Genomic DNA, 236,836 nt, shown 5'->3' on the forward strand with positions numbered 1-236,836 from the left:
AATGCAGGGGACACGGGTTCTATCCCTGGTTAGGGAACTAAGATCCCACATGCCGCGGGGCAACTAGGCCCACATGCCACAACTACTGAGCTCACGCGCCTCAACTAGAGCCTGCGTGCCGCAAACTACAGAGCCCATGCACCCTGGAGCCTGTGTGCCACAACTAGAGAAGAGAAAACCCACAGGCCACAACTAGAGAGAAGCCTGCGCACCACAACGGAGAGCTCGCGTGCCGCAATGAAAGATCCTGCATGCCTCAACGAAGATCCCGCGTGCCACAACTAAGACCCAATGCAGCCAAAGGAAAAAAAAAAATCTGTCTTTTCGTGGCTTGATACCTTGTTGTTGTTGTTTTTTAATCACTGAATTATATTCCATTGTATGAATGTACCAGAGTTTGCTTATCCATTCACCTATTGAAGGACAGCTTGGATGCTTCCAGGTTTTGGCAAGTGTGAATAAAACAGCTATAAATATTCATGTGCAAGTTTTTGCATGGACATAACTTTCAATTTATTTTGGAATACCATGGGATTTTTTTTTTTTTGGTCTGTTTTGGGTCTTCGTTGCTGCGCATTGGCTTTCTCTAGTTGCAGCGAGTGGAGGCTACTCTTCGTTGTGGTGTGTGGGCTTCTTATTGCGGTGGCTTCTCTTGTTGCGGAGCACAGGCTCTAGGAGCATGGGCTTCAGTAGTTGTGGCATGCAGCCTCAGTAGTTGTGGCGCACGGGCTTGGTTCCTCCATGATATGGGATCTTCCCGGAATAGGGATCGAACCCATGTCCCCTACATTGGCAGGCGGATTCTTAACCACTGAGCCACGAGGGAAGTCCCACCATGGGATTTTTAGAAGAGTGTTGTTTAATTTCCAAATATTTGGGGCTTTCCCAGCTATCTTATTGTTATTAATTTCTAATTTAATTCTGCTGTGGTCAGAGAACATATTGTGTAAGATTTCAACCTTCTGAAATTTGTTAAACTTGTTTATGGCCCAGCATATGACTTATTTTGGTGAATATTCTATGTATACCTGACAAGGATTTGTATTGCATTATTTTGGGATGTAGTGTTTTATAAATGTCAATTAAGTCAAGGTGGTTGCTAATGTTGTTTAGGTCTTCTATGTCCTTACTTTTTCTTTTTTTTATATACAGCAGGTTCTTATTAGTTATCCATTTTATACATATTAGTGTATATATGTCAATCCCAATCTCCCAATTCATCCCACCACCACCACCCCTGCCATGGGTTTTTTATCTAATAGTTGTATCAATTATTGAGAGAAAGGTATTAAAATCTCTAATCAGGATTGTGAGTTTGTTACTTCTTCCTTTAATTCTATCTGGATTTCATGTGTGAAGCTCTATGATTAGGTTAATACACACCTAAAACTGTTATATCTTCCTGACGAATTGCCTCTTCTATTGTTGTAAAATACCTCTGTTACAGTCTTTATTTTGAAGTCTACTTTATTGGATATTAATAGAATCACTCCGGCTTTCTTATGATTTGTGGTTTTATTTTTCTATTCCTTTACTTTCAACCTAAACGTGGCTTTGTATTTAAGGTATATGTCTTGGTTGGACCTAGACATTATCATACTAAGCGATTATCATACTAAGGAAAGTAAGTCACAAAGGGGAAGATAAATACCATATGATATTGATATCACTTACATGTGGAATATAAAATACGACACAAATGAACATATCTACGAAACAGAAACAGACTCACAGACATAGAGAGCAGACTTGTGGTTGCCAAGCGGGAGGGGAAGTAGGGGTGGGAAGGATTAGGAGTGAGAAGGATTAGGAGTTTGGGATTAGCAGATGCAAACTATTATATGTATAATGGTTAAACAACAAGGTCCTACTGTATAGCACAGGGAACTATATTCAATATCCTGTGACAAACCATAATGGAAAAGAATGTGAAAAAGAATATATATATGGGGACTTCCCTGGTGGTCCAGTGGGTAAGACTCCGTGCTCCCTACGCATGCCGCAACTAAGAGTATGCATGCCGCAACAAGGATCCCACATGCCACAATGAAGACCCAGCGTGGCGAAAATAAATAAATACTTTTTTAAAAAAGAATATATATATATATATATGTGTAACTGAATCACTTTGCTGTATAGCAGAAATTAACACTATATTGTAAATCAACTATACTTCAATAAAATTAAAAAATAAATAAATAAATAAATAAAGTGTGTGTCTTGTGGACAGCATATTTGGGGATCTCGCTTCTCTGCCTTGTCTGACAATTTCAGTTGTTGTAATTAGAATGCTTAGCTCACTTACCTTTGATGTAATTATTGATATGTTTAGGTTTAGTTCTACCATTTTACTATTTGCTTTTTACTTCTTCCATCTTTTTTTTGTTGTTGTTCCTCTGTTCCACCTTTCCTGCCTTCTTTTGGGTGAATTGAATACTTTTTAATAGTGTTTTTTTGTTTGTTTTTTTAAATTTTTATTTATTTATTTATTTTTGGCTGCGTTGGGTCTTTGTTGCTGTGCACGGGCTTTCTCTAGTTGCGGCGAATGGGGGCTACTCTTGGTTGCAGTGCACGGGCTTCTCATTGAGGTGGCTTCTCTCGTTGCGGAACACGGACTCTAGGCACGTGGGCTTCAGTAGTTGTGGAACGTGGGCTCAGTAGTTGTGGCTTGTGGGCTCTAGAGCACAGGCTCAGTAGTTGTGGCGCATGGTCTTAGCTGCTCCACGGCATGTGGGATCTTCCCAGACCAGGGCTTGAACCCGTCTCCCCTGCATTGGCAGGCGGATTCTTAACCACTGCACCACCAGGGAAGCCCCGAATTGAATACTTTTTAGTATTGCATTTTAATTCCTCTCCTGGCTTTTTTAGCTCTACCTTCTTTGAATTGTATTTGTGATGGTTGATCTAGTGATTACAACATGAGTCTTTAACTTATCACAATCTACTTAAAATTAGTATTTTACTACTTCACATAAGATGTAGGAACTTCACAACAATATAGCTCCACTTATCCCCACTCTCACCCTGTATGCTACTGTTATTATAGAAATTACATCTCTCTATGTTATAAACCCCACAATACAAAGTCATAATTTTAGCTTTTAAACAGTCCTATGGGGACTTCCCTGGTGGTCCGGTGGCTAAGACTCCACGCACCCAATGCAGGGGGGCCCAGGTTTGATCCCTGGTCAGGGAACTAGATCCCATATGCCACAACTAAAGATCCCGCACGCGGCAACGAAGATCCCACGTGCCACAACTAAGACCCGGCACAGCCAAATAAATATTAAAAATAAACAGTCCTATGTCTCTTAAAGGAATCAAGAGAAGAAAAGAAGATAAACAACAAGGACCTACTGCATAGCACAAGGAACTATATTCAATATCTTGTAATAACCTATAAAGGAAAAGAATCATATATATATATATATATTCATACATATATGAATCACTTTGCCGTATATCTGAAACTAACACATTATAAATCAACTATACTTCAATTTAAAAAATTAAAATTAAAAAAAGAGAAGAAAAAAATAAAGTGTTTTATATTCACTCACATATTTACCATTTCAAGTCTTTTTTATTCCTTTCGATAGATCTGAGTGTCCATCTGGTGTCATTTCCCTTCAGCCAGATGAACTTTCTTTGGCATTTCTCATAATACAAGGTTGTTGGTGACAAATTTAGTTTTTGTTTATCTGAAAATGTGTCTAGTTTGCCTTCATGTTTAAAACATATCTTCACTGGATGCAGAAATCTGGTTTGAGAGGGTCTTTTTTCTCTTTCAGTACGTTAAAGATGTTGGTCTATTAGGCTCTATCCTCTGTTGTTTGCAATGAGAAGTCAGCTGTCATTTGTATCATAGTTCTCCTGTTTATAATGTGCCATTTTTCTCTAGCTGTTTCCAAGATTCTTCTCTTTATCTTTGGATTTCAGTAGTTTGACTACACCATGCGTAGGCCTGGTTTTCTTTGCATTTATCCTGCTTGGACTTCACGGAGCTTTTTGAATCTGTAAATTTATCTTGGATTAAATTTGAGAAATCATCAGGAAATATATCTTCGATTTTTTTTTTTTTTTTTTTTTTTTTTTGGCTGTGCCGCATGGCTTGCTCCATCTCAGTTCCCCAACCAGGGATTGAACCCAGGCCATGGAAATGAAAGCTTGGAATCCTAACCACCAGGCCAGCAGGGAACTCCCTATCTTCGAATATTTTTATGTCCCATTCTCCCGTTTTTCTTTTTCTGAAATTTGAATTGCATGTGGTGTGTAAATCTTTGAATGTTGTCCCACCGGTCCATGAAGCTCTGCTTAACTTTTTCCAGTTATTTCTTTTTCTCTCTGGTCTTAAGGATAGATAATTTCTATTGATTGATCTTCAAATTCAGTATTTCCTTTGTCATCTTCATTCTGCTATTGAACCTATCAAGTTAATTCTTCATTTCAGTTATTGTACTTTTTAGTTCTAGAATTTCCATTTGACTTTTTTTTTTTTTTAAAGAACAGATTTATTTATTTATTTTTGCTGTGTTGGGTCTTCATTTCTGTGCGAGGGCTTTCTCCAGTGTGGCAAGCGGGGGCCACTCTTCATCACGGTGCATGGGCCTCTCACTATCGCGGCCTCTCTTGTTGCGCAGCACAGGCTCCAGATGCACAGGCTCAGTAGTTGTGGCTCACGGGCCTAGTTGCTCCGCGGCATGTGGGATCCTCCCAGACCAGGGCTTGAACCTGTGTCCCCTGCATTAGCAGGCAGATTCTCAACCACTGCGCCACCAGGGAAGCACTCCATTTGACTTTTTTTTATAGTTTCAGTTTTCTGCTGAGGTTCCCCATCTGTTCCTTCATTATGACTATATTTGCAGGGAGGGGCCTTGAAAATATTTATGAGTTGCTTTTAAATTCTTGATGCTAATTCCAACATCTGGGTAATCACTTTTTCTCTTTGAAATTCAGTCAGTTTTCTGTCTCTTCCTATGTCTAGCACTTGATTTTTGTGTGCTGGTCATTGTCAATGATACATTGTAGAGACCCTGGATTCTATTATGTTTCTCTCAAGAGTGTTAACCTTATTCTAGCAGTCAATTAACTTGGCTGGATTCAAACTCCAAACTTTGTATCGCTTGTAAAGGGCAGCAGCTGAAATTTCCACTCAGTTCTTTCAGCTTCCAGCCACTGATTTCACTGGGATCCCTGGAGCTTCCTGTGCATATGTGTAGTTCCGTGTACAGGGAAGGATTTAGACAGAGTTTATATACAGATTTTGGTGTTCCTCTACAGCTAAGTTTTTCCCCTGGGATTTCCTGCTTAATTTTCCAGCAATTAGCTTGGAATTCTGTACTCTTGACACCTCAAACCAGTAAGATCAAAGCTTTCTACACATCCCCACCTCCCACACAGATTAGAGAGTGCCAGAGGTAAGAGGCCACAAAAACTCAAATCTCATCCAATGCAGCTCTTATCTTTCAAGTGTTAACTTCCTTCACATTTGTGCCTCCTATTGGATGTTGTTTCAATGCCTTCAAACAATTGGGGTTTTCTGGTACATATTTTGTTCAGATTTTATCATTATTTGAGGGAAGGTTAATTCTGCTATTACCACCCCTTATATTCTTTAACCCTTTATTCATCAGGGTACCCCCTTAAGGTCAGTATAATTAGCCCCCATTATTAAGTGGAGGAAACTGAGGCTTTGTAAAAAGTGAAGCCATTTGCCCAAGGTCACATACCTAGTTCACGGCAGAGTCACAATTTGAAACCAACCAAATGACATAACCGTATCCTTGCTGCACTTCATAACCATTCCCAAACATCTTCAAGGTGGTTTGGATTCTAGCCTAGAGCCCACTGGAAAATATCCAAGGATGGGAAGAGGTGAGATCCCTCAAAACCCCTATTCAGGCTAGGGCAGTAGTTTTCAACCCACATCATCAGAATCATTTGCAAAACTATGCAAAATAGAGATGCTAGGCCCCATTTAGTGGATTAGTATCTCTAACAGTAGGGACTAGGGATCTACATTTTATACTGTTTCCTGATGATTCTAATGCCCAGTCAGGGTTAAAAATCCCTCTGGTAAAGGCAAAGTACCTCCCACCAGTATTCCTCTGTCTACTGTAGCTCAGGACTCTCGCTTTTCCATCATGCTTCCCTAGGTAGTGATACCAGTGCTGGGGTTAAGGCTGAAGGTTCTAAAGTTACTCCACTTAGATCCACATCCTGGCTCTATCACTTGTTAGCTAGGTGGCCTTGGGCAGGTGACCAGACCTCTCTGAACCTTTTGTCTTCTTTCCTCTTAAATGGAGATAATAATAGCAGTAACCTCACAGGGCTGTTGTAAAGATTCCATGAGATAACGCACATGATGCATTTTGTACAGCACCTGACACCTGTAAGCACTCCACAGACAGTAGCTATTACTATTAACACATCCTCAGCTTTTCTGCCGCCTTGAACTCTGCTCTGTCTCCTACCTAAATCTGACTTGCAGAATTAAACCAGACCTACGTTTTCTAAGGTATCTCAAAATCCCTCTCTCCCAAAAGTTATCCCAACCTCTATCTTTGCCACTGACCCATCCCCACCAACCCCCTCTGCCCTGGAGCAAGAAGCATTTATAATTGAGCCCAGAGCCTGGAAGAGCTTCTTAGAAGTGACTCAGATGCCCTTGGCCTCAGCTTGTGCTCCTTCTTGCCTATGTTTGGGACCTTCTAGGCCACACCCTCAGTGAAGCCCTGAGTGGCAACTCTGAATACCAGAATGGGGTGTGAAAATCACAAAACCAGACTTAAATTGTCGAAACTAACCACCTCTGTTGCTGATAGTCAGGCCTGAGTCAGACTCAGGGGAACCTGGGCCCAGCTAAGAGAACCCACAGAAGGGATTTCTCTGGCGGTCCAGTGGTTAAGACTCGTGCTCCCAATGAAGGGGGCACGGGTTCGATCCCTGATCAGGGAACTAAGATTCCCGCATGCCACACAGTATGGCCAAAAATTTTTTAAAAAGGACCCATGGAAGGCAAGCTCCTAACACCTCATTTCTAGAAGCCGGACAGGCAGCTCGGGGGATATGAAAGGACTCACCACCACCCTCGGAGCTGGCCCTCCATCTGCCAGACTTCTCCTCAGGACTCCTCCCCAGGGAAACCTTTACTGGGTGGCACATGGCCCGCCCCGAGGTGACTAGACCCTCCTGGGACTCTACTGCCAGCCAGAAGCATCCCTCAGCCTCCATCCCGTGTCAGGTCTATAGGTTTTGGTGAACACTGAGGACCAGAGGCATGCTCAGAGCTGGGAATTCTCCTGGGAAAGAAGGCAGGAGGATCCCCCTATTTATTGGGGGTCCTCTATGCGTCAGATCCTGCACATCCTTTATCATACCTCAGCCACTGTAATGTTGGCTGTTTTCCTCACCACTGAATCCCCAACACCTAGCAGAAGAGATACTTGCTAGTTAATTACGATAATAGTGAAATAGCTACCATTTATTGAACGCTTATTACATGCCAGGCACTGTTCAAAGTGCTTTGGGTCTCTTAACTCACACGATAGTTGCTGGATGAAAAATCTGATAACTACCCTATGAGGCTAGATTCTTTCTTCCTATTTTACAGAAGAGGAAACTGAAAATGCAGAGGGAAATAAGATGTGGTCGAAGGGCAGACAGGTAATAATTGGACAGGGGCCAGGATCTGAATCCAAGGAAAGGTGATGACCTGGGAAGTGAAAGATCTGGAGGTGGGGGGCGTATGGTCTGGCTTTGAGGAATGAGATGGGGGTGCAAAGGCAGAAACAGAGTGGACTTTGGAGGAGGCGCTTCTGAGGGAGAAGGAGCAAGCAGGGGGCAGGTGGGCGCTGTGTGGGACAGCCGGCTGGCCGCCTCCTAGAGCAAGTGCTCTGAATGCTACAAGACAGCCCAGTCCACTCCCCTAAGAAATGCTGACATCATGTCCTCAAGGACCACACCCCCTGCCCACAGGAAGGGGTGGAAATGAACTTCAAATTTCATCATGGCCACTATGGGGTCTGCAGGGCTGTAGGGTACGGCTGCTGTCCCAGCGATCGTAAACCCCTATTGCCGCAAGCATCTCTGGTCACATCCTCTCCTAGAAGCCCAAAGCCGGGGCAGAGTTTCTGTGTGTGTGTGTGTGTGTGTGTGTGTGTTTGGTGGGCAGGCAGTGGGGGTGCAGCAGGCGGCTCCGCAAGTGCCACCTGAGATGAGTCACAGGTGACGCCCCAGCCCTGGAGCCTGAGCCTACCTGGGCAGGTAGGAGTACATTGCCAACCCCACCAGTGGTTCTGAGGACACCCACCCAGTTGGTCTCATTCCTAAAATGAGACAGCCGGGGTTGGCTTGTTGAGAAGGCTGCAGGGTTGACCTGCTCTCCTGGGCAGGTTATTCCATGGACCTGAGTTCTCAGGAGAGATAGGGGCCCCCGCAATGCAGGACCTGGGAGGAAACAGCGGTGGCCCCTCTGCCCCTACCTAGCTCATCCCACGGTGACACAAAGGATCAAGTCTGCCCTGGACACTCAGCCCCACCTACCTCAGCCACTGGGACGCATCACAACACATATCACTTCCATGTTTCCTTGACTCATCTGGTCACTTGCTTGTTATCTCCCCCACTGCCCTGAAGCTCTCGCCCGTTGCTCCCACTGTACACCTGGGACGGAGACTAACACAGAGCAGGTGGTGAATAGGTGGAGATGAGCCGCAAATATAATAGGGACCACGGGTACAGCCACACCTCTACCTATAGTCTTGGTACTCCAAGGCCCCCCAAACCCCCCCGCACCCCACCCCCCCACGCCCCCTGAGCTGGGCCAGCAGGAAGTCCTGTCCTGGACATGGGTCCCCTTCACCAAGCATCCCAGTGTTGCTCCGGGTTCTGACAGGCGCTGTGGCTCTTTCCGAGGTCCCGGAAGGGAGGAGTTGCCTCAGGTGTGACTCAAGCTGCTGTTTGCTGTCTGGGGTTCTCAGGCCCTGCCCCCCTTGCCGGCCTCCCCCGGCCTGTCGACGGAGGAGGCTATTTGCTGACCCTGCAATGTTTCCTGTGGAGCTTCGACAGGGAGGGGGATCCCTTGGCAGAGCTGTTTGGGCTCCACGTGAGCCCCTTCTAGCCTTCATACCACAGGCTTCTCCATTCGGAGCAAGCAAGGACCACGTGGGCATGAAGGAGGGCAAACACAGCCTCAGATTGTTCCTTGAACATCTGTTCTCTCCAATCTCAGGCCCAGCCCGCTGTCAGGCCCTCTCTGCCAGTTATCTTCCTCCTGTGATTTTTCCCTTGGGCCCCATTCCTCCCTCTATCCAGCTTCCTTCTGCCCTGCCAAGACGGTTGGGCTGGTTTGAACCTGTCTGAATCCCAGGTTCACACACCTGGACAGGATATCAGTTCTTTCCCAAGAAGCCCTCGGGTCCCATGCAAATCAGGGGGTGTGGCTGGCCATACCTCATACCTAATATCCCAAAGTTATTCAGGGACTGGTCTATTTCCAGCCCACAAGACTCCACTGGAGGGCACCGTGGCCTGATTGCCCAAGCCTCTCTCAGCCAAAACATCCTTACCCAGTGTCTCTGCCCAGCAATCAGGAAGCTGGGGGAAGAGAAAGCACATTTTCAAAGCACCCACTCTGAGTCTGGGCCCTACTGGACCCTTCCAAATTTAAGATCTCAGAATCCCCTAACTGTTCCATAAACTTTTTTTTTTTTTAATAAAGTTATTTATTTATTTATGCTTGGCTGCGTTGGGTCTTCGTTGCTGCATGCGGGCTTTCTCTGGTTGCAGCAAACGGGAGCTACTCCTCTTTGTGGTGCGCGGGCTTCTCACTGCGGTGGCTTCTCTTGTTGTGGAGCACAGGCCGTAGGCGTGCGGGCTTCAGTAGTTGTGGCACGTGAGCTCAGTAGTTGTGGCTCGCAGGTTCTAGAGCACAGGCTCAGTAGTTGTGGCACACGGGCTTAGTTGCTCTGTGGCATGTGGGATCTTCCCAGGCCAGGGTTCGAACCCATGTCCCCTGAATTGGCAGGCGGATTCTTAACCACTGCACCACGAGGGAAGTCCCTCTTCCATAAACTTTAAATGAACATGTCCTCTGTGTCAGGTTTTATCATTTATCTTTTTTACAACATTCTTGTGAACTATTATTTCCATTTGAGAGTTGAAGGGACTGAGGGTCAGAGAGGTTAAGGGACTTTCCCAGGGTTATACAGCTAGTAAATGACTCCAAGGTCTGTGCTGATCTCACACCGCCACATCTTATCCCCAGCTGTGGCCTTAAAGACATGCTCAAGGAAAACAAGGTAGGAATTACAGCATTCTACCCACCTAAATAAGGGATGCAAACTCCAGTGCCTCCTGGACTCCAATAGATCATTTAAATGAGTGAAGCCGTCCAGGTGTAACAGAAAAGGGATGAGTGGAGACTGTGGATAACTGGAGAAGTCACACTCCATCCAAAGGGGGTAGGTGCTACTCAGCTCTAATCAAATGCTGCCATGTGGGACTTTGGGTCAGTGTGGACAGATCTTCTGATTTTCTGAGAAAATCTGGAAATCTGAAACTTTTGTGTGAAATTTGCAAACAAAGGGTACCCACATGCTGGCTGTATCGGGTTGACAATTTGGTCCCCTAGAAGATGCTCCACGATCTTTGGAAGGATTCCATGTCTCTGAACCACCTGTTTTTGAGTTTTGCACTACTTTGGGACCCTCAAGATACCCCTCTATCTGGGGAGGGGAAGCTGGGGGCGGTGAGATGTAAATCATACACATTCAAAAGGGAAGACACTTGGGGCTTCCCTGGTAGCGCAGTGGTTGAGGGTCCGCCTGCCGATGCGGGGGACGCGGGTTCGTGCCCCGGTCCGGGAAGATCCCACATGCCGCGGAGCGGCTGGGCCCATGAGCCATGGCCACTGAGCCTGCGCATCCGGAGCCTGTGCTGCACAACGGGAGAGGCCACAGCAGTGAGAGGCCCGCGTACCGCAAAATAAAAATAAAATAAAATTTTAAAAATGGCGAGACACTTAAGAAAATACACATGGGGGAATTCCCTGGTGGTCCAGTGGTTAGGACTCGGTGCTTTCACTGCTGGGGCCCAGGTTCGATCCCTGGTCAGGGAACTAAGATCCTGCAAGCTGCACAGTGTGGCCAATAAATACGTTAATTAATTAATTTAAATGATTGGGTTTTTTTTAAAGACATATGCTTATGTCACAGGATCACTTGAAGGTCTGAGCCCAACAGTTGCCAACAACAGCATCCAATTCTAGGTAACTTAGGCAGAAAGGAGTTTGTTGGAAGGATGTCTGGAGGCTTAGAGAATTGATAGGTGGGACAGGATCTGAGAATTGGCAGAAACCTTCAGGAGCAGGATGGCTGGAGCCACAGCTAAGGATTTCCCCACAAACAGCCTGCTGCCTCTTCTGGACACTGGCGGCCACCTGAAGTCCAGACCACCTCTCCTCCTGTGTAGCCTTCAGCCTGTGCTTCGAGGGGTTCCCTCCAAATGATCCAGCTTGGTGAGAACAGTATTTGATATTTTTGTTCCACACAAAATCTGATTTGATCTACAAGTTGGATCCTCCAAACACAGGAATGAGGTTCCCGTGCTGGAAAGACAAAGACACACACACACACACACACACACACAAGGTCCAATCCATGGTCTAAGCTGGAAGGGGTCTTGAAGAGCCTCTTATCTTTCAGTTTCAGAATGGAGAAACTGAGGCACAGGCCAATGGCTTGCTCAAGGTCACAGAGAGAGCTTGTGGTCAATCCACATGTTGAACACAGACCTCCTGACTCAGGTTTTCCAACTGAGCTGTAAAGCACTTCAGAACTCATGAGAAAGGAGACAAATGTGTGGTATGGCAGACAGGAAGCCCTCTTGACAGAGGAGGATGGAGAAAGATGGAGAGATCTCTTTTTTTTTTTTTTCAGGCTGCACCTTGCAGCATGCAGGATCTTATTTCCCTGACCAGGGATTGAACCTGCACCCCCTGCAGTGGAAGCGCGAAGTCTTAACCACTGGACCACCAGGGAAGTCCAGGAGAGACCTCTTAAGATGGCTAAAGCTGGGGTAGGCCATAATAAAGAAATGAAAATAATAAGATGAAAGCCATATCTTTGTTGTTGGAAATGCAAAGCCTGAGGCCTGGCTTCCATTTCGACCAGATTACCAGGGGATTCCAGAGCACATTAAAGTTTGAAAAGCAATGTCTATTCAGTGTGGGGAAAGCAATGCAAAAAAAATAAAAACAAAAATAATAGCTTCACAAGAGATAATGTTCTAGGTCATAAATTAGGAGGTGGGTTCCCGGAAGATGTTTATTTTGTGATTAAGTTTTATAACATATTTCAGGGTTTTGCTCAAAAATTACCTCCTCAGTGAAGCTTTTAAAGGTCATGCTCTGTAAAATTATACCCCCTATCGCCCGCTCTGTGCTCCTTTACTTCGTCCCTACTTAATATTTTTCTGGAACGCTTATTACCATGTGAGAGATGAAAATGTTAGTTGTTGTTTGTATATCATCTATAGCTCTTCCTACAAAGTAAGCTCTGCGAAAGCAGCAATGAAATCTCAGTCCCTGCTGTACCCCCGGCATCTACAACAGGGTCTGGTACCCAGCAGGTCCTTCATAAATGGTTTCGGAATAAATATGTTATATGGTATGTGTTGAATATTATATAGTAAACAGTTACTGGGGTTGCTGTGTACCATGTTGTGTGTTGAACACTTTATGTACAGTAAGATCTCCTTGAATCCTCACATGTCCTTGTTATGCAGATGGTGAAACCGGGGTTCGAGAGCCTGGTCTTTGCCCACGCTCATAGCTAGGATGCGGCAGAAGTGGGATTTGAACACAGCAACAAAGACAAGGGCCTGGAGTAATCTGGAGGTGGACTGGGGACAAGCCTGGGCTCAAGAAGCTGTGGAACTGAGGTGAGGTCCTGGAGGGGGAAAACGCTCTCCTAACGCGAGCTCTGTTGTTTAAGAGCTGGGGTTGGCCAGGCGAGCTCAGGTATTTACCTGGGGACTCTGAAGCCACTCGGAGGAGGCAGGCGGTGGCGTGGGGACTCCTGCCATTGTCAGCACAGCCTGGGGCTTGTCATGATGCGTTCAGAGTACAACATGCTGCGTAATGCTGAGAAGGCAGCTCAGAGCCTCACAGCCTCATCTCCTGCAGTCCATCCAGAGGCTCAGAGGCCCAGAGAGGGCAAGCTATTTGCAGAAGGATACACAGCCAATAAGCCATTGAGGGGAGGCATCAAAATCTGAGTCCCAACGCTGCAAGGTCCCTCCATACCCCAAGCAGCTCACACTGGGGAGCGAGCGACTCTGCTACAGGCTCTACAGTTGCGGCTGCTTCTGCTTTGCTCCCAATAACAGTTTTTTTTTTAATAAATAAATTTATTTATTTATTTATGGCTGCATTGGGTCTTCATTGCTGCGTGCGGGCTTTCTCTAGTTGCGGAGAGCGGGGGCTACTCTTCGTTGCGGTGCACGGGCTTCTCATTGCGGTGGCTTCTCTTGTTGTGGAGCACGGGCTCTAGGTGCACGGGCTTCAGTAGTTGTAGCACATGGGCTCAGTAGTTGTGGCACACGGGCTCTAGAGTGCAGGCTCAGTAGTTGTGGCGCACAGGCTTAGTTGCTCCATGGCATGTGGGATCTTCCTGGACCAGGGCCTGAACCCGTGTCCCCTGCATTGGCAGGCGGATTCTTAACCACTGCACCACCAGGGAAGCCCCCCAATAACAGTTTGAGGGAAGCAGGGACTCATACAGGGCCATCCCCTGCTCTTCCCTGTCCCCCTAAGTCACCTATCTTCAAAATACAACCCCAATTCAACCACTGTCCTCTGTTGGGTCCTCCATTGGCTTTCTGCATCATGTCCACAGTTATTTGGTTTCTAGAATGTGCCTTGCTCCTGTGTGCCTCTGGGTTTTCCACTCTGCCTTCCACTCCACCGCCCCACCCCCTTCCTTTGCTCACCAGCACTTCCTCAGGAAAGTCCCTTTCTCTGACTCCCCAAACGTAGACAGGGTTCCACTTCCCTAGGTTTGCATAACTCCCCAAGCTTTTCTGCCACGGAGATGATAGAAATTTGTAATTTGATATCAGTCTCTCTCACCACACTGTCAGCTCAGGAGGGTTGCTTTATTTTTCTCATCTGTAAAATGCAGATGGGGACTGCTATGGGCCGAATGTTTGTGCCCCCCCCCGCCACCACTACCACCAAATTCACTTGTTGAAGCCTTAACTCCCAATGGATGGTATTTGGAGATAGGGCCTTTATGGAAATAATTAAGGTTAAACCAGGTCATGAGGGTGGGGCTCTGATCCAATAGGATTAGTGACCTTAAAAGGAGAGACAACTGAGAGCTCACCTTCTCTGTCTCCCAGAACACGAAGAGGTCCTATGCGCACACAGTAAGAAGGCAGCCACCTCTAAGCCAAGAAAAGAGATCTGAGAATGAAATCTACCTTGTTGACACCTTGATCTTGGACTCCCAGCCTCCAGAACTGTGAGAAATAAAATTCCTGTTGTTTAAGTCACTCAGTCAATGGTTATTTTGTTATGGAAGGCCAAACGGACTAAGGCATAACAGAATCCAGCAAAATAATTGTTTTTTCAGGACTAATTTTTTTTTTTTTTTTTTTGCGGTACGTGGGCCTCTCACTGTTGTGGCCTCTCCCGTTGCGGAGCACAGGCTCCAGACGCGCAGGCTCAGCAGCCATGGCTCACGGGCCTAGCCGCTCCGCGGCATGTGGGATCTTCCCGGACCGGGGCACGAACCCGTGTGCCCTGCATCGGCAGGCGGATTCTCAACCACTGCGCCACTAGGGAAGCCCCCAGGACTAATTTTTAACACCTGTAAAGCACTTAAAACTGAGCCTGGCACGTAGTTAGCCCATCAGCTGTTAAGATTGTCACACACCAGGTGTATTTGCAGAATGAATAAACAAGTCTATTTTGCAGTTTACATTCTTACATAATGGTTTTGGGTTTTTTTGGGGGGGGAATCCTATCCTTTTGTGTGATGAATGGTGCTATAATCTGTATGTTCGTGGGCCCCTCAAATGCACATGTTGGAAATCCTAACATCCAATAGGATGATGTTAGGAGATGGGGCCTTTGGGAGGCAGAGCCCTCATGAGTAGGATTAATACCCTTAAGTTTCTCCTTCCAGTTTTCTTGAGATATAACTGACACACAGCACTGTACAAGTTTAAGGTGTACAGCACAATGATTTGACTTACATACATAATGAAATGATGACCACAATAAGTACAGTGAACATCCATCATCTCCTATAGATACAAGAGTAAAGAAATAGAAAAAGGGACTTCCCTGGTGGCACAGTGGTTAAGAATCCGCCTGCCAAGGCAAGAGCCACGGGTTTGAGCCCTGGTCAGGGAAGATCCCACATGCCACGGAACAACTAAGCCTGTGTGCCAAACTACTGAACCTGTGCTCTAGAGCCCACGAGCCACAACTACTGAGCCCACGTGCCACAACTACTGAAGCCCACGCGCCTGGAGCCTGTGCTCCGCAGCAAGAGAAGCCACCACAATGAGAAGCCTGCACACCGCAGCAAAGAGTAGCCCCTGCTCACCGCAACTAGAGAAAGCCTGCACGCAGCAATGAAGACTCATCACAGCCAAAAATAAATAAATTAAATAAAAATAAATAAATTTTAAAAAAGAAATAGAAAAAAAATTTTTTTATTGTGATGAGAACTCTTAGGATGTACTCTCTTAACAACTTTCATATGTAACATACAGCAGTGTTAATCATATTTATTGTATTGTACATTATATCCCTAGTACTTATTTACCTTATAACTGAGGTTTGTACCTCTTTTTTTTTTTTTTTTGGCCATGCCCTGTGACTTGAAGGATCCTAGTTCTGCCACCAGGGTTCTGGGTCCTCAGCAGTGAAAGCGTGGAGTCCTAACCACTGAACCGCCAGGGAATTCCCTGAGGTTTGTACCTTATAACTGCCTTCATCCAACTCCTCCTCTCCCTACCCCCACCTCTGATAATCACAAATATGATCTCTTTTTCTATGAGTTTGTTTTTGCAGTGTAATTGACCTACAACACTATGTTAGTTCCTGTTACACAACTTAATGATTCAATGTTTCTATACATTTAAAAATGATCACAATGATAAGTCTGGGTACCTGGCTCCATATAAAGATATTACATAATTACTGACCATATATAATAGTTTTCTTAAAGTGAACTTACCTGCATTATATCCTAGGATATTCACAGATGAACTCCTTATAAAAAGAGTTTATTTAAAAAAAAAAAAATTGGAGTCGTAACAGGCAGTGCGTTTTCAACTCTTTTTTTCCTGGAACGTCCACCAGAGGGCTTCTTGAGCTCTTTCTCCTTCCAAAATATCCTCAGCCCCTGAGGTGACCACCATGGGAAGGAAGAGACAGTGGAGTTTTATCCACAGGAATAAACAAAGCTAATACAATCATAGTTGTAGCTGGGTGGGGAAAAAACTCAAGCTGGGGTGAGACGCAGCAAGGGGGTGTCTTAGTTTCACTGGCTCTGGGTGGGAGTCTTGGTGACTTCTCTGAACATCAGTTTCCTCATCTAGAAGTGGAGATAATCCTCTCGAACATACAGCGTTGTCGGGAGGACCAAATATTGATAAAAGCATTTTGTAAGATGTCACCTGTTGCTATGGAATCACTAAATTTCATGGACCTACTGGACCTGAGGTATCTTGTCTTAGGGATAGTGCAGGGACCGCCCCCCCAACCCCAAACTTGCCCAGTTCAGCCCACCAATGTCTGTTGTTTAACACTTAGAACTTGGATGCATTTGGACTGGACATAAATTATTTTTGCCATGGTTTCTGCCATATATGCTTGTCTCACTCTTGCTTTAACTCACCTGCCTGGCCCCTAAGGTTCTCTGAGCGTGCAACTTCTGGTCTAAATAGAGAATTCTGTGCCAGTCAGATGATACCTGGAATGCTGCATTAATAATTCCAATCACTGCTATTTATTGAGCCAGGAACCAGGCTTTCTGCATAATATATGTAAACCAAATATACCCAGGGCTTCTGGTGGCCTTGTCTCTGCATGGTGACTTATTTGTCAGAAAAATGGAATTAAAATCTTCTCCCAATCTCTCAAAGAATGCAAAGGGGTGAGTACATTTTAACAAAAGCTTTGTTGCAGTATAATTGACATACAATAAACTGCATATATTTAAAGTGTATAATTTGACGTTTTGACATAAGTATACACCTGTGAAATATACGCAATCAAGATGATGAATATACCTGTAACATCCAGAAGTTTCCTCCTGTGCTTTGTAATCCTTTCCTCCTGCCTCTGCCACCCTCCCTCCATACCCAATAACCACTAGATTGTCTTCTATCACTGTGGATTACCTTGCATTTTCTAGACTTTTATCTAAGTGAAATCACACAGTATGTTCTCTTTTTTTTTTGTTGTTGGCCGTGCTGTGCAGCATGCAGGATCTTAGTTCCCCAATCAGGGATCGAACCTGTGGCCCCTGCATTGGGTTCGATCCCTAGTCGGGGAACTAAGATCCTGCATGCCCCACAGCCAAAAAAAGAAAGAAAGAAAAGAAACTACAAACTCCAAAGTATTTGCACCACTTTACATTTCTTGTGTGTGTGTGTGTGTGTGTGTGTGTGTGTGTGTGTGTGTTTGGTCGCGCAGGGTCCCTGGCAGTGGAAGCACAGATCCCTAACTACAGGACACCAGGGAATTCTCTCACTTTACATTTCTAACAGCAGGGCATAAGAGTTCCACTTGCTTCACATCCTTGCCAGGGCTTGATTAGGTCAGTCTTTTTCATTGTAGCCATTCTTATAGGTGTGGTTTTGGAGGGAGCTCATTTTCGATGCAGAGTAAGACTTCTCCAAAACACTCCTTCTTCCCTTACAGAGGTCTCCCTGGGAAAAGCAGTCCCTTGGACCCATACTCAGATCTCAAACTCCCTGACCACTTTTCTCCCAGGCTGTAAACCGTGGCTGGGATCTTGCAAAACAAAGGGAAGGTATCATGGAGCTGAGTTGGCAAGAATCCTCTCCCCTTAGAGGGTGGGGAGGGAAAGAGTATGAATAATCACACCTAGATAAAAATAAGTTAGCTCATCTGATCCTCATATTAATCCCAAGAGATTATAAAGATCCTTAATCAAATTGTAGAGATGAGGAAACAGGCTCAGAGAGAAAATGACCTGCCCGAGGTCACATGGCCACATCCTGGATTTGCATCCTGGCACACCTGATTCTAAAACTTGTGTTCGCTCTCCTCTCCTGCAGAATCCTCCATTCTGGATGCCACAATCTTAGAAGATCTCCTCTAGGCTCCAGGAGTAACACTGGGCAAGTGGACTGTCTGAAATGCGTCAGCTGAGGAGTGGACAAAGGAATTAGGGCCATTTAGCCAGGAAGAGAGAACTCTCAGCAGTGGCATGAAATAGTCTTCAGACATTTGAATAATTGTACTCGACCCAGAATAGACCGTCTTTAACACTCTCCTCCTCTAGGTGATAAAAATATTTTTCAATATTAATCATGTAACAGTCAATCATCATCATCATTTTCTTGATTCATTCTTTCATTTTAAAACCACTAACAATTAGGAAGTAGGTATATATTTCAATTTTAAAGATATTATTGATGGGCTTCCCTGGTGGTGCAGTTGTTGAGAGTCCGCCTGCCGATGCAGGGGACACGGGTTCGTGCCCCGGTCTGGGAAGATCCCACATGCCGCAGAGCGGCTGGGCCCGTGAGCCATGGCTGCTGAGCCTGCGCGTCCGGAACCTGTGCTCCGTAACGAGAGGCCACAGCAGTGAGAGGCACGCGTACCGCAAAAAAACAAACAAAACAAACAAACAAAAAGGTATTATTGAAATTCAGTAAAATATTTCATGCATGAACCACAATTAGCATTGACTGACCGAAAGTATGACACTTTGTCACTTACATGCTGTTTCACTGTTTTAAATTTTAAACACAAATAAAAACTCCAAGTGGCCATATAGATTGATAGAACTGAAGTAGGCTAGGTTCTGTTTCTTCATCTTTACAATCACTGTATTATTATTTGTTTTTAATCTACTGTTTAAATGAGGAATATGAAGTACCATAGGGGTTGGAGTCATAAACCAGGTCCAGTGATTTCATATTATTATAAACTTACTTTTGAAACCAAGATAATTGAGACCAGCTGTGTCAGGAACCAGCTGTATAACTGGGAATTCTCTGAATTAACTTCTTACATGGAGACTACAATGTTTATTAAAAGAGGAGTTATTAAAAAGTGCTCGTTTTTAATTTGTATTATTTGTATTATATTTTAACTTCTATCATTATATCATCTTTTTTTCTTCTTTCTTTCTTTCTTTTTTTCTTGCCACGTGGCTTGTGGGATCTTAGTTCCCCGACCGGGGATTGGACCCCGGCCCTAGGCAGTGAGATTGTGGAGTCCTAATCACTGGACCACCAGGGAATTCCCTATATCATCATTTCTATTATTAAAACTCAACAGCAACCACAGAAATTGTTTAGAACCCAAATTGTTTAGAACCCAAACCAACTCAGGGGAGAGAGTCTTGTCACTGTCATTGTTTAGAATTGCTATTGCATTTTTTTTGCTTTTATTATTTTTCCCCAGTTTTATTGAGAAATAATTAGAATTGCTATTGCATTTTGATCTTTAAAATTGCCATTACACTTTCACAATAAAGGACTTTTAGCCTGTTTTATTACTGTTTTAAAATTCTCTACACAAAATATTCCCCTTTGCTGCCTGACCGCTCCCACTGCCCCGCCATTGTTACATCACACGGACAAGAGATTGGACATCTCACGTGGAATGAGTGGCTGTGTGTAGCCATGTAGCAGCGACTTCCCTGAACCTCAATTTCCTCATCACTAAAATGAGAATTTAATAATATCCCTTCTAGAGGATAGCAGAGAGGTCAAATGACATAATATGCATGTAGATTTTTTGGGTTTTTTCCTGTCCGTTGGGCTTTTCCTTTTCCTCTGGGGTGGAGGGTGGTGGTCTTAAGAGGAGACTTTAGTCTTGCTGTCTCCTTACTGCAGATGAGGACTCCTGTGTCCACTTTGTCCCTGTCATCACACTGTCGACAGCGGGAGCTGCACTGCCCACTGAAGAGGGTATTCTTCCCATCCCCCACCCTCAGCCCTCCTCACCTACCTTCGTCCAAAGTCATCCTCACGCACAGACCTTGAGAGCAGTTTAAGAAGACCTTTACCTAAGGCAGGGGTTCGTGCATCAGAATCCCCGGAGAGCTTGTGAAAATCCAGCCCGCTGGGTCCCACCCCTAGCGTTTGTGATCCAGCACGTGTGAGATGAAGCTGAAGGACCTGCATTTCTAACAAGTTCCCAGGTGACGCTGATGCTGCTGGTCCTGGGACCACACTGAGAACAGCTGGCCTAACTTAACCACGGCAATTCCATCTTGCTTTGCTAGTGAGTGATTCAGAGTGGGCCTGAACTGGTGGACCAATGAGATACAAGGAGGGGCGTGGTCTGAGCTAATGGGCGTGAGCAGCTCCTCCCTCTCCTCCCCGCCACCCTCCGCAAAACCGAGATGCCTCAGTGAGTGGTGGCAGCCACTTTGCAACCATCAGGGGAGTTGGCCTTCAGGGAAGCTGATGCTGTGGACTGCTGAGAGGGAGGATGGAGAGAACCTGGGATCCTAATGTTATCTCAAGCCCACCCAACTTTGTGATTGACGATGATGATGATTGGAATCTGTGAACATCACTTAAGTTTTCTGAAATCAAATTATTCCTGACCCAAGACTTCCACGTGTTAGGGGGGTGGTATTTAGGCTTAGTTGTAACTCAGGGCTTCCTATTTCTTGTCTTGTACAGGGGTGGTAGGATTCCTATCCAGGCAAAAAGATTTGGGAGAAGCCTTCTGGCCTTTGGTCTACACTGGTTACCCTGATGTGCTCTCTGATCAAGCCTGTGGATCCCCTGGAGGCTGGTAACATCGCTATTTCTGTGCCAAGTGTTGGCACAGGGGTCTTCGTTCAGACTGACTACTCGTATTTCAGATCCAGTCTCCCCAGATGCTCAGGAACCCCAAACCTGTCTCTAGTCCTGGGGTATCTCCCACTACTTCAGCCTCTAACCCTCCAACTGTTCTTCTAAGCCCCTGCCCCCACCCCCTAGGTCCTGTGGAGGAATCTCCTTTCAATAAGCCTTTAGAACCACTGTCGTCCTCTCTTCTCTGTGGGTGGGTGTTACCCTGGAGTTGTGCAAAATGGCAGCCCTGTGATGCTCCCTTCCTCTCTGAACTGCCTACTTCTGTCTCTGACCTTTTCACTACTCGTGAAACATCACCCTTCTCTGTAAAAATGTCAAAGTCCCCATGAAGCCCCTTTTTGTAAATTGCTAAGTACACAGTTCCCGGAGTCTGCTGACTGTTAAAAGTCTTTCTTCTCTGAGTTTCTGCTGACGCGCAGAGGGGGACAGAGGGACTTTGGTCTCATCGTTTGTTGACTCCTCTGGGGGCAGGTGTGGGGAGGATGGGCTGGGCTGGAGGAGAGGGGGTTTCCATTGCCGGGTAGTGGCTGGTTCTCTCTCGATGTATTTAAAATCAAACACATCTCAAACCACAAAGATTAATTTCCTTTTGAAAACATCCCTCCCCCCTATCTTTTACATGGAACACTCATATTCTTCCTGGTACAGATTTTGATTTAATTTCATGAGAACCAGTAATCCTGACCTTATTATGCTAAGGGAATATTACCCCTCCCTCTCTGCTGGGTCACAAAGACTTCTCACATCAATGGCTCACAGTGAAGGGGCCATGTCCAAGAGGCGTGTGTGTGTGTGTGTGTGTGTGTGTGTGTGTGTGTGTGTGTGTGTGTCTTCCTGGCTACAAGAGGGCAATCTTGTTTGACCAGACCACACTTATTAAGTGCTCAGCACTGGGTCTGCCACATAGTAAGTGCTCAATGAGATGCTATTATTATCATTTGTAGCCAGTTACATTCCTAATATACATTCTTCCCATGTTTTCTTTAGTAGAACCCAGCTCTCATTGCCTAGAATAAAGACACTTCCCAGCCTCTCTCAAACCTAGGCAAGGCCATGTGACTGCACTTAGTTCAATGAACCGTAGGTAGAAGTATTGCATGAGACTTTTTTTTTGGCTGCGCTGTGCAGCTTGTGGGATCTTAGTTCCCCGACCAGGGATCGAACCCAGGCCACAGCAGTGAAAGCGCCGATTCCTAACCATTGGACAGCCAGGGAACACCCTGCATGAGACTTTTAGAAGCCTCAGCCTTTAATTCAGTTCTGACACTAACCCCCGGGGTTCACGCAGACCCAACAGGTTCGGGGTTTCATATCACAAGATGGTCCCCAGCTCAGACGCCAGTCACAAGTGTTGGGTTCACAGGTACTGGGGCATTGATGCTTCTGTGCAACTTGGCTACAAATCAGGGTCTCCCCTGACCCCCTCCTCACATTGGATGATCTGCTATAACAGCTCACAGAACTCAGGGAAACACTTTACGTACTGTTACCGGTTTATTGTTGTTGTCGTTATTTTTGGCTGCATCTCGCGGCATGCAGGATCTTAGTTGCCTGACCAGGGATCGAACCCGCTCCCTCTGCAACAGAAGTGAGGAGTCTTAACCACTGGACTGCCAGGGAAGTCCCAATTACCAGTTTATTATAAAGGATATTATAAAGGGCACAAATGACCAGCCAGAGGAAGGGGTACATAGGTGAGTTCCAGAAGAGTTCCACGTGCAGGAGTTTCTATCCCCGTGGAGTAGGGGTATACCACCCTCCGGGCTCATGAATATATTCCCAAGTGCAAGGAATGCCAACCCTTTCATTTAGGATGTTCATGGAGATTTCATTACATAGGCACGATTGATTAAATCACTGGCAATAGGTGATTAACTCAACCTCTAGCCCCTCTACCCTCCCCAGAGGTCGTAGAGGTTAGAGGTTCTAACACTCTAATCATGCCTCAGTCTTTCTGGTTCTGGTGAGGACTCCCTGCAGCCCCCAGTCATCAATGGCCTCCTTAACAAACAGAAAGACGCTCTTAATCACTCTGGGGGTTCGAAGGTCTTAGGAGCTCTATGTGAGGAATGGTGACTGAGATCAAATGGTATAACAGAAGAGGCTCTGCTCTCACTCAATTTTACAAGAGTTTAGGAGCTCTATGAAGACCAAATATATATTTCTCATTACATCCCCATATCTCCATAACTATGCCTACTGCTCAGTGGTCTGGTCTGCTCCACAGGGGTGCTCTCTGCCCGTCTCCACCCTGCTCCGTGCCCGCGGAGTCCCCCCCCCGCCCCCCGTCTCTGCCTGGTGGTTGGGTTCAGCAAGTGGAGAGGCCAGCAGGAGACTGGAGGGTTGGACTGGAGCGAGGCAGAGGTGGAGGTGTGTATTGCCCTTCCCCGCCTCCAGGCTTTGAGTCACCTGTCCTCCCAGGGCAGCCCTTTTCACGGCACTGGTGGCCATCCCAGCCCTCACCCAGCCAGGCCCAGGCCTGCCAAGAGTTCCCCACTGTTACTGGCCCCAGCCCCACCCCGGACACTCCATCCCTTGGGTCTCCCTACATCTGCTCCCACTTTGGTAAAGAGCCCCGGCAGGAAAGCTTGGCTGCATCATTTCATTTGAGAGAGTGCCAGCTGTATCCTGCCAGGACCCTGACCAACTCGCTCAGGGTGTAAAAACGAAGCTGCACAAAAGCGAAGCCTTCATCCCACCCTGTCCTCCAGGCTCTGGTTTCCCATCCCCAGAAAGTGTTCCCAGGCTCCTTTGCATCTCTCCATCCAGAAACATGATTGCCTGGTTTCTGTTAGCTTGTTTGGGATTATCAATAACTTGTGAGTCAAGCCACGCACGTGAGTGGACATGACCCCAATGCCAGGTACCGAGGACACTAGTTCAGCTTGATTTCCCTCTTGTCCCTTTGTATCCTCACAAAAGCCTTGCTTCCAGTGGGTGGTGTCCAGAAGCCACAACTTTCTGGAATTACCCATGTCCTATGTTGAGGCTACAACTGATTGACACTAGTCCAGGAGTGAGTCGGAAGTCCTCCAACGGGGACCAGCTTTAGCAAGACCAAGCACTTCCTGGTCCCATGAATTCAGATGTGCGTAAGCCAATCTGAGAAAAGTTGTAGGACTAGGAATCCCAGCCGGCAGCCTGCACCTGTATTTGGCACCTCAGCTAATTTTTGGACTCACTCATCTGGGTGGTCTACATTTCCCCAAGGAAGCCAAGGGTCAATTTTCATGATTCCTAAAAGATGTTGTCGGGACTTCCCTGGTGGTCCAGTGGTTAAGACTCTGCCCTTCAAATGCAGGGGTCGCAGGTTCGACCCCTGGTCGGGGAACTAAGATCCTGTGTGCCACGTGGCACGGCCACAAACAACAAAAACAAACAAAAAAACCAAAGATGTTATAGTTTTGTTCCCATGGGGCTAGTTCATCCTGCGGCTTGGAGCCAGGCTTCTTGGGTTCAAATTCCAGTTCTGTCACTTCCTAGCTGGGAGACAATGGGCAAGTTGCTTAACCTCTCTGTGCCTCAGTTTCCTCATCTGTGAAATGGGGAGAATAACAGACCTTTCCTCATAGGGTTCCTGCAAGGGTTAAAGGAGCAAATAAATGTAAAACACTTATGTAGGGCTTGGCAGGTAGTAGGTGCTCAAAAACTAGCTATTTTCACTAGCTATTTTCACATTTATCCAAATGCCTGCTTTCTGTACACAACTGCAGTTTATCTCACTGAATTCTCACAACAACCCATTCAGGCCCACGTTGTCCCTACTTTACAAATGAGGAACCAGGTTTAAAGTGGTTATGGGACTTGTTCAGAGTCAACAGCAAAGCTTGTAATAGTTTGCCTTCTGGGCAGCACCATCACCTAGCCCTGGGGCGGAAGTGTGACATCCTGGCTAAAGAATTTGTTTGCTCACTTTGATTCACACCCTTGTAAGTCTCTCTGGGCTTTCTGCTTATCAAAACCACAAAACCACATTTTTTAATCCTGTAAACACCTAGAGGGCTGTGTGAGACAGAGTTTCTGCAACTTGCTTGATCCTGAGAAAACTGCCTGAGGTGTTTGTTCAAAGGAGGGATCCTCCGGTATTTCTGCTAAGGAGGCAGATTCAGAAAATGGGGGTGGGGCCTTGGATTTGTTTTTTGTTTGTTTTTTTTGGTGGTGGTGTTTGTTTGTTTGCCCTGGTGACCCGGAGTTCTAAAGATAAGTCAGATTTGGAAACTTCTGCTGCGTGGAATTAGAGTGCCCTCTGCTGTCGATGAAGAGGATGACAATAAAACGGACGAAGGCACTCCCAGGCTGTCTGGTCCCTTCCTCCTTCAGGTGTTTTTCCTGCCTCGAGTCTTTGTTCTACCCTTCGGGGTCACTATGTGCCCAGATCAGAGCTGGGCAGGGCCAAGGGGAGTAAAAGGAAGGCCAAGGCTCTCCATGATCTCACAGAATTTACAATCTAATTGAATTGACAAGACATCTTCAGGAAATCATGAGAAATGCATTCAGAAACACTGGATGGGGCTCCATCCGGCAACTATTTCCTGAGCATGAGCTGTGTCTGGAGCTCCACTAGCATAGGTAATAGCACTTGGGAGCCCTGGGCGCCCAGGGATAGAGATACCATGGTTCTTGCCATCTGTGGCTCACAGCCAGGTGGGGGACCAGGGACAAACACCTGAGATGGGGGACAGAACTGTGGGCATCACGATAGCCTGGGGAATCTGGCTCATTGGGGGGGTGGGGAGGAGGCACCATTCAAATAAAAATAATGTTATTGTTTTTCTATTTTATATCTATGAAAATAAATATTCATGTTAAACTATTCAAATAATACAGACAAGGACAGTCAAGAAAGTAAAAATCACCTGAAATCTTACCACCTAGCAATAACTGCAAATATACCTTTGAAGATCATCTTTCCACATGGCTCACTGTGGTTTATACTGATACACGTATACACACCCAGTCATTTCATTATACATGCAATATTTTATCGAGGTTTCTTTTCTTTCTTTCTTTTTTTTAAGCTTGGGAAGGTCCATTGTTTTTTAGTGTTTTTTTTATTAATATATCTATTTATTTATTTAGGCTGCGCCGGGTCTTAGTTGCAGTATCTTTAGTTGTGCCATGTGGACTTCTTAGTTGCAGCACGCATGAGGGATCTATTTCCCCGACCAGGGATCGAACCCGGGCCCCCTGCATTGGGAGCATGAAGTCTTACCCACTGGACCACCGGGGAAGTCCCCTTTTCTTTTTTATTAAGATCTTTACTGAGATATAATACATACACCATATGGCACCCATTTAAAGTGTCAGTTCAATGGTTTTAGTATATTATCATAGTTGGGCAACCATCATCATAAACTAATTTTTTCCCAATTTTATTGAGATATAGTTGACTTATAACATCGTATTAGTTTAAGGTGTACAACATGATTTGATATACGTCCATATATACTGTGAAATGATTACCACAATAAGTTTAGTTAATATCTATTACCTTGTAGATATTGTAGAGTTACAATTTTTTTGAGGTTTCTTTTATTTCTCTTCCTCTCCTCCTGCTATTGTTTTTGTTTTTCTTTATGCATTCCTCTCTGCCAAAGAGAACTGATGTTGACAGCTTGGAGTATGTCCTTTCACATCTTTCTCAAACACATACATACAACCACACTTATTGTTGATTTGCAGAGAACACTATTCAGTTCTCTGCCCTTTGATGCAAGGAGTGTGCACACTTTGGGCTTCACCCCAGATCTACTAAAGGAACCCTTTGAGTGTGGAGTCAGGAATCTGAGTTTCTAATCCTCAACCCAAGGCTTTCTGTTGCTGCTGGTCCTGCTCCAGTGAGTTAGGGAAGGGTGGCTAGTGAAGGTTCATGTTGCTGTGAGAAGGAGAAGGGATCAGGAGGAGACCCAGGAGGATCTTGAGGTTCACAGGTGAGGGTCTCCAGAAAAACAGCTTGTGCAAAAGTCATAGATGGGACACAGTTTCAGGTATGCTCTGGAGATGGCAAATAGTGTGACTGGATAGAGAGTAGGCGGGGCTTAAGAGTCAAATAAAGTGGGTGGCAGGGACTCTTATGTGGAGAACTTTTGCAAACGAAGAAAACTCAGCCTGGGTAATGGGAGTGGAACGGCTGTTTTAGTAATCAGGTAATGATTATCATTCAGTAGTGGGGAGTGCTTACAATGTGCCAGGCACAGTGCTTTCTGTGTATTACTTCATTAATCTTCCTAACAACTCATGAGGCAGATAGCATTTTCATTATCATTGTACAGAAGAGCAAACGGAGGCACAGAGAGGTTAAGCAAGTTGCCCAAGGTCACAAAGCTGGTAAATGTCAGAGCCAGGCTCAAACCCAGGCAGTCTGGCTTTTAATCACTTTTATTCCCTCAGCACCTCAGTCTCCTCATCTGTAAAACCGACACAAAGGTGACAAGTCCAATGAGCAGAGTTACACTTAACCAGAACAACAAAACAACGATGACAACAAAATAATAGTAACAAGTATTTAGTGAGAGTGAACTGCCTCACCGAAAGAGGTAGTGTGGAATAGTGGTCAAGGGCTTGGATTCTGGCATCAGGGAGATCGGGATTCAAATCCTAGCTCTGCCAAGCACTAGCTGAGCAGTTTACATAGCCTCCTAGAGCCTCAGTTTCCTCATCTGTAAAATGGGGATAAAAGTACCTACCTCATGAGGCTGTTGAGATGTTAAATGAGAAAAAGCATGAAAATTGCATATACCAGCGACTGCTCAATAAATGTTAAACGGTTAAAAGGTTAAAGGTAGTGGGGCTGGGAGGAAGAATAGTCCAAGTATGAATACAGGTGGGCCCCAAGGTGGGGGTGGTGGGGTGGTAGGGTTGGCGATTAAATTCCAAGAGAGCCCTGAGATTGGCTGACGGGGTACCCCTCTTGCACCGCTTCCTAAGGCCAAGGAGAAGACTTGTGCCTTGCCAGAACTTCGGTTTTGCAAACATTTGCTCACTCAGTAGGCGAGAATGGTGATAAAGTTCACAACTACGTTTTACTGAACACCCTCTGTGTCCAAGACCATCCCTTAGGTCCGCAGTTCCCAAACTACGCCTCGAGGTGCCCCTGGGAGCCGCAGAATATTTTCGAGGATTTTTGAAAGGAACACAGCGACATCTGTCGGCCACCTTGCGCTAGCTCAAGGTAGTTTGCAGCTTGAATGTTAGATGATGTCACAACTTTGTGAAGCTGGGTTTATGGCAGTTGTTCTAATAAAAAAAAAAGTGGTATCATGCAAAAATGATTGTGGAACAGGAAATGAAGGTGGTCATGTCCAATCTAATTCCAAAGTTTGAGCAGTTGTGTAGAGCCCAACAAATCTCTGCATTAGGTGTACAAAGTTGTCTCAAGCAACCCTAGGAGATCTACACCTCTGTTTTATAAATAAGTCATGAAAGGCGAACTCAGTGCCTGAGGCCACCCAGTGCGGGGCTGGAGTGTGTTTGCGGGGGGCCCGTGAAACGCACACTAGGTCCTGAGTGATTCTCAAGAAGGCAAAATGCCTCTCCCAACCTCTGAGTCTGTTTAGTTGTGTCCCCTGATTGTGGGGAAGGGCAGGCTGGGGGCTGGAATTGCCGTTTCCATTGTCTGTTGCCAAGTATCAATAACCGACACCCTTCTCATTTTCAGAGGGAGCCCTAGTCGGGGTGGGGTGGGGGGCCAGGACAATAGCCTCTGTGTGTACTGGAGCTGAAGTTGGACCCTGAGGGTCTCTCTCCTTAGACACTCTAGAGGCTCCCCCCGCCCCACACCACCGTTCTCCTCCCAACTAAATCCACCTTCAGTCCCGGAGTCACCAGTTCAGCCACCTGGCTGCCGGGCGGGGCGGGGGGGGGGGGGGGGGGGCGGGGACCCAGCAGTCAAGGAGCCCAAAAGTTGTGCAAAGTACCCAGGCCCCACCCTGTCTGGCTCCGTCTTCTAGAGGAAGGTCTCCGAGGGCAGCTGCAGGCAGCAAGCAGTCTCCTGGACAGGGTAGCAAGGAGGAGAGCCATGAACTGCGAAGGGACAGCATGCAGCATCTTCCCTGTCCTTTAGCTGGACTTGAGAATTCTGCCCCCAGTAGTGAGCTGCCTGACCCCAAAGCTACTTGTGCTAGAGGAGAAGGGAAGCACTGAGAGCAATGTGGGGGGCCCACTTCCTCATGGGGCAACTGCCAGCATCATCCTGTGCAGAGGGCCGGGCTCTGGGAATAACAGTGCCTACTTCATAGAGTGGTTCTGAGCATTTCATACATTACTAAAGCCTGGTGTGGAGCTAAGTATACGTTGGGCAGTGTGCAATGAAATTTATTCATTCCACAAATATTACTGAGCACCTACTAAGTACGGATGAGGCAACGTACTAAACACTGCGAATACAGCAGTGAAGAAGACAGACAAAAGCCCTGCCCTGGAGCGGGGGTGGGGGACCCGATACTCTAGCAGAGGCAGACAGACCATAAATAATAAACATCATACGTGTAAGTAAATTACAGAGCAGCGCTGTCCAATAGAGATAGAATGTGAGGCGCAAATGTAATTCAAAAGTTTCCAGTGGTACCATTATAAAAGTAAAAAGAAACAGGTGAAATTAGGTTTTCTAATTTTAAAGTATTTAGTTTTAAAATTAAAAACTTTCACTCAATAGATCCAAAATATTATCATTTCAGCCAGAGGCATCAGCCACATTTCAAGTGCTCAGTGGCCGCACGGGCCTCACAGCTGCTGAGTGTCAGGTGAGTGCAAAAATGAAGAAGCCCCTTTCCCCCTGCTGGACTAGCCTGGCCTGCAGGGAGGGCCTTCTGGCCAACGGCGCCTTCTCCCTTCCACCATTGCCAAGCATGACCCTGCCTCTGCAGACCCCTGAGAGATGCCCCAGCCTGGGGGCAGCCCCTCAGCACCACCCTGCCTACTCCAGGCAATGGTGCACACCCCTTGTTCTGGGAGCTTAGGGCCACCCCAGGGGACAGACAGCAGGAATTTTTGTCCAGGCTCTTACCGGAAGAGGGAAGGGTGGGGGTTAGGGATGAGTTTTTGCCTAGGAATGGCATTAGTAGGAGGTGAGTGAGGGTTGGAACCTGCCTTTATTTAACATTTTGATATTTTTTGTTCATCACAGATTTTTGGCATTAATTTTTCAAACTAATGAAAAGTATATTTTATTGATTCATAGATTATAAAATTTGCCCTTTTAAACTGCAAACTTCAGTGGTTTTACACAGAGTTGTGTAACATCACCCCATCAATATTAGAACATTTCCATCATCTCCAAAGAAACCCTGTACCCATTAAGCAGCCATTTCCTGGGCCCACCCCCACCTCCCCAGCCCCCAGCAACCACGCATCTACTTTCTGTCTGTATGGATTTGCCTATTCTGGACGCCTCCTACACATGGAATCATACAATAGATGGCCTTTTGTGTCTGGCTTCTTTCACTTAGCATGATGTCTTCAAGATTCATGCCTACTGTAGCATGAATCAGGACTTCATTCCTTTTTATGGCCAAATAACACGCCATTGCACGGAGAGACCACATTTCTTCTATCCATTCATCCACTGATGGATATTTATGTTTTTTCTATTTTTTAGCTCTTGTGAATCACGCTGCTGAGAACATTCGCAGGCAAATTTTTGTGTGGACATTGCTTTTAAGTTCTTCTGGGTTTTGCATTAATTTTGAATTTTTAATAGAGTATATAAAAATATTTTTTCATCTTGATTTCATCTTGAGTTTTTTGACATCCCCTTAAAATTTGCACCTGCACCAAGTGCTTGACTGGCCACACCCTGCTCCCACTCCACAAATCTTGTCCCTGCTAGCTGTGTGACTCTGAGCGAGTTGCTTACCCTCTCAGAGCCTCAGTTTCCTCCTCTGTAAAATGGGCACAATCCCTGTACCTACTCTGTTAGGGGGCTACACTGAGGTAATGACGCACGTTACAGACTCAGCCCACAGTAGACTTAGTCGACGCGTTTTCCCTCCTGGGAGGCCAGACTTTGGGGCTGGCAGTGGGGGGTCCTCAGATGGATGTGTCCTAGCCTTGCCCTTGAGGAGAGTTGACCCGACAGCCTAGAACTCTGCTGCTTCTGTTCCCAAGGCTGCTGTTCTCTTGCCTCAGCCTGGCCCCCTACGAGGTCGCTGGGGGAGGGACCCAATGCTGGTCACCCGAAGGCCTCCCTGGCTCCCAGTACCTTCCATCCCAGCTGTCCTGGGCCCCCCACCGCTGCCTCCCCCGCCCTCCGCTCTGCCCACTCCCATGGAAGGCCACGGCTCCCTGTCCCTCTGTGCTGCCATGAGGCCTGCACTTTGCAGGGTGAAGTCCAAAGTTCAGTCCCTTCGCTAAGCACATGGATAAATATGAACCTTGGAGAATTTCCCCAGCTCCAATGTAAACAGAGCGGGCAGGGGCCCTGATTCACTGGCCACTGGGGCCAGGGTTGGGGGTTGGGGGTGCCCACAGGGCTTGGCTAGTGGGGTTTGGGGGGGCAGCGGGCGCAAGGAGCCTGGTTTGGGCCTGCCTGCTGGCCGGCCAGCACGGAGCCAGCCCACGCCGGGGGGGCGGGAGGCGGCCGGCTCAGTGGCCCTGGGCCGCGTGGCCCGCGCTAGTGGAGCCATGGTTTCTAAACTGAGCCAGCTGCAGACGGAGCTCCTGGCGGCCTTGCTCGAGTCGGGCCTGAGCAAAGAGGCGCTGATCCAGGCGTTGGGTGAGCCGGGGCCCTACCTGCTGGCCGGAGACGGTCCCCCGGACAAGGGGGAGTCCTGCGGTGGCGGCGGTCGAGGGGAGCTGGCCGAGTTGCCCAATGGGCTGGGGGAGACGAGGGGCTCCGAGGACGAGACGGACGACGAGGGGGAAGACTTCACGCCACCCATTCTCAGAGAGCTGGAGAACCTCAGCCCCGAGGAGGCAGCCCACCAGAAAGCCGTGGTGGAGACCCTGCTGCAGTAAGGACCCCTCCCCTGTCCCTAGCTCCCAAGGAGCCCGGAGGGGCCCAGCCTCGGCTCCTGACCAGCCCTTGCCAGTCCAGAGTCCCATGGGCTGGTTGTCGGCAAGGGGGACAAGGCCCATTAGAGCTTGGAAGCGGGGGTGGGGTGGGGTCCTAGCTCGGAGGTTGGAGCCTGCAGCCCCTGACCCGGCCCTCTGCGGGGTCCCGAGTCTCCATGAGCCAAGGCTTTCAGCCCGGTGCTTGGGAAGTGGGGCATGCCCCAGGGGAGCCCCAAGATGGGGACAAAGCAGGAGAGTCCACGATTCTAGTCCCTGGACAACGGGGGTGGGGAGGCAGGGAATTTTTAGCTACCATGCCCATTTCTACTCCCCCAATCCCAACTTCCCTGCTAGGCACCCAGATGCACCAGTGGGGAGGGGGAGCCCAGGCTGGGGTTTTGGGGGCCCCGCTTGGCCTCCCCGGAACTTAAGCATTCAGTCAGCAGAACCCAGGTCTTTCTTACCTGAGGGAAATGGAGCCTTAGGAAGGGAGCTGCTCCCCTTTCCGGCACAGCCTCAGGCCATGCCCCTCACCAGTGGGTACCGTTAGAAGCCTCCCCACTCTGTACCCCACCCACTGGCTGGCTCCCCATCTCCCGGAGAACTGGGTGGGTCTGAGCCCGATGCCTCCCCTCTCCTCAGCAGAGCTGACCTGGTTACTAATTACCCACGGGCTTTATTATTTCTCTTTTGTTTTATAAATTTATAAATGGCAAAAGGCTCTGATAAGGCCTGTGATCATTAACTTGGAGGGCTGGTAGCCTGGGGAAGCCTGAGCCAACCAACTTCACACGGAGCAGGGGTGGGGGAGGTTGGAGGTGAGGGAAGGGGAACCTGGGGGCTGCAGGGACTGCCCCTCCCCTAAGGCTCTGTAACGTCTATCCTAACAGCCAGATGGGCACGTGCTGAGGTTTCACAGGTATCATTTCGGGTAGTGTTGAGATGAACTCTGGAGGCACCTGGGGACAACTGCTCCGCAGATGAGGGAACTGAGGCTCAGAGGGGGACGGAGCTGGACTAAGGCCACCCAGCTGGGGCTCCACACCCACTCTCTTTGGTGCCCTCAGTCACCATGACCGGGGCCAGGGGCCAGCTGGGGGTGGCTGGGGGTTCTGAGCAAGAGTCCCAAAGACCACCTCTTTTCTGTCCAAGGTCCTGATCCCAGCTTGGGGTTGGGGAGGGCTGGATCCCTGCCTCAGGGAGCTCTCAGGGCCTGCCAGGCCTTGTGAGGGCCTGGGCAGGAGGCAGGGGAGTAGCCAGGGCCCCCTGACTTGGCAGGAAGAGGAGGGCAAAGGGCCCTGCCGCGTTGCAGGGGAGGGGCAGAGTCTGGCATCTCCAGACCCAGGGCGAGGGCAACCCGGACAAGGGTGGGGCAGGGCCAGACCTGCTCAGCGCCCCAGATGGGACTGGGGGCTTTCGGGGGGGAGTGGGGGCAGGGAGTGCCAAAGGCCTTACCTGGCTGGGTGGGGCCTCTTGATCAGCAACCCCTTTGGTGGGATGATGGGTGGAGGGAAAGGCTTGATCCACAGCACTCGAGCGGGAAGCAGGGGTCAAAGTGCTCCCTGGGGACCAGCAGAGACCTGGAAGCTGAGGGAGAGAGGGGAGACATGGAGGAAGAGACAGGGCGTCAGGGGAGATGGAGAGAGAGGCCTGGAGAAGCAGAGTGGAGCGGACCAGCAGAGCCGGGAGGGAAGAGGGGCTGACACGCAGCTGGGAGAACGGGCTGGGGAGAGAGCGAGGCGCCCCAAGCTGCAAGGAGGCTGGAGTGCTTGCCTCCCGCCCCGATTGGGTTTTCTTTAATGCTAACAGCATGCTATTTACTTTCCATTTAAATTTGAGATGTTGCTATAAATTATCAACCAGCTCCTTGTTCCTGCGGGGTTTATAACTAACTACCTGGGTTACTTATTGTTCAGGTAACAAAAGGGATCTGAAAACGCCCCAAGGGGAAAAAGTGGGGCCTTGAGCCTCAGGGCACAGGCTGCAGAGGGGTGGGGGACCCCCATGAAGCCCTGGCCAGTGGGGGAGGTTGAGGCTGGAAAGGATGGTGAAGAGGTAGGGCTTCCCGTGGAAGCCAAGTGTGACCAAGTGTGACCTTGGGCAAGTCTCTTCTCCTCCTGCCTCCGTTTCCCTACCCGGACAATGAGTACAATTCAAACTCCCTGCCTTGATCCCCTGATCTCTTCCTGAGGGACCTCCCTCCCTCCCTCACTTTCCTCCAGTTACACTACACTTTGCTGATTCCCACCTCAGGGCCTTTGCATGTGTTGTACCTTCTCCCCGAAACCCCTTTCCAGATCTTCCTACGGTCAATTCCTTCTCTTTTTGCTCAAATGCCACCACAGTCACTCCCTCTTCCACTACTTCCATTGACTTTCCCCTGAAACTTATCATTACCTATTATTACCTTATTTGTCTGTTTTCTATCTCCTGCTATGACAACAGCAGCTCTTCCAGAGGCTTGTTCACTACTCAGACCCCTGATATACACCCCAGTGCTGACACACAGCATGAATGAATGAGGGACTAGGCTTCTCTGAGCCCTGGGGATGTCTGCTGTAATGGCCAAGGGAGTAACACGTTCCCAGGGCTCCGTCCTCAGTGTCCTCCTGGGCCCTCCTGTCCCTGAGCAGCTCAAACTCAATCTTGAGGGTCTCTGGTCCTCTCCATTGGGCAGCACCAAGGCACTGAGACCCAGGAAGACAGTGGCCAAGGTGGGGCAATCTGACATCCCTGAGGCCAGCCTGCCTGGGCTTGAACCCCAGCTCTGCTCAGGCAGGCAATTTCACTTTTCTGAGTCCCAGTGTTCTCTGCAAGGCAGAGCTGATCACAATGCTTACCCATAGGGTAAGCATGTGAGTGCAACGAACAGTTGCTATTATCAGTGGTCCCATTTTACAGATGAGCAAACTAAAGCTCAGAGAGGCAAAGTGACCTGCCCAAAGTAACTCTTACAAAGCAGTAAGGCCAGGACTTGGACCCAGGTCCTCCTAATCCCACACTTTGCACAGCATCCTGAGGTGGCATGCCTGTCCTTGATACATTTATCTCCCTCTTTACCCTCCTGGGTCATTCTTGCTGTTAATGTCACCATCGACCACTTCCGCGTAGTGCTCGAGGACTCACGAAGCGCTTACAAGTGCATTAAGCTTGTTTTCTCCTCCTGACAACCTATGAAATATTATTAGCTCCCTATCACAGTTGAGGAAACTGAGGCACAGAAGTTAAGAAATTTCCCAGGGCCACCCGGAGAGTGAGTGGCAGAGCTGGGATTCACACTGAGAACTCAGCTCCCCCTCCGGATGAGTGGCCTTCAGGCTGGTCTCCCAGCTCTGAAGCCTTGGATCCACTGAAACCCCACGGGCCAGAGAGCAAGAGGCCCAAAGCCTCGAACCTCTGATTGACCCTAGAACTGGCAGGAGGCGGGAGGAGGGGGTTGTGGGCAGACCTTCACCTTTCCCGGGCCCTCTTCCCTCTGCTGTGGGGCTGGAGGTCCCAGGACTAGGTCGCTGATGATGATGATGATGGTAACAATATTGTTCCACTTACTGAGCACTTACTGTGTGCCTGGCCCTGTCCTCAGCATTTCACTCCTATTAGACACTCATTCAGTTCTCCCAATAGAGAACAGGGAGGCAGGCGTGAATTTCCCGCCGTGTTACAGGGGAGATGCGGGCCACATGCACATTGGGCACGAGGCCGCAGTGGTGGGATTTGAACCCAGGTTGGTTCGACTCTCAAACCCATTAGAGTGAAAGCAGGAGATGCCTGGAGACCTGGCCTCTTAGTTCTGCGTTGGGGAAAATGTCCTACAAAGAGCCATATTCTTGGAGACTGTGCGTGTGTGTGGGGAGGGGGGGAGAGAAAGAGCAGAAAACAGAGAGACACAGAGACAGAAGGAGAGAGAGTGAGAGAAACAGAGACAGATAGAGACACATGGGGTCAGAAGGACAGAGACAGACAGTAAATCTTTAGTTTGAGCCAGGAGAGGCCCTGTTGAAGGAAGACTGGGCTCCTTCTCTCCGGAGAACAGACAGAGGGAGGGAGGATCTCTCAGGAGGGTGATGACTGCAGTTGGGGGAGGAGGGAGGCCATCGGGCAGCCCAGCCCCGGAGTCAGATAAACATGTTTGCCATGGAGCACAAGGCTGGACTTTGTCCTGCCCTTCCCTCCCAGCTCTGACTGGCACCCGGGGACCGGGGGAGGTGAGGCTCCTACGAAAGCAGGGAGATAGGGCTTGGGGAGAGGTTGGGGGGTTCAGGAAAGTGAAATATTCTTGAGTCCCAGCGAAGTCACCTTGGACAAGTGTTCACCTTTCTGAGCCTCGGTCTTCTCACCTGTGAAATGGGCATACTTCCTAGGGTTATTGTAAGATTTAAATGACCAGCCCTTACCTGGCTCACCATAAATACTCAAGAAACATGAATTCTCACGGCTATCATTTCTACACAAATGGGACTTTGCTGGACCGACTGCTGATCAACTATATCTGTCCCCACCTTCCATTCCTCCCTGCCTGTATGGGAACTGCTGATAAAAAAAGGAGGAAGTCAGAGGGCCAAAGTGGATGAAAGGCTCTGTGCCCTCATGTCTCGGAAGGGCATTGCCAAGGATGCAGGCGAGACTGGTTCTTTGAGGAAAGAGAGAAGGGCCAGGGGAGAAGGCAGTGTGGGGTGGGCTTCAGAGCACTGGGGGGTTTCTTTTCTTTTCTTTTTTTCACAATTCACTTTTAAACATTATATATGCATATGTAGCATATTATATGATACTATATTATTGATACATAATTTATGAAGTACAGAAGAGTAACAGAGAAAACCCTCCCCTCTCACCCTGTCCCCAGCAACCAATCCGTGACTCCAGTTCATTCTGTATACTTCTGGTATTTCATGTGAACAAAGCAAATACGTAGAAATCTTCTTTTATCCCACTTAAAATTTTACACACATAGCACAACAGGCCTACCACACAAACTGTTCCTTCTGGGCTTGTACAGAGCTTTCTCAGTGGGTTTTTACGGCTGCATTGTACAGAGGCATGCAATTTGGTTAATCAGCATCCTTTTGCTGGACGCTTAGGTTGTTTCCAATCTTTGGCTGTGGCAAACGACATGGACATGAATCACTTCCTACACATGCCATTTGTCACATATGCCTCAATTCTAGAAGCAAACTGCTGCATCAAGGCTGTGGGGACACAGGCTTAGGATCACACAGACCTGGGTTTAAATCCCAGCTCTGCCTGTTTCAGCACTGTTGTATCTGACACATGGTTGTAATAGAAGCTCAAGAGAGGATGAAGGGAAGAGAGGAGGGTTGAGACAGAGCAGAAGAGGGAGAGAGAAGAATTTCTATCGTACAGGCAGCCTGAGCCCTTCCATTCCCCACAGTGAGCGGAGAACAGGAGATTGAGCCACAGGTGGCCTCAGGTCCCCTTGAATCCCTCGAGTGAGAGAACTGAGCCCACAGAGTGGGATTCCGTGCTCAGACATGCTCATTTTTCTTACAAGGCCTTGGGATGCCAGCCCCTAACCGCTTCACCTGGGACTCTGTTGAGAAATTAGCCACCCGCCTCAGTGCTGTGGGGAGACTGGCTGCGCCACCATCTAGGGTTTAGTGCAGATTTTCAGAAGGCGTTTTGACGCTATGTGATTTTTATCTGACAGACTGACTTAGAACCAAATCCTTTAAGCTGGGGTGGGACTCTACTGGGCTAACCCTGTGACCTTCGGCAAGAGATACAAGTGACACAGTGCTCTGAGCCTCAGTGGCCCTGGATGTAAAGTGGGAGAATCATGTTTCTCTCATTTTCAGACCCAAATTTTTTTCCAGTAGATCTCTCTCATCTATCCATCCATCCACCCACCCATCCACCCATCCATCTAACATCTACCCATCAACATCCCATCTATCCATCCATCCATCCATCCTCTCACCCACCATCCACCATCAATGCACTGACCATCCCATTACCCACCCATCCACCCATCCATCCACACATCCACTCATTCATTCATGCATTCACCAAGGGCACACTCTATGTCAGGCCTATTTTGGGTGCTGAGAACCAGACAGTTCCTGCCCTCCAGGTGTTTATAGTCTATCACAGTGGTTAAGACACAGCCACAAATAACATTTCTAGGTAGAATTGCGGGGGGGAATCTTTAAAGGAGGCACGAAGATGAGTGCCCTCCCCATCTGGCTTGTGCAGCTTCCCGGGGGAGTCTGTTTTTGTCTACATCTGTATCCATGTCTCTGTGTGTCTGTGTTTCGAAACCTTTATCTGCTCCTATGTCTGTGTGGGACTGGTTGGGGCCTGTGTCCACATGTCTGCCGTGTGTATGTGCCTGCAAGTCTCTGTCCCCATGTCCTTGTGTCCTGGCATGAGTGCCCATACCTCCTGTCCCTGAGTCTAGGTACAGGCTCCTGGGCTCCGCGCCTGCTTCCATCTACCATCCTCACCCCCGGGGCGGACAGGGCTCCCAGCACCCACCCTGGGCTGAGCAGCCTGTCCTTGTCCCCCCACCTCCACCCCCAGGGAGGACCCATGGCGTGTGGCTAAGATGGTCAAGTCCTACCTGCAGCAGCACAACATCCCGCAGCGGGAGGTGGTCGACACCACCGGCCTCAACCAATCTCACCTGTCCCAGCACCTCAACAAGGGCACCCCCATGAAGACACAGAAGCGAGCCGCCCTGTACACCTGGTACGTCCGCAAGCAGCGAGAGGTGGCCCAGCGTAAGTAATAACCGACTGCAGCCCTGTCTTCCCGGCAGGGCCTGGGACTACCCGCAGCTCGAGGGTGGGAGCTGGAAGCCTCCCACCCCATTCCTCGGACAGGCAGACTGAGAGGAAGTCGGGAGGATTCAACCAGCATGTATCAGCTGTTCTGCGCAAGGCGCTCTGGGGGAGGGGAGGAGGGTTGGTCTTGGGCATCCTCTTTGGGTGGGTGAACTGGGCCCCTGCCTTCCAAGAGCTCCCTGTGTAGAGGGGAAGCAGGAGTACAAATCATTATGATTCAGTGAGACAAGTATTATAATGTGATAACGCCAACAACAAAAGCTAGTGTTTATGCAGCAGTCACCGTGCGCCAGGCCCAGGGCAGGGCACTACAGAAAGTGCTTCCAAGGTTGAGCTGGTGGAGGAGGAGAGAATAGAGAATAATCTCTTCCTCAGGGAGGCAGGGGCATCAGGAAGGATCAACTAGAAGTATGATCTCTTGACTAAGTCTTAAAGTGTGAATTGAATTTTGACCCATGAAGATGCAGGGATGGGGTTTCAGGCAGAAGGAAGGGCAGTAGAGGCTCCGAGGTGAGGTGTGTGCTTAGGGAACCCGGGCCTCATACCCCACAAAATCCTAAGTGCACTTCCACACTTTTGAGCCTAAGTGTAAAAAAAAAATCTTTTTGATGTTTCTTTTATAATTATCCAGGTTTTCAAGGTAATACACACTGAATTTATAAAAAAATAGAAGTAAAGATTTTACAATAAAAATTAGGTGTCCTTCTCCTAAGGCAGCCACTGGCATTCCTGGTCTCATACGTAACCTTCCAGGGGTACTGTACGTATATACTGGCCATATACATATTTCCCCTGCTCTTTGAAGGGCTACTAGCTGTTCTGTTATTTGGAGGTGCCATTAACTGGCCTCCTGCCAAAGAACCAGCTGAGAAAGTGTCTGGGTCTCTTCTCTCCTGGCTAATACTTATACTTTAAGCTTGATTTTCAAGTCTGCAATGTTGAAAATAGCGTGGAATCTACTCGGGAGATACAGTTCAAGTTTCTGCTCTACTGTGCGGCCCTGGAAAAATATTTAACCTCCCTGATCCTCAGATGCCTCATCTATAAAATGGGACGGCATATGTGTCAACTGTGAACAAATGCTGATGCTTACCTGGAGCCTTGTATTGAGGACTGTGAGATTATATCTTGGCCCGGTAGCAAAGTACGCAGGGGTTGATTAGTGATGTCTCCCTTGGACACAGGTTAGGAAAGGGGTGGTGTGTGTGCTGTGTGTCTGTCATCACTGGATTAGATGATTTCTAAGTTCTAGCTGTAAGCTCCTCTGGCTCAGCATCCTAGGAATGAGAAAGAACCACGGGCATGGTTAGGTGAACCAATTCCAGCATGGTGAACCAATGCTGGAAGGTGGGATTGGCCAGTGTTTTGCTAATGGCTCTCTGTGCCCACAGAGTTCACCCACGCAGGGCAGGGTGGGCTGATTGAAGAGCCCACGGGCGATGAGCTACCAACCAAGAAGGGTCGGAGAAACCGTTTCAAATGGGGCCCAGCATCCCAGCAGATCCTGTTCCAGGCCTATGAGAGGCAGAAGAACCCCAGCAAGGAGGAGCGGGAGGCGCTGGTGGAGGAGTGTAACAGGTAGAATGGCTGGTGGTCAGCAGGGCTGGTTTGGTCTGGGCTGGGGGAAGGCGAGGGGGGCTCTGGGTCCTGAGGGAGGCTCCCCAGGTTTTGAGAGCTCCTGCTGTTGGCCCAGGAGTTCTCAGCTCCTGTTCAGTGTCTGACACCTAGCTCCATTCCTGGCACCCACCCCCCCACCGACCCAAGCAGCCCTTGAGTGGCTGCTCGTCTCACTCATCCTCACTACAACCCTACACTTACTGGGCTCACTCTATAACTGAAGAGATTAAGAGAGGCTAAGTCACTTGCTCAAGGTTGCACAGCAGACTGGGCTCGGAACCCAGGTCTGCCAGCCTCAGCAAATACTCAGGTAGAGCCCTACTTCTCAGAACTCTCCCCCCAGCCCCAGGGGAGGGTTCTTCTGTGCCTGATCCAGAGGCTCATGAGTGGCCATTTCTGCAGGGCGGAGTGCATCCAGAGGGGGGTGTCACCCTCACAGGCGCAGGGGCTGGGCTCCAACCTCGTCACAGAGGTGCGCGTCTACAACTGGTTTGCCAATCGGCGCAAGGAAGAAGCCTTTCGGCACAAGCTGGCTATGGACACGTACAGCGGGCCGCCACCAGGGCCAGGCCCAGGCCCTGCGCTGCCTGCCCACGGCTCCCCTGGCCTGCCCCCACCGGCCCTCTCCCCTGGTAAGGTCCACGGTGAGTGCCATGTGGGCAGGGGGATTGGGACGGTGGGTAGAGGGAATATGGGGGTGGGTGGGAGAGTTGGGGAGCACCACCCCAGTGGCAGCAGCCACCCAAACCTCTTAGCACTTCCTTACAGCTCCAACCCCACTCTATTTGCACTGTTCTCTCCACTCCACTCCTCTCCATTCCATTGACCACTCAGCTTCACCCACTGTACTCCATTCCATCCACTCCACCCTCACTTGCTTTCAGTTACTTCAACTCATTCCAGATCAAACCAACTCAATTCACTTCAGCTCAGTTCAATTCAATTCAATTCAGTTCAACTCATTATAATCTAATTTAGTTCATTTAAATTCGGAATAGTTTGATCCAATCCAATTCCCAATTGATTCAGTTTAACTAAATGCATTTCAAGGAAATTCAGTTAATTTTCTATCAGTTCAATTTCAATCCAATTCGATTCAATTCGACTCAATCAAACTCAATTCATTTCTGGTTTGATTCAATGATACTCAGTTTCATTCAACTAATTCCAAATCATTCTATTCAACTCAAGTTTGCTGTGGTTTAATTTCATTACCGTCAATTCAGTTTGGCTCAGTTGTCTTTTTTTTTTGGCCACACTGCACTGCACGGCATGCGGGATCTTACCCCGACCAGGGATCAAACCCCGTGACCCCTGCAGTGGGAGCGCAGAGTCTTAACCACTGGACTGCCAGGAAAGTCCCTGGCTCAGTTGTCTTTTATTGAGCACCTACTTGTGTTCAAGGAGTTGGAAGCAACCAGCACAGGGCCTGGCAGGAAGTGGACACTCAAGCAAAGTCTGCTGGCTGCATAAAGATGGGGTGGGGGGTCTGCGCAAACCAATGCAGTTTGGAATGATGGGGGCCATGGAGGCGGGCAGGGAAGTGGGGTGCTGAGGCTGGACACTGCTCCCGCTCCAGGAGTGCGCTATGGACAGCCTGCAACCAGTGAGGGGGCGGAAGTGCCCTCAAGCAGTGGTGGTCCCTTGGTGACAGTGTCTGCACCCCTGCATCAAGTGTCCCCCACGGGTCTGGAGCCCAGTCACAGTCTGCTGAGCACAGAAGCCAAATTGGTGAGTGTCCCACCCCATCTCGCCCCCACCCCCCCCCCCCCCCGCCAATCTCCCCTTGGCTGGAAGATTCTGGAGCAGTCCCCAGGGAGGTAGGGTGGGACCCCACCTGACTCAGTTTGGCTTCCCCTCCAAGGTCTCGGCCACTGGGGGCCCCCTGCCCCCTGTCAGCACCCTGACAGCACTGCACAGCTTGGAGCAGACATCCCCGGGCCTCAACCAGCAGCCCCAGAACCTCATCATGGCCTCGCTTCCCGGGGTCATGGCCATAGGGCCTGGTGAGCCTGCCTCCCTGGGCCCCACGTTTACCAACACGGGCACCTCCACCCTGGTCATTGGTAAGCTGGTGGGGTGGACGGGGGCATCTGGGTGAGGGGCTCATGGGGCTCCCACAGAATCCAGGAGCAGGATGAACCACTGGGACTCATTCCTTCATGTATTTATTGAGTGCCCACTCCGTGCTCCACCGGTGATACACAAGTGGACCGAACAGCCCCAAATCTCAGCCACCCAAGTGGGGAGGCAGACAATAAGCAGAATATGGGTTGGCCAAAAAGTTGGTTCAGGTTTTTCCCAACAGCTTACAGAAAGCCCCGAACGAACTTTTTGGCCAATCCAATACATAAGTTATATAGTACCTTAAAAGGGAAAACAGCTATGGGAAAACAGAACAGAGCAAGGGGGACTGAAGTTTTCTAGGTTTTAGGTTTTAGTTTGTTTTAAAAAAGCCCAGAAAAACTTTATTCAGAACTATTATGCAGAAACTCAATATATAAGACAGACAGGGAGCTGCTGGGAGCCGGGTACAGAGAGTTAAGCCCCAGGGCCTTTGCATCATTGTGGAACCCCAGGGCTCCAGGGACCCTAGTTTGACACACCCCCTGCCCTTATGACGAGCTAGCAGCTCAGAGAGGGAGTTAACTTGCCAGGGCTGTAACTTAGTGAAGGTTCCTAGTACAAGGCTGTTACCTGGTTACCTTGTCCCCCCCTCCTACCCACTGGCCCTAGGAGGGAGGGATGGTGCCCCTGGGGGTCAGGGCTGGGCCTGGGGAGGCCATGGAGGCGGCAGGAGGTCTGGCTGACTCCTGCCCCTCCCGCTCCAGGCCTGGCCTCCACGCAGGCACAGAGCGTGCCGGTCATCAACAGCATGGGCAGCAGCCTGACTACCCTGCAGCCCGTCCAGTTCTCGCAGCCTCTGCACTCTTCCTACCAGCAGCCGCTCATGCCCTCCGTGCAGAGCCACGTGGCCCAGAGCCCCTTCATGGCCACCATGGCCCAGCTGCAGAGCCCCCATGGTGAGCACCCCTCAGCCCCCCTGCTGGGGGAGGTGGTGGGAGAGACTGGCTGTCGTTGAGCCCAGGGGAAGAGGGCGTCTTAGCAGATGCTGTGGTCTGTGTGTGTGTCTGATTCAAGTGTGAGTGCTTCTGTGACGGGGGCTCTGCGGGTGCTCAGGTGAGCGTCTGTGGGCTGGAATACGTTTCAGTGTGTGAACCCATGTGGCTGCGTGTGCACGCACATGGGTTTGTGTGAGTGGGTGTTTGTATGTGCACACGCACGTGTGCCCTTGGGGCCATATGTATTTCTCAGCTTTTAGAAAGGTGCATACACCATGAATGACACAACACTCCCAGCAGGGCTTGGGGCAACACCCTGTCATCAAACACCATGATTCCTGCAGCAAAAGGTAGAATTCCACGAAGTGGGTTAATAAAGACTCAGCCTCACATCAGGTTCAGGTCAGATTTTGCCACCAAATGAGCTCTAGTGCCAACCAGACAAAAACCTGTTGGCTCTCAGACCTTTCTGGAACTTGGACTCTTGGATGAGGGCCTGTGGACTTGAACATCTGTGTATTTGGTTGAGGGTACCATTTATGCGTGTATGTGGGTGGTTGTGTTTTCATCTGAGTCCATGTGAGAATACGTGATTTATGTTGTTTTCTACTGGCATGTGTGGGGCTGTAGACTGCAGGTGAAATTCTGGGTTAGACTGTGGAGAGGGGTCCTGGAGATGCAGAAATGCTGCCCCCTCCTCAACCCCTAACAGGAGCCCTGGCCTTTCCCTCCAAGGCCGGTACTTAGTGCCCTAACAGCACCTGTGCCTCCCGTTGCCCTTCACACCTGTCCTCTCGAGGTGACCGCAGGAGCTGGGTTTGGGTTCCCGGCCTCGCCCAGGCTCCTCTCCACCGAGACAGGTGGAGCAGGCCCCTGCGGTTGGGGAGAACGTCCAACCCCTCTACCTGGAGCTCCCAGTTTTGGAAATCAGCCCTGAGTCCCCAGCCACTGCCCCACTGGACTGCTCACCAGGCCCACACCCCAATTTCCCCTAGCCCCCCACCTTGAGGCCCTCCTGGGAGGGGTCCAGCCCAGCCCAGGTGCCAAGTCTGTGTCCTCCTCTCTTCTCCCTCCCTCCCGGCCAGCCCTCTACAGCCACAAGCCCGAGGTGGCCCAGTACACCCACACGGGCCTGCTTCCGCAGACCATGCTCATCACCGACACCACCAACCTGAGCGCCCTGGCCAGCCTCACGCCCACCAAGCAGGTAAGGCCCAGGCCTGCCCCGGCCCCTCCCTGGGTCCTGCCCCAGCGCACACCCTGGGGGCTCAAGAGCTGCCCTTCTGCCAGGTCTTCACCTCAGACGCTGAGGCCTCCAGTGAGTCCGGGCTTCACACACCAGCGTCCCAGGCTGCCACCATCCACATCCCCAGCCAGGACCCTGCTGGCATCCAGCACCTGCAGCCCACCCATCGGCTCAGCGCCAGCCCCACTGGTGAGTGGCCTTTCCCTGCCCCCCACCGCCGTCCCCATAGCTGGGGAGGAAGTCGTGGGCAGCAGATGGGGGGCAGGGAAGGGGTAAATGCGAGGGGGCACCTGTGCTCCCCTGAAGTGAGCCGAGGGGGGTGTGAAACCACAGGAAATGGGCCTGTCTCACAAGAACATCTATTAACTCAGTTGAGGAAAAAGATAACCGGAAGAGGTGGTAGGGGGTAATCAGGAGGTAAGAACTGGGCTTGCTGGGGACCAGAAGTGACTCATGGATGTGTTGCTTTAGCTCAGGGTTTAGCATTTTTTTGAATTCGTTGCCAACAGCTAAAAATTAAGAGCTTTCATTGACTTCTGGCTCCTCTTGCAAAGTCAGAAGGACTCGTGTTGCCCCGTGGCAACCACAGAGTGCGGGCTCTCCAGCCCACCACGTCCCACCCAACCCACACATTTCCATTCCCTGAAGACCTGAGTCTGCAGCCCACAACGTCAGGGTGAAGAGCAGGCACTTTGGAGTCAGGCTGCCGGGCTTTGAGACCCAGGGCAGCCACTTGCTAAGTGTGAGCTTCAGCATCCTCCATCCAGCCCTGGTGGCTATAGGGACAGTCACTGAGGGCTCCACGGTCCAGGCTCTGTGCTCTACCCATGAGATGTGTGTTGGCATCCCCGTTTTACAGATGAGAAAGCACTCAAGGAGGAGAGGGACTTGGTAGCGCTTCCAACAGCCACTAGGTAGTGGGGCCAGGATCTGAACCCAGGTCCAAACTCAAAGCCCATTCATGCTCTCTTGAGGGTTCTCCTGAGACACAGAACCAATAGGAATACACACACACACACACACACACACACACACACATATATTTAAGGAACTGGCTGATACGACTGTGAGGGCTGGCGAGTCTGAGAGCTGCAGGGTAGGAAGTGATGCTGCAGTCTCCTTCTCCAGGAAACCTCAGCCTTTGCTCTTGAGGCCTTCAACTGATTGGATGAGGGCCACCCACATTACCAAGGGAACTCTCCTTTACTTAAAGTCAACTGACGTAGGTGTTAACCACATTACAAAATACCTGCACAGCAACGCCTGCGCTGGGGTTTGGCTCAATGACTGGGTACTAAAAGGCAGGCGAGCTAACGCATAAAACTAACCACAACACCAGCTCACCAGCGCTTCTGTGATGTTCCCACTAAAATGTGCTGGGAAGGCCACTCCCTCGCGGCCCTGGAGCCTGGCAGGGGGTTAACAAGGCCCGAGGGCAGAGGTGTGACTCTGGGGTCCGGTCACCTGCTGAGATTCAGGAGGTGGCGAGGTGCCACTTTCCCATCCCGAGCACCCCTTAGGGATGGTGGGCGGGGAGGGGTCGGGACGGGCGTGGCAGGCAGCCAGCGGCCTCCTCTGCTTCTGCAGTGTCCTCCAGCAGCCTGGTGTTGTACCAGAGCTCCGACTCCACCAACGGCCATAGCCACCTGCTGCCATCCAACCACAGCGTCATTGAGACCTTCATCTCCACGCAGATGGCCTCTTCCTCCCAGTAACCATGGACACGGCCTCCCAGGGGATGGGCCCTGGAGCCTACACAGCCTGCTGGAGGGGTGACCAAGACATTTGAGCCTGCAAAACTTTCACTGCCCCCAGGCTGCTGCTCTTCCCTGGAAAACTGTGCCTCAGTCCCCACCCTGTTACCCTCAGAAAAGGGGGGTGCTCCGAGGCGCCCCAACCCGAGGAGGGCTGCTTCAGTGCACAAGAGGGAACCGTGCAGAGCTTGGAAGCAGAGCTTGTTCCTGGTGGGACTCGGGAGGGACTGTCCCTGCTGCTCAGGGTAAATCTTGTCACTTGGAATGGAAGGGGGCAGCCTTGGACGCTGGTACCCCCAGGCCGGGCCTGTGGAGATCCCTGGCACCCCGCAGGGAACTGCCGGCCACACTTCTCAGGACACCAGCCTGTGTAGCTGGGAGAGAGGTCACAGGTCAACGTGGCCCCATTCTGTCACCTGTGCCCCAATCAGGCCACTCCACCCAGCCCCCCTTCCTGCTTTTAACCCGCACACCCATTTGGACCCACCTGTCCCCCCTCACATAAGCATCGCCTGAGTGGCTCCTCTGTGCCAGGGCCTGGGGCAAGCAGGCCTCCCCAGCTTCCCTCATCCTGAGCCATCCCTCTCCCCGGCTGCCATGACCTCCCGTTTTCTTGGACATCTGTCCCCCTGCGCATCACACCTTCTGATGTCAGCCTGACATCTCACCTCTACTGGAAAGCCCCCCACTCCCGCAGGCCTAGGTGTTGTCCCTGCTCCTATGGGAGACTCGTGACTCTGTGCCTGGTGCCAAGTCAAGGTCGGGGGGCAGCAGACCCTTCCCTGCTTTGGGGGAGAAGCTGCTGAGCTCAGAAGGCGGTAAGGCCGGGGCAGCTGGCAGAGCTGAGGGGCCCAGAGGGAGAAGAGAGGCGAGACCAGAGGAGAGGTTGCCGCCTGGAAGCTTGGCGCCCAGCTAGCTGAGGGGAGGCGTTCACAGCCCCCCACCCCGGGGAGGCTGAGGTCCTGAGGGACAAGGGAGCCATGCCAACCCAGGGCTCATCTCCCTGGGGCTGCTGCAGAGAACCCAGCCCTAGTGGCCTGCCTCCATCCTGGATTGAGGAAGGAGCCGGTGGGAACTGGCGTCCCCTGCAGCTTGCAGCTGGCTAAGGGCAAGCCTGTGCATTTATTTAACTCTTAGTAAAGTAAATGAGGAACACGTTGAAACGTCTTGCTTGTCCACACATCGCCCAGAAGGGATTGGGCAGGCTCGGGGGGGCGGAAGGGGACCAGGAGCCCAAGGAGGGATAGGGCCGGCACACACGCTCTCACATCCCACCTCTGTCTTCCTTGCTTTGCCGAATCTCCAAGGCCAGGCAACGAAGCCAGCACTTCACCTTCACCTTGAACTTCTGCTCCTTCTTGCAGGATACATGGGTCCACGAATCCCCCAGGCCACGAGTGCTGTGACACTTCCTGAAGTCTTGACGCTGGGGTAGGGGAACACTTCTGGGGGTGTAGGCAGGACCCCTCCTGTGTGAGGCTTACTTATAGTGGTTCATCAGGATTCAGCACAGACACGAGGGCGGCACCCAAATCCCTCTGTTACATTCTGGGTCCCTCGACAATTTATTTTCAATTATCCAGTTGGCTCAGAGACATGATCATGCATGGTGTATTCACAATGTGAAGAAAGAAAATTCTGGAAAACCAGGTGGAGGCAGGGATCTCTCTCCTTTTCCAGACAATGTTATATCAGGTCTGTGTGGCTTGGAGGGAGATGCACAAAACTCCTCCTGGGGCTTGGCATCTCGGGAACACCCTCCCTCGTTTTCTTCAGGTCATGTCCCACACCAGGCTGAGGAGGCGGAAGCTCTACCACTTGGCCATCAGCCTTCAATGACTGGGAGGCTCCTCCTTCTTCCTGAGACCACAGAATGTTCTGGTACCACGGGTCTGCCCCAGCCCCAGTGGGAGCACAGAAGGGCAGGCCTTGCTCGCCCTACAACCGCTTCTTTGCCCCGACCCTTGGGCCAGCCCCAGTCATGGGCGACGTCTAGACTTGCTAGCCAAGTCCTTGCACTTGGAGAGGGAGGCGGAGCTTGGACATGCCTTGTCCCCCGTAGCTGCCTGAGCTGGGCCCCGTGCTCACAGGCGGGGCTCAGTTTGCAGGCACAGCTGCTGCGCTTTTTGCTGGCGGGGACGGGGAGGTCTCACTGGCCCTCTTTGCCTTTTTCTTCCTTTTCTTCTTTTTGGTCCCAAACAGTGCCTGGTCTCCGTTGAGCCCGGCGGACTCCCTTCCCTGCTCCCCAGATGCGGTCTTGCTTGCGGTGGTGGCCGCTGGGGCGAGGTTGGTGTTGTCCTCCTTGGCTTTCTTTTTCCACTTCCTTTTCTTCTTCTTTGCCTTTTTCTCCATGTTGCCAGGGCCGTGGATGGCGGACTCCTGGATGATGTCAGAGGCTGACACAGCCGCCTCCCGGCAGCGCTGCAACTCGTCGCCATCCTCGCTGCTGCAACGGGAGTGCAGGCCGGGTCAGCTGGAGTCGGGACGGGGCCCCAAAGCCACCTCTCGCTGCCTCTGTCCAAGCCACCAGAGAGCGGCCACAGACAGAGGGTGGCAGTTGGAGAACTCAGGCTTGGCAGTGAGGCAGAGCTGGGTTCCAATACTGGCTTCTCTGCTTCACGGCTGTGTGACCTCACATTGTGACTTAACCTCTCTGACCCTCAGTGTCTTCATCTATAAATTGGGGATCTTAACAGAGCCCAGGCCTCACAGGGATGTCCCAGGAGTGCAGTGTCCGGCACAAGACGGGTGCTCGAAAAGCAGTAAACATCCAAAGCCAACGGCCTTGGAAACTCTTCCCCTGCCCACTGAGGTACTATTTCCCCAGCTACTGACAGGGCTCCTTCTGGGCCTGGACCTTACTGGAGTTGGCCTGGTTATTTCGGGGGCAGGGGGACTGGCCAAGACAGAACACAGGCAACAACGAGGGAACTGGAGGAGTGGGTGTGCCATCTCACCTGGAGCTGGAAGGCAACCGTTTCCGGCGGGGCTGGGGAGGAGCTTCCTTCTCAGGGCCTCCAGGGATGGACGTGAAGAAAAGGCGGAAGCCTGCAACCCACAGGGGCGGAGTCAGCACCGCCCGGGGCACCCCAGGGGCCGAGGCTGCCCCGTCTCTGCCCTCAAGGAGCTCCCAGTCCAGCGGGCATCGCTCCTGTCTAACTACAAAACGGTGCCTCGTGGGATGAGAGGCACACTTGCTACCTGCTGCAGTGAGAGGATGGGGTGCTTGAGGGGATGCCGGCTGCCGAATCAAGTCAGCAAGCCCTCAGAGGCTTCAGGGAATCAGCAGCTGAGCCTCCCGCCTAAGGCAGCTCGCAGAGTGGCTAATGAGCTGGGAAGGGGACAGAGACCCACGTGGGAGAGGCTGCAGGGTGCAGTGGCTAGGCGCTCCTGCTTAGGGTCACCTCGGGCCAGTGTCTGCATTCCTCAGAGATCCAGTCCCCTCACGATTCCCCCCTGTGAACAGGATCACCATAATACATGCCTCGGACAGGGGCTGCAGGGATGAAAGAAGATAAAATGCCAAAAACGTATTTCCCAGCTCCAGACTCACGGGAGGCGCTTAATAAAGGAAAGCATAACTGCTCACCATCATCCTCCAGGACGCCTCTCGGTACCTCAGCCTTTCTTGGCTCCTTCACTACTTCTGAGATGGTAATGGAGCTAAGGGAAGAGATGGTGGATTTAAGATGAGATTCTAGGTAACAATGAAAATTCTTTTTAATTAATACTTGCCTTTCTCCCTTTAAGTGGAGGGGATAGGGTAATGTGATACTAAGTGCGAAGGCGGAGAGCACCCCGGCCTGATGGGGACGCGAATGTCCATGGCGCCAGCTCAAACTGCGGTGCCTCACTGGTTTAAACCCTACTTTATTCCAGAAAGTGCTGAAGAAGTTTTGAAGATACTCACAGTACAACAAAATGAGGGCAATTTCAAATAAGGCAAAGAGAAAACAAGAGCAGGAAGGACAGAAAGAGCCAGACGTGTGGCCAGGAAGCCCTACACACTTGCTAGACAGAGGGTACACATTTTGTTCTGAACTTCCTGGCAGCAAGCACGAAAAGGGAAATATGACCAGTCTAGAAAAAAACAGTTCAGAGGTCAGCTCCTAGAGCAGGGCAGACCTGGTTTTTTTTTTGTTGTTTGTTTTTTTAAAATTTTTAAAAACTTGAGCTAATTGTAGATTGACTTACAGTGCCAAGAAATAATACGGGGAGATCCATGGACTCCCCCCCACCCCGTTTCTCCCTCTGGTGACACTGCGTGTAACTAGGGTCTATTATCACAACTGGGAAACTGACTTTGCTACAACCCACCGACTTTTTTCAGACTTCAGACCTGGGTTTTGAATCCTGATTTTGTCACTTACTAACAAGGGACTTCATCTCTCTGAGCCTTTGTTACCCGTCTCTACACTGCGAGTAATAAGAGTCCCCGCCTCCGAGGGCTGTCACAAGAATTAAATGAGACAGTGGATACCAAGCCCTGAGCACAGAGCCTGGCTGCAAGCCAGTGCTCAGTAAACAGCAGCTACAACGATGCTGAAGATGACTACTGTTGTCAAGATAAGCAATGAGCTTCACAGGACCCCCTTTCTCTAGAAGCACAGAGAGAGTGGGAAGAACTGACGAGACCAGGAAGCAGGTCTTGGGGGAATGCTGTCGGGGCAGTCACCTCACACGCACCGCAGAGACCGACGCTCTCAGCAACATCCTCGCAGCGAACACAGCAGTGCACTGGGTGCTTCTCCTAACTGCCTTCTGTAGGTGCCAGAGGCCTCCCCGAAGTCCTGTGTGGGACGCGGTCTGGGGAGAGGGAGCGGAGACGCGGTCTGGCCCAACTGGGCGCCGCCCCTGACCTGGGTAGTATCTAACCCAGTGGTTCAACGTTGGTCCGCAGGGGACACCAGGCAATGACTGGAGACACAGTTGGTTGTCACAGCTGGTGGAGAGACGCTACTAATATCACATGGATAGAGGCCAAGGATGCTGCGAACCATCCTACATGCACGGTATAGCCCTGCACAACCACGGACGATCCAGTCCAAAATGTCCATAGTGCCAAGATGAGAAACCCTGATCTAACACAAGGGACCAAGTGGAGTATCATTTCTTTGGAGAGAAATATGGGAACACTGCAGGGAATATCCTGACCGCGTGTAACCCGCATCCTGTTGGATTTCCACCTAGGGAAGCACCCATTGTGGATCACTGCAATGCCAGGCAGGCCCTGGTCACCCTGAAGCCGAACCATCATGGAGAAAAACCGCTCTCATGGGCTGAGATGCTAATTGACCTTCCTAAACATGTTTAACACATTCCCAGGTTGGGGGACTGGCACTAATGCCATGAGGGTGCAGGCTGCTGAGGCCTGGCCCAACATTCTGTCTGGGAAGAGCAGCTGGTGTGCACTTTGGGAAGACTTATTTGTCCTTTTTCAATGACTACTTCTAATTGAAGGACTATGGCCTGAACACCCTCAATCTCCTTTTCAAAACCTGCTAGGCTGGGGACTTCACTGGTGGCACAGTGGATAAGACGCTGCGTTCCCAATGAAGGGGGCCCGGGTTCGATCCCTGGTCAGGAAACTAGATCCCACATGCATGCTGCAACTAAGAGTTTGCATGTCACAACTAAGGAGACCTGGAGTGGCAACTAAGACCCGGTGCCACCAAATAAATAAATAAATATTAAACAACAACAACAATAACAACAAAAACCCTGCTAGGGCTCTGTCAAGTGGGGATGGATGTAGACCATCCGGATGTAGACCGGAACATGTCCCATGACACATGTCCCATGACACGCCATCAGTCATCCATGGAACAGAGGCATTATGGCCAAATGAATTCACAAGATGCTGGGCTAAACAAAGTTACACAGGTCTCTTTACTGCAGGACTTCTCAGGGCCTTGAACAAACTATTAGGAATCTAAATATCCCAGGCACGGGGGTATGCAGAGTGCAGCGTTTCTCCACCTCTTTGCTGTTGGACCCCTTTTGTCAAGGGCCACACTCTGGACTCGCATTTCTAGGCACCTGTTTTGGGAATGCTGCCCTGGATCTTTACAGATTGTATTCTCACAGTGCCTGGCATACAGAAAGCACCCAAGAAATAGGAATTCAGTCGGTCCCTTGCCCTCTTGCAGAGGGAATGAGCTCAGGTTCCCCTCTTCCTCTCGTGGTAGCAGGACTGCACAGTGGTTAAGAGCAGGGCCTTTGGAGTCAAAGCCACTCTGCTCCTTCCTCCCTGCGACTTCAAGCAAATGCTTCCTCTCACAGAGGGGAGCCCGTTGCCACATCTAGAGAAGAAGGACAACGACAGGACCTTCGTGGTAGAGTGATTATGAAGCGATGAGGTGACAGATGCCAAATGCTTGCCGCGATGCCGACCTACACACTCTGAGCTTCCAGGCCATGGGAGCCCTTACTCTTCGTATTAATGAATAAGGGCAGGTTACCTGTCCAGCAGGGCTCCCAGCATCTTAGCTACGTGCGCTCGGAATTCAGGGGTGGTCTGCAGCTCGTTGCCGTCTTGTTCGTGCTCATCCACCTTGTGCCTACAACACACACGAAAAGGACCTCACTTCCTGCCAGCTCAGAAGCTGCCCCTATGAGGGTGGGGAAGACATGTGTCTGGTTCGCACTGACATCCCAGGGTCTAATAGCCTCTGGCACACAGCAGGGGAGCAATATCAATGAATGAACGCGTGAAATGTGAACCCAAAGTGCACAGTACCTGAGGCTCGGTTGGGTGGTTGGCAACTGAGTATTTGCAGCACCTGTGAAAATAACGAACACCAAAGCATTTATAGAAGAAACGACTATAGCATCAGTTGTGTGCCGAGCACTATTTTATGGGATTTACATGTATAACTCATTGAATATTTCCAATGACCCCATGGGGTGGGGGTTACCATTATCCCCATTTTGCAGAAGAGGAAACTGAGGCAAGGAGATGTAAAATAGCTTAGCCAGGGTCAAACAGCTAATAAGCGACAGAGTTGGGATGAGGACCCAGGCCATCTGGCTCCAGAGGCCCCCCCTTAACCACCATGCTGGACAAGCAAGTGTAATTTGATTCCAGCATTTATTGAGTGCCTACTATGTGCTTGGCTGTGTGCTAAGTGCTGTGGAAGAGAGAGAAGAAGGGGGCTCAGTTATGTTGATCACTGGACTGGGAGTCTTGCTGGGGTCTCAGCCTCCACATTCATTAGAGGTGCCTTTCCGGCAAGTTCATTTATTTAAGAACTATTTTCCTGACCCCTGTGTAGGCCCTGGGGATACCGTGGTGAAGGGATACCAGCCCTCGTGAAGTTCACATCATGTAACCTCTCGCTCAATAAATATTTGTGGATCAAGTACAGGCCAGAGTTGACTCTAGGTGCTGGGGATGCAGGGATGAAAGGAAAAAAGACAGGATAAATAAAGAGGCAATTGTAGAAGAAAGGAAAGCATTATATACGAAGGGAATCACACAAATCATGATGATGGTGGAGAGAAGGCATGTAACCCAGCTTTCCCGAAGAGATGGTGTCTCAGCTGTATTATTAAAGGATGAGTGGGAGTCAGACAGGAGGGGGAAAGCAGTCCATGGAAAGAGACCGATCACATAATTGCTGCTATTTATTGGGCCTTTAATGAGCGCCAAGCACTGCACATACATCATCTCAGTTCCTTCTTAACCTTACGGGGTAGGTACTACCATTACCCCCACTTTACAGATGAGGAAATTTAAGTACAGTGAGATTTAAGTACCTTGCCCAAATTTCTTACTGCTAGTAAGTGATGGGGATGGAAAGGCATTTCTGCCTATAGAAAGTGAAGAGAAAACTGCAGAGTTGTGGTGCCCACAGTACGGTCTGGAGCCTACCTACGGGAAGTGTGCAGTATGGCAGGAAGGCAAAAAGGGACAGGCAGGCAGGGAATGGATTACCAAAGGGCTTGTAAGTCCTTTTCAACAAAAGCAGGGGCTCTTTGCCATGGCCTGCTCTGGCAGTCTGGGAAAGCCTGGATCCCTTCTCAGAATGTTTTAGATGCAAAAAATGTCACACATAGGATTACAAAGAAAACCAATGATACTGAAATTCAGTTATCATTAATAGTAAAAAGCCAAATTTGGGATAGTATTAATATATGTGCTTCTTCGTTAATGTATTAAATAAGATCTACTGATGGGTCTAAAAATTACTGTAATTTTAAAAGCAGGGATGAGTGGAAATAATTTTTTTCAACATTTTATTATGAATAAAATATTTCTGATGTATCCGCAAAGACTGTAATGGGATTTGAAAATCTGCGACTTTTGTTAAGACAAAGTAACAGGTATTGCCAAAACTACTGTGGCTTGTTGTTCACATGCATGATGGAAAGAGATGCTAAATTTCAAACAGAGATTAATGAAAGTAAAGATGAAATATTTTTCCCATTCAGATTCACGGACCCTCTGGATTTTGTCCGGGATTAGGTACCCTTAAGTTAAGGGGTTTGGGATTTATTTCCAAGGCACTAGGGAGTCACGGTCAGAGAGACGTGTAGGACACAGCTCGCTGGCAGCCCCAGGGAGTGAGAAAGTGTTGGAGGCGGGGAAAGGCTGGACGCGAAAACCCAGTAAGGGTCGCGGGCACCTCGGAGAGGTGGTGGGGTGCCCAGAGTGCGACAATTAGGATGGACCCAGGGAAGCAAAGTCAAGAGACATTCAGGTGACTTGGTTTCTCTGACGGGGATAATGGAACAACCCTCCCTGCTGAACTTGTCCGCGCTTTGACTCTGAACCCCACCCAGGCCCTGGAGCCTCCTCGCGGAAAGAAGTCTAATTCCAGGGACTCCCTCTTCACCATCCATCCTCAGGCCGCAGGGGAAGATCCTGCGCCCTTCGGCCAGACTCCCCGAACATAGTCCCCTACCGGCTCTTGGCTTCTCCGGGCCCCTCGGGCGCTGCTCCAAGCCCCAGGCCGGCATCGCCGCCTCGCGGCACCGGTCCAGCTCCTCCGCATCGCTGCTGCTGCTGCTGCTCTCCAGATCGCTCATGGCGCCAGTGGGCGCCGCCACCTTGAATCACCGCAAAGGATTGTGGGGAGTGCCTCCAGGAGCGATCCTCTTTCAAGATCCCACAAGGGAGCGGAGCAGCACAGCGCATTGTGGGGATTGTAGTTCTCAGACTCAGGCCGCCATTGGTCCTAAACTGTTATGGAGGTTTCCTTAAACGTGAGAGCTGGAAGGGCCTAAGAAATCAACTTATCTATCCTTGAGGAGGAAAATGAGACCTCTAGAGAGGAAAGAATTGCTTAAGGTCACACAAGGGGTTAATGAGCCAGGATTGGTTCCCAGGTTTTGGTAAATCCGTCTGGGCATCAAGAGCACCTTAGGGAACTTTTTAAAATGCAGATTGTTGAGTCTCACTAAAAACTAGGCGAATCAGACCCCCCCGAGAGTGGGACTCAGGAATCTGTATTTCCTCCAACATCCTAGGGCCTTGCTGCTACTCAGTGTATAATCCGTGAACCAGCAGCACCGGCAAACTCCAGAGCTTGTTAGAAAATGCAGAATCTTGGCTTCAGCCCAGACCTCCTGAATCAGAACTTGCATTTAAACAGGATCTCCAAGTGATTTGTGTGCACATTAAAGTTTGAGAGGCACTATCCTAGGTGATTCTGTTGCACAATATGGTTTGGGAAACATTCTGCGTTTTTCTAGCTCAGGACTTCACTCAACCTGCACATCGGAAACATTTGGGAAACTTTAAAATACTGACTCCTAAGATCCCCCCAGGACCGACACATTAGAATCTCCACAGTTAAGATACTCCAATATAAAATATGAACAAAATCACTTTTGTCTTTGGAATGCTTTTCTTTGTGTTTTATCTTTGAAGCTAAGTGTGTCAAAATTTTTTAAAAATAAACTCTCTGGCCTCAGCTTTCCTATCATGAAAGAGAGGAAGGTAACTTATTCATCATTCTATTAAACAAGAATTGGTCCACTACCTACAATGTGGGCTATACTGGGCTTTATAAAGGATACAGAGGGTGTGGGATGGACTCACCTGTCTGCTCCACGGAAAGGAGGCACTCTTTCCGCCCCTGAAGGCAAAAAGAGGTGGGAAACAGGCTGCTATTGATAAATTGCCCAGAGACTATTGAGAACCAATTATAAAGTACATTTTTCCCCCCTACGGTGAGTAGTCCCTTAGAAAGTGGGGCAAAGGGGAGGGGGGAAAAAGCAAACTTTTTAATGGGTTGATTGGAGTAAACCTGATCACATGATGTCCTTTGATGCTAAAGATGCTATTACTTTCCTTACATCCTTGGACAATTAGGTACTGTTTGTGTGTGTATTGCAGGAGTTGAGGGAATTTGTTTGTTTGTTTTTATATTGGAGTATAGTTGATTTATAATGTTGTGTTAGTTTCAGGTGTATAGCAAAGTGAATCAGTTATACATATACATATATCCACTCTTTTTTTTTTCATTTTAGATTATTTTCCCATATAGGCCATTACAGAGTATTGAGAAGAATTCCCTGTGCTATACAGCAGGTTCTTATTAGTCATCTATTTTATATATAGTAGTGTGTATATGTCAGTCCCAATCTCCCAATTTATCCCTCACCACCCTACCTGCCTTCCTCTGGTAACCATAAGTTTGTTTTCTACATCCGTGACTCTACTTCTGTTTTGTAAATAAGTTGAGGGGATTTTTAAAAATTTATTATATTTTTACTTTTGGTTGTGTTGGGTCTTTGTTGCGGTGTGCAGGCTTCTCATCGTGGTGGCTTCTCTTGTTGTGGCGCACAGGTTTAGGTGCTCCGTGGCATGTGGGATCTTCCCAGACCAGAGCTCGAACCCGTGTCCCCTGCATTGGCAGACAGATTCTTAACCACCGTGCCACCAGGGAAGTCCAAGGGGACTTTTAACACCACATCATCCTCGCTCTCCCAGACTTTGCTTTTCTTCATCTCAGTTTCCCTACAGTCCTCACTTTCCAGAGTTGAGAGGCTCAAATGTTTAAGCAATAATGCCAGGACAGCCTTAGCATCTGTGGAAAGAAATGAAGACCATCCGAAAGAGAACAAACAAAGATTATTTATTCCCAACTTGCTATAGCCAGGGAATCAGCCACCATCTGTTGCCTTTGGCAGAGACTCCAATGCAAGCAGGGCGGTGGGACAGCTTTATAGTGGGAAAAAGGGAAGGCTTCAGGCATACCCTGACTGAGGCTGTTTGCACGGGGAAGCTGGAGGCGGGCTAAGCAGAAGCAGGCTGTCCTATGTGATTGGTTAGGGAGCTTGTTTGGCTTTCTTTCATCGATCCTAAATTGGAAGGGAGGGAATAAGGAAGCTGGCAGTTATTGACCAAATCCTGATGGTTTGGGCTTGATTGATGCAGGCATTGTGGTTTGGCTTCGGGCTGGTGGCTGCAGAGCTTGTGGGTCAGAGTTCTATTGTCGAATATGGTCTGGCCATTGTTCGTTTGTATATCTAGTCTCTCATGTCCCTCGTCATCCGTCTACTGGCAAGGTTAGGTGGAACTGATGGGGTCTGGATTAAAAGGCAGAAATGCACAGAGAGGTCTTTCAGAGGAACTAGCTGGGTTCTTTCTTTCCTTCTTTCTTCAGCGTGAGGGTGGTGCTGTCTTGGACACCGTAGCTCATCAAACTCCACCCATCCTGCAGGACTTGGCCTTGGAACTCTAGCTGTTGCTTCTCTCTGAGCAGCCCCTCCTTGACTTCAATCTGCAGCTTCAGGCTCAGGACAAGGCTATTAGGATAAATGGCATAGGCGTGGCTCCCACCACTGGGATTCTTCACAAAGACCTGGATCTCAGGGGAGATGGTCTGCAGCAGACAGATGCGAGTGTCGGAGAAAACCCCGTAATCGGCCAAGGAGTACTGGCTACTGAGGAGCTGTCGCTCCCCACCGGGCTCCTGGAAGGACAGACGCTGTAGGGATGTGGAGCCCAGGTTCCACTGGATCTTCCTTTTAACCTTCTTTATGGAGTCATAAGGGTTCACCATGATGATGAAATCCGAGGAACCCCACTCCTCCACTGTCAGTTGGATGTCTCGTGCCCCCTGGAAGGGAGAGGACAAAGAGGGGTTAAGTCCACACCCCTCTGTCTGAGTACAAAAGTGCCCTTTACCTGTCCTCATCTTTACAATGACAGCAGCAGCTGCAAACATTTAGGGGGTTCCAATCACCTTCCAGGCCCTGGGCTGGGTGCCGTTCATCCTCTTCTTAATGTATTTTATTCTCACAGCAGCCCTATGAGGTTGGTTCTGCTATTAGCCCATTTTACAGATGAGGAAACTGTGGCTGAGCAGGGTTATGCCATTTATTGACCATCACAAAAGTAGTGAGGAGCAGAGCAGGTATTTGTTTGTTTGTTTTTCTTCCACATCTTTATTGGAGTATAATTGCTTTACAATGTTGTGTTAGTTTCCGCTGTACAACAAAGTGAATCAGCTATATGTATACATATATCCCCATATCCCCTCCCTCTTGAGCCTCTCTCCCACCCTCCCTATCCCACCCCTCTAGGTGGTCACAAAGCATCGAGTTGATCTCCCTTTGCTATGCAGCAGCTTCCCACTAGCCATCCATTTTACATTTGGTAGTGAATATATGTCAATGCTACTCTCTCGCTTCATCCCAGCTTCCCCTTCCCCACCCCCCATGTCCTCAAGTCCGTTTTCTACGTCTGCGTCTTTATTCCTGCCCTGCCACTAGGTTCATCAATACTGCTTTTTCATATTCCATATATATGCGTTAGCATACAGTATTTGTTTTTCTCTTTCTGACTTACTTCACTCTGTATGACGGACTCTAGGTCCATCCGCCTCACTACAAATAACTCGATTTCGTTCCTTTTTATGGCTTAGCAATATTCCACTGTACATATGTGACACATCTTCTTTATGCACTCATCTGTTGGTGGACATTTAGGTTGCTTCCATGTCCTGGCTATTGTAAATAGTGCTGCAGTGAACATTATAGTACATGTATCTTTTTGAATTATGGTTTTCTCAGGGCATATGCCCAGTAGTGGGATTGCTGGGTCATATGGTAGTTCTATTTTTAGTTTTTTAAGGAACTTCCATACAGTTCTCCATAGTAGCTGTATCAATTCACATTCCCACCGACAGTGCAGGAGGGTTCCCTTTTCTCCACACCCTCTCCAGCATCTATTGTTTCTAGATTTTTTGATGATGGCCATTCTGACTGGCGTGAGGTTTGTGGTTTTGATTTGCATTTCTCTAATGATTAGTGATGTTGAGCATCTTTTCATGTATTGTTGGCCATCTGTATGTCTTCTTTGGAGAAATGTCTATTTAGGTCTTCTGCCCACACGAGCGGGTATTTGAACTGAGGTCAGCCAGACTCCAAAGTCTGTTCTTCACCACCGGAGGCCACACTCAAGGGCCTGAGAGCCCCAGATGTCTGAAGAGCAACATCTGGAAGGTGCTGGGGGAGGGGAATGGTGGGCCGACCTCTAGCTGATCCTTTTAAGAAGGAATATAGGCCCAGCATTGCCAAGTCTTCTGATTTGTCAAGATAAAAATCTTTTCGTGATGGTTTTTATATTCAGGAAAAATCCAAAAGCATATACTTTTCAGCCCATCTGTGGGCCTCATATGGCTGGTGGGCCCCCAGTTTGTAATCTCTGCTCCTTATTAGGGAGCCCCTGATTCTGCTTCTGCCTTCTGCTCTAAGCACCTCAGTCTTTTGCACACAACTGTAGTCCTTTGCCCCTCATCCCCTACCCTGACCCTCTCCTTGGATGGAGTACCCTTTGTTCTGAGTGTCTACATCCGTCCTTGGCTTTTAGGGCCCACCCCATGCCTTAATTTCTTCAAGGAATCTTCCTTGGTGACTTATGATGATGACATTTATTTTCCGATTCCGCAGCCCCACAAAGACCTGGGTGTGAGTTCTGGCTCTGCTGCTTCTTAGCAGTGTGACCTTGGTTAATTCACTTTACCTCTCTGAGCCTCAATCTCCTCATCTGTAAAATGGGGATAGTAACGATAAAGCTAATACTGCGACTTGACCTTTCTATTTTATAGACTTGTCCCTGAACAAGTGCTATGCAAATCATAAAGCACAAAGCATAATAGAATATTATGTTCTTTACCTGTACTGTGGGTTTGGCATCACATTATAATATTATATGGCAGTTTTTTGTTTTCTGAGTATCTTCTCTGGTGATTCTATTTAGCAGTTTTGTGCAAGTTTGCTTCCATCTGGCAAGTTTCTTAAGGGTTGTGGCCATGTCTTATTTCTGAACCATTGTTGCCCCCTTGGTCACCCCCCATCAACCCCAAGCCTGGTGCTGGCACAAAACACCTGATTGAATTGACTTGCCTGGGCTCAGCTTATGCAGAGAATGACTGAGAGCCAAGAATCCCAGTGATTCTTTGGTAGGTTATGGGAAGAAGAAAAAACAGGAAAACAAGAATTTGACGATAAGGAACCTGAAGCTCAGACAGTTGAATAATTTCCCCAAGTTCACGGAGCTGGTAGGTGGTGCAGCCAGGCCTCAAACTGACACTAAAGTCCTCTTGGCTCCATCGACACAGAATTAAATACTATGCAGTTATCTCATTCTGAGCTTCAAGCTCCTGGCATCCCAGAGAGGAGCCATTACCTTCACGTTCCATCTGGAGACTGGGTTATCGTAGTTGTCATAGCAACAGTCCTGTTTCAGGCACTGGCAGGCCCTCTGAGCGACTATGTCCCATCTGTAGCCTTTTGCCACATTGTGGGTGGGGTCAGCCGGATCCAGGATGATAGGCCTGCAACACAGAGAGAAGGCGCCCAGGTTCTTTCTGGTTTGGAGGCCCACAAGCCAGAAAGAAACCTTCTTGGCAATCATCTGAGCATCTGCTATGTCCAGAGCCCAGGATTGTCAGTCTAGGAGGGCCCAAAAACATTGCCGGAGAGTAACAGAATGGAGAGGATTCTGTTTCCAAGAATTCCTCTTGGGCAGAGTACTTTAGGTGTTTGCAAGGAATTTTTGAGGTGTACGGAGGGTGGGAGCTCCAAAGGCATGCTGGAACAGTAACAGTGGCCCACTCAGGCAGGTGGGCCTCAAGTTCAGAGCCTTCATTTTGCTGAACAGGCTACATAAGTGAGTTCAAGGCTAGAGCTGCTGAATTGCTTTGGACGACAGTAACACCACCACCACTATTTACTGATGTTTATTGAGGCATGGGCTCAAACCCTATGTGAATTAACCTATTTTAATCCCTACAGCAATTCTATAAGGTAGGGCCTATGATGATGATGATGGTGATGATGATTTTCCCCCATTTTACAGATGAGGAAACTGAGGCACAGACCTCCCTAGGTTATCCCTAGGGATTCTTACCCATCTCCTCTGCCTCAACAGAGGAGAGGTTGGGCTGTCTCCAAGCATCTCTCCTCTAGGTAAATGTTGAATAAATACTTTAAAGAATATTGGCTTGAAGGGGGTCTAATAGCCTATTTGGGTTGCTTGGGGTGACCACATGTGCTGGATGGCAAGCCCATGATCAAGACCTGGCCCTTGTACTCCAGGAGCTTTTGACTTAGGTGGGAGCTGAGATTTTTATCTAAGTGACACAACGTGATAGCAGGCTACTGACATGAACTAGACACCTTAGGCTCCATGCTCTCAACTCCCAACATCCCTGACTCCCTGAATGGTCCTGCCTCATTTAGAGTAATAACACGCTGACCTATGGGGTGGGGTCACCTGACCCAAAGTGACCCACCAGGTGACCTGATATGCAGGCCCTGTGCCCAGAGATCAGACTTGTTCCCTCTGGAGTTTGGACCAGGAATGATGGAGGTTCCTCATCAACTAGGAGTAAGAGGGGAGCCGAACAGGTGTGGAGACAGAAGCAGTGAGAGGAAAGGGAGCACGTGGGCAATAAGAGTGAGCAACAGAGAGAAGGGGAGTCTATAGATTTGCCTCAGGTCCCAGTGGTTTTCCAAGGTCAATTTTCTGGGCATCCTTACAATAAATCCTCTTTTCATTAGGAGGCCAGGTTTTTCTCCGTTGTAAAAAAAGACCCGACACTCACATAAGGGAATAATAAACAACCTTGCGATATTGCTTGCATTGACCTAAAACTTCTAATGTAAAGAGATGTCCCAGGCTGGGTTCCCCCAGAAGCAGATCCTAAGATCAGGATTTGAGTGCAAGTCATTTATTTGGAAGGAGATACCAGGAAGCACCAATAAGAGAGTGGGAAAGTGAGACAGGGAAGGGAAGGATGCCAGTAAAGAGTATGTGTCAAGGTGATTACCACTGTGAGCAACTGGGGGCTAGTCCCCCAGGCTGGACTCTGGGAAGTAGTAGAGAACATGTGTCCCAAAGAGAGTCCCTCCATCTGAGATGGGAGGGAGCTGGGGTATTTATACACCAACTTCCACCAGTCACTGGGGGAAGCTGAAAACCCACAGGCCAAGGGACGCAGGTGCTGACAGCTGGAGGTTGAACCAGCCTTCCTGGAAACAGTAAAGGCCCAGGGGATACGAATGGGTACAGGCAGCATGTGCTACAACATTTATCTGGCATCTACCATAGGCTAGATACTGTAGGCCCTTTACAAATATTTTGTCTGACTCTCCCAACAGTCCTGCATGTTTGGTGCCAATTACTCCTGTTTTACAGATGAGGAATAGAGATGAGAAAATGGTGGAGCTGGGCTTACACTTGGGTCTCCCTGGTTCTTTCCAGTTTCCCGTGCTGTCACTAAAAAGCTAAGGTAGCTTAGCTTTTCTGAAATGTTTTTCTGAAATGGTCTTCTGAGGGCAAGAGGGCTAAGGTAGGGTGGGGTGGTGGCTCGAGGAACAAGGAAAAGGCTTATAGCCCCTAAGGTCCTTGCAATTTTGAAAGGCAGTCAACTTGAGATGTCAAGTGTGTCAGGGTGAGATATCAGCTTTCCTACTTAATAAAGCCCACCCAGAAAACTCGATACCACCTTTCCCTTAATTCTCTTTCTTTTCTCTTTGAGATGTGGTTGGCATGCAGTGATCTAGTACCTCTCTTTTTTGAGCTGTTTTCTGACAAAGTCCTCAATGATCGGGTTCTGGAACGTGTAGTAGTTGGTCCAGTAGATACAGAGAAACTTATACTGCTGAAGCAGTCTCATCACGGTGGCCAGGCCGTTGTCCAACCCGAAACATGCCTCCTCCTGAGTACCCACTTCCCAGGCGTAGATGGTCAGTAGCTCAAGGGCATAGAGAGGGGGTAGCTCGGCCCTAAGGCACCAGGATTTCACGCACTGTTGAAAGACATGGGAAGAGAGAGCGAGACCCCAAGATTCCTTATAAGGATGACATTGAACCAGAAACTAGAAAAATCCAAGTTGTGGTCCCGGCTCTGCTACCTAATGGCTGCGTAGTCTTGGCCAAGTCACTTTCCCTCTCTGGCCCTAAATGGGTTTCTCCATTTCAGAATTAAGGAGCTAGGTTACTCCAGTTGGTTTCAAACTGTGCTTGACATAACTCCCGGAAATTGAGTGATAAAGGGGTGTCCCAAGGAGTGAGCAGGTTGGGCTCTGTCATCAGCACCCCAGCCTAAGCAGCTCCATTTTAATCTATTTAGGCTTCTGAAAGATTTCTTTTTTTTTTTTTTTTGCAGTACGCGAGCCTCTCACTGTTGTGGCCTCTCCCGCTGCGGAACACAGGCCCCGGATGCGCAGGCTCGGCGGCCATGGCCCACGGGCCCAGCCGCTCCGCGGCACGTGGGATCCTCCCAGACCGGGACACGAACCCGCGTCCCCTGTATCGGCAGGCGGACTCCCAACCACTGTGCCACCAGGGAAGCCCCCTGAAAGATTTCTTTTAAAGAAGAAAAAGTCTTATATAAAGTCTTAGCTAAAGAGAAAAAAAATAGTATGCGTGTGTTGGGGGACTATAGGACTAGGTAACAGCTGAGAATCCATGGTGAACATTGGGGTTGCCTCTCTAACAGGCGTTTCTTCCTTCCCCATTGTATAGTAGCCATGCTGTTTGGATGGGATTGACCCAATCCTCCTCTCTAGGGTTGGCCCTGACTGGATAGGCTCACCAGTATAAACCTATTCCCCTTGCCAAGTGATTGGTTCAAGAGAAGCTTTGTAATCTAAGTTGGCTTAATTTGAGTCAAGCCTAGTTCTTTTGTTCAGTGGTTGAAAGAAGAGAAGTCCTCTCTTGTATGTGGATGTGAGGGCAGGAACAGATGTGGCCATTCTGCCACCATGAGGGAAGCCAGCCTGTGGACCAAGGTGACATATAGAATTGAGAGACGCTGAGAGTATTATAAAGAAACTGAGCTGGAGCATTCATCAAACAGTGCCTGAAGCCTCCTCTCCACTGCTGTGGGTTTTCACACATAAGCTGATAATTCTCTTTATTGGTTAAGCCAGTTTGAATTGGTTTTTCTGTTTTTCTGTTACTTGAAAAAGAAAGCATCTTAACGGATAGCAGTCACCTCCTGTCTAAAGAACCTCTCTAACATTGAGTTAGGAAATGAAAATTTCTGTCAAACATCCAGCTATTTGGTTTGTGGAAGCAAAATTGACATCTTGTCCTGTGGCCATTATAAAAAAGTTTTATATCACACCCCTCAAAAAGACAAAAACCCACTTTGACCTTGAAACAAACAGAAACAAGGCCATCTGGTCTAGTTCCAGTCCCCAAAATAAATGAAACCTGTGCCTTTCCTGTAACTAACAAAAACAACTTTATCCTTGACTTTAAAATGTTTTTAATTGATTTCAAACTTATTTATACATTAATGAATTTGTTTTTGTAACATTTTGTGAATTCACATCTCACAAAGCTGTAAATCTTAACTAATAAAATTATAATTTTGTTAAGAATGTAAACTCATGACAAGACAATTTATTTTCTCCAATACTAGTGAAATTTTACTAGCGAGATTCTTAAAATTTACATGACAAAGAAAATGCAGAATGCCTGTAATCATAAGATGTAAGCCTTAGGAAAAATGAGCCGTTCATTTCTTTTAGGACTTTTGATAGACTATTTAATGGTACATTAAAAAAAAAAAAAAAGAGCAAACCAGAAGAAAAGATGTATGTTCCCTTCCAGTGCTGATTTATGTTAGCGATGCTCTGATTTCTTCATATTTTGGATTTCTCTGACTTTTGCGAAGTTGCAATACTTCATGACCTTTCTAGATCTGATAAGCATGTGAGAAATTTGCTATTTTTCCACCATCAACAGAGATGAACTATAAACCTAGTAATCTTGGTAATCGTTTTTTCTTTAAACGCCTATTATATATTTTTTTATTCGATTAAGCCTTTCCTTCTGCAGTCTGATTCCCTTGCAACTTCTCTGCAAGTTCTTATTTAATGAATGACTTTTTACCTCTTGTTTCTGGTTGCAGCTGGAGGTTCCACTGAGACTGTTCCAAAGCTGAGTAAACTGTGTTGCCTGAGAAATGCTCCCCATGGGCTGTTTACATTCATATGTGCCCCTTTTTTCAATTCTGAGGGTGAATCTTGTATGACAATAGCTTTTATTCTTCTGATATTTCTCTCCTCCCTCCCCACCTCTACTCTGTTTTTATTTCTGATTCTAGATTGTCTGATTCTTGGACAAGTCTGATTCTGGTTCTCGTACCTATTTGCATGGGGCCACTTATGTCCCCACTGATGACTACAATCGGTGACTCTGCTTTTATGGTTTGACCATCTGGTGGTCTCTGTCGGGAGACGGATGATAGGAATTTATTCTCTGCTGAGTGGCAGTCGATGAGAGTTTGATTGTATTTTGTGTTTCTCTCTCTCTCTCTCTCTCTCTCTCTCTCTCTCTCTCTCTCTCTCTCTCTCTCTCTCGCTCTCTCTCTCGCTCTCGCTCTCGCTCTCGCTCTCTCTCGCTCTCTTTTGGTCTGTTTGTCTTGAGTATTCAGATATCTCCTGGGAGCCCTGTTATTGTTGTCTTGTATGCCATTATGAATTTCAATCACTCAAAAATTGGGGGGTAGGGGTGCGGTGTGTGCACGCACACACACATGATTCCTGGAAAACAGCCCTGTAAAATTAGGAGCTGATGGACTGTTAGATTTTATGCTGTGTTTATTTTGGACCCGTAATTACAATAGTAAAATCACAGCTGCCAATTCTTTTTGTTTTTATGTATGTAAATGAAAAAAAAAAGGATTTCATAAAAGAATGGTCTGATTACAATATAATCTATCTGCCAGCAAATCTCTTCCCCCCAACTCCACTATGGGAAATTTATGAAGTGTAATAAATTCGTGGATAAAGACTCATGGCCACCAAAGGGGACTGAGTCAGAATTTCACCAGAATCTTTTATTTCAGAAGTAGGCAACTTCATAAGAGCAGATTGCTTAACAAAATGAGAATTAATTACTCAGGTTAATGTTCTATTGATGACTATGTGAGAGAGAGAAAAAAAAAACAAAAAACCCTTTCTTTCTTACTCTCCTACCCTCAATATACGGAAATACATGTGCAAACTAAGATACATTCTGTAAATGATATATTATTCCAACTGACACCTCAGAATAAAAAAAATCCCTATAAAAATTCCTATTATAGGGCTTCCCTGGTGGCGCAGTGGTTGGGAGTCCGCCTGCCGATGCAGGGGACACGGGTTCGTGCCCCGGTCTGGGAGGATCCCACATGCTGTGGAGTGGCTGGGTCCGTGAGCCACGGCCACTGAGCCTGCGCGTCCAGAGCCTGTGCTCCGCGGCGGGAGAGGCCGCGGCGGTTAGAGGCCTGCGTACCGCAAAAAAAAAAAAAAAAAAAATCCTATTATAGATTATGAACTAACTAATCCTCAGGAAAACAAAGATAATTATTCTGTAAAATAATAGCATATGTAAATTGGCCTTGCTTATAAAACTATTCAGAATGATGGCTTAATATTCACAAAGTGTCTTTATTAAGTTCCTTTTCAGGAATATGTAGCGTTTACATACGTTCAAAAAATCTGTCCTCCTTCCTACCAGGATAGAATTAGATAAATCAAGAATAAATCGGAACTTTCCTGGTGGCTCAGTGGTTAAGAATCCGCCTGCCAATGCAGGGGACATGCGTAGGAGCCCTGGTCCAGGAAGATCCCACATGCCACATAGCAACTAAGCCTGTGCGCCACAACTACTGAGCCTGCGCCCTGGAGCCTGCGAGCCACAACTACTGAAGCTCGCGCGCCTAGAGCCCGTGCTCCGCAATAAGAGAGGCCACCGCAATGAGAAGACCGCGCACCGCAACGAAGAGTAGCCCCAGCTCGCCGCAGCTAGAGAAAGCCCACGGGTAGCAACGAAGACCCAACGCAGCCAAAAATAAATAAATAAATTTAGTTTTTTTAAAAAAAGAATAAATCAAATGTATAAGTAAACTTGTATTCATGTCAGAAATTTCATCCAATTAGGTATGATAATCCCACGGTTAAGAATCAGACACAGGGAGTTCCCTGGTGGTCCAGTGGGTAGGACTCATCCTTTCACTGCAGGGGGCACAGTTCCATCCCTGTCAGGGGAACTAAGATCCCGCATGCCGCGTGGCACGGCCAAAAAGGAAAAAAAGGATCAGACAGAAAAGGACAAATATTGTATGACTCCACTTATAAGAGGTCCCTAGAGCGGTCAAGTTCATAGAGATAGAAAGTAGAATAGAGATTACAGGGCTGGAGGGAGGGTAGAATGGGAGGTTATTGTTTAATGGGTATAGTTTCTGTTTTGGATGATAAAAAAAAGTTCTGGAAATATGGTGATATTTACACAACATTGTGAATGTAATTAATGCCACTGACTTGTACACTTAAAATGGCAAAAGACAAAAAACCCTCCAAAACAAAACAAAAAAACAACCAAACAAAACACTTATGTCAGAATCTCAGCCAAAACACTGGGGAAAGCCCCATCTTTTTCCCAAAATGGAACTGAATTAAATACTTCAAAAGATAGAACATAAACATCAGCTTGTTGGTAAATTAAAACACAAAAGAAATCAAGGACAGCTCTTCACATGCGGAAATGATGCTCAAAAGTCCCTCTTGGAAACTGATACTGTTGCAAGGCTTATGAAAGCCCAGAATTATAGATAGTCAAAGTAACACTTTTTGGTTTGTCATGAGCATGCACAAACTTGGGCATCTCTGAGATCAGTGATATTCTTACAGTTAAGATTTGGTGAATAGAACCCAGAGAAGCTCACTTACATGTTCCTTGGTCCCTGACCCCAGTAGATGAGTTGGTAAGAATCATAAAATAATTTTGAACCATGAAAGTGAACGACAACTCCTGTGATGTTACGTTTCCAGACAAAAATGAACTATCAACCTTTTTAGCATCACGGGATTCTAGTTTTGTTTAACATACAATATGAACTCTTTGTGTCCTTAAGTATTGATCAACAAACACATCTTGTAGCACTTAGCTAAATAAAAGTTCTCAAATAAAATAAAACATCAAATTAATAATACTGAATCAGGGACTTTCCTGGTGGCACAGTGGTTAAGAATCCGCCTGCCAATGCAGGGGACACAGGTTCGAGCCCTGGTCAGGGAAGATCCCACATGCCGCGGAGCAACTAAGCCCATGCGCCACAACTATTGAGCCTGCGCTCTAGAGCCCATGAGCCACAACTACTGAAGCCCGCGCGCCTAGAGCCCGTGCTCTGCAACAAGAGAAGCCACTGCAATGAGAAGCCCGCGCACCGCGACAAAGAGTAGCCCCCGCTCGTCTGCAATTAGAGAAAGCCTGGGCGCAGCAACAAAGAACCAACACAGCCAAAAATAAATAAATAAATAAATAATAATACTGAATCAAAAAACTGCTTCAAAAAACCGTATGCAGACAAATTCTTGTCTTAGAGGCAGAAACTTTTGGGGTTTTTTTGTTTGCTTGTTTGTTTGTTTTTGGCCACATGGGGATCTTGGTTCCCTGACTAGGAATCAAACCTGTGCCTCCTGCAGTGGAAGCATGGAGTCTTAACTACTGGATCGCCAGGGAAGTCCCTTAGTGGCAGAGACTTGAACAAAGAAAGGGCTATAGAAGTAAAGCTGATACGTTGTTCTGTGGACATTACAATAAATGTGCAAGTCATATACAGGAAGAAAACACTTTGTACACTTAGACAGACAGACAAACAAAGCAAACAGATCATTTTGTTGAGTTCTAGCTCCCCAAATCCACAAAACCTTGGATCAATCCCTCTTAAGTGACTGACTGACCAAAAAAACCAATTTCATTCTTGGCTTCGGTGATGCTAACATCTGAAGATACATCACAACCTTGGTAGAAGTGATAATCATGTAAGAAAATGACTGCTTTTCCACCATAAACATACCAACTATAAACTAACTTTGGTAATATTCTGATTTTTATCTTTAAATACTTTTTTTTTCTTTTTGGACTGGACTGGTCTTTCTAAAAGCTGACCCTTACCATTTTTTTAAAAATAAGAAAGCATCTTTTTTCTTTCTTTCTCATTTTTTGTTTCTGAGTCTTCCTTTCATAAGTTCAGATGACATGTTCATCTGGGTAGTTTGAAATATACCTGGTACCATGCAGACATCATATGTGAAATCTAAAAGTAGCTGCTGTGGATGTACTCACTCAGTAATGATCACGAGACTCAGGAACTCAATCATTTGGAGGGGTAATTGGTGCAGTGTGGAATTAAACGAATTTTTCCGCTTGTTAGTCCTTAATCAGCTGAGATTAATGTCCAGAGAGCCCAGAGAAGTTGGCCTTAGCCAGCACTGGACTTTAGCTGGACCATTACAAGCACTCGTTCTTCGAAATACAGTATGTTTCTTATTTCTCTCCTTCCTCCTCTGTTTCTTTCTCCTCCCCCTCCTCTCCTTCCTCCTTCTTCATCTGCATCTTCTGCCATGTTCACATTTTAAAAGGTGAGCCTTGGGCTTCCCTGGTGGCGCAGTGGTTGAGAGTCCGCCTGCCGATTCAGGGGACACGGGTTCGTGCCCCGGTCCGGGAAGATCCCACATGCCGCGGAGCGGCTGGGCCCGTGAGCCATGGCCGCTGAGCCTGCGCGTCCGGAGCCTGTGCTCCGAACGGGAGAGGCTGCAACAGTGAGAGGCCCGCGTACCGAAAAAAAAAAAAAAAAGGTGAGCCTTCTCTCGCACCCCACCTCCATTGCCTCTTGGTGCAGTTTCCCGAGATGACAGATATGGTTCCTGCCTTTTTCTTCCCCTCCCTCCTCCATCTTCCGCTCCTGCCCCCAGCCTGGCAGCCTCCTCACCTCCAGGTACCAGTGTTTTACCAGCCGCAGGAGGCTCTTCAGCTTGGCGGGCCGGTGTTTCACGAAGTTTCTCTGCAGCTCGCTGAAGGATGGGGAGAAATGTCCAGGGGAACCGCAGGCCTTAATCAGACTCACATAGACCTCTGGGGAGGGATGAGAGTTGGGAACAGATGGCCCTGAAGAGAGAGGAGGCGAAGGGGAGAGAGTGAGGGCTCAGGAAGCCCCAGGTTGCTGACTACTCCATGGGGGAGAGACTGGTAATTATTGGAGTATCTCTCCAGGGAGACCTGGGACCACATAGCTTAAGAGACTAACAGTTTGCCTTCTTGGTTGTCCTTCCGGAGAATCAAAAGTGAGTTTTCCAGAAACAGACTCACAGTCATAGAGAACAGACTTATGGTTACCAAAGGGGGAGGGTGGGTGGGGGAGGGATGGATTGGGAGTTTGGGATCAGTAGATGCAAACTATAATGCATAGGATGGAGAAACAACAAGGTCCTACTGTACAGCACAGGGAACTAGATTCAATATGCTGTGATAAAACATAATGGTGTATATTATGGATAACTGACTCACTTTGCTGTACAGCAGAAATTAACACAACATTGTAAATCAACTAGACTTCAATAAAATACATTTTTTTAAAGTGGGTTTTCTATTCCTCAGGCTACTCAAGGACTATTGTCCTCTCTTGATGTGCCCAACACCCTCAGTTTCCCTTAATGTCTGTTTTGGATCTCTCAGCGATTTATATGAAGCTTCCATCACCATAGGGAAGGACTAATTCCATATAAGAAAGCTGGGCTCAGAGAGCACGTTTGCTGAAGGGTGGGGCGTACATCACTAACACTAATGCCTCCCACTGTCTCTTTCTGGCTCAGATGGGACCCCAATTCTGACACTTTCTCCATGGAGCAACTCCCAGCAGCCACTCTAGTTAAGAGGAGCCAGTGCACCAGATGAAAGCTGGATCATCTGAGTTTGTAGCTGATACCGTTACTAGTGCCATCGGTGCTCCTGGGAAGCAGCTCTCAGCCAATGGCTGATGGGAAGCAGAAGCTGGTGGATGAAACACTCAACAACCCACTGGGGAGACGTGCTCTGCACTTTTCCCAGAGCTCTGCAGGGCACAAGCCCAGCTGCTCAGCACGGTGACTAGTTCAACCTGCATCTTGTCATGCTCCCCGCCTTCCGTCTCACTCCCCTGCTTCCCCACCAGCATCTCCTGGGACTGCTTATCCTCACATGCCTGTCTCAGGCTCTGCTTCCGGGAAAGCACAGACAATGACAGGCCCCGCCCCCGGGGTAAATGTTTCAGAAGCTCCCAGGGTTGCTCTTACTCCTTCCCCTCCATGGCTCTCACTTCCTCTCCAATCATATATTTATCTGTGTGATTCTTTGATAAATCTGTTTCCTAAGTTGAGCCACAGGACAGCCAGAGTTGAGTCAGTCCCAGGCACTGTGGTCACCCAGCACCCAGCACAGGACATGGGTTGAATGGGTGAATACAGGTGTCTGCACGTGGCCACGAAGGAGAGGTGAGGAAGCTGCGGGTCCCCCGGGAGGGTGGTCGTGTGAGTCTGGTGGGCTTCCGCTTACCCAGGACACTGTAGGCCGGCACGATGGTGACAGTGATGGGCTCCGCAGTCTCCCAGGACTGGATGGTGAAGGCGACAGCAGAGTGGACTCCCTGGACCAGCCTCAGGTCCTGGAGCTGGAGGCTCAGGAGGTCCTGGCAATACCTGAGCTTTTCACATAGCAGGCTCAGAACGTCGTCGTGGTGCCTGGCCTCCTCCTGGAAGCTGTGGAAACCACTCAGGAGCATCACCAGCTCCACCTCTGAGCTGTCCCTGAGCACTGTGCCGTTCCCGAAGGAGCCCACCTGCAGAACACAGAGTCCCGTCACCCCGAGGCCACTGCCTGGACCAGGCAATCCCTGATGCTCTTTCCACGGATGATCGCCACCGCCCTGAGGGATGGGCGGGGAGTATTTCCTTTTTTAAAAATTATTTATTTATTTATTTTTGGCTGCATTGGGTCTTCTTTGCTGCGTGTGCGGGCTTTCTCTAGCTGTGGTGAGCGGGGGCTACTCTTCATTGCAGTGCACGGGCTTCTCATTGCGGTGGCTTCTCTTGTTGCAGAGCACGGGCTCTAGGCATGCTGGTTTCAGTAGTTGTAGCACGCAGGCTCAGTAGTTGTGGCTCGGTGCCTCTAGAGCGCAGGCTCAGTAGCTGTGGCGTACGGGCTTAGTTGCTCCGCAGCATGTGGGATCTTCCCTGACCAGAGATCGAACCCGTGTCCCCTGCATTGGCAGGCAGATTCTTAACCACTGTGCCACCAGGGAAGTCCGGGTGGGGAGTATTAACATCCCTTCTTTACAGGAGACAAAGCGGGTATGTGGAGAGGCAAGCCTCTCGTCCAGGGTCACACAGTGGGTGCTTCCAACCAGGCAGCCAGACTCCACAGCCCACGCTTCTTATTTACTCCACTGCCTCGCTTCCAAGACTCAGCCTTATCTGCAGAGTGATCCCCACTCCAAGGGAACAGTCATCCTCCACAGGGTGGTGGTTGGAGAATTCTGGCGGGGGCGGATGTCTGAATAATTTCATGACATTAAAAAGGGGGGCACAGGGGGCTTCCCTGGTGGCGCAGTGGTTGAGAGTCTGCCTGCCGATGCAGGGGACACGGGTTCGTGCCCCGGTCTGGGAAGATCCCACATGCCGCGGAGTGGTTGGGCCCGTGAGCCATGGCCGCTGAGCCTGTGTGTCCGGAGCCTGTGCTCCGCAACGGGAGAGGCCACAACAGTCAGAGGCCCGCGTACCGCAAAAAAAAATACAAACAAAAAGGGGGGCACAGGGACTTCCCTGGTGGTCCAGTGGGTAAGACTCCGCCCCCCCCCCAATGCAGGGTGCCCAGGTTTGATCCCTGGTTGGGGAACTAGATCCTGCATGCATGCCGCAGCTAAGAAGTCTGCATGCCGCAACTAAGATCCCGCCTGCGGCAACTCAGACCTGGCACAGCCTAAATTAATAAATAAATGAAGAAATAAATATCTAAAACATAAAATAAAAATAAAAAGGGGGGCACAGGATTGCCTGGTGGATGAGAACCGCGGGCTGGGGAACGGGGCCGCCTGACCTTGACCTCGCCCCGTGCCCCTGTTTCTCAGTTGCATCATCCTCTGAACTCTGCTCATCTGGAACCTCAGAGTAATGACGGCACATGAGTAACTGGCTGATTGGGAGGATTCGACGAGACAATGTGTGCCAAGGGCTTGCCGTGGTGCCTGGCACACAGGAAGTCAGCAATATATCTCTCTTCCTTCTGCTCTACTCGACTTAGATAATCTCTTCTGCTGCCTGGAGTTCAGCTTCCCCATCTGAATTGAAGGAGCCCGAGCTGGATGATTTTGAAAGGGTCTTTTTGATGTTCTGAGATCCTAAACTTGCTCTCCAGCGCTGTGGCCTCCGGTATACAAAGTCCCCCAAGTCTCTGGCCTTCTCTCTTTCTCACTCCAGGTCGGGAGGTGGAATTGCCAGGGATGCTTCAGACCTCAGGTCGGCCACCTCTGGTGGTGGGTGGAGTCAAGGAACATTGATGATGACCCAGCTGCCGCCAGTTGAGCCCTCACTGTGCCTGGCACCACTGAAAGCCCTTTGTACACACAATGTCTTTTAATCCTCACCCCCATTAATTGAGGTGGGGGGACTAGTATAATTATCCCCATTGTACACATGAGAAAAGGAAGGCAGTTGGGGGTTAATCAACTTGCCATGGGCTCACAGCCAGGACTGATAGTCACAGTCAGATAGAGGGTCAGAACACCAGGTGTGGTGGTTCTACCTCTTTCTTCCCTGTGACCCAAGTCTATGTGGCAGGCCCTGCGTCTGTGCAGGAGTTCGCCATCTTTTGTTTCCTCTTCCTTTCCCATTTTCTTTCTCCACCTGCGTTCGGACTCAGCGTTTCTGCCCTACGTGAGAGGGTTGGGAATGGCACTCTGGGTGCGGATGAAGAGCACATCCCGCTGAAGGCTGTGCCTGTGCTGCCCTTCCCACCTTTTCCAGTGGTAAGATACAGGCAGAGAGGGAAGAGCGTTCTAGAACAGGCTTCATGACTTGCTTCAGTCCAAACCTATTCAAACCCAAGGACAAGCATTCACTCTTGTGGACCAGCGCAGCTTACCAGATTTTCAGGGGTGGGGGGAGGGTTTAAAGCCCAAATAAAGTGTTAATTTCTCGTTGGCCAGGGGGCACAAGCCGCCCACACAGGGTGGGCAGGTAGCTCCCTCAGCATCCAAACTCCCTCTGTGGGGAAATGAAACCCACGGGGTCATTTGGAGGAAAGGTGCAGTTTCAATACACCCATACAAAGCGAGTAGAGTCATAAGATTTATTACTTTCAAAAATAGATAACTGGGCTTCCCTGGTGGCGCAGTGGTTGAGAGTCTGCCTGCCAATGCAGGCGACACGGGTTCGTGCCCCGGTCTGGGAAGATCCCACATGCCGCGGAGCGGCTGGGCCCCGTAAGCCATGGCCGCTGGGCCTGCGCATCCGGAGCCTGTGCCCCGCAACGGGAGAGGCCACAACAGTGAGAGGCCCGCGTACCGCAAAAAAAAAAAAAAAGAGAGAGAGATAATTAATGAGAACCTGCTGTATAGCACAGGGAACTCTACTCAATGCTCTGTGGTGACCTAAATGAGAAAGAAATCTAAAAAGGAGGGGATATATGTATACGTATAACTGATTCACTTTGCTGTACAGCAGAAACTAACACAACATTGTAAAGCAGCTATACTCCAACCAAAATTAATTAAAAAAATTTTTTTAATGATTTATTACTCACAGATCCCAGAAGCAAGGGGACACAGTGAGCCGGGGGAAGGGCAGTCTTCCACCCCAGGTCACAAGCCAGCAGGAGATAGAGCAGGGTAGCAAGCACCTAGTACTTACAAGGTGATTGGGGCAGAGGTTACTAACTTTTCACAGGCTTAACTCGAAGTGGTTTTTTTTTTAACACCTCTATTGGAGTATAATTGCTTTACAATGGTGTGTTTCTGCTTTATAACAAAGTGAATCAGTTATACATATACATATGTTCCCATATCTCTTCCCTCTTGCGTCTCCCTCCCTCCCACCCTCCCTATCCCACCCCTCTAGGTGGTCACAAAGCACCGAGCTGATCTCCCTGTGCTATGCGGCTGCTTCCCACTAGCTATCTATTTTATGTTTGGTAGTGTATATATGTCCACGCCATTCTCTCACTTTGTCACAGCTTACCCTTCCCCCTCCCCATATCCTCAAGTCCATTCTCTAGTAGGTCTGTGTCTCTATTCCCGTCTTACCCCTACGTTCTTCATGACCTCCTTTTTTTTTTATTTCTTAGATTCCATATATATGTGTTAGCATATGGTATTTGTGTTTCTCTTTTTGACTTACTTTACAGCGTATGACAGACTCTAGGTCCATCCACCTCGCTACAAATAACTCAATTTCATTTCTTTTTATGGCTGAGTAATATTCCATTGTATATATGTGCCACATCTTCTTTATCCATTCACCCGATGATGGACACTTAGGTTGCTTCCATGTCCTGGCTATTGTAAATAGAGCTGCAATGAACATTTTGGTACATGACTCTTTTTGAATTATGGTTTTCTCAGGGTATATGCCCAGTAGTGGGATTGCTGCATCGTATGGTAATTCTATCTGTAGTTTTTTAAGGAACCTCCATACTGTTCTCCATAGTGGCTGTATCAATTTACATTAAAAAAAATTTTTTTTAAAACCCTCTTAGCTCTACATTTAAAAAAAGTTTTATTTATTTATGTTTTTTGGCCACACAGTGCGGCATGCAGAACTTCCCTGACCAGGGATCGAAACTGTGCCCGCTGCAGTGGAAGCTCAGAGTCTTAACCACTGGACCACCAGGGAAGCCCACTCAGTGGTTATATTAAAAGGTTCCACCGGGGAAGGCAAAGCAGGAACCTGTGGGGATACCCTAAACCTACCTAAAAGTCCAGACTCTGAACATTTGGTGTTAGTCGGGTCACCATACTGTAAAATGCCTAGGCAGCCACTCAGAAAAACAAAATCGTTTTCCTCAAAATTTGTTTTCCTCATCACACCTTTCTAGTTTTGACCTTCTTGCATTATTATCCTAGCTAGGACAGGAGGTGACATGATACAGCTGCAGGAAGGGCTTGGGGAAAAAAAGCTCAGTGAGGGCAGCCTGGAGTGGAGTAAGATAGATCCTGGTTGAAATCCCAGCTTCACTACTAGCTGTGTGACCTTGGGCAAGTGACCTCACCTCTCTGAGCTTCCATTAAAAAAAATTTCCATTATCAAAAACTTTAAACAGAAAAATAGAAAGAGCATACAATGAACACTTATACATCCACCCAGATTCAACAAGTCTAAACTCTGCCATATTTCCTTCAACTAAGCCACTTTAAAGTAAATTACAGACACTAAGGACCATTGTCCCTAAGTACTTTAGCATTTGTGTCCAACAAAAGAGAACACTTTTCCCCATAACCACAAAACTATTTTGCCTCAAAGAAAAACAGTTCCCTGGGACTTCCCTGGTGGTCCGGTGGTAAAGAATCAACTTTCCAATGCAGGGAACTCGGGTTCGATCCCTGGTCAGGGAACGAAGATCCTTCATGCTGCAGGGCAACTAAGCCCGCGTGCCACAACTACTGAGCTCCCACGCCTCAACGAGAGAGCCCGTGTGCCGCAAACTACAAAGCCCACACACCCTGGAGCCCACGCGCCACAACTAGAAAGAGAAAACCTGCACGCCACAACTAGAGAGAAGCCCGAGCCTGCACGCTGCAACAAAAGATCCCGCATTGCCACAACTAAGACCTGACGCAGCCAAGAAAATAAATAAAATAAATAAATATTAAAAAAACAATTCCCTTATATATATTATTTAACATTCTGGCCATATTGAAATTTCCCCAATTGTTCCCAAATTATATTTTACAGATGGTCCATTCACACCAAGATCCAATCAGAGACCTTGCATTGCATTTGGTCATTATGGATCTTAAATCACTGAGTTTCCATTCTGCTCATCTGTAAAATGGGAAAAGAACAGTACATACCTCACAGGGTACACAAATTAGACATAATACATGTTAAGGGGTTAGGCTAGTGCATCCAAAAAAGTACACTATTATTATTAGCTTCCTTACTGGACTTGCTCTGCTCAAGGCAGCAGTGCATTGGGATGGAGTGTCTTGAGATGTCAGTAGCATGGGCTAGAGATAATGAGGCAACAGGTCCCAGCATCCTCAGGGATGTAGACCCACAAGCTGCATTTTGCCCAGCCCTGGCCTGGGGATGGAGGGAACCAGTCTCACCTTGACCACCTTCAGCACCCCCAATTCCTGGTCCAGCCCATGCTCCCCTTTGAAGCTCTGCTCCCTCAGGAACTGCTCCACGGTCTGCACAGTCTCCAGCACCTCTTTTTTCCACTTCTGGCTGGGATGCAGGCAGTCATTTACGAAGGAGTTCAGCCTGGAAGCTGGGGTGACAAACAGCTCCGGGAGCACTGCCATCTCTGTCTTGAGACTACCACTGGTGGCTAGATATATACCCACACACCTACCCAGCTCCTGGCACACACACTCTTCTTTAAGGGGACTCCTCCTCAGCTGACCTCCAGCACCCTGTGGAACAAAGGACCAGAGTGGAGAGGAAACAAGGGGCGTCTGGCTGACCAGGGTATCCTCTTCCTGGAGGCCGTTCACTGCAGCTGGGGTACTGAGGGACACTGCGTGAAACCACCTTCACAGGCGGGGCTTTTAATCACCCTTTCTGCTGTAGGTTTCGTTTCTCACCTCTTAGTTTCCCTTTTACAATTTGGAAACTGAAACTGGCTTGAGGATGGCCCTGGGAAAGGCAACTCCCCCAGGAGATGGGAGTTGGATGGTATCCACCAATCCCATCCCCACAACCTTGTCACCCGAAACAGGCTCAGCAAGAGCAGTGACTCACTCGAGGTTGGGCTGAACAGTGGGAATTCTAGGGTTCCGCAGAACGAACTCTGGAATTCCCGTCTGCCCTTTGCCAGACTCGTAACCTCTCTGACCCTCACATAAATAATCCTTAAAATGGGTTTAAGAATAATACCTACCCCATAGGTTGTGTGGATTAAGCGTGAGAACATTTAGCAGAGAAAACATTAAGTAAATGCAAGTATTGTTATTCCTTCATTGTACATCTAGTGAGTGCTGGCTGGGTGCCAGACATTGTGCTAAGAAGACAAGGTAAGACGTGGTTCCTGCCCCAGGGGCTCCCAGAGCAGTGGGGCAGACAGAGGAGACACAGAGAGTCCAGTGTCCTGTGTACTAGGAGAAAAGAGGGCACAGAAACCTGGTGGAAATTCAGGCAGAAGAGTTTCTTTGGGGTCACCTGTGGTGTCAGCAAACACCTGCTTGAGATGACTCTTAAAAGACTGGGAATGTGGCCAGGAGACAAAGGGCACAAGACAGGATAAGGCTGAGAAGTGTGAATGTGCCAGGTATGTGCCAGGACTCGGCTGTCAGGTCCACGTTGGCTTGGAGGGCAGGGAGGGGAGAGGTGAGAGCTGTGCCTGGACAGGTGGGCAGGGATTGAAACTCGGAATGCCATTCATTCATTCATTCAACAAACATTTGTTGAGTGCCTGCTATGTGCCACGCAGGTGTCCTGGGGATACAGCAGTGAATAGGCAAAATTCTCGGACTGCAGAGGGCTTACACTCTAATGGTGGAGACAGATAATAAACAGGATAAATAAGTAACATTATAATAATTAAGACGGTGATAAGTGCTAATCAGGAAAATAAAGCAGGGAAAGAGGTTAAAAGGTACTGACTACGTGTGGGGGATGAGAAGTGGCAACGTTTAGGGGTTCAGTCTCAAAAAAGGTGGTTAGGGAAGGTCTGAAAAGGAGACATTTGAGCAAAGACATGAAGAAGGCGAAGAGTGAGCTGTATGTATGTCAGAGGGAAGAATGAGAGAAGGTAGGACTTCCCTGGTGGTCCAGTGGGTGAGACTCCACTCTCCCAATGCAGGGGGCCCAGGTTCGATCCCTGATCGGGGAACTAGATCCCACATGCATGCCACAACTAAGAGTCTGTATGCGGCAACTAAGAAGTTCACACGCCCCAATGAAAGATCCCGTGTGCCGCAACTAAGACCTGGCTCAGTCAAAAATAAAAAAACATTTTAAAAAATTTAAAAAATAAAAATAAATTAAAAAGGAATGGGAGAAGGAACAGCAAGTGCAAAGGCCCTGTGGCAGCAGTATGCCTGGTGGGATTGAGGAATAGCAGTGTGACTGGAATGGAATGATCAAGGCAGGAGAGTGGGAGGGGATGAGGTTTGAGTACAAGGGTAGGGGGTAAATTGTGTAGGATCTTGAAGACCACTAAGACTTTGGCTTTTACTCTGATTGAAATGGGGAGCCACTGGGGAGTTCCAAGCAGAAGAGGGACATGGATGGACTTTCATTTTAAGAGTATCACACTGGCTGTTCGTGGGAAGATTGGATTAAAAGCAGAGGGTGGGGAGTGGAGGTGAGAGCAGAAGCAGGAATTCAGTTAAGAAGCTACTACAACCGTCCAGGCAAGAGATGTGGCGCCTTGGATCAGAATGGTAGCAGTGAAAGGTAGGGAGAAGTGGTATGATTCAATTTTCTTATTATGGAAAATTTCAAACCATGAACAAAAGTAGAATAATACAATGAACCTCCACGCACCATCCCCCATCTTCAACAATTATCAACCTGTAGACAGTTTTTTAAATGTTTATTCAGGTCTTCTGCCCATTTTTATTTTTATTGGCCACCCGGCACGCGGGATCTTAGTTCCCCAACCAGGGATTGAACCCATGCCCCCTGCAGTAGAAGCACAGAGTCCTAACCACTGGACCACCAGGGAAGTCCCAACCTACAGACAATCTTGTTTCAATGATATCTCCATCCACATCTCCCCTCCTGTATTATTTGGAAGTGAATCCCAGACCTCATATCATTTCACTGGCTATATTTTGAGTATAAACAGGTCTTGCTAATGGATAGAGTGTGATGTGAGAGAAAAGTTAGAGTCAAGGACCACTCTAAGGCTTTTGGCCTTAGCAACTGGAAGGATGGAATTGTCCTTAACTGAGAAGGACAGACCAGGCCAGGGCACAGTGTAGCATGAAGGTCGGGAGCTCAGCTTTGGAAGCAAACTTGAGTGTCTAGTGAGATCCAAGTTGGCTAGGGAGTTGCATATTTGAGTCTGGATTTCAGGGACGAAGTCTGGGGTTGAGATACAAATTACCAGCATAGACATATTTAAAGCCATGAGGCTGGATGAGATCACCAAGGGAGTGAGTATAGAGCAAGACAAGAAAAGGACAAACGACTGGGTCCTGAAACACTTAATAGTATTAAGTGATTGGGGAGAGGCAAGCATCCGGCAAACAAGACTGAGAAGGAGTAGCCAGGGAGGTGGAAGAAAAATCAGGAGTGTGTTTTGATAGCCAAGTGGAAACATTGTTCTAGGAAAGAGAAAGTGATCCACTAGGTCACATATCAGTGAATCTGCGCTGACTTTGTCCTGAGGGCAGGTGGCAAATCAGAGGAGCGACCAGAGGTGAAATGACCATTCTGGAAAGACCGGTCTGGCTGCTTCTGTGGGGAGGATGGATTGCAGGGGGCAGGGGTAGATATGTAGGGAGAGGTGTCAGGACACTGTACAGTGATCCAGGTGAGAGGGAAGGTGACCCGGACTGAGCTGGAGAAGGGATGGGATTCTAGGTCTACCTTGGGGGAAGGGTGAACAGGAGTTGGTGACTATAGGTATGAGGTGAGGGAAAAGACAGGATGACTATCAGCTCTCCGGCTTGGGTACCTGGGTAATGGATGGAGGGTACTATTAACAAAGGGAGGAAGACACAAGGAGGAGTGGGAAGTGGGGAGGTCTAGAAGGGTAGCCGCTTAAGCCAGAGAGCTTAAAAAAGTTGTCCACATTGCCTAATGCTTCCGATAAGTTCAGGAATATAGGTCTGAGAGGCACTCAAGAGGCTACTGGTGATCATTGCGGGTGAAATGTAAGGGACAGCTGGGAGCAGAAGCCAGATCTTAGGTGCGGGGTTGAAGAGTAAGTTGGGTGAGGAGGATGGAGACCAGGAGTGTAGATAACACTTTCAAGAACTTTGTCGTGAAAGGGAGGAGAGAGACCAGGTGTTAGCTGAGGAAGTGGTGGGGTGGAGGGTGTTTGTTGTCTTAAATACCATTTGGGGGAAAAAAAAAAACCCCTCAATCATGACACGTTTCAACTTAAACTTTCCAACTGGCTAACCCCAAACGGAAAGAATCATATTTTTAATTACATAAATTCTAAAAGTCTCCATATTTTCAAAGTTTGGTAGTGCCTGGTCCTTAAACAGTCCTATATTATAACAGTTTAAAGAGCAGTGGCAATTTCGCAAACCAAAGTCAACAATAAAGTGAGATTCCAAACATTTGTCCTATGTTTATAATGACAGATAATGAGCTGCAAGGCAATATAAAAGTTATTCAGGGCTTCCCTGGTGGCGCAGTGGTTGAGAGTCCGCCTGCCGATGCAGGGGACACGAGTTCGTGCCCCGGTCCGGGAAGATCCCACATGCCGCGGAGCGGCTAGGCCCGCGAGCCATGGCCGCTGAGCCTGCGCGTCTGGAGCCTGTGCTCCGCAACGGGAGAGGCCACAACAGTGAGAGGTCCGCATACCACAAAAAAAAAATTAAATAAATAAATAAACTACTGAAAGAAAAGAACTATCAACTCAGAATACTGATGTAGCCAAGATATCCTTAAAGATTGAAGGCAAAACAAAAATGAAAATAAAACAAAGGCTGATGAAGATGAAAGAAGACAAAAGAGTTAATTATCAGGTAGCTAGATAAAAAATGATGGGAAAAGAACTTCTTCAGGCTGAAGTGAAATGACACAAGAGTTCCTAAAGTTGGAACATCTTCAGGAAGAAAGAAAGAGCCACAGAAGGGGTAGCATCTGGATAAATGAGATAGCTTAGTTTTCTCCTCTTAAATTCTTTTACTATAAGTATGAATTTTGAAGGAAAAAATTATAACACAATCTCAGAAGGTGAAGTTCAATTCATGCTGAGGTATTAATATGACAACTATAACATAAAGAACAAAGGGTAAGGAAATCTATATTGCTGTAAGACTTCTGTAATACATTTTACATTCGTCAAAGCAAAAACTGCACCCAAGGACTTCCCTGGTGGCTCAGTGGTTAAGAATCTGCCTGCTAGTGCAGGGGACACGGGTTCAAGCCCTGGTCCGGGAAGATCCCACATGCCGCAGAGCAACTAAGCCCGTGCGCCACAACTATAGAGCCCGCATCTCCCAACTGCTGAAGCCCACGTCCCTAGAAGCCTGTGCTCTGCAGGGATAGAAGCCACTGTGGTGAGAAGCCCGCGTACTGCAAGGAAGAGTAGCCCCTGCTCTCCACAACTAGAAAAAGCCCAGGCACAGCAATGAAGACTCAGTGCAGCCAAAAATAAATAAGTTAATTAATTAATCTAAAAAATTGCACCCAAAAAAGTTAAATAGGGAAGGAAGATGATATTGAAGACTACAGTAATAAGGGAGAAAGGTCAGGACTCAGTCTGGGCTCAGCTTCACTGAAACAAAAGGCAGGAGAGTTTCTCAGTGCTGAGGTGGGGTTGATCTATGGGGTGCTTCCAGAGCATTGAGTTATTCCTGAGTTTGCAATTGTTTTTCTCTGTGATTAGGACATCTCTGTGTGCTATTTTGTACCCATCAAAGTTAGGCTCCTACTCCTACTCTCCAACAGAGACTGGGAAATATATATGGTAGAATGAACGTAAAAGTCAAATGTAACCACTGTTTCTCAATGTTGGCATTTTATGTGTTTTGTACTTGCTTTCATTTGAAGTTTGGAAATGTTTGAAGATACACAAGAATAATGATAAGTGTGGTCTTTACTTCTCAGGAAATCACAAATAATTCATATATAATCTTAATATTTCCCCTTCTCATTGTTGTACCACAACTCATATCAGTTTCCTTCATTTTATTCTTTGTATGATGTACAGTCAAGTTTGCTTGCTACAGTTTCATGATTTTTTAAAACTCTGCACTTGTTTATTATTGCAGTTTTTAAAAGTCCATCCCACGGTAAAATCTCTAGGTACAAAGAAACCCCACATGTGTTTTAAAGATAAACTCGTCTTTAGCAAAAAATAATCAGATTTTTAAAAATGAGGATCAGAGGAGACAATAAATAGAAACTAATTGGCCAAAATGGGTACTTTCTAAATCAGAAAACCTTGGCATTTATATATTCTGAAAGTGTTGACTTGAAACAAATAGACTACCCCCAAGCGGCAAGGGAAGGAGAATGCTTTTATAGAGGGGACAAAGAAGTTGGGAGGGCTCTAGTCAAGAGTTCACAGCTTTTCACTGGCTGAGTCTTGCCAGGAAAGAAGAGGAGTCTTTCTTCTTCCTGTTGGGCTCTGCGATGGTCACAGGGCAAGACAGCTCCCCCTCTGGTCTCCCAGCTCTATGTAATTGAGGTTTCCCTTTATTAATTTTTTACACCATGGTCAAGCTTTGAAAACAAGCCTTGTCTTCTCTAGGTGTCTTTGATGAATTAAACAATGGACAAAGTAACGCACAGTACGTCTGTCTGGGTTATAAAATAAATATGAGTAGATAAATACCACCCATTTAATCAATGAATAAAATTACATTATTAATTCACAAATTTTTTTTCAGCTTAAAACAATAGCCAATTTTTATAGATTATTTATTTATCTTTTATACAGCAGGTTCCTATTAGTTATCTATTTTATACATATTAGTGTATATATGCCAATCCCAGTCTCCCAGTTCATCCCAGCAGCACCACCACCATCCCCCCACCCCCCCTCCCGCTTCCCCCTTGGTGTCCATACGTTTGTTCTCTACATCTGTATCTCTATTTCTGCCCTGCAAACCGGTTCATCAGAGCCATTTTTCTAGATTCCACATATATGCGTTAATATACGATATTTGTTTTTCTCTTTCACAATAGCCATTTATTATCACACAGTTCTGTAAGTCAGAAGTCTGTTCTGGCTAACCTGGGTTCCTTACTCAGGGTCTGGCGGTATGAGGCCAGCTGAGTTCTTTTATTGCTTTAGATGACACCTAGAGGGCCAGGAGAGTGTGGGGAGGATGAAAATCAGGAGAAAATATAAAGGAAGTCAGATTGATTTCAAATTATTACATACAATTGTCTGTCAATCCAACGGTAATTGTTTGTTGTCTACTTTTTGCTGGATATCTTCGTATTTCATATCCAACATCAAGGCCACAGACTCAGCTTTCTACTAAGTTTGTCTCATTAAAGAATTTTTAAGACCATACCAATCCAAATAAAAATGGTAACATATTCTATTAGAAATGTTTATAAATTATCGTGGGAGAGCAATATAAAGCAATATTTTGTCTTGGGACAAAAGGAACCGTTCCTAGAAGAAGGAACAGCTGATCCAGGCATTGGGTGCGGCAGAGTTTTGCCATGTCACTCAGGGTGAAAGGAAAGGTCTCCAGGAAGAAGGAAGGCTGAACATTTACCTATGAATTTAAACTGCTGTAATTTTTTTTTTTTTTTTTTTTTTTTTTGCGGTACGTGGCCCTCCCACTGCTGTGGCCTCTCCCGCCGCGGAGCACAGGCTCCGGACGCGCAGGCTCAGCGGCCATGGCTCACGGGCCTAGCCGCATGCGGGATCTTCCCGGACCAGGGCACGAACCCGTGTCCCCTGCATCGGCAGGCGGACTCCCAACCACTGTGCCACCAGGGAGGCCCTAAACTGCTGTAATTTTTAATAATCTTGCGAGGAGCAGATTGTCAGGATATCCTATTTATCAAGAGACAGAAATGTCTACAAAACTGAGCCGTCACAGGTTCAGATGGGTCCTTGCTTTCTGGTGAGCATTTCAGAAAGTAGAAGCTAGGAGGCAGGAAACCTGGATCAGAGCAGGGAAGAGCCAAATCCTTTCATAGACTTCGACATAGCGGCACCTAGCGGGTAGCTGGGAGATGGCTGGAGTCTTTTATGATTACCTCATTAATCAAATGTTAAGTATATCTGCAACTGTCACTCAAGAACTAAAGCCTCTCCAGGCTTTTTATATTTGAAGGGAAAAAGCCAAAATATGTGGGAAAAAAATTTTCATACTTATTCATTTTTGCTGCACCGGGTCTTAGCTGCGGCACGTGGGATCTTCAGTTGAGGCACAAAGGCGTCTTAGTTGCGGCATGCACGCGGGATCTAGTTCCCCCACGAGGGATCAAACCTGGGCCCCCTGAATTGGGAGCATGGTGTCTTACCCATTGGACCACCAGGGAAGTCCCTGTGGGAAAATGTTTAAAAACAACAACAAACTCTCAGATTTCGTTGAGGGTTCGGTAGCAAGGATATTTTTTAAACGTACAATTTAGGACCTTTCCATATTTTGAATCTCAAAAACATCTAAAATGAGTCATGATTTTTGATCCACCTACATTTTGAAATTTCACTGTGCGGTAAAACACGATGACAGTAATAACAGATTTCTTCTTTCTAGTTATTCATTGGCAATAAAATGAAAGTGGCTAGTCTATCTCACAGGATGGGAATTAAGCACGGCCAAATCCCATCTCACCTTCCCTTCTTACTACATGATTCCTTAGTAAATAGGTTGTGTGTCCATCAACCTGGACCCACATATTCTAAATAGTTGAGGTAAAGCCAGTGAGAGTTTAATCAGGTATTAGTGAGGGGCGAATATTAATCAGTAAAGCTGAGGGTTTTAGGTCTTAAGAAAATATTAGTGAAATTTAAATGAGTTTTACCTACCACTGAGTAGAGATTAAGCATGAATTTTTTACTAATATACATACATATGCACATATATACATGGAGTAATATTAATGAAATTAAATGTAAAGGTCTGATTTTATCTAAAAGCCAAGAAAAAATTATAACTGTTGGCCATAGGCAATGTTCTTGAGATCTATAAATACTCAAATACAAAATTTCTGAAAATGCAATTCATTTTGGTTCAATGTTGAATAAAAACATTTGTGGTGACCTCTTAGTCATTAGTAAATCATATTTCTGCCAGAATTAAATCAAAATATGATCAGATTAAAGAGGTGAGGCCTGTTGTGAATAGGGTGGGAAGAGGATGCTTCAATATAAAAAAGCCCCTTGTAGGTGACTCTCACTCCAGAACTGAGTCACTTTAAGGAGAATCTAGTAGAGGAGAGGTGAGTCTAATCTTACGTAATTTCTTTTTTACCTCTCAGTTTTCTACAAAAGGCAAATATGACAGCCAAATTTTGGGGAATGGAGTAATTTTTTTTTTTTTTTCGGCTGCACTGCATGGCTCGTGGATCTTAGTTCCCCAAACAGGGATTGAACCTGTGCCCTTGGCAGTGAAAGTGCGGAGTCCTAACCACTGGACAGCCAGGGGAGTCCCTGGAGTAATTTATTAATACAGTAAGTGTTGCCGAGGCCAGCTCAATCCCAGACCTAGTGTGTACACTTAGGGACCCTTGGGCCCTCTGCTCCAGGAGCTGTAGGCAGGACTAGGTTTCAACACCCAGGCTGGAGAGATGATTCTCTTTTTCCTTAATCAGATCCTGGATGGAGTCCTCTACCACATGGTGAATCGAGTTTCCCCCATTGACTGATGCAACCTCTCACCTGCTGCTGGGGACCTGAGCCACAGCCGAGTCGGACCAGCTGGCGGGAGTTGGAGGATCTCTGAGTCTAGACCAGGATGTCCAGTAGAATGTAACCCACATATCTAATTATAAATTTTCTAGTAGCCACATTAAATAAAATAAAAGGAAACAAGTCAAAATAATTTTAGTCAGCAAAATGTTATCACTTCAACAGGTATTTACACTGACGACACAAACATTGTTTAAAAGATCTCAATAAGATAGTTGAAATTTGCTTTTTCTTATTCCATCTTCAGAATCCATTGTGCATTTTTACACTCAGAGCACATCTCAGTTCAAATAAGCCAAATTTCAACCTGTGGTTGGCGACTACAGTACTGGACAACCCATGTCTAGTCCATTCACTAACTCAAGTCAAAGCTAAATGATGGATTGAGTCTTTCTTTCCTTTCCTTTTTTTTTCTTTAATGTAATGCATCTCTCCATCAATGCACTTAACTTTTTTTAAAAAATAAATTCATTTATTTATTTTTGGCTGCGTTGGGTCTTCGTTGCTGCACGTGGGCTTTCTTTCTTGCGGAGAGCGGGGGCTACTCTTGGTTGTAGTGCGCGGGCCTCTCACTGCCATGGCTTCTCTCATTGCGGAGCACGGGCTCTAGGCGCGCAGGCTTCTATAGTTGTGGCATGCTGGCTCAGTAGAGGTGGCTCACAGGATCTAGAGCGCAGGCTCAGTAGTTGTGGCGCATGGGCTTAGTTGCTCCGGGGCATGTGGGACCTTCCCTGACCAGGGCTCCAACCCGCGTCCCCTTCATTGGCAGGTGGATTCTTCACTACTGTGCCACCAGGGAAGTCCCTGGATTGAGTCTTTCATTCTAACTAGCACTCCAAATACCAGAAGTTCTGGGGCAAAGGTCAGTTATATTTATATTTATACTTATATTTACATTTTATGTCATTACCTAGCACAATGGATGGCACATATTAGGAACCTGATGTATCTATACAAGTAAAAAGGATAGAGCCCCAAGCACTAATGGTCATTCAACTCATGGAAACTCTAACAACTTGCTCATTTTTCCACAGAAAGTGACTATGGCTAAACATTTTAAAGAAGCAAGTAGATGTCTCATCTGCCTAGGTTATCTTGAAAAACCTACGTACCTAAAACACAGATATGTCTGCTGCCTCTGGTGCATCAATTCAACAGAGGAAGCCCCATTGGAAGTGTTCATTGTGCCCGTTCTGCTCTGTGCTCACTGAGAAGAATGAGACCAAGACAAATGGTCAGTTGAGGAACCTGGCGAGAGCCCCACCTGAGTAATGTTCCACAGTTTAACCCAAGGATGCTAAAGCTCCAAGGTGAGGCATCTGTCCTAACTACTCCTCCCCATGGAGGACCCAGGAAAAAGCAACTCTGCTAAGGTCTCCATTAAATATGGGCATTATTTGAATTCTGGCGCCTAAATTTTTATCCCCTAAACAATGGTGTTTCTCATTGAGTATGAATTAGAACCACCTGGAGATTTTTAAGAGGATATAGTATTTAGGTCATGCCTTGATCTGTGCTGTTCAATAGGGTAGGCACTGGTGGCCACTGAGCACTCAAAACAGGGGTAGTGCCATAGAGAAATGATAATATTTTGGATATATTGAGTTTAACACATATTTTATTGAAGTCGTTTTTGTATAAGTTTACAAGAATCTTTAAAATTACACATGTGACTCATGTTCTATTTCTATTGAGAAGCACTGCTTTAACTATGGCTTCTCAAACTTGAATGTGCATTTAATTACCTGGGGTCTTCTTAAAATGCAGATTCTGTTTCTATAGGGCTGGACTAGCCTGAGAATCTGCATTCTGACATGAGCCCAGGATGATACCTCTGGTTCCCGACCACACGTGAAGAGTAGCAAAACCACTACTGTCTGAATCTGCAATGTTTCTCAGCCCCCAGGTGATTCTAACCCACACTGGGTGTGGGCAACCACTGTGATGGATCAATGTATGTTTGGTAAATATCCCAGTCCACAATATCAGTTGTGAGAAAAATGAATTGTTGATTTTCTAAGTGAGTTTACTCTTTGCTCCATGCAAACTTGTATTGGGGATAGCAAAACCGGTCCCAGACATTTTGTCCTTGACAACCCACAGTCTGACTATCAGACATGTCCCAGCATCTTCCACTGAGCCAATCATCAGAGAGCCTAACAAAGTGAGTGGCACTGTTCCAGACAACAGGGGCACTTCTGAAGCTTCCTGTGCCTCCACCCACAGTCTTGTTAGAATAAGCAGTTCTGCTCCAGACTCTGATAATTAGGGCTAGCTGGAGATGCTGGCAGTCCAGAAAGCCATTCTTCTCCAGTTTCCCTTCTCCTCTGAGCAAGTTCTAGTTCTAATTTGCCATCGAGGTCCAAAGGCATCCCTACTCATGCCCAAGGAAATCTCTGACTGGCTGGGAAAGATGCCTCTTGCTCTGTCTTGACGTTGGCCAAGATAACCCACTGTCTCAGGACTCCTAACATTACCCATTCATTTGTTGTAACACTAGGAAAATGAAAACCCGGAATTCAGTCAGCAAGATGAAATGAGAAAGGGAATTGTAAAGAAAAAAAAGTTTATAATTTCAGTATTATTCTGCAATAAATAAAATTACTTTTCCTTGATTCAGAATAGATGCGATGTCTATCTTTTGTTATGATCTAGACTAACATATATTAAAGAGCAAACACAGCTATGGTGTCTGCTTTCATGAATCTAACACATTAAAGAGAGGACACATCTTTAATCAGTGGACCACAGAACAATATAAAAACTCCTACAATCAATATTAGGCCCATGTTTCTAGACACATAGGATAATTAGACCAATTCAGGTAAGCAAAGGAAATTCCCCCCAAGAAAAGTTCTGATTAGGGAATAAAAGCTGATTTTTTTTTTTTTTTTGCGGTACGCGGGCCTCTCACTGTTGTGGCCTCTCCCACTGCGGAGCACAGGCTCTGGACACGCAGGCTCAGTGGCCATGGCTCACGGGCCCAGCCGCTCCGCGGCATGTGGGATCTTCCCGGACCGGGGCACGAACCCGTGTCCCCTGCATCAGCAGGCGGACTGTCAACCACTGCACCACCAGGGAAGCCCTCTATAGCTTTTTTCAAAAACGTTTTTTTAACTTTTTACTTTATAGTGGAGTATAGCCGATTAACAATGTGATAGTTTCAGGTGCACAGCAAAGTGACTCAACCATACATATACATGTATCCATTCTCCCCCAGACGCCCCTTCCATCCAGCCTGCCACGTAACATTGAGCAGATTTCCCCGTGCTATATGGTAGGTCCTTGCTGGTTATCCGTTTTAAATATAGCAGCGTGTGCATGTTGATCCCAAATTCCCTAACTATCCCTCCATCCCATCCTTCCCTCCATAACGGTAAGTTCATTCTCTAAGTCTTCGAGTCTGTTTCTGTTTTGTAAATAAGTTCATTTGTATGAACATAGGGCTCTTGGGCACTTGAAACGTGTCTAGTGTGATGAAGGAACAAATGCTTAATTTGATTTAATTTAACTAATTTAAATATGAACAGGTACATCTGGCTGGTGGCTACCAGACTGGGCAGTGCAGCTCTAGAATCCAAAGAGGGGGAAGATGTGACCACCTGTCCCCTGCTTGCTCCTTGCAGAGTAGTTTACTAGCCTTTCCACCGCTGATCTGACCAGTGACATCTTTCAGTCTAGCAGTTTCGTCTTTTTGTTTTGTAGGGAAAAATACTGATGCCTACAGGACTATCAAATTCTATTAAAATACAATCTATTCCACACAAGATTCATGATCCAAAAGGAAACCCAAACCCTACTTTGTCTCATTTTATATTGACTTGAAACAACTCCCTTGACTTGTTAAGGCTTCGCAAGAAACCCAGACGCTATTTCCTCTGGCAGGTTTGACAGGGACGTGAGTGGCGAAGTTCCTATCCCACTGCTGAGTTCCTCTTTCCCCACCTCGCAACGTATAACCTCCCCTTCATCCTCCCAGGAAGGGAGCTCCTGACGCTCGGTCCCTGAAGGAGATCTCTGTCCAGTGTTTCATGCCCAGAACACAGAAACTAGGCCTGGCATTAGCGACGGTTCTGACTTTCCACACGACAATGGCACTTGCTACTCTTGGCAACATTTTCTGAAGCAAAATATGAGATCTCAGTTGGTGAAAGTTGGGGTGAATCTCTTCCTGGAGGCTCCCTTCTCAGATTCCTTCAGAACCGAGAGTGACATGTGGGTTCCCCCCGGGGCTCCTGCAAAAAGAAGGAACCCTGCCCCAGCACCATAGCCGAGATGGGGGAGGTTTAATGCTGAGACCGCCTGTAATCTAAAGGTTTGGGGGAAGAAGGGAAGAAGCAGGAATGAAGCATCATTGGGGGAAATATCCATTTAATACTAAAGTATCTGAGGGATCAAGGGCTGGGGTTACTGCATCTCAGGTCCAGTGAGCATCCCACACAAAGAGGCTTAGGAACAAGGATTAAAATCATAATTGATGCCAAATCAAAGGAGAATTTCAGTCTCTCCCAGGCAGCAGACGTGTGGGAGAAAGTGCAGAGGCTCTGGATCAAAGGCTCCAGACTGCCTCACCCAGTTCCCCACCCATGGGCTGTGCGACCCCCCATAATTCACCCACCTTCTCCAGCCTCTGTTTTCTCTTATGTGAAATAAGGACAATGATGGCTGCTTTTCATTCACCACCAATCAAACTGCCTGAAGACACTATAAAGGGCTCGACGGAGGTGAGAATTATTAATAGAAGTTGTTATTGACTCAATCACAGTGATTCTGAAACACACTTTTGTCCACTTGGAACCCTATGAACATTTGCCTCGCTGGTGATGGGATTTTTCCCCTGAGCTTATTGAGGTATTCCTGCCATACAAGAACTGCACACATTTTAAGTGTACAATTTGATACATTTTGAAACAGATATAATCACATGAAACAGTAGCGATGGGATTTTTCATTTAGAAGCTGACACTGGCAGTTGCCTTGCTGGAGGCAATCTAGGGAAACACACACACAGACACACACATGTGCACATGCACACTCAGAATCACACCACCCAGATCACACAGACAACAGCCCACTGCTATGCACACAACCTGTCACCACTTAAAGGCAATGAAACTGCTTCTTGAAAAACGGCCATGGTTCTTTGCCTTGGAAATCAGCTTCTTTCATCACATCCTCAGCCCTTGTTCCCAGCAGGAATTCAGAATCAGGGTGGCTCTCCAGATGAAAGCCAGCAAACAAAGCCCACCTTCCTTATCATCAGCATTTTTTCCCCAAGCAAATGATTGATTCCAGAGTACGTACCATTTTCAGTTACCCCTGAGGCCACCTGCAATTACAGAAAAGAAAACACTATGAGTATCAGATCACGCTGTGTGTTGTTGACATGGATCTTTTATCCAATCGGTGACTTTAGAAAAACAGATGGGAAACTGTCCAGTCAAATGTCCCAAAAGATACTATAGGAGACACTGGTGAAAATGGCACAAGCTTTTCCTGCACCATGAATCTTTCAAGTGCATATTGGTTGCCCCTTGCAAAATTCTTAATCCACTGAGGAAACATCTTTTTTTTTCTTTTTTTTTGGCTGTGTCCGGTCTTTGTTGCTGCACCCTGTATCTTTGCTGAGGCATGAGGGATTTTTCACTGTGGCACGCAGGCTCTTCTAGTTGAGGCGTGCAAGCTCAGTAGTTGTGGCACACAGGCTTAGTTGCCCCACGGCATGGGGGATCTTAGCTCCCTGACCAGGGGACCAGGGATCGAACCTGTGTCCCCTGCTTTGGAAGGCAGATTCTTTACCACTGGACCACCAGGGAAGTCCCCTGAGGAAACATTTCTGATGAAGAAAGGTCCCTGCGTGACCTATAAGCTGATGCGGCATTTCTGAATGGCTTCTTAAATCAGGGGTCACTGGGGAGAGACTCAACGCTCCCCGACAAGGCAACTATAAATCCCACCTTTAATGCACATGGTCAGATTTTCATATGTGAATTCAACCGAATTAAAAAAGAAAGAAAGAAACCAAGAAAGCAGCACTTCTATCTCAGACGAAGAAGGGTGAGCTTACCTTGGCATTAAATGGACTCTCTTCCTCTGCCCTGTCCCTGGGCAGCTCCTCCACCAGGCCCTCGGGGAGAGCTGGAAGGACGCAGAGTGACTGTCAGTCATTGGTGATGCTGTTCAGGAATCACTCAGGGAGGTTTGCTTGATGTGGACCCAGGGCCAGAGTGTACGGCAGCGACTGGTTAACAAGCAAGGACTGGGCATTAAGGGCCACCCTCCTTGGTGGATGAAGGAAGGCAAAGGAGAGGAGCAGGAAAGAAATGAGAAGCAGGGTCCAGGCTAATAACAAAGCCATATACTGAGTTCTTATTTGTCGCTGTTCCAGGGTATGAAGCTCACACCACCTGACACCTGCAGAACTTGCGGTGATAATATTATTGAATACACTAAAATACCCCTGATTCTTATATGCTTGGGGCCAGAGGCTGGGGAGTGACCCCAGCACTGACAGATGCCGACCTGCATCGTCTACATGGAGCCTCACACCTCTCAGAAGCTGTGGACTGACCAGGAGCGCCAGGCTCCTGATGTGCGTTCACACTCAGGACTCCGCCCAAGCCGGCTGTTAAATGCACCTAGAGTGCCCTGGGCTCCGTGCCCACTGAGAACACCTCCTGATGGTGGGCTGTGTCTGGGACCCCGTAGATGTACACGGATGCTGCGAAGCTCCTGCCCTGAGATGAACGACCCCGTGGCTGAGTGACAAGTGCAGGTCAGCGGTCTAGAGCACCAGCCACATGCCCGGGCTCCCACGTTGGCTCTTCCATGTAGGAGCTCCTGAGCTTGGGTCAATCGTCTCTGCACCTCAGTTTCTCTCCCAGGGGAGTGGAGATAGTAAACCAATGCCCAGGCACAGCTGTGGGGAGGGTTGAACAAGACAATGTACATAAAGTGCGCAGTGGTGTTAGGACTTTCTTTGAGAAAGGTGACGCTTGTGATTGTGATGTGTTAAGTGGGACATATCTACTGGGGAAACACGTATTTTTAACCGTACGTATTGCCTACACAATCACAATCACATCACACAGACCCACACACAGACAACCCTAAAGCCCCATGGGCACTGACCCACACCACCTCAAGGGAACACAGCTGCTCCCAGGGGCTGCAGACCATGGCCATAGTTCTCTACCTGGAAACTCGGTCCTTACCCCACACCCGTAATCCTCATCCCAGCAGGAAGCTGGAAATAGGGTGACTTTCTAGACTAAAACCAGCAAGAAAGCCCCACCTCCCTTTTCTTCTAGATTTTTCCTCAGCAAGTGAGTGATTCTAAAATATGTACCCTTGGGCTTCCCTGGTGGCGCAGTGATTAAGAATCCGCCTGCCAATGCAGGGGACACGGGTTCGAGCCCTGGTCCGGGAAGATCCCACATGCCGCAGAGCAACTAAACCCATGTGCCACAACTACTGAGCCTGCGCTCTAGAGCCTGTGAGCCACAATTACTGAGCCCACGTGCCACAACTACTGAAGCCCATTTGCCTAGAGCCTGTGCTCCGCAACAAGAGAAGCCACCGCAATGAGAAGCCCGCACACCGCAACAAAGAGTAGCCCCTGCTCGCTCCAACTAAAGAAAGCCCACGCGCAGCAACAAAGACCCAACACAGCCAAAAGTTAATTAATTAATTAATTAAAAAACAACAACAACAAAAAACATGTACCCTTTTCACTGGTTCTTGAGGCCAACTGCAAATACAGAAAAGACGACGCTATGAGGGTCACATCATGCTGTATACTGCCTGCATAGTTCTTTTGTTCTCTTGGTGAGTCTAGAAAACCAAATGGGAAACAGCAGTTGACTCAAGGGAAACCAAAGCAAAACAGACCAAACCTCCTCACGCCAAAAGGCACCGGCTTTTCCTGGAGAACATGTCACTAAAGTCCATTTTAGTTGGCAATTACATAATTCTTGTCCAAGGGGGAGAAATTGCTGCTGGTGGAAATGCTTGCTACCACGGAGTTCTGTAATTGACGCTGCCATCTTTGAATGCCCTCCTGAATCACATGTCAGTTGGTAAAAGACTCCTAAGTGACACTCTCCCCAGCATGGAAACTGTATATACCATCTATAATCTTCATTGTCAGATTTGAATACATGAATTCAATTGAACGTGAAATAAATGAACAAAGCAACGTAATGATCTCAGACAAAATCAAGCAACCCTGCCTTGGTGTTAGATAGGGTTTCTTCCTCTGCTCTGTCATGAGGGAGCTCCTCCAATAGGCCCTCAGGGAGGTTTGGCTGACTTGGGCAAGGAGACAGGCTGCATGGATGTGGTTGGTAAACAAGCATGGACAGAGCTGCCGCAGGGCCACCTGCCTGGTGGACAAAGGAAAGCAAAGGAGAGGAGCAGAGAAGATGGGAAAGACACAGCCCTTGGCTTTTCAGCAGAAGGAAACCTGTATCACTGTGAAATATTCAATTTACAAAACTATATGCTATCATTCATGACAGAGTCCCATCACTCATCCTGCCCGTTTTGAAGTCCAGTTAAATTACTGCTACATTTTTAACATCTTCCAAAAACCATTTCAGTCTCCATGGATCACATATGCTATTACCACATTTATCATCTGTTGTATAGAATTTTGCAAGTGATGAAAAGCAAACATTTATTGGGGGACTGGATTTAATTCCAGACAAAATATTCTATTATATTCATTCACTAACATTTTGTCATAAATACAATCAGTTATAGAAGTTTTGAAAATACTGACATCCTACTATTTAAAAATGGCCACAAATAATAGATGATATTTTTGCTTCCAGTCTTCCTGTTCTGTACCATTTGTGTATTCATTGGTTAATGGCTGTGCATACTCATACTAGTCAGACAACTGTGAGAGAGTTTACTAATGAGTTCATCCTCCAACATGACCCCCACGGCAGGCAGCAATACCAGCATTCCTAGATCAGCTTGTGGGAGCTACAATGGGCAATAAGAACCTTGCGCTCTAAATGCTGAGGATCTGTGTTCTGATTGTGGATTACTGCTTTCTGTAATGGAGGTGCAGACATAAAGGCAGGCCACTATTGTTTCAAACCCCACCAGTTGAGTGGCTTCCAGGGTATTTAAGGGAAAGCATCTTTTTTTTTTCCTCTCTTTCATTTTTTCCTTTCCCTTTTTGTGGGAGCCAGATATTTAAAGATTAGGATATTCAAAAGTAATCGTATGTATGGGAGAATTTAGAAAGTGACTGCACATCCCCAGGGAAAGACACAGCCTCAGAAAAGACCTGAGAAAACCTTAAGCTTATACCACAGAGTGATTCCAGCACAGAAACACCCTATAACAATTAAAACACACACACACACACAAAACAGCCAACACTGCGGAAGAGAAAGAATCAGATTTCCATAGATACCACATTATAAGATTCAAATGTCCAGTATTCAACAAAGAAAGTACAAGGCATAAGAAGAAACAAGAAAGTTTTTTTTTTTGTTTTTGCGGTACGCGGGCCTCTCACTGTTGCGGCCTCTCCCGTTGCGGAGCACAGGCTCCGGACGCGCAGGCTCAGTGGCCATGGCTCACGGGCCTAGCCTCTCCGTGGCATGTGGGATCTTCCCGGACCGGGGCACGAACCTGTGTCCCCGGCATCGGCAGGCGGACTCTCAACCACTGCGCCACTAGGGAATCCCAACAAGAAAGTATTTGTCTAAAAAAACCCGACAAAAACCATCCTCAAGGAATACAATATGGCAGATTTACTACAAACTATCTTGAGATATTAAAAAAGCTGAACGGAGACATGGGCAGAGTCAGGAAATTGATTATGCAATTAAACTAGATATCACAGCAAAAAATATAGTAGGAAAATCCCCAAATACTTGTAGATTGAACAATACACTTCTAAATAGAACATGGGTCATAAAAAGTCTCAAGGGGCTTCCCTGGTGGTGCAGTGGTTGAGAATCTGCCTGCCAATGCAAGGGACACGGGTTCGAGCCCTGGTCTGGGAGGATCCCACATGCCGCGGAGCAACTGGGCCCGTGAGCCACAAACTACTGAGCCTGCTTGTCTGGAGCCTGCGCTCCGCAACAGGAGAGGCCGCGACAGTGAGAGGCCCGCGCACCGCGATGAAGAGTGGCCCTTGCTCGCCGCAACTAGAGAAAGCCCTCGCACAGAAACGAAGACCTGACACACACCCCCCCCAAAAAAACAAAAAGTCTCAAGAGAAAATTGTAAAATATTTTGAACCAAATTAAACGCAAATACAGTTTGTCAAAATGTATGGAAACACTGCCCTAAGAGGGAAATTTATAGAATTAAATGCAACATAATGGAAAATAAGATATAAAATTAATCATTAAGCTTCCATCTTAGAAAGCTAAACAAAGACATATAAAGTGAGCAAAGAAATAATAAAAATTATTGCAAAAATCACTGAAATTGAAAACAAAAAATCAAAAGAGAATATCAATGAAACCAAAGCTGGCTCTTTGCAAAGAACAATAAAATTCATGAACCTCTAGCTGGGCTGTCCATAAAATTTTTAAAAAAAGAAAAAAGAAGACACAAATTACTAATATGAGAAATGAAAGAGGGAGTGATCATTACTGAGCCTACGGACATTTAAAGGTTAACAAAGGAATATTTTGAACAACTCTATGCCCACAAATTTGGCAGCTTAAATGAACTGAACTAATTCCTTGAAAGACATAAACTACCAAAACCCACACAAGGAGAAATAGATAATCTGAATAGACCTATTTCTACCAAAGAAATTAAATCAATAATGAGTTATCTCCCCAAAATAAGAAAACACCAGGCCCTGATGATTTCACTGGTGAATTCTACCAAATTCTTACAAAGCAAACCATGCTTTTACTATATATTCCAGAAATCACGCTCTTAGGTATTAATCCAGTTAAGCTGAAAAATTATGTGCACACAAAAACCTGCACGGGACATTTTATGGCAGCTTTATTCATGACTGCTAAATCAAGATACCTTCAATGGGCGGATAGGTTTTTTATTTTAAATAATTTTGATACAACCATGCAATGAGTTATTATCCAATAATTTTAAAGAGAGAAGAAGAGCTATCAAGCCGTGGAAAAACATGGAAGAAACTTAAATGTATATTACAAAGTGAAAGAAGTCAGTCTGAAAAATCTACGTGCTCTGTGATTCCGACTATTCTGGAAAAGGCAAAAATATAGAGACAGTATTGGAAAGGGAAGAGGGATTAATAGCTGAAACACAGGGGCAGTGAGACTATTCTGTATGACACTGTAGTGGTGAATAAAGACATTATGCATTTGTCAAAAACTATAGAAACATATAACACAAAGAGTAAACCTTAATGTAAACTATGGACTTTAGTTAATAATAATATATCAATACTGGTTCATTAATAGTAACAGATATACCACACTAATGTAAGATGTTGATAATAGGAGAAACTGGGGTGGGGGCTGGGAGTATATGAGAACTTTCTCTATTATCTGCTCATTTTCTATGTTAATCTAAAACTGTCCTAAATACTAAAATCTATTAATTAAAAAAATCTGAAAAAAAAATCTGGCTGCACTGTTCCTTGGAAAGACCTACTTCTGCTAATGTTCAGCAATCAGCTAATACCCAAACATTAGCTAAGACCTTGTTTACTATTAAATGTAAACCAAACCTGAGTTGTAAATGCATCTTTACTTCTCTGGTCATAGCACAAATTACTGACTTAGTATATCTAAATTTTCACACATGGGAAAAAAGAAAAGAATATGGCTTAGCATTTCTATACTTTTCTCTTACATATAGTACACTGAATAAACTTCAATCATTATTCTTCAATCTATTTAATGACTTAATTTCCAAAGTACCTTCAATTGACTCATTTGTAGGGTGCACTTTGGGGTATGGCAGGATGCCCATTTTTCTGACCCACTTCTGGGGGTGAGGTGCATATCTTCTTGAATGAGGATCAAATTTTCTTTTTGTATCCATCAGGCCAGATTCTGGGAAATGCATTCACAACAAAGAGAGCAGCTGACACCTTGCTAGCAGAAGAGCACAGGAAAATTAGTGATAACTTATTCACAGTTCAAATTTTGATCCCATTATTCACCAGCTGCCTAGCAGAGCCTCCTGAATCAAAGTTGGGCTTTAGGAAGATCTTGCAGTTTGGCGTGCACTTAAAACACCCAAGAGACAGACTGCATGGGCAAATACCTTTATTTAGATGGGGCAATATAGGAAGGCAGCACAGTATAGACTGAGAGCATGGGTGCTGGTGCCTGATCATCTGGGTTCAAATCCCACTAGAAGCTGCATGAACCTAGGAAGATTATGTACCCTTCTGTGTCTGAGTTCTCTGCACTGTCCTTAAATAGAACCTATAGCATCATAGTATGAGGCGTGAAATGATTAAATACAAGGAAAGATTAAGAAAGAGTACTTCAGAAATCCTCTTTAAGTGTTTGATCATTAAATGTCTGGAAGAATAAGTTAGAATCTAGGTAGGGCTGCCTCCAGAGAGAGGACTTGGATGGCTATAGGACAGGGAAGGGTGGATGTTTACTTTTCATCCTTTACGTGGGAAGGGCACTTTACAGCTCATGGAGAATATCTGTTATCATCTCCTGTGATCCCCAGGTCAGCCCTGTGGAATGGGCAGTGCAGGAGCTGTAAAACCCACATTCTGTAGTTCACAGCACTGAAATTTAGAGATTTTAAGTGCCTCGTCCAGTCACATGATGTACAATGGAATTGGGACAGGAATGTAGTTGGTTCCTTGAGAACAGAGATCCCTGAACCCCTAAGACTTCTAGATTTCGCCCTATATACAAATCAAGGGCTCCTCTCCCTCTTTTTTTTTCAAAATACCCTGCTCCAGGGTTTCTGTGGGAGAGAGTTGATGCCCTGGAAGAGATCCTGAGCTACAAGAAGGGCTTAAACCCTGACCCAGCCTCCTGCCTCTAAGTTTCAACTCCTGACCCCAAACATGGCAGATTCCTCCAAACAGAGCCCCTCTGAAGGACAAGGGGAAGTATTACAACCATGTGTCCATCCTCCCCCAGCATCTTCCCACTGTCAGCTGTCTCACATTGAGCCTTCCTGATGACCAGTGTGGACTACCCTGAATGACCAGTGGTCTGTTTGGCCCCCAAGCTGGCTCGGAACTCAGGACATTCCAAACCAACTGTCACATGACAGCTCTGCCAAGAATTAACTTCCTTTCAACGGACCAATCCTGGATGAGCAGTTCATGTGACTTAACTGGGAAAGTGGGCATCTAGGCTGGTGCATTGTAATTTAATGAATTGAGTCTGTGACCCTCAGTGCTTCACTATTGATGTGAGCAACTCTCTGAGCGGCCTGGCTGGGGAGGGGCCCCGGCTGCACTGGCTCTGAGTGCACACCTTTTCTGCTCATCCTTCCTCACCAGAATCCAGGCCCTGCAAGCTTCTCATCGTCCCTAGATCCTGCAGTAGCAGAGGACAGGCTCCCATCTCCTCCTAAAGGGACCCCTCCATAGCCCCATCCTAGAGATCCTACCCCAGGACTTTCTCTGAGGATGACCCAGGCCCTCCTAACCTCGGTCACCAAATGTTCATTCCACTAACCTGATGGCGTGATTGTCTCTTCTCTCCACTCTCCCAGGAAGCATCCAAACACCCAGTGATCCTTATGGAAATCCTGCCATGAAATCCCAGTTTTCTTTCCTTTGTAAAAATCTCTGAATCTAGACTGCTAATAATTGGTATTGGATTTTGGCATCACCATTCAGAAGAGTTTGACCTGTAATTCCCCTTTCCTGCAACGTCTATTGCTAAGATGGTATCAAAATTCTCCTGATCTGATAAAAACAGTATGGGTGTGGTTCCTCTAAATCTCTTCTCTGGAAGATTGTGTTCAAGACTGGCATTATTCCTATCTTAAATATTCGGAAGAATTCAGAGGAAGACACCAGGGCCAGAAGTTTGCTTTGTGAGAAAAATATTCTCGGTATTTTTTTTTATTTGATGGCTACTTTACATATTATATGGTGCACAGATATTAAGTATACAACTTGATGACTTCTTAGAAACATAAATGTGTGTACTGCCAACATCCAAATCAATATAAAGAATTTCTGAAACACCTAGACAGCATTGTTTTTGCTATTTCCCAGTCAGCAACTCCCAAAAGGAACCCAATGTTCTGACTATGACCACTATACTTTATATTTCTCTGCTTTCAACATCAAATAAATGGAAACACAAGTATGAACACCTTTGTATCTGGCTGAATATTATGTCTGAATAGTACTGGAATTCATCGATGTTGTTATGAGAAGCAAGAATTTATTCTGAATTGCTGTCTCAGTATATAACATTGTACGTATAAGCACAATAAGTTTACTTCCTCTACGTCTTACATACCCTGTGTCGTTTCTCATGGTGGTTACTCAGAACGATGCAGGATGAATGATTCTGTACAGGCCTCCAGGTGGACATAAGCATGTCTCCTTCATGTGTCTGAGGGAGAGAAGCCAGTCAAAAAATATATATAACATATCGTATGATTCCATTTATATGAAATGTCCAGATTAGGCAAATCCATAGACACAGAACATAGATTAATGGTTGCCTGGAGCTAGGGGGAGAGGAGAATGTTTCCTGTTGATTGAAAGTGTTTAGTGACATGGGCTTCCCTGGTGGCACAGTGGTTAAGAATCCACCTGCCAATGCAGGGGACACGGGTTCAAGGCCTGGTCTGGGAAGATCCTACATGCCGCATAGCAACTAAGCCCGCGCTCCGCAACTACTGAAGCCCGCAACTCCTGAAGCCCTCAACTACTGAAGCCCGCGTGCCTAGAGCCCATGCTCTGCAACAAGAGAAGCCACCACAACGAGAAGCCCGGCAGCACAACAAAGAGCAGCCCCTGCTCTCTGCAACTAGAGAAAGCTCACGCACAGCAATGAAGACCCAACGCCGCCAAAAAAAAAAATTAAAATAAATTTATTTAAAAAAAAAGTGTTTAGTCCCAGATTCCAAATGGTTTACTAGTTTTAGGAGTTAGTTCCTGAGTCTTAACACTAACTTTGGAAGGTCATTTATGTTCCTTTACACAGAAATCCCCCTGGCCAGGGACATAGTTCTCTGGAATAGAATTGTGACTCAGTGTCATCAAACAAACAAAAATAGATGCAACTTTCAAAGTGCTTGAAGTAGATGTACTCAAAATGACGGAGGGCAAAAGTTGCCAAGTCGATGGCTTTAAAATTAGAATGTTGATGAAGCTAAATTTCACCTTGTCTCAGGACACAGGAGCATAAACATGATTCTGTTTGAGGAAAGTGAAAAAGGCAACCTTGATTAACAATAAAAAGGAAAAATGGTACAGGAGAGGACAGCTGCTTCCCTGCTCTAAATGTAGGTGAAAATATACATTTTGCAGCTGTATTTTAAATATATAAGTTTCTTGGAAGCCAGTCTCTTGTCCTTATTTGACACTGTACTTCTCCTGGGGTTTTAACATTTTGAAAATGCAATCTCAAGTGCCCAAGTAAGAAAAATGGTCTAAAAGGACATGAAGGTCATATGTGGAATTCCTGTTTCATGTCAACATGCACTGAAATGAATTAAGGATATGAGAGGGAGGAAGTGAGAGCAAAGATGGCTGGGCCCTACTTTAGCTGAAAGGACAGGTCAACAATTGAGACAGTCACTCTCTTTGCTAAAATAGTTGGGATACTTCTTGTTCAACTCAGGTTTCTGCAGGTCTACCAGGTCAGGATCCTTTGGGGTGAAAATCACAGCCACCTGACTCAACAAAGAAACTAAAGCAAAAAAGAAAGGAAGGAGGGAAGGAAGGAAGGAAGGGAAGAAGGAAGAAAGAAGAAAGAAACTTACTGGGTCAAGTGACTGCAAAGTCTAGCCCAGGTGTCTGGGGCTAGATGCTCAATGTCATCAGACTTCATTTCCATCTCTGCAATCATCTCAGAGCTCCTTTCTTCTGTGTTGGTTTCATCGTCTCAGCGAATGGTAAAATACGCAGAACAATACCTAGGTCAACAATACCTTGACCCAGGTATTATTCTGTGCAGCATTGGGCCAAACACTTAACTAAGCTGTTTCCTCATTTATTCAGCCAACGTTCATGGAACATAATATGCTACTCTTCCAGGCTATGAAACAACAGTGCACAAGAACAAATCTCTGCCCTCATGGACCTTACATTCTAGGATGATAGCAGGTACCCAGTGCCAACTAAAAATTGTCTCTCGCCATCTGCCTCTACGAGGATGACGTCACTAGCCACTGCAGTCACTGACCTTCAACACACCCTGAAAGGAGTTCAGGGAAGAGATCAGGAATGTGGCACTCTGTGCTCTGGGAAAAACTGGCAGAGCAGGCCTTCAGGTAGTTAGATCTTTTTCAGGAGAAGACTTTATGAGCCCAATTTCTTGCATCTTCAATCTAGGAAAGCACTAAAATCATTGACAGAGACATCTGTTCCTCGTGACTGGCAGCAACCTTCTGCCAAAACGTGTGCTTGATTGCACCTATCCCCCTTCACTAAAATCATATATATAGCAACCTGCCCCCCTACCTCTTCAGAGCAGGTCCTCATTTTGCCACAAATAAAACTTAACTCACAACTCTCACCTTGTGATTTCTTTTTTCTCCAGTCAACATCACAAAATAACAAAATGTAGGTTAAATGTATAGGGTAAATGGGGAGAAGTTAAGAGGGGATGAAAGAGGCAAAAGAGTAGGGAGTGTATATATCGAGGGAGTGGAAGGGCTGCAATTTCAGCAAAAGATGTTCAGGTAAACACTCCCTGAGAAGGTGGCATTTGTAAGATAGGAATACAGTGTCTATTTCTCAGGCCTGTGGTGGAGATTTAGTAAGAAAATACACAGATTTGTAAAATACCTTCGATAGGTCCAAAACGGACCTAAGAAACCTCTCTGGAAAGAGGCCCGCCTAGAACTCTAAGAAAGAGGGAAATTTTGGTCGGGGCGGAACTGGGATCGAGGTGGACGTTGCCGCGACGGAACGGTGATCCCCCTGAAAATTGGCCCGGGCGGAAACGTTGGTCCTGGAGGAACGTGGATCCGGGAGGAAGCTTGGTGAGGGCCGAACTCTGGCCGGGACGTACAGTCACCCTGGCAACGACGCGCGCCCGGTGCGACGGAAGGCGGTGCGCGAGAGGTAACCGGGGCGGGGGTTCCGGCGGAAGTGGGTAGCTCTCCACTGCTGGGTAGGGAAGATGTTGCATCCAGGTTGGCAGTGGCTTTGCCTCGGACTGTGCAGCCTCCTGCTGGGACAGGCGGAGGCCCCGAGCCCCGTGGAGCCGCCGGAGCGGAGCCGGCCGTATGCAGTGCTGCGTGGGCAGAACCTGGGTGAGCGGCCGTGGGCGGGCGGGCGGTGGGGTCGGGTCTGCGCTTTTGCAGTTCCAGGCAGCCGGAGCTTCGCATGCGCGGGTGGACGGCGGGGGCCGTGTGGGGGCAGGCGGTGCAGGTGCGACCCTCTCTCTCCGAAGGCCTGGGACAGAGGCCTGAGCTGCGGTTCAGCGGAAGGCCTGGTCCTCGGTGGGCTTGATACATGCTGGTTGCATGAATGACCCGGGTCACAATCTGGGTCCCCTCCTCTGTGGCTGTGTGGGCCCAAGCTAGGCAATACGGCGCATGATATGTACCCCATCCCTTCTTCTTTTCTAATGGAACTAATAGTCATAGTCATAATGATAACTGGCATTTGTTGAGCATTTCCTATATACCGTGTTGTACTAAGCACTTTGTGTACGTGAGTTTATTTCAGCCTCACAGTAAGTTAATCAGAAAGGTACGGTTTTGAGCCCTGTTTACAGATAAGGGAAGTGAAACTCAGAGAGGTGAAGTTCTTTGTCCAAGGTTACACAGCTAGGAAGTGGTGGAGGCCAGTAGGAGAACCTAAGTTTTGTGGGGCTTGAAACATACCTTTTGGGAGGATGTCATCAGCATGTACATATATATACACACATACATACGTACATATGGGCGTACATGGCTTTGGAAGGGGCCCTGGAGCTTAAAGCTTGGCAAACTTCACAATAACTCTGAATCTTGTTCTGCCAAAGTCCTTTCTTTGCGCTGAACGTCATTGGTATGTCTGTATATCTGCAAAGCTGCTACATAGTATTGTTTCTGGATTACCTTGACTCTCCATGAACTCATTGTCTGTCATGTATTGACCACTTAACTGTGTCCGTAGCACTCTGCTAAGTGGTTTCCATACATTATCCTGCTTAATCCTTCAGAACAGGATTTCTCAACCTAGGTACTACTGACATATTGGACCAGATGATTCTTTGTTAGGGGGCGGGGAACATACTGTTGTGAGCACACACTGTTCTGAGCACTGTAAGATGTTTAGCAGCGTCCCCAGCCTTTACCCACTAGATGCCAGTAGCACACCCCACTCCCGGATCAGATAATCAAAATGTCTCTCAACATTTGCCAAATGGATTTTGCCACTGGGGCAAAATCCCGCTGGTTGAGAACAGTACTATTAAAAGTGTGGTGGCAGAGCAGTGAAGTCTGCAAACTATTTGTTATCTGCAAAGAGATGTCTTACAGCATTTGAGATTGTTTAGAAATTTAACGGTTTGACATTGTTGCAACATCCAAGCAACTCGAAACCACTTCTAGGTCCCTAACCCGGAATGCTTTCTAGGTAGAGGGAGCTGCTAATTAGTCATACACAGTAGGGCTAGGTAGTGGCCTGGGACAGACTAAAAGTTACAAAAACTAGTCCTTTACCATAGCTTTGTTTGAGAAACACTGCCCTAGACCATTCTGTGCAGTGGGTATTTTTATCTCCATTTTTAAAGAAGAGGAAACAGACACAGAGAGACTGTAACTTCTGTAAGGTCACGTAGTCTATAAGTGTAGACAGGAACCCAGACAGTCTAACCCCAAACCCTGCGTTCTTGACCACTGTGCTGCACTGCCTGTCTTGGTGGTAATAATGGCTTTCATTTATCATGTGCTTATTATCTGTCCGGCACTGTGTTGAGCGCTTTTCATAAAAAATATGAAAAAATTTTTGAGCTCTAAAATGAGATTTATTTGAATAAGATACAGTTGACAGATAAAACAGTAATGATGTGGATATGCTTTTCTAATTTTCCAATATTTTGGTTGGTTAACAAACAAATGTCACAGAAGTATTCCAAATAAGAGTTGGAACTGCCAGGAATATTGTAGAAAAAATGTTCACATGCAGTGAAAAGCTGGATCAAATGTCTTTTGGGACCCTTCCAAGGCTAAGATTTTCGGATTCTTTTAGAATATGCTGGCCACTTTAATAATTATACTTAAAACAATAGATTCCATGTGACAGTGTTAACTCAATCTTTAAAAAAAATGCAGTATTAGAATAGTTCCAAAACACATTTCACTTGAAATTCATTATTTTAATGACATTGATATCTAGGCCTTGTGAGATGGGTTTCATTTGCCCCATGTTATAGGGTAGAGAATGAGGTTCGAAAAGGGGAAGTGACCATAAGGAAGGACCTAAGTAGTCTTAACGGTTCTGCCAGGGCCTGCCATTCAGGCAACTAAAGGGAGGGAGAAAAGATAATGATGAAGAGTGGGAGATCAAGGCCCAAAAGTATAGCTATTCCAGTGGATATCGTGTACCTAACAACTCTTGGTTTTAAGCTCATTTTTTGTATTTTTTAAGAAGACTTCCATTCTCCAATTCTAGTCCCCTGCATTCCTGCTTTGGAGGTTTTTGTTTTTGTTTTGTTTTTTTAGAGCCTTTCCAAAACGCAAAAAAATTGGTTTAAATGGAATAAGACAGCTTTAGGTCCAATTGTAGTCAGAGCCTTAGAAACTCATGGAATTCTGAACTTTAAAAATTAGGGCAGGGGCTTCCCTCGTGGCGCAGTGGTTGAGAGTCCGCCTGCCGATGCAGGGGACACGGGTTCGTGCCCTGGTCCGGGAAGATCCCACATGCCGCGGAGTGGCTGGGCCCATGGGCCATGGCCGCTGAGCCTGTGCGTCCGGAGCCTGTGCTCCGCAACAGGAGAGGCCACAACAGTGAGAGGCCCTCGTACTGAAAAAAAAAAAAAAAAAATTAGGGCAGGGACTTCCCTGGTTGCACAGTGGGTGAGAATCCACATGCCAATGCAGGGGACACGGGTTCGATCCCTGGTCTGGGAAGATCCCACATGCCGTGGAGCAACTAAGCAACTTATTAAAATAAATAAGTTTGTTTAAAAAAAAATTAGGGCAGGTATTTAGGTAACAAGGGCTATTTTGAGATATGACGTCTAACTCATGTAAGTCATAGATTTTAACAGAGACCTTTTTTTAAAATTTATTTTTTGCTCCATCGGGTCTTCGTTGCTGCGTGCAGGTTTTCTCTAGTTGTGGCGGGCAGGGGCTACTCTTCATTTCGGTGCGTGGGCTTCTCATCGTGGTGGCTTCTCTTGTTGAGGAGCACAGGCTCTAGGCACGTGGGCTTCAGTAGTTGCAGCACATAGGCTCAGTAGTTGTGGCATGCAGGCCCTAGAGTGCACTGGCTTAGTTGCCTTGCGGCACATGAGATCTTAGTTCCCTGACCGGGGATCGAACTCGCGTCCCCTGCATTGTAAGGCGGATTCTTAACCACTGGACCACCAGGGAAGTCCCAGAGGGATCTTATTTCCCGACTAAATCAGATCATGTCATTCTTTGCCTACAACCCTGTCTTTAAACTTAGAATAAAATCCATGTTTCCTTCATGGTCTACAAGGCTCTGCATGAACTGGCTCCAGCCTTCCTCTCTGGCTTCATTCCCTGCCTTTCTTCCTTCACTCCTTCCTCACAGCCACACTCGCCTCCTTCCTGTTCATTGACTTTCTGGCTTGTTCTGGCCTCAGGTGCTTTCATTAGCTGATCCTTGGGCATGCAGATCTCCACATGGCCGGCTCCTTCCTCCCATTAAGGCCCCAGTTTGTCTGTCCCCTCCTCACTTGCTTCCTCCATCACCACTCCCAGCACTCTCACATTACTGTCTTCCTCACGGCACTTAAAAGCTGTGTGAAATGCTGTCATTTACGTTCTCTCCTCACGTGCATGGCGACACCCCCAGAGAGGGTCTGTCATGGCTGCTTCCCCCACACCTGGCACAGTGCCTGGCACCAAGTGGCATTTGGCAAATCGTTGTAAGTGGACAACTTACAGAACCTGAAGCTGCCGTTAGGAGGTAACCTGTTTTCCTTTTGCAGTGTTGATGGGAACTATTTTCAGCATCCTGCTGGTGACCGTGATCCTTATGGCATTTTGCGTCTACAAGCCCATTCGGCGCCGGTGATGGCCAAGCCAGCCCTCCCACGAGCCTTTGGGACCAGAATAAGTCATGTTGCACATGGGTCAGTGGAGAAGGTGGAATCAGAACTTAACTGCTTGGAAACGATCATCGGTCTGGACAGTTGGTAAATGCTGAATGATTTAGAAAAAACATCTAGCCATTATCTTATCCTAACACTGTAATGCAAGTATTTGGCCACTTGAGCCTGCTTCTCAGTGTTTCTTTTTATATCTGGCTGTACCTGTTGAAAGTAAGACCTGAAGCTCCAAGGTTCAGTGTAAAGTTGGAGTGTTCACGAGAAAGAAAACATGACTTTGTGAGTGATGTAAAATCCACACTGGAAAGGAATAATCATTAATGCTTGAAAATATTAAGAAGAGTAAGACTTAACATGTAGACATTCCCTGCTTAAGAACCATTTGGTCACAATGGGTTAAGAATCCCAAATGTTTTTAATTATCCCCACTTGGCCTAGATGCCCCGTTTGCAAAGCAGTGTCAGCTGTGGGGAACACAGGCCGCCACTCCTCACTCTGCACGGAGCTCTGCACTCAGACGCCCCCACTGAAGTTGGGGTCACACCAGCTAGGCCTGTGACCACGGGCACCCTTGGGCTGGGAGGCACTGGGGGTGGCTGGAAGTGTTAGCACTTGGCCCATCTGAAAAAGAATTGGTCCCATTCAGACACGTTGATCTCCTTGTCCTGCACTTAAGTCTTCCCAGCCCTTGGCCTAGAAGTCAGGGCAGCTTTTCTGATTCGGAATCTAAAAGAGACTCAGCAGGACCTCTTTTCCGCCCTGGGTGGGGAGGGCCTACAGAAGTGCGTGTTCACTGTGGCGGGTGGGTGTGTGTTTACACAGTTTAAGTTCAACTTTGAAAATGCTGCTATTCACTTGCACTGTTGGTGAACTGGAATTTTCCCCCATGGAAATACTTTCGTACATACAGTATTTATTTTATTTTAAGGGTGCTGGGTTTAACTTTGTTGTTAAATTAAAATGCTTATCTTGTTTGTGCTCCATTCAAGCACAGCACTGATTTTGTTTTTAACAACCGGCACTTAATGTGAAATAACTGATGTGGGATACAGTAACTGACTTAAGGATTTTGTTTGTAACCCTAACACTGAGTCACTGAAACGTGCTTTTGAGCAAAATGTCCATTAAAACTAAAGTAAAATCTTATGTGCTGTTTTATTCCTAGTAATTATTTTCCAAGCATTTAAAATGCAGGTAGGGGTGTGTGTGTGCGTGTGCACACACTTGAATCTGATTTAATCTCTTGAGGCACTGTGAAGTGGAATTTTAAATTAATATGTGAAATAACACTACTGCCCCAAGGCAAGCTATTGATTATTTCAGAAAACTGACTGTAAGTAATCTCTCAGGCTGGGCCAGGGGCCAGAAGACCTGGATTCTTGTCCCAGCTCCAGTTATAAACAGGCTTACCTTCTCTAGAGCTTCAGTTTTCTCATCTGTGAAACAGTGATATACACACTTTATCTTTCTTTATTATAGTGAGGATCAAATGATGTAAAAAGTAACACAGATGGAGGTGGGGTCACCACAGTTGGCCTGTGCCTTGGAAGCCCGTGGTTATTGACTGGAGGGAGGAGTGACTGGGATTCTGAGACTTTGGCACGGACAGAGTTAAGTCCCAGGAGCCCACATCCCCGCCTCATCTGGGATGCCATGTTTTGATATCTGCCTAAAAACTTACTGCCATTTTTAGAATTTTAAAAGGAAACGGTAAAAACTTGTCAGGCCCATAAACCTTGTGACCTGCCGTTTGCCCAGTAATCACCAGCCAGGTAACTGGATCATGTTCAGTTTTCTGAAACAATAGTTATTCCCCATACAGATCCAAAACCCAGCCTGCATCATCATCCCAGTGTTACTGTCTGTTAAGTATGAGATTTCAGTCAAAAGTAGGACAAAGAATAACCTTTGTAGAAAAAAGCTTATTTCAGAGAAATGAGTAAAGATGACAACATCAATTCCAGGAGCGAGAGAGCAATAAACTGAAAACTTTTATGCACCAGAGGTTGACCAATTGCTATTTTCAAGTGGAATTATTCTCCTGATCTTCATCTTCAGGAGTGCAGAGGGGCAGTGGCTGAACCCTAGTTTTCCTAAACTGAACTGTAACAAGTCCCCTAACACATTCGACTAATTTACACCAATCATAAAAACAAGTTATTTTAGCAAACACTATCTTAACTTTCTTTAAAGTTGAGATTAAGAAGTCTGCAGGTGCTGCTTGAGAGTAGGGGCTTGGAGTCTTATTAGTGGATTACAGTTTTTCCCACAGGATCTCAATCTTATAGCCACACTCATTTCTAGACATGGGCCTAGCTTGGACTTTGAACTCCCATCATTCACGGCACTGCAGCCATTTGAAGTTGCTGTAGTCCAACTCATCATTTTTGATGTCATCTGCGTTCAGGAGGAAACTGGGACCAAGCTGGTGGTTATGGTCTCTTTCCTGTCATTATTTAGAGCAGACTTTGCCCTGACACCTCTCATCCAGCATGGTGTGATGAGCTTGTTTGTGTATCTTAGGAACTTTGTTACCCGGTCAGCCCACCACATCCGTGGATTCACCCAACCACAGATTAAAAATATTTGGGGAAAAAAACATTCCAGAAGGTTCTGAAAAGCAAAACTTGAATTTGCCTCACACCAGCAACTATTTACATTAGCATTTACATTGTATTTATATCTATTTATATAATTTACATTGTATCAGGTATGTGATCTAGAGATGATTTGAAATGTTCAGGAGGATACAGTAAGTTATATGCAAATACCATGCCACTTTATAAGGGACTTGAGCAACCACAGCGTTTTGGTATCCATGGGGCATCCCGGAAACACGCCCCTGCAGACAGTGAGGGAGGACTGTACTTAATTCCCAGCACTGTCTTATGTGTGGAAGTTGCTCCATGAAAGTTTACTGCTGGTAATGGTCCACCCAAGCTTTAATAAACCCTGAAGATAAAGTTAGAAACTATTAGTTTAATGAAATAAGCCATAGGTATGGCTTGTCTTGACCTAAGAAGAGTAACAGTTTTCACAATGCTCAAAATATTGCTTACTTCCCGCCCACCCCACCCCACCCCAAAAAGCAAAGCAGATCCTTCACAACTTCTGGAAATACCAAGGCCTCATTTCCGGAACCCAAACATTTTTTACTGGTCACTGCCTTTTTTGTTTTATTACCAACATATTCAGGTGTACGGCAAGTCCAGGAGGCTGAATCATCACCTGAACTTCCAAGAAAGGAGACAGCAGATTTACTGAGATTAGAGAGATCTAATGTTGGCTTGGCTTCCAGCACTCCACAAGAGACAGTCCCTCTCCAGGGCTGCAGAGGTACTCAGAGCGGCCCAATGCTGGCTTTGGAGTTTCCATTTGAAAGGACTAGCGTGCGGGCGTGTGGACCGTGTGACTTGGGCAGGACGCTGAGAGGACTGTGCCACCTTTGTCACGCACGAGCGAGGACTGGGAGGAATTCTAATGTTCCAGTAACGTACATAACAGGAAGGGACTAGAAAAATGTGAAGAGAAAAAAAGACTCAAAGGCTGTCTAGAATATTGTACGAGCACCCTCTAAGGAAGCAGTCTTTATTTGTATTTTAAGAGTGAACACATATCGAAAACTGCTGTGACAGTGACACAAAGTTCAGTCCCTTGTTAACTGACCTCCTGGGGAGAAAGTCAAAGACATGGGGAAGCAGAACAATGGAATGCAAACAGAGATTACCTCTGTTCACCTTAGTGAGTAAACGATGGGGCCTAACTGCAGCCATTCCCAAGACGTATCTTGGCTCAAGGTAAACGCCAAGTAAACAAAATGCTAACTGTGTATCTGAAACAAACATGATGCTGCATATACTGGCCTCGTGTGCAGAGAAGGAATTTTGGTCAGACCATGAAAAGAAAGGCAGATGGTCATATGGAATCAAAAGCACAATTCTTTGGGAACGTTTCATTGGCAACGCTAACTGTATATACAGCCGTTAAATGGAACGGTAGTTCCTGTTTCCCTTCCCGTCCCCAAAGCAGCGCAACAGACAGGAAATGGACGCAAAACAGAGGAGGAGGATATTGTTCCTAGGTGATTTCAGTGCAGCCTGTAGGAATGAATCCTTGGGCCGGGCTGGAGTGAGGGTGCCCTCGGCCGTACTCCCCAGGTTCTCTATGTTGTGCGGTGGTTATTTACAGAAGGGTTAGACAAAATAGTTAACTACTAAGGGTATCCAAAAAAGGCCTGAGAAAATCTGGTTAAAATGTATAACCTTGTATTGCTACTGATGGGAGTAGTCGTTTTTATATCTTTTAAAAATAATAAAAAGATTCTGTTAAAAAATATATTCATCCAGAAAGATGTTGATTTGAACTCTAAAAAGTAACGTAGAATCATCATTTTCCCTTTTGAATACAGAGCCACTGAGTTCCGTTTGTAGCTCCCTTTCTAGTTTCAAGCCCACCCCTTCCTCTCAGGTGCGCCCAGGGCACGTAGTGAGGTCTTCCTAGGCCTCTGCATGGAGACCCTTCACCAGAGGCGGCCTGGAACACACCCCTGGTTTGGTGATCCTTTGGTCAGCCTGCTCACTTCAGTAACAAGCCTCGGGCTCTACTAGCGGCTCCTCCAGCGCCAGGATTAGCTGCCTTGGATTTAGCCTGGAGGATCCTGCTCTCAAAGGAACTGCCTTTACAAATTCAAATCAGATCCCTCAAAGTGGAGTGAGGTGGTTTGAAACCACTAGTAATTTTTAAGGCTAAGGCAACATCTGTTGGCATCTGTATATCTTAATTTGATGCAAATAGTTAACCCTAAAGTAAAATAGATCCTGTACTTATCTCCTCTCTAGCTGGGTGTGGAAGGAGTGGAATAAGGTGGGGACGGAGTAGAACAGTGACAGTGCCCTAGAAACCCTGTAGAAAGGTAAAAATAGAAAAGCAGAAGGGCACAAATGATCCATTTCTTTGGTGAACTGTACAGAAGTGTCTCCCAAGTTCTCATACACCACACTCTGCAAAGGCTGCTGCTCTCGTATATAAAAGCACCCTGACTCCGCAAGAACTTGTTTTGTTATCACTCCTTGATAAAAATTAATGTACAAACCTGCGGGGTGGGATTGGGGATTGGGTTTTTATCTAAAGCTGGTAGTAAAAACGTGACCTGCAAGCCAGTACAGCTATGGAAAGTGAGGACGCTCTCCTCCCCTCAAGCCTGGAGATGGGGCCGCTGGCCGCCAGCCCGTTCACGGGGAGCGTTGCGGGTGGCCCCGGGGGGGCCCTGGCCCCGCACCTCTGTGGAAAGCAGGGTCCGATGCTGCATCGTGTGAGGCGCAGTCCCTGGGCCCGCATGCGGACAGAGCCTCTGGGTGGGAGGCAGGAAGGACTACTTCTCGGTGAGCGACAGCTGTAAGACCTGCTGCAGCTCCGCCTCCTCCTCCCGCAGCCGCAGCTCGTGCTCCTCCAGCTCTTTGGCGGAGAGCTCCATGGCCAGCTGCAGGTCGCTGTCAAAACGGCTGGTCTCACGGGAGGCGCCGGGGCACAGGCCTTCAGAGTCGGAGGGGAGGCTCTCCTGGACAGCCCTGCGTGAGAACGACATGGGGCAGAGAAACTGTTTTAACATCGTCATCGTGGCAGCAGCAGCAGCAGCCATATTTCTTAACTGCGGACCCAGTGTGCGCCGAGTCCGGCGCTTCCTGTCCCCTCTTGTACATGATGCCATCGATCCCACGTAACTCTGGGGGTGCAGGTGCTGGATGCAGGTACATGCCTGCCCGAGATCACCCAGCCACTAAGTGATGGGGCTAGGCATTGAACCTGGATCTATTTTAAAGCAAAACCCAACTTCAACACGTTTTCATATGTGCCCAGACTACAGGAAAATGCTTTGTAAAATGAATCTTTCCAGTTTAACCCCTTTTAAAACGGATAATCTGGGAATTCCCTGGCGGTCCAGTGGTTAGGACTCCAAGCTTTCATTGCTGAGGGCAGAGGTTCGATCCTTGGTCTGGGAAGTAAGATCCCACAAGCCACATGGTGCAGCCAAAATAATAATAATAATAATCATCTAATCATCTCTGTAGCCCTTCCCCAAAGTGGCACCATCCTTAACATCGTATAAACTTCCCACTGACGGCACCTAGACCCTCTGTGATCATACGTTCTTCGCAGAAGATCAGACCGATCAGAAAACATTTACTGGGTGCCTTTCTGCCCACGGCAATGGTTAGTGAACTGGTCAGCAATTCTATCACCAGTTCCTGGAAGCTCAGCCCCCGAGAGTTCAGAGCTCCTTTTATGAGGAATTGCCCCAAGAGGAAGCAAGAGAGCTGACATTGTATCAAGTCTCTCTTGCCAGGCCCACTGCCGAGTGTCCTAAGCGCCTGTGCCAACCTCGGGTCAATCATCAAGAGTCACTTCAGTCACCTCTCATCCTGGGCGTCACAGGTATGTGCCTGGCCAGTCCCTCCACTAGAAGCTGGTCCTGAAAGCTCCTAGGAAAGACATGTGACAGACACGAATACCCCTTAGAAGGAATAAACTGTTGTACTGATAACAAAAGGAAAGCAGCAAGAACAAGATTAAGAATATTTACAAGTCCATTATCCACAAAGCTGTGTGAAAAATTAATAGAGACTGGGGTCATCTCTAAAATGACACCCAAATGTCAGATAGTATATGGTCCACTACCTTGCTTGATTTGATATCAAGTATGAGAAGGTGGTAGCTGTCAATCTATTAAAAACAACTCAACCTCAGGCCAAGTTTCAATGAACAAAGCAGCTAATTCTTCTAGAGCAAGACTGGAATACATAACTCATTATTTGTCGTCTTTGGCTACTCCTCTTCTCAAAACTTATGGCCGACAAGGTTTAAGTAGCTATTGGGGGAAAAAATAAGCTCACTTAGAACAGGAAAAGGAAACGCATACTGGATTGACAGTGATGGCTAGGACAGGGAAGCCTCTCTCAAGGGGAACATGCCAGCCCTGGGGTCTGGCCCTTGGCCCAGCAGCCTCAGAAAACAGAACGGCTCTAAGAACGGGTCCATGGGAGGCGGGGCTCATGTTACCCAAGCTGAGACTTCAGAAAAAACCAGGATGCCAAAAACCGCAGCTGGGGGGACACTGGAGTGTGGGTACCATTCTCAAAGCTTAGCGGCCGCATGACGGCAGGCGCTGGGGCTGCTTCATCAAAGAACTCCCAGCACCTGGCACAGAGTCTGGCACAAAGCAGGCACTGTGCAAACATCTGCCGAATGAACGATGGAAGGACAGAAGAAACCAATGAACAAACAAATGGACAACAGGAGCCCAGGACCACACCAAAGGGCAGTGGAGGGAGAAGCAGATCCCACTCTAGTAGAGCAGGAAGCCACAGAGGGAGGGGACGGAGGAGTTACTATCCTCAAGCCCTGGACGGTCCCAGGAAGGTGAGGCCTTGAGGAAGAACCACATAGGAAGACAAGAGGCAACTGTTCTCAGGCTGGTCTGTTCTCTCCTTAATGCTCAAGAGTCTGGGATTATGCCCCTTACCACAGAATGAAACATCTGAGTGAAAAACAATTTTAACAATGAATCAACCATCCTTTTCCTCACACTCTTATTGAGCAACCACAACGCAATGACTGGTCTTCACTGGGGAGGAAGTTGGGATTAAAATCCACATACCTTTGTATGAGACTACTGACACATAGATAACATTCTAGGGAAAATATGACGGCGTAAACTAGCAAGAATTTACTGTTTCACCACTGAGAAGTTATATAGCATGCTCCGAAAGATAGAAGATTATTAGCTACATCAGTGAGTATAAGGAAAAGACAAGTCTGTCAGGCTCTATCCTGTGAATGATGCTGACTGGGGCTATGCAGATGGTCTCATAAGCTTTTATAAAAGACCAGGTACATAAAATATAAAATAACCCATGTAGGGCTTCCCTGGTGGCGCAGTGGTTGAGAGTCCGCCTGCCGATGCAGGGGATGCGGGTTCATGCCCCAGTCCGGGTAGATCCCACATGCCGCGGAGTGGCTGGGCCCGTGAGCCATGGCCGCTGAGCCTGCGCGTCCGGAGCCTGTGCTCCGCAACAGGAGAGGCCACAACAGTGAGAGGCCCGCGTACCACAAAAAATCAAATAAATAAAAAAAAATAACCCATGTAAATACCATGAATATGCCAAACTTGTCATTTAGAGTAAGTCTGTCAGGTTAGCCAAAGACTGAGGCCAAACTGAGGCCAACCTTCCAAGCCCCACCATTTATTCTGATAAATGCACCTGGCTTCTTCTGGACTCCAGTAAGCTCTGCTGGATGGCAAACTGCATTATCTCGTAATCTTCATCCTGCAAATACACATTTCTGCCGTTGTCTTGAACGTGGTAAGATTCAGGAATTTCAAACACAGATTGATCAACCTCAAAGTTTGTGAGAGTGGAAGCTGAAACACAAAAGGTGACAGTACAGTGCCTGAGTTAGTAAAATAAATTTCCACTTCAACTTTTTATAAAACTTTTTTTTAATTAAAAAAATGAAAAAATTAAAATGATTAAAATCAAGGTTGGCTACTATGTAAGAGAGATTTCAAGGAAGAATAATCTTGACAGAGAAAAGTACTGGAATACTGTTTTTTTCTTTTTGCCTTCACTTTTTTTTAGTAATAAAATGCATAGTCACACAAAAAATATATAGAAGACTGTAAAATGAAAAGTGAAGATCTCTCTCCCTACACCCTGTCTCCTATTTCCAAATTCCAGAGGTAACCAGTGTTTACTTGTGGGTCCTTTGAGGAATGTGATGTGTATATATCACACAATCACACCAATGTGGTTTTTTTTCCTTTTTCATTATGAAATATAGTAAATATATGAAAGAAGATGTAAGATATCTGTAACTTAAAATAAAAATGATAATAATAAAACAAAGGCCTGTATATCCCTCAACTGGCCTAAGACACAGAACACTATTTTACCACAATAAAAATTAAAAAAAGAAATTCAATTACATTTCGATATACTAGCAATGAGTAACTGGAAAATAAAATTAAGAAATAAGTCCATTTACAATAGCATCCAAAATCTGAATTGGATTGATGGCAAAGGAGCCTGAGGAAATTTTGGGGGGTGATGGAAATGTTCTGTATCTTGCCTGTGGTAGGGGTTACGTGGGTGTATACATTTGCCAAAAGGCATTGAACCGTTACATTTAAAATGGGAGTATTTTATTACATACACGTTACACCTCAATAAAGTTGTTTTTTAAGAACAGGCTGTCTTTTTAATTCGAGTGGGGTCATACATATTCTGCAAACTTTTTTTCACTTAATTGAAACTAAATCTAAAATTTTCTTTCATTCAAGACAGAGATCTACTCATAAGATACTCTAATTTCAAACTGAATAATTACTATAATGACTAAATGTATGAGGTTTTTTTTAATCACATAATCCAACTTTTTTTTTTTTACCTGAATCAGATGGGGTCCCTTCCACATTTTGAGATACAGTTTCTTCAGCAGTGCTACAGCCATTAACATTTCCAAATGTAATCCGTGCATTTAAGACATGAAACAAGGGAATTTCTAATAAAATAAAAGCTTTTATAAATAAACTTTACTGAGAAGAATAACAGCCAGCATTTACTGAGCGCTTACTATGCTGGTACCATGCCAAGTACTTTTTATAAGTATGATTTCATTTAATCATCATAACAACCCTTCCCAATACACAGATGGGAAAACTGAGATTCAGAGAGGTTAAGCGACTTCTTCTAGATCACAGTAAGTGATCGAGCCAGGATTCAAGTGGATACAGGATACAGGAGCCAGGATACAACTATCCAAAATGTAACTTCCTCACAAGTAATATGTATTATATGTGGTATCACGCAGACTAATTCAAGCCCAGAAACATATTAACGTATCAAAGGATCTTAGTGTCAATTGTCTTCCTCAAATAATAAGTTTAATTTGAAGTTTCACTTAAGTAAGGTTTCATATTAAAACAATGAATGTGTCACGTTTTTATGCCTTTTTCATGTCAGCACCATCTGTAAATAGAACTGATGGCTGGGGAGGGATCTCCTAATGTTAATATGAAAAATGAACTAAGAATCATGACACTTCTTTAAACCAAATTAAACTAGAGGATAACTCTGCCCTCCTCCGTTAAGTCTACTGTCTGCTTCTTTTGCCTCAGATGCTCCAATTCCCTGAAGCACACTCTGTCTCCCGCAAAAACGGGCAGAACCTATGGGCGCTCCTGTGGTTTATTGAACGGTACCTATTTTGACAGGAAATCCAGGTGGGAATTCCAGTTTGATGAAGTCTCTCAGTCGGGCAAAATGCGCACTAGTTCGGGCCATCAGGTCAATGATGGGGATGACCTGCTCCACGAGAGACAGAGGAAACTCCTCACACATCCACAGCATTGCTTTAAACCTGCCGGATTGGATGAGAAAAGACTGAGGCCATCTCCCTCAGACAGGGAGACTGCGTTACTTCTACGCAGTGGGCTAGACAACGTCAGCTTCCTTATGTCCCACGCCCCAGCCTTCCCAGTCATCTTACCTCCCCTACGTCTGAGCTGGGAAGGGATTAGAGCCACAAAGGACTCGCATCACCCTGTCATCGGGCAAGCAGGGGAAATGACCTGCGCTACAGCCTTAATCGATAGCAAGCAGTAAGAATTGGTAGCTGGTGGAAACCATTTCATTTGATCAGCTGAAGCTTGTTGACAGTTAAAAAAAATAAATAAGGAATTCTTATATCCAATCTATATTCTATTTGGAGAAGGTCGAATAATAAGGTGGGCAATCTACTGTTACCTTTCATCAGATAAAGTAATTTTTGTTATTTTGGGTTTTTTTTTGTTTTTTTTTTACAGGATGTAGGACCTTATTTCCCAGACCAGGGATCAAACCTGTGCCCCCTGCAGTGGAAGGGTCTTAACCACAGGACCGCCAGGGAAGTTCCAGTAATGTGAAATTATTTTTAAAGGAAGGGAACAGAGGAAGGACCGAACATGACACTAGAAAACAGCACGACTTCTGAAACAATCAAGAATCCGTTGACAACGGCTGCTGAGTCTCTCTTACTTTTGTGTTCTAATCGTCAGCTCTTTCGGCCTTCCGATGTCTCTGTCCTTCAGATCAAACTCTTCGTTGAAGTACTCATCAGGCGTGATGGCTGTGGGGTTGTTGGCGGTGGCACACTCTGTGGTGAGGTCCTGCCGAGCCAGAACTCAGGGGAGTCAGAAATGCCAAATGATGCTGACAAGTGGAGGCCTAGGGCACCTAGCCTTTGAGGTGGACATGTTAACCAGCTACAGAGCAGGAAGTTCTAGTCATTAACTTTTTTTTATTAAGTTAACTGCACAGAACAAGAAAATTGACAAACAGATTACCAAACTACATGACCAAGTCTAATGGATTTCTCCATTTCAAATCATTTCTCCACTCTCCTTTTATCTCCTGATTATAGAAAGGAAAAAGAGAGACAGACAGACATATCTGAAAGCACATGGGATCTGGAAGATTTGGAGTTCAGGTTCCAGCTCTGTCCTTCTTTAGCCTGGGACGCTGGAAAGGTAATTTCATTTTTCTGACCCGCAGTGACCTCCACGGCAGCAATTTCATATGGTTATTGTGAGGACTGAGAAAGGAAGTGTTCGTTCAGGTGCTCTATTAAAATATAAAGTCCTGAATCCTTTTTTCAGTTCCATTTTACAGAGAGGGCCTAGTTTAAAACAGGAGAGAAAGCACCTGATTTCTATAATCACTACCTGCCTCTAAAATCTTTATTTTCAAAGACTCACTCATCTTATTCTCTTCCAAAAGAATATCTCAGATTCCAGATGGGGAGTACTTTTTAGCCTGTTCAAATCAAGTGGTCTGCTCAGGATTCAGTAAATGCCACCACAAGCAGAGAAAAGTCATCTCCTGTTAAACCGTGCTGGAAGCTCACACTTCGACTTACCCCTTGAGCACCAAATTGGTGTTCCACAGTCCCCAGCAAAGACTCCAGTGGGTTCCTGTCCGCTACAGAGGAGGGAAAAGTTGAATGTCGAATATTATACCTTAATTATGATTATAGAAGAAGATTCTCATCCTACCTTCATGTTTCTCCATCATGCATTAGGAAATCCATCTATGGACAGGCCAATAAAATCATCCCCAATAGCTATCAGCTAATTTATCCTTTTTTGTTTTCGTTTTTTAAAAAAATACTTATTTATTTATTTATGGCTGCACTGAGTCTTTGTTGCTGCGTGCAGGCTTTCTCTAGTTGTGGTGAGCGGGGGCTCCTCTTCATTGCAGTGCACGGGCTTCTCATTGGGGTGGCTTCTCTTGTGGTGGAGCTCGGGCTCCAGGCACATAGGCTTCAGTAGTTGTGGCATCCTGGCTCAGTAGTTGTGGCTCGCAGGCTTTAGAGCACAGGCTCAGTAGTTGTAGCACACAGGCTTAGTTCCTCCGCGGCATGTGGGATCTTCCCAGACCAGGGATCAAACCCGTGTCCCCTGCATTGGCAGGCAGATTCTTAATCACTGCGCCACCAGGGAAGCCCCTAACTTACTTTTTCTAGGACACTTTTTATTAGGATCTCTAAGCTAGATGAACAATAGTTATAAGAATTCAATCAGAATAGTAGAGAAAGTTTGGATTTAGGAACGAGCCAGATCTTGATTCTAACTGCACCTTGGCTGGCCGGAGGCCTCAGCTTCCTTACCTGTCAAACTGGACTAATGGGAACGGTAGGGGAGGTGTGAGTTAACAATGGCCACACGCTCACCGCACGCTGCAAGCCCCAGTCTCAAGGTTTACGTGTAATAGCTCATTTGATCCTCCCGATGACTCTAAGGCAGGTCTGGTAGCACTCATTTCACTGCTGAGGAGACCAAGGCACAGCAGGTAGGTACTTCACACGGCCCTGAACTGGCCTCGCGCCAGCTGGGATATGGCAGCCATGTATTGGCTATGTTTTGGCTCAGAGCCCAAGTTCTGTCCAAATCTTTCATCGTGATAGTTTGGACTAAATCACTCATTCCAGTGATAAATATTCTCCAATATACTTATCTACTTTTTCAACCGAATCCAACAATTGTCCTGCATAACACATAAACAAGCCCTGTGAATGGCTTTAATTACAGCTGGAGCCAACCACAGGCTAGGACCTCCAAGAATGAGTCAGACTAAGGAAAATTTTATAAAAAGGAAATTTGGATTCGCATGACCTAATCACATTAACCCCCAAATTTAACAGAGGCAACAAAGACTTCCTCTAGGCTAAAAAAAAAAAAGGGGGGGAGAAGGGGGACTTCCTTGGTGGCGCAGTGGTTAAGAATCCACCTGCCAATGCAGGGGACACGGGTTTGAGCCCTGGTCCGGGAAGATCCCACATGCCGCGGAGCAACTAAGCCCGTGCTCCACAACTACTGAGCCTGCACTCTAGAGCCCGCGAGCCACAGCTACTGAGCCCATGTGCCACAACTACTGAAGCCCGTGCGCCTAGAGCCCGTGCTCTGCAACAAGAGAAGCCACTGCAATGAGAAGCCCGCGCGCAGCAATGAAGAGTAGCCCCTGCTCACTGCAACTAGAGAAAGCCCGCACACAGTGACAAAGACCCAACGCAGCCAAATAAATAAGTAAAATAAATAAATTTATTTTTAAAAGAAAGAGAGAAGGGAAGAGATTACCTTTATATCTCTTTTTTTCTTCCTCAGTCAGATGTTCTGTCCGTATTTTGGTTATCACACTCACATTGTTCACTGTATAGACCTTGAGAGATGTGTGTGAAAGGAAACAGTGACACGGGGAATCAAAACTCAACAAATAAGCATAGCAAGAGCAAGAATGCTGAAGCCAAAACAAAACAAAACCCAGCAAAATAAAAATGAGAAATGGTTAACATTCATCAGAACCCTTCAGAGAAAATACACAGCTACCAACTTAGAAATGCATCAGCAGTTACTTTGCATCTCTGACATGTTTAATTACCCCTGAGTAGTTAAGGGTGACAGGCTGCACTTTCCAACTTGCCCTTCTTGTTGCTAAACACTCTCAAAGAAGGTCCTGGAATTTAGGCCTCCCAGCTGGATTTCTACTAAGGGGCCCAAACCTGCATTGTGTACTTGGACTGATTTGTGGTAATCTTATACTCAGACCGACTTAGACAGCCATCGGACAGAAGGAGAAAGGAAGGAACACAAGGTTCTCTACACTGGTAAGATTGAGAGAAAACCAGCAAGCCACTATTTAAAAGGTATCCCGTATATTGACCTCAAATTATTTTAACTGCCAGGGTCAATGCTCTGTTTTCAAGGTTGATTGAAGAATACTGGGGTCTGGAAAATCAAACATCACAGTTCACAAAGAATTAACTGTATGCCAAAACGTGGATTCCCAACGTCTAAAGATTCAGGAAACACACCCAGCACTGGAAGGACTATTTCTAAGTGCATCTCACTGAGCATGATGTAAGCTTTCTTTGCTCACTCAGAGGTCACCGGAGGACCCTGCAGCTGCTGGCAGCACCGTCGTGAGCCATCAATCCCCGCTGCACTGCAGGGCTAACGAGAGGCCAGGAAACAGCTTTCCAGCTGACACAGTGCCAGATGACTCGAGCAACTGTCGTCTCCACTATGACAACTATCTTCTAAATTCACTGACATCAGGTAAGTGGGCTGGAAGCCTACTGGTTACAATTAGGCTGACTAAAAATATTGGCAGAGTCATAAAAGCTACTTTACAATATATATTTTTTAAACCCACTCAGGCGATTAAAATAAGATGAACAAGCAGGTTAAATCTAGTCCTTTCTTTTTCTTTTCTTTTTTTTTAAAGAATTAAAGGAATTGTCACTCCCACCAGGACAACTGGTACCTGGACTCATTTCTCTACAACATAGTTTCTCTTTGCCATAACTAGAGACCTCCTTGGGACATGCTATTCCATTTTCTGAAAGTCAAATAAGATAAATCCAAGGAAGAGACACATTAGACAGAACTTATTCCCCAGAGCACCTCCATGGCACAGATGCATGACAAAATCTGAACAGACTCCTCATTTGCATAGAAGCTAAATAGCTATGTTAAATCTTATTTTAAGAGTTTCCTTTTACCTTTGCTTCGTAACCATTAACAACTTCTGCTTTATCTGTCCTCCAGCCCCAGAATCCGGATTTAGTTCTGATAAAAAGTGAACACCACAAATTTCCACATGTACAATATGCCATTCAGATTTATCCCTGCAGCCTTTATAGGTTTCTTCCCCCAGCTTAAGTTAGTGAAGGACACTTGGAAATTAGGGTCCTACTGTCCACAGAAGGATGTTATTAACAACAGATGGCTCAAGCATCCCCCACCCCCTCCCACAGTTATTAATCAATTTGCCTCACCCCCGGCAAGAGAAAGCCTCCATTCTTGGCTTCTTTACGAAAGCTGCCAGCAGAGGCAACAAAGGTGGTGACATTTATTGGACAGCTGTCCCCAAGAAGTGAGTGCAGATGACCAGCGTCCAAGGGCTCGCCACTCTGGGCCAGAGCATTCATCTGAGTCATCCCAGCCGTGGGCACCGATAGAGTCAGTGGCTCTATCCCCATAAGCAGCAGTATCTCAATCCAGGAATTCTTAGAACAGTGAGGCACAGACCATCCTGCTCCTGGAGAACATGGGTGAGGCAGGAACTCATCACTGTGGAGAGCTGCTTGCAGAAGCCATTAGTGCCTGTGGAAAGGCTTGGGAGTTCGCGCGCGTTATCAGGTTTGGTGCAGCGGGGGAAAAGAATATCAAAAGCAGTTTTTCAGCCCAGCCGTTGAGTCCAGCTCTGTGGAACTGCTTTTAAAGCAGCCCAGCACTTCAGCAGCAGCTGTAGCATTGGTAAAGTGCCCAAACACCCAGTTACTCAACTCAATATACTCCTGGAAAAAAAATGCATTTAGGAGCCAAATGCGGCCAAGAGGCTCTGATTCTTTTTCAAAGCAGCTCACCCTGGGAAATGCTCCCACTCCCGGGGGAGCCCTGCCCAGACTGCCCCTTTGTCTAGGACGTCACATCCCAGCTCCGCTGTGACTGCTGCACTTGGGCCTGTGTCGGGCAACTGCCTGCCTCCTGCTCCGACCCCGGGGTGAAGCAGGACACTGCGCAGGAAGCTCCAGAACGGTGGCCGGGAGGCGGTTATCTAAATGTTGTGTTTCCAAACAGTTTGCTTTTCTTCTAATGAGATTTGGTAAATGCAATTAGTCCAGACAGGGTATGCGGAGTTTTATGTGTGCATTACAGTCCATCAGAGAAAGGAGGGACCAGAGCTTACTTTACTATTCGTTACCCACAGTTAGCACAACGTGACCGATGGAGGGAAAGAGAGGACGCCTAAAAGGATGATACCACATGCTAGCTATCTCCAATTTACATTCCAGAAACAAATTTAGGGACCGCACCTGCCTCATTAATGAACCTTAGTCCCCTTTTAGTCGGCGATCAATGAAAATCAAGATATTCCTTTGGGTGAACAGTTCAATCCTCAGTTCCTGTCTTTCACTAAGCACTTGGTATCTTGGCACAGGAAATCATCGCTGTCTGGCACTCGGACTGAAGGATGACTAGGTCTGCTCCACTTCGTCCTTCGTGGATGCTGAGAAATCAGAGCCGCACTTTCTCCCTGGGAGCTGCCACACTCCTCACTCAGCCACACCTGCTCTACCTGCAATCCTGGCTGCTCCATTTCCTTCCCCACATCCACTCTCTGACAGCTTAGTTATTAAACTCAACATCTACATCCTATTTTAAAACCAAGATTCTAATAAATCCTTGGCTCCTTGATTAACTGTACATGCAGAGGCATCTGATAATGATAGGAGAAAACCCAGCTTCCTCTTTTGCCATTTTCACCTCTGCCCGTCTCCACTGAGACCACCATGCCAAAGGCCACTCAGCACATGCTGGGACTCGGAGGCTGCCACACAATGTGGCGAAAGGCTCTGAGGGTGGCAGGGAATGCTCTGTTTAAGGTGGGCAGAGCAGAACCTTTCAGAGGAGAGACAAATCCAAACTGCAACCAGAGGGTATATATCCGCAGGCCCAAAATTCACTCGGGCAAAAGTATTACTTTGCAAACATCAAGCTCAGAGTAAGATTAGGAGAAAGAAAGGGGTGAAGAAGACTGTCATAACAGGCCCACATCTTCCAAATTTAATCAGCTGAACACTAGCTCACACCTCGGGTAAGAACCAGGCAAGCACACTTTTTCTAGCAGCAAACCTCAGCCTCAAGAGGGGCCCAAGCCCTTGCTTGAACCACGAGAAGCTCACTAAGCACCTATTCCATTCCAAGCACCACCGAAACCAGCAGGTGCCTTCTAGAAATTCTCCCTCAGCAACTCTCTGATGCTTGCAAAATGAGGGTTAGCCGGAACCATCTGAAAACCCCGGGACCACAGGAATACAAAATGTAACTCAGTACAAATGGAAGGGGGGCTGTCTACCCTCCGCTGGGTAACAGCCAGTAACCATCACATTCTCTGTAAATTACACTTCAGAGCAAACAATGACGCTACAACTCTGCTGCTAAACTACGGGGAACAGTGGCTCCTCTCGTGACATCTGAGATTTCATCTCGAGATTCACTCCTTTTTTCTTTTCGGCTGAGGAAAACAGGAACCTGAAGATGAAGCCGCTTGCTCAGAGCTGCACAGTTAGCAGCCCTGCCGATGGTGCCAGGTTCCTCCAGCCCTCGGCTCCCCCGTCTTCCAGCTTTATGAGCAGAGCCCTAGGCTGGCGTGCCCTCCCGGCCTGCAGAGGCAAATGCTGAAGCCTGGAGATGTTTTCCCAAGACCCTTCCAGGTAAAGCCACGGTCAGTCCCTAAACCTTGCTGTCCCTGGAAGACAGCGGCTGTCACCTGGTGAGGCCGGTGCGAGGAGGCTGGCGACAGGGGACTGACCCTGCCTCAGGGAGTGTCACTCCCAAAGCAGCAGCATACCTGGCATTTTCTCTTCTGCTACCAACAAATACCCTAATTCCACAGCTTGATCTAAATTAGGGGAAAGGGGCACTTAAACCTTATGTTTGATTAAACCGAAGACTCTCAGTTTTATTAATAAATTTTATACTGGAAACAAAGAAGAAAAGGAAAAGAGAGAACGGTCAGTATATTCATTAAGAGAAAAGAAAGCCTAAATCCAGAAGAATAGTGTCCATGTCAGCTCAGGCTACGTCCGCTGCTTTGGTTTACAGAGAGCTGGATGTGACATCCTAGGCAAACACTCAGGGCTCTCACAGAATCCCTCAGTTCGGTGTGTTCTACGGTAGAAGCACTCAGGCCAACAGCTATGACAGCCTCCACCCCCTTACAAAGGCCCCCCCGCCTCGGCTCTGCCCACAGGCAGAGGCCCAGAAATGGTGTTCTCACCCGGGTTAACCGAGGCACAGACCTCCCCAGAGGTTTCTCCACATAAAGTCTGGAATAAAACTGAAACCCCTCCAGACTCTTGCTCTAAACTATTAGGCCTCATGGGGAAGCAGGAGGTTGATGAGGGGGAGAACCACATTGAATTGTATGATAAGTGTGTATTTGACTGACTAATATCAGTATAACCACACTCAGTACTGGACCCATTCTACCTCGGAAACTCAAAGCTCCATGATTTGGGACTAGGGAGTCTTGTGGATTGCCAAACACAGAAATAAAATTCAAGTAAAATCCATCAGAAAAAGGGCCCGTAAAAGAACATGAAGACATTTCTCCAAGACTTAACCAATGTGCCATAAAAATGATACATGGTGGAGGATGTCAGCTGTGGTTTGTTTGGTTAGAGCAGAGATCAACTTTAAAACCCACTAGTGTTTCTTACACCATATTAGAAAAATCCCAATCCACCCATACTTTCCAATTAATATATACGTGGCACTAAAGATAGCAGTAAAGGGATTAGATGTGAAAATGCAGAACCTAAATCCATACCTTTCAAAAGCAATGTTTTTAGTATCAAGGCTGGTGTTAATGACTGGGCTTGTGAGCCGCCTCTCAACCTCCCTGCCTTTTGGCTTCATCAAGTCCAGAGTGAGGCGCTCCATTTCCTGGGAAAGGTCAAAGTGTTCGGTGGTGACCACTTTGTCATCGTGGTTGACTTCCATTAACTCTGCCCAGTTGTCTGCTCATGGAAAGAAGGGTGTAACTAAGCACAGCGCAAGTAAGATGCAAAACCCAAGAAGCTTTGTATGTTAAACTGCATCATCTTTCACACACACCCCATCCCCCCCCACCCCCTGGTGCTATCTGATAAAACCTAAAGACTATTGATTATCGATTACCTACTTGCCCAGGAATGATCTGGCCAACTTTCCATAACTCAGAGGCGGCTCTGGGCCATCTTCCCCAAAGATGCAGACTTTTTAAATAACTTGTATTTTTTGTTAGCAACACATTTCATCTGTGTACTACTTCTTTAAGTATATGATTACCTAATTAATATAAATTATTTATGCACAACACTGGGTTAGCCACACCATTTCTCACCCTCATTAGGGGACCATGCCTGATTATGGAGGCAATATAAAGAGATACAAGACAGAGTCTTGCACTCAGAGGTTTAGGAACATCATATGTCAAGAGGGTAACAGTGTTGGGTGGTAAATGATATGTGCAAGAGAACTATCCAGATAAGAAATAAGATACAGGAACTGAGAGTTGAATAACTAATAAGAATAACGGCAACAACAACAAAACATGCCCCAGAGACAGGCACGGAAAAGGCACATAAATGTGAATACATTTTGATGGTTAAAAAATCACTCAGAACTTAGGAAGAGCAGTGATTACTAAAACAGAACCACTCACCTTCTCCCTTAAAGATAAAACTCCGCCTCCCTCTTATCCAGCTCATGTTCTCAAATCCCAGCAACGTGATATCCACACGCAGTTTGGCACCACTTTTCCAAATGCGACAGACATCATTCGGGCATATTCTGGAAACCAAGGGCACTGGAGAAGAGAAGTGTACTACTGAGAAAAGCCCGAGGGCCAAGCAGAACAGCCAGGCCCCAGAAATCAGGATTCTGACTTCAATGAAAGGACAGGAGTGGCAAGATGGCGTCGGTCATACAGAACTGGGCTCGACTCCCACACTTACAATACAAGGAGTCATTCTTAAAAAATAAAAATGGACTTTCTGTTCTACAGCTGTTTATAAAACTGCAGATCTATGTCTTGTCCAGAGAAAATGCTAAATCAATTTCCCAAGAGTATTCTCAATCCCGAATGAACCCCTCTCACTGACTACCATCAGGGCTAGAGTGCATCCATCTGGCTGTCCTTATCCACATATGCTCCTCTCGCCATCTGGCTGAGGCCCCCCTATACTGTCAGGCCCACCATTCAAGATATCAAATGTCTAAAAGATGCTGCTTTTTTAACAAAAACTGAGATCAGAGTGGTTATTTGCATTAAAAAGAACTCAGTTTCATAGAAGAAGCTGAAGTTCTGTTCTTTCATATACTTTTTACTTCATTTAAATGTTTTATTACAAATATGACTTCTTGCCTGAAAGGGAAGTCTGGAAGTGAAAACAGCTGAAAATCTGGGAGTTAGAAACTGTCATTAACTGATCTACAAGAAACAGAAGTAGAACATCTAGGAAAATTACTGTCAGTCAATTTGCCTTACATAAGATTTTGGAGAAATACATCCATTTCGTTAAAAACAAGCTATTCCAATATTCATCTCATCTTCTTCCTTAGAAAAACAAGTTTAGGACTTCCCTGGTGGCGCATTGGTTAAGGATCCGCCTGCCAATGCAGGGGACACGGGTTCGAGCCCTGGTCCGGGAAGATCCCACATGCTGCAGAGCAACTAAGCCTGTGCACCACAACTACTGAGCCTGTGCTCTAGAGCCCACGAGCCACAACTACTGAAGCCCGCGTGCCTAGAGTCCATGCTCCACAACAAGAAAAGCCACCACAATGAGAAGCCCGCGCACCACAACGAAGAGTAGCCCCCGCTCGCCGCAACTAGAGAAAGCCCGTGCGCAGCAACGAAGACCCAACGCAGCCAAAAATAAATAAATAATTAATTTTTTAAAAAAAGAAAAGAGAAACAAGTTTAAAAGGATCGCGTTGAACTCCACAAGGAAATGAGTAACTGATTTATGATAAACCTTACTAAAATTTTAGCCATTTAAAGTGAGATATTAAAAAACGAATAATATAGATAAATGTCAGCGATAACTGATAAAAGGAAGAGACAAAATTGTCTATATATTGTACTGATGAATGCTTGGGAGAAAAAGTCTTATGCACGTGGTAAAAGTGTGGAAGGAACACACCTAAAGCATCAACAACAGTTGTGTTTATGTGGGACTGTGGGTGACTGTCTTCCCTCACTCTCATCTATTCATTTTCTAGATTAAAAAAAATACATGTAACTTTTATAAAAAGTTATATAAGCCTATATTCAAGCTAAATAAATTTCAAGCCCACAGCCACTCACCCCAGCTGGTGAATTCCCACTTCATCTGCACATAGAAATCCGGAGCCTGAAGGACAAAGGTTTAAAATAAATTACCCCTTACAGCGGAAACTAACACAACACTGTAAATCAACTATACTCCAATTAAAATTAATTTTTAAAAAATAAAATAAAAAATAAAATAAATTACCCTTGGTACCATTAACTAAACACAAACACAGTAAGGTTTACTAGGGGTGTTTAAAAGGGAGAGCGAGAAAGAACAGAGAAGAAGAAACATAAATCGCAAACCCATCACACTAAATCCTTATTTTATGTTCAGGCTGTTATTTTATCTCAATATAAAATATGTCTAGACAGTTAATAAAGTTAACTGCAAGTGACAAGGTTGGAGGGAGATAAAGTCAAAGTTGATTTAGGGGCTCAACCGTGTTCCTAACAGTAATGGCCCATGAGCCAGGAGGATGGGCTCAAGCACCACCACACGATATGGGTCACAGGCTGGTCTAAGCAGAGAAGAGGGAGCATGGACCGCATCTGTTCTACGGGGAACTTGACTGTGAAAGGCTTTGTGTGCTGGGAAGTGCTTGGTGTTTATCGGACCACTCTGAAACCAAGAGGCTGCAAGACATCACTGCCCCCAGAAAGTTGAGTTTTCCCTCCAGTTAACAGAAGAGTTTCGCCCCACTTTCCTCTTAAAGTTTTAGGAGTTGGCTTTTTGAGGTTTCACACCACCACAGCAGGCCTGTTTAGGATGATTTTCTGACCTACCATGAATTCCTACAGAAGGTTCTTGGAGAGCTACTTAAGAAATCCAACAGTTAGCATGAAGGAAGAAAAATGCCAGAAATTCCAGGTGTTTTTCTGCTCAAGAAAAACCAGATTCCAATGATGGGTGAAGACACTCCGAGGGGCAATGGATAAGAAATGTGGACACGTAACAAGGAGACACTGTTGAAAGACAAGCCGTCATGCACGGCCTCTGGTGCCACCAAGCACCATGTTATTTGTGGGCTGTCTATAACCTCCAGCAGAGAATACCACTCAGTGCAGTTCACTGCTATGGATCAATATAGGTAAAAAACAGAAAGTCTTTTATACTGAATTTTTTAAGTGTGGGTGACTCCATGTTAAATAAGTCATTTTCTGCTTTGTCAAATGGACAAATGATGTTTTTAGTTCCTCCTACAGTGAGTTAGATAAGAAAACAAATCTATGTGATCTTTATGCACTCAAACACACATCTATTTTACAAACAATGGATACAACAATTTCATACTTCATGGACGGTTTTCTTGTAGTATGTGTAAAACGAATGTCTTAGGCAGGATTTAGCTTGTGTCACAGAAATTTTTTTTAAGAAGAGTGCTCAGATAACAAGCAGTGATTGTCTCACAGCAAAGTTATTCCTTTTCTCAACAGAATTGTTAATTTTTCTCAAGAAATGTGGAAAGTCGATTTATCTAGCAATATCTTTGGAAATACTTGGGGAGCTCACTTCTGTGTTTAAACTGAGAATAAACAACATGAAAATTGAACCGCTGGTACTTTCTCGTCTCCTGCTGCCTCGGGAATATTGCATATGGTTGACCAATAAGACAGTTATTGCAAGTGACAAAGGTTATCTGAAGAATGGTAACCACCATCCAAAACAATCCAAGAGCCTAGAAGTAAAGTCTTTTAAGAAAATTCTCTGTCACAGAGCCCATACATCACTCACAAGAGAGAGAAACTGCCCCAAAGCCAGTAACTATAAATAAATTAAGGGAATGGATTAGAAGTCACAAAATACAAATGGCTAGAAGTGACAGGGGTGTCAAGAAGAGCTGCACACAGACTTCTGAGCCTCAACAGGCCCTGAAAATCCCCATATAGTCACAATGTTCATTACAATTTCCCCAAGATGACCTGAGCTCGGGATGCTACTTGTAAGAAAACAGGCAGCTAGACAAATTAATTGCTTGATGTCCATTTGTCTTTAGTTCTAATTTTTAAATAACACTTAAAAGAGTAAGTCTTAATGACCCGGAAACGTAATTTGTGAAAGACTTCATACATTTAACAAGTTGGAAAAGCAAGGAATAATGCATTTGGTATTCAATACATCGTATTCACGACTCATAAAACTCTTTAGGAAGACACACAAGGATGTCAAACTGTGTCCGCAGCTGCTGTGTCAGCATTTAACTCCAATGATGGCACTGTCAATTTTTATGGCTACCTCGAGAATTTTCTGGAGCAGCTCGGGAACTCCCTCGAGGGCCATGGATGTGTTGTGGAAGTCCCGATGCTGAAGGACTGTGTACACCATCTCGGGATCACCAGTGCTCACAGCCTCGTGCAAAACTGGAAGGCAAAAAAGTGAAATTTGACCCCCCTGAATTCTCACTTTCTGACAAATTCCAAAGCCACTATGAAAAATATCTATCTGGATCAAAGGCCAACATTCTCTTCAAAGTGGGACCCAGGCTGCAGCCCCCCCGATCTTTATGACCATGACTACTTACTTCTAGCCCTTACCTGACTGAGAAGAGAAGAGAACATAGCACTCTTAGCCTCTTGAGCAAACCCTACCATCGTTCCCTTCCCCCCCTTTCTTACCACTGGCTCTGAAATACTGACAGTGTCTTCAGAGCTGGCTTTCACTGTGTGATCACATAACTGTGGAGATGGGCAGGTAGGGTTTGTGTTGTGTATATCCTTGCTCAGTCAACTCAAAATTACTCTGAGAGTAATTTTGAGAGTATGAGAGTGTGCAAAACAAGTGAAGTGCCAGGATTTCACTGGAAAATACTACTACTTTCAGCTATAATTTTTTTGATTTTGTCTATCCTCATGGACTCGCTAGAGTTACCACCACATTCCTCAGGGGAAATCCGGCCTCCACACTCATGTCTGATGCACATAGAGCTGCTTTCTGGATAAGGAGTCACCCTCTACCCAGGGCTCTTGGCCCAGGACATAATTCGGACCACTGTGCTGCAGACGAGCCAGCAGCATCCAAGGCTCTCATCTTCTTGCCCAGCCCCAAGTTCCAAGAGAGAAAGAGTCTTAAGATAAAGATGACTTGGGACAATAAGGACTGAAACTGGCCTTTATTCAGAAAGAGAAAACAAAATGAAAGGCTTTAAATTATTTTACAAGTATACTTGCCTGTCCATCCCTCGCGATTTTCTTTTGTAACGTCTGCTTTATGTCGGAGCAAGACTCTAGCAGATTCCAAATGTCCCAAAGAAACAGCAAGATGCAATAAGGTTCGACCTCGCGGATCCAGAGCCTCCACATTCTGTAAAGTAAACACTGGCATTTATATAATTGGATATATTACATAAAAACGTGGAAAGGAGTTTGAGAGATAATATTCAGTATAAAAATTTAAAATAGGAGGGTCGAGGCTTCCCTGGTGGCGCAGTTGTTGAGAGTCCGCCTGCCGATGCAGGGGATATGGGTTCGTGCGCCGGTCCGGGAAGATTCCACGTGCCGCAGAGCGGCTGGGCCCGTAAGCCATGGCCGCTGGGCCTGTGCGTCCGGAGCCTGTGCTCCGCAACGGGAGAGGCCACAACAGGGAGAGGCCCGCGTACCGCAAAAAAATAAATAAATAAAAATAAATAAATAAATAAGTAAATAAAATAGGAGGGTCTGGGAGAACCCTGTTGACATAGCATCACACAGAAGGGATTTGGTGTGTTCACAGTGGTGGCAGAAGAATCTCTCTGACACATCTGGGCCAAAAAGCAACCTCAGGCTACTGAAACAGGACTCCCCATTCTCCTGCAAAGGTAAGCCCAGGAGGCTTGAGACAGTACCCTCAATGTGCTGTGGATGGTAAATGTCATTTAATCCTAAGACAGTTCGGAATTAAATATGAGAAAGATGAAATACACCAAATCCACAGTATTCACCTTTGTGTTAACTTTAGTAGTATTCTGTGTAATATGGCATTTTCAATGTTTGTAAGATTTAGATAATGTATTAGAGAATCTGACAAATTAGCCTGTGATTCTAATGTAAGATATACCATTGAATAATTGATTTTGGACTCGTATTAGAGATTTTTACTAGTGTGCAAGTAATATTAAAAAAGAGGAGGACTGGTTCAAGATAGCGGAGTAGAAGGACGTGCGCTCACTCCCTCTTGCGAGAGCACCGGAATCACAACTAACTGCTGAACAATCATCGACAGGAAGGCACTGGAACTCACCAAAATAGATACCCCACATCCAAAGACAAAGGAGAAGCCACAATGAGATGGTAAGAGGGGCACAATCACAATAAAATCAAATCCCATAACTGCTGGGGGGGTGACTCACAAACTGGAGAACACTTATACCACAGAAGTCCACCCACTGGAGTGAAGGTTCTGAGCCCCATGTCAGGCTTCCCAATCTGGGGGTCTGGCAACGGGAGGAGGAATTCCTAGAGAATCAGACTTTGAAGGCTAGTGGGATTTGACTGCAGGACTTCAACAGGACTGGAGGAAACAGAGACTCCACTCTTGGAGGGCACATACAAAGTAGTGTGAGCAGTGGGACCTAGGGGAAGGAGCACTGACCCCATAGGAGACTAAATCAGACCTACCTGCTAGTGTTGGAGGGTCTCCTGCAGAGGCGGGACAGAGGTGGCTGTGGCTCACCATGGGGACAAGGACACTGGCAGCAAAAGTTCTGGGAAGTACTCCTTGGCGTGAGCCCTCCCAGAGTCCACCATTAGCCCCAGCAAAGAGCCCAGTAGGCTCCAGTGCTGGGTTGCCTCAGGCCAAACAACCAACAGGAGGGAACTCAGCCCCACCCATCAGCAGACAAGCAGATTAAAGTTTTACTGAGCTCTGCCCACCAGGGCAACACCCAGCTCCACCCACCACCAGTCCCTCTGATCAGGAAGCTTGTACAAGCCTCTTAGATAGCCTCATCCACCAGAGGGCAGACAGCAGAAGCAAGAAGAACTACAATTCTGCAGCCTGTGGAAGGAAAACCACATTCACAGAAAGACAGACAAAATGAAAAGGCAGAGGACTTTGTACCAGATGAAGGAACAAGATAAAACCCCAGAAAAACAACTAAATGAAGTGGAGATAGGCAACCTTCCAGAGAAAGAACTCAGAATAATGATAGTGAAGATGATCCAGGACCTTGGAAAAAGAATGGAGGCAAAGATCGAGAAGATGCAAGAAATGTTTAACAAAGACCTAGAAGAATTAAAGAACAAACACTAAAGAACAAACAAACAGAGATGAACAATCCAATAACTGAAATGAAAAATACGCCAGAAGGAATCAATAGCAGAATAAATGAGGCAGAAGAACGGATAAGTGACCTGGAAGACAGAATGGTGGAATTCACTGCCGCAGAACAGAATGAAGAAAAAAGATTGAAAAGAAATGAAGACAGCCTAAGAGACCTCTGGGACAACATTAAATGCAACAACATTCACATTATAGGGGTCCCAGGAGGAGAAGTGAGAGAGAAAGGACCCGAGAAAATATTTGAAGAGATTATAGTCGAAAACTTCCCTAACATGGGAAAGGAAATAGCCACCCAAGTCCAGGAAGCGCAGAGAGTCCCATAAAGGATAAACCCAAGGAGAGACATGCTGAGACACATAGTAATCAAATTGACAAAAATTAAAGACAAAGAAAATTATTGAAAGCAACAAGGGAAAAATGACAAATAACAAACAAGGGAACTCCCATAAGGTTAACAGCTGATTTCTCAGCAGAAACGCTACAAGCCAGAAAGGAGTGGCATGATATATTTAAAGTGATGAAAGGGAAGAACCTACAACCAAGATTACTCTAGCCGGCAAGGATCTCATTCAGATTCAACAGAGAAATCAAAAGCCTTACAGACAAGCAAAAGCTAAGAGAATTCAGCACCACCAAACCAGCTCTACAGCAAATGCTAAAGGAACTTCTCTAAGTGGGAAACACAAGAAAGGAAAAGGACCTACAAAAACAAACCAAAACAATTCAGAAAATGGTAACAGGAATATACAAATTGATAATTACCTTAAACGTGAATGGATTAAATGTTCCAACCAAAAGACACAGGCTTACTGAATGGATACAAAAACAAGACCCACATACATGCTGTCTACAAGAGACCCACTTCAGACCTAGGGACACATACAGACTGAAAGTGAGAGGATGGAAAAACATATTCCATGCAAATGGAAATCAAAAGAAAGCTGGAGTAGCAATACTCGTATCAGATAAAATAGACTTTAAAATAAAGAATGTTACAAGAGACAAGGAAGGACACTACATAATGATCAGGGATCAATCCAAGAAGATATAACAATTATAAATATATATGCACCCAACACAGGAGCACCTCAATACATCAGGCAACTAACAGCTATAAAAGAGGAAACTGACAGTAACACAATAATAGTGGGGAACTTTAACACCTCACTTACACCAATGGACAGATCATACAGACAGAAAATTAATAAAGAAACACAAGCTTTAAATGACACAACAGACCAGATAGATTTAATTGATATTTATAGGAAATTCCACCCCAAAACAACAAATTACACTTTCTTCTCAAGTGCGCACAGAACATTCTCCAGGATCACATTTCGGGTCACAAATCAAGCCTCGGTAAATTTAAGAAAATTGAAAGCATATCAAGCATCTTTTCCGACCACAATGCTATGAGATTAAAATCCATCACAGGGAAAAAAATGTAAAAAACACAAACACATGGAGGCTAAACAATACATTACTAAATAACCAAGAGATCACTGAAGAAATCAAAGAGGAAATAAAAAAATACCTAGAGACAAATTACAACAAAAACACCATGATCCAAAACCTGTGGGATGCAACAAAAGCAGTTCTAAGAGGGAAGTTTATATACAAGCCTACCTGAAGAAACAAGAAAAATCTCAAATAACAATCTAAACTTACACCTAAAGGAACTAGAGAAAGAAGAACAAACAAAACCCAAAGTTAGCAGAAGGAAAGAAATCATAAAGATCACAGCAGAAATAAATGAAATACAAACAAAGAAAACAACAGCAAATATCAATAAAACTAAAAGCTGGTTCTTTGAGAAGATAAACAAAATTGATAAAGCTTTAGCCAGGTTCATCAAGAAAAAGAGGGAGAGAACTCATATCAATAAAGTAAGAAATGAAAAAGGAGAAGTTACAACAGACACTGCAGAAATACAAAAGATCATGAGAGATTACTACAAGCAACTCTATGCCAATAAAATGGACAACCTGGAAGAAATGGACAAATTCTTAGAAAGGTATAACCTTCCAAGACTGAACCAGGAAGAAACAGAAAATAAGAACAGACCAATCACAAGGAATGAAATTGAAACTGTGATCAAAAATCTTCCAACAAACAAAAGTCCAGGACCAGATGGCTTCACAGGTGAATTCTGTCAAACATTTAGAGACGAGTTAACACCCATCCTTCTCAAACTCTTCCAAAAAACTGCAGAGGAAGGAACACTCCCAAACCCATTCTATGAGGCCACCATCACCCTGATACCAAAACCAAAGATACTACAAAAAAAGAAAATTACAGACCAATATCACTGATGAACATAGATGCAAAAATCCTCAACAAAATACTAGCAAACAAAATCCAACAACACATTAAAAGGATCATACACAATGATCAAGTGGGATTTATCCCAGGGATACAAGGATTCTTCAATATATGCACATCAATCAATGTGACACACCATATTAACAAAGTGAAGAAGAAAAACCATATGATCATCTCTCTAGATGCAGAAAAAGCTTTCCCCAAAATTCAGTACCCATTTATGATAAAAACTCTCCAGAAAGTGGGCATAGAGGGAACCTACCTCAACATAATAAAGGCCATATACGACAAACCCACAGTAAACATCATTCTCAATGGTGAAAAACTGAAAGCATTTCCTCTAAGATCAGGAACAAGACAAGGATGTCCACTCTCACCACTATTATTCAACATAGTTTGGGAAATCCTAGCCATGGCAATCAGAGAAGAAAAAGAAACAAAAGGAATACAAATTGGAAAAGAAGAAGTAAAACTGTCACTGTTTGCAGATGACATGATACTATACATAGAGAATCATAAAGATGCAACCAGAAAACTACTAGGCTAATCAATGAATTTGGTAAAGTTGCAGGATACAAAATTAATGCACAGAAATCTCTTTCATTCCTATATACTAACAATGAAAGGTCAGAAAGAGAAATTAAGGAAACAATCCCATTCACCATTGCAACAAAAAGACTAAAATACCTAGGAATAGGGCTTCCCTGGTGATGCAGTGGTTGAGAGTCCGCCTGCCGATGCAGGGGACACGGGTTTGTGCCCCGGTCCAGGAAGATCCCACATGCCGCGGAGCGGCTGGGCCCATGAGCCATGGCCGCTGAGCCTGCGCGTCCGGAGCCTGTGCTCCATAACAGGAGATGCCACAACAGTGAGAGGCCCGCGTACTGCAAAAAAAAAAAAAAAAAAACCTAGGAATAAACCTACCTAAGGAGGTAAAAGACCTGTACTCAGGGCTTCCCTGGTGGCACAGTGATTAAGAATCCACCTCCCAATGCAGGGGACACAGGTTGAAACCCTGGTCCGGGAAGATCCCACATGCTGCAGAGCAACTAAGCCCGTACGCCACAACTACTGAGCCTGCACTCTAGAGCCTGCGTGCCACAACTACTGAGCCCGCGTGCCACAACTACTGAAGCCCACACGCCTAGAGCCCATGCTCCGCAACAAGAGAAGCCGCCACAATGAGAAGCCTGCACACCACAACGAAGAGTAGCCCCTGCTCGATGCAACTAAAGAAAGCCCACGCGCAGCAATGAAGACCCAACGCAGCCATAAATAAATAAATAAGAAAATCTTTACTCAGAAAACTATAAAACACTGATGAAAGAAATCACAGATGACACAAACAGATGGAGAGATATACCACGTTCTTGGATTGCAAGAATCAATATTGTGAAAATGACTAAACTACCCAAAGCAATCTACAGATTCAATGCAATCCCTATCAAATTACCAGTGGCATTTTTTACAGAGCTAGAACAAAAAATCTTAAAATTTGTATAGAGACACAAAAGACCCCGAATAGCCAAAGCAGTCTTGATGGAAAAAAATGGAGCTGGAGGAATCAGACTCCCTGACCTCAGACTATACTACAAAGCTACAGTAATCAAGACAATATGGTACTGGCACAAAAACAGAAATACAGATCAATGGAACAGGATAGAAAGCCGAGATAAACCCACGCACCTATGGTCAACTAATCTATGACAAAGGAGACAAGGATATACAATGGAGAAAAGACAGTCTCTTCAGTAAGTGGTGCTGGGAAAACTAGACAGCTACATGTAAAAGAATGAAATTAGAACACTCCCTAACACCATACACAAAAATAAACACAAAATCCATACACAAAATGGATTAGAGACCTAAATGTAAGACCAGACACTATAAAACTCTTAGAGGAAAACATAGGAAGAACACTCTTTGACATAAATCACAGCAAGGTTTATTTTGATCCACCTCCTAGAGTAATGGAAATAAAAACAAAAATAAACAAATGGGACCTAACGAAATTTAAAAGCTTTTGCAAAGCAAAGGAAACTACAAACAAGACAAAAAGACAACTCTCAAAATGGGAGAAAATATTTGCCAATGAATCAACAAAGGATTAATTTCCAAAATATATAAACAGCTCATGCAGCTCAATATTAAAAAAAATAAACAACCCAATCAAAAATGGGCAAGGGAAGCTTCCTTGGTGGCCCAGTGGTTAAGAATGTGCCTGCCAATGCAGGGGACACAGGTTCAAGCCCTGGTCCAGGAAGATCCCATATGCCATGGCGTAACTAAGCCCACGCACCACAACTACTGAGCCTGTGCTCCAGAGCCAGTGAGGCACGACTCCTGAAGTCTGGGCACCCGGAGCCCGTGCTCTGCAACAAGAGAAGCCATCGTAATGAGAAGCCCGTACACTGCAACGAAGAGTAGCCCCCGCTCACTGCAACTAGAGAAAGACTGCGCACAGCAACAAAGACCCAATGCAGCCAAAAATAAATAAATAAAGTAAATAATAATTAGGGAAAAAAATGGGCAGAAGACCAAAATAGACATCTCTCCAAAGAAGACATACAGATGGTCAAGAAGCACGTGAAAAGCTGCTCAACATCACTAATTATTAGAGAAATGCAAATCAAAACTACAATGAGGTATCACCTCACACCAGTTAGAATGGGCATCATCAGAAAATCTACAAACAACAAATGCTGGGGAGGGTGTGGAGAAAAGGGATCCCTCTTGCACTGTTGGTGGAAATGTAAATTGATACAGCCACTATGGAGAACAGTACGGAGGTTCCTTAAAAAACTAAAAATAGAATTACCATATGACCCAGCAATCCCACTACTGGGCATATACCCAGAGAAAACCATAATTCAAAAAGACACATGCACGCCAATGTTCACTGCAGCACTATTTACAATAACCAGGTCATGGCAGCAACCTAAATGCCCATCAACAAAGGAATGAATAAAGAAGATGTGGTACATATATACAATGGAATATTACTCAGCCATAAAAAGGAACGAAACTGGGTCATTTGTAGAGACATGGATGGATCTAGAGACTGTCATACAGAGTGAAGTAAGTCAGAAAGAGAAAAACAAATATCGTATATTAACGCATATATGTGGAACCTAGAAGAATGGTACAGATGAACCAGTTTGCAGGGCAGAAATAGTGACACAGATGTAGAGAACAAACGTATGGACACCAAGGAGAGAAAATGGCAGGGGGATGGTGGTGGTGGTGGGATTAGTTGGGAGATTGGGACTGCCATATATACACTAATATGTATAAAATAGATAATAATAACCTGCTATATGAAAAAATAAATAAACTTCAAAAAAAATTTAAAAATAGTATTTGCACATCATGACAGCACTATATGGGAAAATGAATGCTTGCAAGTGCAAGACTGAAACATGACTCTGGGAGCTATACATAAAGATGACAGTTACTAAGTTCCTTTTTCTATAAAGTTAAGTGCCTCATAAACACTGGCTATAGGCCTCAGATCACTGAACACAACCTTAAGCACGAATGGCACTGAACACAACAGCACTCAAATTAAGTCTAAATAAGGCTAAGGGCTTTCATGGAAATGCAACCACCCTATGATGCGGAACATGGGGGATTTCTCCAGCACATCTCAGCATTCAAGTCAAGAACAGGAAGTGCAGGACTTTAATCAAAACCGAAAGTACAGGGCTTCCCTGGTGGCGCAGTGGTTGAGAGTCCGCCTGCCGATGCAGGGGACACGGGTTCGTGCCCTGGTCCGGGAAGATCCCACATGCCGCGGCGCGGCTGGGCCCGTGAGCCATGGCCGCTGAGTCTGCGCGTCCGGAGCCTGTGCTCCGCAACGGGAGAGGCCAAAACAGTGAGAGGCCCGCGTACCGCAAAAAAAAAAAAAAAAAAAAAAAAAAAAAAAAAAAAACCGAAAGTACAAAAGATAATTTGAGTTAGAATAAAATTACATTCTCTAGCTGGATTCCCACCAAAACACCACTCTCATTATTGCATGTTGAGTGCCCTGAAGTAGCAGCACCCACGGGTTCCACAGACAACCAGCATGATCCACCAGGCATGTGTGTGGACATATTTGCAGATAAATGTCCATTTGGCTTTGACTCTTCATTCCTATTTTGGCCCTCCTCCCGGCACCTGCGCTGGGTCTCCAGAGCTCAGTCTGAACAACTGGGTGCTGCCTTCCAAAGACGGCTCTGGATGTTCTTCCAAGGACACAAGAAACTGCCATGGGGCTTTTGGAATATAAAAAGTTTTACGTGCCATGATACTGCTGAGAAAATGTGCTTTATGTTGATTTGAGATGCTAGTTGTTGTGCAGCCTCCAGAGATACCCAGAACAAGCCACTATCAGCCACAGGAAAGGAAGGTAAGCCGGACTGTGGGTAAGCAGCTACTCTCCAACAGCTACTGAGCTTCCCTGTTTTGCTAATTGTATCGTGGCTATTGTGGAGTGAAGACAGGAACTGCTACTGAGGAAAAATAGAAGTGGTCGAAGACATTCTGCTAAGTGAACATGCGTCCTCCTGGACCAACCCCAGGCCTCAGCGTTCTCTCAGGTGCTGAAATGCCAACAAGTATCCTGGAACGGGGCCCACACCACCTCCTGGGAGTCCCTGACTTTTCCCAAGGGGACGGCCTGTCTATCTCACCAAAGCGTCCAAAGGGCAGGATCCGAGTCTCCTATTTCTTAGCTTCTGCCACCGTAGACTCTAATTTGCATTAAATCATCGTTCTTTAAAAAAAGTAATATGGCTTTAAACTATTAACTAAGCTGAAGTTTATTAGGAAAGAAATAATTAGCAAATTCATTATTTTCTTTCATGTCTCTTACAGATTCTGTTTTCTTTTTCTTTTTTTTTTTTTTTTTTTTTTTGCGGTACGCGGGCCTCTCACTGTTGTGGCCTCTCCCGCTGCGGAGCACAGGCTGCGGACGCGCAGGCTCAGCGGCCATGGCTCACGGGCCTAGCCGCGCCGCGGCATGTGGGATCTTCCCGGACCGGGGCATGAACCTGTGTCCCTGGCATCGTTAGGCAGACTCTCAACCACTGCGCCACCAGGGAAGCCCCAGATACTGTTTTCTTACTCAACAAGTTCAATGTACTACATGAAAGGTGCTAGGGTTAGCATACTGCCCGACACAGGAGATGCTTAACAATATTTACCACACAAAAGGGGAAACTCTACTTACTTTAATTCATACCCCAGAACAAAACTAACATCTCGGACTAAGCTCCTGGGCAACCATTAAGATACCATGTATAAAATGAAAGCCAAATATATTTTGTTGACATTTTTCTGTTTTGGACCACAGGGAAAACTGTATGTCGGAGCCACATAGCTGCACACTTTGCATGGCTAACTGTTCAGAGCCTCCTGTGCCTCTCCTCATTTGAAAGGAGAGAAGGAAGGAAGAATAATATAGTATATTACGGTGACAGTGTGATTTAAAACAATGGATGAATAACAATTAGAGTGGAAAAAAAGGATAGAAAATCAATAGAGAAAAATCAACAAAACCAAAAGTTGGCTCTTGGAAAATATCAACAAAATTGACAAAATTTCAGCTAGACTGACGAAGGAAAAAAAAGAGAGAGAAGACTAAAGTTACCAAAATCGGAATGTAAAAGAGGATATTACTAACATCTCTACAGAAATTAGAAGTATTGTAAATGAATGCTATGAACAACCATATGCCAACAAATTAGAATTTAGATGAAATGCACGTACTCCTAGACAGCCACAAACTAGCAAAACTGACTTAGGAAAAAATAGAAAACCTGAAAAAAATTTATAACAAGAAAAGAGATTGAATCAGTAATTTTAAAACTTCCCAGGATAAAAACCTCAGGCCTAGATGGCTTCACTGGTGAATTCTACCAAACGTTCAATAAATTAATACCAATTCTTCACAAACCCAAAAAAACAGAAGAGGAAGGAAAACTTCCCAATTCATTTTATAAGCCCAGTATTATCCTGATGATGAACACGTCACCAAAAAGAAAACCACAGACCAGTATCTCTTGTGAATACAGGTACAAAAATCCTCAACAATATTCTAGCAAAGTAAATTCAGCAACATATAAAAAGGGCTATTGTACACCATGACCAAGTGAGTTTACCCCACAAATGCCAAGGGTGGCTTAACATCTGACAATCAATTAATGTAACACAGCATATCAATAGAATAAAATAAAATAAAAAACACATGACCATCTCGATAAATGCATGCTGTGGTCTGAAGGCGAAGTGTCCACCCAAACTTTGTATGTTGAAATCTTAACCTCTAAAGATGATGGTATTAGGAAGTGGGGCCTTTGGGAAGTGCTTAGATCATGAGAGTGAAGCCCTCATGAACGGAATTAGTGCCTTTATAAAAGAGGCTCCAGAGAGCTTGCTAACCACCTTCTACCATGTTAGGACACAGTGAGAATGCACCTGCTATGAACCAGGAGGAGAGCCCTCAGCAGCCACCACACCAAACCTGCTGGCACCATGATCTTGGACTTCAAGGCTCCAGAACTATAAGAAATAAATTTCTATTGTTTATAAACTATCCACTCTATGATATTTGTTACCGCAGCTCAAATGGACTAAGACAATGCAGAAAAAGCATTTCACAAAATCCCACACCCCTTCATGATAAAAAAACACTCAACAAACTAGGAATGGAAGGGAACTTCCTCAAACAGCATCCGCCTGTGAAAACCCCACAGCTAATATCATATTTAATGGTGAAGGACTGGATGCTTTCCTCCTAAGACAGGAACAAGACAAGAATGTTCTCTTTCATCACTTCTATTCAGCATTGTACTAGAGGTTCTAACCAAGGCAATAAGGCAAGAAAAATAAATAAAAGGCATCCAGGTTGGAAAGGAAGACATAAAACTATCTCTACTCACAGACAACATGATCTCATATATAGAAAATCCTAAGAAATCTACTTAAAAACTATTAGAACTAATGATTTCTGCAAGGCTGCAGGATACGAGAGCAATACAGAAAAATCAATTGTATATCTATACACTCGTAGCAACTCAAAAATGAAACTTTAAAAATTCCTTTTACAGGGCTTTCCTGGTGGTGCAGTGGTTAAGAATCCGCCTGCCAATGCAGGAGACACGGGTTCGAGCCTTCATCAGGGAAGATCCCACATGCCGCAGAGCAACTAACCCAGTGGGCCACAACTACTGAGCCTGCGCGCTTAGAGCCCATGCTCTGCAACAAGAGAAGCCACTGCAATGAGAAGCCTGCACACTGCAACAAAGAGTAGCCCCCGCTTGCTGCAACTAGAGAAAGACTGCATGCAGCAACGAAGACCAAATGCAGCCAAAAATGAATGAATTAATTAATTACTTTTTTTAAAATTCCTTTTACAACAGCATTGAAAAGAATAAAACATTTGGGAATAAGTAAAAAAAGAAGTATAAACCTTATACTCTGAAAACCATAAAGCATTGTTGAAAGAAATTAAGATCTAAATAAATGGAAAAGCATCCCATGTTCATGGTTCAGAAGACTTAATATTTTAACATGTCAAAACTCCCTAAACTGAGCTACAGAGTCAATGCAATCTCTATCAAAATTCCAGCTGACTTTCTGCAGAAACGAACAAGCTTATACTAAGATTCATAGGAAATGCAAGGAACCCAGAATAGCCAAAACCATCTTGAAACAAAGAGTAAAATTTGAGGATTCACACTTCCCAATTTCAAAACTTACTACACAAAGCTACAGCAATCAAGACAGTGTGGTACTGGCAAAAGGACAGACATATAAATCAATGGAATACAATCTAGAGTCCAGAAATAAACTTATACATTTATGGTCAATTGATTTTCAACAAGCGCACCAAAATAACTCAATGGGGAAAGAATAATCTTTTCAACAAATGGTACTTGAACAACTAGATATCCACATGCAAAAGAATGAAGTACTGTATATACCATATGCAAAAATTAGCTCAAAGTTGATCAAAAACCTAAATGTAAGAGCTAAAACACTAAAACTCTTAGGAGAAAACATAGGATTATATCTTTGTGAACTTGCGTTAACCAAAACCTTCTCAGATACAACACCAAATGCATAAGAGACAAAAGAAAATGCAGATAAACTACACTCCATCTAAACTGAAAACTGCTGTACTTCAAATGACATAAAGAAAGTAAAAAGACAACCTAAAGAATGGAAGAAAATATTTGCAAGTCATATGCTTAATAAGGGGCTAGTATCCGGAAAATATGAAGAACTCTAACTACTCAAGACTAAAAAGACAAATAATCCAGTTTTAAAATGGGCAAAGGATTTAAATAGACATTTCTTCAAAGAAGATATGCCAATGCCCAATAAGCACATGAAAGATGCTCAACATAACTAATCATTAGGGTAATGCAACACAAGACCACAAAGTGATAATACCTCACCCCCATTAGGATGGCTACAATCAAAAAGACAGACAATAACAAGTGTTGACAAGGATGTGGAGAAACTAGAAGCCTCATACACTGCTGGTGGGAATGTAAAATGGTGCAGTCAATTTGAAAAAGAGTTGGCAGTTCCTCCAAAAGTTAAACATAGAATTACTATAAGACCCAGCAATTCCACTTGCAGGTGTTTACCCAAAAAAAATAAAAACATACAACCACACAAAAACTTGCACACAGATATGCATAGCAGCATTATTCATAATGGCCGAAAGGTGGGAAAAAACAAATGTCCATCAACTGGCAAATGAATAAACAAAATGTACTCTATACATACAATGGAATATTATTCAGCCATTAAAAGGAATGAAGTACTAATACCTCCACAACATGCATGAACCTTGAAAACATCATGTTAGGTTAAAGAAGCCAAACACAAAAGGCCACATATTGTATGACTGCATTTACATGAAATGTCCAGAATAAGCAAATCTGTACAGATAGCAAGCAGCTTAATGGTTGTCTGGGGCTGAAGGTGTTGGGGGGAAATAGGAAATGACAGCTAATGGGTGTGGGGTTTCCTTTTGGGGTGATGAAAATGTTCTGGAATGTGATAGTGGTGACAGTCACACAACTCTGAATATACTAAAAAACAGTGAATAATATACTTTAATGAGTGAATTGCATAAGTGAATTATATCTCAATAAAGATGTTTGAAAACCAACATATGTGTTTTATGTAAGACATAAAACTAATCTATCTACTCTCTATCTATATGCTGTTTGACGAGTTGCTTAATTTCTCTTGAGCTTCAGTTTGCTCCCTTGTAAAACAGGATTAAAAAAAAACAATAAAACCCCACCTACCTTACAAAGTTCTTACAAGGGCAAAGGCACAAGCCTAACCCACACAGAAAGCACTTCGAAGAGCCAGCACTTATTATCATACACCTACATTACATAGTTTCATACAAGCCGTCACTTTCTCCCTAAAAGGGATTTGTTCAAATTTCCTTACAGTTAATAGTGGAGCTTAGGGTCTTCAACTAATGACGTTAGTTTAGTGAGCAAGAGCTTTCAGAATTTAACTGGAATTCACTGTCGAAGTTGACCATGCAAGTTTTTCCTTTAAGTTTCTTCAGTCATGAGCCGTACCAAATTAAAAATCCCCACCCTCTTAACTATCATCGTGCCCCAAAAGAAGAAAAGGAATGAGATTTCTACACGTCTCCTTATGTGATAATGTAAGCCCACTGACTTTTCTTGTCCAAGCCCTCTTTGCCTGCCCGCTGTTCTCCAGCCGCAGTCAAGGCGCAGCTGAGTACGGGCTGCAGAGCCAGACAACTGGGCCCACTTCCGGACCCCTCACTAGCCTTGGGTGGATTACTCAACCCCTCTGAGCCTTGGTCCCTAGCACACAGCCAGAGCTTCAGAAACTCTCACAGGGGCCTCCTGGGGAGGCCTCAGGTAAGAGGCTGCTAAGCAGCCCTCCATTCGCTTGAGAGAGTCAACCACCCTCATTCCTGTGCACTCTCAGACCGCCTTGGTCCTCTGCAGCTATGGCCTGAGCTGGTTCTCCCACTCCGAGTCAGGGGTCGGGGTCAGGAAGCCATACAAGCCTGGGTCCTAAGGTGAGCCTGAGCCTCTGAGGGCTGAGGAGGAGCAGCTGAGAGGAGGCTCCAGGCTCTTCCCCTTGGATGCAAGGCTCTGGCTCACAGCGGGCCTCTAGCCAACAGGCACTGGCTTGAACGTGTGCCCAGTGGCCTCACCCAGCCTAGCCCCTGGCTGGGATGAGAACCCCGGGGTGGTTCCCTGGTCAGGCTCCGGGCACTGTAGCTGCGTAGAACATCCTCTTCCTCTTGCCCAGATTTTGTGCTTTCGCTGCTGGCTCCCTAACAGGGGGCTGGCCCTGGAGTCAGGCATCATCTGCCACCCTCCACTCCACTCGATCCCAGGGCTTTCTCTCCCCTGCTAAGGTGCACTGACTGACCTTTGCATTTGTCCCTGTAAATTTTCCTTCATTCTTCCAGCATCAGCAGGAAGGCCAAAAGATGTTTAACAGACCTCTCTGGCTAAGTGACAAATGACATAACCATAACACAAATCATTTCAACTGCACCAATCAACTTCAAGGCCCCGCTGAATATTAAAGGCAGTAGAGCTGATGGGTTAAGAGGCACTTAATAAAGTGCCTCTGCTGAGTAAACGTTGAAAGCGTGAAACAATCTCATCACTGGCAAAGTTACACAAGCAGTGAACTCCAGCTATTAGCAAGACAGTGGCACTGGGGCTGACTCACTCACACTCAGAAACACGTGCTTATCCTCTTCATCTGGATAAACTTGATTCTTTCTGTGCCACTGTTCCTAGAACAAAATAAAATTCTTATAGCTACCAGTGTGCCTGCTTCATGTCTCACTCGTGGGATGGAAGGAATGAAGGAACGGACAGCAGAAAATTACGGGCAAACAAAGCCTCAAGTGAAACAGCTGGTTTTATTGCTGGGGTGATAAGAATTTTTTTGTTTTTAATTATGCAACCAATACGTGTTCTTTGTAGAAAAATTGGAACATACATAAAAGAAGCCACATTCCCAGGATGATTATAATGATAGCAGCAGCAAGTATGGTAAATGTACTGCTCCCATTTACTAAGTGCCTTTGCTTTCTGATCTGTTCTCTGCTTCATTCTCCAGAATCCTGAAATGGAGGCACTTTCACTGAAAGAAGTAAAGCGGAAGGGTTAAGAATACAGGACTAAGCAGACTGTGACTTTCTGGGTTGATATCCTAGTTCAACTACTGGGTAAGCAGGTGACTGGACCTCTCCACCTCCGTTTCCTCATCTGTGAAATAGGAATCACAATAGCACTCACCCCAGGGGACTGATGTGAGAATTAAATCTAAAACTTCACATAAAACATTTCAGCACGGTGCCTGGCAAAACAGCAAAATACCGTGTTTTGACAGGTGATGAACCGATTCGGCAAGGGTAAATTAGGCACCCAAGCTCACAACCTAACCTGCGATAGCACTGGCCATTAACCTAACTGCCTCCAAGGCACAGGTGTAGGCAACTGTTTTGTAATTAACAGAGGATCTCGATAAATATGAAAGCAGCAAAATATTCCCTGCCTTGTACTTTAATGACATCAATTATCAACTTCTTGACCCTGAAGCAGTTACATAATTTGCAGGACCCAGAGAAAAATCAAAATGCAAGGCCCCTTAATCAAAAAAAAAAAATTTAGAACTTCAAGACGATAACTGCAGAGCATTAAACCAAGCACGAGGGACTTCCCTGCCTGGTCCAGTGGTTAAGTGGTCCAGTGGTTAAGACTCCACGCTTCCACTGCAGGGGGCACGGGTTCGATCCCTGGTTGGAGAACTAAGATCCCGCATGCCGCACAGCACAGCCAAAAAAAAAAAAAAAAAAACCACCAAGCACCAGCCACTTCTGAGCACAAGGCCCTGTGCAACTGCCAGGTCGCACACCCTTGAAGCCAGCCCCGTGTCCACCCCTTCAACGGCCAAGTTTCAGGATCGAAACTGGATTGCGTGCTCACGACAATCAAGCTTCCACGGTCAAGATGTTCTTTCTGAATACACTTCAACTATCCCTTCCCCAGAGAAAACAGGATCCTGTGGAATGATCTACAGTGATAACCAATAACAAAGCCAAAACCAAATAATTAGCAAAGATGAATATTCTCTCCTGACCTCCTTGCCAGTCAAAGGCATTAAGGATCAATTTACTCCGGGACAACCTGCTGCAAACTTATAATTCTCTAATCGCGAATGTCCTTAACGTTTTTCAAGGTAAGAGGCACAGCGAACTTTCGATGAACATGTCTATCACAGCTTGCAGGAAAAAGAAATAATTCAACCATGCCACATTGTAGATTATAAACCAAGACTTGGTCTTATCGAACAAGTTTTTCTATAAAGAAAGACTGCACTTCATTTAAACTCTTTTCCTCACTCCAATGAACAGAAAGCCTGCTGCTTTCAGAAATCAGTATTGAACGTGTGTGTGGTTTAAGGACAATGATGACCCTCTCTATCGAATAGGATTTTAGTTTTGTGACTTTCCTTGTACTTTATCTCAATATTTCGTAAGAAGCTGGGCGGCCCCGATACCGAGGAAGTGCAGAAGCAAAACGCAGCAGAACTAAAAACAAGACTGTCCGGTCATTTTTAAAGTGTCCAAGGTGAGACTGAAATCTGAGAGCAAAATCATGGAGGATTCTCTCTGAGCCACGTTTAGTAAGAGAAAGGGAATTAAATCTTCAGGTATACCGCAATGCCTAATGGTGAATCATCTACTCTGGGGGCATGATCTAATTAACAGCAATGACGCTTACAACGAAAGTTTATTCTGTCGGGATAGAGAATTTAAATGAAAAAAGAGCAACTTTTGACTTCCAGTGGGTGCTCAACAGACTTAAAAGGGAGACGTCAAGGTACAAGAACACACTTAGCAGTAACCATTCATCACATGGGGGGATGCTGACCTTGCTCAATTTTTGCCAACCATAAGAAAACCAATGCCCCTTTTCCTCTAAAATTTCTTGACGATTACAGCATCAAATTGGAGCCATTCAAACACCAGAACTTTAGCACACTGGATAAAATGAAGTCAACCAGAACAATTATACCAAATAATTACAAATCCTCATCCTAACTGCTAAGTCTGTTAGTTTGTAACTTGAGGATACCAATACCTCCCAGAATTGCTGGGATGCCTTTAAGGCAGGGTTTCTCAAGCAAAATGCTACTGACATTTTGGGACAGATAAATCTTAGTTGGGGAGGGGGGTGTCTTACGCATTTGTGCATTATAGGATATTGAGCAGCTTCCCTGGCCTCTACCCATTAGATTCCAGTAACACCCACTCCCCACTTGTAACAACCAAAAATGTCCCCATTAATTACTTGATGTGTGGGATGAGGGATGAAATCACTTCCAACTGAGAACCACTGCTTATACAGATGGGAATAAATAAAAGGTAAGGAATCAAAGCACTTTAAAACAGAAAGTGATTTTAAGGATGCTGTGCACCAGTGATTCTCAAACTTGACCTATTGATAATAGTCAAGTACAAGATTTGCCCACAGGGGTATCAACACCCTCATTCTACAAATAAGTGGACGTGGGCCAGAAAAGGAAAATGCCTTGCCCAAGGTCACAGGGCAAGTTAGAACCTGGACTCCAAACCCAACCAAGCCCTTCCTTACAAAACGTATGGGTGGGGTGAGAGGTGTGTGTTGCTCATACATTTTGGGGAGAGGCAGGCCTAATTGGTTAAGACGGTGCGCTCTGGAGCCAGCTGGCCAGAGTTAAAAATCCTGATTTGGTATTTATTAGGTGAGGGACCTTGTGTAAGGCACATAACCTCTGAGAGCCTCAGTTTCCTTCTCTGTCAAATTTAACGATAGTACCTACCTCCTAGGGTTGCTGGAAAGGCTGAGAAAGATAACATATATAAAACCTCGACACAGGGCCTGGAACACATTAAACACTCAATACATGTTGTTGTTATTATTATTATTATTGTCCCACGACTGCAGAGTGGAAGGGGTCTGCGGGGCCCCGAGGGCAGAGGACTGGAGATGGGCTCAGGGAGGCGATGCGACCCCCGACTCCCCCCTCCTCTCGCCGGGGGCGGACCCCCGCCTCGCCCCTCACCTGGCCCTGCAGCTCCTTCTCCAGCTGCCGGTAGTCGTTGTTCCAGACCAGGACGTGTAAAGGGAAGTGGCCGCTAGCGTCGCAGGCAGAGGACATGGCGAGGAGGCCGCAGCCGGGCCCTCACCGCCCGCTTGCCAAGTCTCAGCACCGGCAGGGTCTCCGGCGCCCGCCCGCCCGCCCGCCCGCCCGGCGGCCGGCGAGCGAGAGAACCAGGGGAGCGAGCAAGGGGCGCGGTACGAGGCAAGGGGGACTAGCTAGCCAGGTAAGGGGCACGCGCGAGAGGTCGGCGGTCGCGGGCCGGGTCGGGGACGGGGTCGGCCGCGCCCACCCCGCGCCCCGCCGCGCTCCCGCCTGCGCTGACAGCTCCCGAACCGACTTCTGCGGGCAGAACTGCCCCAAACAGGGAAGTGCAGGGAGGGAACCACCGCGCGCCGTGGCGGGGGGGAGAAGAGGACAACCACCTGGTCCGGGGTCCGCCTAACCCCACCCACCTGAAGTCCACATCTGGAAACACAGTAATGTCCAAAACAGAGTTAAAACTCTCTTCTTTAGCCCAGAATCTCTACATGGAAAACTCGGTCTACCCTTCATCACCCCTTTTCCCCCTGCTCCAGCTTTCTCATATGGTTCGGTCCACAACTGGGCCTATTCCACCGGCTCTGTGGTCACGGGGTTGACAACAGGCGCCTGGACCAAACCATTCTAGTTACTGACTCCCTAGCCTTTTTGGACCTGGGCATATGCTTCCACGATTGGTCAGGAGCCATTTTGGAAGTGGGCAGCACCAAACAATTTTCAAGGGGGAATTATAAACTCTGGAGAAGTGGCATTAAATAGTTGCACAATAAGAGGATGGTTCTATCTCAGGATTTCTCAACTTCGGCACATTTTGAACCACGTAATTTTTTTTTTTTTTTTTTTTTTGCTATTCTGGTAGCTCTGATTCTTTTTAATTTATTTATTTTTTACTTTTATTTATTTTGATTTTTTATACAATTTTAAAAAGTTGCTTTCCGGGGCTTCCCTGGTGGCACAGTGGTTAAGAATCCACCTGCCAATGCAGAGGACACGAGTTCAATCCCTGGTCTGGGAAGATCCCACATGCCGCGGAGCAACTAAGCCCGTGTGCCACAACTACTGAGCCTGTGCTCTAGAGCCCGCGAGCCACAACTACTGAGCCCGCGTGCCACAACTACTGAAGCCCGCACGCCTAGAGCCCGTGCTCCACAATGAGAAGCCACTGCAATGAGAAGCCTGCGCACTGCAACGAAGAATAGCCCCCACTCGCCACAACTAGAGAAAGCCTGCATGCAGCAGCAAAGACCCAACACAGCCAAAAATAAATAAATATATATATTTTTAAAGTTGCTTTCCATTTACAGTTTTTACTAAATATTGGCTATATTCCCAGTGTTGTACAATACATCCTTGAGTCTATCTTACCCCCAATAGTTTGTGCCTCCTCCCCTACCCTTATATTACCCCTCTCCCGCTCTCCCCAGTAGTAACCACTAGTTTGCTCTCTATATCTGTGAATCTGCTTCTTTTTTGTTATATTTACAACTTTGTTGTATTTTTTAGATTCCACATATAAGTGATATCATACAGTATTTATCTTTCTCTGTCTGACTTATTTCACTTAGCATAATGACCTCCAAGTCCATCCATGTTGCTGCAAATGGCAAAATTTCATTCTTTTTTTTAATGCCTGAGTGGTATTCCATTGTTGAATACTACATAAAGGGAACATACCTCAACATAATAAAGGCCATATATGACAAACCTACAGCTAACATCATACTCAATGGTGAAAAGCTGAAAGCATTTCCTCTGAAATCAGGAACAAGACAAGGATGCCCACTCTCACCACTTTTATTCAACATAGTTTTGGAAGTCCTAGCCACAGCAATCAGAGAAGAAAAAGAAATAAAAGGAACTCAAATTGGAAAGGAAGATGTGAACCACATAATTCTTTACGTGGGACTTGTCCTGTGCTTTGTAGGATGTTGAGCAGCATCCCTGGCCATTCTATCCACTGGATGCCAGTAACACTACCCCCAAAATGTCTCCAGACATTGCCAAATGTCCCCTGGAGGACAAAAATCCATCCCCCACCCCCCACTGAGAAGCACTGTTCTACCTGAACCCCAAACTGGGTTATGATTCAAAGTTACCTAAGGTGGTGGTTTATTCCACATATGAATGTCATCTATTTTTGAAGCTAGCCGTTTGAATTTGGGGTTATGGCCAAAAGGACTAATAGATAATACTTAGACTTGACCACAATCAGCCACTATTAAGTTCATTCTTTGGGTTTCAATCTAAGACACTATAACTCCTTGATTCAATGAAGAACCAAGTCAACTTACAGCTACTCACCAGCCTGAGCTTTCTGCACAGCTGTCTACAACTAGACCACATAACTGGGCAAAGTTATTTAATGCTTCTTGAAAGCATACCCTCTGCCTTCCCTGCTTGTGCACATCCAGCTTTTCAGATGCCTGCAACAACAGCTGTTCAAGAATCCTGGCCTAATCCATTCTCCACATGTGTTGAGTCCAGAAGATTTGTTAGTCTGCAAACCAAAACAGGATGCAGGAGCATCAGGATGGAACCCAGAGGCTCTAACTGTGGAATGTGTGGGAATTATGTGGTTATGCCCATACCACACATTTATAAAAATGGAGAGATGAACCAAAGACCAGTGCTTCTGAGACCTCTTCCAGGACTTCTCTCCTTTCAGAAGGCTTGTGCAATTTAATTTTCTTTCTCTTCATCATCCTATGTTTATTGAACATTTCTCTTAATCCATTAGTCAGAAAACTCCACGATAACTGCTCACCAGAGTACCTAAAGTTAAAACAGTACCTGGCCCACAATAGGCATGGAATATTTGCTGAAGGGAGATCATGGTTGTGTTTACATATAATGCATACAATATTCATTAGCATTAGGGTCACATCTCTGCTCTTCTTCCACTGCTTAAACTCATCTCATTGTGTTTATCTCACACCATCCTGTGAGTTAGATTATCTATTCTTATCCTCAAGACAAAAAAAAAAAAGTTGTGATTAGAAAATAATAGTAATATCAAATTCCAGGGCTTCCCTGGTGGCGCATTGGTTAAGAATCCGCCTGCCAATGCAGGGGACACGGGTTCGAGCCCTGGTCTGGGAAGATCCCACATGCCGCGGAGCAACTAAGCCCATGCACCAACACTGCTTAGCCTGTGCTCTGGAGCCCGCGAGCCACAACTACTGAGCCTGCAAACCACAACTACTGAAGCCCGCATGCCTAGAGCCCATGTTCCACAATAAGAGAAGCCACCGTAATGAAAAGCCCGTGCACCGCAAGGAAGAGTAGCCCCCGCTCACCGCAACTGGACAAAGCCCGTACGCAGCAACAAAGACCCAACTCAGCCAAAAAAATTTTTTTTCCAATAATAATAGGAGCTACTATTATTGAGGGCTTACTATGGGGCAGGCACACCACACTCTTCTGTAAATTATCGCATTTGTCCTTAGCCAGACAGTAAATATTTAGCTTTGCACGTCATATATGTTTTGTTGAATATTCTTCATCCTATCCCTTCTCTCCTTTTTCTTCTTTACAACCCTTTAAAAATGTAAAAATCATTTTTAAGTAACAGGCTATACAAAAGCAAATCATGGGCTACGGGTAGATACACATTATCTCCATTTTGCAGATGAGATTAAAACTGCAGCGTAAGGAAACATCTAACATATTCCTATTTTACTTATTGTAGATCTAGTGCAGCTGAAAGTAAGCTCCATAAAGACAGGAAATTTCGTCTTCTTGGCTCACTGCTCCTTTTCCAGTGCCTGGAGCAGTGTGTGGAACATAGTAGATGCTCAATAAATATTTGCTGAATAAAGGAATGCATAAATAAGTGAACTTGGCCAAAGTTATGCTAGATGACTTGACTACTGATTGCCTCAGGAAGGTTGTGGCTGCATACCTCTAGTCACTAGATTTTGCTGCCTCCCCTGATATTAATCAGCGCTGGGAAGAAGCGAATCTCTTCCAGAGAGGGAGACACCAAATCAAGGAAATTTGGAAGGACAGAAGACACCTGCCCTCACTCAAGATGGCGACAAGGCAGCGTGCCCTTTCCGGTCACATGACCTGCCCGTCGCCGAAGGGCGCCTCCTCGCGCGTGCGTGCTGCGCCGCGGCTGTGAGGCGCTGAGGGGAGAGGCGCCGCAGCCAGCACCACCGTGGGGACCCGTTAGAGCGGAAGCGCCGCCGCCGCCGCCGCCGCCGCCTTCGCTGTCCCCGGCCACTAGGTTCCCGGCAGGTGGGAGGCGGGAGCCATGTCGAAGCGGCTCCGGAGCAGCGAGGTGTGCGCTGACTGCAGCGGGCCGGGTGAGTCGCACCAGCCGGGCCCGCTCCCTTCAGCTCTCCTGGCCGGGACCCCTGTCCCGGGGCCGCCCCCTCGGGCCGGGCGGGTCCCGGCTGTCGAGCTCTGCACCCTATGTCTGGGGTCGGGACGAGGAGGAATCTCGGCGGCCTTGGGGCGGGACCGTCCCGGGCCTGTCTGAGCCGGAGCGGGCAGGGGGTCGCCGCCCTCCCGTCCCTTCCTTCCCTCTCGTCCCTTCTGTCCCAGGCCGGGCGGTGAAACGGCGGGGTCGGGCCCGCTTTCCCAACAGGAAGGGGCTTGGGCAATCTACAGGAAGGCCAGTTACAGAAGTGAAATCCGAGCGTCCTCCCGGCAGCGGCCCCCAGAGGCTGCAGGTGTCAGCCCCCTCCCCACAGCTACCCAGACTCCCGCCCCAGGAGGGGGCCCTGGGGCCCTGCCCGGAGTGGGTGACACTCGCCGCTTCCCTCCACTGAGACTCGCCAGAGGACCCCCATGGATGAGTTCCCCGCTCCTGACATCCCTACTCCCACTCCACCGCGGAGAATCTCCAGGATGTCGGGGTCTTGCAAATGCGACCAGCACTTAGGAGGCAATGCCGGTTTCAAGTTCTGAGATCTGAACGAGCTGAGTTCAAACTAGATTTTGCCTCTCGGTGACCTTGGGCTAGTGACTTCATTTGGCCGAGTCTTGATTTCCTCATTTTTCCGATGAGGATAATTGGGAGTACAGTGCTCAGGGGTAGGGAAGATTCAATGAATATTCTTAGACTCATCTCATTTAAGGCGGTTTTTTTCCTTTTTTTCTTTTTTGTACTGTGTGCAGAACCTTTACAGCCCCTTAAAGCTATAGTTGAATTTCTAAATCATACATTAATTACACCTTACAAAACAACCACACACCAAATCACGGGCAAGTATACCCATTTGTGCATTCAGGCAGTATAGGCATATGGGAGCATTGAAAGGCCAAAACCATTCCTCCCATGCATAGTTTTCAGATTTAGAGTTCAGATCCATCTTAGCGGTTGGAACTGGGTTGACAGGTCTCTATGCTGTTTTCAGTGTTTGGATTTATCTGCTTTGAATTTGAAGTTGTAAGATGGCTTCTTTGGCACAATAGCATCCAATAAACGATCTTAACGAAATGAGCACCAGTGTTTTTGCAACTGTTCGGAACTTCATCTTGTCACATGGAAGTGGAGACTGATTTTAAATAGTATTGTGATAACTCAAACCTTATGTGGTTATTTCACGGCCTGTATATTGTAAGTGGGGTTACCAGTTTCCTTTGAAGATAGGGAGATGGGTGGAGGAGTTTTAAAAGAAGTGTTTCAGAAACCAAGTTAGTGTGTTGTACGAGCTCCATTGTATTCTCTAAAAATGTTATTTGTTCCACTTCCTTATTTTCTTGCCTGTTTTCAGTTGAACTTTCTGTGATGTTTGATTCACATGAATTTAGATTCAAACTTCCTGTTGAAATGCATTTTCTTTGCTTCTCAGTGGATGGTATGGGGCAAAGGAAAACTGCATCTCCATTGCCACACTAAATACTCAACTAAATAATAAATACAGTCTTGCACTTCTCCGGCGTTTTGTGCATTTCAGAACATTTTCTCTTCCATTGTTATCTTTTTAGTTGTTGTCTCATGCCTCATCTACAGAGACTTGAGTCACTTCCTTCCTGTTTTGAATATAATTAGGCTACCTTGAAATGTTCTGAACTTGAGCAGCTGGGAATTTGTGCTGCCTTTTCTGCAAAGCCCTAGTAAAAGAGTTACCTTTAGGGTTGGGGATCCCTTTGAGATTCTTTTTTTTTTTTTTTAATTAATTAATTTATTTTTGGCTGTATTGGGTCTTCGTTACTGCATGCGGGCTTCCTCTAGTTGCAGTGAGCGGGGGCTACTCTTCATTGCGGTGCTCAGGCTTCTCATTGCGGTGGCTTCTCTTGTACGGAGCATGGGCCCTAGGGGCGTGGGCTTCAGTAGTTGCGGCACGTGGGCTCAGTAGTTGTGGTTCGTGGGCTCTAGAGCGCAGGCTCAGTAGTAGTGGCGCACAGGCTTAGTTGCTCCGTGGCGTGTGGGATCTTCCCAGACCAGGGATCGAACCTGTGTCCCCTGCATTGACAGGTGGATTCTTAACCACTGTGCCACCAGGGAAGTGACCCTTTTGAGATTCTGATGAATGCTCAGGCCTTCTTCCCAGAAAATGCACACGTGCTTAGCTCTTTCATACAGAATTTATGTTAAGATTTCTCAGAGGAGTTATAGACATTTCTGAAGCCCATTGGTTGTGTTCCTAGAACCCAGGTTAAGAAGCCCTGGAATAAAACGTTCAGATAAACTGGAAGGGGTTCACCCACTCTCAGTCGTACAAACTCGATTTGGATTTTACTGTGTTGTTAACATTCTGATGTTCTCTCCATGGGATTCTGATTCACGATGTTAAGGTGATTAATATAGAGCCTTGCTTAGTGTGTGTTAAATCCTTGTTGTCTTGTTCCTGTTTAATTTCCTCCAAGAAGATTGTGAATCCTCTGAATGATACGTGAAAAGCAAAGGTAATCTTCAAAACGAACAGTCTTTTTGTGTGTGTGTCATTAGTCGTAGTACCATACTGCAAAAAGCAAAGTTGTTATGTATCTTTGCAGGGATCCTTCATCTTGGTGTTTCCAAACTTTATTTTTTAGGATGGCTTAGTAGTACTGACATAGTTGTACTTCATTGAATAATTTTGTTTCTGTTTTATTTCATGGCAAACATTTGACTAACTATGATCAAATCTTAGTATTCAATAAATACTTTACCCTTTTTTTTTTAAAGTGAATCTAGTTCATATCCTACTCTGAGTTCAACTACCTGAAAACTCCACTGAGATTTTTCACTGTAGTAAGACAGTGTTCATGTGAAACATTCAATGTTTCATGTATTAGCAAACAAAAACTTTCTCTAGTGGCCATGAATTTCAGTGGGCTCTTGAAAATATTTGAATGGTACTTAAAATAATTTGGAAATATTACTATATGCAAGGAACTTCACTTACTTTTTATATCCTCACCACCCTGAGATGTGTTGTTCTTCCCATTTGATCCATGATGAGGACCCTCAGAGAAATAACTTGCCTGAGATCATTATGCAAGAAGTGGCAGAGTTGAGGTTCAAACCCTGGACTGCTTATCTCCAGAGCCAACCCTCGTAACCACTACACTCTTTGACTCCCAGTTTGTCTTTGATTGAAATCCCGTAACTTTTCATTATATGGTTGGAAGGGGTTTGAATAAACTGTTAGAAATGGTAAAGATGGTGTACATGCATTTTAGAGATTTTTGTGGGCATTGAAGAATTTTTAAATATACCCCTTAAGCCAGGCAGCTTGAGCAGCACCTATTGTCACCCCATTGTGAGTCTGATGAAATGTAGAAGGTCTGTCTTTATTTTGAGTTTCTAAATATTCAGTTTACTTTCCCAGTGTGAGTTATTCTTACTGCTTACCAAGTGTGAATTATTCCTTGTTTCAAAGGATGTCTAATGAAGCTCTGTGGGACTTCACAGGAAAAAAAGTATTGTGCACACACCAAAAGTATTACTCCCTTGTATTTTACATCTTTGCTTCTGTGAAGCCGCTGTTTTTACAGCTTCTGTCCTTTCAGATCAGTGGCGAGATCGGACTCAACAGTTTATTTAAAATACCTAATGGGTATGATAGCACAGGAGGTCAGGTTTCCCAGTCTGTGTTCAGAACCATAGCAGCTGAGCAGTTGTATAGTTGTGTCACTTGCAGCTTTCTGCTAAGCCCAGTGGCATGTAGATGTGTAGCAGTTGTAGGGTAGCTGTCTTTTCACCACTCACTTCACTTAATGCTGTGTGGATTGTTCACTGACACAGTTATGTTATCTTGCTACTTGTGGAGATGGATTCAAAATGATTCAGGTGAATCCTCTCCGTTTGCTTCTCTTACGTTGATTGAAAGAGCACACATCTGAGATGGTAGATCTCATTAGGGTATCAGACAAACTCGCCAGCTTGATATGTTGACTAGCATACTAAAACAACAGAAATGTCTTGTTTTTCTGAAAAACCAAACCGCAGTCATCTTTTGCCATCTGGCGGAATAGCAACCACCTGGTATCCTTGCCGCTGATTTCATTCTCCTTTCCAGATCCTTCCTGGGCATCAGTAAATAGGGGAACTTTTATATGTGACGAGTGCTGCAGTGTCCATCGGAGTCTAGGGCGCCATATCTCTCAAGTAAGGCATCTTAAACACACACCATGGCCTCCAACATTGCTTCAGGTAAAGAATAAGAATTCTGCTCATGGTTTGTAATTTAAGTTTTTAGGGCTCACTGTTTTAGCATTAAAATTATACTTCTTAAATCTTACAGAAATGTTTGACTCATAATTGAGCAGAGGTGCCATGCTTATTGATGCTATATATAATTATTGAATTCATCATTTAAGATTTTTTTCCCTCCTAATGTAAATCTTGTCCCAAAATCTGAACTATAGGTGGACAGTCATTAGAATTTCCTGCTCATGTTTCACTGCTGACTTTCTAGATGTCACCAGAAATTGTTTTTAAACCGTCTGTCTTTCCCACATACCGTGATGAATGTTTCTGAAAGTGACTGCCTTAGAAACTTTTCATGAAGTTGTCCGCTTTGATAGAAGCATGGACTGGGATTCCTCAGAAATTTCTGAAACATCTGATTTAAGTTCTCTTAAAGTTCTTGTAACCTGTTAGAGACAATTAAGTTCTGTTTTGATTGAATGCCTAACACCCTGCTAAGTGTTCAGGGGGCCCTTTGTTTTATTTGGGGGTCCATTGTCATGTCACCGGTACTTCTATTTCAGGGTACACATTCTTCGAGTTCTGCTGGAACTCAGACTTACGCATGTGTTTCGCCTTCATTTGTTTTGAGTACATATTTTACTAAATCTGTGCCAGCTGCACAACATGTCCTTAAAACTTGCCTATGTGTACCAAAGGATCAGAACAAGTGAGTGTGGATCTTTGATGTGACAATATCTTCATGACGTAAAAAACAGATGGGGCCGTGTCAGGAGTCATGCTTTGAAATGAAATTGGGAGACATGGTTTATTAATAACTTTTGCTCAGAAGTTTCTAGCAGCTCATTCTCATGTGAACATGGATGTTTACTGCTGTCAGATTATACAGAGTACTCATTATATTATAGGATCTGAATAAAGTTCAGAGATGAGTAGTTTAAAATGCCAGATTTGACCCTAAAACAATTCCCAGAGTATGGCACGTGAACCACCAGTGGTACTCAAGGCAGATGTAGGTAATACTCAAATATTTATTTAAATGGTTGCCTAGAACTGTAACTAGCACATCAAATTATAATTGCTAGTGAAAGTTTTAGAAAGTAAGTGGATTTAAAGAAAAATATTAAGAACCTTGAAAACAGAATTTGGATGCTCAGGCTTGGGAAATACTGTCCTAAAGTGTCAAAGTACTCTTTCTTCATCATCTATGAGAAAATGTAATCAAACCCATTTAAGTACCTGCTGGTCAAACCTGAATCCTGCGTACAGGTTCATCTTTCTCATTCTAAAACAGAAGATAATGATGTGTGTGATATCCCAGTCATGCTAGTGTTTGTAATAGGGCTTTGTTTTCCCAGTTCAGTCACTGATTCCCACTGGATGTTTGCAGAAAGAAATTTAAATATGATTTTATGCTGCTTGGTTTTAGATGGTTGAAACCTTGTATAATAATGGTGCTAATTCTATATGGGAGCATTCTTTGCTGGACCCTGCCTCTCTTATCAGTGGAAGACGCAAGGCTAATCCACAGGATAAAGTACAGTGAGTGAAATGTTTATAAATACTCTTATTTCTTCGTAACCCCTGGGGCCCGCTGAAAGGAGTGCAGCTGTTTTTGACCAGCCCCTACAGGGGCAGTATGTGAGGTGGTCACCCAGTTTTGCATTGACCTCTTTGCTATTAGGAATGCAGAACAAAGCCAGGCATGGGACCATCTCTTTTGCATGGTTACCCAGCACAATTCAGTGGTTTTTCCGGTTTAAGACTAAGGCTTGGTGGCTTTTGATGTAATCACATTTGAGCTTTGGCACTCAAACAGTAGGCAGTCAGACCAGAAATCTTGGTTCTGGGCTCCAGTCTGCCTGATGCCTCACTTATAAGATGGGATGAAGAGCTGCTTCCTCGCAAGGTTGCTAGGTCAATTAAGAAAATTACACAGAGCAGAAAAATGCTATAAAAAGCAGGTATTCTGCAGTCCTGGCCATTATAATGACTAATGTATGTTTTCAGACTTCAGGCCTGACAACACACTGCTGAAACTTACTTCAGTATTGTTCATTCTGTTCTTGAGTGGGGGATGTGGGTCACTTCCTCTTCTTTTTACAGTCTGAAGAATGGGGAATGTCATATCTGAACTGCAAGTGAACTGTTTTCTTTTTTTTTTTTTGAACCAGTCCTAATAAAGCAGAATTCATCAGAGCAAAGTATCAGATGTTAGCATTTGTCCACCGCTTGCCCTGCCGGGATGACGATAGTGTGACTGCCAAAGATCTTAGTAAGGTGGGTCACACCTTTTAAAATCCCTGAAATTGCTGGATGAAGCAGCATATCGGCTGATTTGAAAAAAACTTAGAAAGAAAAGAAAAACAAAAACTCCTTTCTGTACACTAAATAATTAGTAACAGCTTTTTTTGCAGTTGGTTTCTTCTTTCATCTTACTTCAAATGGCAAGCATTCATGTTAGTGGAGGTATAAGGAGCAGAGGAACAAATAAGTATCCAGAAAACTATTTGTGTTTTTCAGATATGGTTCTAAAATTGTATTTCTGTAAGTTTTTGTTTAGCTTTGAAATAAGAGCCATCTCAGAGTTTGTTTCTAGGAGGGACTAGAAGGTTTGTGGGACTTCTGCAGGCTTCTAGGTTGCATGCTGAGTGGGATCTTCAGGAAGCAGGGTGTGACTCGAAGCTGTAGTACACAGGATGGTTTATTAAACTTGCGAAATGAGTAGATGGTTTTCTTTATGTGGGCCTTTACATGTTTTTGAGAGATGCCACGAAAATACATATCCTTATTGTCAAAGCACTGCTTTCGGCAAATGCTCACACAGATCGTAGGCACTCGTAATTCAGAATTTTAAACTTTGCATGGAAATGTATATGATTGTTACTTCCATTTATTAATAAGACTTGGTATGTGTTTTTTACCACAATTTTTAAAAATATAATTAAAAAATAAGACTTGGATACAGATGTTAGTGTAGATTTCTCCATTGCTATGATAAGAGTTATTGCATTTTGGACAATTCTAGGTTAGACTTGAAGGAAGGCAGCTCTTCTGAATGTATAAAGGCATTTCTGTAGTGGTACAGAATTTGGTATAGCACAGGCCTATTTCCCACCCTGAAAGACTTCATTAAATCATTGTATACAAGGCCAAGAATAGTGTTGAGGAGAGGGTGTGATATAAGGCAGAATCCTGTGACTTGCACGGTATAGGATATGAAGCTCTAAAGCCCTAGGTTCAATAATAACAACAAATAACAACATCAACAATAATAATAGCAGCTGTATTCTTTGAGCATTTCCTGTGTACCAGGCTCCATGCTTTGTTATATCATTGAGTCCTTACAGTAACCCTGTGAATAGGTGGCATTATTATCACCATTTTAGAGATAAGGAAACTGAGGTTCAGATTGCTAAAGAACTTCCTCAAGTTCACACAGCTTGAGGGGTGTATGGTTTGAAATTCAGACTTCAGAGCCATGCTCAGCCACCTCTTCACACTCCCTCTCACTCAAGGTCTGGTTGTGCCACTTAGATCATGCATTTGGGCAGGTCAGCCTTCCCAGCCCTAGTTTCCTGTCAGGAAAATGGGCCTGACCCTGCCTTAGAGCCCGGGGATGGTGGTGACCAGCAAGGGAGAGACTGCTTCATCCACCTTACTGAGCTAAATAAAGATGATGTAGTACTACTATAATGTGTATTAAAATAGTCTGCCAGCTGCTCTGCTACGTCATTCTTTACATTTTTAACAAATATTCTTTCTTGTGTGTGTATTTTTCAGCAACTCCATTCAAGCGTGAGAACAGGGAATCTTGAAACCTGTTTGAGGCTATTATCATTAGGAGCACAAGCCAACTTTTTTCACCCTGTAAGAAAGCATGAATTGATTCAGATATTAAATTGAAACTAAATGGGTTGCATTCGTGTAGCCTTCCGTTTATTTAATTTTGCTTCTTTTTGTATACTTTTTATTAATGATTCTTAGGAGAAAGGAAACACCCCACTCCATGTTGCCTCTAAAGCAGGGCAGATTTTACAGGCGGAATTACTGGCAGTATATGGAGCAGACCCAGGCACACAAGATGCGAGTGGGAAAACTCCTGTTGATTATGCAAGGTAAGAGACTAGATTCTTGTCACCTCTCTCTGTTTGGGATTATTTCTGTTGTGTATGATTCATTTTTAAGTGGCTAAATTGTGTATGATTAACATTTAACCCCTTCAGAGGTTTGCATGCTATTATTTTGCAGATGAAGGTATTTCAAACGCATACGATCTTAGAGCCAGCTAAAGTCAGGGAGGGTAGAACCATTAACCATTGTGCTTAGCTTCCAGTCTTTCATTTCTTTTTATCCTTTAAACGCAGTGGTATTTGAGCCATAGTTGGAGTACAGATCAAGTATGAAGAATTGCAGAACCCACTTCTCAGTTTTTTAATAGTTTTATTCATTGCTTGAACTTAGAAACAAATCTATATAGATAGATATGTGGTTAAACAAGTATAGTAAAATGTTAATTGCAGGATTTAGGTAGTGGACATCTGGGTGCTTGCTATAAAATTCTTTAACTTTTTGTTTCAAAATTTTGGCTGTGAAGTGCTGGAAAATAAATAAATACATCCATAGATTACGCTTGAATATCATTTAAATGACAGAAGATGGATCATCTTTCCTTCTTTTTCCAAATTAACTTTTTCCAAATTAACTGCAAAGAATTATAGTCTGCAGAGGATAAAATGACAAGTGACAACTTGAAAATGGCAAGTGAAATGAACTCTGCCCTCCTAGAATTCACTCTCTCAGGGAGGAGGAGGTTCATAAATGCATGTAAGAGTTAAATGAGGCAAGATAATGTAGAACTCATTACCAAAATTGATACATATATAGGATTTCTTCACTGTGGCCCAGATCATTAAGAAATGTCTTTAGTTGGTCTTTGAAGAGTAGATTGGATTTGGGTGTGTGAAGATGAGCTAAGGTGTTCCAGGTGAGAAGAAGGGTGTGGGTCAAGTTCAGGAAGGAGGGATGGACAGGGATGTTCGGCACAGCAGGAGACATAATTGGATAGAGCAGAGTGTGTCTGGGAATAAGAGCTAAGGTATTGAGGAATACAGTATTTCATCAGGTCTAACACTCTACTGTTTATATGGGTCATCATTATTTCATATACCATTAAAAAGGAAAAGACTCAACCAATTCAATGATGATGTACTATCAACTGTACTATCAACTTCCTGATTTCACAGATGTTAAAAAATGAGAAAAAAAGATGTGCATCACAGAAATCAAAGATGTGTGGGTAGGTTGGAGAATATTTTTGTAGTACGTTGTATGTGGGAAGAGAAACTGGCAGAAACTAGACTTCATCTTTTAAGGGGAACAGAGCCCTCAGTAAATGATACTTACCACTTATCTTGGAATTTCCTCTTGTACCTTGCACATAATAGTCTCTCAGGGTAATGATTTATTTATATGCCTTGTTACTTAAAGGATTTCAAGCAGCTTAAATATTTGTTTCAAAGGCAAAATTAATATTTTCTGTGATGGAAATTAAAGACAAGGAGGTGTGAGCTGTGCATTAGGTTGGTCTGTCTCTCCCTGAATCAAAGACCTTGAAGTGATTACTGAACTCTAATCCAGAAGTCAGGCTGGCTGCATGAGAAGCATCTAGGGGAAGGACCTTTTTCAAAATATTAATGTCCACACTACTCCTGTTTTTATTGATTCAGAATTTCCAAGGGTGGGTCCTGGACATCTGTATATTTTTTTAAGCATGCTAGTTAATTTTTGAGAACCTCTACCCTTGACCATTTATTAATTTTATTTTCTACCTCATTAGATGAAGTTATTCTTTGTCCCTCTCATAAGTCCTTGAATTCCTTATTAAGTACTCTGTCTTATAAATTAATAAAGGAAAGGCGATAGTTGAGATTGTGAAAACAGTTTTTATAAAGGTGGGAATCGAAGTAGACCTTGACAGTTTACCTCACACAAAAAGGTTGATTATTCTAAAAAGTCACGTTTGATAAATGACTCAGGTATCTCAGGGGACGTCTCTGTACTTTTCTATTCTAGCTCCAGTGGCCAGCGAGCAATATAAATGGTACTTTGTTTTCTCTTGGTAGGCAAGGAGGGCACCATGAGCTGGCAGAACGCCTCGTAGAAATACAGTATGAGCTGACTGACAGACTAGCCTTCTATCTGTGTGGCAGGAAACCAGGTGAGTTGAAAGGACAGCAGCCTCTCCACACCTCCAGCCAGTCAGTCTCTGGAAAAACAAATTGGGACACTATCATGTATGATCTCTGCTTTAACGTATCCTTGAGAAAATTGCAAATAAGGATTTCTATTTGCAATGATAGCTACAGCATTTTTTGTTATATGTGAAATATGTAACATCGGTCAAATCTTGAATTTTAGTTTTTAAAATTTTAGCTCTACAGTAGTGACTGTTTCAGGAATCAAAGAGCATAATTGAACTCAAACTGAACGTGCGCAACGGTTCTTGTGATTAATGGGAGTAGGAATGGAAGAGCAAAGGATTAACTTTTGTAGTTATTTGCAGAATTCTGCTATCTAAGGAATGGGAAAAAGTAAAAAAGTGAACTTTACCATTAACCAGCTTTGCTCATGAGGTAGAACTGGGGTCAGCAAACTGTGGTCCATGGGCCAGATAAGCCTATCACCTGTTTTTTTTCAAATAAAGTTTTATTGCAAGATACCCATGCCCATTCATTTACATATTATCTACGGCTGCTTTCACACTACAGCAGCAGAGTTAAGTAGGTTGAGTAGTTGCAACAGAGACCATACGGCCACAAAGCCCAGAATATTTACAATCAGGCCCTTTGCAGAGAAAGTTTGCCAACCCTTGATATAGAATATCCACATACATGTATACAGTGGTTCTCCACCCTGGTTGTACAACAGAGTTAAGAGCCCTTGGTATGGTTCCAGTTCCCAGTGAGATGGAATAAGCACACCCCCACCCTGTCTCTTCTGCTGAACACAATTATAAACTATGGACCAAATACGTGGAGTAGCTATCTGAGGACTGTAGCAGGTAGATTAGGGAACTCAAAGTACCATCAAGCTGGTGGTGAGTGTCCCCTTTATTTTGCTTCTGATATGGCATCCAGGACAGCCTAAAACCTGGAACTGCATAGCAGGTGCAAAGAAGCCTTCTCTGTGTGGTCTGAGGAGCAGGAAATGGGATTCCTACAGGACAAAGAATAGGGGAATTCCCCTGGGTTTTTTTTCTCTTCCTTTTTTCCCCACCCTAGTCCCTAGGCAATCCTATGGCTTCAGTAGTGGCAACAGCAGTGGCAGCACAGGTGCCTAAATCTCTGACCAAGAGCCTGAAGGGAATCCTGATTGCTTTTGTTTTTCTCTTTATTCTCTCACCACTTGGCCCTGGAGACAGAACCTCACCTGGTCAGGTACCTGCTAGAACAAAATATTAACATTCTCCATAGAGTTTAAGGAATATTCAGAGTCTCCACAACATAATATGCAAAATGTCAGGGATACCACCCTAATTACTCCACATGTGAAGAACCAGGAAAATCCCAAAGACTTGCATGGAAAAAGGTAGTTAACAGATGCCAACCCTAGATGACTCAGATGTTGGAATTATCAGATAAAGATTTTAAAACAGATAGTAACATCATGCTCTAAGAAGTAAGTGTGAACGTTCTTGAAACAAATCTAATATAGACAGTCTCCGCAGAGAAATAGAAGATATAGAAAAGAACAGAACAGAAATGTTAGAATTAAAAAATCCAGTAACTAAAATTTTAAAACTCACTGGTTGGGCTTAATAGCAGATGGAGATGGCAAAGAAAAGAGTGCATTGAAAATAGATCACTAGAAATAATCCAGTTTGAGCAACAGAGAGAAAAAAGAGTAGGAGGAAAAGAAACCGAGCAGAGCCTTAGGGACCTATGGGACAAAATCAAAACATTTGTATCATCGCACTCCCAGAAAGAGATCATAAAGAATGTGATGCAGGGGCTTCCCTGGTGGCGCAGTGGTTGAGAGTCCGCCTGCCGATGCAGGGGACACGGGTTCGTGCCCCGGTCCGGGAAGATCCCACATGCCGTGGAGCGGCTGCACCCGTGAGCCATGGCCGCTGAGCCTGCGCGTCCGGAGCCTGTGCTCCGCAACGGGAGAGGCCACGACAGTGAGAGGCCCGCGTAACACACACACACATAAAAAAAGCAAGCTAGAGTGGCTATATTAATATCAAGCAAAGTAGACTTCAGAGCAAAGGAAATTAGCAGGGATAGAGAGGGACACAACACGATAAAAGGGTCAACTCACTAAAAAAACATAACAATTCTAAATGGGTACACACCCAGCAATAGAGCTGCAAAATATAGGATGCAAACTTTGATAGAACTGAAAGGAGAAAAGGTCAAATCCACAATTATTGTTGGAGACTCAACAGTCTTCATTTAGTTAATAGATAGAACTAGAGGTAGAAAATCAGCAAGGATATTGAACTGAAACCATCAACCAACTGCATCCGGTTGACATTTATAGCATCCTCTCCCTAACAACATCAGAACATATGTTCCTTTCGAGTACACAGTCAAACATTCCAAGATAGACCATATTCTGGGTCATAAAACAAACCTTAGCAACTCTAAAATAATTAAAATCCTAGAAAGTATATTCTCTGACCATAATGGAATTAAGCTAGAAATAAATAATCAAAATATAAGTGGAAAATACCCAAATGCTTGGAAATTAAACAGCATACTTCTAAATAATCCATGGGTCTAAGAGGAAGTCTTAAGGGAAATTAGAAAATATTTTCAGATGAACAAAAATGAAAAGACAGCAAATCAAAATTTGTGGGATGGAGCTAAAGCAAGGCTTACAGGAAATTTTATAGCATTAAATTATGTTAGAAAAGAAGAAAGGTCTCAAATCCTAATTTAAGCTTCCCAACCCTCAAGAAACTAGAAAAAGATGAGCAAAATAAACCCAAAGCAAGCAGAAATTAAGAAATAATAAAGAGTAGAAATCAATGAAATTGAAAAAGGAGAACAGTAGAGAGAAATCAATGAAACCAAAAGCTGATTCTTTGTAGAGATTAATGAAATTGGTAAATGTCTAGACATACTGACAAAGAAAAAAGGAAAGAATACACATAGGAAGATGTCACTAAAAAACCCACAGACATTAAAGGGTAATGCAAAATATAAATAACTGTACATATAAATTGGACAACTTAGATAAAATGAACCAATTCTTTGAAAGCCACAAACTACCAACACCTATCCAAGAAGAAAGAGATAATGTAAATATATAATCCTACATTTTAAAGAACTTGAATTTGTACTTAAAAACATTCCATTAAAGAAAACCCTAGCCCAGATGATGGCACTAGTAAATACTGTGAACCAGCTGAAGTGGTATTGCCATACAGCAATACAATCAGTGTGGCTTATGACTCACATGGCTTGCTAGCTTTGCAGTTATAATTCTTTACAGATATTTTTAAGTATTCGGAATTCACATTTCAATTTTTGCACATAAAATGAGACTATCCTACCAAACATTCGAAGAAGAAATAACATCCGTTTTATGTGATATTTTTCAGAAAATAGAAAGGTAGGGGGGACTTGAGCACATGGGGAGGGGGAAGGGTAAGCTGGGACGAAGTGAGAGAGAGGCAAATGTAAAATAGATAGCTAGTGGGAAGCAGCCATATAGCACAGGGAGATCAGCTCGGTGCTTTGTGCCCACCTAGAGGGGTGAGATAGGAAGGGTGGGAGGAAACACAAGAGGGAGGAGATACGGGGATATATGTATATGTATAACTGATTCACTTTGTTATAAAGCAGAAACTAGCGCACCATGTAAAGCAATTATACTCCAGTAAAGATGTTTAAAAAAAACACAGTAAAAAAAAAAAAAAGGTGGGGGGAAATGCTTCTCAAGTAATTTTATGAGGCCAGCATTACCCCAATACCAAACCCAGCAAAGATGGCACCAAAAAATATCCCTCACTAACAGGGACACCAAAATTCTCAACAAATTATAAGCAGATTGAATCCAACAACATGTAAAAAGGAAAATGTAATATACCAAGTGGGGTTTCCAGATATATGACTGATATTTGAAAATCAGTTAATGTGATTCATCACATTAACAGACTAAAAAAGAAAGCTGTACAATCTTACCTGTTGATGCAGAAAAAGCATTTATAAAATTCAGCATCCCTTTGTGATTAAAGAAAAAAGAAAAACCTTAGCAAACTAGGAATAGAAGGGACTTCCTTAATCCGATAAAGAGTATCTATTGAAAAGCCACAGTTAACATCATCCTTAATGATGAGAGATTGAATGCTTTTGCCTGAAAGTCAGAAACAAGGCTAGAATGTCCACTGTCACCACTTCTATTCAACATTGCACTGGAAATCCTAATCAGTGCCATAAGGCAAGAAAACCAAATAAAAGGCACACTGATTAAAAAGGAAGAAATACAACTGCCTGTATTCATAATGAAATGATTTCCATGTAGAAAATCCCAAGGAATCTATAATAAAGTTTCTAGAACTAATGAATGAGTTTAGCAAGGTTGCAGAATGCAAGATGAACAACCCCAAATCAATCATATTTCTGTAGACTAACAGTGGACAATTAGAACCTGAAACTAGAAAAATAATAACATTTATAATAGCTCCAAAGTAAATACTTAGGTATAAATCTAACAAAATATATGTGGAATCTATATGCCAAAAATTACAAAATGCTGATGAAGGAAATCAAGGAAAGCCTGAAAAAGGGTTTCTACTATGTTTATGGATTGAAATACTCAATATAGTTAACATGACAATTCTCCACAAATTAATTTGTAAATTTAATGCAATTAAAGGATTTGCTTATTGACATGGACATCCTGGTTCTAAATTTTGCATGGAAAAACAAAGGAACTAGAATAGCCAAGACAGTTTTGCAAAAGAACAGTAGTAACATAGGAGGAATCACACCACCCAATTTTAAGACTTGCTGTAAAGCTCTGCTGTACTCAAGACAGTGGTTATGGTGAAGAGGTGGACATACAGATCAATGAAACTGTATAGAGAATCCAGAAATAGACTCACACAAATACATTCAATTGACTTTTTTTCTTTTTTTTGCGGTACACGGGCCTCTCACTGCTGTGGCCTCTCCCGTTGCAGAGCACAGGCTCTGGATGCACAGCCTTAGCGGCCATGGCTTATGGGCCCAGCCACTCCGCGGCATGTGAGATCTTCCCGAACCGGGGCACGAACCCGTGTTCCCTGCATCAGCAGGCGGACTCTCAACCGCTGCGCCACCAGGGAAGCCCCATTCAATTGACTTTTGACAAAAGTCGCAAAGGCAGTTCAATGAAGAAAGGACAGTACAATATATGGTGTTGGAACAACTGAATATCCATGTGCAGAAAAATGAGCTTCAACCTAAACTTCACACCTTGTATAAAAACTGAGGGGACTTTCCTGATAGTCCAGTGGTAAAGAATCCGCCTTCCAGTGCAGGGGACATGGGTTCGATCCCTGGTCAGGGAACTAGGTTCCTACATGCCAGGGCAGCTAAGCCCGCATGGCACAACTACTGAGCTCGCACGCCTCAACTAGAGAGCTCGTGTGCCACAAACTACAGAGCCCACACGCTCTGGAACCCCCCGCCACAACTACAGAGCCCATGTGCCCTGGAGCCTGTGCGCCACAACTAGAGAAGAGAAAACCCGCATGCCACAACTAGAGAGAAGCCCACGTGCTGCAACAAAAGATCCCGCATGCCTGAACAAAGATCCTGCGTGCCGCAACTAAGACTCGATGCAGCCAATAAATAAATAAACAAACAAATAAATAAGTAAAATATTTTTTAAAAAACTAACTGAAAATGGATCATAGATGTAAATGTAAAACCTAAAACTTCTAGAAGAAAACATAGGAGAAAATCTTAGTGGTCTTGGATTATATAAAATACTTAAATGTAACACAAAAAGCACAATCCTTAGAAGAAAATATTGATAAGCTGGCCTTCGTCAAAATTTTAAGCTTTTGCTCTGCAAAAACTATAGTTAAGGGCTTTCCTGGTGGCACAGTGGTTGAGAGTCCGCCTGCCGATGCAGGGGACACGGGTTCGTGCCCCGGTCCGGGGAGATCCCACATGCTGCGGAGCGGCTGGGCCCGTGAGCCATGGCCGCTGAGCCTGCGCATCCGGAACCTGTGTTCTGCAATGGGAGAGGCCACAACAGTGAGAGGCCCACATACCGCAAAAAAAAAAAAAAAAAAAAAAAAGCCCAGTGTGATACCACTAAGTACCTATTAGAATGACCAAAATAAAACTCAAAAAACCAACACAAGTACTGGGGAAGGTGTGGAACAATGGTAACTCTCATACGTTGCAGTTAGAAAAGTGATAGAGCTACCCTGGAAAAAAGTCTAGCAGTTTCTTACCAAGTTAAACATGCATTTACCTATAACCCAGAAGTCCTAGGTATTTACGCAAGAGAAGCAAAGACTTACGTTTACACAAAAACCTGTATGTGAATGCTCATAGTGGCTTTACTCATTGACACATGATCAGTGTCCTCCACAAGCTTGATTAGGACTCAGTCAGCATTATAGGAGACAGAGCCCGTGCCTGGACCTGCCCAGACCACCTGGGCCAGCCCTGACTGTTTTATGCTCATTGATTAATTTGAAGGTAAGCCACTAAAGCTCAAGGAAGCCCCACCATCCCACATGGGAGAGCAGATGGAAGCCTGCTCCAAGCTACTTCAGCTCCCTAAATGTCCTTTCCATGGCTGAAGATCATTAGTTATACTGGGGACAAACAGCGTAAGGATTAGGGTGAGCATAGGCTTTCCACTTAATGACGTTGGGACCTTTGTACCAGAAGAAAATAAGGAAATGATCCTTGCTACTGGCCAGATTTTGAGAAGTTGTAGTCAATCTGGCAACTTCTGTTTCTCCCATTATAGATCATAATTATGGGAAGATACTAATTGCAAAACATAAATTGAGAAAATAATGATGGTATTCCTTTACAGATCTTATCAATATTTATGTGAACAAAACTTTGACTTGGTTTCTGTTTCAGATCACAAAAATGGACAGCACTTTATAATACCTCAAATGGCAGACAGGTAAGGCCATTGAAATACCAATCAATATTATCTGTCACTAGTATTTCCTTGGTTGTATAGTGTTTAAGTGTATTATATTTTGTGTTTAACAAAGCCCATACATTTTTCTCTTTTATGGCTATGCAATTTGGAAATAAGATGGCTGTAAGTAAACCACCATATAAAACTTAAGTTTGAAAAAGCACAAGTAAGAAATTTGCTAATCCAATTGGAGTTAGAGATACTGTCACAGTTTTAGCTAGTTGTGACAGTATATTGTGTCTCTGGATATATCACAGAATATTTCTGTGTTATAAGAGTGTAGCCTTTGTCTATGACAGGGATCAGCAAATTTTGTTGTTGTTAAGGGCTAGATAGTAAATATTTTAGGCTTTTTGGGCCATACAGCCTCTGCCACAACTACTCAACTCTACCAGTTGTAAATGAAAGCATCCGTGGACACTATGTAAATGAAGGGCGTGTCTGTTCCAATAAAATTTTATTTCTGGATACTAAAATTTGAATTTCATATAATTTTCACATATTATGAAGTATCATTTGTTGGGGTTTTTTTTCCAACCACTTAAAAATGTAAAAACTATGCTTAGCTCATAGGCCGAACAAAAAGTGGGTAATAATCTGTTGCCCCTGGTCTATAAGGTCAGATGAGTTCACGGCTGCAGAAATGAACTTTAAACCCTGATTTAGCCAATAAACTTTGCAAGTACTGTCAAGAGTTTATGAAATGGTTAATTGCTATTCCATATGTAATCTTGCCATTCTGTTTTTTAACATTCTGCCCTTTTTGTATTTTCCTCTGCATGCTTTTTTTAATACTTTAAAAATTACAACTTCTCACATAAAGGGCCTGGGGACTAACCTGGCAATAATTTTGCCTTTTGGTTAGTAGGTGATTATTTTTCAGTTTACCACTTTGCATGATTATGGTATTTCTGGGAGATACTTTCACTAAGTTCTGTTCAGTTTCCTCACTGACGATTGGGCTGTAGAATTTTGGCCTCTGACCTTGTCCATGAACTGTAATTAATATCTTAATCCCTTGGCTATCTTAATCTTCTACAGAGCTCATGAAAATGGTTTTATTTATTTGCTTATTAGTTTTGTACACTTTCTTAGCAGCCTGGATTTGTCTGAATTGGCAAAAGCTGCTAAGAAGAAACTTCAGTCTGTGAGTATCTCTCTTTCCTAGTGAACTCCAGTATGGAAAACCATGTGTCCTGCTAATACCTGTTCTTAGCCCATTACCTAGTACATCAAATGACTTTGTTTCATGCTCTCAGATGTTAAATCAGAAGCAGACCATCGAGTATGTAGCAAAGAAGAATGAAAGTACTAGTAAGTTTAGTATATCCAGTTTATTGGCTTGGCTTCAAATAATGGCATTTTTCTCTGTCATTTTAAAAGCGAAGACTGTGCCTTTGACATTAGGAAGTTGTTTCTCCCCGTAAGAGTTCCCTAGTTTCTCTCAATGTACATGAATAAGTGGGACACACTTCTTGGGATTACTTCCTGTAGGCTCATAGGATGCTAGAGAATGATAAGAGCTGAAGCTGGAATGGTGAGTACTGCAGATTGACTAGCTGCTATTTGGGATCCAGCCACCGCTAACTGTCGTGCGTGTCCCACGCCATTCATCAGTTTTGTAAATGTAGGCTTTTAACTGCTGGTTCTGCCTCAGCTATGTGCTCAGAGTTTGCCCAGTTCTGCAGGTCACAAGCTCACTTTAGTCTCTGTGTTTCTCTTCAGCCTGCCCATTTCAGCCTTAGTCAGGACCCCGAGAAATCTACTCCTCTGGGAACAGTTTCTCTGTTTAGTCCCCACAAATGAAGCCTCGCCCGGTGCTTCCCCAGCCGTTCTAACCACCCGATTACCCGCCTCAGCTGTTCTCATTGCTCTCAAGATCAGAACCAAGATTCTTAACTTCTTTTCGTAGCCTTTATGGGCGTCATCCCACTCTCACCCTTCAGTTCTTGCCCTGCTTCCCATCTGGTTCCCACGGTGTGGGTGTGGGTGTGGGTGTGGGTGTGGGTGGGTGCGTGCGTTTAAATATTTCTTTAAGGGTTAGCACCCTCGGAGGCCACCTTCAAGTCCTCTTTCAGGAATCCTCTTTTGCCTGCTGTGCTTTCCCAGCTACCCTCCCTTTCATCATTCAAGTAGCTGAAATCTGACCCCCTTCACAGTGTAGGTAGGAGTTTTCCCAAAGCCTAACTCTGAACTTGCAACTCCCCTAATTTATGTCTTACTCTTCATTCCCCTTTTCATAGAAGACTCTTTACTAGAATTTCATATAATATTAAGTACTAAATATTATATTAAATGAATTTCTCATTACTAGCATTTAACTGTAATATGAAATAAATGTATTTTATGCAATTTGGTGTCTCTGTGTTCTCTATCTGCAGTTTTGTGTGTATGTGTTTTTATTGCCTTTCTTAAATTAAGGAGGTCATATAGTAAGATGATTAGGATGATAAGCTTTGGAGTCAGCAGTGAATATTCTGTGATTTCCTTTTAATTACTTAACAGTATGTAAGCCAATTTTTATTTTAAATAATTCAAACATGGATAAAATCCAAGCTCCCCTTGACTATCCTAGTCTACATTTGCTAGGCTGAAAGCTGGGATTATGTCTGTAATATCTCTAGCGTGTGGCAGGCACTAGATAAACATCTGGGACAAAGTTGAGCATAGTTCTCAAGAACTTGGGCTCTGGGTCAGACTGGTCAGGTGTGGATCTCGGCTCTGACGAGCTCCTTCACCTCTCTGTACCTCGGTGTCCTCTCCTAGAAAGGGAGATGGTGATCCAGCAGAGGCAGCAAGTCAGAGCTGCCCAGTGAGTGTGAGCTGCCCCCACGCTGTGGTCTCCGCCTCCTATCAGTGCTAATTCAGTGTTTATCCCACAATATCTCCCTCTCTCCCTCCCTCCCTCCCTCTCTCCCTCTTTCCTTCCTCCCTCCCTAGTGAAAAGCTGGGAGAAATATAAGACCACTAATGTATTCCTTGAATTAGTAAATATTAACATTTTAAGAGAAACTTGCATCCCAGGTCCATCACTTCTTGGCTTTGTGACTTTAGGTAAGCTAACTTCTGTGCCTTGGTATCCTTCTCTGTAAAGTGGTATAATATTCCTGTCTTCAGAGAGGTGTTGTATTTACAATGATGATGGTATTAGCAAGGCTCCTGGGATGTAAGCCCGCAACAGTGTTGCTGCTGTAGTTATTGTTAGTAATAATAACATTAGCTTGTAGCCCCTTAGAGGAAACAGATTGGGTGTTTATGGTACAAGTTCAGTTTCCCAATCCTTCATCACCTTATCCAGCAAAAGGCTCTCAGAGTTTATTTTTAAATATAAATGTAATGTAACCACACTAGATAAAATTTGGAAAATAGAGAAGGGGAATCATCCTCATTTACTATATTCTTAATGGGTTCACGCTCAATATTTTGGTATATTTTTTCTAATTCTTGTTTCCGATGCCTACCTTTTTTTTTTTTAACTGAAGCGTAATTATAGAATTTTATATCATGCTTTTGTCACCTAACAATGCATTGTACCCATTTTAACGAGTTTAATGAGGTGTGTGCAGCCAGCTTTAAATTCTGCATGAAGTACCTTCTGGTCAGTGTATGAATGGATATTTACTGGGTCCCATCTTGGTGCCGGGTACTGTGTGGGGATGTAGGGAACAGTAGAGGATGGAACAAATTCAGCATCTTCCCTCACAGAGTGGGGGAAGCAGTCAACTCAGAAGTAACAGCCACTGAGCGGCAGGGTTTCATGAGGCAAAAAGTACAGAAAGAGCTGGAGCCAGCCTGGTAGGGGCTTAGCCTCCTCTGGGTTGAGGAAGACCCAGTTGCTGCCAGGAGGGCACCCCAGTCTGTGGGGATTGTTTTGTTGGGACACTGCACAATGTACTGATTAGACGGGCTGTCCTTGGTAGGGGACGCTCAGGTAGTTTTGTAGGGGTTTGGGGGACCCCTACTGAGGAAGACAGCAGAGAGACTTAACCGAGGTCTGGGTGCTGTTTTCCTTCAGTGGCACGTTTTATCCTCTCGAAATGGTGTGTTTTGGCTTCTTTATCCTACCAAGGGTTTCAGATCCCATATACTGGGGGCAGAGCGGGTACTGGCAAACATTCTCAAAAGAGCAGAAGAGACTTTAAAGAGGTGATGTCACACGAAGAGCGGAGAACTGGACCCTGCCTTTGAGATGGGCACTTTAGATGCCTCTTGCTTCCCTTATGGCACAGCCCTATCTGCATATCAGGAGGGAGGCTGCTGTGGGTGGCAGGTATTTCTAGAGGATCTGTACTATTTTGGAAATGTTACTGTCTGTTTAATAATGGTGGGCATTTACTAAGTAAGCACTGGCTTTGGATAAGACGTTGGAGGTAGAAGGGTGAATAAGTCGCAGTTCCCACTCATTTTCCTAGTGTTAATCCTTGTCCCTTGTGTTCCTGATATTTTTTTACTTTCAGCTAAGTAATCATTTGTTTGAAGAACTTGCCATGGATGTGTACGATGAAGTTGACAGGCGAGAGACTGATGCAGGTGACTTAACATGTGGCTTTATCTACTAAGCTTCTGTTATCAGTAGGCAGCAACAAGCTGCCAGCCTCAGTGTTTTGCCCAATTTTTACTGTCCTGATAACACGTGTGTCAACATTGACTCTTGTGTATGCTGGCTTCGGAGCGTGCTGCCCCTAGTCTACCTAGTAATGCGAGAGCCACGGCTCTTAGAGGAGCAGTGGCGCCCGTGGTGATGAGATTCTATCTCTGGCTCTTTCCTCTGGCTAGTCTGGCTTGCCACGCAAAATCACAGCACCCTGGTGACCGAGACAACCGTCGTCCCCTTCCTTCCAGTCAATCCCGAGTATTCATCGACACGGAACCAGGCAAGTGGCCAAGTCCAAAAACTCACTAGTAGTCATATTTGGGAAATGGCTGATATCATGGTATTTTATTTTCCCAGGACAGGTATGTAAGATTTTTTGATTGATTAAAATGTTAATATCCTTTACACACACACACACACACACCCTCACAAGTTGATAAGAAAAGCAATAGAAGTTAATAGATGACTGGGAAAGAATATAAAACAATTCACAAAAGAAATATAAATGGCTGGAATTCCCTCACGGTCCAGTGGTTAGGACTCCGCACTTTCACTGCTGATGGCACGGGTTCAATCCCTGGTTGGGGAACTAAGATTCCACAAGTGCAAGGGCAAAAAAAGAAAGAAAAAAAGAAAGAATAAATGGCTTTCAAATGTGAAGAAATGTTTAATCTCATTAGTAATCAAAGAAAGCAACCTGAAGGCATTAATGAAAGTTTTATCAATCAACTTAATAAAGTATCAATACATACTAAAGGATACTCCAGACTGGTAAGGATGTGGCAAGATGGGCTTTCTCATGCTACAGATAGGAGTTTAAATTGCTGCAGACTTCAGAAAAGCAATCTGTTAACTGGTTTCAGAGGCCTCAAAATTAACTGCATCCTTCCACATAGGAATTCCTCATCTGGGAATATGTTCTAATCAACTAAAAATACAAAGCTTTATGCACATTTTCATCGAAGCACTGTGTGTAATAACAGAGCACTGAAAAAAGCCTAACCATCCACCAAGAGCTGTGAAGCTGAGTAAATTATGAAGCTCTTTTCATTTTCATTGATTACTGGTTATATATAATGATAGAGTCCCAGCATCTAGACTATAACTTTATGTTGAAATTTTAAAATTTGTCCCTTCAAATTAATTTTTGATTAGTAGGCCTACTTCAGAACTGAATTGATATTAGAAAGAAAGCATTAAGAGAGCCATTTTGTTTTGGTTCACAAAAATAGATATGCATTGTGAGAACTTAAATGTTATATTGTTCTATTATGTAAATGGTTTTAAACTGTTCACAAGGAAAATGTTAAATTTGATTCAGTTATGGCTGTGATTGATGATACTTTGAGCATGCTGGAAGGTCTTTGCCGAAGTTTAACACTAGTCTGACTAGTTTTATGTGAATATGTGTGTATTTTTACATCTGGGAATATTTCCAATTATTTTCTCACCCTCAGGGCAGACAGAAACTAGCTCGGTTTAACGCCCATGAGTTTGCCACTCTGGTTATCGACATTCTCAGTGATGCCAAGAGGAGACAGCAAGGTAGTCCTCTCTCTAGTTCAAAAGGTAACTGTTTCAGACCTCTAAATGTTTGCTTCTTTGGCCTTAAAACTTCACACGAGTGTTAAAGTTATAAAAAATAATTAAAGCAGTCATTGACACCACAGCTTAGTTAAAGCCCTGTAAGTTTTATTGGTGCTACGTTGTGACGACAAGTTTCTCTCTTTGAGTCCTGGTGAATTATAAATATTTCAGCGTTATTAACTGTGATTCAAATTTATCTTATATATGATTTTTTACCTCTTGGGTCACCTGTCTTCCCTAAAAAATTGCATTCTGAAATTAACTCAAAAGTCTGACTTAGATCTTGTTAAAGGACATAAGAAACTAAACCCTCTTGACTGAAATTCCAGCTCACCTGCTGTTGTTTACCTACAAGACTGAGTTCTTCATAATTAGAATTTGTCGCTATAAACTTTAGATGTCTACAGCAAGAGTTATTGGGGTTTAAAATTGTGAAGAGAGCACCAAGCACTTATTTCCGAGGTGCCCTTTGAGTCTTGTTCAGTAGCTCAGGGTCCTGTCTCCATGCTTGGGAACATACTTCCTCCCCAGCACTGATGCTGTATCTTTTTTGTTTTTTTCTAATTGTAGAAATAATACATTTTTAAATTGAAAAACATGTAAACAGGAAAAATACATACCGTAAAGATTCAGTTTTCAGTCAGCATCACATTCCCCAGAGATAGTAATCGTTAACTGACAGCGATTTGTTCTTCTTGATTTTACTTATTCAACGAGACATAAACAAGTTCTAAGAAACTTTATTAAATTTTGGTGAAGGTGCAGTGATAAGGGTCCTTTAAAGTCTCAAAATGTACAAATTCTTTGATTTGGTGTTTCCATTTCTAGGTGTTAATTGAGAGGAAATAGAGATGTTACATGTATGTTGTATATAGCACTGGAAACATTAGAAACAAATAAGCAATAATAGAGCAATTATTAGTTACATATTTGAATAGTGCACACTTTTTTTCAGAGACTATGTAATGACATAAAGTAATAAATTAATTTTTTTTAAAAGCTTTAGTATAATCCAAATTTTGTAAGGAAAACATTTATATATATACATATGTACAAGTGAATATATCACATGTAAATATAAATATACCACTAATCCCCATTACTCACGGATCTCGTATTTGCCAATTCACCTATTCATTAAAATTTGTTGCCTCAAAATCATACTGACAGCACATTGATGGTAATTTGTGGCTGTATGCAACATGCTGAGAAATTTGAGTCACCCAAAATGCACGTTCCCAGCTGAGATTGAACAAGGCCATGCTCTGCCTTATTGCAACTCTTATACTGTAAACAGGTGTCCTTTTGGAGATTTATTTAGTGCCACAGTTTTCACATTTTTATCCTTTTTGTTGGTGATTTCCCTATTTGAAGTGGTCCCCAAGTAGAGTGCTGAAGAGCTGTGTAGGATTCCTAGATGCAAGAAGGTCGCGTTGTGCCTTGTGGAGAAAATACATGTGTTAGACTAGCTTCGTTCAGGCGTGAGTTATAGTGCTGTTGGCCATGAGTTCAATGTTAATGGATCAACAACATATATTAAAGATGTCTTTAAAGAGAATCACATGTAAAACGAGGTTATATATTTATCAGTTGACAAAAATGTGATCAGAGGTTTGCAGGAAACTAACCCTGTGTTTCCAGTCAGAACAATGGTTTAGTATTTGCTGATTCGTTCTTCACAGCAACTTTATAGAACGTAACTGCTACAAATAATGAAATTGACTGTATGTATGTGTATATGCTTAGGAAAAAGACTGGAAGGAAATAGAACCACATGTATCAATAGCTATGAATGATTACTCTATCAGTTTCAATTTTTCTATATTGAATCTTTATCACTTCTATAATCTGATGGCACGTATATATATATATATTTTTTAATTAATTTATTTTGTTTAATTATTTTTGGCTGTGTTGGGTCTTCGTTGCCGTGCACAGTCTTTCTCTGGTTGCAGCGAGCAGGGGCTGCTCTTCGTTGGGGTGCGCGGGCTTCTTATTGCAGTGGCTTCTCTTGTTGTGGAGCACAGGCTCTAGGTGCACGGGCTCAGTAGTTGTGGCATGTGGGCTTCAGTAGTTGTGGCTCGCGGGATCTAGAGCACAGGCTCAGTAGTTGTGGTGCACAGGCTTAGTTGCTCCGAGGCTTGTGGGATCTTCCTGGAGCAGGGCTCAAACCCGTGTCCCCTGCATTGGCAGGCGGATTCTTAACCACTGCACCACCAGGGAAGCCCCGGCATGTATATTTTAAATATTAATTTTAAAAATTAAAATTCCTTTTAAGTAAACATAATTTATCACCAAGATATTATCCATCGAAATATCCAGAAACAATATTGGAAATTAGAGGTTTGCTTGAGTTGCCTGAAAGAAAGTGGAGAGACTTGGATAATTTGTGAAATCTTTCATTCAAAATGTCTTGGAGCCAATGGAGTCATCCCTGCTTCCCTATAGACCATACCTTCCTGGTGTGCCCATGTGTGTCCAATGGATCATTCTCCTCTTTCTCTCTCTCTCACTGGCATTCAGCTAACGAAAGGCCGATGTGCCTACTCTTCGATCACCTAGTTTCTAGGCTCCACTTTAACAATTTCCTTTCTGTTTTGACTTGACATTACCTTGTAAACAAGGTACAATTATAACTGAATTGCAGTTAATCTTACATTAGTTACAGCTTTATTTTCATGATTTCAAGCTACACCCTGTTTCCTTGAATGATTACAAATTTGGGAACCTATCCCCTTATCTGAGCAGCTTTTTCCTAAACCATCTAATTAATTTGCCCACATTTGGCAGGTCGCTCAGAGGAATGCTTAAATCTGTCTCTGCAGTTTTTAGTAGACTCTCTGTCCAGTTGATAACTTGCTGTTATCCCTTTTTGGTGTGCATATAACCTTGCTATTTCTGTCATTTTCTTCCAGTCTTTTAAATGGCTAGTTTTTTAGGAAAAAAGTTTTTTGCAAGCCTGAAGTAAAGTTTTTTGCTTCTATTGATAGACAATGTGGAGCTCATACTGAAAACAATTAGTAACCAGCACAGTGGTGAGAGTCAGGACAATGACCAGCCGGACTATGACAGTGTGGCATCAGATGAAGACACGGATCTGGACGCCACTGCGAGCAAGGCACACAGGCAGAAGGTGAGGTGGCACACCGCACACAGAAAGAGACTGTGTTTTCTTTTCAGATCTTTCCCCCTGAAAATTTGCCTGCTTTGTAAATCACTTGAGGGCTAGGCTTGTGAAAAGTGCTCTGGAAGTAGAGTTAGGTTTTCTACTAGCTTGGGCCAAGCAAAGGTCAATGAGGTAAATAGTTTTAAAATAGGGGGTCTGTTGTCCCTGAGTCAGTTGTTGACTCACAGCCCTTCTGCAGTTTTGACTTTATAAAACCTGTGAGGAAGGACTGGTGGGTTTTATTCTTTCAACGAATGTTTACTTTCGTTGGGTAGTTATCCACACTTCCCTGGATAATATTATCCTGAGTGAGGCCTAGTCCCTCTCCTCTACGAGGCCGTCACCGCCTGCCCAGGAGGAGAGAGAACTGCAGTACAAGGGTCATAAACACAGACACAAGAGGGGGGTGGGGTGGTCAACAGAGACACAACTTGTCACTGAGGAGGAGTATCAGGGGAGGCTTTAACGTGTGCCTTGAAGAATGCCTGGGGAAAAAAAAAAAGAATGCCTGGGATGTGGGCGTGTGGAGAGGCTGGGGAGGGTGGGCTAGACAGAGAGGAAGTGAGACAATAGCGTGGGGGGGTAAGGGAATCTGGTCATGTGTGGAGTCAGCCTGAAAGGAGTGGGAGTCAGAGCTGCAGCAGAGGGCAGGGGTCACACCATATGCAGGAGCATGATGCCAGACCGAAGAGCCTGGACCTTGGCCAACAGTGCAGAGCCCAGGAAGCTTTTAGGCAGGGCAGGAGGGCGATGTCAGCCATGTTGGGTCCTCTGTTTTGGGAGGACTGTTCCGGTGGACCAGGGAGTGGAGGAAGGGAACCCAAGTAGGAGGTGCTGATGAGGTCCAAACAAGAGGTGACACAGGTTTACCTCAGGGCCTTGGCTGGGAGGGTCTGGATGGAAGAACAGTTACTGTAGCAAAGTGTGAGCCCGAGGACAGGGCAGCAGGGGCCTGGCTGGTCTACCCACTGCTGAGTGTCCCAGACCTGGCCCACAGAGGAGCCCAGCGAACATTGGAGAATGGATGAACAGGAGGAAGATAAAAAAGGCAGGGCTTGGCAATAAGTTGGATATTTGAAGTGGGAAGGTAGACTTACTGGAGTTCTGTCCAGAGTTTTCCAGCTTACACAGCTGTGAGAACCAGTGGCGCCACTGGCAGATGCAGGGAATGTGGAGGGGATAGCAGGAGTCACCTGTTCCATCTGAAACATCTCTGCCCGCTCTCCACAGAAGCGCTGGGTTCACTCGAGTGAAAGCTGGGTCATGACAGGACCCTACACGACGGGGTCCCTAGACTGGCCGGCCTCCGCCTCCTCTCCGCCTTGCACACCCATTCCCTCCAGCTGAGCCCTGCCACTGGCTGTAACACCCTTCCTCCAGACAGCCATCTGACTAATGACCTCCCCTCCTGCAGGCTGTTGCTCATGTCCCACCTACCCACGTCTCAGGTTAAAATGCACCCGCCTTCACCCCAGCTTCAGCTCCCCAGCCCCTCACTCTGATCTATTCTATTTATTTTCCATCTCACTTATCACCTTTCACCGTACTATATAGTTTTTTATTTTTTCCCTTTCTCACTCTGTTGGGATGTAAACACCATGGAAGCAGGAATCTTTGTCTATTTTCTTTTCTTATGTATCCCAAGCTCCTAGAACACTGCCTGATGCTTAGTAAAAAAGCATCAGAAAAGTTGGAATGAGTGAATTAATGAAATAATGAATAAAAAAAAATGAATGAGCAAGAGAAAGGCAGACAAGACAGATGTGCATAGTCATTGTCAGAAAGGATTTGTAGCCCCACTGTCTGATCTATTAGAAAATATTGACTTGAAAATTTTTCAAATACTTTCGTAGCCCTACCTTTATGTTTTATTTTTGCATTACGCTTAGAAGCTTTGATTTGGTTTGATTAACTTTGCGATCCAGCTGGCATGGTCAGAATTTGAAATTCTTTAGCAGTTAGTCTTGAATGTTATCATTGTCTCAGATTGTGAACATTTTCCCCAATTTATTTTTAGAGCCTAGATTCAGATTTATCAGATGGACCAGTCACTGTGCAGGAATTTATGGAGGTCAAAAACGCTCTAGTGGCTTCTGAGGCCAAGATACAACAGCTAATGAAGGTGAATAACAACTTGAGTGACGAGCTGAGAATTATGCAGAAAAAGGTAACATGTCAATAAATGCCAGGACGGTTGCTCTTTAACCCCATAGTATAAGGAAGAATCCCAGGCATGATGCTTGTGGTCAGAGGGAAGAAACACAGATCTAAAAATCTTTGGGCCAAGCTGTCTTTTTGGAAGCAGTATGTATTTTGGATATTTTAAATGAAGTAGCTTTGATTAGAAATAAATCCAGTGTAAGTTTCCCAGGTAGGAAAACATTACAGCCTATTAAGTGTTTGTGTCAGTTGTAGAAACCCTTGCACTGTCCTGTGCTTCCTGGGAAGCTAGACACCACTCCATGGATGTGATTCTTCCAATTTATTGCTTGTTCTAAAGAATAAGCACGCCATGAAGACAGGGCAGACGAAAGCCCAGGACAGGTGTATGTGTTTATCCACATTCCAAACCCCATGCCACACAAGGGGTACTGTCCCTGTTCACTGTAGTCTAAGATATTACCCACCCCTGCCCTGGCAGCCCAGTCCCACAGCCCTGCTTTTTTTTCACCAGTAATTACCACTAATTTATGATGTCCTCAGAGCCACAGAATAGGTACTCAGTAAATGTAAGAAAACATTGTGTTTGCACCAGCGAGAACCGTACGCTGGTAAGAAACAATCCCATTTGCTCGGCATTTCCTTGTTTGCCACCTTTTGAGAGAGTTAGAAATATATAAATATATTAATCTCTATCTGTAAAAAAAGTATGGCTAATAGTAGCAAGGAGTATGCTTCAGAGGGGATTACGTATATAACTCTTTATAAGAATGCTAAGAAAAAGAAGTGGAAAGATTCAGAATTCTGCCCGAGACTTTGTAGGTACTGCTCCCATCATTCAGTGCTCTACAAAATGAGATTCTGTACACTTCCTTAAACAGAAACAAAACAAAGTATATATCTGTGTCTTCCTACTATCATTTGAAGAGTGATGCTTCAGAATCATTATCAAGAACAGAGGACATGGTGCACCTCATTTGTGGCTGGGCCCTTTTCAGTGGTGCTTCCTAAAGGAAGGCTGAAGATCTAAGAAGAGGTCTGTGCCCCTCTGCTTGTCAGGGAAGAACACTGCAGTGCACCCTTGCCTGCGGCTTGGTCCAGGATTCTTTTGAGTTCTAGATCATTTTTGGAGACGTTTTGAGATAGATGGCCTCAATACCTATAATAGAAGGGGACAAGAATGCCTGAAGATCGATCAGATTTTAATCAAACACTTGTCCTGTGCCACCCTGGCCCTGTCACCGGCTGGTGTGCAGCCATGAACAAGACAGACAAAGTGCCTTTTTGCCATAGCATACAGGGCTTGCACTTTTTCTGTCTTTTCTGAAATATCTTTTGTTTAATGAATTACAGTTTGTCTCATTAATTGAACTAATGCATTTTTTTGAGGTGACTTTTTCTGAAACATGCTGACTTTGCCACTGCAAATCAGTCTGTTAAGCATCACCATTTTTATTCTTATTATTCTCCTTTTAGTATTTGTAGAAATCGCCAGAGATAACCTCGAATCTCTGAAAGCAAATGTCTCAAGCTTCTTTAAGAAATGCAGAGTGGAATTATTTGCCATTGTTCATAGATTATCTCCTCAATTCTTAGAAATGCTTTTGATTTATGAACCTATTATCTATAACTTTTCATGTCCTGTTATACTCCTTCCAGACAAAATAAGTGTAGTCTGGTTCTTATTAAGATAAGCACCATTCAGATTTATCTGAGGATATCTCGCTAAGTACAGAGTACTAAAATTTAAAAAAATTGAGACCAGGAACTAGTGGTCATCAAAGCACATTAAAGCAAAATCCAGGCTGGATGTTTTAGAGTGAAAAGTGTGAAGATAAAGTTTAAGATTTCAAGACCTTGTCTAAAATACTCTAAGGTTTTCACATAGACACACGAGCATGTGACCAGATCCCCCAGTCCTACACTGAGGACCATGTGTCAGTTATGCTCCTCACTGGTTGGACCTTGACCATTTCATTGTAGAACACGGGTTCCCTAATAAGTAGTTTTGACAGGCACTTTATGCCTGTCTGTTTCCTAGAATGTAGGAATTTTCAGTAGCTGCTTGTCACTTTGCAGCTGTTCTTTCTTTGGAAAGGGAGTTGCAGATATAAGTTATGCCCTGAAAGCCTTTCTGGTGTAGAAGCAATCTATCCTTTCTTAGGGATCACGCTTTGAGAAAACTGAGAATGAGAGTATTTCTGTTGCAAAGACAGTAAATCAGACTTTCACAAAAGTTTGGCACTACTAGTATAAAGTATGTGGAATTTGTTTATTTAGCGAAGATGCATTGATTTTATTTCAAAGTTAGGTAAAGTTTTTTAATATATATATAGTTGACGAAGTAGCATGATTTGTGTCTGATCTTTCACATTTAACAGTTGCTTGGAAAAGATGCTAATTAATGAAGAGGAGCAGCCACTATTGGTATATTTTTCACAGATCGGTGCTTTCTTAAATAGAAATTGAAAGTAACTCCTAACACTGAATGGGCTTGCTATTGAAAAAGTAATGATCTCCTGGTGCAAACACAGTTGCTTGTGGACTTAAGCCTTGGCCCTGGTGGGGAATTTGGTCCCATTTTACAATCTCTGTCAAAGAGTAGACAGCTGAACTCACACCACACCCAGCTTATAAAATGTCCTGGAAGATGGAGGAGCACCAAAGGGGAAGGACGTTGTGCAGCCTGGACTCAGTTAATTGTGTTTAAAATGCCAGATGCTAAAGAGTAACTCGGTTCCTTGCTGATCCCTTAACTCTAATTCATCCAGCGCCATGAAGCAGCCTGCATGTAAGGAATGGAAGGAGCGTTCAGGGTCTCCAAGTGACAGCCTCTAACTAAAACGGGGTGGTGCCAGGCAGATTAGAGTGTCTAAAGCTGACACCACGACGGTCGCATTTTTGGGCGGCAGAGCCAAAGGAGAGAGAGGCCAGGTATTCCGGCCCTGGCTGAAAGATGACCGATCACCAGAGGGCAGCGCGCGCTACGTGGAGCGTTCAGATGAAGATGTTGATAGTTCAATAGGTCTCCGGTTTTCTTCGTGATATGTTAATATAGCAAACTTAACCAAGATCTGGTTCCCTCTCTTTTTAAAAAAGTGCTAAATTGTTTGGAATTTTAAAGAGTATTATGTAATAAAAACTTGTTGATCTTATTTTTTCTTGTTGGCTTTTTGGGAAGCAGTAGCTCATCTGATTTTTCGTAAGCTGAATTTCACTGTCTTTCTTGCTTTGCAAAGCAACTCTAGTTATCTTTGTGCTGCTTCCATGGTGTCTGCTGACATTTTTGGCATTTGCAAATTGCTCAGGGCTCATTTGAAAAGCAAGTTACCTAAGTGATGTCTTAATGATCTCAAGCTCTTGCTTGAAACAGCCTTAGAATAATCCAGAGTGCAGCTTGCCTGCAAACGTTTCCCAGGCCCACCGTGACCAATTTTTACGTGGTTAGACAGTTCGCTTTTAAAAAGTCCAAACTGCAACCTTTTCACATTCAGAAATTAGCTATTTAATTTGCTTAAGTGACAAAGTGAGTTGATTGCGTTTCACTTATTCTAGAAGAAAGAGTTTTGGTTTGTAGTTGCCTTTGACTTTCAACCCAGCGAGCTGTTAACTGTTCTTGTTGTTAAAGCTGGTAGTTGTATGCGTTTACTTGGTGTTTGCTTTTTCTGCTTGCTATAGAAAAACACAGTCCCACTGCCAAACATGTCTTTCAGCTTCAAACACTCCAGAGTGAAAATTCGAACCTCAGGAAACAGGCCACAACCAATATATATCAGGTGCAAACTGATTCTGAGTACACAGACACTTCCAACCACTCTTCTTTAAAGAGACGTCCATCTGCCCGGGGCAGTAGGCCCATGTCCATGTACGAGACGGGATCAGGTCAGAAACCCTATCTCCCAATGGGAGAAGTGAACCACCCCGAAGAGAGCAGGACGAGACTCCAGCCTTTCCCCGCGCACGTAAGTAACACCACTGGCGCTTCTGCTTTTCACTCTCTGTCCAGCCTGACTCCTGCCTTCCCTCTTCTGAACCTGCAGATCCCCAGTCTCTGCTTTGCCAAATTGGGCTACAAGAGTCGTCCTTGTGTTTGCTGTATTAACATGTCGACAGGTGCTTGCAGTGTTCCCACAAGCACTCAGGGCCACTGGCCGAAAGTTTTCCAACGACCCTGGGGATTCTGGCTCTTGCTCAGCCCCTCTCCCCTTTTTCTCCCCCGTATCCATAATAACTTTCCCCGCCAGCCACTATTGGAACTTCTTTGGTAACAAGCTTCCTTCCCTATTTCCAAAAACAAAAGCAAATTATAAAGGTTACTGGCAGCAGTAAGTACCGTCTTCTTCGAGGTAGACGGGCATGTGCCCCCTTACGCACAGGAGCCCTGAGAATTCAAGGCGCCTCCTCTGCTCCTCCCAGTGGAGCGGGTGGTGTCTGTGGCCTGGGCATGCAGGCCAGGTCTGGAAGCCTCTGGGCCTCCGCAGCCCCTGCACCTGTGGTCAGTGTGCCTGCTTAGCTGCATCCTCCTCCCTGCGTGGAGAAAGTGTTGCTTTTTCACTTCATAAGAATGAGATGTAAGAATTCTATATCGACCTTACAAGCGTTACATTCCAAAGATTGTATTCTGTAACAGGCTACTAATGCTCCTATTCTACAGTGGAATAACTATTGTGTTGTGAGGGTTTCAAATATTATATTTCTTGGGGATTAATTTGTTTTAAAAAACCTATGTTTTGACAAAATGTTGCAGGCATTTTGAACCTGTGTGATGTTTTCTCAAAGAGTAATATTTATCTTTTTGAATGTCAGAGTTATTCTTCAGTCCACTCTTATAGGAATTTCCAAAAAATTCTCAGAGTAAATAGAAAGTAAAGGATAGTAAAGGATATGGTGTAGGAAATTAAGCCCTAGTTTAATTTTGTCAAGCTTTAATGTGATAAAATTACAGTGTTGTTATATTGTAATTGGGAGTCTACTACTTCAACTTTTTAAGTTGTTTGGGCTGAACATTCTAAAGCAATTGATTTGATACATTGGGTGTAATGGGAATGCCATTGAACTAAGTTAAGAATCTTATTTTTGTATAACTGAAAACAAAATTTAGAAAAAGCCACTTTGTTAGTTTTCACAGTATACTTTTTAATTTTAGAAACATTTAAAATGTAAGAACGTCTTATTATTGTAAAAGTTCTATATCTGTACTAAGGAGCAGATTGATAGCGTATACCAACTTTAAATCATTTGTATAGTTTTTCATTTCATATCATCTGTCCTGGTTAAAAAACAAATATTTGTTTAAGGCTGTCTATTAAAAAAAAAGGAACATTGGCAAATTTGACAAATTATGCTAGGTATTGTCTTTCCCTCATAGAAAAGTAGCCTTATAAATTCCAAGTAATTTCCGAGAGGCATTTCACTAAGGGATTAAACATCTCTAGGGATCTGTCATTGGCTAGCGTGGAAGTTTCAGCACTGATCTCATGTGTGTAGTGAGTTGCTTTTTAGGATTCTTTTCTGGGAAACCTGGGCCGAAGCCAGGGTAGGAGGTGGGGTTTTTTGTTTGTTTTGTGTTTTCCCGAGTGTGTTTCTTTTTCCCCTTCCAGATTGGGAGGAGTGCGCTTGTGACCTCCTCTTCGTCTCTGCCTTCCTTCCCCTCCACACTTTCCTGGTCGAGGGACGAGAGCGCCCGAAGGGTTAAGTACACTCTGAATGCTCTGCTCTCTGGAGGAGGGGCAGTGCTCCTGGCGCTCTGTGCTTCTCCCAGCCCTCCCTCCCTCCGCTAACTGCTCTCTGTCCTGCATGAGGCAGCGCTTCCCTCCTGGTGTCTCAGCTCTCAGCACTCACACACGCATGCATGCCTGCAGGAGGCGGCCTCCGTCTCCTCGAACTCCACATTGCTCAGTCTCACGTGACATTTAACACAGTCTGCAGTTCACCCTGTAACACTGATTCTGAGCATTCTGTCTTTTTAAACAATCAGAAAATTAGCTGGCTGCTGGCTAAATATTATAATAGGGCAAATCTGTCCAAATTTGTTCAGAGAACTAGCGTATTTGGACTAACGGAAACACTAAGACATCGTGCTCTTTATTTTTTATTGTTTTTTACCTCTTGACATATTTTACCTCAGCACCTTACTTGACAAACCAAGGTTTTGCAGTCCCTGCATTCTGCATCCAGATTGCAACACATGGCAGCACTGGAGGTGTAGGCACCTGTTAGTATGAAGCTGTTCACTTTGTTCTTTGGTCAAGTCCAGCTTGCCGACGTATAATTTACATTCCCAGTAACAGCACATGATACAGGTAAGCTCCTTTTAGAGTAGCCAGGCAGCAAGTATTTATCAAGCACCTTGTCCACACCCAGCCTTTTGGAAAGTCAGTTAAAGGGTCCTGGGGACTTAGGTGACCTCCCTGCTCCCAAAGGCACTGTCAGTTTAAAAAACAGTTTCATGCATGAAGAGTATATGGCAGCAAGCTGGGAAAGTCATGACAGAGCACAGGCTTTGCAGACCTGCGTTCAGGTCCTGGCTCTTTTGTTTTTTACTGGAAGGGCAGTGTGGCTAAAGTGAGAGGAGGGAGGGTGGGTGTGGGTGAGGGACCACCTTTACAGACCAGGGGGATTTGCACTGCCCTTTGTCCGTTCCCTCCACATCGGCAGGAACGATGGAGAATCTTGCCCACTGCCAGTGCCTTATGGCACGTGGAGGCCCTTTGGGGGTTCTTTTCTGCACTTTTGAGGTAATCTTTAAAAAAAAAACCTCTTGACATATGCTACTATCTTCTGAGCAGTTCTGAAATTGAACTGCACTGTTTATATTACAGTATTTCAGTTAAAGTAAGGGGCAGTTAAATAGAAATGAATATCTTATTTGAAATGTTGTTGCTAAGAGTCAAGTAAACCTCTTTTTGTCCACTGTGAAAGTTTTTAAAAATTTTTTGGTAGTTTTGAGAATTATTGCAAGGACTGCTTACTGAGACAGTGTTTTATACTGGCGATTTAAACGGGTAATCCTCATTGCTCCTGACAGCTTCATCATGAGGTTAGGCTTTTATGGCATGTCTGTACGCAGAGAAAACTACCAATCTATTAAATAAACTGAACCAGCACCAGCTATAAGGTAACTTTTCTATTAACAGCTTTGAGAGAGCAGCACTTTTAACTAGTAGACCTTAGTTCTGCATGTTTACAATAATTTTCATAAAATTAATGCTGACTAATTTGAAATCCTGAAATATGCTTTTGTTGGTAACGATGAAGGATTTAATGTAAGTAACGGATTTCCTGGGTGGTTATTGTTGTACGTTGTTTTCTGTATTTGAGAAACATTTCCTGAGTACTTTTATTAGATATATGAGTCATTACTCTTCTAAAATGTTTCAATGAAACTTGGTACTTTTGATCATTGTGGAGGTAATGCATTTGATTTGTAATTGTCAAATTTACATCAAGGAAGGCAAAAAGATCCATTATAAAAAGGTGGGTTTTTTCTGGGTTTAATTCCGTTTTCTAGCTTTTTCTACCGGAGCAGCTCTGGACAAATGTCCCAGAATAATTATTTAAATACACATTTTTTACATTCCATTTTATGCTGTGTATGTGCATGTACACACTCATCTCTGTGTGTGTATGTATATATAAAAACTAAAGGAAAAGAAATGTATTAGTCAGACATTCACTGTGAAAGGTAAGAAGAGATTTGTTTTGTTTTGTTTTGTCTTTTGTTTTTTGTTTTGTTTTGTGTTTTGAGATCATCTCTGCAAGAGCCTGGTTTCACTGTTCCCTGCCTGCCTTTGCTCTTCCATGTAGATAGCCAGTAGCCAGTAACTCACTGATTGATCCATAAAGCCAAAGCAAAAGCAGCTAGTGAAGCAGAACTGCTTGCTGGTAGGAGATGTAAACAAAGGGATCTTAAATGTTATAGTAGTTTTTACAGAACTTAGCTTTACAGACTCTCTTTATAGCTGCAGGCCAACATTTCCAGTCATTTGCCAGTTGTATTTGAGTGGTTTCAGTACGAACTCGTATTGAACTTTAGGAGCCCAGTGCAAGTGTCTTACGTTAAGTGGCTGGGACCAAATAGAGCATTTGGGGGAAACATGAAAGACCTCAGCAGACAGAGAAAGAGTGTTCTCCCTGGGAGAGGACAGAGAGGGGTCATGGGGATAGTAAGCAACACGTGGTATGAATAAGGAGCCTTTCCCCATCTCAGGGCTGGCTGCCTCCCTGCCTACCCGCCCGCATAGGGCCTTCAGCCCTATGTTCCAGCATTATCAGGAACAAATAATTAAACTTTATGGAGACTTACTTAACTGACTCACTCTAAGGGAGCCATTCATTTGAGTGGAGCTACAGGGTCTCCGTGTGTTTAAACAGGGCTCTGAATTTACAGGCGCTTTAACTTTAGCCACATTTCATTGCAGCAACCATAAAATTCCTTAGGCACATGTTTTGATTAACTTGGATTAAATTCAAGTTACAGAGCTAGAAATAGCTCATATTTCTCTTTTGCTATTGCTAATCAATTTAGGTTTTAAATCAGCTTCCACTGATTCCTGTTCAAATGAAGAAATTCCCAAGCACTGTGGGTAAAATAAATACTGAGGGGAAATCCTTTGTATTAAATGCTCCAGAACTAACATACTCCCCTTCAAAGGAATGTGGTCCCCTTCAAATGTTGTCACCCCAGAAGGCCCTGTACTTAGCAGTGCTGCCATTTGCTCAAAACAGTTGTAGGCTTCCTGTGTCCCATTTTTGTTGCACCATATCTTTATGTTTTAAGGGATAGATGTTTGGGGAGACAGATGAAAGGGGTTGGAAACCAAATGTCACACCAGGTTACTCCATTTTGGTTCACAAACAACGTGTGGCAATGAATGAATGGTTTCTGGTTTCCTTGTGTGGCTCACACGAGCCGTCTCTGAGGATAGTTCTTGGAGAGCTGTGTTGTGAGCAGTGGTGGTCCTCAGGGCCCCAGGTGTGTGGGGTATTGGAGGTAGCAGGAGACAGGAAGCCCAGGTTCTTAGTCCAGGTTTTCTGCTGACTCTTTGGCCTTGGGGGTGACCGCCAGCTCTTTTGGCCCTTCCTTTTCTCATCTGGTATTAGACTAGCTGATCTGCAGGCAACTCCCAGTGCTCACATCTGTGGATATATGTGCGGACCCATTTGCTTCTTAAATGGGCCCCATTATATTATAGTTAAACTCCATACTCCTCAGAGAGCTAAACATGAGCGTTGCCTTGCGCGTCTGTTAGTTTGTACCGGGGGTCTGTGTATGGAGCAGCTAAGAAGCAAAGAAGAAAATGGGGCAGAGAAGGAAAGAAACCGTTTCTGGATCCACTATTCATCTGTTACTAAATTTAAAAAAAAATTTTTTTTTAATTTTCTGGCCACGCCACGCGGCTTGCAGGATCATAGTTCCCTGACCAGAGATCAAACCCGGGCCCCGGACAGTGAAAGCACCATCTCCTAACCACTGGACCACCAGGGAATTCCCTGTTCCTAAATTTTTAATAAAGCATCGGCCCCCGTCCCAGATGAGATCTGGGGCATGATGGCCACGTAGCCTGACAGGTAACAATTCCTGAGAAGGCACCCAAGAAGTGTCTGGTGCTCTCAACTAATGGGGTCGCCTTTTCTCTTGTAGGCATCCAGGCTGGAGAAGCAGAACAGCACACCTGAAAGTGACTATGACAACACTCCCAATGACAGGGACCTGGATGACTTGGGGTACATGTGCAGGAAGAATGCCCTGGGGCTGGGCTCTTCAACCAGAGACCGAGCAGCGTGGTCAGGAGGCACACTTCACCACCTGCACCCGCTTCTCTGTTTTCAGACCCATAACGTCCTCAGATATTAAGGCATAAGTTCATAGTTCACACCTCTTCCCATCTCCCATTATTGCCACAGGGGCCTTTTGTTCTTTTACCAGCAGGTTAGACTCATCTCTGAGTCTGTAATGCGCTTAAAGTCAGTACTCCATTTCATTTTCGAGTCAACGTTAGGTTACATCCTGCATTTACATCCCGAGGAATTGGCTCGATTAGGGTGGCTTCATAACCACACACCCTCCCTGCTCCGGTTGTTTCCTCCCTTTCCCCATCTTTAGCCTTCCTACTAGGGTCATCATGTCCACCCCCATGGTAGAGTGAAACAGCCTCTCTATGAGCTGTGGCTGCCTGCTGATGAACCAGCCTTACCCTGAGTCTCCTGTCAGACAGGATAAAGGAAACCACAAAAGCAGCCCACTCGCGCCTTTGGCACATGCACATGCTGTGGCTCCTAGAAGCAGAGAGGCAGCTGATAACTACCTGTCACATTTAACCACTTCTTCAATGCTCACAGGTCAAGCAGGAAGGGAAGGCAAAGAAGTACAGTGTGGCAAGGTGATGGCTCAGGCCCAGATGTGGCAGAGCCCCACAAGGCCCCGAGCCCCGTCTTCCCCAGCACCGAAGACGTCATCCGGAAGACTGAACAGATCACTAAAAACATACAGGAGCTCTTAAGAGCAGCCCAAGAAAATAAACACGACAGGTAAGGAGGCTTGAATATCCGGCCTGGCAGGACGTGTGCACATGCTCTGGAAGAGATGCTGCTGCTCCCTTACAGATGGGGATTTTTTTTTTAATATGCTCACTTCAAAAGTTGTTGAAGGGCTTCCCTGGTGGCGCAGTGGTTGAGAGTCTGCCTACTGATGCAGGGGACGCGGGTTCGTGCCCCAGTCCGGGAAGATCCCGCATGCCGCGGAGCAGCTGGGCCCGTGAGCCATGGCCGCTGAGCCTGCACGTCCGGAGCCTGTGCTCTGCAACGGGAGAGGCCAAAACAGTGAGAGGCCCGCGTATGGCAAAAAAAAAAAAAAAAGTTGTTGAAAATTTCAGGTTTATGTAACAGGCTTAAAAACAAATTTGTCTTTTTTTATGTAGTATTTTTAATCTTTCATCTTCTTATGAAGTGCTCTGAATATAGCTGCCTCTAGAGATAGAACTGCAGCATATTTGGGGTAGTGACATTCCCAGTTCTTGAGGTGAAAGAAGCTACCTCAAAACTAGCAACACATTCTCCCGGCCACACTGCTGTCTGTGGTCTCCTTAGCTGGGGAGAAATCTACTGCCATAGAAGGTATCCTGAAATGAACCTGATTTCTTACCTTTTTCCCTCATGCATGTGCACGTCTAAGAAGCAAGTGGTTTTTAGAAAAGTTGATCTAATTGTCACGCAAATCATTCTCTGCTCCTGAATGAAGAGTCTGCTCACTCTGGGCAGAACCATATCTTGCAGAGTTATTTCTTACTGCAGAGAAGGGTCCAGCTCTCGTTCTAACTCACCCCTCTGTCCTCTGGTAAGTTGTTAGCTGTTGCAGGTGGTATCCTAGTCTCATGCGGCCGGCCTGCTCCAGACACAATCATGACACGTTTAACATCATCCCACTGAGTTTATGAAAGCGGCAAAATTTGATCAAAACCCAAGAACAATCTCATTGTTTTCATTAAGTCAGCAAAGTTTAGGGCTTCAGTGAAGAACTTCTCTCCATGCCTTTGCACGAACAAAAGTTGTTCAAGGAACACAGTACTGCTTCTTCTTTTTCCTGTTCTCTTCCATGAAAAGATGCACCAGTGTCTTTTGCATTCTCCGTGTCCCTCGCACTGCCATGCTCACCTCCCCATTTTCTACCCTCTTCCGTTTTGCTGTACAGTTCAGACTTCTCCCAGTGTCATTATTTCCCACTCAGTAGGAGAGGAATGGTCAGTGTTTATTGAAAGAGCAGAGCTAGTCTTCATGGATGGACTGCTGGAGGCTCCTCAGAGAAAAAGAGGAACCTGCATAATTTCTCAGCCTCCTTCCACGAAAATTATATAGCTGTTTATCGCTCCCCTCCCCCGGACATCCTCTTTATCACATGCCCTTCCTGCCTCACACGCTACAGGTGTGGAGTTCCTCTGCTCCTCACCCAGCCTTGGCAACAGGCAACTTCATTACCACATTACATAAAGCAAAACGTTTCACACCTCAAACGTATCAAGGCACCGTGAAAACAGGGTGAACTCTTTCCCTGGGGCTCTCCCACCATTGAACAGCATGCTTCACTTCTCATTTCCCGCAGCTCAGAAGTGCCTTGCTTATATTTCAAACAGCAGCCAAAAACTATGCTTACATTAAGTTTCTCTCTTTGATGGTTATCAAAAATATAAATATCTGCCCTGGAGCTGTTTCTGGCTTCAAATATCACAATATGTGGTGCTTGGTACAGTTTGGGAAGTTTCTTTTTTTTTTTTTTTTAAGATGTACAAATCCATTCAATATATGTCATGATCTGTTTTCTGTAAGAACCATGAGAGAATGATGCAGAGATTTTTAATCATCAACTCACTTTTTTGGTTTAAACTAGAATTGGTCTAGAGAATTTATATTTTATAAATTGTTCAGTGTTCTCTTAAAATCTCTGGTTCCTTGTGTATCTGAGACACTTTCTCTTTTTTTTGGCTGCATTGGGTCTTCGTTGCTGCGCGCGGGCTTTCTCTAGTTGTGGTGAGCGGGGGCTACTCTTTGTTGAGGTGCGCGGGCCTCTCATTGCAGTGGCTTCTCCTGTTGCGGAGCACGGGCCCTAGAGTGCACGGGCTTCAGTAGTTGTAGCACGTGGGCTCAGTAGTTGCGGCACGCAGGCCCTAGAGTGCACGGGCTTCAGTAGTTGTGGCGCACGGGCTCTAGAGCACAGGCTCAGTAGTTGTGGCACACAGGCTTAGTTGGTCCACAGCATGTGGGATCTTCCCGGACCAGGGCTCGAACCCGTGTACCCCGCATTGGCAGATGGATTCTTAACCACTGCGCCACGAGGGAAGTCCCGACACTTTCATTTATAATCTTGCATTATATGAATTAAACCCATGCCTTTTTCTCTTGTTTTCTCCTCTCGATATCCATTGCTTATGCTCGTCCTAAGTGGACCAGTAGCCCATGCAGACACGGTCAGGCTTAGTCCTGGTCCCCTGGGCTGAGCAAGCTCCCCACAGCCCCTGACCTTCCCTCAGCCTGGTCCCATCCCCTCAGCCTCCAGCCTCACTCCCTGCCTGTCTCTGTTTCTGTCTCTCTCTCTTACACACAATTACACAGTCCAGGGATTACTGCATATTATGCACAAAAGCCTTTTCAAGGAAAGATAACAAGTTGTGAACATGGACTCCCTGTGGTAGAGAAGGAGGAGGACTTTGTCATTAATCTGCATGTGCTTTCTTTCGTGGCTTATTGAGGACTTCCTAAAATATGTCATAGTGTGAGTTTTTGAGAGATGTCCTTAGGAAAAATGTCTCCTCTATGTAGCAGGAGGAAAGGGTGAATTATATTTCTGGGTCAAAATGAAAACCATAACCAGCAAAACATAAAAAACTCTTAGGTGTGGATCTCAGTTAATGCTCAAGAAACATTTGTGGCTGATACAGTGGTTGCTGTGGACATTGCCTTTTTTTGAGGGTCTTTGTCACCAGATGGGTTGTTGCCCCTTCACATTTGCAAGTTAAGTAACTCCTATGCATTGGTGTTTTTGTTATTACATGGTGTATGGTTCTAACTGCTCATAAAGGTAAAAGTCGGGAATTCCCAGTTGGAAGGCATTTTGGTATAATTCAAACCAGTTTCTTGAGATGCAATGATTTAATTAAAATGTAGGCAGTATTAATTTAAATGAACACCTTGAGGAGGTGTAGATACCTTTACAGACTAACTGTTCTGTGGTTCCACCTGGCTGGTAGTGGACATTGCCTACATTCATACCTGGAGACTGTTTTTGTCTGATTGAATGAACTTTCAAGAAAGGATGGGGCCCCTGCTTTATCACAGAGCACCTCCTGTTGATGTGGGATCCACAGCAGGTTGGCCGTGGCCTCGACCCCTTTGTTACAGGAATGTAAATGGGACCTATTCTTAGCCGAGTATTCTCTGTCTCTGAATTATTTTCACTGTCTTTGAATAACCTTTTCAATATTCTTGCAGTTATATTCCCTGCTCAGAGAGGATACATGTAGCTGTTACAGAAATGGCAGCATTATTCCCCAAAGTAAGTCACTCCCTACTAACTTGGTTCAGATCCCTTTTAATGAACCGTAAGAAATTTCTTTATGACCTTTACATTATATTAATCTTTTTGTAGCACAGGAAGTTTTGAATATGCAAATAGCCATATAGAGCTTTGAAATACTTTTTGTGCTACATGAGTATTGATTTGGGTTTAATAAGACAAGAATGTACAAGCCAAATGCTGAAAGGTAAAGCATTAATAGAATGAAATTTTATCTGGAATATTTCACCCAAGTGGATTAATATTTTTCAAAAACCACTTCAGTATAGCACTACTAAATGCATACTATTAACTACACTGCACGCACTTTGACCTTTGAGACAGAGCCCTTCAGCATCCGCCACACTGTGGGTTGCCAAGCTTGCAATGTTCCGAGCACCCTCAGTGAAAAAGTGCTGGACAGAACTGCTGTTCACTGTGGAATAGTTTGAGTTGTTTTCTGAGGAATGCTTGTCCGTGCTCTCGGATACATCCACCCTGCAGTTCATGGCGAATGCCTATGTTTTTCTGTTTAGAAACCCAGGTCCGACATGGTGAGGACTTCCCTCCGTTTACTGACATCCAGTGCCTACCGACTCCAGTCGGAGTGCAAGAAGACCCTCCCAGGCGACCCGGGCCCGCCCACGGACATCCAGCTGGTCACGCAGCAGGTCATCCAGTGTGCGTACGACATCGCCAAGGCCGCCAAACAGCTGGTCACCATCACCACCAAAGAGAACAACAACTGAATGGCAGGGCTGGCCCGGCCCTTCTGTTTTTGAGGCTTTTCTAAGTCCGGTTTCCAATTTAGACATGGAACTCTTCCAATTTTTACAGAAACAAACGTTTAATGAAAATTTAAAACTTTTTAAAAGAAAATTCAGTATTATTTTTGCATGTTTTCTAACAAATTTTCAACTATTAATTTAACCCACTTGCCTTACTTGTGCCTGTTTGCCAGTTTACCTTCTGACGTGCTGTTGTGCTGTCCGTGACCGTCGAGTTAATGATCATAGATATCCAAAAGCAGATCTTCATTGTTTAGAGTATTTTAGAACTTTTCCATCCCTTCAGACTCCTTGCCTATGGCTAAAACTATAAGAGAGAGTTTTACTGAAACATTCTCTGGAGAGAGTTGGGTTAAAAAAAAAAAGTCAGCATTGTCTGTTCCCTCTCAAGTATTGTGCAATAAGCAGATTTTCCAGCCTCCACTGCAGAATCTCTTAAGTTTGGGGTATCTCCAAGCAGGCATGTTAGAGAAAGGACTTTGCCACTTTCTAAAAATAGTGTAACAATCTCTCTTGGAAGGAAACAATGAAGTGTTCAATTTCTTTTAACTGTTCTATCATATGAGGTGTTCTCTCATCTAATTTTTTGATCCTATCTTCTATTTCTATTTTACTATCATCCTCAAGTCCCCATGGCATCCGATAAGCACTCATGCTCCCTGTCGTGTGTCCCTTGGCCGTGTTATCACGCACACTCTGTGGAGCCTCAGTCCCACGAGCCGTAACTAATTTTGTCCCTCCCCATTCAGATAGCACTGCCATAAACGGTGACAGGAGCAGTGATCTGCTCCCCTTACTCCTCTAGCCGCCTAAAGCCTTCCCACACGATCTGCTTCGCATATCGCGCCACCTTTAAGGACTTCTTATGAGGTAAGATGTGTACAATCACCTGAGTTCGCTTCTCTTCCATTATCTCACTGGTACTTCACAATTAGACATCACCTTTCAAGGGACTTCCAATGCAGGGGGTGTGGGTTCGATCCCTGGTTGGGGAGCAAGTTAGTAAAAAGAGCTTTGTTGTTCTAAAAGCTAAAGCATATTCCTTCCTGCTCGTTCCCGCAGTTTTGTGTGGGTGTGGCTCAGACCCTGACCTAGACCAGAGGGGCCAGGTGGTAGTGACATTGGTGAGTGAAGCGAGCCAGGTGCCCAGGGCAGGGGACAGTGGGGGAGCCCGTGGCACATCAGTGGTCACAGCATCTCCCTGGCTCCACTCAGGCTGCCACGTGGAAAAGTGGGCCTGGGGTTGCTGGAGCTTTGATTTGTCAGGAGACACCAGATATTTTTTGTGCCGTCTCTCCGTTTGTAAATGTTCGCAACTCATCTAAAAGTGTTCACGGCACACGTGTGGGTGAGCTTAGGCCTCTAGGCTGCCAGCTCACAGCTCTGCTGTGTAGTGTGAGGGCCTGGCTTCCCTGGTCTCCCCCGGTTTAGCCTCTGAACCTTACCTGTAGCGTGGCCACTGTACCCTGTGATCAGTTGCTGTTAGTCCTTGTTTCACCCATCTTTTCTGTCCCATAGCGCTCGTTCACACACGTGAAAAAGTCAAAATAATCAAAGTTGCCTAAAAACATTCTCAATAAGCCTGTATTTTCACAGAACTGTTTGATTCACAAACACCTTTGTAGTGTGACCGAATGCTGTCGGAGAGGAGAACCGCAATGGTGTTTGGTTTACTAAGTCACTGTGAATGGGTGCTTTCGCCGGCTTTTGCTGCACTGAGTAGTGTGGGGAAAGGGTCCACATCTCCAAGACTTGTCTGCACAAACCTAAGTGCCGTGCTCTTATTGGATGCTGAGGGGACGCCTTCTCGAGGAATGTCTTCTACCTTAAGTTCAAGCACTGTCTGAGAACCTTTTCTGCATGCTGCATGTACCGGGCTGTCCCTCCTCTTCCTTGCAAACACGTGCCCTCCTGCCAGGCCTACATGGGCTCCTCGGGAAAGGCCCAGCAGCAGTTCAGAGTCAGTGCCCTTGGCCTCCCGGGGAGGACGGGCTTCTGCATAATGAGTCGCCTGCGGTGGGTGAAGTGGTGTCTTCACTCCAACACTCAGGACCTGCAGTGGAGGACGCTGTTTCGTGCCCCTGGAGAAAGTCAAGGAACGTGGGGACCACCAAAGCATTTCCCGTTGTGAGAACACCACAGGAGGTTGCTCTGTTAACCCACAGTGCCAAAACCCGGGAAGGAAGTTCCCAGGTGGAGTGACAGGAGGGCCACAGCTCGTCCTTCTCATCAAAGTGCCCTGCCCGTTTCCTCGGCCCTGAGAGGCCGGGGTTAGAGGTCCCCGGGGCCTGCGGACAACTCGCACCTTGTCTGAACAGTCGTTCACCGTCTTTTGCACATGGGTTCCACAGCCTTGCACTAGTGTCTGCGTTCTGTAATGTCATTCTCTTACCCTTGATTCTCAAATCCCCGCCCCCTCAAAAGCCCCTCGGAGCTGAGAGGTCGGAGGTAGGAAACCGGCATTTGCCACTTGCTGGGGGAGACGGCTCCACCCCTGAGCTCCTTCAACTGAAGTCATCTTCTGCCTCGGCATGCAAATAGTTCTTATTGCCAAAGAACAATGAATCGGGCCCAAAGACCAAATACAGCATCTCATCAATTGGAACTATAAACGCACAACTCAGGAGCTGTCCTCCAATTCCTCCAGCGGTTTAAGCTGCGGAACCAGAGTGAGACCGGCATGAGTGTCCTCCGCAGCCACCCTGAGCTCCCAAAGCAGAGAGTTTTCCTTCTTTCCTTGTCCCGGTTGAAGGTCACCTTGATTTTACAAAAGAAAATGCTGCATAGGAAAAATGAAATGCCTTTTATTCCAATGTGTTTTATCCATGTCACCCATTATTCTGTACTTATTTTTCCTGTTTGTTGTACATTCTATTCCTGTAATTATTGTTCATCCCTTTAAGCGTTGTAAAATCGTTTTGGAATTTGTGCCTGCTAGTTATGCAATAAACAGGCTCTGTAAGTGTCCTTGTGGTAATTCTATGCTTCCCATCAATAAGTTGATGTTTCCAGATACTAGGTCAACGTTCCTAGAAAGTTCTTCCCACAGAACCTCATCTTTGATAAGAGATGGTATCAAATGTGCCTCCACCCTGGGGGGGCTCTGTCTGTTTTCAGAAAGGATGACCTTTTCCTCCTCTGTGCTCAGCAGATAGCTTTCTTACGAGAAGTCCTGCATCAGGGAATCAGTTCCATGTATCTTATCATGATGCATTTACTCCTCACGTTAAATTTTGTAAATTCAGCGAAAGCCAGCCAAGCACAGGTGCCCTCACTTCTCCTGGGCAGGCGATCGGGTGGCGAAGTCAGTTCGGTCTCTCGAGGCCCCCAGTCTTTTACTTTCAGAGCCGGGCTGTTGTGCGGGTTCACATGGGAGAGCTGTGGGATAGATTCACACTGGGTTCAACAAGGATACCCACAGTCCCCAACAACTGTCCTCCCGACGGCTGACTTGGGGCACTTTTCCCAAACGGAAGAAGGGGTGGGGCAGCACGGGTGCCTTTCTAAGCGAGAAGTCCGGGGAAGATGGAGCACCCTCTCTGTGTGATCCAGCTCGTCCGAGGACCTCGCAGTTCAGACCCATCAGCTCACTCCCAGAGGCAGCTCCTAGGGCAGGGGTTCTCCAGTGAGCCAGCATCAGAGCCCCTGGAGGGCTTGTGAAAGTCTCCTGTTCATCTCTGATTCAGCAGCTCTGGGGCAGGGACCCAAGAATCTGCGTTTCTAACAGGGTCCCAGGGATGCTGCTGCTGGTGGTCCAGGGACCACACTCTGAGAAGCACCGCTGTAGGCCATTTTTAGGCCCCGTCACCAACACCACACAGCTCCTTGCCTTCTGCTTTCGAGACATGCCTGGGACCTGGGACCCTTTACTGCAGTGTTGCAAAGCTTGCACCTGGACCCACCTCGCCTCAAGCTACAAAATACAGAGAAACTATATTCGACTAAAAATCACTGTGTGCATGGGCAGTTGGGGCAAATTCTGGACCCAAAAGATACAAAAAGACAAAAAAAAAAAAAAAACAAAAACTGCCATTTCTGAAGAGCCTGGAGCAAAAACAGCGTGTTGGGAGCAAAAGTAGGGTACTGAGCATGCTCCCTGCACTCAACACCACCTAAAGGGGAGGTAAAATACCTAAGCCACCCCTCCAGCTAGACCTCTGGACACATCCCTACCCTCACCCCATATAAGGAACAGGCTTGCCCCACCTGCCAGCTAGCGAGCAAGCCAGGGAAACTCTTGTTTGTTCTCGCTCCCCCCGGCTGCAGCAGGGGCCCCAATAAAGTCTTGCCTGAATTTCATGTCTGGCCTCTAGTCAATTTCTCTTGATTGGGGAAGGCCAAGAACCCTGGTCGGTATCACTTTTAGCCATGTTTTTGTAATAATTATAATTAAAGCTCACATTTATCAACTATTTACTCTGTGCCAGGCACTGTGCTGGGTTCCTTATGTATATTAACTTGTTGAATCCTATCTGCAGCCCTATGAAGCAGGAGGAGTTGTTCCCATTTTACAGATGAGGAAGTTACACTTGAGGTTACGTCCTGCATCCAGAGATGAGGGAGAGCATGTGAGTTATTGTCAGTCCGGTGTGTCTTCCTCGTAATCAGCCAAGGTGGGTTTTCATGACCCTAGAGGGGTCTGTGACTAAGGAGCTCAGAGAACATGGCCTCTGTGCGGAGGTGAAGCCTGGGGAGGCTGCATCCCTGAACGTCTGTGTAAGAGGTGATGTGAGATTATGTGAATAAAAGGCATTAGTAAGTAACCAGGGCACAGTCTTCTTGTGCCCATAAGACGTGTCTCACCCTTGAGCCCCAGGCACCAGGACCCCTCCAGCATTTGTTGAGCGACCGACTGGCAGGACTGTCCACTGGCTCCCAAGCACCATGGGCATTGCTTTCCCAACCGTGGGGCTTCACAGAGGCGGCCTCACCACAGGGACAGCTCAGAGGCCATCTGAGGTTGACACTCTGCGAGGCTGTCCAGGAGCCGGCCCCCATGGCCCACGGACGCCGGGCAGAGGTGGCCACCAAACCAGAAACCAGAGCCACACCGGGTGGGACGGATTCCTTCATAGCTTTACGGGGGCATGTGGCAGCTCACCACAGAGCAGGTCCCCGGGGAGGGGCCTCTTGGGACAAGGAAAGGCACAGTGAAGCCCTGCTTCATCCTGCCCCCCCCAAACATACCATCCTCCCTCCCCCACACCCAGGTCCTTGTTCACAAGCACAGCTTCCCTGACCACGCTCCCCAAACTTCCCAGCCCATTTCTCACCCCAGTGCATCTTCTCCCCCAAATCCCTTTTCACCCCTCACCCATTCCCAACACCTTCCCCTCTCTTCCCTCTCAGGCCCCTCACTCCCCTCCCTTCCTCTCCAGCCCTTGTAGCACCACCCTCTGTGTCCTGCCCCTGCCCTCAGCCTTCTCTCCACCTCCTTTCCCTTTCAGATCCCCAGGTAATTACCTCTCACTGAGCCTTGGCCTCTTCTCTTGCCTTAGTCCTGTAAGCGCCATCTTTCTCCCAGGTCCTACTTTCCTCAGGAGCCCAGGACACATTACGGACAGGAAGTCTGGTCTTAAAATTTGCACATACATCCCCACCCACACAATGGCCTAAGAGTGGCTCTTAGCCCCCCTCGCCCCACATCTTGCTATCTGCTTCCCTCTCCCAGCCCTCCCCTCTCAGGACCTCTCCCTCTTTCAATACTTCCCCACCCTACCCCACCCCGTTCCTTTCAGACCAGAAGGGCTGAGTTCATACTGGCACTCGTTGTGTGCGGTCACTGGGCTAAGTGCAATTTTCTATGGTAGCAACTGAAACAACCCCCCATTTTGCAGATGAGGAAACTGAGGCCCAGTTAGTGGTGGCGGAGCAAGTCAGAGCACAGGGCCTGTGCTCAACCATGGGGCTCTTCCTGGCACAGTGGACCCTCCAGGATGAGGGCTGCAGGAATGTGGCAGATAGCAGACCTTCTGGAAGCAGAAGAGGGTGAGGAATGGCCACGACCTGGATAGAGGTAAGGTGGGAGGGAGGTGTGGGGCAGACTCAGCGGCAATCCTCTTGCCTGGGAGCATCAGAGAGGAAGGCCAGGATGCTGGTCTCTGTGTGGTCTTCTGCCCACCCTGGGTGCCGGGGGAATTTAAAGGAATGTTGAACACCAAGTTTTTGTTTTGTCTTCCAATTCCGCGTTTACCACAGTATTTCTTGTCTTTTCTGTCTGTTTCAAATTGAGACATTTGGTAACCACTACTCAAAGTCAGACTCTGATCTGTGAGTGGAGGATGTTGCCCAATTCAGCTGTTTCAACAGTTCAGGGCCTCACAGATCCCACAGGGCATGGTAGAGGCACCCAGGTCGGTCCTTCTGGAAGGAGCAGCCCTGTGCCTGCTGCTGGAAGCCAGGGGGGCTCCCTCCAGGGGACTGGATGGGACTCCCTGCACTCAGGGAGGGAGGGAGGAAGCTGGCTCAGTGGAGGAGCGCAGCCTATCCGGCCTGCTTCTTCCTATTCAAGCAAGGTGGAAATCCTGCCAGAGTCCAGCAGCAGAGATGAGGGTGCTTCCACCACTGGCAGGTTGTTTACTGGGCAGGGGAGGAGGCGGGGATCCTCTTGGCAGGAAAAATAGGTCCATTTGAGCTTGGTGGTTTCGGTATCTATCTTACCCATCCTCACATCCCCATTCTCCACTTTTCATGGATGAAGAAGAACTGGCCCAAAGAGGGGTCACCTGGCCTCTAAGTGGTGGGGCATCAGGACAGGAACCCGGGCCAGCCTGGGCCACAGCCTCTGCCCTTCTCCCTCCATTCTGTTCACCCTACCTCCCCCAACCTGGACTCTTATGTACAGAAATATGTCTAACGCATCCATGCAGAATTATAATGTGGCCCCCTGTGTCTCCGCCACCAGGTCAAGAAACAGAGCATTGCCTTTGCATTAGAAGGCACCATGGGTCCTTCCTTCCCTAGACTTTAGTGCTTCCTTGCTTTTGGTTGAACACCTGTGTGCACCCCTTTTTAAGTAAGAGCTTTCTTTTGCCTGTTTTCAAACTTGTAACCGGAGCCACTGATGTATGCTTTTCTTCCTTCACATTGAGATTCATCTAGGTCAACGTGCGTGTGTAGCTCTATTTAGTACACTCCCCATGTTGTGCAGTCTTCACTGATCGTATACACCATGATTTATCTATCTAGTATTTTATGGATGGACGTTTGAGTTTAGTTTCTGGCTCTTATGAAAAATACTGCTTTGAAAAATATATCTTCTGGTACATGTATTGTATGTTTCCGTAGGGTATATGTATACCTAGGCGTGGGACTCCTGGGTCATAGAGATGTGCATCTCCAAACTGTAACATGTTTCCATGCTGTCTTCCAAAGGGTTGTACCAGCAGAAGATGAGATTTCCCCTTGTTCTACATCTTCATCAACAGTGGTGTAATAAGCAGTTTTAATGTTGCCAATCCAGTGGGCTTGTATCTAGTGGTTTTAATTCGCATTTCCTGATCTATAATTCAGCTGCGTGCTTTTCCATGTTTATCATAGCCATTTAGATTTCCTGTTTGGTGAAGTGCCTGTTTGAGTGTTTACCTATTTTTCATTAGGTGCTGTTTTTTTTCTTTTTAAATTATTCATAGGAGGGTTTTCTTTTTTTTTAATGTTCTGAACATTTTGTTGCTATCTGTGTTGCAAACATCCTTGCCCATTCTGTGGGCATGCCTCCCTCTCAGGTGTCTTTTGAAGATAAGCTTTTTTAATGTAGTCAGATTTATCAATCCTTTCCTTATGGTTAGTGTGCCTTGGGTCTTAAGAAACCTTCCCTACACTAGATTACTATTATGTTTTATTTTGATATAATCGTAGACCCACAAAATAATTGCAAAAACTGTACCCTGTGCCCTTCACTCAGCTTCCCCCAATGGTGACATCTTACATAACTATAGTACAGTATCAAAATCAGGACACTGCTTTTGGTGCAATCACAGACCTCATTCAGATATCATAGATTTTAGACACATTTGTGTGTGTGTAGTTCTTGCCATTTTACCACGCAAGTAGGTTCCTGTCACCACATGAGGATACAACCTGCTGCATCACCAGACACCTCCCTCCTGCTGCCCCTTGAGTCATACCTGTCTCCTGGCAACCATGAATCTGTTCTCCCTCATTTTCTCCTTTCAATAATGTTATATATGTGGAACCATATAGCATGTGACCTTTTGAGATTGGCTTTTTCACTCAGCGTAATACCCATCCAAGTTGTTCAGAGACCGAGGTCATGGGGAGGGGCCCCAGAACCCACCGTAGGACTGTGTCCTGACCAGAAACCTTCCACACCCATATTTGGAAATGGGTCCTTAATTTTTCCTGCCAGAGGGTAGGAAATACCTCCTTAAGGAATAGAGGCTGGGTTATTTAGTTTGGGTTTATCTTGTAGTTTTGTTAATTATCTAGTATTTGCCTTTTTCTTTGTTTTTTTAATAACATTTTCCCCTCATTTCAAAGGTTATAAATGTTCTCTGTGGAAAATATAGAAAAGCACCCAAAATGAGAAATACCCATTATCCCAACTTTGAGAAATACCCACAAAGTAATAGTATGTTTCCTTAAAAATGAAGTTACGTAGCTATTGCTTTTGATCAGCTTTTTAACACAGCATGAACATTTCTCCAGAATTTTCAGAAAATTTTAAGCATTCCATTTCATTTTAATTCACTGTATAATACCCCAAACTCAAACAGCCTCCTCGTGTTGGACATATAGGTTATCAGTTTTTGCTATTCTAACTAATGCTATGAGGAACATCTTTGTTCCAGTCTGATTGTTACTTATGTTCCTGGGCTAGGGGGCAGCTTGGTGCATTTAGGGAGGGCTCCTGGAGGGCTAGCCACTGTGGGGCCTGGTAGGCCAGGGGAGGATTTGGGTCTTGGTCCTAAATGCAGAGGGACACCATTGAAGACAGTGGAAGATTTTCATTTCAGGTGTGTGTTTGTAAAAGATCTGCAGGATGGAGAGAAAAGTGAGGTGGATGGGTGACTTCAGGCAGAAGTCAGTGGTAGGGATGAAAGATAGATGGTGGTGAGAGGGAGCAAAGTGGATGGACTCAGCGATTTCAGGTCAAAGTAGCAGGACTCAGTGCCCTGGGGTATGGCTCCTGCAGCGGGCAGGTGGATGGTGATGCCATTCACTTATCTGAGAACGCCACAGGAGGGCCAGATGGCTGTTGCTGTTGTTTCGTTTAATGATGGGAGTTTAGGAGAGATCTTTTGATTATTCTTGTTGTGCTGAATTTGAGGCATCTTTGGGACATATAGTGGAGATGTCAGAGCGCTAGCAGATATAGGAGTCAGGACCAGAGATACAGATCCAGGAGTTATCGATGTGTACATGGCACTGGATGCCAGGGACCTGGCTCACATCATGTAGGAAGGGCCTGTGTGGTGCCTGGGCCTGACAGGCTGGCAGAGGCCAAAGCAACTCTGCACAGGTGCCCAAAGAACCCCGCTTGTATCGTCAAGAATGTGTATGGTAACTGTAAGCCAGGCTGTTCAGTTTGTCTCAGGAGTGACAAGTCAGCAGCATGAATGACAGTGCCACACGGCTTGGTTAATCGCACACATGGGGAACTCTCAACACGGCAATGTTCTCTACCATAATTGTTTCTGCATAGAAATGGAGGATTGGGTGTTTAGGGGGAAAAAAATGAGCAAAAGAGAAGTCTTTTAGGTCAGCTAATAACCAAAATGAGAAAAAGAGTGCCAAAGCCCTACAAGGACAGTGTCACAACATAAAACAAGGCTTTCCCATCATCATCACTGTAAGGCTGAAATAGTTCTTCTAGCTATCTAGCCAGAGATAATCTTGAATGTGTGCAACATAAGTTATGTGTCCATATGTTTATAGAAACACTATTTTTATTTATTTACTTTCTGGCCTTGCCACATGGCATGTGGGATCTTAGTTCCCCGTCCAGGGAGTGAACCTGTGCCCCCTGCACTGGAAGCACTGAGTCTTAGCCACTGGACTGCCAGGGAAGTCCAAGAAACACCATTTTTAAAAGAAAAAAATTAGAAGCCAAATGAGAATGAATAAATAATAATACCATCATTAATACCATTTATATTAGCACCCCAAAAATGAAATACTTACGTATAAAGTCTTAATAAAAAATTAACTTAAAAAATCACATGCTGGGCTTCTCTGGTGGCGCAGTGGTTGAGAGTCCGCCTGCCGATGCAGGGGACGCGGGTTCGTGCCCCAGTCTGGGAAGATCCCACATGCCGTGGAGCGGCTGGGCCCATGAGCCATGGCCGCTGAGCCTGTGCGTCCGGAGCCTGTGCTCCGCAACAGGAGAGGCCACAACAGTGAGAGGCCCGTGTACCACAAAAAAAAAAAAAAAAAAAAATCACATGCTTATATCCTTTGAGGTAGATTTTTTTTTCTACCTTTTAGAACTTCTGAGTGATCATAACATTAAGTCAGAAAGTAAAAAACCCTCTAAAATGAAGACATGACAATGTCAAACTCCATAAAATAAAATTCCAGGTGGCTTCACGGCTGAAGTTCGGCAAGGTCAGCAGGCACTGCTGACGTTAATGCTTTTGAAGGCATTATAATGATGCTTTATATTTTATGAAGACTGAAAACTACCTAAAAACCCAGATTGTGAAAAAATATTCATTATATTCATAAGGAAATGTGGATATACTGAATATATTTATGGCACACATGGTTCCTGCAGTCCCACGAGTTACAACTGGCTCTGTGCCCGCCAGTGACTCCTGCTTATCCATGCACTTGTTTGATTCCTGTGCCTGTTCTTGTTCAGCTTTTTAACTTCCCCAGGCCTCACAGAGCATCCACCCTAAACAGGATATGTGCTGAGGGAGCAAAAAGAGTGAGAATCGTTTACACACAGAACATGTTAGGAATGGCTTCAACACCATCTGTTCTAAAGGAATTGAACCTTGTAGAAGAATCTGCTATAGAATGTCTATAAATTATTAATTTTACAGTCAGTAGAAAAAGGTGCTTAAAACAATAAAACCAATATATGTGTACGTATATAACTACAACACAATCAATAGATAAGAGCTAAGAAGAGTATGTGCTATGCCAGAAACAGTAAGACAGTGGAATCTCTAAATCTGGAAACAAAGATTGAGGCCCAGTTTAGAATGGAAACAGTTAAATATATTAGTGTGTAGAACCAATATAATGTAATCTTTAATGCTAATAAGATTCCTGCCAGGCTTCAAAAACAAAAAACTCAAAGAAATAAGAAATATTCAGTAAACCTACAAGCCATGCAGCATGGCCAAAAAAACAAAAAGACAGATAATCTGGGGGAATTCCCTGGTGGTCCAGTGATTAGGATTCTGGGCTTTCACTGAGGGCCCAGGTTCAATCCCTGGTCGGGGAACTAAGATCCCACAAGCCGCGTGGCGTGGCGGAAAAAAAAAAATTCTGTCCACATCGATTCTGTCCTGGAGCTTGGACAATGTATGACTGCTAATAATTCCCTGTAGCCTACTTAGGAGAGGCTCCAATGGAAATGAGAGACAATACCACTTTCACAAGAAAAATGAATATAACCTAGAAAATGTGACCATAGAAAATATTCAAACCTGTAAGAGATGTGGATTAAATCAGTAAAAACCTATCATTCTGGGCTTCCCTGGTGGCGCAGTGGTTGAGAGTCCGCCTGCCGACGCAGGGGACGCGGGTTCATGCCCCAGTCCGGGAAGATCCCACATGCCGCGGAGCGGCTAGGCCCGTGAGCCATGGCCGCTGAGCCTGCGCGTCCGGAGCCTGTGCTCCGCAGCAGGAGAGGCCACAACGGTGAGAGGCCCGCGTACCACAAAAAAACAAACAAAAACAAAAAAACCTATCATTCTATACAACCCACTTTGCAGCAATTAATAAAAGCAACAATGACAAAGCTTGGAAGCAATGCTGTCAAACCAGAACTTTATTTCACAACTAATGAACACCTGAAAGAAGGGAAGTAAATATGAGCACACATAATGACAGTGGTGCTCAGGGGATCATATCCAAAGAAATGTAAGACAAGAAAGTGAAAAACAGATTAAGGATACAGTTCGCAGCTCAATTTGTTTTTACAGCACAATGGAAGTGAAAGGCAATGCAGCCCTTAGACTCGGGATTTTTTAATAAACCGTTTTAATAACCTGGAACCCAGCCCTGTAATTAGCTGTAATTTACTGAGATATGGAATCTTGAACACAATGTAATGAAAACTGAAACCTCAGAGGAGGAACATGAAAAACAATACAAGTCATAAAAATATGATTATTGCTGCAAGGAACTTACAGCTATTTATAGAGATAAATCTAGGACTATGTCACATTGATAGAACAGTGGGAAGACAGATTTTTGGCCGATCTGTGGTTGAGTCTGATTTCGTTTTTTCAGGTTCAGTGCCCCTTCCTCTGGGCACATAAATCCCAGAAGCCTGCATATAGCTGAGCCCTTCCCAAGACACTAGAGGTCCAAGGTGTCATGCCAAAAGGTTAGCCAACCAGGTGACCTTCTGAGGTCCCCTTTTTTTTTTCTCTTTTTTTTGCGGTACGCGGGCCTCTCAGTGTTGTGGCCTCTCCCGTTGCGGAGCACAGGCTCCGGACGCACAGGCTCAGCGGCCATGGCTCACAGGCCTAGCCGCTCCGCTGCATGTGGGATCTTCCCGGACCAGGGCATGAACCCCTGTCCCCTGCATCGGCAGGCAGACTCTCAACCACTGCGCCACCAGGGAAGCCCCTCTGAGGTCCCTTTTTGAGGCTCAGTTACATACACATTGGGATCATCGCCCCCTGCCCCCACGCAATGCTCTATGGAAATTCTACCAAAATGCTTCTTTAAGGAGGAAAGACTCATTTATCACCACCTTTTTAGAAAGCATCCATGGATGACATCAGACTGTCTCAGGGTTCATAGTTCTTTTCTTCCATAAAACAAGATGTGATCCTTTTGGGACAACTAAATTAATAAATCCTGAAATTAATAAACTGTACCAAGACCCACAAATTTGTTTTCAATAGAAGAGTTAAATTTAAATGGCAATTTTAAAAACTGAAAAATTTCTCTATCTCTAGCTGGAGTCCTCACTGGAGGTTGACAATTAGGGGTGAGACAACAGGAAACCATGTATCCTGTCGTGGAACACAACGTGTAACTCTGAGCATTGACTTAGAATCTACATTATTTATCAACATATTACAAGACTGTGACAGCACTGTCAATGTGTTAACTATGAAGCCCCTTTCTAGGATAAGGAAGGCAGGAAAGGGCCTCCTGCTGCATGCTGCAAATCCATCACAGCTTAAAGTCTGGCCAGACCCTCTCTCTGTTTAACTGTGGAACTGAACAGGCTCGCTGAACTATTTTACAGTGACCCGAACGCTGGAACAGAACACGTAAAACGGTCTGGCGGCTGCATGTCAGAGGCCTCACCAACCTTGCTCTCTGTGCTTACAGTATCAACAGAGTCAGTTCCAAGCGATTCTGGGATGTCCATAAGGCTGAGAAGAGAAAGAAAACATAAGACTGATTAGGTCAGCAGTCTTTGGAGCGCTGGAAATTAATCTCATTTTAAGAAAGAGCTACAAGCACAGTATAAATGGCTATTTTCATTTAGAGCTGAAAAGTCTTTAACCCTAGGCCCTAAATGAGGCCCTCTTTTTTTTTTAAGTACCAGCCCTAAGTAACATTTCACGTGGCTCTTTGAGACCTCGATCTGAGACACTCACTGATCCATGATGGAGTAAGTTTAGAAAATGCTGTTCCCTGCGCCTTGAGATCCCTGGCCAGTTAGGACACTGACGTTTTGCAGCAGGTGTGGTACCTGCTCTGTTTCATCAGCTTCCCAGAGTTTCTGACCACAGAGGAGCTGGCCTCTCTGTTAGAACGCCAGAGTGGCCCTGTTAAAGGAGGGACAAAGGCGACACGCCTGCTGAGCCCTCAGTCAGTTCCTGGGTGCTTTAGTCATCAGCTCCCTTGAAGCAGGGGTGACAGCCTCTGCTTGTCTGTGATCCCCCAATGCCCCGCATCGGGGGTCACTCAAGTAGTTCGTGAGGCAGGGAAAGCAGGAAGGAGAGGATTAGATGACAGGGATGGGTAACCGCAGGTGCCGATGGCAGGAGAGGAAGGGAAACAAGCCCCTGGTCACCCCGGTCAGCTGGGCTCTGCTGTCTGGACAGTTAGGACCCAGCACCACTGCGCCTTCACCTCTCACCAGCCACGGCAAAGCTCTTCTTGGATTGTTCTCTATCCCGAACAGGGTGGCCAGGCACGCAGCTTAGCAGTCAGGACCTCAGTCCTTGGGCAGCGGCCCAAGCCAGAGCAAAGTTGCCACAAGGGCTGTTTGAGGTCCAATGAAGGACTGAAACAGACGCTGTGTCAAGGTTCCCTACCAGTCGAGAAAGGAAGAAACACACGAGAAGAGGAGCAAGGAAGAATCTGAGCTGCTGGGAAGCAGCCCTGCGCCCTGGGCTGTAAGCCAGCCTGGGAGAGCAGGGCCAGGCTGAGCAGCACAGCAGTAGCGCCGTCCGCTGCGCTCCCTACCTTGGGCCGGTAGCCCTGCTCGGTCATCATCTTCGCCTCCTGCTGCAGCAGGGCGTCTGTGAGCTGCTCTGCCTGCCTCGCCTCTTCTTCCTCCTCCTCTTCCTGCTGGTCCGCTTCCCACGCCTGCAGCTGGCGCTCTGCAACCTGGCCACCGAGAGCAAAGTCACCCGGGACGGGCCACAGGGCAGAACCCTGCCTCTGATCCAGAGGGAGAGGCTCAGGTCCCCCCACTGGAGCATCAGCGCTCAGTGCTAGTGGTGGCAGTGCCCTCATGGGAAGGACATTCATGGTACTGAGTGGTACCATGGTACTGGAGAGGTTATGTGTGTGGTAAAATGCACCTTGTAAAAAGCTCTGGACATAGCCACGTGTTGGGAAGATCCTTCTGTGTTAACTATTAGGTACTGAATTGAATAAAAAGAGACTTGTGGCCAGTGAGCCAGGTGCTTGCAGATGCAGCCAGGAAAGAGGCAAGGAACGGTAACAGCAGCCTTGTTCCCACAGGAGACAGAGGACCCGGAGCGGGGCTGGAGCTACAACCAGGAGGGTCAGGGTTCCAGTGGGAAATGAAAAGGGATGCTCTGAGCTCCCAAACGTGGGCTTCCTGGACAAAGTCCAGGCCAGGCTGTGGAAATAAGTCAAGGGTCCCTGAACCCTGTGCCATGATGGTGCAGGAGCCTCAGCAGGGCCTGCTGCCCGTGCGTTCATCCCAGGGCTCAGCCCCACCTGGGCTTCCAGCTCCTGCTTCCTGGCCGATTTCAGTTCTTCGCTCTCCTTTTTCTCACGATGAGCTGACTCTCTGGCCTCCTCAAGATCTCGAATAAGTTGCTCTCTGTGTCTCAGCGATTCCTCTTGCTCCCGTCGGTTTTGTTCAATCTTTTCCTGTATTTGTTTTTGTCTTCCTGTCAGAACCTATCCTCAGCGGAAAGGAAGAGGGAAGATTTTGGTTAGACTTTAACAGATGCCTGTTCTACCAGCCATGGACAGTCTGCAGCTGCAGCTACATGGAGACCAGACCCAGCCTAATCCTCAGCCTCAGGCCCATATACACCAAGATGAAGGCAAGCCCAGACTACGGGATCGGTCCAAACAATCGGCCACGTTTCCCACGCGTCCCCATCGCACACAGAGTGCACGTGGACTGTGCGTATGGAGACAGCCAAGCACCAAAGAGATCAAAGCAGGCAGGGATGGAGCTCCGTCCCCAGGGCACAGACACATAGCAACAAGGTGACTCTCACTCCCTATCAGTGAGTTCTAGAAAAAGTAAGAAATCACAAGCCACGTAGATGGCCAGAGGCAGAGTCTGGGTCATCCCACCAACCTGTGGATTTAAATTTACTGCTCAAAGCAGCAGAAACCTGCTGTGTTTGATTCTTGGCCAGAGCAGGATTATGTCCACATGATGGTCAGGACTTGGGAACCAGGAACAGCAGGAAGCCACCTGCCATACCCAACAGTCATGCTCTCTGGGGTGGACATGTAAAGTGGCCACAATGAGGAGGAACATTTTAAATGGAGGAAAAAAAATAAAAAGATGCTGGAGAGTATCTGGTATTCACAAAAGTGAAAAAGCACCAGTTGAGACCAGATTTCCCATGGGTTCTAAAATGTAGCATGCTGGCATGCACAGAATATAATTTCCATTTTAAACCACTTTAAGATAACTTCCAATACATGGATAATAAAGACCTTTTTTCCCCCAAAAGATTTCCTTTGAATTGGGGTGTGTCTTATAATGCACTACTTATATATGACAAATAAAACAGTCATGTTCCTTAGTCTACTTCTGGTTTTGCACTCCAAGAAAAAAATCCTAAATGTGGAAAAGGCTTCTGCACCAAGATGTTCACTGCAGTAATATATAACAGCTCAAAATCAGAAAAAAAATGGATCCACAAAAGGAAACGGAAAAACAAACTACTGTATACCCACAAGATATATTACACAGCCATCAAAATGACATTTACAAAGAAGATATAATAGTATAATAAAATGATTGAAATCAAATAGCTCAGTATAGTATGTAGAAAAAACATTATCCATAGAAACAGAAGCGTAGAAGGAAATAAATAGTGGCTGTGTAGATGATGTAGATGGTGACTGTTTTTTTACTTTTCTGTACTGAATTTTTTCCTAGTAAGCGTATATTACTTTTATAATGATATTGAAAGTCCACTGAAAATGCCCAGAGGGGACTCTGTTCCCAGAACATTTGGCAGGGTCAGCACGTGGTCACCAACCCGATACCCGCCCGGCCACCTGCACCCACTCCCGGATTACCTCGCTCATCAGCCGGTCTCGAGCACTCCTCTCGCGGGCCCACTCTGCCTCTCTCTTTTCCCACATTTCCTTAGCCTCCTCCCTAGGGAGACACAGAGAGGATGACAGCTGGATCCTTACCACCACCGGTGGTAGAAGAGAACCAACAGGGCTCCAAGGCACCAGGTAGCACACACCTTCTGTGCAGCCGACCTCCAAATAAATTTACAGCAGATTACAGGGAAGGACAACTTCACAGAAAGTATTAGTATCGTAAGCACTTTAAGTTCCCTTTTTTAACACTCCATCTCCTTACAAAAAGCACTGGTGAAGACATGCATCCAGGACATTTAAACACTGAAGTGAATGAAACCATCGGGGCTGGAGAAGAGGAGGGGCACGCCGGTGCCTGAGCTCTGTCACCATGTTCCTGCGGTTACTCTAGCTCGCCCTGTGGCCTGGGGCAAGTGAGTGACTGCCTCGACTCCCCGTGACCCAAGTACTCTGTGACCCCAGCACTGGGCTGGATGTCAGGATTAAACAGGAGGAGGACCGTAAAGCACTTAGCACAGTGTCTGGCACACGGTAAGTGCTCAGTAAGTGTTACCTGTTATTCCAGAACTTCAATCTACCAGATTAAGTTTTAGGATCCAGACCCATTCATATAGACCTAAGAAGCATTCAATGTCTCCATAATTTATAACCATTTCCTTTCAAGTTTCTAAGATCTCAGATGAACAGATCCTTACTCTAAACCCTAACGGCTTCCACCTTAAATAACCCGAGGGAAACACCCCACAAGCCAGGTCCACTAGCAAAGATGTGCTCCTCACGAATGATGGACAGAGGAACAAGGATGGGAGTTTCATCAACAGCAGACAACCCTCACAGCGACCTGCTGACCTGCGGGGATCGAGGTGCAAGTAGAGGCCGGGATGCCACCTCTCACCTCAACAGCATCTGCAGCTCCGCCTCCCGCGCCCTCTCCAGTTGCAGCTGCTCCTCGATGACCCGCTTCATCCAGGCCACATCGGCCTGGGCCTGCTCCCTCCGGGCCAGGTGCACACGCTGGGTCTCGTCCTCCTCCTTCAGCAGCGCCTGCAGGATGCGCCTGTCTGCCTCCTAGAGGAAGGACGAGGAAGCGCAGTGGGCACGGTGCCCAGCCCTGCAGTAGCAACAGCCTCAGCTCTGCCAGCCCCTCGGCACTGAAAGCAGGCGTTCTGGGAAGACATGGGCTGTTTCCAGAGCAGGCAGGGTGTGATCACGTAGGGATGATTTAGACGCCACAGAGGCCCAGGAGCTTTTCTCTGCCCACAGGGAGAGACCCTCTGCCACCACATGCTCATCTCTGCCCTCGGACACATCTGGTAGCACAGCTTTTTAGAACACAATTTGCCAGCAATTCCACTTCACAGGATATAAGCTACAGAGACACAAATGCACAGAGATATATGCACAAAGTGCTCACTGCAGCTGTTCCGTAAGAGGAAAGCGACTGGGGTGGGAAAGCAACTCTCCTGTCTGGTCTCAGTGAGGGAGCCCATCAAAATACTTGCAAGGAATACCGAGCAGCTAGTCAAAAAGAACAAGCTCAGTCTAAGAACACTGGTCTGGAAGCCTGAGGTGTACTCTTAGGTACTATGCTGTGCAATGCCACTTCAAGTACATTTAAAAATGAAACTGAAAACCCCCCAAACTCACCACTTCCCTGTATGTGTATGTAAATACAGTTGATTCCTGAACAACATGGGTTTGAACTGTGTGAGTCCACTTACAGATTTTTTTCAATAAATATACTAGTATTTTTATTTTACAGATCTTTAAATTAACTAAGTGTGGGAAAAGTGTTTGACTAGAGAGTACCGTAGGTAGACTGAAATGAACTAGGGTTTGAGTCCTGATTCTAACCAAACTGTTTTAGCTTCCTGCCCTTCAGTGGGTCATTTATCAATTCGTTTTTGAGGCAGAGAGAGCAGTACGTGTGTTTTCAACTCCGTGGGGGTCAGCACCCCTAACCCCCACGTGGTTCAGGGGTCAACTGCATATCTAGAAAGATGTACACCCAAACAGACACCTCTGGGAGAGGCAGGGATTGCGGGGGCTGCTGGTCAAGGGGGGATCTCACTTGGTATTTTCTTATGAGAACGCACCCATTACTAAGCAATGGAAAACATGCTTTTCAAAAGAAAGTGAAAGAAACGCCAGGCTGTCCCTTCAGATTTACCAGTTCCTCTTGGATCTGCTGTGTACGTCTGTTGAGTTGCACGTTATACTGATGTCTCAAAAAGCGTCTAGAAATGAGAAAATATGGGTTGCCTTCAGTGTTTCCTAAAGAATTAAGCAGAGGTTAGACAGCTGCTTTCTGCAGATTGTATCCCGTTCGGTTTCAGGGTTACCACTGCACGTCTGAGAAAGTGAGAGGCTCGCCCGCTTGGGGAAGGCAGGCGAGCGGTTGGGGGTCCTTCTCACACGCACCCCAGCTCCGCCTTCTGCCACAAGGCTGCCATCTGCTTCCGCTCTTCCTCCAGCCTCTCCAGCTCCCAGCGCTGCTTCAGCAGATTCTCCTGCTCCTTCTTTAGCTTGGTGGCCTATGGGTACAAGACGGTAAGCCCAGGTAAGTGCATGAGAATCAGAGTTCCTTCATCCCTCAGCAGACACGACGCAACAAGGGTGGCCTGGCCACCTGGTGCCAGGATCCCCTTCCACCTCCGGGGCTCTGAGCCCCTTGGCCCAGCTCACTCATTCATCTTGCTGGGCCTTCCCAACCCTGCCAACAAGGATGAACCCCTGCCCCGTGCTCCCACAGGGCCCTGCACTTTCCAAGCCTGTTGTAACTAAACATCTGTCTCCCTGACCCGATACAGCTCCCAGCTGTATCCCTAGCAGCCAGCCCAGTGCTCGGCACTTAGAATACGTAGTGGGCACAAAGGATCTAGTTCTTGAATCATTCTGGCCTGGGGAAGGGGGGAGTGCTCCCCTCGCCTGCATGAGAAGATCCAGCCCCTCAGAGCAACTGTGCACAGTATTCTCAAAACAGCTTCCAGGACCAAAGATCCTCATGGTTTGTGCCTTGAGACCCCCAAACTGCTAGTCTCCCGCGAGAGCTGTGTGCTGGATCATCAGACTAAGTCAAGTCTACTAAGAGCACTTGAAATCCAAGTACTCAGGAGGCTCTCGGACAGCAGGCCTCTCTACACACGTCGGAGGGGACGCGTGTTATCTCCTGACGGTTGACACTCTAGAATCTGGGCACAGAAAGAACCACAGGTGGGAGCACATGTCAGAAGGAGAGCCCAGCGTTGTTTCCCTTCTTAGAATCGCCCCCCCGGATATGGTCTCTGTTTAGCGCAGCTTTTTAAACGCCCGTTTCCTAACAAGAAGGATCTGCGAGCGAGGAGGCCCTGGCGCCGGGGCTCGCCCTCACCTCCATCTCCTTCACCTTCAGCTCCTCCATCTGCTGGCGCAGCGCGTCTGCCTGCAGTTTACCCTCCAGTTGCCTCCTCTCCTCTTCTGCTTTCATCCGTTCCAGCGCTTCCCGTCGGGCCATTTCATATTCATTTTCATACCGTTTTTCCTTTTCCTCTTCGGCGGCTTCTTGCTGCATGGAGCCAAAGGGACCCGGGGGTGAGTATCTGTAGCATGGAGCTGGCAAAGACCCAGCTCCCCACCACCGGTCAGCAGGCCTCAGGGCCCGTTCCTCATTCCAACACATCTGTACCCGAGGAGGCCACGCACTTATCAGCTGTGTGGCCCAGGCAAAGGTGCATCTTCCTGGGCTCGATTCTCACTGTGGGAACCACGGGAGTGGTGCTGCCCTCAGAGACGAAGCTGGGGAGGCTCTCAGCACAGTGCCTGGTACAGAGGAGGGGCTCAAGAACACCAGGGTTCCTTCCCTTCCGCAAGTCAACAAAACACTTTCCAAAATGAACCCAGAGGTGAAGCAATGGGTCCACGGAGGTGTGGACTTTTATCCCCAGAGTTGCTGCTATAAACCAAGGTTGAGACTTTATGACGTAAATTACATCAAAAGAGGGTGCTGCAACAGAAACAACCTTTAAGGATGCATGTTGCGTCTACCATCAACCAGCCCTGGACGCCTTGTCTTACTCTGCCCCTGGGAGTGATCACGTAGGATTCTTGTCTGCATAAGAGCAGCAAACATTCAGTTTTAACATGTGTTAAGTAAACCGAGAAAAAGTCTATTCCTGTATTGGAGTCATTAACATTGAAAACAAGAAACAAATTCAAAGACATGGACACAGGGCTTCCCTGGTGGTGCAGTGGTTGAGAGTCCGCCTGCCGATGCAGGGGACACGGGTTCGTGCCCTGGTCCAGGAAGATCCCACATGCCGCAGAGCGGCGGGGCCCGTGAGCCATGGCCGCTGAGCCTGCGCTCCGCCACGGGAGAGGCCACAACAGTGAGAGGCCCACATACCGCAAAAAAAAAAAAAAAAAAGACATGGAGACAGTCTCCCAACACATACCACACCTGTTTTTTTTCCTCTTTCTGTGTTTCCCAAGAGTTTATCACATGTTTCTTGTGAAGTTCCAATTCAATCTGAGGACGAGAAGGCAGAGAATAAACTTCCTAACTGATTCATTGGACACATATTCACTGCCGAGTACAGTGTCATGGCCTGGAATGTGGCCAGGTGTCTTTTAAGTAAGTGCATGGTGACCCCAACATATACAGTCTGATTACAAGTCAATTAGAAAACCAAAGGACCAGTCAATTCTAAACCATGTCAAGAATTGGAAAAAAGTAACAAACTTTTCTTCCAGTACCCTTGGGGCTGAGCCGGAACAGGTCAGCAGACACTGAAATGGAAATCTAATCTCAAAGGCCACCCTGGTAGGTCTAAAGCCTGCCAGGCCCCAGGGCAGAAGCTGGATGAGGAACAGACTCAACCTTTGGCCTGGCTCCCCAGTACTCCCTCTGCAAAAGAGCAGCTGTAAAAACAAGCACTACCTGTATCAATAGATGCAACAAATTTAGGGTAATTAATAAGAGATTTGGGTTTAAACAATCTTTTGGATCAGAAAATGAATTGTACCACTGTCCAAAAGCTTTTGTTTGGGAAATTGTTTATAAAAGTTTTAAATTTCTTCCTCAGCTCACACATGTAAACCTTTGCAACTAACTTGAATGTTCTGAATAAACATCTGAGTACATGACTTGGAGGAGCCACTGAAATCTACAAATGGCTGGGGAGAGGAGTCCTCCCGGGTTTAGCGCTAACCGCACAGCACTGCAGAGCAGCCAGACGCTCTAGTACTTGTGACTGGCAATTTCTACATGAAGTTATGAGCACACAAGTGAACACACCAAGTGGATACACAAACTATACACTGAAACTAATTAATTATATCCTTCATGGGATTCTCTCCCTCTAGCCCAATCTCTGCTGAGTGATGTCACCCCAGCCAAGACGCCCCGCTCTCTCCTTGCCCCGAAGCCTGTGGATTTGTCCCCCTTTCTCCTGCCACCCCAGTTCTGACCTTTACCATTACTTGCCTGGGCTGCGGCAGCAACCCCTCAATTGACATCACCCCTTCCCCCCCACCTCGACATTACTGCCAAAGCTGCTGCTCCCCAAAATGCAGCTGGGACCCTGTTGCACCCCTGCTTAAAATCACGCAGGCGCTCCCCAGCACTTCCAGGGGAAGACCGTATGAGGCCGTCCAAGGTGGCCCCTTCTGCCTACACAGCCTCTGCCCTTGGGGTCCCCCCTCCCTATCAGACGTCCCAACCTCACAGCCACTTGTAGCTGTTAACCGAATGACCCAGATCTTCTGTGTGGGGCTTCTTTTCAAGGTGGCTGGAGTGATCTCTGTTTCACCCCAGCACAAGATGCAAGCTTAGAAACAAGACGGGAAACATGACTTCATCTACTTAGGCAAATCAACAGAAGGATCTCCTTGGTTTTCACCTCTCGAAGTTTGGGGTTGTTCTTTTTCCAGTGTTCATGCAAAAGCTGTTCAGCAATCTGTCAAGAAAACACAAAGAGGGAAGCCTGATGTCACTTTTCCAATCTGTCCACATTTTGGATAACCCACAATAGAAGTCAGCTCAGGCTAAGACCTCCTCCACTAGCACCCGGCACTGTGCCTGCCCTTCAGACCTCCCACATGCCTCACACCCACGGCGCTGGGAGCCAGACACCTGACTGGAAGCACACAGTGCTGACAAATGACTCTTATAATGGTGACAAAAGGGGGCCCAAATCTGATGCTACAGATGGGTCCTAGACACTAAAGATCTGTTTCAAAATATACAACAGGCTTAAAAACAGAGTTCTGGGGCTCACCATCGCACACGACTACTTTGGAAGATAAAATATACCACTCCCAGCCCTTTGTGGGACCAGAGAACTAGAATAAAGAAAAAGGACTCAGATGTAATGATTAAGGGGCCAAAGAGAATAGAGATGACTCATGGAAAACACACATAAAGAACAACTCAGAGTAAGCACTTTTCCCGACTGGCTCTGGAGTGAAGTGTGGTCTTAACAGGTCAGAGCCCCCGAGGGGACCCCACGTGGCATCACTGACAGGCTGGGGACTCCCGCTCTGCAGCCTCCTAAAAAGCTACTTACCAGTTTCCTTTGCTCCTCTCGGGCTGACTTCAGATTCCTGTGCTGCTCCCGGATTCTTCTTTCCCTCAAGTTCATGCTCAGCCTCAGCTCCTCCAGTTCTCTGGCCAGCAGGTCCTGCTCCTCCGCCAAAAGCTGCCTAAGTCTCTGCCGTCGGGCCTCCAGACGCTTCCTCCCCTCCTCCTTCATCTTCTCCCGCTGGTAGGCATACATGCTGGGTAAGAAGGAGCCACCATCAACCAGATGTGCTACAGCCGCACAGGTAACACGTGGCTGGTTGTGTGGGTGACAGAGGCTGAGGCAGACAGAATGTGGTGACCCGGGAAGGTTTCCTCCAGCCAAAGTGAACAGAGGTGACAGAACCACTACGCATAATAGAATCTTGTTTTTGCAAGAAGACAATGTATAATGGGCTTATATATGCGCGTGCTAACGGTACCAGCTAATGTTATTTGAGCAGTTACCGTGTACCAGGTACTACATACCCGGATGGTTTTATATTAATCATCACATAAATCCTATAAAGTAGGTTCTGTTTTAGCCCCACTTCACTGATGAGGAAACTGAGCTCATTCATACAGCAAGTGACACAGTCAGGGTTTCTATCTAGGTCTGTCTGACTCCAAAACCTATGCTTTTTTTTTTGCGGTACGCGGGCCTCTCACTGTTGTGGCCTCTCCCGTCGCGGAACACAGGCTCCGGACGCGCAGGCTCAGCGGCCATGGCTTACGGGCCCAGCCGCTCCGCGGCATGTGGGATCTTCCTGGACCAGGGCACGAACCCGTGTCCCCTGCATCAGCAGGAGGACTCTCAACCACTGCGCCACCAGGGAAGCCCCTAAAACCTATGCTTTTAACTTCGATGTTTTTACATGCATTTCTACAGAAAATGGGTGTATATGTGTATATATATTTACACACAAACACAAATGGAGAAGAGTATGGGAGGATATGCACCAGACAGTTCATTGTGGTTCTCTCCTGGGGGTATGGGGTTACGAAGGAGACTTCCACATTCTACATACATTTCTCATTTTATCTTTTTCAGTGCGAATTCGTTACTTCACTGATGATCTTTCTTTCAATTTCCAGTTGGAAAGACATCACTGTGCAGGTAATCCATGCTGTCCAGCCACACTCCCCCAGGTCCTTAAGGTCACATCTCCTGACAGCAAGTGGCCCTCAACCCTAACTGATGGCGGTCACCACACAATTACCTCCTCTGGTAGGAGGCCTTGGAGCTCCATTCTGCCTGTTTGGAGCTGCAGATGTCAGACACCTTGAAGTAGCGGCTGTTCTGATCCCACTGCTGCCGAAGCTGGGCCTCCTGCTCCCGGCGTTGCTGTCGTGCAGCCTGCTGATCCGGGAGCCTCCGGCTGCACCAGGAGGAGGGCAGTGTGGGGAGTGCCATCTGAGGAAAACAGCAGTGGTAAGAAAATGAGCCTGCTGCAACCCCTCATCCCTTTAATGCGTGATCCTCACCCCTTGGCTGAACACTGGAATCGCCTGGTAGAGCCTGGGCCCCACGCCAGACTAGTTAAATCAAAAAGTCTTAGTGTAGGCCCCCAGGCACCAGTATTTTAAAAATGACTTGTCATCAGGACTGCAAATCATCTACTTAAATAAGCGTGGACTGCACTGGGCTGTGAGCCAGACATCATGAAGGGCACTGCAGACAGAGACAGAGAACCAGTCCTGGCAACGCTGGACAAGTACACTGGGGACTTCTATGCTCTGCCTAAGGTAACATAGATAATAATTTAAGGAATACTTGTGTGTGCCAAGCCCTTGACATATACGATCTTTTTCATTGTTACTATCGCCCCATTTTTTGGCAGGTGAGAAAACTTAAGTTCAAAGAGGTAAAATGACTTGCTCAAGATCACAAAACCAGGAAGTGGAGGAAATTTATAGAAGAGCTGGGATCCTAATTCATGTTAGTCTGAGATGAGTGCCTGGGCTCTGTAGACTGCAAGAGGCTGCCTGTTGGGACCAACATGCCCTGGCTTCGGCAACCCTCAGAGAGTGGCCCAATCCAGGTGTCACATCTGGAAGTGTTCTGGATTAGCATGGAGGGAGATCCCTCATCTTACGGATGGAGAAACCACCACCCAGAGAGAGGAATCAATTTGCATGGGTCAAGGAGTAATCTGGGGACACAGCTGGAAACTTGAAAGCAGAACCAGTCTCACTCCGGACACCTTTTCCCCTGGTCCAAAAGCTGCCCTATGTGCAAGGTCTACATACAGTGCTTGGCTGTGACAATGCTTAAGGAGCTTCTGTTGAATAAGCAAACTCAGAGTCCTCCGATCCCGAAGGAAAATGATCTGCGTCTATGGGCCGAGTTTAGCCTGAGGCTGCCAGTTTATGATCTGTCTTCAGACTGTGGCAGGCTTGACAAACTGTTTTCCTTGCCCTGTGAGACGCCCGCGGATAGATCTTTGCACCAGGAGTCAGAAAACTTAAGATTCCGGTCCCGGATCTGCCACCAACAAGCTGGGCTGCTCCCTGAAAGAGTCGCCTCCCTCTGTAACAAAAGCGGTTACAGAGGAAAGTGTCGGACCCAGAGCGCGCGGGAAGCAGAGTGAGAACGGGAAGCCGAACCCTCGGGCTCCCTGCGATCGCGTCCCGCGACGGCGGGCGCGCTTCCCGCCAGCGCGGGGCCGACTGCAGCGGGACTCTGAGGGTCCCGGCCTCAAAGCCGGCCCCCGGCCGAGCCCAAACCCCCGACTTACGTTTCTCTGCGCCCCGGAATTTTCGAAGGCTGTCCCGGCCCGAGCTGCAGCATGGCCCAACCGAGCCCAGTCCGGCCCGCTGCAACCCTTCCGGGCAGAGCTGCACCTACGCCGGCCGTTTCCCCGCTCGTTGCCGGGGCAACGGGTCAGCGACGGAGCGCCGCGAGGGCCAAGCCTCCTACAGCGCGATTACTAGACGCGCAGAGAGGAAAAAGAAGGCTGTGTTTTTCTCTGGTGCCCCCGCGTGATGGGCGGGAGCTCAATCGCAAACGTCGCTAGTCCTGGAAACAGGCAAGGAAAGAGGAAAAGAATCCATTCACTACACCAAATTCAGGATAAAGGTGAGGATGGGGGGAAATCAGAGGGATATGATAGGGGAGGTGATTATAAGCCAGTGGTTCTCAAACCTGGCTGCGCATGAGAATCATCTCGGGAGCTCTTAAAAATCCAGATGTCCAAACCAAACTCCAGACAAATCCCATCAAGCTCCCTGAGGGTATCAGTGGTTGTCTAAGCCCCCCAGGTGCTTTCGACGTGCAGCCAGCTCGCAGAACCGCTGGCGTCAGTAGGGACGAGTTATTGTAACTTTCTATTGTCTTAGGATAGTGGTGGGTTCAAGTCTGTTCATTCTCTTAGTGTGTTTTATAATTCGCAGGTGTTACGTGTATTATCTTATGTATCAACTATTCCGTTAAAAAAATGAAAACATCCGCTCTTTGATTCATGCTCTTTTCATTTTCCCATTCTTGTCTTCATTTACTCTCTCCTTCATTCCTTCCTCCCTTTATTCCATTCTCTGTTTTCCTGGATGCAGCATAATGTCCGGTTGAACAGTGTGGCCTCTGCTGCAACCTCCACCACGCTAGTCATGTGGTCTTGGACAGGTCATTTCATCACTCTGTGCCTCAGTGTCCTCGTCTGTGAAATGAGAATGTTAAAGTAATTGAAAAAGGAGGCCGTGAGACTGGGGAGGCCCTGATGCCTCCGTAGCCTATGCAAGCCAACCTAAACCGAGGCCAGAGCCAATGCACTTGAATCCGAGAAAATGAAACTTACCAATCACCAACAGCCAGCTAGGCGTTCCCAAACAAGGCAACCCCTTAAGCAATAGCCAATCAAATGATTCCCTTGCTTTCACATCTTCTTTCTAAAAACCTCTCTCCTAGATTCTGCCGGTGGAGCGCTCCCGACCACCTTTTCTTTGGTGCTGCCTGATTCAAATCAGTAAGTCTTGAAAATTTTACTGTGCCTCAGTTTAGCTTTTAAAAAGAATACCATCGGGGCTGCTTTCTAGGGTTGCCCTTGTGAGAGGAAATGAAGGTTTAAATGGAGAGGGCCCAACAGCAGAGCACCTCAGGTGAGCTCAGGTGAGCATCTCAGGTGAGCATTGTCTCTCACATCCCCCTTTACTCAGGTGAGCACTGTCTCTCACATCCCCCTTTACTCAGGTGAGCACTGTCTCTTACATCCCCCTTTACTTGACACATGTTTACTCAGCATCTGCCCTGCCTCATGCGTGAGATTCCCTAGGGTCAGCCTCCGATTGGTCCCAACCCCTTTGGCCAAGGTCATGGCCACTCTTCCATATTGTGTCCCCAGTGGAGAAGGGAAGCAGCCACCCACTCTGATCAACCCAGCCAGAGCTGCCCACACAACAAAAGAGCCCAATAAATAAATACTTGTTGATGGGCCTCCTTGAGTGTGGTAGGAACTTTAGAAACATGTGAATTGTGTTGTGGGAGACTTGCTTTCAGGTCCTGATTTTGTGCCTCTTGGGCAAGGGCCTTCCACTCTCTGGGCCTCAGTTGCCTCATCTGTATAATGGCCTTAAAGGACCAAACAAGCTCCACTACTGGGATCAAGGGCCTAGGGCTTGACTGGCCTGGTCCTGGAAGCCTGAGGCCCCAGGCCATAGCCTCTGGGCCTCTTCTTCTGGGATGGCACTTGCCCAAGGAACCACAGCTTGTAGGTGGTAGAGCCAGGACTTGAACCCAGCTCTGTCTGATTCCAGGTCCTGAACACTCTCTGAAGCACCGAGAGGGTAGGGATCATTACCTTCCCTGCTGTGGCTCCAGTGCCTGGCACAATGTAGGCACTTAATAAATATTCGTCGAGAATGAATGAGTAGATTCCCCCCAGCTTGAGTCCCTTCTTTTTCTCCAAAAGAGAAAGGGAAAGATGGTATTGAAAGACAACAAAAAGAAAGACATAAAGGGACTAACATTGTTTGAATACCTACCATGTGTCAGATGCTTTTAGATGTAGTTTCTTGTTTAAGCTTCCCTCTAACATGTGAGGTTCCTGCCTGCATTTTGCAGATGAGGAAACTGAGACTGAGATCTCAAGCAACTCCCTTGAGGTCACACGGCAAGGACGACAAGAGTCAGGATTTACACCCAACCTCCAGAGCTTGTAAATCTCTTTTCAGTCTGCTTTTCCAGCAGCTTGTGACTTGTAGATGTAGCTCTTAAAAGAGGCCAGCAGATGTGGGCCAGCTGGGCCATATAAAGAGTTCAGCAATATTCAATATTTAGTGACAGTTTGATGACTACAGCCCACAGGGGACTAGGAGAGAAAGCCTTGGCAGGCAACCATCGAGGTGGACGCTGCACACACTGGGCCCTGGGCCAGCGCACCATTCCTTGGGGCTGTTCTTGGACTTGTCTTTGGGTGTCCTGGCATGGGAGGAGAAAACAGGAATGGGGAGGTGGCATGATGACACGGGAGCAGCTCCCTATTAGCTGAAACGTGACAGTGCTGGAGGCCATGCAATGCCCTCACTTAATCAGCAGGTGGCGATGCCAAGGCACATTTACCTACGCTGGGTTTTCACAGCGTTTCAACATCAACCACCCTGGTTTCTCTGCTGAGCTGGGCTCCCTACCCTCCCTAAGACAAGGATGCAGAAGCAGACAGGTGAGCTCAAAGACCCTGGGGCTATGGGGCTGCCTCTCAGAGCCCCAGTTTTGTGTTTTATTAGCACTCAATTGTTTGACTAGCACTGAATTATTTCGTATCTCTGAGCTTCAATTTTCTCACCTGTAAAATGGGGATAGTAGTGCTGGTTTGTTTAACAGCTGCCTCAACCCAGTGCTGGACACATGATTAGCACTTGACAAGTGATACCTGTTCGTGTTATAATTGCCTTAATGCCGACAGTTTTCTGCATAGCGCCTGCTCAAGTGCTGGGTTTAGTTCCCTTTCTCCTAAGGGAAGGAGCTGAGAAACTGTTACAGGCAGACCTTGGAGATATTGCAGGTTCAGTTCCAGACCCCCACAATAAAGCAAATACCACAATAAAATGAGTCACACAGATTTCTTAGTTTCCATGCATATGTAAGTTACATTTACACTATACTGTAGTCTATTAATTGTGCAACAGCATTATGTCTAAACAAACAATACACACACCTTAATTAAAAAATACTTTATTGGGGCTTCCCTGGTGGCGCAGTGGTTGAGAGTCTGCCTGCCGATTCAGCGGACGCGGGTTCGTGCCCCGGTATGGGAAGATCCCACATGCTGCGGAGCGGCTGGGCCCGTGAGCCATGGCCGCTGAGCCTGCGCATCCGGAGCCTGTGCTCCGCAACAGGAGAGGCCACAACGGTGAGAGGCCCGCATACCGCAAAAAAACCAAAAAAACTTTATTGGGACTTCTGTGGTGGCGCAGTGGTTAAGAATCCGCCTGCCAATGCAGGGGACACGGGTTCGAGCCCTGGTCCGGGAAGATCCCATGTGCCACGGAGCAACTAAGCCCTTGTGCCACAACTACTGAGCCTGTGCTCTAGAGCCCGAGAGCCACAACTGCTGAGCCAACGAGTCACAACTACTGAAGCCCACACGCCTAGAGCCCGTGCTCCGCAACAAGAGAAGCCACCGCCATGAGAAGCCCACACACTGTGATGAAGTGTAGCCTCCGCTCGCCATAACTAAAGCTGGTGCGCGGCAAAGAAACCCAACACAGCCAAAAAATAAATAAATAAAATAAAATAAATACTTTATTGATAAAAAATGCCAACCATCATCTGAGCCTCAGCATGTCATGATCTTTTTGCAACACTCACATCAAAGATCACCGATCAGGGACTTCCCTGGCAGTCCAGTGGTTAAGACTGCACTTCCAATGCTGGGGGCACGGGTTTGATCCCTAGTTGGGAACTAAGATCCCACATGCTTCGCCGAAGTGCGGCCAAAAAAAGAAACCCCGATAAACAAAAAACAGATCACCGGTCACAGATGACCATAACAAATATAATAATAATGGAAAAGTTTGAAATATTGTGAGAATTACCAGTGTCTTGGTGACACGGAGACATGAAATGAGCAAAGTCTGTTGGAAAAATGACACCGACAGACTCGCTTGACACAGGGTTGCCACAAACCTTCCATTTGTATAGAACACAGTATCTGTGAAGCGCAATAGAGTGAGATCTGCCTGTACTAATTTGCTCACCACCAGTTGATAAACACGTAGCCATTCTCCCAGTTTCCCTGCTTGAGCTGCACACTGATTGGGGTGGGGTGTCTACTCCTCTCTGCGTGTGGTTCAGGAGTAAATCCTGATTTGTCTAAGTCAGCTATGATGGAGCCATGCCCTTGACTGGGCTGGCGGTGGGCTTGGGGCCCAGTCCTGCCTAATGACATTTAAGGGCACATCTCCTGGGGGTAGGGGTGGTTTTACTGGGTCTGTGGGAGACCTGTGGTACTGCTGCGGCCCTCCTCTCCAGGAGGAAGCCCCTGACACAGCTGACCGTGACCTTCGCAGGGCAGGAACAGAAGAATCTGGTCCTTGATGGTGATGTCAAATATGGAATTAACCCACCAAGTGGGACCCCACCCCATAGCTTGGGATTCCTTTTTTTTTTCTTTTAAGATTTTTCTTTTTACTATTTTTTATGGTAAAACAGCATACAACCTGAGATCTACCCTCTTAAAACATCTTTACGTGTACAGTACAGAGTTGTTAATGGATACAGAAAACGTGATCTATACATACAATGGGATTCCTTTTTAGAAGGTAAAATAGAGTCTTGTTGCTTAAATAATTTTTCAGTCAGCAGGAAGTACTCCCATACACGGACTTGTCTAGAGCAGCATTGCTCAAAGTACAATTCTTTTTGTTTTAATACATGACTTTTTTGGGGGTAAAATGCACATAAAAATCAACATTTTAACCATTTTTAAGTGTACAATTCAGTGGAATTAAGTATATTCATAATATTGTACAACCATCTCAACGTGTGATTTTTTTTTTCTGTTTCAACTTTTTAATGTAAAAAGTCAGGTCATGGAAATATAAATCATCATCATCGTCATTCTGCAGCACACATCACACTGTGGGTATAGATATTTCCATGTGTTATTGGCAAGAGAAACCACAAGAAAACAAAATAACTATTCAAACACTCCTTTCCCCAGGCAGGTTGGCAGTCAGCTGTGGCCCACATTCACAAGAGAATTCCAAAAGAATGCTGTTCTGGGCGGTATGTCAGGGGCATGGATTAACGTGGTTGTTTTAACTCTGATCTTTCAGCACTCGGGCTGCTTTCCCACGGCTGAACTTCTGAAGACAGGCCTCACGACGTGCAAATGGCACACTTTCTAGAAAACAGGTGGTGTATGAGACCCTCGCTTTTAGGATCCAAGTGTAATTCTTGGACCATGACAACAGCTGGGGAAGGGATGTCAGAGGTTCTTCCCTAGCTCCCTCTGGGGGCTCAGGCCCCAAAACACATCTCTGTGACAAGTTCCCCCTGCTGGATCTGACGTCACCACAGCTGGAAAACCACCTGGGCCAGTGTGGTGGAGTTCACCCCATCCAAATTCCTCTGTTTACATGGGGGGCTGAGGCCCAGAGATGGAGAGGTCATGCCCAAATGAGGTAAGTGGCAGAGCCAGTGTCTCTAGTGAGAGCAGCTGGTGGCCTCAGCATGTGGAGGTGGAAACAGAAGCGGCAAAGAAGAGAAGACTTGGCCAGCACCTGCTTAGCACTTACTGAACATCTACTGTCCTGTGTGACTTCCCCTTGTCCTCAGCGTCTCTAGGAATTATGTGTTATCACAACTCCACTTTTCAGATGGGGAAACTGAAGCTTAGTGTGGTTGGCCTGTATGGTGTAAGTCAGATCTCACCACCCCAGAGCCCATGCCGGTTCCATCCTGCTGGGCTGTCAGATCTGGGCACAGTCCACTGAGATGGGGCCTCAAGCCAGTCCTGTGTTTTCCATGCCTTTCCCAAACATGGGCACCCAATGGCCATGCCTGGATGGCAGAGAGCCTCCACTTCCTAAGTTCCTAAGTTCAAGGTGACTGGTGGATGGTGTCGGGCAGCTCCCTTCTGTGCTTAACCTTGAGGCTTCCTCAGCTCCCCCTCTCCTTCCACGTGAAGCCACACCATGAACAAGCCGCTGGACCTGGCACGGTCTGGGCCCTGGCCAATTCCACCAAGCACACTAGCCTTTTCTTTAAGTCTCACGGCCAGTGTTTCTGCTGTGCTGTTCCCTCTGCCTAGAAGGCTGTTTCCCCTTCTAACTTCTCCTCATCCTTCAGGTCTTGGTGTAAATGCCCCTTCCTCTGAGAAGCCCTCCCCCAGCCCCGCTGACTGGATCAGGTCACCTGGCCTCAGAACACACTGGATTTTTCCTCCATAGTGTTCACTGCAGTGTTAAAGAAATAATTTTAAAAACTAACATCCTGCCCACACTAGACCGTGAACTTCATGAAAGCCAGGGACCTGGCTATCTGGTTCCTGCTGTGTGTCCCAGCCTCTGCTCTACTGCTTGGTACACAGTGGGTGCTTAATAAATACCTAGAGAGTGGGTGAATGAAACTATGGCAAGTGGGGCACTATGTCCTCATAGTCGGGGGGGAGTGGGGACATGGGCTAGAGGGCCACACCTCTGCTGGAGAGGTTTCCCGCGGAACCTGGACAGTGTGCACTATGGGTTCCTAAAAATTCAGTGCGACCTCTGTTGAGCAGCACCTGGGATGTTCCCAGACTCCTCTATTGAGTTTCAGGAGCCTTTGTCCCCGAGAAAAGCTTTGCCACTCGTCCTGTCCACCGAGGTGTGCCTCCACTGCACACTCATTGGTACAGTAAAGTTACTGGCCTGGGTCCTGCAGCAAAGCCAGCTGCCAGGGGGCAGTAGGAGTGAGGGACACACCCCGAGAGCCACTAGTGGAATTAGGAGGTAGAAGGGACTTTTTTTTAATGGCCTCAGCTTAGCTTATTTATTTTATTTTTAAAATTTTTTTATTGGAGTATAGTTGATTTACAACGTTGTGTTAGTCAGGTGTACAGCAAAGTGAATCAGTTATACATATAGATATATCCACTCTTTTTTAGATTCTATTCCCATATAGGCCATTACAGAGTACTGAGTAGAGTTCCCTGTGCTATACAGCAGGTTCCTATTAGTTATCTATTTTATATATAGCAGTGTGTGTATGTCAATCCCAATCTTCCAATTTATCCCTCCCCCCGACCAAAGGGGGCTTTTGAAATCATCATGCTGGACCCATTCACTCAACACATGGGGAAACTGAGGCTCACAAAGGGAAGTAGAGTCTGGAAACCAGTCAACAAGAGTCAGGACCAGATCCTGGGTACCCTGAGAGGTGGGCCTGGGTGCTTTCACTCTACTTCCACCCAGAATTACTGAGAGCTGGGGGGGGCATTTCTAGAACCATCAACGTCCTCACCTTCAGCATCCCCATGTGACATATACCGAGTGCCAACCTGTGTCCCAGGTGGATCCTTAAATTCTTAGGTGCCATCTCCTTGAATATTCTCAGTACTTTGAAGGAGGGGCTATTAGGATACCCATTTCACAGATGAGGAAACCAAGGCTCAGAGAGATTATGTTCTTTGCCCAAGGTCACACAGCTGGAAGTGGTAGAGCTACTAATAGCAATGGTACTTTGTTGTGACACTGTCTTTTGTCAGTGACATGGTTGGGTTTCCTTATAGCATTTTTTCCCCTGAGGCTGCCCCTATAGGTAGAAGACGAGGTGGCATTTCTCCCTTTACTCTGTGCTGTTTACATGCCCCAAATACTATGTTCATGCAGCAACTGAAAAAAAAAGTTCAAATATTTAGCTGTAGTATGCGGTGCTGTTTTCCTGGGATGGCAGGGAGTGGGCCTGCTGGTGTGTGTCGCCTTTGCGTTAATTAGGGAGAAGCGGCAGACGGGCCCCGCGAAACAGCAAGGCGGGTTGGCATGGCAGCTCTTCACACCCAGGGGAGTTGGCTCAACAAAGCCAATTTGGCACATTTAATCCTGCTGAAAACCTGGCAGTTGGGGATGTGACATCACTGGAATCAATTACCCCCACAATTGCCAGTCCTGGGTAGAAATAACTCAAGAAATCGACTCGTAATAACCACGCCATTCATTGAGGGCTGCCTGCCTGCCAAGTCACCAACTGCCTGATTTACATTAACCCGTTAAACCCCACATGAGCCCTGAGAGGTAGTTACCATTATTACTGTCCTCATTTTACAGGTGGGATAACTGAGGCTCAGAGACGGGAAGTGTGGTAGGCTCAGTAATGGCCCTCAAAGAGATCAGGCGCTAATCCCTGGAGGCCCTCAATGTGACCTGATTTGGAAGAGGGGTCTTTGCAGATGTGATTAAGGACCTTGAGATGGAGAGATCATCCTGGATTATCTGAGTGGGCCCTAAATGCCATCACAGGTGTCATAAGAGAGAGAAGGGGGACTTCCCTGGCGGTTCAGAGGTTAAGACTCCGCACTTCCACTGCAGGGGGCATGGGTTCAATCCCTGGTCAGGGAACTAAGATCCCGCAAGCCTTGTGGCGCGGCTAAAGGAAAAAAAAAGAAAGAAAAGGAAAAAAAGAGAGAGAGACAGAGAGAGACTTCACACAGAGGAGAAGGCCATGTGAAGCTAGAGGCAGAGACTGGAGTGATGCAGCCACAAGCCAAGGGAACCTGGAGGCACCAGAAGCTGGAAGAGGCCAGAGACAGATTCTCCTCTAGAGCCCTCTGAGGGGGTGCAGCGCTGCCGACACCTTGATTTTGCCCCAGTGATACAGGTTTCAGCCTCCAGACTGGGGGAGCATAAATTTAGGTTGTTTTAAACCACCAGGTTTGTGATCATTTGTTACAGCAGCCACAGGAAACTCATACAGAAAATGACTTGTCCACGGCCAAATAGCTATAAAGTGGAGGTGTTGGGCTTGAAACATAGTAAGTGCTCAATAAATGTTACCTGTTATTATTATTATGACCAGGTGCACGTGGGGAGGCTGATTTATAGGATGAAATGTCCAAAAGACCACCAACATGGTCTACTTTATCCATCCCAACAGACTCTGTTGGGAAGGGTCAGTCTGAGTAACCCGGATTTGATGATTCAGTTTGGGAAGAAGCTATTAACACTGGGTGGAGCGGGTTCAGGAAAATGATGCAACTTTGTAGCATGAACACCTCACTCCCACTGAGTCAATGGCAAGCACTAGGATTAACTCCACTGGCCAAGCTGGTCCCACAAATCGATTTCAGAGCAGGTGTGCAGCCACTGGAGCAAGTGCGATGGCCCACAGAGGTGGCTCCTCTGTGTCTGGCAGCATTTCCCCCAGGACACTTTATTTGTTGTTGATTACAACCTCTGTCCTCTTTGGTTCAGAGTAAACACTCAACACATATGTACTGAGTGTGTGAAGTCTGCCCCGTTACAGTAAGCTAAAGGTAGGGATTGATGACCTATAGCTAAAGCCAGCTGGCTAAAGGTCTATGTGGCTCCTCCCCTTTTCCTCCCCTCCCCTCCCCTCCCCTCCCCTCCCTTCCCCTCCCCTCCCCTTCCCTCCCTTCCACTCCCCTCCCCTCCCCTCCCTTCCCCTCCCCTCCCCTCCCCTTCCCTTCCCTTCCCTTCCCTTCCCCTCCCTTCTGTTCTTTAACAATTTGATCCCCTAGGTGGGTCCCAGCAAAGTAAACATCAGCGATGGGGGGAGGGGGAGAGGGTACATGCCGGTCCAAAGAGGGGTGTCATAGTTCAAAAGGGATAAGAAGAGTGTCTGCATGGGGTGAGGGTGGCCCAGCACAGGGGGCCAGAGCTTGCGTGAGTGAGAAGGTCATCCTCATGGAAAGGCAGCTCGGTATGTGGTGTCAGAACTTGAGTGGGGTGTAGAGGGTATCCTTGTTGGGGGGAGGGCATCATCAACAATAAGAAATTGTTACATACGGGGAGTTGGTCAAATAAGTGAACACACTGAAAACAGTGAGAATACTAGGTTTCTCACTGTCTGAGCAGGGAGTTACCAGTATGGAAAGACTAGAATTAACCCTGTGGAGTTAGGCTGGAACTGGATCTATTAGGGAGAACTCATGGTTTTCAATATCGATAAAAGACTATAGATATAAATATAGATATAAATGTGTGTGCGCACGTGTGTGTATAACTCAGTCCACT

The 236,836-nt window shown here is 45.8% G+C and overlaps 8 protein-coding genes and 2 long non-coding RNA genes across 44 annotated transcripts; 4 read left to right on the plus strand and 6 right to left on the minus strand.

The window, feature by feature from the left end:
* Nucleotides 1-15,710: 15,710 nt before the first annotated feature.
* Nucleotides 15,711-57,476, minus strand: C13H12orf43 (chromosome 13 C12orf43 homolog). 2 transcript variants are annotated; one of them, XM_073790197.1, is made up of 11 exons: nucleotides 57,280-57,476; nucleotides 55,465-56,640; nucleotides 53,298-53,340; nucleotides 53,020-53,118; nucleotides 50,148-50,221; nucleotides 49,516-49,606; nucleotides 47,834-49,004; nucleotides 39,973-40,156; nucleotides 33,535-33,666; nucleotides 22,581-22,667; nucleotides 15,711-16,421 (listed from the first exon to the last, which is right to left on the minus strand). In XM_073790197.1, the coding sequence occupies exons 2-7, from the start codon at nucleotides 55,586-55,588 to the stop codon at nucleotides 48,656-48,658; spliced, it is 780 nt and encodes a 259-aa protein (XP_073646298.1). In that variant the 5' UTR covers nucleotides 55,589-56,640; nucleotides 57,280-57,476; the 3' UTR covers nucleotides 15,711-16,421; nucleotides 22,581-22,667; nucleotides 33,535-33,666; nucleotides 39,973-40,156; nucleotides 47,834-48,655. The 2 variants fall into 2 exon arrangements, with proteins under 2 accessions (XP_073646298.1, XP_033692945.1); XM_033837054.2 differs by lacking the exons at nucleotides 15,711-16,421; nucleotides 22,581-22,667 and having other exon boundaries at nucleotides 30,216-33,666.
* On the plus strand, nucleotides 31,693-46,519 carry HNF1A (HNF1 homeobox A). Its single transcript, XM_033837055.2, has 10 exons — nucleotides 31,693-32,039; nucleotides 38,617-38,816; nucleotides 40,271-40,457; nucleotides 40,899-41,140; nucleotides 42,076-42,227; nucleotides 42,361-42,562; nucleotides 43,328-43,519; nucleotides 44,644-44,765; nucleotides 44,834-44,993; nucleotides 46,392-46,519. The coding sequence occupies exons 1-10, from the start codon at nucleotides 31,711-31,713 to the stop codon at nucleotides 46,517-46,519; spliced, it is 1,914 nt and encodes a 637-aa protein (XP_033692946.1). The 5' UTR covers nucleotides 31,693-31,710.
* A 145-nt stretch (nucleotides 57,477-57,621) lies between the features above and the next one.
* OASL (2'-5'-oligoadenylate synthetase like) lies at nucleotides 57,622-78,656 on the minus strand. 3 transcript variants are annotated; one of them, XM_033837057.2, is made up of 6 exons: nucleotides 78,404-78,649; nucleotides 72,389-72,671; nucleotides 70,791-70,966; nucleotides 63,587-63,828; nucleotides 61,203-61,350; nucleotides 57,622-58,629 (listed from the first exon to the last, which is right to left on the minus strand). In XM_033837057.2, the coding sequence occupies exons 2-6, from the start codon at nucleotides 72,612-72,614 to the stop codon at nucleotides 58,141-58,143; spliced, it is 1,281 nt and encodes a 426-aa protein (XP_033692948.1). In that variant the 5' UTR covers nucleotides 72,615-72,671; nucleotides 78,404-78,649; the 3' UTR covers nucleotides 57,622-58,140. The 3 variants fall into 3 exon arrangements, with proteins under 3 accessions (XP_033692948.1, XP_033692947.1, XP_073646295.1); XM_033837056.2 differs by having other exon boundaries at nucleotides 78,156-78,648; XM_073790194.1 differs by lacking the exons at nucleotides 61,203-61,350; nucleotides 63,587-63,828 and having other exon boundaries at nucleotides 78,156-78,656.
* A 9,025-nt stretch (nucleotides 78,657-87,681) lies between these two features.
* On the minus strand, nucleotides 87,682-104,638 carry LOC109552610 (uncharacterized). Of its 7 annotated transcripts, none has more exons than XR_012325209.1 (8): nucleotides 103,469-104,635; nucleotides 101,995-102,090; nucleotides 101,197-101,323; nucleotides 99,454-99,588; nucleotides 95,288-95,395; nucleotides 93,630-93,803; nucleotides 92,867-92,891; nucleotides 87,682-88,769 (listed from the first exon to the last, which is right to left on the minus strand). XR_012325209.1 is itself a non-coding variant. In XM_073790200.1 (8 exons), exons 2-8 carry the CDS (start codon nucleotides 102,073-102,075, stop codon nucleotides 88,714-88,716), a joined length of 603 nt encoding a protein of 200 aa, XP_073646301.1. In that variant the 5' UTR covers nucleotides 102,076-102,090; nucleotides 103,469-104,638; the 3' UTR covers nucleotides 87,682-88,713. The 7 variants fall into 7 exon arrangements, 4 of the variants coding, with proteins under 4 accessions (XP_073646301.1, XP_073646300.1, XP_073646299.1 ...); XR_012325208.1 differs by having other exon boundaries at nucleotides 87,682-90,058; XM_073790200.1 differs by having other exon boundaries at nucleotides 93,630-93,700; nucleotides 103,469-104,638.
* A 160-nt stretch (nucleotides 104,639-104,798) lies between these two features.
* On the plus strand, nucleotides 104,799-113,260 carry LOC109552581 (uncharacterized). The gene is made up of 2 exons (XM_073790202.1): nucleotides 104,799-104,965; nucleotides 108,823-113,260. Exons 1-2 carry the CDS (start codon nucleotides 104,833-104,835, stop codon nucleotides 108,906-108,908), a joined length of 219 nt encoding a protein of 72 aa, XP_073646303.1. The 5' UTR covers nucleotides 104,799-104,832; the 3' UTR covers nucleotides 108,909-113,260.
* ANKRD13A (ankyrin repeat domain 13A) lies at nucleotides 112,499-152,445 on the minus strand. Of its 2 annotated transcripts, XM_019950212.3 has the most exons (15): nucleotides 152,068-152,445; nucleotides 133,527-133,659; nucleotides 132,595-132,719; nucleotides 130,395-130,440; nucleotides 128,748-128,891; nucleotides 127,872-128,061; nucleotides 124,036-124,102; nucleotides 122,612-122,693; nucleotides 120,895-120,956; nucleotides 120,015-120,145; nucleotides 119,201-119,358; nucleotides 118,387-118,500; nucleotides 117,201-117,361; nucleotides 115,354-115,421; nucleotides 112,499-114,509 (listed from the first exon to the last, which is right to left on the minus strand). In XM_019950212.3, exons 1-15 carry the CDS (start codon nucleotides 152,161-152,163, stop codon nucleotides 114,314-114,316), a joined length of 1,773 nt encoding a protein of 590 aa, XP_019805771.1. In that variant the 5' UTR covers nucleotides 152,164-152,445; the 3' UTR covers nucleotides 112,499-114,313. The 2 variants fall into 2 exon arrangements, with proteins under 2 accessions (XP_019805771.1, XP_019805772.1); XM_019950213.3 differs by lacking the exon at nucleotides 115,354-115,421 and having other exon boundaries at nucleotides 114,332-114,509.
* Nucleotides 148,858-152,059, minus strand: LOC109552582 (uncharacterized). Its single transcript, XR_002179423.2, has 2 exons — nucleotides 151,825-152,059; nucleotides 148,858-149,100 (listed from the first exon to the last, which is right to left on the minus strand). It is a non-coding gene; the product is annotated as an uncharacterized lncRNA (long non-coding RNA).
* Nucleotides 152,446-156,256: 3,811 nt separating the features above from the next.
* GIT2 (GIT ArfGAP 2) lies at nucleotides 156,257-203,211 on the plus strand. Of its 23 annotated transcripts, none has more exons than XR_002179454.3 (22): nucleotides 156,257-156,452; nucleotides 160,602-160,735; nucleotides 162,162-162,274; nucleotides 162,907-163,012; nucleotides 164,516-164,602; nucleotides 164,720-164,850; nucleotides 166,858-166,952; nucleotides 173,839-173,884; nucleotides 175,001-175,052; nucleotides 178,363-178,435; nucleotides 178,682-178,779; nucleotides 179,957-180,068; nucleotides 183,077-183,219; nucleotides 185,270-185,419; nucleotides 189,126-189,374; nucleotides 191,013-191,102; nucleotides 195,056-195,138; nucleotides 195,754-195,942; nucleotides 199,393-199,456; nucleotides 199,993-200,137; nucleotides 200,994-201,114; nucleotides 201,763-203,211. XR_002179454.3 is itself a non-coding variant. In XM_019950323.3 (21 exons), exons 1-21 carry the CDS (start codon nucleotides 156,401-156,403, stop codon nucleotides 201,047-201,049), a joined length of 2,268 nt encoding a protein of 755 aa, XP_019805882.1. In that variant the 5' UTR covers nucleotides 156,257-156,400; the 3' UTR covers nucleotides 201,050-203,211. The 23 variants fall into 23 exon arrangements, 19 of the variants coding, with proteins under 19 accessions (XP_019805882.1, XP_019805883.1, XP_019805881.1 ...); XR_002179455.3 differs by having other exon boundaries at nucleotides 201,841-203,211; XM_019950323.3 differs by having other exon boundaries at nucleotides 200,994-203,211.
* TCHP (trichoplein keratin filament binding) lies at nucleotides 203,080-226,562 on the minus strand. 3 transcript variants are annotated; one of them, XM_073790204.1, is made up of 14 exons: nucleotides 226,408-226,562; nucleotides 224,890-225,083; nucleotides 223,677-223,887; nucleotides 223,011-223,067; nucleotides 221,570-221,638; nucleotides 220,505-220,678; nucleotides 219,556-219,668; nucleotides 219,305-219,371; nucleotides 218,030-218,202; nucleotides 217,102-217,183; nucleotides 215,545-215,730; nucleotides 214,819-214,962; nucleotides 213,713-213,776; nucleotides 203,080-203,622 (listed from the first exon to the last, which is right to left on the minus strand). In XM_073790204.1, the coding sequence occupies exons 2-13, from the start codon at nucleotides 225,081-225,083 to the stop codon at nucleotides 213,744-213,746; spliced, it is 1,503 nt and encodes a 500-aa protein (XP_073646305.1). In that variant the 5' UTR covers nucleotides 226,408-226,562; the 3' UTR covers nucleotides 203,080-203,622; nucleotides 213,713-213,743. The 3 variants fall into 3 exon arrangements, with proteins under 3 accessions (XP_073646305.1, XP_019806117.1, XP_019806116.1); XM_019950558.3 differs by lacking the exon at nucleotides 203,080-203,622 and adding an exon at nucleotides 210,630-211,118; XM_019950557.3 differs by lacking the exon at nucleotides 203,080-203,622 and having other exon boundaries at nucleotides 212,192-213,776.
* Nucleotides 226,563-226,601: 39 nt separating this feature from the next.
* LOC117307626 (uncharacterized) lies at nucleotides 226,602-230,492 on the plus strand. The gene is made up of 4 exons (XR_004521470.2): nucleotides 226,602-226,748; nucleotides 227,574-227,631; nucleotides 229,197-229,323; nucleotides 229,862-230,492. It is a non-coding gene; the product is annotated as an uncharacterized lncRNA (long non-coding RNA).
* Nucleotides 230,493-236,836: the final 6,344 nt, after the last annotated feature.

The sequence above is a fragment of the Tursiops truncatus genome, chromosome 13, assembly GCF_011762595.2.
Source record: "Tursiops truncatus isolate mTurTru1 chromosome 13, mTurTru1.mat.Y, whole genome shotgun sequence".
Taxonomy (NCBI): Eukaryota; Metazoa; Chordata; class Mammalia; order Artiodactyla; family Delphinidae; genus Tursiops; species Tursiops truncatus.

What these genes read in the sequence shown, in the direction of transcription:
- LOC109552610 (XM_073790198.1), bottom strand. Translation starts at nt 102,075, where the DNA reads ATGCTTATGTCCACCTGGAGGCCTGTACAGAATCATTCATCCTGCATC. An exon ending in TACAAATGAGTCAATTGAAG is followed by an intron (nt 95,396 to 99,453) that starts GTACTTTGGAAA and finishes TTGGTTTTCTAG; the next exon opens with ACTCACCAAGAGAACAAAAG. An exon ending in AGAGTCCATTTAATGCCAAG is followed by an intron (nt 92,892 to 93,629) that starts GTAAGCTCACCC and finishes CTGTAATTGCAG; the next exon opens with GTGGCCTCAGGGGTAACTGA.
- TCHP (XM_073790204.1), bottom strand. Translation starts at nt 225,083, where the DNA reads ATGGCACTCCCCACACTGCCCTCCTCCTGGTGCAGCCGGAGGCTCCCG. An exon ending in AGAAAGAGGAAAAAAAACAG is followed by an intron (nt 220,679 to 221,569) that starts GTGTGGTATGTG and finishes GGCTCCATGCAG; the next exon opens with CAAGAAGCCGCCGAAGAGGA. An exon ending in GAGACCGGCTGATGAGCGAG is followed by an intron (nt 215,731 to 217,101) that starts GTAATCCGGGAG and finishes CGCTGAGGATAG; the next exon opens with GTTCTGACAGGAAGACAAAA.
- GIT2 (XM_019950321.3), top strand. Translation starts at nt 156,401, where the DNA reads ATGTCGAAGCGGCTCCGGAGCAGCGAGGTGTGCGCTGACTGCAGCGGG. An exon ending in CTGCCAAAGATCTTAGTAAG is followed by an intron (nt 163,013 to 164,515) that starts GTGGGTCACACC and finishes TGTATTTTTCAG; the next exon opens with CAACTCCATTCAAGCGTGAG. An exon ending in TGGCAGCATTATTCCCCAAA is followed by an intron (nt 199,457 to 199,992) that starts GTAAGTCACTCC and finishes TTTTCTGTTTAG; the next exon opens with AAACCCAGGTCCGACATGGT.
- ANKRD13A (XM_019950212.3), bottom strand. Translation starts at nt 152,163, where the DNA reads ATGTCCTCTGCCTGCGACGCTAGCGGCCACTTCCCTTTACACGTCCTG. An exon ending in TTTTATCTTTAAGGGAGAAG is followed by an intron (nt 128,062 to 128,747) that starts GTGAGTGGTTCT and finishes TTCCATGAGCAG; the next exon opens with ACAACTGGGCAGAGTTAATG. An exon ending in TGGATTTCCTGTCAAAATAG is followed by an intron (nt 118,501 to 119,200) that starts GTACCGTTCAAT and finishes TTATTTTATTAG; the next exon opens with AAATTCCCTTGTTTCATGTC.
- LOC109552581 (XM_073790202.1), top strand. Translation starts at nt 104,833, where the DNA reads ATGTTGCATCCAGGTTGGCAGTGGCTTTGCCTCGGACTGTGCAGCCTC. An exon ending in GCTGCGTGGGCAGAACCTGG is followed by an intron (nt 104,966 to 108,822) that starts GTGAGCGGCCGT and finishes TTCCTTTTGCAG; the next exon opens with TGTTGATGGGAACTATTTTC.
- C13H12orf43 (XM_073790197.1), bottom strand. Translation starts at nt 55,588, where the DNA reads ATGAGCGATCTGGAGAGCAGCAGCAGCAGCAGCGATGCGGAGGAGCTG. An exon ending in ACCACCCAACCGAGCCTCAG is followed by an intron (nt 53,119 to 53,297) that starts GTACTGTGCACT and finishes TGTGTGTTGTAG; the next exon opens with GCACAAGGTGGATGAGCACG. An exon ending in AGGCGTCCTGGAGGATGATG is followed by an intron (nt 49,607 to 50,147) that starts GTGAGCAGTTAT and finishes TGTGGGTTGCAG; the next exon opens with GCTTCCGCCTTTTCTTCACG.
- OASL (XM_033837056.2), bottom strand. Translation starts at nt 78,353, where the DNA reads ATGGCAGTGCTCCCGGAGCTGTTTGTCACCCCAGCTTCCAGGCTGAAC. An exon ending in GGGTGCTGAAGGTGGTCAAG is followed by an intron (nt 72,672 to 78,155) that starts GTGAGACTGGTT and finishes TGTGTTCTGCAG; the next exon opens with GTGGGCTCCTTCGGGAACGG. An exon ending in TCTCCAGATGGAACGTGAAG is followed by an intron (nt 58,630 to 61,202) that starts GTAATGGCTCCT and finishes TCTCCCTTCCAG; the next exon opens with GGGGCACGAGACATCCAACT.
- HNF1A (XM_033837055.2), top strand. Translation starts at nt 31,711, where the DNA reads ATGGTTTCTAAACTGAGCCAGCTGCAGACGGAGCTCCTGGCGGCCTTG. An exon ending in GTGGTGGAGACCCTGCTGCA is followed by an intron (nt 32,040 to 38,616) that starts GTAAGGACCCCT and finishes CTCCACCCCCAG; the next exon opens with GGAGGACCCATGGCGTGTGG. An exon ending in CCAGCTGCAGAGCCCCCATG is followed by an intron (nt 43,520 to 44,643) that starts GTGAGCACCCCT and finishes CCTCCCGGCCAG; the next exon opens with CCCTCTACAGCCACAAGCCC.